Source organism: Leopardus geoffroyi, chromosome B4 (assembly GCF_018350155.1).
Source record: "Leopardus geoffroyi isolate Oge1 chromosome B4, O.geoffroyi_Oge1_pat1.0, whole genome shotgun sequence".
Lineage (NCBI taxonomy): Eukaryota > Metazoa > Chordata > Mammalia > Carnivora > Felidae > Leopardus > Leopardus geoffroyi.
The window spans coordinates 93,849,146-94,121,777 of record NC_059341.1 but is presented as its reverse complement, the minus strand read 5'-3'; the positions used below and the strand labels follow the sequence as shown (position 1 = coordinate 94,121,777).

At 40.1% G+C, this 272,632-nt stretch overlaps 1 protein-coding gene and 3 long non-coding RNA genes across 11 annotated transcripts; 3 read left to right on the top strand and 1 right to left on the bottom strand.

Moving 5' to 3' along the window:
* Nucleotides 1-52,789: 52,789 nt before the first annotated feature.
* On the bottom strand, nucleotides 52,790-209,319 carry LOC123590520. Of its 7 annotated transcripts, XR_006708818.1 has the most exons (7): nucleotides 209,206-209,319; nucleotides 205,211-205,263; nucleotides 65,718-65,817; nucleotides 61,412-61,488; nucleotides 54,752-54,807; nucleotides 53,944-54,012; nucleotides 52,790-53,776 (listed from the first exon to the last, which is right to left on the bottom strand). It is a non-coding gene; the product is annotated as an uncharacterized LOC123590520 (long non-coding RNA). The 7 variants fall into 7 exon arrangements; XR_006708817.1 differs by having other exon boundaries at nucleotides 53,944-54,807; XR_006708816.1 differs by having other exon boundaries at nucleotides 52,790-54,012.
* Nucleotides 160,392-161,159, top strand: LOC123590523. The gene is made up of 2 exons (XR_006708820.1): nucleotides 160,392-160,917; nucleotides 160,999-161,159. It is a non-coding gene; the product is annotated as an uncharacterized LOC123590523 (long non-coding RNA).
* Nucleotides 204,260-208,712, top strand: LOC123590521. Its single transcript, XR_006708819.1, has 3 exons — nucleotides 204,260-204,742; nucleotides 204,860-205,069; nucleotides 208,244-208,712. It is a non-coding gene; the product is annotated as an uncharacterized LOC123590521 (long non-coding RNA).
* A 205-nt stretch (nucleotides 209,320-209,524) lies between the features above and the next one.
* Nucleotides 209,525-243,229, top strand: MDM1 (Mdm1 nuclear protein). 2 transcript variants are annotated; one of them, XM_045463611.1, is made up of 15 exons: nucleotides 209,525-209,711; nucleotides 210,744-210,858; nucleotides 214,637-215,004; nucleotides 216,324-216,458; nucleotides 220,946-221,113; nucleotides 223,289-223,392; nucleotides 223,474-223,573; nucleotides 228,478-228,507; nucleotides 228,852-229,027; nucleotides 230,309-230,608; nucleotides 231,365-231,477; nucleotides 231,567-231,676; nucleotides 238,499-238,751; nucleotides 241,064-241,123; nucleotides 242,397-243,229. In XM_045463611.1, exons 1-15 carry the CDS (start codon nucleotides 209,694-209,696, stop codon nucleotides 242,507-242,509), a joined length of 2,163 nt encoding a protein of 720 aa, XP_045319567.1. In that variant the 5' UTR covers nucleotides 209,525-209,693; the 3' UTR covers nucleotides 242,510-243,229. The 2 variants fall into 2 exon arrangements, with proteins under 2 accessions (XP_045319567.1, XP_045319568.1); XM_045463612.1 differs by lacking the exon at nucleotides 228,478-228,507 and having other exon boundaries at nucleotides 209,562-209,711.
* Nucleotides 243,230-272,632: the final 29,403 nt, after the last annotated feature.

Genomic DNA, 272,632 nt, shown 5'->3' with positions numbered 1-272,632 from the left:
AAGCACAATAAAACAAGGTCTACCTGGACTCTTTCAGCTACCACTAATCAGTATTTATTTATTTATTTATTTATGGCACATTTATTTATTTTTATTTTTATTTTTTAAATATAATTTATTGTCAAGTTAGCTACCATATAGTGTATACAGTGTGCTTTTGGTTTTGGGGGTAGATTCCCATGATTCATCACTTCCATGCAATACCCAGTGTTCATCCCAGCAAATGCCCTCCTCAATGCCCATCACCCATAATCAGCATTTCTAACACTGTTTGCTTAGTTCTCACAGCACCTTTTCCTTGTGGTTTTCCTCTTTTCTCTCTGGCTGTTTTTTCTCACTCTCTTTGGGCTATCTCTTCTTCCTTCTGAGCTTTAAAGGTTGGAGCCCCCCAGAGCTGGATCCTGGGCCCCTTTCTTGTTGTCTACTTTCTTCTGGGAAGTTCTAGTCTTTCCCATGGCTTTCTATGCCAGCTAAATGTCAGAAGCTCGCAGGGGTGCCTGGGTGGCTCAGTAGGTTAAGGGTCTGATTCTTGATTTCCGCTCAGGTCCAAATCTCACGGGTTCGTGGTTCAAGCTGCAACTCCCCTCCTGCCGCCCCCCCCCCCCCCCCCCCAGCCTCCACTGGCAACACAGAGCCTGCTTGGGGATTGTCTCTCTTTCTCTCTGCCTCTCCCCCCCCCCCCCCCCGCCAAAAAAATAAATAAACTTTAAATAAATGCCAGAAACTCATAGATCTACGTCTGCAGCTCAGACTTCTCTGCCGAGCTCTGGATGCATAGAGCCAATTGCCTTCTGGAAAGATTTCCTTTGTTGACCTTCCCCCTAACTGCTTTTCCTCCAGGAATCCTCATCTTAATAGAAGGTGGCAGCTTCCTAAAACAGAAATCTAGCACTTTCCTCTATCTTACTCTGCATAGCAAATTCCTGACCAAGTCCTATTGATTCCACTTCCAAAGTCACTAAAATATGCCCACTCTTCTCTATTTCCCTCAGCAGCTTGGCTTGTGTACTTTCACTTCTGTCCCTCCCCCCAACCATTCTCTGAACAGTGGTCTTAAAAATAAAACACTTTGGGGGCACCTGAGTGGCTCGATTGTTTGAACATCTGGCTCTTGATTTTGGCTCAAGTCATGATCTTGTCCATATTTAAATTTTCCATTGTGATGGGTGATGTATACACGGTTACGTGTTATGTTTATACCTTTTGTGTGACTTAAATATTTTATAATAAAAGTAATATATCTTATTTTCTAAATAAGGAGTTGGGGGGGAAAGAGAGGAAAGCAAACGATAAGAGACTCTTGACCATGGAGAAAAACGTGAGGGTTACTGGAGGGGAGGGGGGGTGGGCTTGATGGGTGATGGGTATTAAGGAGGACACTTGTGTTGAGCACTGGGTGTTATATGTAAGGGATGAATCACTGAATTCTATTCCTGAAACCGATATTAACACTATATGTCAGCTAGTTAGAATTTAAATAAAAATTTGAAAAAAAACCCAAAAATAAACAAACAAAAAATATTTCCATCATGGTGTATATCATTGTTGAATTATTATATTGTACATCTAAAACTAATATAATGTTGTATACCAGTTTTCCTTGATTGAAAGAAAGAGGAAACCAGAGTCTGACGAGTTAATAAAAAATATTTTCAGTCCTCAAAAATTCCTGATTGTATCAAAGATGACTTTTTACTGTTGATTTGTTAAGTTCATCATCCAAACAAGTCCAAACATTACATTTAATTACTATGCCTATTGAATGTCTCTTAAACTCTAATCGTCTTTCCTCCTTTTGTTGAGTGAATGACTATCTGTATTTTTTCTTTTGTGATGTGCCTTTTTGTTTCTTTCAGCTTTTGTACAAATGGCATCACTTTCCGTCAATACCTTCCTAAATATTCTGTGGCAAAAATCCTATAGCTTTACATTACACACCTTTATCTAGAAATACAAGACTGAAAAAGTAAGAACTTCCTTTTCACATATTTACATTATGTGAAGAAAATATAGAAGATGGATTGAAAACAATTCATTCAGCCCCAAATCCAGGCAAGAAGTCTAGATATTAAGCCTATACTACATACTAGGAAGTTATCTCATTTGATCCTTTATAAAAACCTTTGAGTTGGGTTTTTTAATCTCTGCTTTTAGGGTAGGAAACAGATTGAGGGGGATTAAGTAAAAAATATGGGATCACAGTGTCAGCCCTGAGTCAAGGCCAGGTCTCTCTTTCTGAGGGGCTCTTGGTCTCCCCACCGGGCTATGCTGCTGTGGTAATAAAGACAGTGATGAGGTGATGAAGGGTGGTTTAAATGGGGGGAAACTACCAAAGGAAATTCTGGTGGTTGCTTTACCCAGATGAAAAAGAAAAAACAGGGTCCTACCCAAGTGTATATCGGGGGAATAGATTATTTTGGCTTAAGGTAAATATATTTGAGAAAATAATTATTTAGTGGGATTCTGATAAAACGTGGTAAAAGTCTGATAAAAGTTTAACAGCAGCAAAAGCAGTCTTCTGAGGGCATTTATCTCTCAGTGCCCTGCTCTAGCTGATCCTGTCTTTTTTCTTTTTAAATTATATCCTTTGCTTTTTTTAAAGACAGACTTTAACATCACCAATGTGCTTATACATTTCCTTCCTGCTTCTCAGTAGACCTCAGAACCACAACGTTTTTCACTAGAATCCCTTTCCCCTTCTAACTATCTCTATCTAAATTCTTCAGCGGCTTGTCATGTCCTTAATGCCTAAGAAAGCATGTCAAAGGATCATGTTAGCCAAGGGAGGGAAATTACATTTAAAATATATTTGGCCTGAAAAATTCTGTCTGCTTCACCAGCCTGCCTGAATGTGCCTGCATTTACCAAAGATGTGAGCCAGCCCAGCCTCCTCCCGCTTGCGATGACATAAGAATCATAAATACATAAACTTAAAAACAAGATGACACAATACTCTTTCTAGATAATTACACATTTATAATTGCTTCATAAAAGGAGACATCCACAAAACAAACAAACAAACGCACAAACAATCAAACAAAAGGCAAAGAATAACTGACCAATAGCAAAGAGAAGAAAAGTATTTAAAATATCTTGGCTGCTATTGGGTATATTCCCAAAAGAATTCAAAGCAGGGACTAGAACAGATATTTATTATACCCATGTTCAAAGCAGCATTATTCGCAACGGCTGAGATGAAAACAAACCAAGTGTCCATCAATAGAAGAATGGATAAGCAAAATGTGGTGTATACATACAATGGAATATTATTCAACCTTAGAAAGGAAGGAAATTCTGACATTTGCTACAACATGGGTGAATCTTGAGGACATTACACTAGGAGAACTAAGCTAGCCACAAAAGGAGAAATGCTGTATGATTCCACTTATATGACTGCTCCCTAGAGACAGAAAGTAGCATGGTGGTTGCCAGGGGCTGGGATGTAATGGGGTGGTAGTTTTTAATGGGTACAGGGTTTCAGTGTGGGAAGATGAAATGTTTTGGAAATGGATGCTGGTGATGGCTGCGGAATAAGGTAACTGTACTTAATGCCACAAAACGGTACACTTAAAGGTGGTTAAATTGGCCAATTTGGGGTTACGTGTATTTTGCCATAATGCAGAAACGTGTCGGTGAAGAACTTGGGCTCTGAGTGAGAAAGCCTCGGTTTAAATTCTGACTCAGTACCTTATTAGCTGTGAGAACCTGCTCTGTTTCCACATCTTAAGTTTGAGTTTCTTTACCTAAAAATTGGAATAAGAATAGAGGCTTGTGAGAATTAAATAAAACAATCCATTTCAAAGCCTTTGCACGTCACCTTGCACATAGTCAGTACTCAATAAATGTTAGCCACTATGATTTTCTTATTGTTTAGTTACATCTGGACTCACTTTTAGAGGCTAGATTGGCAGATTTTTCTGATGAGTTTTTAGGAATTTCGCACAGATTTACATGTCTTAATGATGTGATTCCTGAGGGTGATGTCGCTCACTACCTACATCAGCAACAAAGGTAGCTGATCCAGAGACACTGATGGAAGGGATGAAGTTCCAATGAGCTTGTGAAGTTTGGTGGAAAGAACGAAGGTATTGGAATAATTATAAAAGTACCCCGTCGTGTTCGGGAGGTGCGATTTTCAGCCACTTTCTTTCAAAGGCTCGAAAATAAGAAGCAAGGCAAATGATATTGATTTATGAATATTCTGAAACTTTAGCTAGGTTTTAAAACCTGTCTGGTAATATCTGCAGCATAATCCGAGAGACGCTCTCCAAGTTGCGACTATAGGAAACTTTCCTCTGGCCTAGATCATGTCCTTCTTTCTGGCACTGAGTGTGCATCTACTGACTTGACGAATTATAGGACCATGATTGTGAAATGTCTCAATTCTACACTCGGAAGTATGATCCTTTCGTGTGTGTGTGTGTGTGTGTGTGTGTGAGAGAGAGAGAGAGAGAGAGAGAGAGAGAGAGAAACAATAGAGCTGTGGAGTCGCTGTTTTTGAAAAGGATAAACCTGAACGATATGGGGGAGACAGTGTTCCTGGTGTTTTACAAATCAATCCTCAACCCTCCAATGTTGCTACTGTCATCAACTGTATTTTAAAGAAGAGGAAACAGGTTCAGAACTTGCCTCTGTGTGTGTGTGTGTGTGTGTGTGTGTGTGTGTGTGTGTGTGTGTATTACTGAGCTGTAGTTTGAATACAGGTTGATTTGGCTCCAATGTCCATGCTCTTTATCTCAAACCATAGGCCCCAAGCCCCAATGTCTTGTCATGTGTTGCTGTCACGAGGGCTGGCGTCACTTTGGGAGTTGCTGCCGCCGGTTGTGAAGTCACAACCGCTATCACTGGTGGAATAGAGTGGTGGCTCTTTGCTCTCCAGCCTGCCCTCTGCGAAGAGGGAAGGAGCCACTGCTCAGGGAAAGCAGAGAGAGTGGGAACAGTACAGCCCCCGTTGCCCTCAAATATTGCTTCTCTTCCCTTTCCTGGGCTCAAGCGGCCACGATCAAAGCCACTCAGTTTGGAAAACAACGTGCCATTGTCTTCAGAAATCCCCTGTGACAGTAGCCACAGGCTACCTGGGAGTAGGAAGGAGGGACAGCATTTCTTTCACACTCTCTCTCAGAGAAGCTAGTTGTCTCCTGGAAAGCCTAGAAAGACTATCTCAGCCTCAACAAAGACACACTTGACAAGTGTCACTAGCGCTCAGGGAGGGCCCAGTGAGGCCAGCAGGCGTGGGCAGGGGTCATAAAACCCACGTAATGATGGGGCAGCCTGGAGACCCTGGACAGACATGGCTGCCTGTAGTAGTGACCGTCTGTTGGTTGCTAGTAACAGAAAACAACCTGAGCTACCTTAAGCAGAAAGGGGACAGTATCAGAAGAATACAGAGGTATCTCAGGGAACTATGGAATTATAAACAGCCAGGCCTCAGGAAGGGAAGAGTCAAGGAAAGTCCTGGGACTGCAGCGGCAGTTGATGGAGGTCCCAGCCCATAGCAATCCAGTGACTTGACGTGGCTCTCAGTTCCAATATTTCTTCAGGCTCAAGAGAGAGTGAGAGTAGGATATGCTTGGCTCAGATTATTCTTTGCAGTTGGCTTAATCAGCAATGGCTGAACATGGGGAGGGGAAGGGATTGGTGCAGCGGGAAGTTCACACAACAGAAACAGGAACCCTCTGTGGGCAGAGATGAGGGGCGGGGATGACACCATATTAGACACCCACTCCCCCCCCCCCCCCCCCCCCCCAGAGACCGATTTTACGGTCATTCTGCAGGGAAGTTGCTCACGGGCAGTATGGTATAGCAGTTGGGAGTTCAGGCTTTGGAACTAGATTGCCTGACCTCAAAGCCCAGCTCGGCCACCTCCCAGGCAACTTATGTAAGTATCCTGTGTGTCTGTTTTTTCCCCTCTAGAGTGGGAATAGTAACAGTACTTACTATATGAAAGCATTAGGATTCAAAGAGTTAATAATACCAGCAAAGTGCTTAAAACAGTGCCTGGCATACAGTAAGCCCTTGATAAATTACTATTATTATCTGGCTTTTGAGGCATCATCATATTTATTGAAATTGTCAAATGGGTCCACCTCACTTTAAAAATACCCAGTGGGGCGCTTTTTAACATGCAATTTTATGAAAGAAAGAGGAGAGCAGTCAGATAAAGGCTCTGTTATGAAAACAAGCATGACGACTTATGTTTAACTTAGACATAAATACAGATGCAACAAATTAAAAAATCTATGGATACCAAAACATTAAGAAAAGAAGTAAAACAAAGAAAATAAAAAGGAAAAATACAGATGCAACACCAAAAGCACAGTCTATAAAAGAAAAAAAATTGATAAATCAGACTTTATCAAAATTAAAAAAAATTGCTCTTCCAAAAGTGCCATTAAGAGAATGAACAGATAAGCCACAGACTAAGAGATAATATTTGTAAATCATATATCTGATGAAGGGCTTGTGTCCAGAAAAATAACCCTGCTTACAGTTCAATTAAAACTACCTAACTGAAAAATGGGCAGAAGATTTGAAAGACATTTCACCAAGAAGCTACCTAAGTGGCTAATAAACACAAGGAAAGATGTTTGACATCCTGGGTTTGGGAAATGCAAATTAAAAATCACAATGAGTTTCCACTATAAGCTCACTAGAATGCCTCTGATCCAAAAGATTGATTTATCAGGGCTTCCGGGTGGCTCAGTCGGTTAAGCATCTGACTTTGGCTTAGATCGTGATCTCACACTCTGTGAGTTCGAGCCCTGTGTCGGGCTCTGTGCTGACAGCTCAGAGCCTGGAGCCTGCTTTGGATTCTGTGTCTCTTTCCCTCTCTCTCTCAAAAATAAATAAGCATTAAAAATATTTTAAAAACCCCAGAAGCCTGGTTTATCAAGTATGGAGGACATGGAACATACTCTTTGCTGGTGAGACTGTAAAGTGATGCATCCACTTTGGCAAATTGTTTGGCAATGTCTTAAACATAAATTTAGCACATGACCCAGCAATTCTTTTCCTAGGTATATACCTAAGAGAAATAAATAACCTATGTTGACAGAAAGACTTGTATAAAAATGCTCATAGAACCATTGTTTACAATAACTAAAAAAAGACAAAATTCAAATGACCATTAAACAAAATGTAGCATTATACAATGAAATACTAACCAGTCCTAAAACCCCTCAGATTATTGCTATAAGGACAACATAGGTGAACCTCAAAATCATCATGCAAAGTGGCGAAGACAGAAACAAAAGACTATATCTTGCATGTTTCTGTTTATATGACGTTTCTGAAAATGGCAAATCTTTAAAGACAGAAAAGCAGAACAGTAATTACCTGGGCTAGGCATGGGAGTGGCCATTGACTGCAAGCAGCAATGACAGAAATGTTGACGGCGATAGAAATGTTCTAAAACTAGATTGCAGTAATGTTCGTACAATTGCACGAACTTATGAAAATCGTTGGAATGTTATACTTGTTAGCAGGTGAATTTTATGGTATGTAAATTATACCTCAATAAAGCAGTTTCTGTCCCATACTCACGAATCCTGACTGAGTTACCAGTAAAAACCATAGCTGACAATAATTAAGAAGAAATCTTTTAGTCCAACACTACTTGCAGAGCCTCTTTGGGTTTCATAATGTTTTATGCCCAGTCCCGTCCCATCTCCCCACTGATCCACTGCAGAGTGGTGACGTTTTATGATCAGGACTGAGAAATCGTGTAGAGACAATGGAGTCTGAGAGTACTCTGCCCTGAATCTTTTAGGTGGGGGTTCTTTATGAACTGTACTTAAAAAGCTCTAGCTATTCCCATTCCTATTTGCTATTCAAGCTTTCCTGGAGTGTAGGAAACCATCCTCCAAGGAAAATTCTCCAATGCTGATTTCTGTAGCTTGTTTGCTATTACCCAGGAATTTCTTTTCTTTCTCATCAATGTATCATAGTGCCCTGACCTTGACAGGAAGAAAACAACTTTCAGGTTGACTGCTACATCATAAAGCCTTCTCCTGTTACTAAAAAAAACTTCATTTGCTTGATAGTTATTTCCTGTGTCAAACTATCAAATGTTTCTCCTGACTGCAGCCATCTGGGGGTTTGTTTTTTTCACACCAACATGTTAACATAAGCCACCCAGAGGGAACAGCATTCATTCATTTATCCATCCATCCATCTATCCATCCATCCATCCATCTTTCCATCTTTCCATCTTTCCATTCTTCCACCCATCATCTATACATTCAACAATGATTTCTTGAGTCCCAGTTAGGGACCATACACTGTACTAGATATTAGGGATGGAAAAATGAGTAAGAAAGTCATTGTCTCCACCCTCTCAGAGCTTAGAGTCTTTCTTGGATGACAGTACAAGACTAGCACTGAAGACATGTTTTTTCCACTTTCCAGGTTTTCTTCGGCTGGTCTTTGCCTCTCTAGAGGCTGCACTGGTGGCATCTCAGGCGATCTGGTGTCTATGTGGGAGCTGTAATGGTGGAGGCAAGGAGCTCCTGGCTCCTGGGGATGGTTTTGATCCACAGGCAGTGGTCACTTTGGTAGGCTCCAGAGGGACAGGCTTTGAAGCAGCTCTCTCCCTCTTTTTTTAAGATTTTACTTTTAAGTAATCTCTACACCCAACATGGGGCTCAAACCTACAACCACAGAATCAAGAGTAATATCCTCTACCAACTGAGCCAGCCAAGCGCCCCTGAAGCAGCCCCTTCTTCAATGGCAAGTGCAAAAGTTGTAAGGGTAGCCACAAGAACTTTGGTGGTGGTAGCTGCAGCTTTGCCATTGTCTCGGGTGACTCCAGCACGTCTGCAAATTAAATAGACGTCAGACGCAAGAAATGGGTCCTGTTGCCTGGGAACATATCAGATCTGTAAGGTAGAGATGAGAATTCATTTGTTTCTCAAATATTTCGTATTTCTGGGAATACACGGTAAATCAAGGTTACTTTCCAACTCTTGCAGTATTTTCAGCTCAGTGGTATGTGGTAGCTAGGCAATAATATTAGACAACATTGTTTTAAGAAAAGAGGAATTAAAAATAATGTGTCTAGTTGGGACTCTACAGAGAAAAAAAGACGGTAAGTAATCAGTCAATTGATAGCTAGAACCAAAAGGTAGAGTTTTACACTTTATTTTTTCTTTAAGTTTACTTATTCATTTTTGAGAGAAGACAGATTGAGAGAGAGAGAGAGTGAGAGAGAGAGAGAATTCCAAACAGGCTTGGCCCGATGCGGGGATTGAACTCACAAACCGTGAGATCATGACCTGAGCTGAAATCAAGAGTCGAATACTTAACCAACTGAGTCACCCAGGTGCCCCCACACTTTACTTTTGAACAAAGCAATAAAAAGTGTGTACAAATGGAGCAGCGCTTTCGACAATCTGAGTAAAAAACTCATAAGAACATTGTATTTGCTGGATAGTGTTTCTGTTGTAAACTGACCCTGCATATGATAAAGTTTGAAGCTTCTTGAGTCAGATATTTTGCAGAATGCCCTAGAGTCTGATCTACTTAACTGTATCAGTCACGTCCATCAGCTGCGGCAGTCCCCTTCCTCCTGCCTCTCTGGAGATTCCTACCATTAAAAACACTTCCTGTGAGGTCAGGGAAGACAGATAGATACATGGCAGACATGCCCATGCCCAGAGCACCAACTCTATTTTAGCCCTCTTCACCACTGATTCCAGAATCAGCATCCCTATCAGCTCAGCATCCCAGGCTCCACTACCGATCAATTGGAATTAACACATGCGATGAAACTTACCTGTCATCCTTGGGTTAGAGAATGAAAACAAGGGCGTTAACTTTATAAGGCTGTAGTGAGATGAAAATATATTTCTTGGCAAGAAAGAAGTTGCCTTGACCAAGAGTAAGAACTCTTTTTCAAAGTTAACCCCTGGTCCTGAAGAATCAGGGGACAGAGAGACAGAGACAGAGACAGAGAAGACAAGAATGTCACCCTGAGGGGCAGCAGGTAGGGCCAGGGAGATAGCACAGAGAAGAGTAGGCGAGGAGAGAAGAGCCAAAAGTGGCTTATTTCACAATTCCCTGGGGTTGGGATGCTCCAGCTTGGTCTTTTCTTAGCACTATCCTAAGGAATTTGGTGGAGAATGACTCAGAGTGTGGGCCACTAGAAGTGACTCACCTGCCGCTCCCTGCATTACCTGGACTTGGAAGCCATCCACCAAATACTGGTTGGAGCAGCCCAGCCCCATCCACTCTGTGACAACTGACATTTTGCTTTGAGGCAAATCTGAGTAAATAGACTTGAACGTCCTTGTGCTGATCATTCCAGTGAAAATGGAGATAAAGCTTTTAGTGACCTCAAAGGCTGTGAGGTTTGTGGCTTTACAAAGAATGGGCTGAAGTCATGTGAGGGTGGCCAAGCAAGTCTGGGAACTTCCATTTCAAGTTCTCTGATACAATAACTTAGTGACGGGGATAATTTTACTGGCCCATTTAATAGAATGATAAAGACCACAAAGCATCTCTGAGACTCTGGGCAAGTCTTGCTATTTCTCCATTTCCATATCTATAAAGTAGGGTAATTCCTTCTGTAGAAAGAAAAAAAATGATAGCAAAATATATTGAATTTATACCGTCTGCAAGACATTGAGATCGGTCCTGGGGAGTAATAAAAGAGGAATAAGCATAGACAGCGCTCTCAAGGAATTCAAGATGTAAGAAAGGAGAATACAGACACCTAGAACAATAACAACACAAGGCAGACAAGGAGATGGGTCTGAAGAGCAATGTAAGAATTGAAGTCTTGGAGGATGGCTCACTGACCACTTCTCGGCCATCTGACTTATTCTGGATGGAAAGGTGTTGGGCAAAGTCTTGTATAGATGTTTTTCATTTTTATTTTTGTTTTCGCTGGTGAAGAAATAAAAGGCTGATTCCATATGTTTTATTCTCTTCTGCATTATTCATGGAAGAAAGAAAACATTGAGCCATAAATAGTTTGAAATTAATATATATGAGGCTGTGCCTTATGTTTTAATATTATAAAGAGCTCAACTGTAATATATTAACACCGGGGAAGGCAAAACTTCCTTCCATGTAGACCAGAGGCTCGGGAGCTTGTTATGGTGCAGAATGAGGAACAAGACACAGGTCTGACGTCTTCAAAGCAAACTCCTGGTTCATGAGAAGGAAGCTGCCAGTGTCAAAGAAACTGGAACCTTTTGTTACTTTAAGACACTTTTACTCTTCTTTTGGCTCTGAGCTGAGAGAAGTGCTGAAGAATTTTGTAGCAACAAGCTAAAAATAAACTAATCTATGGCCCTCCTCCTTCTCTTTCTTTCAGCAGGAGGATTCTAACCCAATTAACAAACTGATTTAAATGAAAATAAAATTGTGATCAGTTTGGTTGCTTTCTCCTCCTCCCCGGTGTTGAATCCCACTGTAATTAGCATTTCAATTTTTTCATATCTAGCTTTAGTCAAGGAAACAAAATTGAGGATGTAGGCTGTGTAATTTGCTAGAACTTTTATTCATTCTTGCTTAATACACCCCCCATCCAACAGACTTTATGTTTCCACAATTTTACATACATTTTTTTCTAGACCATGAAGAATAGCCCCAAGAGAAGAGACCCATTAGCAAAAATTTTCTATCTACAGCTCTTATCTGCCTCTAACATGGAGCAAACTATCATATGTGAAATATGCATGTTTAACCTCAAGTCACCTTAAATACATTGAAAACAAAGTCAAATAGAAATGGGAAATTTTGTTACTGATATTGCATTCAAACTGCATTTCTAAATTAAGAGTTTCAAGCACACCATGGAGCCTAATTGTGATTGTACTATCATTTCTAATGCGTTAAAAGAGTTAAATAATTTATTGTAAACCACATAGTAACTTACATGAAAGAGAACCCAGAACTGGTGATTTCTAACCAGAAGGGGCACCTCTGCCCTACCTACTACATATGATATCATGTCACATCGCTTGTCTGTTGTCCATATCCCCAAGCTCACTGACTCTCTTCCCAATTATTACTTCCTACTAAGTAAAACATTTTATTTCCAATGAAACTACTTTTCTCATTTGTAGGACTAGATTCATTCTCTTGTTATCAGAGCTACAGAATATATACCTGAATTTTTGTATACATAATAAATGTATGGACAGTTGTGTTCTTGTCTCTGTACGGTGTTTCATTTATTGTTGTCTTTAAAGTACTTGATGGACATTTACATTTATTTATCTTTTTAATTTATTTTAGAAATATTTTCCTATTGACTTGGATGACTGTGGCTATATCCCTTTGCCTCAGCTTGAGGATTTCTTTCGTTCTTTCTTTCTTTCTTTCTTTCTTCCTTCTTTTTTTCCTGTGTGGGATTTGTATCATTTGATTTAGAAATCAACTAACAAAAAATTAGAAATCTAATAAGGGTCTTAGATGTCTAAATATTTTCCTGTAAAGTGTGACTAATCTTGATTCATATTGTGTTCAAGCTCAAGGGTCAAGTTCAGACAAAACTATTTGGTATCAAACACAAAGGCAATAGCAAAAGTCTACCAAATGTCAGAAGAACGTATCAGTGGGTGAGATGCCCTTTCTCTCTCTCTGTCTCTCTTTCTCTGTCACACGCACACACATAACGCGCGCGCGCGCACACACACACACACACACACACACATTGGTTCACTTGATAAATGGTTGGTAATTTTTTGTGGTGAATACTCTAGGGCGTGCTATTTAAAATAGACCTTATTTAAAGCTGCTTTGCTTGAAGTAGGTCATTCTATACTTTCCAACAGTCAGATACAATATTCTCTATAAAATCTAGGACTTCTAAGGCTAGGAGTTAAATTCACTCCATCAAATAATGTGTTGACCAGTTCCTTACTATAAATCTCTTCAAATATTTACAGGAGTGAAAGAAACATATCTTTCCTGAGTTTCTCTTCTGTGTCAGGCACCTTTCTTCAAGTCCAGGTCCTGAAGATAGACTTCTTTGATTGAAATCTGGGCCCTGCCACTCTCGACCTGCAGGACTTGGGCAAATTCTTTATTCTTGCTGTATCAGTTCTGTCATCTATCAAACGGGGATGACAGGACTCAGTTCATATATAGTTAAGAGGATTAATTAGATGGTACAACAAAATATTTATCACAGCACCTGGTCCTTAATCAGCAATTCCTTCTTGCTGTTGTGACTACCTTCAACGTACATCAGCACCTTCTGTCCTTACTATTACTCTGGGAGGCAGGCATTACTGTATCTATTTCACAGATGAGCAACCTCATAACCAGTGAAGTTTAGTAATTGACCTCAAGTTACAGAGCTTTCCTCAGCAGAGCTAGTATCGGAACTTCATCTAGTTAGTTCTGAAGCCTGTGTACTTCACTGCACTGAGTTCTCTCTCTGCATATAGATTATAAATCATTATAGGACATTTTCTACATGATTTTTGACTTTTGGCATGAGTCAGTCAATTTGAATTTATCAGTATTCCAACAACCAATTAATTCTGGTAATAGGCACACTTGTAGCCATTCTGCATTTTTATTTTATGAGAAAGACACTGATGATAAAAAGTCAATTTATAGGGAAATTTAGCTGAAGAAGAATGAGGAGAAGGAGACAGAGGGGGGTTGTGGGGGAGGAGGAAAAAAAACACACACACACACAAATTCCAAGGTGTATTTCAAAATTGGGACCAACTCAAACCAATCTCTTACCCCATTTACATTATGCAAAATTATTTTGGAGGCATCACGTTGTGGCTTGAAGAACACAGATTTTGGAATCTTATAGAGCCCAATTATGTGAATTCCAGCTCTGCTGACTTTGGGATCCTGAGCCTCAGGCTTCTTACCTCTAAAATCAGGTCAACAGTATGTACTTCACAGGTTTGTTAAGAAGATTAAATGAACCACTGTGTGGGAAATGCCTGGGACAGTGCTCAGGACAGATATAATGCTCGGTGAATGGCAGGATATCACAACATATATCTTCTATAAGAAATGTTTCAGGCTGCACAAGGTTCTAAAAAGTCTCCTCAATAATGTTAAAGGATGTTCAATATTAGTATAATCACAACACTGTGGAACTTTAGAGATGGATGGTAAATTAGAGAGCTTTCTAGTTCAATTACTTCATTTGATGGTTGAGGAAATTGAGACCCAAAGAGACTAAGGGAATTGCCCAAAATCACACAGCTAATTATAATCAGAGTTGGGACTAAAACCTGGCCTCTTAATTAATAGTTCTCCTAATATTTTTAAAGTTATGAGTCAATGATCATACCACTTGAGCAATAAAGTGTGAAATATAAGTATTTGTGAACAGAGTTTAGGATTCCAATCAAATAACACTTATAATGATGTTAGACATATATTTAATGATAGCCATAATAATTATTGTGCTGCACAATAACAAGGAAAAAACTGTAGGTTCATTTTAATGTGTCATTGTAATTATTTTGTACAACCAAGCCAAGAAAGGGAAAAATGAAAAGAAGAGCAAGAAACTCCTCTGAGGGCCTCTTCGAAGGCTCTTGAGTCGGTTACTCAAGGGCCTTCATAGCTGTGTTTTTCTGCTGAAAGATAAGGGGCTGAGAAGTGGTTTTGAAAAGAGGGGAGACAAGAGGTTCCACTGAATTCTTCTCTGGGGAGGAGGGATAAGGGCTCACATCTTTCCCTGCTGATGGAGAAATCAGCTGGTATCTCCTTCTCTTTCTCCATCAGCTACTTGCTTGGATCTGGACACTTCAGCTACCCCAGAATCCAATTTGTAGTAAATAATGCCAGAGTCAACACCCAAAGCAGAGTGTTGGAATAGTTTTGCTTTTAGCAAAACTATGGCTTGTTTTCTATTCTCACTGCATTCTGATTCCCAGCACTTTGTTGTCATTGCACTGATCCATTTGAGGGCCTCAAAGATCACCTTGGTCATGGAGCACTCCCCACCCCAGATGAGTGGGAAGGCTTGGCTGCATAATTACCCTGTGGTCATTGGAGAAAACCCTAGGTTTTCTAATTCCTTCTTACTCCCAAGAGGAGCGGGTGAGACCTCCCTTTTCCCACTCTTCTACTAGGACTCTCTCAAAGATGTGCTTGAGGAAAAGTCTTTCGGCTCAAAGACATTTTCTCTACGGTGCTCACATGGTTCCTATCAGACATTCATCTACAGGGTTCCCCAAAGCAGGATATCTTTCATTTACACTTGGGATTGTTGAGTTTGATCAGATTGCTTCTCTATTACTGAAACTGAGAGAAAGGGACTATTGAAGAGAGAGGAGAAGGGAGGAAGGGGAAGAATAGAGATACATTTTGAGTGGTGGGAGTTTTAGGGAAGAAGAAGCCTTTATTAGGGGTCCTTGAGGGGGAATCTTTCATCAGCCTGATCGCAGGGATGAAAGGGAAATTGTGCCAAGAGATCCTGGAGGTGCAAATGCAGAGAAGGAGGTGAGGTTCTAAAGACAAGTTTCATGTGCACCACAAAATCCCCTGAGAACCTCCCCTTTCCTCACTTCTGTCTCTCTCCCTACTCTATCTCAAAAAAAAAAAAAAAAAAAAGAGGATATTTAAATCTGATGAAGTCCCTGATGCACCTTATTCTTGGGGACTGGCGGGGCAAGATGGGGAATTGCTTACTCAGGGATGATTCGTACAAAGACTTTGCAGAGACAAGCCCAGGACAGCCTTTGGGCAGTGGGTGAGTATATTTCTTAAAAAGTGTAAGAAGGTATTCTCTGCCTGGGTTTGGGTGCAGCTTGGCTGGCTCTGTCACCTAGTGACATTTCCCTCGCACCTTGCTACTCGGGTCTAACTGGCGCTTCTGCTCATGGATGTCTGCCTTCTTTATTCGGGTCATGCAGTCAGCGTGTGTGTGTCTAAGAGGGGCACTGGGAGGGCCGAGGCTTGGACAAATTATTAAAACATTGGCACTTTGTTTCATTGCTTCTAAATTGGAGACAATAATGACTTCTTCACAGGATTATTATGAGAAATAACGGTATTTTATGAAGATACTTGGTATATACTGGGCTCTTAGTTAATGGTGACTGAGGCCATTGTTTAAATGGGTACAGTTCCTTCAGCCAGTGTGAGATAGTTCAGAATTTCTGAGGTGGACATGGAAACTAGGACACTTCTCATGGTCTTGTCATAACTGGTTGGTGATTTATAGATGGTTCTGGGTTAGTTTCTGTTCCCAGGGAATATAGGTGAGTTCAAAATGTTATTTCTAGACATTCAGGACAATGGGGTTCTATGGAATTTTTTTTTCACTACTAACAAATGAAGAAATCATTAGACTATTGAATATTTTCTTTTCTTTAAATGTTTATTTTTGAGAGAGAACAAGTATGGGAGAGGCAGAGAGAGAGGGGGACAGAAGATCCGAAGCGGGCTCTGCTCTGACAGCAGAGAGTCCGATGAGGGACTTGAACTCACAAACTGTGAGATCATCACCTGAGCCAAAGTCAGACACTCAACCAACTGAGCCACCCAGGTGCCCCTTGAATATTTTCTTCACAAACCCAGTGTAAGCACAGAAATAGCCGGCCTTTTCAGAGCTGGGCCAGTGGCTGCAGGACCAAAGGCAACCATGTTTCACGATACAGTGAGTTCTTTGCTGGATGTTACCGAAAGAGAGTGAGCTATATTAGTACTATTAATATTGCATGGCCCCATTGCCTGAACCCAAAGATAATGGCACTGAGCGTGTAGCCATCATTGAACGTAGCCACATAGCCACGGAATTGTTGGTTTGGAATCCATTTCTAGGATATGCCCAAAGAAAGATGGCGGGACCCAGTCCTCATCTTTTTTTAAGATAAGGCAGAAAGGGAAGTCCTTAGAGCAACAGCATCTTGAGGAAGGGTTCCTTATCCTGGCATGAATTCCAGGTTTACATCATACTATGTACTGATATATATCCAAACCAATATCAATGCCCATCTTAATAGCAAGAATCTATTAATCTAATACCAATACTAATTTCAATATTATTAAATGCCAATACCAGAACTTTTATTTCAATTTCTGATACCAACCATCGTCTCTTAAGTGTTAAGTATATATTAGACACTGTGCCAAGAACTGTGTAGGTAATATCACAATTAACCCTCACAAGAATTTTTTGATGATAAAATGTATATTGCTTAGTATATTTGAGGCACAGGTCTAGGTGTTTTACAGTTGTTTGCCTACTTACTTCTCACAACTGCCCAGACAGGTACAATTATTACCCTGGTGAATGAGGAAATTGAAGATCAGAGAGGCTAAGTAACTTGCCCAAGCTCACACCGTTAAATATACGGCAGAGCAAAGATACGAAATAGTTTTCTCTGACTCTAGACCTGTAACTGTATGGTGAACCTGTGTGTTTAGAGTTGCCAAGATGCATTTATAAATTTTCTGTATGCTTTCTGCACTTATTAAGAACTTTCTAATCTAAAATGGGCTCCACAGAAGCACCTTTTTTGTTAAAGGTAATTTTACCCTCAAATTTTGCTCCCCTGAAAACTATCTTTTTTTAAATCAGAAATATTTTCTCTTGACTTTAACTCCACAGAACTGATTTGAATATAGGCTTCAAAAATTGCTTCAAGGCTGCGTCATAGTCCATTTTTATGAACACTGAGGCTGTCTTTTAAAATCTCCTACAGTTTAAAAAAATTGCAAAACATATTCTTCATCATATTTTCCGTGTGTATGTCTCTTTAATAGTAGACAAAGACACCAGAACTATTTCCTTAAATTGTTCTTGTCAAGCACCATTTTATCGTAGACATTTCTTTCGCTAAATTGGATTTTGGGGAGAGCTTGGAGCTTAATGTTTATGAGGAGTTTTCAGAGGAATTTGATTTTCATTATTTTTCTTAGTTTCGAATTTGGTTTTAGTGTTCAGAAGGATGTCCCAAATAAGGCCTTTGAGACTGAGGTCTTTTATTTGCAGTTTGACCAAAACAGAATCTGCACAGAATAAACACATAACCAATTTCCTGGGTCTCAATCCTCCGATAGGAGATCCTCAAGGGGCTAACTGGTAGTTCATTTTTCCTATAATCCATGCATTGGCCCGTAACTGCAATCCGATGTCATTTGTCACTGGCAGTGGAATTAACGTTTTACAACACCGGCCTTTCTGGATGACCGTGACTGGAGACAGACATCCACGAGTTACAGCTTTCACAAGTTTCTTGAACTGCAAAAGGTGCTAAAATCCAGGGTTGATCCGGTCAGGCATTAGTCATATCACAAACCAGACCTCTTCTGTGGTCTCTAGTGGAATGCAGAAATCACAAGGATTCTTTCATGGTTTAAATTTTTTTTTTTCAACGTTTATTTATTTTTGGGACAGAGAGAGAGAGAGACAGAGCATGAACGGGGGAGGGGCAGAGAGAGAGGGAGACACAGAATCGGAAACAGGCTCCAGCCTCTGAGCCATCCATCAGCCCAGAGCCCGACGCGGGGCTTGAACTCACGGACCGCGAGATCGTGACCTGGCTGAAGTCGGACGCTTAACCGACTGCGCCACCCAGGCGCCCCTCTTTCATGGTTTAAAGTAGGGTTCTTGGGGTGCCTGGGTGACTCAGCTGATTAAGCCCCTGACTCTTGATTTCAGCTCAGGTCATGATCTCATGGTTTGTGAGATTGAGCCCTGTGTGGGGCTCTGCGTTGATGTTGCAGAACCTGTTTGGGATACTCTCTCTCCCTCTCTCTGCCCTTTCCCTGCTCACCCACGTGCACATGCATGCTGTCTCTCTCACTCTCTCAAAATAAATAAATAAACTTAAAAAATAATAAAGTAGGGTTCTTAACTTAGAATTCATAGACTCCCAAGACATCTGTGTTTGTTTGTGTATTTAACTTAATTTAATTTTTTAAGTTTAACATTTATTTATTTTTGAGAGACAGAGAGAGAGCATGATCAGGGGAGAGACAGAGGGAGAGGGAGACACAGAATCCAATGCAAGCTCCAGGCTCTGAGCTGTCAGCACGGAGCCTGACCCGGGGCTCGAACTCACAGACTGTGAGATCATGACCTAAGCTGAAGTTGGACGTTTAACTGATTGAACCACCTGATTAAGCACAGGTGCTTAAACTTTAAGCACCCCCTAAAGTTTAGGGGGCTTTAGAGCCCCCCTAAAGCATCTGTGTTTAGAATTGAGGGGTCCATGTACCTGATGGGGAAAAAAATCCACATACTTATTTTCACTAATCTCTAGCTGAAATGTAGTATTTCCTTCCCTTAAGAATGTAGGCCACAAACCACAATAGTATTATGTATTGCTAATACCTGTGATTCTGTTTCTAATAGAAATTACAGGTATTTTCCTTTTATATTACTGTTGCTCCTGATGTCACAAAATATCATTTATCCTCTTCTCAACTTTAAAGACCTGGTAATTCTTAGACGTACTGTGACATCTTCAAATTTAATGCACAAAATTGGGTGCCTTAAAGAAGCACATATATTATGATATCAAATTCAGAAAATATGTTGATAATTATAAGGAGTGCATTTGTTGTGACACACACTGGGTGATGCATGGCATGGTTGATTCACTATACTGTACATCTGAAACTAATATAACACTGTTTTTAACTATACTGGAATTAAAGAAGAAACAAGAAAACACCAAGATATGTTGCTAACGGTATTTCAATGTAATTGGCTTACCTATGTTGCTAAGTGCTCCTGTACCCAGATTGAGGGGGTACATAATATGTAAAACACACTGACTCAGCTTAAGCCCTCATTCTTAAAGATGCATTCAGGAGAATCTAGCTTTTACTCTTCAAAATGTAATATAGATCTAACAGTATATCCAGATGTCAACTCTGTAACTTGGGACAGCTATTATCTTGAGATAATCACTCCATTCTCGGATTGCTCATTGGTGAAAGCATTTATTTAAAAGAACATAACCTTAAAATAGAAATAATTTGGGAAAATTATGTGTATCAGTTGGGATTAAGATCTGCTGCATATAATTGGAAACCCCAAATCACAGTAGCTTAAACAAGATAGATATTTATCCTCTCTCATCTAAAAACAAGTCCAGAGGTAAGAAGTCTAGGAGTAGTATATTTCTTTAAAGTCATTCATTGACCCAAGCTCCAATTTTTTTTTTTTTTTTTTTTTTTGCTACTTCAACCTTAGCATGTGACATCTAGTCTTATGATTCAATGTGGCTGATTTAGTTCTCATGATCACATCTACCTTTAAATGGCAGGAAGGATTTGGGGAGAAAGATGTTTGCCTGAGATCCCTGAATTTGAGGTGCCTGAAGACACTAAAGGGAAGGTGCCAAGGAAATGGTTGGAAATGTTGGCTCAGAGCTCAGAGGAAATGCCTGGTGGAAGGTACAGGACCAGGAGTCGACTGTGTGCAGAATGAAAGCCAAGGGTGTGCATGAGATGGCCCAGAAGAAGTGAATACCATTAGAAGAGGACCAAGAAGAGAATCTTGGAGACTTTAACAAAATTAAGGTTTTGTTTTGTTTTTTAAATACAGAAGGACAAAAAACTTCTTCCAGCTGAGTTAGCTTCTTCTAAGCAGTCTTCTCAGTAAGTAAGCCATTTGACACTTCTGCTTATATTTCATTGACCAGAATTTAGTCACATGGCCCCATGTAGGTTTAAAGGAGACTGGGAAATGTAAACTCATAAGTAGATATATTGTTGCCTCCAATCAACCTGGGGTTCTACTTCTTTTTAAAAAATTTGTTTGTTTGGGGTTTTTTGGGTAATATTTATTTATTTTTGAGAGAGAGAGAGAGAGAGCGCGCTCGCGCGTGTGAGGGGGGGAGGGGCAGAGAAAGAGGGAGACACAAAATCTGAAAGAGGCTCCAGGCTCTGAGCCATCAGCACAGAGCCTGATGTGGGGTTGGAAGCCACAAACTGTGAGATCATGACCTGAGCCAAAGTTGGATGCTTAACTGAGCCACCCTGGGGTTCTACTTCTAAAGAAGACAAGGGAATGGATATTAGGTAGCAGCAATAGTCCCTATGACAGTATATAGACAGGGACTCAAGGATACATATGCTTCAGAGAAGAGCTCAAGGAAGAGCCCTGGACTAGCAGACAGATGCCCTGGGTCTTAGTCCTGCCTGTACTTTTTACCTACAACGCCTTAAACAAATTTCTTAGTTTCCTTGAAGGTTTAGTTCTTTCACTTTTAATGCTGATGTGACCATTGCTTTTTCTTTCTGCTTTCCAACTGTTGTTAACCGCAACTGAGGCAATGTATGTGAATGCGCATTTACAACTATAAAAGCATTGCATAAATGCAAGGCAGGTCGTGCCCTCAGAATGCCTGGGAGTTGTAATCAGAGAAGGTTAGATTTAGCTGATCTCCCAATAAAATCACACCTAAAACCCTGAGCCAAGAAACAATCCCATCTTTATGTTGACTTCTCGACTCCTGATAATTCAATTTTCTAAGTTTAGATGGAAATTGAACTATTGTCCCATCAAACCACTAAATGATGCCAGCTACATGTACTGTAATTGTGATATGGGCAAAGAAGCTAATTTTCAGTGATAGCATCATGTCTGATGAGCAATGTTTTAAGCAGAAGGCTTGGTCGCTGTTGAGCACGGAATCAATTCTAGCCAGTAGAAGCAGAATGGAATGTATGGCAGGATAAAAATGGCCTATAGAATTCTTGGAGACAGGGAGCTGAAGAAATAGGCTGAGCTTCCAGACAACTCCAAAGTCCCCATAGAATTGCCTGGCTTCTACTGCCATGATCAAGAAGCCATCGGTTAAGGCAGGAGTCTTTCTTGAGGTCCTGGGTCCACACTGCTGCAGCCTCAAGCGGATCCAACCTGATTCACACCCAAATGGTGCTTCATGCTATTTCTCATCCCACTTAACTCCATTCCAAAAACAGTTCCCTCATGATCTGACTGGTGGATCCCCGATTAACCCAGAACCCTAGTGTCAAGAGTCTAAGAAATACAGTTTTTGCCTGTAAAACCTCTGCTAGAAGTGCATTGGAATACATGTCATATGTGTCGATTGTCAACCCATAGTATTTGTCAGAATGGGTTTTATATGTACCTATGAAATGGAACTTACTATTTGAGGTCCCCAAACACTGGCTACCTATCTTAGAAATGAAGTGACTTCAGTGCAACATAATATAATTAGAGTAGAAGGAATTCATTTAACTCAAGTGTGTATTCAATGAAGAGGCAGAAAACATAGGAAACATTCACATACATACATCTTTAGCACATCATTCTTAAGTTAAAACATTTGTACTAGCATTAAACCTAAGTTAGGCATGTGGATGTTTCATTAAGAATATTCTTCACTCATAAATATAAATTTCTGTTTACTTGTATTGATTAGGATTGGAATAACTTACTCATTTGAATGTATTTACACATCATGATGAAACCACGATAATTAAAGTTCAAGATGTGCATAGAGATGAGCTAATGAAATTTTATCGACTAAGAGAGTTCCCAATAATTATCTTTCTGCTTGAACAGCTTAGCCAATAAAACATAAGGCATTCAAAAATAAGAATGGACTAGAGTCATAGAAAAATGACCACAGTTTTTAATGAATCTAAAAATATTGTGAAAAAAATAGGTATTCATTAGAGTGAGAAAATAGTTTTGCTGTTGTAGGTCAGACCAGCTTCTGAGAAGGGCAGATTCTCAATTAGATAATGTAGAACTCCTGTAATAAAACCATGACCTGTCACTGAATGATGAATTGGAGAAATAAAGATAGTCAATGGATGAAAGAATTAGACTGAGCTTTTTTTTTCTTTTTTGAAAGTTTATTTATTTATTTTGAGAGAGAGAGAGAGAGCGCGCGAGAGCGCACATGTGAAAGTGGGGGAGGGACAGAGAGAGGAAAAGAGAGAATCTCAAGTAGGCTCCACACTGTCAGCATGGAGCCCAATTCCAGGCTCGATCTCATGAACCATGAGATCATGACTTGATCCGAAATCAAGAGTCAGATACTTAACCAACTGAGCTACCCAGGCACCTCTCCTTTTTTTTTTTTAAGTTTATTTATTTATTTTGAGAGAGAGATAGAGCATGAGCAGGAGAGGGGCAGAGAGAGAGGGAGAGAGAGAACCCCAAGCAGGTTCTAAGTTGTAAGTGCAGAGCCTGCCAGTGGAGCTTGATCATACAAGTCTTTTGATCATGACTTGAGCTGAGACCAAGAGTCGATGATGGCTTAACCCCCTGAGCCACCCAGGCACCCCTACACTGACATTTCTAAAGACTGCTTAGGAGGCCTTGATGAGGAGGTAGGACAGAAGAGAAGTCTGGAGGGCAATGGAGCAATGAGAATATCCTTTTTTCTAAGCCTGTTTTGTTTTTCCCTAAGAGAGCAGTTCTCAAACTTTTTGGTCTCAAGTTCTTTTTAATTTTTTTTTTTACATTTATTTATTTTTGAGAGACAGAGACAGACAGAGCACAAGTGGGGGAGGGGCAGAGATAGAAGGAGACACAGAATCCAAAGCAGGCTCCAGGCTCTGAATTGAGTCCCAATGGCGGACTCAAACTCACAAACTGTGAGATCATGACCTAAGCCGAAGCTGGACGCTTAACCGACTGAGCCACCCAGGCACCCCTCAAGTTCCTTTTAAATTCTTAGAAATTATTGAGGCCTCCAAAGAGCTTTTTGTTTATGTAAGCTATATTTGGTCAATATTTACCATATTCAAAATTAAAACTGAGAGATTTCAAACTATTTAAAATAACAATAATAACCCTATTACATGTCAGTATAAAGGTCAGTTACAATCTAAACCCTTATCAATGGACTTTTTGTACTCAGTTATATTAAAATCCATTGGTCTATCTTGTACTTTGAATGAATCTTTTATATGGTTTGATTTTGTAACATCATTCATCAGTCATTTGGAAAATATTAGTTCACTGAATAATGCAAATGTAGCAAAGTTGACACAATATATCATATATCAAAAAATCACATTTGTTAATGTCATCATTGACATCATCAGAAAAGTCTTTGCACATTGGGAAGCTGATTTTCACTTCCACGCTTCACATCCATAACTGATTTTCACTTTAACCTTGAATTCTATCAACGGCAACAAATACTGTTAGGTGTTTTCCTTGAAGTGACAGGTTCACTTCATTCATTTTTTTGAGAAAATGCCTGGTAAATACCCGGGTCAGAATCATCATGAATTTTCTGTCAGTTGCTCTTTTATTTGTTTATGCACTTTTTTTTTCCAGTTGTTCTTTTAAATAAAAATGGTGGTCCATGAAACAAAAGAGTGGCTTGTTCAGCCTTGAAAGTCAAACAATTGTACAAGTGCTTTTTCTAGAGACACTCATTGTACTTTCGTGTACAAAAGCACTTTATGTGTACTTCCCAGTTTATCACATGAACTGTACCCAGAAATCTAGATGTAAGAAACTGCTTCATGAAGGACATTCTTAAGTGAAAGCAGCATTAATTTTTTGATGTGAATGCATGGTGGTGAAGAACACCATGACTGCTGGTACAATTACTGCCACTGCATTGATTCGTGCTAAGGTGCTGAAAGTTTTGTTTAGTGTCATTGCAAATATCAATAGAGTGGAAAAGATAAATAATACCTTAGTGTTATCATGGAAATAAATTTGATTTCATAGATTCCCCAGAATACTTCTGCACTGGTATTTTAATTGATGGTTCCTAGTTAGGTCCCATACTGGGATCTGTGGTAATCACCATTGACAGGGCCATTTGGGTTTGCATTGAGGAAGCCGCCATCTTGTGTTGGCCCCAGTGCATGAAATATTGAAAAAATCTTAGATTATCATTTGTGTATCATTAACATCAATCATGAATTGCTACCCAAGGAGCAGTGGTCCAAACAAAACTCATCATTTTGGAAAGATTTTGTTAGTGTTTCCAAGGTTCTTCCTTGGTCCTCTTCTAATGGTACATACTTTTTCTGGGCCTTCTCATTCACACCCCGGCCTTCATGCTGTACATAGCTGACTTCTAGTCCTGTACTTCCCATCAGCTGGTTCTTCTGAGTTCTGAGTGAGCATTTCTGACCATTTCTCTGTCACTTTCCCTTGGGCATCTTCAGGTACCTCAAATCCAAAGTGCTCTGAAGTGAACATCTTTCTTCTCAAATCTATTGCCCCTTGTTTTTAGCTCCTCTCTTAGGTGCCTAAGCCAGAAACTTGCAAGTAAATCCTAGACTCTTCTTTTTCTCGGCTCCGTAACTAACTGATCCTTGGATCTTGTTGACTATTTTCTGTCTTTGGAATCATCCTGCTAAGCTGCAGCTCCATTGTGAATCCCTGGATAATGCTTCTGGTGCCCTAACTGATCTCTCTGTTTTAGATTTCCCCTACTATAATCTATCTCTTCTTACAGGTAGTAATATTTTCTTTTCCTAAGGCCAAAAATGACTATGTAACTCTTCTGCTGAAAATCTTTCATTGGCACCTTCAGGACAAAAGGAAAACTCACCATGGCATACAGGACCCTTTAGTATCTTGTTTTGTCTCCTTCCAGCCTTATTTTTCTGCCATGACCTCTGTGTTCCTAGTCACAACATTCTGGTTAAGTACTTCAAAATACTGTACTCTTTCCTACGTTGGTAGTTTTGCTCACGCGGGTCCTTTGCAAAGAAGTTCTTTCGCTTTCATTTGCCTGGCTGTGTCACACTTATTCTTCAGTATTCAGCAGACACATCCCGATCATTCAGTTTATGCCCTCCGGTATATTCCCACGACCCCTCGCACATATCTCCAGAATAGTGCTTGCTACACTATATAGTTATCATTGATTTTCTTGCCTGTCTCCTCTGGGACACATCTGTTAGTACAGAATTTGTCATGTAATGTTTATCTCTTTCCCTGGTACCTTTCAAGGCGTTGAGCACACAGAGAAATTAAAAAAAAAAGTTGAACTAATTAAATCTGGTAAAATAATTTTTTAAAAAAGAATATAATTTTTACATCATATATTCTTAGAGGAGAGTTCTTTGTTTTTAATGTTTATTTATTTTTGAGAGACAGAGGGACAGAGTGCGAGCTGGGGAGGGGCAGAGAGAGAGGGAGACACAGAAGCTGAAGCAGGTTCCAGGCTCTGAACTGTCAGCACAGAGCCCGATGCAGGGCTCGAACTCGGCAAACGGTGAGATCATGACCTGAGCTGAAGTCGGATGCTTAATGAACTGGGCCACCCAGGCACCCCAGAGGAGAGTTATCTATATGATTCTATATAAGCATGATTAAAGAATTGGCAGAATAATGCTACATATTTATACAGTTTTTTTTTTTCTAAATTTGACTAGTTTTCAATTGATTTAATATACCTACTTCCTTTGTGGAAGCAACATCATGCAGTGGATAATAAGAGGTTCTTGATTTGAGATGGGGTCAGTAAGAAAATCACTTACCTTTGCACAAATATTCCCTTTTTCATGGGGATGTGCCAAAGTACTCCTGTGAAAAGTGATTTCCAGCTGCTTGAGGTAGGCTGGATACTGCAGGGTTTGGGTTGGGCAAATCTTACCATTAAGCTGAATCCTAGAGAGAGAGAGGGGAATCTAGAAGCTGAAGAGAGTTTTTTTCTTTTGCATTTTTGGGAGAGCCTGTTAAGTAGCATTCTCCTGGAGATCAAGGCACTCATGATTGCCACGAACCCAGCTTCGGATTGATTTTTATCCCAGACTTTCTGAATTATGGCTGAACCGTAAGTGTCAAGAGGCAGAATTAAGAACCCCACCAGGGACTGGTTGATGTTGTGGCATGTTTGGGAAAGCTTCTTGGAGACTCATGAAATAAAGTAGGTATATGTCTTGAAACAGTCTCATTAGAAAATCTCATAATCCATTGTTTTCTCCTGTGAATTCTTAGAAACACACAAATTATTTCTTGAATGTGAAGAGTCTCCAACATTTCACAGCTCGACGGTTAGAATTTACTTTAGCCAAGTTAGATTTATCTACTGCAGACTCTTACTCAAAATTAAAGGCCTTTCATGTGAAGCAGAGGAGGATTTGGTCTCCACATACAATCTTTCTGACTTATCACAGGGAGGGCCCTGGTTGTGTTGACTATGGAAATCTTTTGATATTTCAGAAAACCTCTTATCAAAATCTTTTCTTTGGCCTATCCTTCTTCCTTCCTCTCTCTTTAAAAAAAGGTCTTATTCAGGTTGGCCCTTCTTTTCTTTATGCTTAGGGTCACAAGATGACTGAAATGTGTTTTACTCACACCTTTATTTAGTTGAACACACCGTCTTACTTAAAGCTACATCTTTTCCGCGGTAAATATTCAATTTTACTCCAGGATTTTGAAAACAACGTTCCTCTCATTTTCAAAATTAGTAAAACTTACTCTTTCACCTTATGGTTTTCCATGCAATACTGTACGTTCATTTCTTTTCTTTTCTTTTTTTTTTTTTAATTTTTTTTTTCAACGTTTATTTATTTTTGGGACAGAGAGAGACAGAGCATGAACGGGGGAGGGGCAGAGAGAGAGGGAGACACAGAATCGGAAACAGGCTCCAGGCTCTGAGCCATCAGCCCAGAGCCTGACGTGGGGCTCGAACTCACGGGCCGCGAGATCGTGACCTGGCTGTAGTCGGACGCTTAACCGACTGCGCCACCCAGGCGCCCCATGTACGTTCATTTCTATTTAGGTCTGGGTGTAGTTACATACTCTACTTTCTCTACAGAAGAATCTCTAGCGTATACTCATTTTATCAGATGTGTTTCTTATGGTATTTCTGTGGTCGGTGTGATCGCTAAATGCAGAATAATGCTTCACCTGCCAGTACCTCTGTTAAATCATATTTCAACATCATTTTTGTAATTTTACCAAAATAGTTTTTACCTTACTCCCTAAATACAGATTTTGATTGCCGCACACATTTTGTTTTCTACGCTTACGCATCTCAATTTGTATAGTTTCTGTATATCGTGTGGTTTGTATAACTATCTGAAACAGTGGGATCATAGAATTGTATCCAACAATGTGTCAAATAGTGTCACAAGAGAGAAATGCATGGAACTAGAGTCTCCCTGCATTTTACTGGGGTTATTGATTTAACAGTAATCACTACTTTCCACAGTGATCACAAACATTACCTCATATTGCTAAGCACAGAAATTCTCCTTCGGAAATTAGTACAGATAATTTTCCAAAAGGATACAGTCACTGCAAAGTATGCTTTAGCTAGAAGCTAACCAAATAAAAACTACAAATGAACCAATATAAAAGAAAAAGAAAAGCATTTGCACAATAAGTCTTATGATGCACTTAGAGAAGAGCTGTATGACATTTCCTTTTGCTGTTATAACAGTATACTATTTGGTTGACCAGCTGGCCGGCCAGCCAGCCCCTAAAGACTTCATATCCTGTTTTCCAATTATAGGACTACAAATTAATACATCTCCAGTGTTGAGCAATGACATTTCGGATCATTTAACTAACTCCTTTGCACGAGTTACCTTCCTTTATCACCACCATAAAAAGGAGACTGACGGCAGCATGTATAGTCACTGAGATGTGTGGCCTAATAAGCTGATGAGTCATGAACTCAATTCTTTCCTGTTGCCCAGCATTTCTAGCAAAGCTGAAAGGTTGACAAAAAAAATAATAATAATAATAATAATAAAAAAAAAACCATATATTTTGTAAACAAAGAAATGTGATAGGTTAACTCTGACAATATTAAAGCTAGGATGAGAAATCACTTGTTCACCATATTTCACAATCAAGAACCACTGCATAATAATGAGGGTCAAATTTATGTAATCAGGTAGATTCATGACGTGCATTCACTGGCAAATACACTGAAAATTATCTGGAGCCATAAAAATTTGTGGAATTTTTTTCCTTAAAAAGTTGCTGGGGCATCTGGGCAGCTCAGCTGATTAATGTCCAACTTCAGCTCAGGTCATGATCTATCTCATGGTTGGGTTCGTGAATTCGAGCCCTGTATCCGGCTGGGAAGTTATGTTGGAGGGAATGGAACAAATTGATCACGTAAGTGATCAAGTATATGAGGACATATAAGGGTTTCACATAGACCCTGCAAAGTCCAATTTGATAGTTATTTGATTGGACTTTTACCTACTTCTGAAAAGCGTCTTCAGAATTCAAGAGCAGTCTGAAGAGTATGAGAACAATAAGACTAAGTGTCCCAGAAGCTGGCGAGGAAGTGACCATGGCTCTGTGGTTTCTTTCAGTATCTCATGGAGCTCTAACCTGGCAGCTTCACATAAGGGTTCAAAGTTACCAAGGTGTGGGTGACTTAGAGCAGTCAAACCTGTCCAAGTTTATGTCTGATCTATCCCATCCATCCTGTGACATAGGATGGGGTTTTTATTTTTAAATCTAGGATTTTCCTTCTCCTTCTCTCAAAGCGCCATGCAAATATTTATTGATCTCCCCAACATCTGACAGAAAGAATACCCCCCCAAAATTTAAACATAAATAAATAGGGGCGCCTGGGTGACTCAGTCAGTTGAGCGTCTGACTTCGGCTCAGGTCATGATCTCACAGTTCTTGAGTTCTAGCCCTGCGCAGGGCTTGGTGCTGACAGCTCAGAGCCTGGAGCCTGCTTCAGATTCTGTGTCTCCCTCTCTCTCTCTCTGCCCCTCCCTTGCTCATGCTCTGTCTCCGTTTCTGTCTGTCTCTCTCAAAAATAAATAAACATTAAAAAAAATTGAAAAAAGAGCTATTCACCTTTTCATTTTCCAAGCACTGACTAGGACACACCTACATATTTTACTCTCCCTTGTTTAGCTTGGGGATACCGGCTTTCAGCAAAGTGTTAAGGCAGTTAGTGCTTGGGCCCCAAACAGTGTTCGTATTCTCAAGCTTAACACTGGGGAAGCTATTTTCCTTCTCCTAAACTGCTTCATCAAACATCCAAATGGTAAATTGTAAGAGGTGATATTCACCCTCCCGGCAATCTCAGTGCATGATAAAAAGCAAACGTTTATGTTTGAACTGGGGGCAATATCCTCACCCAAAGAAAGGCATTTTTGGGTAGTGGCATTCATGTTATCGTGGACAAAGGAGAGTTATTCCACTGTCTTCAATTATAGCACAAAGAAACTCTACTTGTGCATAAAATGGGTGTTGCTTTGGGTCCAAATGTTAAAATAAATCATTTAAAGATGCAACAAATTGGAAGGTAGGCAAGTGAGTGCGGATACAGTTGCATAGAACTAGGTTGGAAAGGCTTGGTTTCAGTTTGTTGAAATAGGGAAAAGATTGAAAGAAAATTTGCCACTTTTTGCAATCACAGACAAGCTTTGTTCTCTTTTGCTCTATCTTTTTGCATTCGACCTTGAATGATTACAAGAATGGCTACAAAGCTTCTAAAAATTAAAGCTCATTTCACTACAAAGGAAGTTTTCTGCAGTAGCTTTAATGTCGAACTGAAATTGAACTAGATTCCAGACTGCAGACTGTGATTAACTTTCTTGGTGGTTTTATGTAAGTGAATTAATTTTGTTCCTCAATTTCTCTTCCAATTGTAGATATTTTCAATCTGTGGGTATAGTATGGAAGTAGAGACTGCTAATAAAAACTATTACAAAATGTTTTCATAAAATTTTACTCGTTATAAGATATGATAATTAATATCACTGTGCATACTATGTTGACATCGCTAAAGCATGCTTTCTCTTTTGTGTTTTTACACAGCTACCATTTGTTAACCAAAGTAAAATTATTTAGATTACCTAGGCAACCCTAAGCGATTGTAGGAATTATGTGCTAGTCAAACTATCACTGTGGTGGGGAGTTTAGGCACTATTTTCAGCCCTGGTTGTGTATCGCCACATATGTAGCTGAAAAATGTGTACATGCACCATTTTGTCAATAAGAACAAAATGTATAGGTAACAGCGCTGGCTGAGTGTGACATAAATGTGAGTGACATTTAGCTCTGGGAAGGTATGTTGGAGAGAACCGAAGAAATTGATCACGTAAGTGATCAAGTATATGAGGACATGTAAGGGTTTCACATAGACCCTGCAAAGTCCAATTTGATAGTTATTTGATTGGACTTTTACCTACTTCTGAAAAGCGTCTTCAGAATTCAAGAGCAGTCTGAAAAGTATGAGAACAGTAAGACTAAGTGTCCCAGAAGCTGGCGAGGAAGTGACCATGGCTCTATGGTTTCTTTCAGTATCTCATGGAGCTCTAACCTGGCAGCTTCACATAAGGGTTCAAAGTTACCAAGGTGTGGGTGACTTAGAGCAGTCAAACCTGTCCAAGTTTATGTCCGATCTATCCCATTCATCCTGTGACGTAGTACTTCCTTTTTTTTTTTTTAAATCTAGGATTTTCCTTCTCCTTCTCTCAAAGCGCCATGCAAATATTTATTGATCTCCCCAACATCTTACAGAAAGGGTACCCCAAAAGGTGTATTTTATAAATTGCTAGTGAGTAGACAGGTGCACTGGAAAGGAAGTGCATAGTTCCTTGTACAGCAAGTCCTCAGTTCTGAGTGTCTTATGCTGCTGTCGATGTGACAACACAGGCCTTAGTGTGACAGCAGAGAGAGCCTGATTTCCCAGTCAGGGAGGTCTGGGTCTGCATTTCAGACCAACAACCCCTTAACTAACCCTGTGGCATCAGACACGTTAACCACAGTTTCTTCGTGTGTAAAAAAGGCATAGCAACACTAGCTTGTTGTAAACATTAAACATGCTGTGTGCAAAGTGTCGGGTGCTCAACAAACTCTCAACACTTAATAAAAGTTATAATAATTCTTTTATCTTTAATTTTATCTCTAATGTCACACGAAGAGAAAATGCCCACAAATTCTGGCCTGGGGCATTTGCTGTTTTCAGTAGACTTTCTCAGCTGCGTAAGGATCACAGCCTTAAGTCAACTGGTTAAAAAGCCCTATGACAAGACATGACCATGAAAAAACTCTCCTTGTGTCTGGGATGTATTTGTTCGTCTGCGGCCGAGCTCTTAGCCAGATCTGCTTTTGCAAGATTTCTTTGAAAGTCCTGAAAGAAAGAATTCATTCAGTGTTTTTCCCTTGGTCACTTACATTTCATGTATTTCAGGAGTGAGCAGCATCTGGGATTAACATCTATTTATTTATACAGTTTAGTTTTCTTTAAAAGCCAACTGATGACTCCCGCTGGCACTCTTCTGATGTGATTGGTCCAGCCTGCCCGCTGATACCCCTGGGACCAGCCACTCCCTTTCACTGCTTTCTCTGGGGAAGCTGGCCCAGCTGGCCTCTGCTGGGCTCTCTGGGGTCAGGCCACCGTCGGGTGCTCTCCTGCTCTCTCTGGCTTGTCCCTTCCGCCCGGCCCACTCCAGCTGCTTCCCATTCACTTCCTGGCTTCATAGCTTGGAGGGCTTGGGAGTTCTTCCCTAGCGAGGCAGTGATCCGCATTCTCCACAGCTGGCAGCTTTCCTGCCAAATGTGAGTCTTCCTCTTGTAGCATCCGCACCTGTCTGCAGCTGAATCGCTTCTGGATGTGTCCACGGCAGACAGAGCTCAGAGTGCGCAGAACAAAGATGTGAGCCGAATTCCTGCCCTGGGCTGCAGGGGAGGCCACCAACTGCACACTTCATTCAGGGATGTGAAAATCGCCCCCTGCCCTGCTCCCCACCCCCAGCCTGAGGGGGAGCACGCGCTGAGCAGATTTCCACTGTTCCTGTTCTGCCCACTCCTATTTCCCCAAATGAGAGCACTAAGGAAGATCAGCAGAGCATGGAATCAACTAACCAGGGTTAAATCATGGAAAACCCCAGAGGTTCAGACAGGAAGTAGGGGCCAAGTGTAGTTTCAGATAGTTGACAAAAAACCGGATTGGCTGCACATTCACCCCTGTGGATAAGTGGGCCTGGCCACTGCCTGATAGGATTGTTGTCCCTCTGTAGGTGTCCTCCGATGGCTTTACACAGCGCCTAAAGTGCTAGTTCCTAGCCCAACTTCCTCTTTCCAGTAAAAGCAGGGTGTGGTGCAGCATTTTCCAGAGTGTTCTGTGGAACAATAATCCCCTGAGATGCTCCTTGAGGAAAGGTTTCCATGGTTGAATAACATTGTGCAACATCGTGCGCTGCAGCTTGCTCGAGAAGATTCGCGGAGCATATTTGTGTACTAGAGGCTCTCAGAAGTTCTGCTTTACCCAGAGGCTTGGAAAGTTACTGGACCACAGAATGCTTCTCTCAACTAACACCTAATAACAACCAGTAAAATTAATGTGCAATGGACATACTGTTCCTTAAACCGGCCAAGACACACCCGCCTCAGGACCTTTGTCCTTGCTGTTCCCTCTGCCCGGAAAGCTGTTTCTGTGGATATTCACATAACTAATCCCCGACTCTGTTCAGGTCTCTGCTTAAGAGATGTCCTTCAGGGGGTGCCTGGGTGGCTCAGTCGGTTAAACGTCCAGCTTCAGCTCAGGTCATGATCTTACAGTTCATGAGTTCCAGCCCCGCATCGGGCTCTCTGCTTTGGATCCTCTTTTCTGCTCTCTCTCTCTCTGCCCCTCCCCCACTTACATACTCTGTCTCAAAAATAAATTCACACAAAAAAAGAGATGTCTTTCAGGACTATCCTATCTAAAGGAGCCTCTTCTTTCCCCCATCCATCTTTCTATTTATCTTCTTATCCCACTTTATTACTTTTACTTAGCACTTACAACTCTCTGACATTGCAAATCATTTGTGTTATTGTATAAAAACTTATTTATTTTCAATAAGTCCATCGTAACTAAAACGGAAGGTCCATGAGGCAGAGACATTGCCTTGCTCTCTGATTTATGTTCAGCTCTTCTCTTTATGTTCAGCATTCCTTCTCTTTTCTCTTGATGCGACCTTGAGCAAATCCTTTCATCGCTTAGACCTTTGATTTTTTTTTTAATATAAAACAAGGAGAAATAATACCCATCCTTCCTCTGCTATAGAAACATAAGGAGGCACAAACGAGAGCTTGGCTATGATGTTGCTTTGTAAACTGTCAGGGGCTGCTTAGCCCCTTCAGGCTGCTATAACAAAAATACCACTGACTGGAGGACTTATAAAAACATCAGAAATTTATCTCTCACGGTTTTGGAAGCTGGGAAATCCAAGATCAGGGCACCGACAGATCCTGGGTCTGGGGAGAGTCGCTTCCTGGTTCACTGATGGCTTTTTGCCATGTCCTCACATAACAGAAGTGTAGAGGGCGCATCTCTGGGGTCCCTTCTACAAGGGCACTGATCTCATTCATGAAGGCTCCACCCTTAAGACCTAATCCCCTCCCATGGCCCCCACCTCCAAATACCGTTCCACGGGGGTTAGGATTCAACATATGAATTTTGGAGGGACACATACATTCACACCATAGCAGAGGCTTAGCATATGCAGGTTGTTGTTATCAAAGACGAAATGCAGAAAAGGAAAGGGAAGTAAACCCCATGGTGGAGATTCTCTGGGAATGTGAGGATAGGTCCACTCTCTAGGGAGGGACAGAGTAGGACAAATGCAGAAGAGGTAGTATGATTTAGGGGGAAAGACCCCCGAATATAGTCCAAATTGCAGGGAACTGGGAGGAATCCTTAAGAAGGTGGAAAGAAAGATGAACGAGTAGAGGCTGGTGAGCATTACTGTGCCTCTGACACTTAGTTTTTTTTTTTTTTTTAAACAGTTTATTTAATCGGCATGAAAGCTCTATGGGGTAAGCGTTGTCTCGGTTTTATTTGTGAGGACACTCAGGCCGGGGAAGTTTCAGTACTGTACCCAAGGTCATGTAGGTAGTGACAGCCCGGATCTCAATGCTGATCTGAGGCTGTGTGATGATACAGTCTTGGCTCCCACAGAGCCTGATGGGGTCTGCTCCTCGCTCTGTTGGGACGTGGCCCCGTGAGAGCGAGGGCAAGGTTAACTAGGGAACACCTGTTAGCCTCTTCCTCCACATACACCTGCAAACACTGCGGAGACATCGGACCACCCACAGGAGGCAAGGGAAGGAAAAGGAAGGTAGGAAGTTGTTAAGATGTAGCACCAGTTCTGACTTCGTTGTGGGGGAAACGTGCATCTGTGCAGTAAAGGAAACTGTTGGGGCTGGGGAGCATGGGGACTACTGCGAGCCATGTTTACTTGTGTTATTTTCTGTTGCTAGGGCTGATTTCTTCTCATATCATGTTTCTCTTTATTTTTAAGTCATGTGTTGATATTACTGTTTGCATTAACTAGTTATCTGTGTATCTCCATCTGAGTCAAACTAAAAACCATAAATGACTTCGGTAACAAATCTGGAAATTGAATCAATTGAACGAGATCTAATTTTCTTCTCTGCATTACCAATGTTTGCCTGATGAGGATTTAAATCAACTTTGAAAAACCTTAATTTATTTGGGTGTTAAATTCAATCAAGGCAGCCCACCAGGCCAGCTGTTAGACCGACTGTATATAAGTCACTTGGACTGAAGATACTGGGAATTTTGCCCGTAAAATAGGGGACCATGGTGAGAAATCAAATCTTGACAAGCTTAGAATATAGGATAGTTGAACAGTCTGGGATAAAATGAGCAAGATGAATGCGATTTCTAGCTCATAGAACTCACTTTCCTTATAAAAGTCTGGAGGGAAGTTTTGGCTACATGTATGAAGTGGTAAATCTAAGTGGTGATCAGGATAATTCAGCCCTAAAACCCTTTTCTCAAATTGATAAATGATGTCGAGAGGCGAGAAAGGGGATGGGGCAATGTTTTTCTCTCACGTTTTCTTTGAATAATGCTTTCAGTTTTCTCAGTTCACCTGAAAGGACACTGTGTGTGTATGTGCTGAATGTATGTGTGAGAGGAAGACAGAGAGCATTCCAAGCTTTTCAAAGTTTCTCTCCTAGCTCTCTCTACTCGTCTGCACCCTGCTGTCTGTCAGGCCCTGTGAACATCTCTGTTCTAGTCTGATGGTGCCGGGCACAGTGCAGTGAATGACTAGGGAGGGAAATGCTGACGGCAGACTCAGCGTTTGAATCTTGGCCTCACCACGTTCTTCTGGCCTTAGCACGTTTTTTTTAACCTCTCTGTCTCGGTTTCCTCATTTGCAAACAAAGATACTAACAGTCCTTACATCTTAAGGTTGTGTTGAAATAAATTTCTAGGCCCAAAATGGAGCCGCTCCTGCCCAAGGTGCCACATCAGGAAACAGAAGCTTAGACAACTTTTGTGTCCCTGTGAATGGCTGTGCTTGACCAGAAACAGTATATTCAGTCAGCCAGCTCCAAATGTCGAGCCAGCTCTGGGCCTTCTCACCCCAAACAAGGTGGACTGTGGGGACCAAGACAATCAGATATTTTCTATTTTTCTCTTTCTTGTTCTTTATTCTTTATCTCATAAAAGTTTCTTGCCCTCCGCCCCATTTTGCAGGCCCAAAAGGAGACTGTCCACTTCACGGCATGTTAAGTAATTTGTTTCACCTAAATGGTCTTTAATCATTTTCCTAAACAGTTTCATGAAGATTCTATAAGAGAATGCATGTGGAGCATCTGGTAACATGGTAAACACTCAGTAAATACCTGTCAGGTCATTTTTACTACGAACACGCTCTCCATTCTCTGTGAGGATATATGACTTTCTTGAGGAAAATAATTATTTTACTCACCTTGTGATCCTCATGATACCTTGTATATAGTAGGTGCGTAATAACTGTCTACCTAAGGGAAGAGAATCCACATTTTAACAATACTCAGTGTGTTTCAATTGGCCCTTGGGCTTCTAGAAAATACACCTGTTAGGATCAGCACCCTCACCTTGCAGGTGTTGTCAGGAGGCAGGTTGAGGGTTTGAATGCTTCACCGCTCTACAAATAAACTCACAGTATATTTCTCAATATCCTAGATGCCTAAACGTCATTTTATTTTTTGAACATGCATTAGTTAGGTTGGAACCTACTGTTCTGTGGTCTTTCCCAGGGGCCTGATTGTTACGGAGCTGGTAGGGGCCCCGGGTACATGGAGAATTATGGTTGTGGAAACCAGACAACTGAAGTTTTCTGCACAGCTTTGCTGAGAAAATAGTCATTTGTTTCCTCCGCATTACATTCTTGCACTTGCTTTTACGTGAGGTGGTCAAACAGAGGCAGAGGGAACATTGATTAGGGGAGCCATCTCTATTATTATTAAGACCTTTGAAAGTCCTGTTGGGCATTTGCTAAGGAGAACTGCTTTAGAAACAGTATAATCACTCACTGTCCACGTGGGGCAAACAAATCTGTGGTCCTGCAGAGATCAGTTAGGTCCCACAGATCAAGCTAATGAACAGCATTTCATTGCAGAGGGATGACAAAAATGGACTCTTACTAAGAAGCACTGTGAGGGGGGATCCTGGGTGGCTCAGTCTGTTAAGCGTGAACTTTGGCTCAGGTCATGATCTCCAGGTTCATAGGTTCCAGCCCCGCGTTAGGCTTTCTGCTGTCAGCACAGAGCCTGCTTTGAATCCTCTGTCTCCTTCTCTCTCTGACCCTCCCCCGCTGTTCTCTCTCTCTTTCTCCCTCTCTGTCTCTCTCGTTCCCTCAAAATAAATAAACTTAAAAAAAAAAAAAAAAGCACGGTGAGGATAAAGCGTGATTAAAGTGAGTCGGAAGTTACCAAGCAGGGGTCAAGAAAGGATGGGGGTGTGGGCTTGATCATGGAAATACCGGCCCAGATGAATTAATTCTATGGGCGTTTGTTTATAATAATTGTGCCTAAATGTTTGAGTAATAACCACACCCCCAAATTATGTGCAAATTATGCTCCTTTCAATTGCATAAAACAGTTTACATGCCCATTATCAGCTGAGCCAAGGAAAACGTAATGATGTAAAAGCTAAGATCGTCATGAAACGTTTCCGTAAAAAAAAAAAATGACTTTGGTTTTTCCTTGTTTGCTTGTCAATTTCAAAGGAATCACATTTCATTAGATCATATAAATAAAGTATCCCAGAGGCACTAGCCCTTACTATTTCAGTAAGCTACCCTCTATTTGGAAATTTTCTGTGGCTTTAAGATAAATGTATTTCCTTCAGAAAAGCAATCCTCACAAAAGGAACCTAAGTAGATAGAGTAGAGGCTGTTTCTAACGACACTCAAGAATTCTTGATGTTCTCCTGTGTGTGGCGATCCCTCCCTTATGAGAGGAGGATCAGAAGATGCAAAACCCTATGGTGTACGGAGCAACTTAAAAGAAATATGTCAAAAGCTCATTTTGCGCGGTCCCACTTTGCAGCAGAATCCAATCCCATAGAAAGTGAAAAGGCCTGCTCTTCTGTGCTTGTAACTTGTCTTTGGAAGCCAGCCTTGATAAACCTCACAGATCAACACCCTCCCCGCCCCCCCTCCCCCCCCCCCCCCCCCCCCCCCCCCCCCCCCCCCCCCCCCCGAGCAAATGTGGAAAACCACTTGTTAGTTCCTCCCCTCTAAACACTCCTCCCTGTGGCTCCACTTTTTAAAACTCTTTTATTTTTGGTAGAAGTGAGGCTCACCAAGATCTAAAATAACACGAAACCTCCTGAGGTCTATTCCAGCACGAAGTGGGCCCAATATGAGAACTGGTGCATCATGTGTTTTAAGGCAGAGGAACGCTATTTTTTTTTTAACACCAGAATTTCTCTCAGAAAGGGGTCTGCTTTCGCTTTGAAAAATACCCTGATAAGAGCGGGGAGAGGAGAAGAGAGCCCGGGAGGGGCTGGGGTGTGGGCGGAATGTTTCTGAGACAAAGGGAGCAAATGGGCAGGGACTTCCCAGCCGAGCGAAAGGGCTGCAGCCAATGGGAGGGCGGAAGTGGCTTGCATCTGTCCTGACGCTTTCTCTCCTCGCTCCCGCACGAATCTTAGCTGAAATTAAGGAACTGGTTACACATTTAGTGTTAAGTCTTATTAGTATTATTATTATTATGTTTGTAAACGCGTAAGAGCTGGGCGTGTATCCAGATCAGCAGAGTAGGACAGAGTGAACTTGTGTGGACCCAAGGAGAGAAAAACCTCTGAGAATAAGTATTTAGGGATTTTTAAAGAAATTGTGGCGAGGCCTCTAGACACAGATCTAGATGGGTTTACTGAAATCTTTGAGGGGGTGACGAGGGGAGTAAGGGAGCCTTTTATGGTGTCTTGGTCACACCAGCTTCTTTACGTGCAGAGTCACTACTTTGTGATATTGTCTTCATTGGTGGGAGGCTGCTGTGTGTCTTAAGCTACTTCATGGGCAGGCACTTGGAAACATGATTCTATAAACACCGGGCATTATAGTTGATTCTGCCGTCTTCGAACTGGCTAGACTTCAAAATGATGTTAATTTAAGAGGCTGGCTGATGGAAAATAAAGATTCTTTCATAGAATAACAAAGCACTGTAAGCTCCTAGTCTTACAATTGATAAATATCCAACACCACCAGTTTTTCCAACAGCAATTAAAATCCTTAAAATCAGGGCCAGGTAAGTTGGATACCTAATATTCCCATTACCCCAGGTGGTTAAGGTACAGGTGAAGAGGGGTCAATATATTTGACCCTCTGCCTATGTTCATCATATCTGTGCTAGGATCAAACCTAGAGTACCACTGTGTACATCAGAAACAAAAACACATTTGACAGTGTTTCACAGGGTATCTCAGAATTTGGGGGGGGGGCATACAAATTAGTGGCACATCACCTGAAGAAATGATTCAATCTCATCAGATACTTCCTCTGACTGGAATGCTCTGATCCAGAGTTTCAGATTGCATCACTTCCTGAGAGATGCCTTCCCTGACCACCCCTTACAAAGTACCCCTCTCCCCCGCCCCCCAGTATCACTCTGGCTTTTCTTCACAACACTTATTACCATCTGAAACAATCCATTCATTTTTTTTTTTTCAAACCTGGTTTTGGTCTGTCTGCCAACTATTCCAATATGAAGACCATGAAAGCAAGGAATTGACACTCTTGCTCATTGTTTCTCAAGCTCTAGGATGATGTCTGGCATCTTAGCAGAGCTCAGTAAATATTTGTTGAATCATCTGATGAATTTCACTCAGCCTTTAATCTGTACAGATTATCGAAATCCTCATAGGCCACTACAAATATAGTGTGGTTATTATTATAAAGGAAATACATACCGAAGGATTCTTTAGCTGGTGTTTTGATCTAATTCCTTTTTATTATCATCCTAATCTTGGATCATGTAAATGATGATCACATTATACCCATCAGGATACTTTGCAAGAAAAAAATTCAGAATTATAGCAGTAATTTGGCAGTAACTTCCCAGTGCAATTGGGAACTGATGCACTGAAAGTGAATCTAAAGATTCAATTAAATGATATAACAGTAGGGTTCAGTTTTCATATGGAGGGATGTTTTGATGTTCAATTTTAGCTTTAGGTTAATAGCATTGTTAGATTACATTCTTGGGTCATTAAAAGGATGAGTTCACTTTTTTTTTTAATATAAGAAAACATGCAGTGTTGGAAGCTAGATAGCAATACCTATTGATAAGATTTTTAATATTACTTTTGATTTCAAATTTATTCAAAAATATAATTATGACTAGGGGATGTATAAATGTCTTCAAAATGAGAACACATAACAAGAATGTTCTTTAGCTCTATATTATGGATAATTAAAAAAAGACAATTCAGGGTATAAATGCACTGTTTTGAGAGAATGGAACTATTTTTCTCCTTTGTACCTTATTGCTTTGATTTTTTTTTTGGAGGATCTTATTTATCATAAGTTGCCATAGGAGCCTTGTTTTATGATGTAACTAGACTTGTTAAACATAAAATTATTAATTTTATTCTATGTATATTATTTTCTCCATCCTCATATGAGAATAACAGCAGAAGCACTGCTGAATTAACCTGAGTGCAGAAAAGAAAGTTCCAGAGAATTTTTCAAAATTTCATTTCCAGAATTGATGGGTGTGTATGCACCACTGGTAAAGAAAGAAGTATTTTCAGGTATTTACGTATGCACAAATTGCTTTGGTTTTACCTCCAAAAAGCATTTTAGTTATCTATTTTTTGCATAACAAATTACCACAAAATTTAGTGGCTTGAAGCAACAATAGGCATTTATCTCTCACAATTTCTGGGAGGAATTAGGGAGAAGCTAAGGTTCTGCTGGGGAGTCTTTCATGAAGTTGCAGTCAAGATGTTGCCCAGGTTGCAGAAAGCTTGACTGGGGCTAGAGAGTCTGCTTCCAAGATGGTGGACTCCCATGGCTGGGGAATACGTGCTGCTTGTTGACAGGAAACCTTGTTTTCTCATAATGTATACTTCTCCATAGGACTGCTTGAGTGTCTTTACAACATGATGGGTGAATTCTCCTGGAGCAAATGATTCAAGTAAGCAATGTGGAAGTTGCTATGTTTTCTGTGACCTAATCTCAGAAGTCACACTATCACTTCCATCATGTTCTACTAGTCACACAAACTGACCTTCATACAATGTGGGAAGTGACTGACTACGTGAGGGCATACATACCAGGAGATAAGAATCATTGGGATCATCTTGGATGCTAAGGATAACAGTGAGAAATCACAAGGTTATTTTAAAATCTACCACTGTCATGAATTTTGAATTGATTACCAATGTTCACTAAAAACTGCTTTGAAAATTATGGAGTGGTGGTGCAGAAACGGAAATAGCATTTAACAAGAAGGCTTGATAAGTGTATAAATAACATCCCCCCCCATATTATGAATAGTGTGTATCATCACATTGGATAAAGCAAATAAGTAAATATTGTCAAATCTGCTTCATAAGATCATAAACCTTTTGGTGGGAAATGAGATCGGATAATTGAAAAGAAAGAGAAAACGGAGAAGGGAAAGGTCGGAAAACAAGGATCTACAGAAAGAAAAAAGTAGTGGCAAAACAAAAGAGAAGGGAAAGGGGATAACAGGGATGAGAAAAGAAACAGGAGCGATAATAACGTAAGATATAGAAGACGAAGATATGGAAATAAGAAGCAAAAGGAGTGTAGGAAAAAGAGATGATTTGCACAAAAGAGAGAAGAAGGGAGGAAAGATCATGAGAACAGGAGAGAGTTTAAAAAGAAAAAAAAAAAGTAGAGATTAGCCTTTTCATTCCTTTCCTCTACCTGTGTTTAGATCCTTCGCCACCTCAGAACAGGACCAGGGACTTGCAGCCTCTGACTTGGTTTGCTCCCTGTGTTTCTGAGCTCTTCTGGGAAGGACCTGGTTTTCAGCTTGTTGTCCAGACTGGATTGGCTAAGCGCTTCTGGAGAGAAGAATTGAATAAATATTTTATTTAATATCCAACTTGTTCTTCTTAAGGACACACTCTCTTGCTGGATAACATTTTTCTAAAAGTATTGAAAAATGTGATTTATCTGGAAAAAAAGCAGACATAAGCAAATAATTTTCTGGGAGATTTTGGTTCTGTAAAAAGCTATACCATACTTCTTTTGGTTCCCTTTGTGTTTCTGCAGATTAATATAGTTCATTTTTTTTTTTTTTCATTTTGGGTTTTTGATTTGGGGTTTACTTTAGTTCAGTTTCCTGATTCAGTTCATGTTTCTGTGATTAAAGTAAAATGGTGGTTAAAAAAGTATTCAAATGGCTGGTTTCCTTAGCTAAGACTTTTTTCTTTTTTTTTTTTTTTTTAAACAAGACTACATAATTTGTCTTTCAATAATGTTTAACTTACAGATTTAAGGGAAATTTGGATAAGCAATTTTCATATATTGAAATATAAGATGAGCACACTGATATCTGCTTTTTTCATACATTCTAGTGTACTTTCTCACGTACAAGTTAACTCACGAAGGTAAAGGCTTATACACGAATTCAAAGTGTGGGGTTTTTTCCTCTACCTTTTCCATTTCACTGATTTTTGTTTGTTTGTTTGTTTTGCTTGAGTCTTTGTTTGTAGGTGAATATAAGTGAGCTGAGGACAGTTATTTAACAAGCATTTATTGGCTAGCCATTATGTACATAATGAATAAAAAATGTACAGCATCTGGGGTGAAAAAAGAGAGAAAACAAGATATAGTCATGGTTCCTGGGAAACAGAATGTACATAGGTAGAAACAAAGTGAGTGAGAAGAAACACAAAATGATATAAGAAGTGTGCAATAATTTAGAACATATTAAATGTGGGGTGCCTGGGTAGCTCAGTCGGTTAAGCGTCCGATTTCGGCTCAGGTCATGATCTCACAGTTCGTGGGTTTGAGCCCCATGTTGGGCTCTGTGCTGACAGCTCGGAGCCTGGAGTCTGCTTCAGATTCTGTGTCTGTCTCTCTGCCCCTCCCCCACTCACGCTCTGTCTCTCTCTCTCTCAAAAATAAACATTAAAAACAAAAAACAACAAAAACCCCAGAAACAAAGAAAAAGAACATATTAAATGTGTCACCAATAGGAGAATACAGAGTGAATGATCCAAGCAGAACTGGGCCAGTCTTAGAAAACTGCCTTCAGTTGGTGAATGTTGAACCAAAATTTGAAATTGGGTTTAGACGAGGATTAATGGAGAGGAGTGAGATTGATTTCTTTGGGGTTGTGCGAAGTAGGGGTGCCGGGGTGAGTACAAGGGGATTCCCAGTAAAGGTGAACACGTATCTCTAGTGACTTGGGAAAGGATTTAAAGAAGTGAATCTGGAAAGATAAATTTAAATGCACAATCTGTGACCCAAATTTTTTCAACAAATCCTTTCAAAATGTTACAGAAGGCTTGTTGTTTGAGAAGAACTGTGTATTTGTTCTGTATGAAACAGCTTGAAATGATGATAATGGATAGCAGAGCTTAAATATATGATAAGTAGCAAATGTATACATATTTATTATCATATACTTAACAAATGAGTGTAAAATATGAATGTCTTATTTCTCTAAGCTGAAAAGTAATTGAAATAACATGGACACTTTCGGACGATATGTATTTCTCAGATGTGCAGATGTACATATAAAAGGCTGCTGTGATGAGTTCTTGACTAGGAGTCTGTAGACTGGATTTCAGATCTCCGCTTTATTTATTAATACTTCTGTAACTTGGATAAGTTGCTTAAATATGTTGAAAGTCAATGTTACAGTGTTCTGTGAGGATCAAATAAGATAATGTATGTGAAATTACCTGGCATATGGTAGGCACTCAATGTGTTTTTATTTCTTTACTGTTTTCTTTAAGAAGCAATGGGTCTTTTCGGAGAAAGTTGCTTACGGCTTTCCCAACCCTTGCAGGGTGGGAACATAGATGAATGTGGAACATGCTTTGATTCATATTTTAAGTAAAGGGTGAAGCATGTCTTTTATATTTTTAATGGAAGGAGTCAGGAAACTCTATACCTCTAAACTTCAGCCAGTTTTCTGGAAATGGGTCTGGGTGAAAATAGACCCACTCGTAGCCAATCAAAGGGACTGGCCTTTATTGCACAGACCAAACATTTACAAAAGTAGCTTTTTGCCTCCTCATTGAGCTTAATTTATTGTAGAAAATTTGGAAAATCCAGAACGTAAAGAGCATCTGTAATCTCATTAGTTACAGAGAACCTTTGGCGTATTTCCTTCAATCTCTTTTATACAACATAAACCTCAATTGGAATCAACTGTACGTATCTTTTGTAGCCTGATTTTTTTCATCTTACACTGTATAGAAAGCATATTCTTAGGTCACTACACAGAAGATTTTTCTGAAAACATACTTTTGCATGGTTATGTAGTATAACCTACAGTATGGTTCTACCGATAATTTATCTAATTATTCCCTATTTTTAAGGCTGTTTAGGATATCTACCATAATACATATCACTGCAATGGTTATCAGTATACCTAAATCTCTGATTATTTCTTTGAAATAGATTTCAAGAAATGGAATTATTACATCACAAAGTATAAACACCTTTAAGCCTCTTAACTCACAATGAGCATCGTCCTATGGAAAGGTTGTACAAATTTTATGCTCCTCTTACCAGTGTGTGACACTCAGCATTTCCCAGAACCCTTGCTGCAGAGCATTTCTACAAAGACTTCCTTCACAAGTGGTTGCCATGTCCATCTGTGCTGATTAATTTCTGGAAACCTTTGTTAATGGTTTTTTATTAACGATCATTGCCATTGTACCTGAGGCTTTTCATTTCTTCTTTATCTTCATTATAACCTACATGTTTCCTTTTACAGTGTTTTCTGAAAAACAGCAAAGCAGTACATGTGCTAATAAAACTAAAATCGAGATTTAATTTCTTAGATAAATTCGAGGCAGGCTGACAAACTCAGACTTGTGGGAAGACTGGATGGATGGTTGCCTGGCAAATACTTCATGAGTCATTGTTTTTAAAACCTCCAGAGCCAGGAAGAAAGGGCTGATTAGCTGGGATGAGTTATCATATTCCCATTTCATATATTTCTGGAAATAGTGCAGTTTTGTGAATGTGTTAAATGATCCCAAATTAATACATGATGATAGAAGCAGAAGATGAGCTGATTTAGGCAAATGTGGCCCCATGACCTAGTCATGAACTTTTCTCAAGTGGGGGGAACAGTCCTTTTCCAGCAGTCCCTTAGGCATTTGTATTTATATGTGTACATGTCTGCTCCCTCACTGGCTGGTAGAGTTCCCTGAGATGGAGAATAAGTGTTTTCATCTTTATTTTATGGCTCAGACTAAAGAACATTAGCCATAATAGAATCATGTAGATGAACAATTCCCTGGTGGCTGGCTAGAAAAGGAATTTTTGAGCATAGTGGCAATGAAAGAAATCTCAAAGGACATTATTAAAATATTTGAATATATAAAAATTTAAAATGTCTCCACACTACTCCCTGCTCCATAAATTCCTAAGCTCATAAGTGAACTTAAATGTCAAAACAAGTAGGGGAAAATATTTTTAGTAAAGTTGACAGCAAGGGATTTAATGCCTTTAATATATAAAGAACTCATAAACATCAATAAGAAAAAATATTAAGAGCACAATAGTTAAATGGGTAAAGGACATAAATACGTAAAATAGAAAAGAAAGAAAAGAAAATAGAAATGACTAATAAATATTAAAAATGCCCAACTTCACTTTTTTTTCCAAAAAAATTTTTTATTGTGGTAAAATACACATAACATAAAATTTACCATCTTAACCATTTTTAAGTGTATAGTTCAGTGTCCAGATTCACTTTTAATTGAAGAAATACAGAATAAAAAAATCAGATATCATTTTTGATCGTTAGATAAAAGATTCTTTTTCAGTTTTAAGAATGATAAGCCTGGCAAAGGCAGAATGAATAGCAATGTATTTTGGTGCAACCTATCTGGAAAGCAATTTGGGAATATGTATCAAAAACTTTAAAGATGTTCATACTCTTTGACGTAAGAATCCCAATTTTAGAAATCTATCCGAAGGAAACAATCTGAAATGTGAGTAAAAGCATTTATAGTACATAATGCTACTTACCTTGACAAAAATAGTAGAAAAATTTAAAAGTGCAATAGTAAGATTTAATCAAATAAATTTTGGTATAGCCAGACAATAGATTATTTACACATCATTTAAAATGTCAATGGCATTTTTTTTTAAAACATGGAAAATGCTTGTAGTTTGAAGTGAGAAGTATAAAATACTCATTTATGCATGCAGGCATATCTGCATAGAAAAATTACTAGAAAGAAATATACCAGCCTATCAGCAAGAACTATTTCTGGATAGTAGAATTCCATGTAACTTCGTCTTCATCTCCTTCATATGTATTTTTGAGCCTTTCACAACAAAAATGTACTACAAGTAGAAAGCCAGTTGTTAAAGAAAAGCAAGGAATGAGCAACACGTGGAAGAAGGTTCTTTTTAATTCAGGAGACATTTGAAAGCTATATGCTGTGGAGAAGAGTGGAGAGGGACAGGTTAAAGGTCTAAGAAGAGGCTTTACTGTGGGTGAGGTCCTGGGGCACAGGGTTGGAGGAGACCTGGGGAGGAACCTCCTCTACCAAGGACTGAAGGAGAAGGATGCAGACAGGTTAGTCACCGGCAATAAGGAGGTGGAGAGATTCTTGCTTGATGACTATGACTTTCCCTGAAGGAGAAAACAAGTGAGATTCTCTGCTGGGCATCTTTGGTGAAGCTTGAGAAAAGTGAGCAGATTTGAAATTGCCACTGAGCACAAAGGAAGGACTTCACGTGTTATTTATCCTCAAAACCTGCTCCTTATTCTTATCTTCTGATCAGTGATTGGCATCAATGATCCAAGACAGAAACCTGGAAATCATCCTACCCATTCCTATTGATTAATAAAGTTCTCATAGTTCAATCCCCTAATTATCTCTCGAACCAATCTTCTCTCCACCTCCTCTCCATCTTCTTGCTTGATCTATTGCAGATTCTAAACTGGTCTCTCTAGGCTCCTTTATATCCCCATCTTTCAAAAATCCAATTAGGGATGTTGTCATACTTCCATTTAAAATACTTCCTGGTCTTCAATTGCCTTTAGGATAAAATCCAAATTCTGTTCCAGGATATACAGGGCACTTTGACCTGGTTCTTGTACCTTTTCAACTTTATTTTTTTCCCCATCATTTGTCTGTCCATCCATCCATCTATGTGTCCATCCATTCCATTCCATTCCAATCCATCCATCCTTCTATTCACAAGTGCCAACAGTATGCTGGAAACCATGTAGGCTAAGCGCTAGGGAAGCAATACAAAGAAGTCTAGACGTGGTGTCTGCACAAGAGCAACTTACAGTCTGGGGAGGTAAATAGACATAAATATGTGTGATACATGTTATACTTATCACAATGTGCTAAGGATGCAGTGAAGGCACAAGGGAATGACTGTCAGGTCTCTGAGGCAGGGATTGGCAGGGAGATGGAATCAGAAAAAGTTTCACAGAGGATAAGACCCTTGAACTGAATCTTGACAGGTAAGTAGATTTTTGGTTCCTCCCCTTCTCCTCCACCTTCTCCTCCTCCTTCTTTTGTGAAAATGGAGAAAGGTGCTTCAGGTAGAGGCATTAATATGAACAAAAACATGGAAGTATGACACAGTTAGTGGCATTGGTGGACCTGCATGTTTGGTATATCTGTAGCACAGAGTGTAAGACCCTGTGTGTGTGTGTGGAGGGGGGGGGGGGGGGGGGAGGCAAGCAGTGGAGGAGGATGTGTAGTAAGAAAAAGAGACTGGAGAAGAAGGAGGCAGAGGTCAGATGGTGGAGTTCTAGGCTCTGTCCTGAAGGCATGGAAAATAATTGACAGGGTTTAGATGGAAGGGTAACAAAATTAGATTTGGGATTTTAAAAGATCTGGTTGGCTATAATGTGGACAATGGATTTGGAGGGATGTAAGATACTGGAGGCAGTGAGGCCTTTTTGAGGTTGCTATTTAGAAGGGAGATGATGAAGGTGTCAGGGCTGAACTAAGGAAAGAAAGTGGAATGTTTCAGAAATGCTAAGGAGGTATTATGTTCTCTAGCAATGCTTCTCCAACTCTGAGTTCCTGAACTGGTGGCAGTCTGTGTACTGTTTGTTACCAGTCTTCTGGGAGAGAAATACAGAAAGTGACAGTAAGCATGTAGAAATTTTTGTAGCAGGTTAAAGAAGTCATTTTGTATCTGTTAAATGTAATAATGAAAAAATTGGACTTGTATTTTGTAGATCTTTGCTTTTTATTTCATTTGTCTGCTAATTAATTTTTATTGTATTTTATAAAAGTATTGGGCCCATATATGGGCAAGCAATACAAAGTGGACCTCATCACGGTTGGTTGAGAGGTACTTATCTGCAGGACTTGGTAACTGAGTGAATGTGGGAATAGGTGGAAGGAGGGGAATAAGATGACTCTCGCGTTCTGACAACTGGGTGTGATAGTTATAGAAAGTTAAAGAAGTGCCATTTTGGGGGAAAGAGGGTAAACCCCCACTTCCCTATTATTTTGGGTTACAGTGATATTTTTAAAAATCCATTTGGGGAAACATGTTATAATCTTTCATGCATCTTGGGTTTTGCATGCACTTTTTCTCTATCAATAACATTCCTTACTCCCTTCTTCACTTGACTAATTTAAAGACAAATGTTTCAGAAGCATTTTTGTATCATCAGCATCGGGCTAAATGCCCAACTCATTCATTATTTCATTTAATCTTCACAATAGCCCTGTGAAGGAGGGATCTTATTTTGTAGATGAGAAAACAGGTTTGGAGAGGCTACGTAACTTGCTCAAGGTCACCCAGCTGGTAAACTGGTAGAGCTGGGCTAAGAACTCAAGAAATCCAATTCAAGAACACATATGCATATTGTCTAGTCAAGACTCAGTGTAACTGTTGCCTCTTCTAGGAAGCCTTCCCTGCTGTCTTTACTTATGGGTACATCTTCTGCATTTCCACAAGACACATGCACGCATCTGTCTCCATCCTGGCACTTGTCATGCTCAATTAGAAGCTTTCATTCATTTGTTGTTGTTTCCCTTTCTTTCCTAAACCGGGCACTACTTGAGGGAAGGAAGGATTCCTTACATCTCTGATTCCTCAATCCACAGCCTAGCGGCCAGTATTAAGTAGGAGCTTGGTAAATGTCTGTTGAATAAATGGAGGTGTGAGAAAACGTGGTATTTTATTGGGGGATGTTTGAGGAGGACAGAAAATAGAGAGTATGGGCTAAATGTAAACAAGTAAACTGGGGCAGATCATGAAGATTGCTATATTTTGGGTTTAGGAATTTGCAAACAGCAGTCACAGAATCCTTTATCCTTTTCACCTCCATAGATACCATACTTTTCAATGTTGTAGCTCTGTACTGGGGACACTAATCAGTGATGTGTCAGTACATGTTTAACAGCTACCTCCTCCCTCCCTTTCCCTACAAAAATCCCTGATTTGTTGTGCTTTTTGATTTCCATGGTGTACATGCTCCTGTAATGGCCAATTTCAAGCTACCAATGTGATGCTAGTCAACATGAAAGTGGGAAGAGATTCACAGTTTTGATGCCAAGATAAAATATTCCACCACACGGTTACAATAGACACAAAGCACCTCAAGACCACAGCTAATAGTAAAATGTAGTGAATTAGGAAGGGAGGAGTTTGGAGAGTTTATTACCTGTTTTTAATACGTCTTTAATGATACCTTTATATAATTTAATTTTTAATAGCGGCCGTGTTTAACCTCTGGCTTACAAAATTCCTTGAGTTTTAACAGTTGGCTCTCATGAGCTGATGTGAGGTGACACCACCGTCACTAATCTCTTTATCTATAGATTCATTCAAGCCCAATTCGTGGGCCTAATTTTATTCCTAAGGAGGTCCCTATAAGAGGTTCTGGGTCAGTAGCTTTTTGAGGTAGTATTAGCTCCCTTGTAATCTGCTCTAATCTTTGTGATCCGGTTCCTGAGTACCCGAGTTTTGACCTTGTTTTGCAACAAGCAACATGCCCTACACATACCACCATCCTTGTAGAGACTGCTTCTTGTCCCGAATGCTAGTTTCCCTCTGATGCCTTCTCCAGGCAGAGTTGATCAAGGTGTACAAGTTCTCTGTACAACGTGACACCATTTACATGTGGACTGCTTGCTTGGACTGCCACTTGTTACATTTTATTCTATTGCTTACCTGCCCCACTACTGCTTAAATACGTGCCCTGGTTTGCAAGGAAGTTTGGACTTGCTTTGAATTCTAGCACATGGTTCTTCTATCCTGCTCATCCTCTTAGTTTTAGATCTACTTTTGGGCTCAAGATTCTGTATTCCTTTGGCTTCAGTAACTGACACCTGGCCTTACTCCATGATCTGATTACAGGGATGTCTGGCTTCCTGACTTTGGCCTAGCCAACCACAGCTCAAATTCAAATGCTGATAAATAGCAACATGAGAAAATGAGCTAATTTAAGGAGGTCTTACAATTTTATTGTTATCAATATCTGTCAATAGTTGCCAAAACCCTGGTTGCCTTACTTGCAAACAGTTCCTGGAGAGTCAAGACCCTGGGAATTTTTGAAGGGTGCTTCAGTTAACATAATGGAGCCAATGAAACAATCAAAAGGCAGCTCTCCACCAGCTATCAATTCAAAGAAGGTTCAGAGGAGATTGAGTGAACATGTGGGTCTTTTACAGATTGAGTTTCTCCTTGCTATAGCCCATAGGAAAGGCATATGGGATAAATCTAGACTAAGCACTAGACGTTTTTGAAATAAAAGACACTATACTCATGCATAGTCTTATACTTATTTGCTATCTGAACCTAATAAAATCAAGGCTCTTCATTAAGAAGGGGTTTGGTATTTCTCTTAATGTTCAATAGATATTAACACTGGTAACCTAATATTGATACAGAACTAATTTTAATAGATTTCAGTCTTAAATACCATTGAATGATCTGGGGATCGACTTGAGAAAAACCACAAGGAGAAAAGCATGTTAAAAACTTCAGCTGGTTCTCTCAGTGGGAATAAACACCTTTAGTTGGTAGTTTAGGACTCAGGCTGTTGGTCAGAGGTGAAGAACTGCCCCTGTGCCTCATTGATGCTTTGCACCTGCTTAGGGGTAGCTGGGGCAGTTCCTAGTTTAGGAAAAGGTCTCTGAGCTTATCACTGAACAAAATAAATCCTTACTAATTCCAAAAGTGTTTGGTTTTTCCACACTCTAGGAGAGTAGCTGTGTTTAATGACATAGTAAAAATCTGCCCTGGAACAGGAAGTTGGTTTTCTGGAGAATATTTTCATTCTCAGACTTTTTCCATAGAAAGAGAATTACCTTAAATCTTTTCCCGGATAAGGTAGGGTTAGAAACAAATATTCCAAGAAATACATCAACAATGGAGTGAATTTGGAGAGCTTGGTGTCTTACCTTTTCATCAAAGAAAGTGATGCCAAGCAGGTCAGGCTTCATGGGCATGTGGCCCATGAAGTTGCATAGAGTCCTGTGCTGAGAAAGGCTCCAACTTAGCCTAACACTGCTGCCATTTTGGATTTCTATATTTCTGAACAAGGCCCCCCGCATTTTCATTTTTCACTGGGTCCTGCAAGTGAGGCAGCTGGTCCTATTGACAAAAGAGGTGGAATTAGGCTTTCAAAGAGGATTTTTTTTTTTTTTTCTGCAAGGGTGCCCCAGGATAACACTGAAAACATGCCTTGAAAAAAAGAATGATAATTTTTATTTATCCAGCTAGGCAAGGCTTCACTGAGAATGCCACAAATGGTGTTATAAACATCCAAGTGTGTCTAACAGCCTACATTTATATACCACATCGCCTCATCCTTCATTCCCCATTTTGCAGTTCAGGATACGAGACATGGATAGGATAAGAAAATCATCAATGGTCCTTTCTACTAAATGGAGTAATCACATTGGTGTTAAAAGATGCTTCGTAGTATCTCTGGTTATTCTAGTTATTACTCTTGAATTCAGAGAAAACTAATGAGCTAGGGCCCTTCACAGGCCTAAGCCAATGTGCATTTGGAAGCTAATAGTGAATTGCACTATAGAACAAAATACATTCTCTCCTTTGGAACATCAACTACTGACAATTTTATTAGGGGGAAAGTACTAAATACAACACAGTTTAGTGTCTCATAACTGACATTCGATTTTTACTCAAACATTTTTAACTACACTACTAAGCTTATGTGTTAGAGGCAACATTTTCATCCTTAGAAATTTATCCTATACTTTATTCCTTCCAGAGAATTGAAGATTTGGCTTATACTTGTTGGATACATTATGTGATCCTATAAAGCCATTTTCAAATTACCTCGACTTTATTTTCAAAAATCTTTGTAGGTACCAAGGGCGCCTGGGTGGCTCAGTTGGTTGGGTGTCCACTTTCGGGTCAGGTCATGATCTGGTGGTTTGTGGGCTCGAGCCCCACATCAGGCTCTGTGCTGACAGCTTGGAGCCTGGAGCCTGCTTCGGATTCTGTGTCTCCCCCTCTCTCTGCCCTTCCCATGCTCATGCTCTGTCTCCTCTGTCTCTCAATAATAAGTAAAGGTCAAAAAAAAATTAAAAAAAATCTTTGTAGGTATCAGACCATATTGGTTCAAGGATGGGCTCTATCATCTGATTTTCTGGTCCTTAGGTTTGCATCTATACTAAAGATAATAAAAACAGACACCTCCCATAGTTGCCACAAGAGTAGGAAGTACCCAGCACTTTTTAGAACATAGTTTAGAACATAGTTAGAACTCTGTATATATGAATAATTATTTCATTTATGAAAACTCGTACAGAATAGTACAGTAGGTGGATCTTGGGGGTATAACATCTCTAAGCTTCAGTTTCTTCAGCATAAAATAAAGTTAATAACAACCATCTCACAGGGTGTTATAAGGATTAAATAGGATAATGTGTAAGAAGTGCTTAGCACAGGGCCTGGCATATCATCCTAAGTCTTACTAAATAGTATCTTCTATTATTCTATTTGAATTTTCTCTCTGTAATGTAGGTCTAGGTAATTTCCCAGTGAAATTTGGGACACGGTATAAACTACTTTATTTTTAATAATATTTTTCATCTTTTTCTTCTCCATAGGTTGCATTCTGTTAGGAGAAGGAGGTAAATGTTGGCTTTCACTATACAGTAATACTTTTCTGTATGAATTATGCATTTTAAAAATAAACTCTGGAAAGATATGTTGGTCTTTTTCCAGTGATCCTTTTATAAAGGGCTATTAAAATAACACATAAAAGAAATAACATTCATTCATTATTAATACCTTGTAGCAGTGATTACATCAGCTCAGTCTGGCCATCGATCGGTCCTCAAAGCCCTCAATTCACCCGGAGCTCAAGGAGCAGACAACAGAGGGAAACCAAACAGCACATCTTCTCCCATGTCCTCCAGAACCTGTTCCAGGGCCTCCTTCTCCTGCCCCTTCAGCCCTTCTTCTCCATTGGTTCCTTTTCCTCTACCCCCCGGTGTGGTCAGGCCTTCTTAAACAAGAAACAAAATAATTTTTCTCTCAAACTTGTTCCTCCCTTGAAGTACCTTGCCCTTTTCTTTGGTTGCTAAACTTATGATAAAAATGGTCTTTACTTCCTTAACATCTGTCCCTTTTCACTCTCTTCTTTCACCCCTATGACTTTCTGGAAACAGTTACCTTGAAAACATTAAGAACTTCCTAATCATCAAGGCTTTTGACGTTTTCTTTGTCTTCATTCTTCTTGACCTGTTTGAAACATGTGATACTGTTGAAATTTTGACCATCTCTTAGAGTCTGGGACACTGTTCATACTTTTCTGGACACCTGTGTCTTGGTTTATTCATAGGAAACAGCAATGATGCCAACTTTGCAGAATGTTGTGAGGATAACATGAGGTGTTATTGTTAACATGTACAGCAATCAGTAAGTTTCACTTGACAATCTCATTTACCCCCAGGATTCTAAGTCTTATACTACATAGATGACTCCTATATCTATATTTGTGTTTTGATCTTTCTCTAGATATTCATTCTTCCTTTTTAACCTCTATTTTTACCTATAATAATAACATCCTGGGTGGTTAGAGCTGGGAGAGTTCTTAGAGGGACTATTCTCCACTTACAGTGGAAGAGATAGTGTGCAGAGGAAATGGTTTGGGCTGCAGGGTCAGTAAGGATGGCTTTAGCTTCAAATGTCAGAAATCCCAATGTAATTGGTTTAAATGTGTGATCTACCATAACAAGAAATACAAGAGTATGGCATGTGAGGGTTGGTTAGTGTAGAATTTCAATGATAGCATCACAGGCCCAATTTCTCTCTCTACTGGCTCTGCCATCCTCAGCACGTTGGTCTGTTCGTAGGCCAGTTCCTTGTGGTGAGATGGGTGTGGTGGTTCCTAGTGTCCCATTCGTACCTGACAATGGCCATTGAAAGGACAGACCATCTTATCCAGTATAGCTCTTCTTAAGAGTGAGTGTTCACTAACCTGAAGCACACAGCCGATTTTCCTTCATACTTCATTGGCCAGACTTGTGACATGCCCTGGGAATGGAAGATGTAATTGACTTAGACCAATTAGAATTTGCCCTCTGAGACTGAGTCCAGCCTCCTCCAAAGCACATGGACTACGATGTTGGGTTAATACAGAAACTAAATCTGGTTTCTTTGAGATTAGAAAGGAAGAAGGTACAGTGGAAAATGAATGTTGGGCCATATCCCACAGTGTCTGTCACCATCTCCCAGGAAATCAGTGGCAAGTGCCACAACCCGAACTCAGGTTTCCTGATCTGTACCCAACTCTCTTCCAATAATTCTTACTGCCTCTCAACAATGGAGCCAGACTCAACACGTCCACCATCTAACTGTTCACCTTTCTACTCAGACTTGCCCCTTATCACATTTTCTTATGTACTGACCATTTTCTTCTAAAGGTGGGCTACCATTTTCTCCCGTTAGCCATTTTTGACTTGTCTCCTTATTCTCCATAGTTCATTTCCTAAATCTTATTTAATCTCTCTATTAAAAAAATCTCATACATTCACTGTTTTCTTTCCATCATTACTATTATCTCTGAGTGACATCTTTATTATATATGACTTGGATTATTATAATAGTCTGGTAACTGATCTTCCTGAACTGCCTCTCTTTCCACCTCTCATTTACTCTTCAAATCATTGCTATATTTATCTTCCTAAAATATTCTTCCTACCTTTGAAAAAACTTCTTTAGCTTGGTGCCCAATGAGACCAAGCTTTAATAGTTTTTTAAAATTAGAATAAGTTGTTATTTAAAAGTTGTCAGTAGCTTCTATTTCTAGTGTTAGAATTTATAAATTTCCTTGGGAAATTTATATCCTTTTACCTGAGAACAATCTCTAGAATGGTTTCTTTTAGATAGATGTAAGGCAAATAAGATACCATTGTTTATTTTATTTTATTTATTATTATTTTTTATGTTTATTCATTTCCTGAGAGAGGGAGACAGAGTGTGAGCAGAGGAGGGGCAGACCTCCAGGCTCTGCACTGTCAGGACAGAGCCCAATGTAGGGTTCGAACCGTGAGATCATGACCTGAGCTAAAGTTGGATGAGCCACCCAGGCGCCCCTAGGTACCGTTGTTTACAGGAAAGTGTGTAACAGAACCTTTGTTTTATGTTGACAAATACTGCCCTTTTGGGAGGTTCCAAAAAAAAAAAAAAAAAAGATGGGTATATTTGCATAAGGTTCAAGAAGCCTTCTGGGAAGTAGTGGATAAAGCTATGATACTCTCCTTTTTGAAGTTTAATATTATTAGAAAAGTATCAGATGAATTAAAATGGACCCAACTTAGGTCATTTGGCAAAAACATCAAATTACTTTGAAAAGTAACTTATCATAATAGGAAGGATAATCCAGAGTGATGACCAAAGCCATATGCAAAAGCTTAGAATAAGTTTGGGGAGGCCTGGTTCTAGAAGGGCCTGTCTGAGCTTAGTGGGGAGGCTTTAAAAATTGCTGCATGCATACATAAGCGTGTACACACACACACACACACACACACACACACACACACAAGAAGCCAAAGTCATAGAAGGGCAAATTTAAGGTCTAGTACTGAAGTGGCTTGGGGGGCAGTGTGTGGAGTTTCTAAGCTGTCCTAATACTGATGGAGAGCCATCTCCACTCATACTTGAGGAATTCTACCACCGCAGTGCTAGCAGCTATAAATCAGTACCTCATGTTTTTTTGGGGGGATTCTGGGATTTTGGAGTCACAGTTGTCTTGAAATCAGGCAAGAAAAGATATGAAGCTATCTGGATTGGGAAGAAAGAAGTAAAACTCTCTTTATTCAGAGACAACATGATCATTTACACAGGACATCCTATGTAACCTACAAAAGAGCTCCCAGAATTATTAAGTGACTTTAGCAAGACTGTAGGATACAAAATTATATACAAAACTTCATTGGATTTCAATATATAGTACTAGCTATGAATAACCAGACATTGAAATATAAAAGTAACATAAAAATATAAAATATTTGGAGATTAATTTGAGAAAAAGTGTGAAAGATTGGTACATGGAAAATGATAAAACATTGGTGAGAGAAATTAAAGAAGATCAAAATACAGAGATATATTGTGTTTACAGATTGGAAGACTCAATATGGTTAGGAGAGCAGTTCTCTAAATTATTATATAGATTCAAAGCAATCCCAATCAAAAATCCCAGTGTTTTTTTTTGGTAGAAATTAATAAGCTGATTCTAAAATTTATATGGAAATGCAAAAGATCTGGAACAGCTTAAATAATTCGAAATAAGAGAACCAATTTGGAGGACTTAAGCTACCTTACTTCAAAGCTTTTTATAACACTTTAGTAACTAAGACAATTGGTATTGGCATCAAGGTAGACAAATAGATCAATGGAACAGAATAGAATCCAGAAATAGACCTACACATATATGGTCAATTGATTTTTGACAAGCGTATTTAGATGAAAAGGATAGTTTTTCCAACAAATGATGCTACAACAATTAGATATTTATCTGCCAAAAAACCACATTTCCCCCCCAAACCTCTTCAATTCATATCTTGCACCAATACAAAAAAATGAACTCAACATGGATCATAGAGTTAAATATAAAACTATAAAACAAGAAGAGAACACAGAAAATCTTTGTGACTTGGCAAAGATTCCTTAAAGGCAAAAGCACAATGCATTAAAAAAAAAAGATACATGGGACTTCAGCAAAATTAAGAACTTCTACTCTTTAAAGCTAAAGACTGGGGAAAATATTTGTACATCATATATCTGATAAAGGGCTTATACACAGAATGCGTAAAGAACTCTGAAATCTCAGTGATAATAATAATTTTAAAAGGGACAAAGGTTTTGAGCAGATACTTCATCAAAGAAGCTATAAAAGTGGCAAACAAAAAAACACGAAAGGTTTTTACTCATTGGGGAAATGCAAATTAAAACCATAATAAGATATCACTACACACCTATTCGACTGTCCAAAATTAAAAAGTGGTGACCATGCCGACCTTTCTCAAGGACGTGGAACAACTGAAATTCTCATATACTGCTGGCAGGAATGCAAAGTGATATACCATTTTGGCAAATAGTATGGCAGTTAATTAAAAAGCAACATAAACATACTAGGTGACTCAGCCACTTCATGGCTAGGCATTAATCTAGGAGAAATGAAGGCATATGTTCCTACAAAGACTTGTATATGAATATTGAAAGTAGCTTTATTTGTAATAGCCCCAAACTAAAAACAATGCAAATGTCCATCAAAATGGTGAATGAAAAAACAAATATGGCATATCCATATAATGGAATACCACTTACTAGCAAAAAGGAACAAACTATTGATACACCCAACAATATGGATGAATCTCAAAAAATTGTGTTGAGTGAAAGAAGTCAGACTAAAGAGTCAATAGTGTATAATTCCATTTATACAAAGTTCTGGAAAGTGCCAATTAACCTACAGTGGCAGAAAACAGATCAACAATTGCCTAGCGATGGGGCAGGAGGAAGAGATTACAAAGGGGCACAAGGAAACTTTTGGGGGTGATTGATATGTTCATTATGTTGATTGTGGTGATGGTTTCATGGGTGTATATACATGTCAAAATTTACCAAATTATACGATTTAAACATGCACAGTTAATTGTATGTCAATTATACTTCAATAAAGCTGTTAAAAAAAGAGATATTTAGATAGGTAAAAATAGGTAATGTTTGAAATACTAGTTGTACCTAGTGAGTCTATATTTCTCCAACTGACTAACCTCCAAACCCTTGGATCTGGCATTTGCTTTCTGTGGTCCAATCTCAGGCTAATACTCCTGCTGTATTTCCCACTGACATTTTGAATTTCAAAGGGGACTGTTTCCTGAAACGGTATTATCTTTTCTCATGCATTTCATTATCCTGGAATGGGCGGCCTACCATCTTTTGATCTCACATAGAGATAATCCCTCCTTCTTCTGAACCCCCATAATTCTTTGTACTTTATGGCACTCATCATATTCATCTTTATATTATAGCTTATAAATACATTTCTTACCTCCCCTATAACAGTAAAAGATTCTTGAAGTTAGTGACCCGTGTATTTATTATTCGTCCTAATACCATAATGGTGTCTTAGAGAATATCTTATAAATAGTAACTGTATATATGTATTTGTTTAACTGAGGATTTTTTAATACTGCTCAAAGACTAAACAACATTTTATCGTGTTTAAAAAATATGAAACTTTTCCTAATTGTGATGTATGCAATCTTTGTTCACATAAGATTGGGGAATATTTTTCCTTTGTTTAGGTTGTTTAATCTCTCAATCTATTGTGAATACCTTGTGTTTATCATCTTTAAGACATTTCTCATTACCTGAGTACCAGAAACTATTGTTTGTAGTAGATTTGTAATTGTTTAAGGATCTCCCACATAATGTACAAGGGTTGGGCAAAATGGCATATAGATTCAATGATTATAAAGAAAATAACAAAAGTCTGTTTCTGGAACATCTTTTTCTATTTTTGACCCCATGTGGAAATAATGAAACCCAAGTCCTATCTAAGAAATAGGCCAGTGATAAAACCTAAGAATAATTTTGTTGCGGAGTTAAAGTGAACAAGAAACTGGGCTAAGAGGAAAGCTTTATTTCAGTTTCAAATATCGGAAAAAACTGGGAAATTGGATAAAAGGAGTTCAGGAAATTGTACTGGATGAAAATGATGTTTTGTATTTGTTCTAACGTGAAAACATCTATTTCCGTCACACAGAGATGGATACGTAATGGTCTCAAATCTAATGGAAGTGCTCATTTCCAGGGGTATTGTAGTTCTGAAATGGGTTTGTTTGAGGATTCTAGGTCTAATTTCATATCATTAAACTCTGAAATTACAGAAGCCTTTCCAAAGTAATCCTTGAGCCTCAAAACGGCCTCATGGTGCACCACGAGCGTGTTGTGTACAAAGTCTGAAGGGCTTGTAATACAATCCTCCTTCTGGTAGCGACCAGTGCTGTGCTCGGTCCTTGCCTTTCCCATGGGCTGCATTTCTCAGTGTCAGAGCTCAGCCCGGGTGCTGGAGTGGCAGCCGCTAAAGGTTTCTAAAGGCGATAACAGGGCAGAGGTGACAATGTCAGGGTTTGGATGAGACCTGGGTTTGAATACTAGTTCCACTACATATGAGCTCTGTGGCCCGGATCCAGCCTGCTCGCTTCCTGAGCCTAAATGTCCCCATCTGCCAAAAGGGTACCATGAATGTCAAGACCTAGCATGGTGCCTCGACACGTGTGCGTGTGGTTAGTTTTATTAGCAACGAGAAATTGTCTTAGTTTTACTTCAAGAAAATAGTCTTAGCCTCGTGCTAAGGATAATTTTAGAAAACGAGAGTGTGAATGTGGGCATTTTTCTTAGAAACAGTTCTAGAGGAAATTTGGTGGCTGTGTATCTAGTGTTAAAAGGCCCACCCAACCTTGTCTAAGAGTCACAATGTCAATGCCTTCAAACAGATACACAAATGGTGTTATGGAACCCCAGATATTGTCCACTCCATTCACTGTGGGCAGGAAGAGGGTCTATTTTTAAGGGGACAGAAGAAGACCATAACTGGCTAAAAATAGGGTTCTCCTGTCTTCCGTCTGTCACTTTCACCCTTCATTTTTCTGTCCACCCCCATGTTTCCTAAAGTCTCCTTATCATCTCAGTTCACTTTTCCCTCCTCTTTCTCTACTCTAGAAATGGTACATGTTATGAAAGAGAAAATTCTTGACACCATCCCCAGAAAGTCAGTGGTGGGGGTAATGCATTTTTAATCCTGAACACCTGGCCTCCTTTTATTTGGCTGCCAGAATGAGGAGGTTTTTTGATTATTCAAAGAAGTCCTTTTGCTGGTGTTCACAAATGACTAAAAAGGTTAATAAATTTCAGAATCTGCCTGGTAATCCAGGGAGATAGAACTCTGCAAACACAGACTTTTCCTTTTAGGTTGAATCTGACATTATGAAAAGCTCCCCGTCTCTTTCCACACTCGAAGTATTTATCCAGGCGTTAAACACTGAGCAGCAAAAGCGTAGCAAGGGAGCTAACATTAATTGTGGGTCCACTTTGCAGAAGGTTTCTCACATTATCTCATGTAGTCTTTGTGACGATCCCGGGGGGGGCAAGCATCACCATTTCCATATTTCATAGGTGAGGGTGCCAGGGGGCTTCAACACACCCTGCCGGGGAGGGAATTGCTCCAGTGCAGTTTCCCTAAGCACTGGTGACCCCTTGCAAGATTTAGCCATCGTCTGCAGCTGATCCCCTCCCCCCAGTCGTGGTATCCTGCTGTAACACCTTGATACAAGTGCTCTTCGTGCACCACGCAGTGCCAATGATGGCAACACGTAGCTCCCAATTTCAACCACCGTGTGTGGCCAGTCACCTCTTGGGGTGTCAAGGGCAGAGTCCATCTTTCTAGGAAAGAGGGCTTTGAAATTGACATCCCCTCCCTCAGCAGTGCAAGCATAGCATCTGTGTCCCCGAATCTCTTTCATCTGCTCTGATTACACAGAGGCAGGTCTGCAAGTCCCTTATGTTGGCTGGGGTGGTGAGGTAGTGTGTGTGGGATGATGGTGGGTGTGGGATGACAGGTAGCACCAGTTACCTGTCAGTGGTGCCTCTCAGTAAAGGCAGCAGGGCAGCGGCAGGAGTACTTGGTGGTTTTGGTCTTCAGTTATGATTCTGAGAAAACGAGAACGTCATTTACACATAGATTATCAAATTGAATCCTTTTAACAACTCTGTGAGGAAGGTTCAGTTATGATCCCGGGGTAACGTAGTGATTATGAATAAATACGGGCTTGGGTTTGAATCACTGCTCTGATACTGTCAGTGGTAAGTTCAGGACTTGACATCTGTGTGACTTTCACCTTCCCGTGCCTTGGCTTCCTCTCTGTATGACAGGAAGAATAACACCATCTACCTTATACTGTTGTGAAAAGCAAATGAGGCAACCTATATGGTAGTAAGTGCTCTATAGGTGGTCACTATTGTTATCTCCATTTTCCGGATGAGGAAACTAATACCCAGATGGGTTAGATAACTGCCCAAAGTCACAGAGCTAATAAGTGCTTTCAAAACCCATGCTGTCAGCCATTACTCCATGGCAGTGCTTCTTAGCCTTTTTCACATCCCGGCACACATGGAAAATAATATTACTCATAGGACATTGCGGGGAGTGAGTGGGACAACTCAAGGCTTGAGGCGATTGGTCTGGCGGGCTCTGGCCATCCCCAGTTCCTTCTGGTCAGCTGGTACTCTGCTGTACTGAAACAGGTGCCAAGGATGTCGTAAGTCTTTCTAGAGAAAATGCTGTTTTCAGTATATCTTGAACAGTTAGTAAAGTTTAGTAGTGAAAGCGGGCGGCGAAGTTGGGTGAGAGGGACTGCTTAATTTTCTTTTCTGGAAAATGGAGATCACAATACTACCTATTATACAGAAAAACTAAATGAACGAATGTATATGGAAAGACTTTGCAAAATGTGATATCAATTTTAGCTGTTACTATTTCTAAGGAAAATGCACAAAATATTTGAAATCATAAGAGTGATTTAGGCATAGTGGTTACAGAAATGGAACATTTCTACCAAACAGTCACTTGAGGGAAGTTACAGTTTTGAGACGACCTTCCTCTTGCCCTCCTTCCCTCCCTTACTTCCTTTACTTATCTTTAACCAAATAAAAATGGATGTTAGCTTCCTCCAAGGTTTGTTATGAGGCTTAACCTATTTTCATCCAGTAACTAAAGCAAGTAGGAATAAGTTCAAGAATCCTATAAACCTAAGTCAAGTGATCTCTGAAAGTCAGACTCATTAGCTTTATCTGAGGTAATGGCATGGCAGACCATCTCCATGATGTCGTCCCAGCACTTCTTTGGTGAGGACTTGTTCTGACAGGCAAGGCAGCCAGGTATAAGCTGGACCCAGAAACAAAGCTTTAATCATTAGAGGGGGAGATTTGGAGCCGTCAGTCAGCTTGTCTCCGGCCCAGGGCCTGATGTCACCTGAGTCCTATGGAAAGGTTGTGAGTAAAGCTTGAAAGGGCCACCACACTGACTATATTGTCCATCTATGGGGCCCAAGGATGTCTGCCTTGGTCCTGTCTCTCTGAGAGAGGAGGTCAGGAAAGGAAGAGAGACATTCTTCCCAACTGTTCAATGTAACACCAAAATAGCCTTGTCATCCTGACATCAGCTCCATGGCATCAGCTGTGGAGGCAGATGGCAATGCCTGCTGGACATGGTGAACAGTGAAAGAATTTAGGCAATGGGAAGAGAGTAGAGGGTACCATGTGAATGGCTACTAGACTTATTTGTCAGCATATGGGAAATGTTCATAGGAAGAATGATTGGAGGCAAAAAGTAGGAAAACATGGGTTACACATAGAACAAGGCAGTAACAAATCTTGGAGCATTACCACAAGTCTTCATTGCTATTCCATTCCTGCACCCTTGAGCTACTTATACTTTGAGATCCAGGATGAGATCTGGAGCCTAATTCATCTCCAAATATTACCTGTTTTAAGAAGTATTCTTTTAAAGGGTTCATGTAAAATTTGTTCAACTTTGACATTTTCTTTCCAGAGTTTACTGAAAAATTCAGTCAAGTCGCTTGCACAAATGCATCAATATTTTAAAAGCTACCAACCTTACACATAAAAAAGAAGACTCACAATCCTCGATAATCTTTAATGTAACACGCATTCATTATATATGAGCCCTCAAAGGGGAAACTCGCGTTGTTCAGAATCCTAAGTGCTACAGAATGGTGGCTTTGGGATAGTTAAATACCACATATTTGCTTTGTAAAACCACCATCAAATGACTTTAGCAGATTAACCCTGAAAGTCATCACGACTCTTTTGTCTTTAATAACGAGGATCAACCAAAGGAGAGTGTTTCCTCTGATGTGACATTCTTGTGGTCATAGCTTAACAAGATACCCTCCTTGAAATTTGACTCTGATGATGTTCCTCGGGCCTTGGAGAAGCTGACTCATTCTTTGTGGCTGATCCCAAATGTCACCTCCACTGTGAGCTAGGCCCTAACACCTCAAAAAGGATTAATTGCTCCCGTGGAACTTGGTATATGTCTCTGTTATGGCACCATTATCACATGGTATCCTAGCTATTTTTGTGCTTGTTTACCCAATAAACTATGAGCTCCTTGGGAGTGGGGATGGTTTTTGGCACAGGAGGCACTTAACAGATAATTGTGGAATTAAAGAGAGTATCTATCATCATTGATGCTATGTTTAAGATATAGATAAATTTATGCACTTGTACAAACAAAGTGAGAAAAAAATGTTCAAGGGGCTGTTACCATCCAGATATAGAATTAAAAAAAATATTTTCTGGGGCGCCTGGGTGGCTTGGTCGGTTAAGCATCCGACTTCGGCTCGGGTCATGATCTCACGGTCCGTGAGTTCGAGCCCCGCGTCGGGCTCTGTGCTGACAGCTCAGAGCCTGGAGCCTGTTTCAGATTCTGTGTCTCCTTCTCTCTCTGCTCCTCCCCTGTTCATGCTCTGTCTCTCTCTGTCTCAAAAATAAATAAACGTTAAAAAAAAAATATTTTCTTAGGAAGCTGTCATCTTAAAATCTCCTGAACTAGAGAGATTCAAGAAAGGTAAGCAATGTTCTGAGGTAAATGACTGAGTTAACAAATGAAAGAAGAATTTTCTGTTATTTAGTATGTGCTTGATTTACACCTATATTTAAAGCTAGAACTCAGGGGAAGGGAAGGAGTTGGGTTTGATATTTATTGAGTGACTTCTGTCTCCTAGGTTCTGTAATTGGAGATTTCTGATACATTTCACTTTATGTGCAACCACCCTATTGGTTGAGTCCTATCAGCTCCTTTTGTCAAATGGGGAAAACTGAGGGGTGCCTGGGTGGCTCAATCGGTTAAGCGTCTGACTTCAGCTCAGGTCATGATCTCGCGGTTCGTGGGTTGGAGCCCCGCGTCGGGCTCTGTGCGGACAGCTCAGAGCCTGGAGCCTGTTTCGGATTCTGTGTCTCCCTCTCTCTCTGACCCTCCCCTGTTCATGCTCTGTCTCTCTCTGTCTCAAAAATAAATAAACGTTAAAAAAAATTTGAGAGAAACGGGGAAAACTGAATTTTGGAGGTTCAGCAATGTGAACACAGTTGTTCCGTCTACTAAATGGCTGAATCAGAATTTGAACCCAAATCTGAAAAAAAATTCTTAGTATGTGTCTATATGTGTTTTAAAAAAAGGTAAGAATTGAATGATTATTAAGATAATTCAGGGCAACCCTTACCTGTAGCCTAAAATTTCCCCTCTTAAATAAATATCCAAGGAAGAGATTTGGGGGAGGGGCTTGAAGTCGGTAATAGATGTGGTGGGTAAGCTGGTGGACTCAGAGTCAGAAACTGGGTAAGGAGCCTGGTTCTGTCACATCCTACTGGTGTGACCTTGGGCCAATTATTTAACTTCCTTGAGCCTCAGTTTCTTTAACTGTAAGATGTGGAAATGGGTGGAGGGAAATAACCATTGTTTGTATGCTACAGGATGTTTTAAGAATAAAATGAGAGAACGTACTGAGCACCTAGACAAGCACTTGCCACTTGGCATTAGGGCTCAACACATTCTTATTGTAATTAGCCATATGTTCTATGTCTATTGCCCAAAGTCAACAGATAGTTGCTCATCTCTCTACTTAATGTTCAGTAGATGCAATCTTAGAGTAAGTGAAGAGAAGCCCACTGAATAATCTTTTCCCCTGTAATCTGCAGCCAGAGTATGGGGTTTGGAGTCATTTGATAGGAGTTTGATTCCTGGTTCTGCTTTGTGATCTTGGTGAGACAGGTTACTCAGTTTCTCTGAACGCGGTTTTCTTATCTGTAAAATGGCAATCAAAACTACACCTATCTAACAGAATTCTTGCCAGGCTCACCTGATAAGTACCAAGGTAAGGAGTACATGAAAGGGCACATAACCTGGTCTAAGAAGAACCAACAGAGTCTTCTCAAAGGCAGTGAAGTCCAAGTGGACACCTAAAAAAGAAAAGAGCCTTGAAAACCATGATACACACTTATGCCAATAATAATTATGTTATCATTTTATTAATATATATACAGGTCTCCCTCAACTTACGACAGGCTGATGTCTCAATAAATCCACCACAAGTTGAAAATATCTTAAGTCAAAAAGCATTTAATACATCTAACACATCCAACCTACTGAACATCACAGCTTAGTCTAGACTATCTTAAATGTGCTTAGAGCACTTATATTAGCCTACAGTTGGGCAAAATCATCTAACACAGAGCCTATTTTATAATAAAGTGTTGAATGTCTCATGTAACTTATTGAATACTGTGCTGAAAACCAGAATGGTCGTACGGGTACAGAAGGATTGCAAGTGTATCAGTTGTTGACCCTGGCCATGAGCTGCCACGTGCTGGTGCCCACAATCATGAGGGAGTGTTGCACCACATATCGCTTGCCTAGGAAAATATCAAAATTCAAAATTTAAAGTACAGTTTCTACTAAATGTGTATTGCTTTCACACCATCATAAAGTAAAAAAAAAATCATAAGTTGAACAATCATAAGTTGGGGAACATCTGACATTTAACTTGTTTCAGACTATATTTTCCATGCAACTGGTTTCACTTTCTGACATAACCTTAGAATTTCATTAAGTTTTTAAGGGAGGAATGCTGTGATTTTTCTTTTAGTGGATTTTAATTATCTCTAAAATTTGGTCTATCATTTTCCTAAAGGTATTTTTGGTAGAACTTCAGTATTTTGCTATGTCCTCAATCATCAGCTCTACAATGTGAGAATCAAAAGGAATATAGACCATGTAATTCTTTCTGGCTTTCATAATAATTGGGATAAGTCCATGAGCTCTGTGTGTGTGTGTGTGTGTGTGTGTGTGTGTGTGTAAATGCGTATACATCTTGGATTTGATGCTGAGTTATTCTTGGGGTATAAATAAGACACTGAAAGGCACATTAACTTTTCCAGGTCACTAGGGTTTTCATTAGAATGCTGGACTATTAATAGTTACCTAGTGGTAGAGAGGAAATGATGTTCCAGTCCTTCTCCTCTCTAGAGGGCTTAGCCTACCAGAGAGCAACAGTGATTTGCAAGTGTCTGGTTCATAGTGTGCTGGTATTGTTTACAAGGTCAAATTTTGGATTAACCTTTTTTGATGAAAAAAAAATTCAACAACAGTGTCTTCATGAACATTCTGTTTCTTAAGGAAAATTATTTTACATGTAATTTACCTAGTGCACCACATAAAAATTCTTAGCACAGAATACTCAACACACTGTAAAAATTTATTTCCTTTGAGTTGCTTAAATGTCATCGTGTTTGGTACAAATAAGGAAATACCTCCTTGTGCAAATAATCTTGCCAAAGCTTCTCTGCTATAGTCTCACATAAAATGGTCCCGTCTATATAGAAAAGGATAATTGAGTTATTACCTGGTGAACACAAACAACAGAGCCAGCCACAAGAGATAATTCAGAAACCTTTATTATGTTTTGTTATCCTTTAAAACAAGATTATCTGCCCAAAGAATCTAGAAAATTACTTGTACTGTTTCCAACTGATTTTGTCTGAACGATTTCTGTGAGATGCACTGACCAGGCCATGGTGGGATGAGGGATTTGTTAGAATAACCAGATCTGTTATATGGCTGATATTATCAGGTTTTTACTAGACTATTAGCTGCTTGAAGGCACAGTCTGTATCATATTTATCTTTGGATCTCTCCTGCGTCGTGAATGTAGTAGGCATTGTCTAACTAGTTATTGAATTGATTTAAATTCATTTTACTATGAAAATAATTTCTGAGTCTCCCAGGAATCAGACGGCATTTGAATAATACATTCCTTGATGCTCTTTTTCATTACATCTGGTTTCGTTTCCCACTGGGATCTACATACGTATGGAAACACAGGCGTAGATTTGTGGAAATTATGGATTGTGACAAGGAAAGCAGCATCAAAAATTGGATAACATTTGGCAAATATGGGTAAAATTAATACAGACATGTGTGGACTTACAGAATTCATATAGATTAAGAATTTTTGGGAAAAAACCCCACAAACATGCCTGTTTTTACGGCTGTAGTACATTATACAGTTTGTCTTCTTTTCTTTTCTTTTTTTAAGTTGATTTATTTGTTTTGAGAGGGAGAGAAAGTGCAAGCAGGGAAGGGGCAGAGAGAAGGGGAGACAGAATTCCATGGAACTCACGAACCATGCAATCATGACTTGAGCCGAGCTTGAGTCAGATGCTTAAATGACGGAGCCACCTAGATGCCCCCTCCTACTTTTCTTTTCTTTTTAAAAAATTTTTTTTATTAAAAAATTGTTTAATGTTTATTTATTTTTGAGAGAGACACAGAGTGTCAGTGGGGGAGGGGCAGAGAATCCCCTAGCAGAGAATCCTTAGCAGGCTCCAGGCTCCGAGCTGTCAGTCAAGAGCCTGACACCGGGCTCAAACTCACGAACCGTGAGATCATGACCTGGACGGAAGTCGGCCACTTAACTCACTGAGCCACCCAGGTGCCCCTTACTTTTCTATTTTGACAGTTTTACTATTAGATAAGCCTGAAATTCAGGTGAGGAGATGCTTGTGTGCTTGTGCACGCATGTATGTAAACAAGAGACAAATGAAATTTTATCCCAATAAGATGAATCTGGCATAGAATGATGATAATGACTGTTAACTGAGAGCCCATTATATATCAGGTAATCTTTAAATACAATAATGTATTTAATGCAGACAACAACTCGATGAATTATCTGTCATTTCCATTTTTTAAGGTTAATAAGCTGATGTTCAGAGCTGTTTAATAACTTGCTCAAGCTCATACAGTAAGTAGCAGAGCTGAGACTTAAACCCGAAACTCTCTGACTAGTAAATTGGTCTTCTTCCTACATATTGTGCTTGACATAGGAGGAGGCAGCTACACATGGTGATTCTTAACAGTGTCAAAACATCTTTTTCTTTGGGGACAACCCTTGTCTGTAATTATTACCTGTAGAGTCTTTCTTTGAGCCTTAAAGCTAGATTAAGGCTCTGTTTATGTAGAGCAACAAAATAGTCCAATTGCAGCTTCTAGTACTGGCAACATTTACTGGGAAGTCAGTAACTGAACAAAAGTGAGGCACCTTGAATAAAAGAAAAAAGTGAAGTGAGAGGGTGTTTAATGCTTTGTCTTTTTTTTTTAAAAATACAACAAATTAAACAATTTGAATTCTGAGTAGAAAGAAACAAGTGAAAATTTATTTCACTTTTCAAACCATGTTGAATTAATATATCCTAGAATTTTTACCTTCAGGTGGTAATGAACGAGCAGCATCGGAAAGCTGCAGGTGGAAGAGGTTGAGAAACAGCATGTGTCTTATCAGTTGGTAAGGGAGCCAAGGTGGTATTTTGACTGTGGAGGAGAATGGTAATATGAGAGAAGCATTTGCTGGTTTGTAGTCAGTCTCCTTTCCTATGAACACAGGATAATGATAGAGTTGAAACATTAAAACTAAAAACCAATGTATCCATCAGACTGTTTTCTTCAAGTGCTGTGACAGCCAAAAAGAAACCCAGGTCTGCCAAGATGGGCAGCTACGCACCTAAATTTCTTTGTTGTGCTAGGTGCTCGGCATAGTGGTAAACCAAAGCAGCCTGATTCCTGCCCTCATGAAGCTTATATAGGCTAGACATAAGGAGACATAATAATTTCATAGAGCAGTATTGAGGACTTTTAAAGACTTCACAGTCAAAAAAAAAAAAAACAAAAACAAAAACAAAAAAACAAAACCCCAGCAACTCAAAGGGAGAAAAATTGCCTCCAGAAGGCCCCTGGAACTAGCCCAAGGCTGTGAGTATTCAGGGGACTGTGAAAAGACAAGACAATGGAGAGAAAAAATAAGGGTCCCCATGCAGTATTCATCTAGTTAAAGGTAATGACATCAGTAGGAGATTATACTGCTCTCATTAGAGATACTCATGTTGTGAAACGATAAAGAAAGCCTGAACATTAATGCTCTGACCAGAATGGGTACCATTGTGGTTTAACATAAGCTACCTTTTATTTTATTCACTGGTGACTTGAGGGAAGTGAACTCTAGCAGCTAATCACATTCACTTTCTTATGAAAGTGAATTATTATGAAGAGGCTTTCATAATAATTAAAAAATATATATTTTATTTATTTATGTCACTGAGGTGAAATTAACATAAAATTAACCATTTCAAAGTGAACATTTCAGGGGCATTTATTATATTCACAGCGTTGTGCAACCATCCTTTCTATTTAGTTCCATAACATTTTTATCATCCTGAAAGGGAACCCCATACCTATTTAATTATTTTTAAGTTTATTTATTTAGAGAGAGACAAGAGAGCATGAGTGGGGGAGGGGCAGAGAGAGGGATAGAGAGTCCCAAGCAGGCTATGCACCATCAGCACAGAGCCCGACATGGGGCTCGATCCCACCAACTCTGAGATCATGACCTGAGCCCAAACCAAGAGTCAGACACTCAACCAACAGCCACCCAGGGAACCCCATACCTATTAAGTAATTTCCCCTCATTCTCCCTCCTTCCTGCCTCTGGTAACTACCTATCTTTGCTCTGTCTCTTCTGGGGATTTACATATTCTGCTTATTTTTTATAAATGGAATCATATAATAAATCTTTTGTGTCTGGCTTCTTTCACTTAGCATAATGCTTTCCATGTTGTAGCATATATCAGTACTCCATTTCCTTTTATGGTTGAGCAATATTCTATTATATGTATATACCATATTTTGTTTGTTATTATCTGAGTAGACATTGGTTGTTTCTACCTTTTAGCTCTTGTGAATAGTGCTCCTATGAACCTGTGTTGTTATAGTCCATTTGAACTGCTAAACAAAACACAGACTGGGTAGCTTATAAATATAGAAATTTGTTGCTTTCTGTTGTGGAGGCTGGAAGTCTCTGACCAGGGTGTCAGCATGGTTGGGTGAAGGTCCTTTTCTGGCTCATAGGCTTCCTATATCCTCACAAGGTATAAGGTCTAAGGAGCTCTGTGGATCTCTTCTATAACACTAATCCCATTCATGAGGCCCCTCCCCCCGATAACTTCATCACTTCCCAAAGGTCCCACCTTCTAGCATCATAGCATTGGATATTAAGATTCCAATATGTGATTTGGGGGGAGATACAAACATTCAGACCATACCATGCATGTGCCTATACTTGTTTGAATACCTGTTTTCAATCCTTTTGAGTATACAGCCAGGAGTAGAATTACTGGGTCATATGGTAATTCCACGTGTAACTTTTTGAGGAACCACCAAACTGTTTTGCACAGTGGATGAGTGATTTTACATACCCACCAGCAATGGACAAGGGTTCCAATTTCTCCACATCTTTGCCAATATTTATTATTTTCATTTTTTTAAAATTATAGCCATCCTAATGGATATAGAGTAGTGCCTCATTATGGTTTGCTTTACATTTCCCTAACGATAAGCGTCTTTTCATGTGCTTGTTGGCTCTCTGCATATCTCCTTTGGAGAAATGAGAAATGTCTATTCAAGTCCTTTGCACATGTTTTAATTGGGTTGTTGTTGTTGTTGTTGTTGAGTTGGCAAACTAATTTTGGAGCCATGTAGTTCAGCTGTGTCCTGATATAAATCCAATCCCCACAGCAGTCTTAAGGGTAGGGTGTGGGCAGGGAGAAGAGAAAGCAAAGAGCACAAGAGAGAGAGAACTTGGGGGTGTGGCTGAAAGGGTGCTAATACACAGCTTTATCTTCCCCCAATAACTTAGACATCAAAATTTATCTTTCCTGATAACTCACAAAAGGAAGTGATAGCTTTGGCATGGCACTGTGATGGATACGTATTTCCTGAATCAGTGACCTCAACTTCATTCTCACTGCCATTGTCTAGCTCCACAATAAAGAGTTACCAGTTTTTAGTGCACATCACACATGTTATCTTGCTTAAACTTCACAGCCATGCCAGGTTGGTAGTATTATCCTAATTTTACAGATTAGAAGAACTGAAGCCTGGGAAGATTGAGTAACTGGTTCAAGATCATGACTAGAAGGAGGCTGGATGAGTAGGGACTCCATTCTCATAAATTCACACCCTTTTCCTATTACTCCATGGGTGGCTCCTCCCTTGTATGCATTATTGTCATAATCTCCTTCCTGTCTCCTTTTCTTCAGTATTCCCTTCCTGATTCAGTTCTCCACACTGCTGACTTGGTGGTATTTTGAAAATGTAAGTCTTAGGCCACATCCTCGCTGAAGGTCTTTTAATGGCTTGTCATCCTACAAGATCCTGTCTTCCCTTTCAAGTTATCATCTTTTGCTGTCCTCATCTGCACCCACCCTACAGTCATGTTAAACTACTCTTAGTTTCTGGAATTGGTTAAGTTGTTCACAACCTTGTGCTCACAACAGAGTTCCTGCTGCCTGGAATGCACTGACTCCCCTCCCCAACAGTACCACATTATGAACTTTTCCCTTTGCCACAAAATGCACAAATATCGGCAAAAGAGGTAGTCAGGGGAAAGAGAGAGAGAACGCTGTCATTATTTACATACCTCCTTATTTACATACATCTTGACTGGCTGGAATATCCAAGAGAATCAACTGAAAAACGAGTAAGACCACTCAGTAGTCAGATAGAAGATTTAAGAAAATCAACAGATCTCCCAATCGCCAACATTTAGAAAATGTAATGGAAAGAAGGCTCTTATTCACAGTAGCATCAAAAACCATAAAACTTAATAAAATATGTAACTTCATATTAAAGAAAAAACTTTGGACTGATTAAAGGATAGAAAAATAACACCTGACCCTACAAAAGTACACTCCATGTTTCTGCACAGAAGGTCTAACGTGGTGGTGAGGAGTCTCAGGTCTGACTGCTCGAGTTTGAATCCCCTTTCGTTCAATTCTCTCATGGGTCATCTCCGAAAAGTCACTTCACTTGACTGTAAATCAGTCTTGATTGATTGTAAAATGAGAGCAATAATATTCACTAATTCCTGTATCAAGGATGAGAGATGAATAAAATAATCTGACTAAATAATAAATGAATGAATGAATGAATGAATGAATGAATACATGATCTGTTTAGAACACTTAGCCCAGTGCCAGGCACATAGTAAATACTTAATAAGTTACCTATTATACTAAAGATGCTAATTACCTTTAAGATAATCTATGCATTTAATGCAATTCCAATCGAGCAGTTGTATCAGTATATGATTTGTAATTTTACTGAGAGATTTACAGAGTGTTGTGTTTTTTACTTTCCATTTTTGGAGTCATGTGTCTTTTGAGCTGTGGATATCTCCCAACAGATGTTTTGCTTTTGGTTTTGCCTTTGTTTTTGCTGCATATGACCCCCTATATATGTCTCTTTCTTTCTTCCTTTTTTCCTTCCTTCTTTCCTTTGCTCTTTTCTTCCTTCTTTCCTGCCTCAAACTCACAAAGATATGCTTTTTGTGTTAAATCCTAGAGGCTTTATTGTTTTAACTTTCACACTTAGATCTATAATTCACCTGGAAATAATACCAATATAGTACTGTCTGAATGTAGACTATGAGGCACCTGGGTGGCTCAGTTGGTTAAGCGTCTGACTTCGGCTCAGGTCATGATCTTGTGGTCTGTGAGTTCAAGCCCCTCATCAGGCTCTGGGCTGATGGGTCAGAGCCTGGAGACTGCTTCAGATTCTGTGTCTCCCTCTTTTTCTGCCCTCTTCTGCTTGTGCTCTGTCTCTCCCTCTCTCAAAATAATAAATAAACATAAAAAAATTTGATATCTGGTAGAATACGTCTTCCCATCTTGTTCTTCTTTAAGAGTGTTTTGACTATTTCTGGCCTGTTTCTTTTCCATATAAATTTATGGAAAAAATCGGCTTTTTAATTTCCACATGAAAAAAAGCTGCTGGGATTTTGAATTGGAATTGTACAGAGTCTATAGATTTGAGGAAAACTGACATCTTTTCAATATTGAGTTTTCCAGTCCTTGAACATGGTACACTCCTCCATTTATTGAGATCTTTATATTCTTGCAGTAATGTTTTATAGTTTTCTGTGTGGAGGTTTCTATGCTGATTTTTTTTTTACCTTGGGGTTCCTACAAACCTACATATGGTACTAGCTTGAAGTTTCAACTCCACAAGGTGGTATTTTTTCTTCCAAGAGTGGTTGTGGATTATGGCAAGCTTTATCATGACTACTCTGGGTTGGTAGACTATGTGTTTCTGGTCCTTTCTTTAATGGTCATTTGACAATCCCAGCTTCTTGCAGAGCTTAGTTCTTGCTTACGCCCTCCTGCAGGATACAGGAGGAATCTCCTATTGCTGCGTGAATGGAAACCTCAGGCCTTAGACACTTGGGCCTCTGACCAAGACCAATAGCCCCATTCTGGCTTTGCTTGCCCTCCATGTTTGTGGCACCTGTGGGTTGTCCTGTCCCTCTTTTGAGCTGAGCTATATAATATAGTTTAAAATATTTTGATCATAGTTGGCAGAGAATTTCTATTGTTTAGAGTGGGAGAGGGAGACTTTGGTGCTGGCTTAGAATTCAATACTCCTGGGAGTCTTCTGCCATACTACTTGGAATCTTGAAAAAAGGTCCACTAATAGGAGAATAGTTAAATATGAGAATGAGGTAGATGCAAATACAGAAAGTATGGAAAGATTTCTGAGTCATATTACTAAGTGAAAAGAAAAATTTCACAATAATATGCATGGTATAATTTACGTAAGTAAAATGCAAAGCAACTCTCCCTTTAAAATACTTATAGCAATAGGTCTGGAAATTTCACACACAAAACCGTTCACAGTGGTTACTTTTAACCACTATGAGTTGGGGTGGAGGGTAGATGGTTAAAGGAAACTTTCAAGGAGTTTTTCCTATCATCCTGTGTTATGTGATTTATTTGAGTTATCATTTGTTTGCAAGCAATACAACTTACATTACTTGTACAATAACAGTCAATCATGTCCTCTTTCCCAGCTCAGGCCCCAAACCCTTGACAGTCTTCAGAGCCTGTTCTTTCCTCTCCTGCTCAGCATCTACTCCAGCCACCTGGCTGTCTCTCTGTCCCTAGAATGCCATTCTCCTTTTCACCTTTGCATTTCCTGTTCTGTCTGTAATGTTCTCGCCCCGCCTCTTTACCTAGTTAACTAAAACTCATCCTTTATAGTGGCTTTCAATTTTTGCAACATGTCCTCAGAGCAGCCTTCCCTGAACTTCAGACCAGGTAAAGTTCTCTGTTATATGCTCTCCTAATGCCTTGTATTTCTCTTTTGCAACATTTACCAGAATTTTAATTAAATGATGTTGAAGGTAGTTGTATAATGCTGGACAATTGGAGTAGAGCTTGAGCTTTCTTCTGTCAGGATTCGGGCTGTCTCATTTGCTGATGAATTCCCAGAGCCTAGCAGAGCAACTTGAACGTGATGAACACTCGGTGAAGGAACCAACAAGTAAGTACACGAGACTTTGTTTGAATCTTGTGGGTAGTTTCTGATTACCTGAAGTCCTTTAATGGAAACTTAGGGATCTGAGGCTCCCGTGTGGGGAAATATTAGTGCCTTTTCTGTTCCTGTTTAGGACTGCACAGATTTGTGCAGTGCAGGCCATGGGGCTGTGCAGTCCCTTACACTGTACTCAGAGTGGTGTTGAGAATACCATCCACAAAATGTCTCCTCTCGAATTCCCACTGCCTGTGAGTCTGCCCATGAACAAAGGAGGGACCTAATAGACCTCTAGGGATTTCAGTAAGAAAGGTAATTAGTTCCTGAACTGAGTGTTGCCTGGGAGACTCTCCCTCTATCTCCAGGAACCATTTCCTCTATGCTTGTTTCCAGGCTCCCACCATCCAACATCTTCAACTTCAGATGCAAGCCGGTCTGTTGCTGTCTCCCTGGAGTTTCGCCATTGGACAATTTCCTGTCCATGGATCCTCAGGAGATTATGCTGAAATTCCATTCCCGGTGTCACCAGGAGTGAAACTAACTAAACTGAACCCTAGAGAACGCGGTTTAATACATAAGAACACAGCTAAGTAATTGCTATGTTGAACAGAAGAGGATATCAGTCACTATAAAACTCATGCTGTAGGATAACTCATTTCCAAGCAAGATCACAATGGGATTCACCTAAATAGGATTAAACTTTTATGATTTTTTTTTTAAAGGGACCCATTCAATCATCAGACTAAGAGAAACATTTCATTTCACTTAACTAAAAGGTCAGAACTTTTTGATGTCCCAGTTACATAGGCAGTATGTTATGCACAAGCTCATCAGAACATAATGGATGACTTCAGTTATATAAAAGTTCAGCCACGTTGAAACTCCTGCTGAACGATCCCTAGAGGAAAACCCTTTTTGCCACTGACTTTGTAATCAGATGTTGTAGCTCTCCACCGGAATCTTTTGGATTTCTGAAAAGGAGAGGCCATCAGTTCAGATGTGCCATTTATTGTCTGTCAGAGGGGAATTTGCAAATGCACATGACCCTCTAGGAAGCAGAGCTCTTCCCTTCTCCGAGAAAGGCGATGATAATTGGACTTTACATATGTTTCCCTTTTTGAGATACAGACCACAGAGTTTGTTTATGACTATCTTTAGCACGAACAGGAAACTTGCAGTGAAACTCAAACGGAGGGGAGTAGAGTTAAAATGTCATAAAACTCATGAGAAATATGTTCCAAATGATCCAGTGGCTTTCAAAAGCCCATTTTAAACACACAAGAATGATGCAGCATAGTTGTGTTTCCAGTAGCAGGGAGAGGCATTGCTGTGCCAACCGTATGTTCTGGCCCTGTGACCAGCTGCTCATTATTTGCCAGAAGAATAGCTGGGTGGGACCACGGCTGGGCTGTGGAAAAAGTGTTTCTCTGTGAGAAACTTACAAGTTTGTATGAAGGGCAAACCAGGAATGCTGATCTTTAGCAACACCCTAACCCTACCCTTAACCTCAGCACTGGCTTTGGTTTTTGAAAACAGGATAGTTCATATGAGTAACCTAAGGAGACAGCATTCGAGGGTGTTCACACCACCCCTTAGGAGGGTACCAAACTTCACTAATCTCACTTCTGTTGTGAGTCATGTCTGCACCAGTGTGTATCCCCATCAGTCTGAATAGGCCGGGTTCTGCTGTGGCAACAACAACAAAAAAGCTTAAAATCAACCAAAAGCATCGGTTTAGGGAAAACTAGTGGATGGTAAGAAAATGTTTCTGAGGTAGGGAGAACGTTTCTCTTTGCCTTTGAACCGGAGACAGACAACGGTTGAGATGATGGCTGCCCTATTCACCTGGCTTCCGGAGGCAGAAGATGAGTGGCATAGCTAGCTCCAGCTGACTTGCAAAGCAAATAAACTTTTGGGATTATAAACCACTAAGATTTAGCAGTAGAATCTGGCTTATCCTGACTAATGCCGTATCTACCGCAGTTTTACAGACGAACAAACAAATGCTCAGGCAGGTTAACTAGATGACTCTAGTCAAGGGCCAGGGAAACCATGTATGAACTCTATTAACATGTCAGACTGACTCTCATTTGTCTCTGGCAGAGCCATGAAAGACATCAATTTTTCCATCGACTGCTGAGTCTTTAGGCTGATGAAGTTATTCTGATCCCATATGCCCCGGGGAATAAGCTTGGTTGTTTTCAAGGAGAGCAAAATTAACTTTTTATTTATTTATTTATTTATTTATTTATTTATTTATTTATCTGGTTTAGGATCATAGGTAGGGTGACCAACCATCCCACTTTGCCCGGGACTGGACGATTCCCCAGGATACAGGACTGTCAGGGAAGCCAGGAAAGTCCCAGGAGAGGTGATATCTCCTAGCAACACTCCATAATCACATAGCATAAACTCCCACTGCAGCTGATAATTCTTTTCATCATAATATTTATTACATCATGTTGTAAATGATTCAGACTGTTCCGTGTCTAACTGCCCACAAGACCCTGAGGACTGTTCCTTGTCCATTTTATAGTGCCAATACCTTGTACAGTGTTTGCCACTTCAAAAGAGCACAGTAAACATTTGTTGCACAGATGAATGGATGCCATCTCTCTATTGTTTTTCATTCCCAAAACTGGTGTGGTATGATTGGCTTTTTCTCTTTTTGAGGATCAGTTCTGCCTAGAAACTCGTTTAACTCTAAAGAAAGGTAGGAATCTTCCTTGATGGCAGCTACAAGCTTGCATAAAGTTTTCAGTGTGACCCACAGTGTAAAATTACATAAACTTAGCATTGAGTTTCAGCATAAACCAATTCCTTATTAGACTGACTGAATAATTGAATCTCCTTGTTTGGCATTTGTTTAAAGACAGAAGGTCATGGGACAAATGGTGGGTATTTGAGGCTGTGGAAACATATGTTATAAATTTGGTTTAGCTGTTTCTGGTAACTGGGATTATTGTGACTGAAGACCCAGGCCTCCCAAGTCTGCCCTCCACCCTTGGGAATGCACAACAACATGCCCTCCCAAACCAGAGGCAGGAAGAAGATGTCCATGGGCATATCTCATGGGTGGACTGCACTCATGCCCAGTTAAGGACAGCAAACAGTGGATTGAGAAACTTGCTCGGGAGAATTACATCCAGGCCCCATCCAGCTGGATTTTTTCATAACAGGCCTGTGAGGTGTGCTGAGAAAGTGTGTGGTAGTTCTTGACTCCACTTACAAACTAAAACCTCAGAATTCTTTGTTTTCATTAATCACCCGTAGTGAGTCTCCCTATGTGACTAAGCTTTTCTGAGAAGTGATTTAAATCCTATAAAGAGGCCCTGACTTGTGGGAGGATCACCAAGCTTGTATTAAAAAGACTTAAAAAAAAAACCTCCCATCCTCAGTTTCCTCATCTGTAAAATGGGTTTAATAACATCTACCTTTCTTACTGGATAAGATAGCTTATGAGGTCAAAGGAGATGAAGTCAGTGAAAATAGTCTGATGATTGTAAAATGCAGAATGAATATAATACATATATTTCCTACTTGTATTTATTTACCTATTTCTTTTCATCCTATAACAAAACTTACTAAGCTTGTCTTCTGCTTTAGAACTTCCTTTCACTTATCCTAATATTTTCCTCATCACAGGAAGGGAATAAGCATTTGCCATGTGTTTTGTATGTACATTCTTTTCATAATGGTACTTATGGCACAGGTACCATTATCTTATTTGTATGTACAAGTTCTAGTTCATAGTAGTTCATGTCCAAGATCATGCAGCTAGACCTAAGGTTTAAACTCAGGTGTCCCTATCTCATTGCCCAAGTGAAATTTCTATCACATCATTCTACCTTCCACGTTTTAACGAGTTTCCCTCCTTTGTTTCTGTTGTATCTTTGACTTGGTATACAAGTTCACCTTGGGCTTGATCACAATATTATGATTTTCTAAATTGTAATCATATTCTCTCATCTTTTGTCACTCCTGGACTGAAATGTCCTACTTACTCTGGCAGTCTTCTCCATTTCCTGGATCTTTGTACTTGCTTTTATTTGGATATTTCTTGAGCTTATAACAGCTAAAGCTGCATGTAATATTACAGGTTAAGGCCCTCCACGGGTGGGAGTCAGGGCGGGATAATGTTTCCAGATGTATTACCAATATTGACCGTGATACCCAGGTTATCATTAGCTGTTTGGGCTGAAGTAGGCAATTCCAGTGGAATATCTTGCAGCTATAGCCAGAGACCATGTGGCCAACCATTAGGGAACATGGTATCCCGAGGTCTCTAAAACATTTTTTCTTGTATTTATTCAATGAGTATTTAAAATGTACCAACTCTGTGCCAATCTCTGTTCTAGTTGCTGTGGGTAGGGTAGAGTATAAAACACCCCAAGTTCCTGTTTCCACGGAGTATACTGAGTAGTGTGGAGAGACAGTTGACAAACACAAAAATGTATAATATGTCAGAGATTATTACAATAGCTGTCTAACTGGCCTCCCTGTCTCTAAGGAGGCAGTAAGTGCTATGTAGAAAAATAAAGCTGGGTGAGGGGAATAGAGAAAAACTGGGCAGAGGGCTTGCCTCTCTATGTAGGATGGTCAGGGACATCTGTGATAAGGTGCGATCGGAGCAGAAAGTTGAAGTAAAGGTTATCTCGGAGAAGAACATTCCAGGCAGAGAGAACAGCAAGCACAACCATCACGGGGAAGCTACTTCCCATATGTCAGGTGTGTCAGTATAGTTAGAACTACTGGAACTACGTGAGAGTGGAGGGGACTGGGATATGAGGTAAGAGATAAGGTCAGAACTTCAAGGTTAAGGAAGGGCAGATCATGCATGGTCTTGTAAGTTATGGTGAAGGGTTTTACTCTGTGAGGTAGGAAGGCATGGAGTATTATGAACAAAGAACTGGCCTGATCAGACTTAACATTTTGGGGAACTCACTCTGACTGGTCTGTAGAGAATACACTGTGGAAAAGGAATGGTGGAGGCTAGGAGGCCAGTTAGTTAGCTCTTGTAATAACCCAGGTGAGAGGTGACGGTGGCTTGGATGGTAGCTCAGGGCAATGATGGAGTTAAGGACAAACATCATTTGATCCTGGATATAAACTGGATGTGAGACAAAGAGTCAATGATGACTCCAAGGGTTTTGGCTTGAGAAATGGCAAGAATTGGATGAATGGAGTTGCCTTTTAGTGAGAGGAATACTGTGGGAGGCATGTTTTGTGTGTGCGTGCGTGTTTCATGCGATGGTAGAGAATTAGGAGTTCTATTTTGTATATTTGAAGTTTAAGACACTTCCAAGTGAGGACTTCAAGTAGACAGTAGATATGAGCATGATGTGTTCACAGGAGAGGCTGGGGTTGGAGTTAGAAGTTTGGGATCTTAAAAGCCCTGGGGCTAAATGAACTCACTTAGGCAGACAGATAAATCGATAAGAAAGAGGTCAGAGCACAGAACCCTGGGGCACTCCAACATACCATGTAGAGCTTGGAAGACAGATGGGTCCTGTAAAGAGGAGCAGTCACTTAAAAGCTGTTTTGGTGGCTGTGTGGCAGCAGCTACTGTAAATACTGGGTTTGTCCACTAGAGATCTACTCCCAAAGTGGGTGACCACCGGAGATACCTATGCTTGTACATGTGGCCGCTACACGGTGTCACTGAGAAAAAGCACCCAAAAAAGATTCCTGGCTTATCATTAAAAAACCCACAGGAGACTGGCCAACATGGAAAATTAGGTTGAGAAAGCAAAGAAATCATATATTCCTGATAATCTAAGCATATCTATAATATGATAGAAACAAGAAACTCTTGAAACGATGGATATACCAATCATTAGCATGTGCATTTGGAAATTCACAAGATTAAACATATTAGACTGTATATTAACAAAATCGTCTACACAATACATATAAATAAAGTTTGGGTTTTGGAGCTCTTTTTTTCCCTCTCTGATGGTAACTGTTGTTTAATTTTTAGGTCACCCCCTAGAAAACTTGTTTAACCCATGATGTATCTCAGCGGTAGAAATAACTTCAATTTTCAACCGTGCTGTGAAGAGTTTTCAGTTGCAATTCTGGATAGCAGCAACTACCTCATCAGATAGACAACCAAAGCCATGAGCTCAAGGGGGGGGGGGTTAAATATTAGTAGATTTTCAAAAAACATATTCTCCTTTTATGTCTCCCTGCACCTCCCCTGCCCCCAAACCTGCTACTGCCCAATCTCTAATTTGGCCAGCTAGAGGCAGGGGAAAGGGAAGTGGAGCCAGAGAACAAAGATATCACATTTTTGGCTAGGTCTGAAGAGTCTTGATCTTTGTATAAGATAGAGAGATTAAAAAAAAATAATAGTAGAGATAAGGCTTCTCTAGCTGGGTCATGGACTCAGAATGGGAATTGGACAGGAAATAGGAGGCTGGGACAGTGATGGCGTACTGCAAAGGGGCCCGACCTTTTACCCCAACCCCTTTATTTCCAAAGACATGAGTGGGGTACAATGTAGCCACTTCTCCAAACATCATATACTCAAACCCCACCCTCTAAGTCTTGGAAGGAGCTCATTGTTTTGTCTGGCTGTTTCAGGGGACGGGCTCTGGGACAAGTCTGTCACTAACGAGACAATAGGAACGTCCAGTTGGGCCATGATGGTAGGGAGTGGGGGCCTTGGTGGAGGAAACGCAGTGGCTTTGAACCTTTTTCTCTGTGGGGCAGTGTCTTTGGGACAAATGTTCTCTTCCCTTCCATGTGGCAGAGTAGCAGGATGGGCTGAGGCTGCCCCCATTTTGGGGGGCCACTTGCCCTTGGCTGGCCTAGCAGGATCAGTGTGGCCTCTTTTTGGAGAGGCCACATACTTTTTCTTGAGGAGCCTTGCTTGTGCCCACAAATATAAATTTAATATCCGCTTCTTTGTGCTCCAACACTACCTCTATTATAGCATTGACCTTACTGCACTATCTCCTAGTCTGTCTTCCCTACCAGATTGGGAGGCTTTTGAAAACAAAGACCAAGTTACAACTGTCTTTATATTCCCCAACACACAGGATGTGCCTGGGTCATGGTAGGCAAGCAATCAGATTTATTACATTACAAAGGAAAACAAACACATTTACATACACATTTCTATGCTCGGAGTGTTCTGTTACCTGGTGTGCATAACTGGAGTAGACAGAGGAGAGCTACTTGGCCTAAACAATAAGACCCTTTCTGTTCAACAGATGTTAAAAACATTTTTTTTAACGTTTATTTATTTTTGAGAGACAGAGAGACAGAGTGCGAGCGGGGAGGGGCAGAGAGAGAGGGAGACCCAGAATTTGAAGCAGGCTCCAGGCTCTGAGCTGTCAGTGCAGAGCCTGACATGGGGCTCGAACCCATGAACTGTGAGATCATGACCTGAGCCAAAGTCGGAGGCTTAACACTGAGCCACCCAGGCACCCCCGATACAGATGTTAAATAACAATGACTGTAACTACTGACAGCTTATCGCCTTCACTCTATTTCCTTTCCTTTAAATAACAGATTGAGGCCTATTTTTTCTTGAGAGCCTCTGCTGATTATCCATCCTACAACCTGTCAGTCTCCTTCTTCTTAAGACGGTTCCTGTTATCAGTTTGTAGCCATAAATACATGTTCCTAGATTTTATAGTCAGTCTCGTTTTTTGCCACATTATGTTGTTAGAAATCACATCTTCCCTACAATGAAACATCTTCTCCTCTAACGACAATGTTGTAAGTGAGGACTGACCAAGGACTCAGTATCCTATAAAATATAGTCATGATCAATAACATGTCAAAAAGACAAAGCTACAACTGCAATCCTCGAAAATAATTTAACATAGTAAACACATGCCTGAGTCCCATAAAACAGTCATAAACACACATTGATTATACAAGGATACCTGGAATTATGTAAAATCATAAAATTCAACCCTACTCTATCATACATTTTCCCCTCAAATTAATATACGCTTTAAAATGAACATTTTCAACACATTAAACAATAATTTGTTCCGCTTTTACATTATAAACGTCATATTGCAGGATTATTTAGATAGTGTAGACCTCTTCTTAAAAAAGTCAGTCCCAGCAAGTTAGACGCTACACCCCTTTTGCCCTTCATAGGTTGTCCTCTCCAAAGCAGGGTTTCCATTCCATTGATTCTGTACTTGTACCCAAATTAGTAGGTTCAAGAAATGTTTCCTGCAGTTTATGACAATAGTGCTGTTTCTTTCCTCCTCTGAAAAGGTGACCCAATCTTTCTAACCTTCCTCCTCTCCTTTGCTTTTTCTTTCTTAAAGCTAAAGGCAGAGTTTCTCGGCAGAAGACCAAAGCAGAGCTAGGGAGAGACAAGAAGTAGCCTTAAATCACTCAAGCTCCACTTCCTTCTGTGAGTGATTCCTCTGATTTAATTTTTATTGTAAGAGCAATAAAACAACTGCTGATTGTGAGCCAACTAAAAAAAAAAAAAAAAAAAAAAAGAGGTGCAAAACATCTGTGTCATGATTGCTAAGAGGTCTGGCTGTCCTTACTTAAAATTCAATAAAACAATTCAGTCAACGTTTACTGAAGGCCTACTACGCGCCAGGCCTGCGGTGGGGGGGCTCAGGAGATGCCGAGACAAAGGTGACAGGTTGGCTTTCTGAGGGGGGGGCGGGATGTGAGGGTGTGGGGAGGGTGTGGGGGGCGGTGTGGATGTTAAGAAACCAGCATTTAAGCCTCATTCTGGGAACTTCCTATAGGGCAACAGCAGACTTGGATGACCCACTCTGGGACTATTTTGGCCATGTGATTTGTGGGTTTTGTGATTGATACCATTCTACAAACATGTCTGGTAAGAGGAAGGGCATTTAGAAACTGTTTCATAAGAAGCTTCTGTGTTTTCTAGTGAGATTCGAATATTGAAGTTTGCTTGGTGTTTAATTAAGAAAAATCTCATAATCCCATTGAAAACAAATAGGATTGTCATAATGTTTGGTAAAGGCTGATATTATAGGAAATAGGGAATCCAATCAAGGAAATATAAGGGTGAGACAGTGATGTCGAAGGAATAATCCCCTTAGCCTTGAAGTTGTGGGACATATTGAGTAATTATTCAAAGAGGAACCAAACTGGATGGCCTAGCCTGGATTTACATGGCTGAACTATTATTTCTCTCAGAATTTTTATGAGTCTTTTCAGGAGACACCAAGTTCCACACTTCTCTGAAAATAACACACATCCATGTGCATGTTAGTGTCTGGGAGAAACAACTAGCATCAGGGATAAGATCATTTCCAAATGATCTATCAAAAGCAAGATATGCAAGTAAAGAATTAGTGAGTGCAATTCAGATGTTGACAATTAGATCTAATTTTGTTTGTCTGGAAAGTTGTTGCTGTGTGGGACACTTAGCCACCTTTTGAGTTACAAATAATTCTCAAGTGACTTCTGATAAGGACAAATGCCATCAGAAACAAGACCCCAGAGGTTTTCTTTTTCTCAGGGGCTACATAGTCCTGTGTTTGGAACCATGGCTCTGAGCTTGTCTTTTTTTTTTTTTTTATATATTTTGCATAGAATGCATTTCTAAAGATAGAGTATGACCTCAGTGGAAAATAAAGCAAAAACATGAGTTGTCTCTGTAAGCATAATGTTCTAGAAGTCAAAATACGTGCAATAATCGAGAGGGAGGCCCAAGAGCTACCACCCCTCAAGTCTCCATTGTCAAGCAAGTAGCCTTCAACAGGACCATTCTGGAAAAACACAGAAGTGCCATGGGGTTTGAGGGCAAAGGGACAGGCATTGGTTCTGAGCCAGAGCATACTGAGGGCAAGGGACTGGGGCTAGAGTCACCTGCCAGCTGGCAGAACAGAGAGAAACAGTCTTCATGGGGAATAAGCTGCACTTTCATTCACGATGACTGGCAAGAGGGTGTAAAAGTTTCTCATTGAACTGGACATGAGACTCTCCAGAAGCAAAATAGCCTGGAGCCTTTTCTGAACCCGGAAGATAGCCAGAAGAGAGCAGTTACTCTAATAGAGGGTGTGACTCTGGGTGGCCTAGGGCAGAGAGAGAGAGAGAGAGAGAGAGATCAGAAGCCAGAAGAGAAGCATTGGCTGTGTCAAGTGGTCTATTCAGAAGGCTACAGGGGGGGTATCTCGAGATCCCACATAAGAGCCCCATCATAGGAACACTCACCTCTAAAACCCTCCAAGGCCAGAGAACACTGCTGCCAGATCATCAGAGTACTGGAGGGCTAAGAAACCTCCTCTTGTTTACCCTCTGGGTCTCCCTCCATCCCCGGGGGAGCCAGAGACAGTATTTGGGAGGGCACAGAAGAGGAGGAGCAGCACAAGGCAGAGAGGGGAGCAGCTCACCATGCCCCTTCTTCCCCACCGCTTGTTCTCCAGCTGGGGAGCTGAGAGGCTTTAACTCTGAATGAGGTTCAGATCAGTGAATTAAAATCAGACTGTTCTTGTGACTAACAGAGACAGAGCGACTTTGCACTAAGTGTGTTCAAGAGAGTTTATGGAATCTGCCCAAGATTTCATCTACTTTCCATGTAGGGAAGACACGGGCCACAGAACAGCGTCAGATCACTGGCTGAGAGAAATAGAATCCTTACCCTAACCCCAGTTTGGAGACCTACTTGTTCAATGTACCCGTTACGCTTTTATTGATTTGTTGCCCTCTTTATGAGGAGAGCTTGTTGGGGATACAGACCATATGTTATATTTATCTTTACAAGTCATGTGTCAGTATCTGCCACATAGCAAATGCTTGTTGAATGAATAAATGAATAAATGAATTGATAAATGGGGGGGTCATGTAGGGTAGTGATTTGGGGTCCAAATTTGGGCTTTGACACTTACTAGTTGTGAGTTTTCCGCCAGCTACTTAATCTTGTTTTAACTTAACCAGTTATATAAACTTTGGCTTGACTTCCTTTTTAAAGGATTTTAAGGTCCAAAATAGTACTTGCCTCCTAGGATTTATTCGAGGGTTAGACGTGATAATCATGCACGTATAATGTTCAGCACAGTGGCACGTGTGTAGTCAATGTTCAACCGACGAGAGCCTCAATGGCAGCATTCCTGTGGCTGTAGTTAGGGATGGAGTTGCATGGGTTAGCGTGCACAGACCACTCCTCCACCCCAGCAGGGCCTGGTGTCCTTGATTTTGGTTGTACGTCCTTGACCCCCACTGGGCCTGGTGACTTTGATGCCTGAGTCTCTCGGCTTTATCTCCTCAAGGAGGAGGCTTGGTTTTCTGCTTAGGTTGGGGAGGGGCAGCTGCACTCCTCCATTGGGTAGAGAAGAGTCCTGGCTGGCGGACAAAGGGCTTTAAAAAAAAAAAATTGAGGTACAGTTGACACACAGTGTTATGTTAGTTTCAGGTGCATAACACAGTAATTCATCAGCTCTGTGTGTTGTGCTATGCTCACCACTGACATGGCTACCATCTGCCACCATAGTCCTCTCGACTATATTCCCTATGCTGTGCCTTTCATTGGTGCAAGAAAGTGGCTTTATTTTTTTACATTTATTTTTTGAGAGACATAGAGAGACAGAGCACAAGTTGGGGAGCGGCAGAGAGAGAAGGAGACACAGGTTCCAGGCTCCGAGCTGTCAGCACAGAGCCTAACGCGGGGCTTGAACTCACAAACCATGAGATCATGACCTGAGCTGAAGTCAGACACTGAACCAACTGAGCCACCCGGGCGCCCCTGTGAGAAAGTGCTTTTACTTGGGCATTCAATCAAGACTTCAGTTTTCAGCACCCCCACCCCACTTTCAGAGGTATGTGGAACTTCTCCTGCTTAAGTCTTTCTGGGATTCTATAGCACAGACCACCTTTCTTCTGAGCTTCTCCCAAATCTATCCCAGTTCCTTGGCTTTGATAAGTCAGTTACCACTAGCTTTCCAGCTTCCCATGTTTTGTTGCTTTTCCTTCTTCTTTGTCCTCATGTACTTATGCCTTAAATAAAATCCTTTTACCATCATGTGGGCAGAGGGCAGGGATGATTGGGAGAAGCTTACAATAAATATGAGTGCTCAATATGCCGGGTACAATTTGAAGTGAGTGCAACTTTTATAATAAGGAAAAATAACTGTGGTTGTAAAAAAGAATCGGGTTGGAGATATAAAACGTATATGTCCATATTTTTGTACATATAATTAATAATACAAAGCGATTCATGCTATTTTGCAAAATAAGCCATCTAGACAGTACGTGCCTTAGTGTTTTCATAAAGTAGTAATTGCTAGGGGTGAGGTTATCGAAGAAGGCTTCATGGCAGAGGTGGCAATTATTCTAGACTCTGAAACGTGGGTCGAATTTGGATTTCTTAGCGGAGCAGGCCTGTATTTAGCCTATTTCTTTATTAACAATTATGTGTAAATCAGGATATTATCTAGTGTAGTAGCCATTGCTTTGGACTTCTCAACATGCTTTTTCCTTATTATTCCTTCACTTTGGTAAGAGATGAATCCTCACTTGGAGAGAATGAAACCGGCACGAGAGAGGAAAACAGAGCCTGGAGACAGAACTGAAGACAAGACTTGAGTTTGATTCAGCTCCATCTATAGCCAGAGTGCCCTTGGACTTCCAAGTTGCAAGAGATGATAAATTCCCCTTCCCCCCCCCCCTTAAGTTAGTTTTAATTGGGTTTTAGTCACTTTCATCAGAAAGAGTCCCAACTAATATGGCAGAGTAATGAGACAGTATTTAACTCGGAATTTTAGAAGACCACCACAGTGGGTAGAGCTAGACCTCAACTTATAGCCTATTGAAATTACAGCTTGAAGGTTGTTTCTCATTAAGCTTATTGGTGGTAGATAATTCTTATTCTTTAACTCAAGGCAATGTGGGAACAGACTGGTGTCTGCTTTTTCCCTTTGGAGCTTGTTATTTTTCTCCTAACAGATGAATTATTTGTAAGCAAAAATTAAAAATCAATTCCCATCATCTTTAAAAAAAATGTGGTGAACATGTCCCTAGAGTTATGAGAGCTGCAGAGTAATTCACCTACAGAGTGCTGCTGGAAGGCAGAACCCACCAAGCCCCCCAGAATTCAGGGTTAAGGGAAATGATAGTTTTGTGCTTACTGATTAGAAGTCTTTGCTGCAGCAGCCAGGGCCAAGATAGCAAATCTTTGGGTGATCTGGCAAATGACTTAATAACAGGTAACTAATACTAGCTAATGAATACATAAGTACATACAATAGTTCTACTCGTTTTGAGTGCTTTTTATATATTACCACAAACCTGATTAAGTACTGCTTAATGAGTACTGTCATCGTCTCATTTTCCAGATGAGAAAAATCGAGGCACAGAAGTGTTTAAGCCAGGATAGGCACCCAGGCGTCTGATGCTAGTAGGACATTCCCTTAATCCCTGGACTACACTGTGCTAGCTTATTAGTCACCCTACAGAAGCACCTTTGCTCTAGCTCCAAGTCTGTGTCTCCACTGATAAAGCAAAGAGTTTGGGGCAAGACATAATATTACTAGGATAATAATCAGGAAAAGGGAAAAAAATCAATTTCTGCATGAAATGTATTCCTTCATTATTTTTATTGTGGTAGATTTTTCTTATGAGGCTTTAAATATTGTTCAATGAATGGTTATTAGTATTATTGGTAAAGAATAAAGAGAAATAAAAATAATGAGTTAATAATGCCTTCTTATTTGGAAGAAAACAGTACTTTAAAACTGTGATTCTCACCCCGGGGGCAATTTTGCCGCCCACAGGACATTTGGCAATGTCTGGAGACGTTTTTGGTTGTCACAGCTGGGAGAGGCTACTGGCATTGAGTAGGTGGAGACCAGGGATCCTGCTAACCATCCCACAATGCACAGGTCGGCCTCCGCAGCAAAGAACTGTCTCCAAATGTCAACAGCGCTCAGGTTGAGAAACTCTGCATTGAAACAACAAGAGTTCATTGAGTACACTTTTAATGAGCCATGTAGACATCACTTTTCCAAGCTCAGAAGAATTTGAAAACAGGAGACAATATATTATCTTGGCAAGTCCAGAGCACAAAAATAAGTTTATGGAAATGACATAGCTTACATTGGACATATGAATAGAATGATAATCCAAAGTTTCTCATTAGAAATAAAATTTATCTGTTTTTGTGGTTTAGAAAAGTTCTCTGTGGCTTAGAGGGAACAGTTTTGGAAACTGCCAACTGTTAATTACTGAAAAAAAAATTTCTTATAAAGAGACAGCTTAAATTCATCAGCAAATGGCCTTTGCTGACTTTCCATCATTCTTAGAATGTTTGTCAATGGCTAAGGCTTTAGTGACTCTCCTAAGACATGATTTGATTAAAGACATTTTTTTATCTAAGTGGAAAAAGAATATAATTAAGATTTATTAGTATAAAGACCAAAAAATGCAGGATTCTCCTACTTAGAAATTAAGAGACTCGGTACTTTTTATGATGATCTTAGTCTCCTTAATTTGAATATTTCAAAACTAATTATATTATGAAAATTGAATGCCACACACCAATTCACTTAGATTGTATTGATCATGATGAACTAATTACTTTAGATTTATTATCTGAATAATTTATTATTATGCAACCCACCCCACCATTAGTGGTTTTTGCAAAGTAGTGCAGAAAAGCAATCTTTTGCCAACTTCTATTCATGTTTAAAGAAGAATTTCCTATATGTGTGTCAAAATCTGTCACCATAGAACCCAGGGATGTCAGGTTATGTAATGTATTGACAAAGATGTAGAGAATATTTATAAAGAAAGATTATGTTTTTAATGGGAATGATTAAAGAAAGATGTATTGTTGTAGTCAAACCAAGTTTTACCACTGTGACTCTGCCCTGCTCCAGGAAGGACCTCAAAAGTGAGGTGCTATTCACATAATCAGAGAGGGGCAGGGCATATGCTTCTCTGGTCTTCCCGGGGCCAATGTGCCATCATGGGTGGAGGTGAGAACTGGGTGCAGCTTTGGAAGGAGAAGAGTAGGGATGAAAAAAGGAAGAAGATACCATTCATTCATTCATCTACTCAATATGTATTTTCCCCCCAGCTTTATTGAAGTGTAACTGACAAAAAGTATATATGATTGATGGGTATAAAGTGATGATTTGACATACATACGCATTGTGAAATATTCACTGCAATTAAGCTAATTAACATATCCATCCCTTCCCATAGTTACCATTTCTTTTTCATTTTTTATTCTGTGGTGCGTTCAATATGTATTTATTGATCATCTAATATGTGCCATGCCCTGTGTTTGCGTTGGCAGTGGAAAGGTAGAATAGAAAAAAAAAAAGAGGACAGCTTGACGAGGGACCACCTGGTCTCATAAAGTTTACAGGCTGCTGGGGGAAACCTATTAAATAGATAATTAGGCAATTTGTTACACTGGTCTTAAGTGTAACAACAAAAATATAAGATATTATGAGAAAAAATGACCAGAGAAACCAATTTAACCTTGGGTGTCAGGAGAGGCAGCTGGTAGGTGCAGTCTTGCTCAGTGTGAAAAAACAACAAACAAAACCAAAAAACAAAGGCCTGGCTCATAGGTGATAAGCAACACAATTTAGATATCAAATATTCCTGGGGTGCCTGTGTCGCTCAGTCGGTTAAGCATCTGATTCTTGATTTCTTGCTCAGGTCATGATCTCACAGTTCATGAATTCAAGCCCTGTGTCTTGCTCTGCACCAGTGAGGGAAGGACAGAAAGAGAGAGGGAGACAGACTCCAAAGCAGGCTCCAGGCTCTGAGATGTTAGCACAGAGCCTGACATGGGGCTTGAACTCATGGACTGCAAGATTATGACCTAAGCTGAAGTCGGACTCTCAACCGACTGAGCCACCCAGTCACCCCCCAAGTATATATATACTTAACTGTGAGGTTCTAGGCCTTTAAAAGACATCAATCCTGCAGGTGGTGGTAATTTTCACTCTTAAGCTAATAAAGCAAACCAGGATCAACAGGATCTTAAAAAGTTCTTACTGGCCTTAGCTACTGAATGACTTCTGTGAAAAAGATGGTTTTTTTTTTTTTTTTGTTTTTTTTTTTTTTTTTTTTGGGACAGAGAGAGACAGAGCATGAACGGGGGAGGGGCAGAGAGAGAGGGAGACACAGAATCGGAAACAGGCTCCAGGCTCTGAGCCATCAGCCCAGAGCCCGACGCGGGGCTCGAACTCACGGACCGCGAGATCGTGACCTGGCTGAAGTCGGACGCTTAACCGACTGCGCCACCCAGGCGCCCCGAAAAAGATGGTTTTAAGGAAGGGTGAGGCTGGAGAGCAAAGAACCAGGAGAGAATGTCTGGCCTCGGAGGTGAGTGCACAAGGCGTCAGGAGCAAGCATGAGATAAACAAATGGTGTGACAGGGTAAGGCGCCCGTGAGGAAAACTGGCATCAAGTTCACAGGAAATGAAGCATGCTCTAAGGCAGCAGGAAGCGGAGCCCTGGGTGAACCTCCAGCAGAGGAATCTGACCTGGACAGGAAGTGAAGGGCATCATCTGAGAAGCAGGAAGGGGAGATTATTTTTTGTGTTGGTTGTAATGAGGAAAATAAGTATCAGTTACATAAACTTTGCTAAAGCTTTTGTCCTGTTTGGGATTTTAGGCAGTTTGGAGCTTCTCTAACAAAATAATCTGGCCTTCTGGGAGGTATTTGTGAAGGACAAGAACAGAGAGAAGAAAGACTGGAGAGTGGGGAATTGCTGTGTGGATTTGTCTTGCCTCGGCTCCCTTCTGGGTAACACAAGATATCCGCCTTGGATCTGAATAAGGGCCCCCATCTCCTCTCTCAGGATGAAATCATCCACACTGGTTGAGTTACATATAATGTGTGTTATAAGATCAAAGTTTGAAGAGTGGGAAATAGTTAAGAAGTTGTTTGTTGGAGGTTATATGGATAATTTATTCTGTTTAGACTGAAGAAGGAAAATGATAAAAAAAAAAAAAAAGCCAAAACTTCTGCCAACCCCGCCCCCCACCAGGGTAAATGGGGGGGGAGGGGAACATACTGAAAAGTCACCACTGAGAATATATATATATATACACACACACCAGCATCGTGGTATATATATATATATATATATATACACATATATATGTATACATATATGTATACATATATGTATATATATGTATACATATATGTATATATATGTATATTCTATCCAGTTGTAAACATTGTGGTGTGAGGGAAGATGGGAAGAAATAAAAACAACCAGCATTAAGTTAAAAGGGATAATTAGAGGAGCCAAAATAAGAGGTGAATGTTGCAAAGAATCTAGCTAACTTTAGAGACTAGAGATTCCTTCAAACATTTCAAGAGATTGTGAGGCTTTAAATAGTTCAGAATTTAACAAGATCCTAAGTGTAAAGGTCTCAAATACACACAAATATTTTTTGCTTTTTCCTCTGAAGGGAGGAGACACTAGGAGATGTGTTCTTGGCTGTCATTTGGAGAATGGCTTCTAGTACATTTTATTTTCTGTTAAAAGCTCTAGAGAACAGTTGGCAAATAGAAATTGGTCCACAGAAATAACATAGCTTCCTGGAACTCAGGGGGGAAGGAAATGGGTGGTTTCTTTAATTACTATAGTATTTGTGTGTGTGTGTGTGTGTGTGTGTGTGTGTGTGTGTGTGTGTGTGTGTTATAACTAAAGATAGCACTCTGGCTAATATCCTCAGGAGGGAAGATGAATCTGGAAATTAGTGAATTCAAAAGTGTATACAGTTGTGTCGAATTTGCTAAGTTATGTAAAACAATAATGCTCTTTGTTTTTAATACCTGGCTAGATCAGAAAGAGTAGATTGAAATTTGTTCTCTGATATTTAATCAGTTTAAATTAAAGGACATTATTATTTACATATGGAGAGCTAATGACTTTAATGTAGGCAACAAAGCTTATTTACAACAAAGACGTGATTGGGGGTGGCAAGAGGAGTGTCGATAGGACCTTAATTAATTGATTTGCTAATTATTCTCTTCTGCTGGGTGTTACAGTACTTTTACTAATGAGCAGCAGTAATAAGAATGCTGCAGCAAGCTATTTGAACTCACTAATAGTGCAATAGCTTCTTGGATGTTTTCAGATATTTGGGGACTCCTTTTTATCCTCTTTTATGCTGAAATTGTGGACTTTATAAACTTGAAGAACTAAATATATTCCTATATGGATACTTATTTATCAGCTATGCAATTCAGCCCAGGTCTGGACTTAAAAGGCATTTAGTGAAGTTGGAAATAAAGTAGATGACAGATTTTGAATTTAAATAAAAATTTAAAATGTATCCCATAGCAGTGCCATGTATTTATTTCTACTTAAAGACAATGACTAGTAATAGATACATCTAAGCTCATTGGTGTAGAAGTTTAACTTTTCTGTAGGCTTATATATTTTTTTCATTTCTTAGAAAGTCATGATACTAAAGAAATTCAAAAGTCCCCAGGAGAGTCTCTGCAAATGCAAACTCATTTTTTCTTCCATGTTCACCTCTCATAACTCCTTAGCATGGACCCTTCACTTCATCCAGTTTGTGAGTCCTGTACAGTTTCTTCCTTGGGCATGCTCACTTCCAACACCAAGTATTTGCTTAGGCTGTCCAGCAAAGAGTCTAGAATGCTCTCTCTTCTCTTATGTACATCCTTTCCTTATATCTTATATCTTACCTGATTGGGAGGAGGTGGTGAGTGATAGGTGGTGAGTAACTGGCTCACAGTTACTAAGCATATGTAATGCTTTAGGCACTGTTGGCAATTTATATGCAGTGTTTAATAATACTCCCATTAAAAAAATTTTTTTTTAATCTTTATTTATTTTTGAGAGAGAGACAGAGTGTGAGCAGGGGAGGGGCAGAGAGAGAGGGAGACACAGAATCCGAAGCAGGCTCCAGGCCCTGAGCTGTCAGCACAGAGCCTGACACGGGCCTCAAACCCACGAACCATGAGATCATGACCTGAGCCGAAGTCAGGCGCCCAACTGACTGAGCCACCCAGGTGCCTCAATAATACTCCCATTTTACAGATGGAAGAACCGAGGCTTAGAGAATACCAGTGGACTCACAAGTAATAAGTGATATAAAGTCAGAATATGAATCTAGGTCTTTTTGTTACTGTTGTTGTCATTTCTAGACTTAATCATAGCGTGTCTTGAATTGCTAAGGCCTAATTTCTCTAACCAGATGGTCAGCTGCTGGCAGGCAAGGACCTTATCTTTTAGACTGCATAGAGTAGATACTCAATAGTTATAGCCTTCTGTTGAAATGAAAAATAAAATGTAAAATGTCAAAGAATTTTATAAATAGCTTAAACATTGGAAGAAAGAAACAAATCCCAGAAAATGAGTTTCTCAAAAATCATTACATGAAACCACAAGACATTGGTTCTATGTAAGCCAGGGCCACCCCCATGGGTATCTAGAAATGTGTGGGTGTTTTCTCAGGTTATCAGGATACTGTAAGTATCCTTGCACTTAGCGGGTGGCAGATAGGGATGTTAAACGTCCTGTAGAACATGGGAGAGGAGGGTTCCTTAAAATTGCCAGTCCCTACAGGCTACCAGTGCCCCTGCTGAGCAGCAGCACCTGACTCTGTAGCCCAGTGGTGGAAAATGTGGACCCAGAAGCCAGATTGAGTTCTGACCTAGCTCCACATTTTTCTAGCTGTGTAACTCCCATTATCATTGTTAACTATGTGCCCTCTACTCCTGACATACCGTTAGTGCCAATGAAGTCAGATATTATTCACTGCTTCCACAAAAGTGTCCCCTATGGCAAGACATGATCTTCAAGGAGTGACAGAACTTACCAGACTAATAGTCACAGTGTACAAATCAAGATGTATCCTAAAATAGTGCTTCCCAGACCTTGATGTGCTTATAAGTCTCCTGGAAATCTTGTTAAAATGTCGATTCTGATTCAGGAGGTCTGGGGTGTGAGTCTATGTTTCTGACAAGCTCATGATGCTGGTGTTGTTGTCTGTGGACCGGAGGTTAAGCAGTAAGATTCAGTAAGTGAGAGGCTCACTTAATAAATCAAACAAGCATTTATTGCATGTCTATTGATATCTTAAATTACAAAGATGGAGGTAATGGAGGTTGGATATAAAGAGTATAGAATCTGTTTTCTTCACAGAAGGAACTTCCATCTGTTTTGCCACTTGGGAGAGAGAGAACATTTTCCATGGATAGCCAATGGATAACTATATTTCTCAGGAAAGAAAGGCAGATAAATACTTCCTACCTGTGTTTCCTCATTAAAAAAAAGCCATTTGGAGTACCCAAATAATTAATAATTTTAGAGAAGATACTGTAACTAAGTAAATGAAAGACTTGGCTGCTATTATTGGATGAGGATGCAAGCCTTGCTTATCTCAGAACTGATGTGAGCTGTGTGTTTGAGTTGGTGTGTGTGTGTGTGTGCTCGCGCTGTTGCATATGTGTGCTAGCTGGGAAGTGTATGAGATCTTTGCTAGTCATTGCTTCCTAAATATTGATAGAGAGAGGGAATCTAATACCCTTCCCCCCACCATGAAGACTGAGACTCTGAGTTAAGGGGCAGAAGTTCCTAAGGCAGCCTTGACTAGGAACTTTGCATATTTTAGGCAGTGGAAGTTATTTGAATACAGTCATTGAGAGAAGGAACTACTCATTATCCACTTAAAATACTTCCCGGCTGGGCTGCAGCACGGTGCTGTACAGAAGCCAAAGCAATTGGCTTTGCATTTGGCCAGCTGATTTAGCAAGAAATTTTGCAAATTATGCAGTCCTTACAGATGGTGCTGTTGGGTTTGTTAGAATGTTTTAAAACACTGACATACTTGACCATGAACTAAATTTCCAGCCTCTTAGAGCTACTCCAGCCAATCCTAGACTTTTTCCACAGGCAGCCAGAGACCAGGAGCAGACCTTTCCTGCAACTTTATGATAAATGATTTCCTTTCGAAACCACTTGTACATTACAAGAAGTTGGTGGCAAACTGGGCCAAGTGGAGCTCCTGGAACTTTTCGGTATCTTTACTTATTACCTCTGAGTTGCTTGGGTAACGTTTTAAAATGGTTCTTAATTGACTTTCTGGTGCTCTGCCTGGAGGCCAAGGAGGAGTATTTCTAGGAGAGATGATGACTGTGCTCTGCCAGTGTGAAGTGTGAATCCCCGAGAGACTGTGACGAGGGTCTAGGCCTGAATGTGTAGAGAAAGAACAGCTGGAGGCTGTGGCTTTCTCCAGAAAGAGCTTTCTAAATTTGCCTCTAGAAACTATTAGGAAGTTCAAGATACCGTATCATCTTCATACACCCATTTCTTCTTGCTCAGATCTTTGCAACAGGAACTGGTCCTGATCTTTGCTGTTAACTGCTTGCTTGTTCTCTTGGTTTCTATTTGACTCATCACCTTTTATCAATCTCCCTCAATGCCCTTTTAGTTGTGCTTATTTTGGCTTTACGTAAGCAGCATCTCTGGATGCATGAATGAGGCAGATAAAATTCCCCAGGGTTACTGAACTGCTCTTCATCTATTTTTAGCACTGCTATGAATTTACCATAGCCCACAGCATAATTCAATCACTCTAAGCCAGAGAGCAAATTCTGAGTTTTTTTCTTAACCTTTCCCAGAGGCTTTTGGTATAGGCTGAGCTTACAGACACATAATTCAGTCATTGATTATTCAAGATAAGTCATACCTGGGTTTCTGTAATCATCAGATTGCCATTGTCAACTAGACATTCAGCTCTCATTCCTAATTTCGTGTTGGAAGCTGCACAAAGCCTGTTGCGTCCTATGTGTGTGTGGCTCTCGCAATGCAGAAATGGCAACACAGGAGTACCTAGTACCCACTAAGGCACTGATGACAGCCAATCTGACGACTCTTTCTTAGCCAAAGGGCCTTAAGAGAACTCTTGGCCTACAGCCTGAGCCGTTTGATCTTTGTATACCTTCCAACCCTAGGAACACTCCATAAGGTGAGGACAGTGTGTCTTATTTATCACCATAGTTTCATATTGGGCCTTAAGCTTTTCTTAATAGATGAGTTAGGAGGCATTGGTCGACCGGTTGATTGATTCACTCATTCAAAAAACTTTCACTGATGAACACCTATATTCCAGCTTAGAATATCGGGATGGAGTTCCCCCAGCTTTTGATAGAAATATATTCTTACCACCCACTCTTTTGGCTCTAAGAGCTCCTTTATACCTCTTCTATTTCTTGAGAACATGCTCCTCTAAGGTGGCTGGCTCTATGCTCCTATTCAGATTTACTCTTTTTCTCTGCCTCTGCAGGGTCAAGCACTACTTCTGCTAGCAAAGTGAGCCCTCCCACTTACAAATGTTGCTAGTTTCTGTCACTGATTTCTTTCATTCAGGGTCAGACTGGAGGTTAAGGAGAGAGTTGTCCTATCATGTGACCTGTGATGGCTTTGTGATGTGTCAACTTGGCTAGGCTGAACTACATCCTCCAGAATTCCCTCTCTAGTATGTCTCTGGCTATGGTGGGCTACGAAGGAGATTTCTGTTGCAAATATTGGAGAATGATAGGATGGCAGCAACTGTTTTGTCGCTCACACACCCCCACTCTCAATTGTTCAACCAAGCATCAGTCTAGGTGCCGCTGTGAAGGGATTTTGCAGATGTCATCAAAGTCCCTACTCAGCTGATTTCAAATCAACCAAAGGGATATTGTTCCAGGTGACTTAATCAGTGGAAAGTCCCCCCCCCCCCACCCCGACCCCGGTTTTATTGAGATATAATTGACATACAGCACTGGATAAGGTTTAAGGTGTACGGTATGATAGTCTGATTTATATGTATTGCGAAATGATTACCACAGTAAGCTTAATTAACATCCATCATCTTACATAGATACAAAAAAATTAAAAAAAAATTTGTTTTCTTGAGATGGGAACGCTTAAGATCTACTCTGTTAATAACTTGCAAACATGCCACATAGCAGTATCAACCAAAGTCAGCATGTTGTACGATACGTCCCCAGTAAGTCTTTATTTTATATCTGGAAGTTTGTACTTTTGACACCTTCATCCGATTTCCCCCACCCCCAGGGAGCGTTGAGACCCTCCATGATGTCAGAGAGTCCACACAGCAGAGCAAAGTGGTAAAATGTTTCTTTCAATACTTTGGGACAAAACTCATGTTGTTGCTGATCTGCTGATTTGCCTTGGTGATGGGAAACGGCAGCTGGGCCTGAAATTGCTTTCCATTCCAGCTGAATCCTCACTCGATTTCACCGACTTTTGGGCCCAAGTGTGTGTGTTCAACTCCAGGACCAAGAGCTCTGGCTTCTGCAGGATGCTCTCACCACCAGATTCTCTCTTGTGAGGTCCCATCCTGCTTGTGATCTCTGCTTCCTGCCTGCCTGCCTGCCCTATGGATGTCAGGCTTGCTTAGCCAGCTCCTGCAACTGTGTAAGGCAATTCTGTGTAATAACTAAATGGATAGATTAAAAAAAATTTTTTTTTACATTTATTTATTTTTGAGAGACAGAGAGAGACACAGCACAAGTGGGGGAGGGGCAGAGAGAGAAGGAGACACAGAATCTGAAGCAGCTCCAGGCTCTGAGCTCTCAGCACAGAGCCTGATGCAGGGCTTGAACCCACGAACCATGAGATCATGACCTGAGCTGAAGTCGGATGCTTAACCGACTGAACCACCCGGGCGCCCCTAAATAGATAGATAAAAAAAAAATTATACTGGTTCTGCTTCTCTAGTTAAATTTTGACATGATACATGAATTGCAGAAGCAATTGTTTTCTTTAAATGTCATGAAGTTAGGCAGTTTGAAACCTTGATTGCTACCAACATTCATTTACTCATAACTGTGCTAGGGTTGGCACTATAGCCATAAACAAGGCAGATATGGACCCCGCCCTGGGAGAGCAGATCTTCTAGTAGGAAGGCAGATGGTGGGCAATATTTACAAGGAAAACAAGGTTAGCATGGAGCTGTTAGAAGGTATAATTGGGAGATCCCACCTACTCTGACTTGTCAGAAAAGGAAAGTAAGGCCTTGGGGAGGGAGCTAGAGAGCATGACAACAAATGAAGGCATCCAAGCAATTCTTTGGAGGGTTGTCGATGGTGGCAAGAGGGGTGAGGCTGGAGAGGCAAGCCACAGAAGGCCCTGCAGGGCAAGATAATGATGTCTGACTTTATTCTGTGGGACAAACATTTCTATTTAAAAATCTTCATGCTTTGGAACCCTAGATTTCTTTTTTATTTTAAGATATCATACTATGGTTTCATTTTGACCCTTTAAAGATCCCATGGTGTTAGTGTGCTTGTCCCTGCCTCTGCTCTTATTTATGTTTTCTTATGCAGTCCTCTTGTATAATTCACTATACTCCTTCTATTATGCTATTGTCACACTGGCTATTGTCATCCTATTTTTAACCCATTCTACTTTGAAGTCTCAAAGCACACCTGTTAAGGGAAAAAAAGAAAGAAACAAAATTTGAACTCTTAGTATTAATTTACCTGACAATTCCCTTGTCTCAGTGTTTATTTTTTGTTCTATTGAGACTCACAGCAAAGGTTTCTGGAGGGTGGGCAGTTCATCTGGCCTCATTATTCCTGGTCTTCTGTGTCAGATCTGAGGTGCAGGGAGCTCAGGCCTTCCTTGGGCTATTAACCCTTCCTGCCTGCTAAGCACCCTGGCGCTGTAAGGATTTTCTTAAGTAATTGAGCCACATGCCATCCTTGAAAATTGGGGTAGTAAATACCATCAATTCCATGGGCTAGAGAGATAAGAAAGACTAAATTTGGAGAAACTAGAACATATGTGACAAAACCAATCACAAATCTGAGTACGTTCTGAATGAACTTAAATTCAATTTTTGCCTTCCTTAGCTTTTGTTCATTTTTCAAAATGCCCTCTTCAAGTCTCCCCTATAGCTGCCATCGAGGTAGCAACTAGGTACAGAGGGTTGAATCAAATCTTAAAAGCAGACTGATATGGGTCGAAAATCTGGTCTAATCAGGGGCATCTGGGTGGCTCAGTTGGTTAAGCATCTGACTCTTGATTTTGGCTCAGGTCATGATCCATGGTTTTGTGAGTTCAAGCCCCACATCGGTCTGTGCATTGATGGTGCAAAGCCTGCTTGCGATTCTCTCTCTGTCTCTCTCTCCCTCTCTGTCCCTCTCTCCTGCTCACGTTGTCTCCGTCTCTCTCAAAATAAATAAACTTAAAAAAAAATTAAAAAAAAAAAGAGAAAATCTAGACCCACCATAATCGATTCCTTTACCTGTAAAATGGGGATAATATTACCTACCTGTCAAATGACATGTGCAACCAGCTTAGTGCTGGGCACATAGATGGAGCTCACTAAATTTTGGGTATTAAGTACTATGATCTTGAACAAAATGATTTATCTTATGGCAGAAGGAGAGGATTGAACTACCTAGCAATTAACTCTATGGTTTTTTTACCCTTCGTATACATTTTTATACAAGAAGTAAGAAGCAACATTTGCTTTTTAAGGGCAGTATCTGACCTCTCAAGGTCCAAGTCAGGAGTCCTGATAGATAGTCAGGTTCTTAGATTGTGAGGACACTTGTAGAACTTGCCCAGACTTGTTTAAAAGTGAATTGGAGTTAACTATATTTATTGTGGTAATTTTTTCTCAACATATATTGAGTCATTATGCTGTCATTATGTTGTACACCTTTAACACAGTGTTATATGTCAATCATATTTCAATAAAACTGGAAAAAAAAAGAAACTATCCTCACTGTAAAAAAAAAAAAGTGAATTGGAATGCAAGAGTTTTGGAACTAGATAATGATTTGGCTGTACAACATTGTGAATGTAATTAATGCTACTGAATTGTACACTTAAAAATGGTTAAAATGGTAAATTTTATGTTATGTATATTTACCACAATAAAAAAAATTCAACCCCCCCCCCCAAAAAAAAAGTGAATTAGAGAGAGGCCCGCCTCTATGTCTGAATAACCCCTCCTCCATTCCCAAATGTAGGCTAGCTCAGTAATAATGTGACCCACTTAAGAATGAAAGAACCATATGGGGACTATTGTAAATGATTCTAGAATGTGAGTGATGGAGGGTCCATGCCTAAACTCCTTATCTTACAGATGAGGGGTTGGAGACCCTAAAGGTGCGACTTGCTAAAAATTTCATTCACAGCACCTTAATCCCTTGAAAGCTGACTACTGCTCTTGTGCTGTGCATGCTATTTTGCGGGGGTGGGGTTCTAGGACAATCAAGGCCTTCTGGGTGTGCAAGTGGGGCCTTTTCCTTCCATCTTTTCTCCAGGTGCCTGACCCTTGTCTCTAAGCATCCAGGGGCTCCAAGCTCTCAAACTGCAAAAGCTGGACCAGGGCATTGGGTTTCAGTCCTAGCTTAATCCTCCCACAGCTAAGCAGGTAGAGGCCATGAGTGATGTCTGACCATTCCCCAGCTTCTGTCCTGCTGTCTGAACTTCAGCACCGACCCTCAAACACTCCACTCCCTTTCTCCTATGAGGGCCTTTGCATATGCCATTCCCTCTGCCATAAATACTCTTCTCACTCTAATAATTCCTATTCATCCCTCAGGTTTCAGGTGAAACATCACTATGTTCAGAAAGCTTTCCTGCCTTCCCAGTCTATGTTAGGTCAGATTGTTGTGTGATGTTTTAGTCACCTAAACTTCTTGGTAACTCTCACTTCACTTGTGATTACTTGAATTATGTCTGAATTCCATGCATGAGGGTGAGCTCTTGGTCTTTCCTATCCACCATTATTTCTCAAGAACTTGGCACTGGGTCTGGCACATTTGTGTTCATTAATGAAATATAAGTCCTAAAAATCAACCCTGTCTTCTTATGACAGGGAGAATGAAGTTAATGATATGACTTTACCTATATCAACAGGCAACACTTGCCAATGGAAGTAGGCAAGATGCCTTTAATCCATCGAGACTGATGGGGGCACTGAATTAATATCATTATCCAGTTGCTATTCCAAAGAAATGTAGAAATGAGCAGGGAGGAGGGCCTGAGTTTGACCTCCTCCCCCCCCCCCCCACATACACCAGCATTTCATGTGAGAATAAACAGTAAATCAGCAGCAAAGTAGATATAGGTTTGACATAAGGAAATGCTTTCTGGTATGATATTACGGGTTGTTAAAAATGGGTTGGATTATAGAGGAGGAAGCCCTCCCTTGAGGCTTCAGAAAAGAGGCCAGAGTTCCATTTCAGCTGGTTATTTTAGGCCTACCACAGGCAGCTGGGTAGACTAGACATCCTCTTAGGATCCAATCGTTCCATTCCTCTGACCCCTAAGAAAGCTATAGACACAGATGTTGTCAATAACCATGCAAGCGTATACGCAAAGGGGAGATGCTTCTAGCCAGTTTTGTGGCTTTGAATGTTGCTAGTTCCTTTTCTACTGAACATTCTGAATTCACCTTTTGTTTAGAAAATTATGTCAGTCTTTAAGCACAGCAAAGTTCATTCTACAAAGGACCAGTTACATATTTCAAAGCAAGAACTACAATGAATATCTATTTAACTCTTGGATTGACACACACCTGAAATAAATGGAGAATCCAAGCTAGGTGAGAGGATTAAAAAAATAACCTACTACTCTGACTAATTCCAAGCACACAAAGAAAACCATCTGGACATTGTTGTGTGTCCTATCCAGGGGAGGAGGGACACATCTTCTCTAACTCTGGTTTTAAAGTGAGGGAAGAGAATGGTCTTGAATATGCAAATGAATCTAATTTAATTAACTTTTATGACCACAGCTCCTCTGAGATAACCATGGGAGCCAATTAGATTCCATTAAAATTCAATCATTTCCCTGAAGCTTCAATGAGACACCCTTTTCTTCTTGAAGAAAAAAACACACACAAAAAAACCCCAAAAGACATGAAACGATCTAATGAGAGACAACAGAAAAGAGTTTTCCGCAGCAGCTCTGCGGTTTGGTCTGACCAGAAGCTGCTTACACAGTCATTAGCTCCAGTTCATCACCCTACAGCTGGCGCTACATGCAGCAATGTGAAATCATTCCAGGCCAGTCGTGTAACTGCTGACCCAAAGTTTATCATAAACTGAAGCTACGAAAGGTAAAGGTAATGATATCTCATACTTCGGGCAAAACCTCAAGCCTCATTGAGGGTGAGGGAAGAATTGCCTTGACCTCTGGCCACAGAAGAAGAGGAATTTATCCTATGTATTCCTTTGCTGCCCAGTTGTATAATGTTCGGTCCTTTTCCTTCCCCCCCGGATTACAAATGTAATACGTATTTATTGTAAAGAATGGAAAAGTACAGAATGGCTAAAAGATGCTGCCCATATCTAACAAGAGTTTGGAAGGCGGTCTTCGGCTATTTTGTTCACTTCTTTGCCCCTTACTAAGCCAATCTTAGAGGACTCTGTGTGTTTGGGGAGGGGGTGGTGTGGGAAGGGTGTAATGAGTGTTTGGAGTCGGGGTATCATATTCCAGTTCCTTCCTTTTCTTTTCAATCTATATCCCATGCCACTTACCTCTCTTGAACACTATGCAATTATATAGCTGCCAATGGTTTTGGATCCTGGCCCCTAAACCATTCTCCATGGTTACGAAAACATATGGTGGGTCCATCAATTGTTTGATCCACCCTGAAAGTGCCTTGAGATGGGCTCAGAAAAATGTGCAATTGGATTTCTGGGAGCTGTGTTACCTGCTAGTTCTAAAAACACTGAATGTCGTGTGGCTATAATGGTGCAATTAATTTTACTACTTCACATAGGAGGCATTTTTACTTCTTCAGATAGGCAAGCTGCATCTAAAACAAATATATGCTTAGAGTAGATCACAGTGCCCAGCATTATGTGATTATGTAATTGTTCAGGCTATTAATTGGGATTAAAGTTGCTGTAGGAGGTTTTTTAATCAAGTAGATTTAAGAACTCACATTTTTTGTTTCCTTTAGTTAGATTTTTAAAATAATAAAATACTTGAATTCTAACAAAGGTACACAATTATAAAATAATTAGAACTAAAAAAAAGATGATGATGTGGAAAATGGACATTTCTGTGGTTATAAGGGAAAGCAGAAATAAAAGCAATAAAAAACAATAAAACCAAGTCTTCCCCCCCTCCCGCCCCCCACCAATAGTTTTTTCTGTTTTGTTTTCAAGACCTTTAGCTCAACTGGGTCTAAAAATTATTCCCTATGCTATGTCCTAGTTCAGAGTTGAACCATTTTGTTTCTGGACTGTTATAATTTCAAGAGCTACATCTATTGAGCACTTACTGCATGCCAGGTGCTTCAGCTTATTTTTTTAAATAATTTTTTAAACGTTTATTTATTTTTGAGAGACAGTGCAAGTGGGTGAGGAGCAGAGAGAGAGGGAGACACAGAATCCGAAGCAGACTCCAGGCTCTGAGCTATCAGCACAGAACCCAACATTGGGCTTGAACCCACAAACCGCTAGATCATGACCTGAGAGAGAGGGAGACACAGAATCCGAAGCAGGCTCCAGGCTCTGAGCTATCAGCACAGAAACCAACCTGGGGCTTGAACCCACAAACCACAATATCATGACCTGAGCCGAAGTCCGACACTTAACTGACTGAGCCACCCCCGCTTCAGCTTATTTTAACCCTTATATTAATATTCTGAAGTTGATTGTACCAGCTGGAGCAACTGAATATCCAATATCCATTTTCTCCTCTTCTGTTTGCTAATAGAACCCAATTTTGCTTGGAGTGTCAGTGTATCCAACTAAATACTTATTTTCCCAGTCTTCAACACTGCTAAGGTGGCTCTGTGATCCAACTGTAGCCAATGAGATGTAAGCAGAAGTCTGCTGGGGGCTTCTGGGAAGCTTTGCTCTTTCTTGATAAAATGGGTCACACATAGTTAAAGCTCTCAGTCTACCCCTTCTTTGTTCTGCTTTTGGTGTAAATGTGATGGCTGGAGCTGCCTTTAGTATAAATGTGATGAAACTACAGTAGCCATCTTGGAAACATAACGCAATGAGCCAATATGCTAAGAAAGGAAGAGCTGAAAGGTAGAAAGACCCTGGGATCCTGATGACATTGTTGAACAGCTAAATCTTCCTCAGCAATTGCTTGCCACTATACTTCCAATTATGTGAGAAAGAACAATAATTTTTAAAACTATTGTTAGGTGGACAGTTATTTGCAGTTGAAAGCATTCCCAATCCCACTTCTCAGATAAAGAAACTAAAAGCCTAAGTGACTTGCCAAAATTATACGATGTAACTATATAATGGGGATTTTAACTCACATATTCTGACTCTAGAATCTAGAGCTTATTCTCTTAGACATGATTCTCTATCATATCTCTATGTGCTAGGTTGCAAATCTAGAGCTTTTTGGGAAACTTGAGCTTGATCTTGAGCCCCCGCTCTGACTTCTCCTTCTCAGAGATGCCATTACCAAGTGCTACCTCATCTGGACGATACGTATGCCTCTTTCCACCTGTTTCTACTGCACCGAAAACCACTTTCTTGCTTAAAATACTCAGCAATATCTTTTCCGCTACAGTAGGAATCTTAACTTCTTTAGAGTCATATAGGTACCATAATTGGTAGAAGCAAGTAGACTGTATGAAAATCAATTGTGTTGGTATATTAGTTATTTACTGCTGTGTAACATATTGCTTCCAAACTTAGTATCTTGAAACAACAACTTCGCTCTCTTACACAGTTTTTGAGACTCAGGAATCTGGGAGCAGCTTAACTGAGTGGTTTGGGTTCAGGTCTTTCATAAGGTTGAGGTCAATAGGTTGATGGGGAATTCAGTCATCTGAATATTTGACTGGAGCTGGAGAACCCACTCCGAAAAGCTTTATGCACATGGCTGTTGGCTGAGGTCTTTACTTCCTCACCATGTGGGCCTCTTCTCACAACACGGGAGCAGATTTCCTTCAGAGCAAGTCATCCAAGAGAGGTAGAGTCACAGGGTCCTTTATGATCTAGCCTTGGAAGTAAAATGGCATCATTCTGTGCTATTCTGTTGGTAACACATACCAAATGCGATGCAGCATGGGAGGGAATGGGTACCATGAAGCAAGGATCATTGTGGACATCTTGGGTGCTAATAACCCCAGGTAGCTATAGGACAAATGGTCATATCTACTATTCAGCTTTAGTGAATTGTCACTATGGTAGAAGAAGGGTCCTATGTTGCTGAGTTTTTCCATTTCTCAGCTAAAGCCATAAATACAGATTTCTAAGTTAAATATCCTGATAGTACATGTTGGTTTTGCCCAACAAAATACAAATACAATCCAGATACAGTCTGCAAGCTGCCAGTTAATACCCTCTCAGGCCTGTAGCACAACAGGCATACACAGGTCCATTTCCAATCTATGTCGCTGACTGGAATGATATTTTCAATAGGAATCTGAAGACAGTCTAGGCTTTACCAGAAATTTGTACCATGATAATTTAGTAATGTCTGTGATGGATGCAGGTGGGAGAGTGAAAACATATGTGCCTCAGATTGACACACATGGGCATAAAATTAATTGCCCAAACTAAGATACTTTTTTTTTTATTTTTAACTTTTAATGTTTATTTACTTTTGAGACAATGTGACAGACAGAGTGCAAGCAGCAGAGGGGCAGACAGAGGGAGACACAGAATCTGAAGCGGGCTCCAGCCCAGAGGCTGACGTGGGACTCGAACTCACGAACCGTGAGATCATGACCTGAGCCGAAGTCGGACGCCCAACCAACTGAGCCACTCAGGTGCCCCTAAACTAGGATACTTTTGAGAGTAAAAGGGGTGCTATAATAGTGCACTACTATGGTAAATTAAACTGTGCCATAAATTCAGACTAACTCAGGCAAACCAGGATGTATGGGTACCACTCACATAGCCCTTCATGAAATCACTCCAGTGTCACCTTTCACTCTTTATCTGTATCCATTAGGGCCACATAGAGCAGAGTATGGGCATACCTCTAAACTTCACTGCCGGTACTCCTGCTGCCCCCCATTCATTCTGTTTTCTCCTCATGCCCACCTCCCCCCCACTCTGTTCCCTCTTCGACTTCCAACTACTTCAAGTCCCAGCAGAAGGGTCATTTTTCAAATCTGATCCTTTCACTTGCTTCCCTCCTTTCTAGGCTGACTGCTCTTTCATCAGAGTTCTTGTAGCACTTTATACATATCTTCAGTGCAGCATTTATCACAGTAACCCACATGCAGCGGTCATATATTACTCATTTAGGACTCTTATACCCATCTCAGCATCTGGCACAGAGTAGGTGCTTAATAATAATACATTGAAATTTTATTTTGAATCTCACTTCCACTCGTTTTCTTTAACACCCCCTGAAGGAGATGATGATGAATAATGAAAATGCCCAGTAGACAATCAGGGGGAGGTAGTGTAGGAGCAGAAAAAAATCCACACACTGGATAATTGGTTCTTTAATTACTGACCATTAACCTAGGTAGTGCTCATAGTAATTTCAAATTCTTCTCCTCCTTTTTACTTCCAAGTGAACGGAAGCTGTGTTTATGGAGGATGAGCTTCTATCTTGATAGTAAGAATGAGTACTATAGCCCATATCATAGATGCTAGGAGTACTCAGGATGTGCATGAGTTTTATAAATGCCATCTCCCTCAACAGTTCGTAACTAAGCGGTGAAAATCAATCCCAGGCCTACCATGGACATATAGGAGGATTTATTCACTAATACTCGTTTGTGTTGTCTATAACCCTCAGGGGAAAAAGGAGAAACTGATGGAGAATAATGCTCTCTATAAACTCTAATGAGTGAAATTAAAGTACAAGATGTTAAAGGAATAGTCCTGGGAGACTGAGATGTGTTTTTGTTGGAGGTGGGTGGATTATGGTGGGATACCATTAAATCCAATAAATCGTTATTCATTTTAATCCTGAAGTCTGAGATGGGGGGTAGATCAAATGATCATCATGTGGTACCCTTTCTCTGGTAGGGTCTCTGACCCAGGAAATTTGGATCCAGTCCTGGCTCTTGTCCTTCTTGAGAGTGTAATTTGAAGTAAGCCGTAACTTTTCTCTGAACTATCTTCCTATTTAAGATGGGGCTACTAATCATACTTATTTCACAAGGTTGAATGAAATAAACTATGTGAAAAGACCTTGTAGACTGGGGTGAAGTCTACCAATGGCAGTTAGGACTATTATTAGGCTGATCTGCAGGCAGTGATGATGGAAAGAGAGTGGGAGGGAGGAACAGAATGGAGAACCATACTTCCTTAAGCTGCTCTCAGGCCTGCTCTGACTGAAACCTGGGTTTATTCTATAACAGTAAGGCTAATAATAATGCCCAATAAAGCATAAGCATTTAAAAATTAGTCTGGGATAAGGTTGGGTTTGCCAGGGAGGGTTGGTCCTGACATCACATGCTTCAAACCTGTGGTTGGCAGTTTGTTCCTCTATTATTGCCTGCTTTGGAAAGGGCGAATCTAAATTGGAACTCTCTCCTCTGTTTAAGCTGTTTCTGCTGAGTTCCATAGCATTGATTATAGTTCTCACATCCTGCAACTGGCTGTTTCATTCTTGACTCACCTCCAGACTCAGAAATATCCCTCAGAAAACACAGAGGTTTTAAAAATTGCATATCTCTTAACCTTGTGCCTTCATGTGTCCCATGTAATATAGTCAGGCCATAGTGTCTTTCTTGCCTTATTGTCCCTAACCTGTACAGGAGCAGAAACCTTGACAGACTCCCACCAGATCTTTTAAAAGAGAGGCAAACGTGGGAGAGTTTCTCTGTAGTCGTGTGACCTTGGGTGGTTTCTTCAACTACAGAAAGAGGGATAATAATAACTAAGGTGGAGGCTGCTGTGAGCTCAAGCAATCATGTAAGGAAGAGCACCTGGTACATGGCAAATATCCAACAAACATAATTGCTGTTATTATTAATAATAATAACATTAAGGGCATTTAGAATAAAATGGCATTTAAAATGAGTCCTGGAAAAGTTAATTTATACTTAATAGTCAAGAAGCTATCCATCCATGTTTTCCATGTGCTGATTTAGGAAAAAAAGTCTCTTCCCTAGAAGGAGAGACAAATGTTGGTACATAAAAATCTAAATAACAACGCAATAGATGGAGGACATTTCATTACCTTGAAAAACTATTAAACAAGATAATCCAAGATGCACTGAGGGTAACTACAGTGATTTTTTTTTTAGTTGAGTAGCTACCTGGGTATTACTCTATAATATACTGAAAACAGCAATATTTGATATTATATCATGACCATGGAGTATGACAATGAGATTGCAGCAGAAGCCACCAGCACCCTATGTGCCAGCTGGTTTTTAGACCAACATAGAGTCAAGATCTCCTTAGGGCTGGTCAAATATATATTAACCCCCACTCCAGTCACTCACCAGTGATAGACCTTATTCTTGGAGTTTCATTTCTTAAAGTTTGATCCTTATTAAAATAGTACTATCCTTGCTGTCATCAATCACTGACACATTTGTATGAGTGTGTTTGGGTCCTGTTTGAAGATTAAACTTTACTGGAGGAGAAGGCTCTTAGGGAAGCTGGGAGGAAAGTGGCCACTGCAGGGAAAGAAAGACGGATACTTGGAGGCTGGGGAGTAGGAGGTTTGGGAGGAAGAGGGGAAGCCATTCGAAGACTGTCTTCTCTAGAGAAGCTGACTGGCCATCTTGTATCCTTAATGTAGCTTTACCTTCCGCGTCCCTTCTCCTGGCACTGGTTATACTTAAGAGATGAAACACAGATTTTCCCCCTTATTCTTCTATTTGTTCTAAGAACCAGAGGGAACAGGTGTTAAACTTATCAGTAAGGAAAGAAGGCCTTATGAATGGTGAGAAACTTCACTTCCAGCTTATTTGTAAGACCTTGCATTTTCATGTTATAAATTGTCTTCAGGGTTTTTTAAATATTGAATAAAACAATAAAAAAGTAATAAAGAATTTTTAATAGCCTAAGGTGGATAATATAGTTCTTTTAGTGGGAAAATTATGACATAATATTAAATCACTCTTCTTCATGAAGTTTTTTTTTTCCCCTAAATGAAGCAGGAACTAACAAAGACTGAATTGAGAAAGAAAGCTGTTGTTGAATAATATGTGATAATGAGGTTGGCTCTTATGAACGGTTCAAAGACCTATAGATAAAACAGTGTAAAAACTGACAGATTTGCTATTAATTTTTTTTTTTTATTTAAAAAAAAAAAATTTTTTTTTTCAACGTTTATTTATTTTTGGGACAGAGAGAGACAGAGCATGAACGGGGGAGGGGCAGAGAGAGAGGGAGACACAGAATCGGAAACAGGCTCCAGGCTCTGAGCCATCAGCCCAGAGCCCGACGCGGGGCTCGAACTCACGGACCGCCAGATCGTGACCTGGCTGAAGTCGGACGCTTAACCGACTGCGCCACCCAGGCGCCCCTTAATTTTTATTCATCACAGTCTGAGCTTATTTTGTGTATTTGTTTACTTGTTTACTGTCAATCTTCACATTGGAATGGAAACCCAGTGAAGGAGGCCATGCACCATTTCTCTGTTTTCGGCTATGTCTCCTACCACCCAGGACAGTGATTAGTATTTATTTGTGGAATGACAAATTTATAATCTAGCCTCATGCACTGGCTCAAAATTACTCTTTTCCTAAATTCACTTTATTACAAGCACTAAAATGACATATCTGAAGATAGTTTGAAAAATAAAACAAAACAAAATTCAATCCTGACCTGAAATTAAATATGATAATCACAAAACTATTCTTCAGTAGACACAGATTAGTATGACTCTATATTTTCAACATCTGTCATTTTAAAATAAATTATTCAACATTATTAGATGACTTATAAATGACATCAATCAATTAGCACTGCAGGGCTAAGTCTTGGAAAATTTGTTTTAGAGGCTAGATTGGTAAAGCTTTAACTCTTCATATTCCCCAGAAAGCATTAAAGCAATTTAGGCTCTCACCAGGCTCCCTCTCTTCCTCCCCTATTGAAAATTTAATTAATGTGCACATTATTTGGGCTGCCCATTCCAATACTGCTGGACACAGGCGGAGGTAGGAGTTCCAACAGGGTGCATGGGACTAAAACACTCCCGCCCCTACCCTTAGAAGAGTGAAAGCTAGCAGTCCTGTTGTTTGAAGGCAATGAATCAAAGACTACTGTGCTGACTGGTAAAGACTCGCTTTTACATAGAAGTCACTGACGGGCCTTTATGTATTGAAATGAATCATTGTCAGTTTTGCTCTTCAGTTGCTGGATGGATTTTAACTGCATTTAGAGGTATTAAGAATCACTCTTTGATCTATTGTATTAATTGTCACATACTCCTATTTTGGGTTTTCTGCACACTTGTAAAAAATGTGTTGTTTAAAGACATTAAAGGACAATTAGTATCCTGCATTGCCAAGACATTTGGTTCTATAGACACTTCTTAAAATTTAGTAAGATGAAAGATTTACTTTTTATTTATTTAATTTATTTTTAAAAATAAACTTATTTACTTATTTTTAGTGTTTTTAAAATTTTTGGGGGGCGAGGGGCAGAGAGAGAGGGAGGCAGAGGATACGAAGCAGGCTCTGTGCTAATAGCAGAGAGCCTGATGTGGGGCTTGAACTCATGAACTGTGAGATCATGACCTGAGCCGAAGTCAGATGCTTAAACGAGTGAGCCACGCAGGTACCCCAAAAGATTTACTTTTTTTGAAAAAAAATCTCCAGAGTAGAGTGATCAGATTTTCATGGACTTTCCTGTTTATTTGTTTGTTTGAACTTGCTGGTTTTAAGATGGAATATCCTGCATCCCTAGGACCTTTTCAGTCCTGGGCAAATTGAGAAGGTTGATCACCCTATCCTTAGTTGTGTTGTTGACAGAACCTTTTCAGGACTTCTTGAAATCAGGCATGTAATTGATTTGGAGTCCATTATTGCATTTTAAAGAATAATAAATCTCTACCGTGGCAAAAAACCGTGAGTCAATAGGCAGTTTTAAGGAATTACCTTGTGCAAAGTTCTTTGAAGTATTACTCTTTGGAACCACTTTGGGATTTAGACATTGGTGCCTCACTCCTTTTTGGTCCCAGGAACACAAGGTCAAGTCATCCAGAAGCATTTGGAGTAGTTTAGACAACTGTGAAGAATTTACCAGGCTAAAGGCTATATGTGGGCTCCAGATTGATTCCAAAGGACCTGCTGATGATAGTATCCATATCAAAGGTACAGTGATGCCACTGATAAAATGAATCATTGTTACAGAACAATCTTATATGAGAACCGGCTTTCCCTTTTGTGCAAATGGGATTGATACGTGCATTGGAAAATGTTCCTATCATTCATTCTGCTGTGCTGAAGACATGAATGCTGAGGGAGAAAAGTGCTAGAAGCCATGATTGTTAGAGATTAAAGACATTGTGTCTATGGTTTGAGCACCCCACTCCTCTACTGTACATGTTAATTCTTTGAACCTCTGAACTTGTCAGTCTGCTTTCTCAATCCCTTTTTATGATTGACACCTACTTGATTTCGGGGGAGTACACGCAGCATTGCAGAGCAGAAAGAGCAAGGGTCTAGAGTCAGATAAATTAGGTTTAAATCCTGGGTCAGCCCAGTACTTACTATAAAATGTAGGCAAGTCTCCTGATTTCTTTTGAGCCTCAGTTTGTCATCTACAAGATAGATTTCATGATTCTTCTCATGATTGGTTGGTTCTCAGGCCTAAATGGGATGATATGCATGAAAGTGCTTAGTAGATACTGAAATTATACTAAAAAGGACAAACAAGCCCACATACTGTGACGTATAGACTATGTTTGGGCACCCTCATGTCAAAGGTGGTCTGAAATGGTCACTGGTTTGGTAAATGTTAGGCATAAGGTGGAGAAAGCACTTTATATTAGGAGTCACCAAATATAGGATCTGCTCTGGCTCTATCCTTAACTGCTCTTGGGCTTTGGTTTCCAATGAGCTCAAGTGTGTAAGTTGTGTCAAGTAATTCCTAGAATTTCTTATGTTTCTAAAAGTCCATAAATTGGTGAAGTCTGTGATATGTGAATCTGAGGTGTGTCTGTATCCTAGAGCGACTATTGTATCATGTTTTACATTATATTCTACAGAAGACACCATCCTGAATTTTTGAGTTCTGTCTCAGGAAGATTGGATAGCCCTATGTCTCATTCAACATGACCTTGTGCATCTTTTCCCCATTCTTCAGCCATATTTGTTTGCACCAGGAGTGGAAATCTATCTCATGGTGGGCTGCCTGTTAGATTCTCTTGCCAGATATTTGGGATTAGAATATAGAAAATCTAGTTAACAGACAGTGATGCTGGACCTCAAAAGTCACCATGTAGGTACTTGGAGGCTGAAGGTACCATTTTGCAGAAGCCATCATGAATCATGTGAAAGCAAAGTGAAAGAAGGAAATCTGGGATAGGTTTGATGGAGAGAGAAGGGAAAAGTGAAGGGGAGGGAAAGATGGAGAAAGTAACTTCTTAGGTCATTCTCTGTTCTAATTATCTGCAGGCCTTGTTGTTTTTTTCTATATTTGAGTTCTTGGAGATTTCCCTGCCTTCTTTTTTACCTAAAGCAGATTTAAGTGGATTTTCTGTTCTTTACGTGCAAACTTGCCCTAAGACATATATGGTAACACAGACTAGAAAGTAGTAACTAGATTGGGAATTCTTTAATGGTAGGTATTTTGTTTATTTTATTTTATTTTATTTTATTTTATTTTATTTTATTTTGTTTTGTTTTGTTTTGTTTTGCTTTGTTTTGTTTTATTATTTTGTTTCTTTGCAGTGGAACCCTTTCTAATGAAATTTTTTATGTTTCAAGTTTTTATTTAAATTCTATTCTATTTAACAGTATGGAGACCCATCAAAAAGTTAAAAATAGAGCTACCTTATGATCCAGCAATTGTAGTACTAGGTATTTACCCAAAAGATACACAAACACTGATTCAAAGGGGCACATGCACCCGAATGTTTATAGCAGCATTATCAACAATAGCCAAATTATGGAAAGAGCCCAAATGTCCATTGACTGATGAATGGTTAAAGAAGATGTGGTGTGTGTGTGTGTGTGTGTGTGTATATATATATATATATATAATGGAATATTACTCAGCCATCAAAAAGAATGAAATCTTGGGGTGCCTGGGTGGTTCCATTCATTAAATGTCTGACTTCGGCTCAGGTCATGATCTTGAGGTTCACGAGTTCGAGCCTCACATCGGGATCTCTGATGTTAGCACTGAGCCCACTTTGGATTCTCTGTTCCCCCCTCTCTCTGCCCCTCCCCTACATGTGCTCTCTCTCTCTCTCTCTCTCTCTCTCTGTCAAAAATAAAAAATAAACATTAAAAAAAGAGAATGAAATCTTACCATTTGCAATGTTGTGGTTGGAGCTAGAGTGTATTATGCTAAGGGAAATAAGTTAGTCAGAGAAAGACAAATACCATATGATTTCACTCATATGTGGAACTTCAGAAACAAAACAGATGGACATAGGGGAAGGGGAAAAAAGAGAGGGAGGCAAACCTCTTTTAACTATAGAGAACAAACTGAAGCTTGCTAGAGGGGAGGTGGGCAGAGTATGGGCTAAATGAGTATTAAGGAAGGCACTTGTGATGAGCACTGGGTGTTATACGTAACTGATGAATCACCAAATTCTACTCCTGATACCAATATTACATTATATGTCTTGTTCCCTTTTGAAATAAGCTTTTGGCTCAGCTCTCTGCACAAAGTAGGTACCCAATGAATTTATACTGAAATGACATAGAAATCATATATTTGTTTAAGAATAGTGCCATTGATGGCATTTATATAAAAAGGATTAATTATAATAGATAATTATGTTTCAGGAAGCATTTCTTTTGATCCTCCCAATTGGGAAAGAAACACTACTGAGTGCTGTCTTCACGGTATCTCCAGGATCCATTCAGGACCTAGCTTACTATAGACTTTATTTTAAAATGTCTGTTGCGTTGAATGGCCCAGGAATGTGGCCAATTCTGTAGAGATATAAAAAGAGATATAATTTATAGTTGCTCTACATAAGCAGCTTGCAGTGTATTTGGGAAGATACAAGGAAAAAAACCCATGGTGATTTGCAATGGATTTCACACAGCCGGGAGAATGGAAGGTCAGCAGGGTCTAACATATTTAGAGAAGGTTTGTAGATGAACAGAAGGTTGAGTTGAGAGGTTGGGATATGGCAAGGCAGAGATAGGTGGGAATGAGGAGAAAGGGGTAAACCAAGCCATGGAGGCAGTATTGAGCATTGTGAGCACGTGAACTTACAAATAAATGATTTATATTAAGAAATTTGAGACATGTCCAAATATGGAGGTAATAAAGGGTTATGACTCAGAGTGCTGACTCTGAATTTGGACTTTCCAGATTCAAATCCCAGCTCCACACCACTCCTGTCATTTAACTGGCTTTGTGATGTCAGGCAATGTATTTAACCTTTCTGTGCCTTGGTCTCCTCATCTGTAAAACTGAGGGTAATGATAGTATCCATCTCATAGAGGTGTTGTGAGAATTAAAGGGGATACAGTTTGTAAAGTTCTCAGCAAGCACTGAATCAATGTCAGGTGTTACTATCTGTTGTTGCACTAGATATCTGGTGGCAAGATCCAACTAAAAGAATCACCCTATTAATTTTGAACTGCCAGATCAAATAGCAAATCTCTTAGCCATTTGGCAAGCCAGTGACTGTCTGAGTTGCTACTGAATTTGTGGAGCACTGGTAGGGACTGTTTTATGGTAGGAAAGAACACTGAATGTGCAGAACCCAGTGGAAGTTGTGAGTGTTGGTGGAGGACTTTGGACTTGGTTGGAGAGATGTTAGGGCACAGCTGCTTTTCCTGAGCAGGGAAGTGATAAGACAAAAGTGAGAGAAGGAGAGACAGGAATAGGAGGTGCAGTGAGGACGTGTGAAGGGCTATTGCAGTAATTCAGGTGTTAGGTGACAAAGGCCAGGGATGTGGCTGTGGCTGTGAGATGGAAATGTGGTGGGAAGACTGAGAGACTCTTCAAAGGAATGTGTCTACTTCTCATCACCTTCACTGCTGCCACCCTGGTCCAGTTCACCATCATCTCTTGTGTGGATTATTGCAGCCTCTTCCTAACCTCTCTCTGCTTCTGGTCTGGCCTCCTGCAGTCTTATCTCAACACAGCCACTCCTTTACACACACATCCATCAGCTCCCACATCACTCAGAGGACAGGCTGAACCCCTCACTGGGATCTATAAGGGTTGCACTGTTGGGCTCCTGCTACCTCAGGCTTCATCCGTGCTCTCTACTCCACACACCCACATGTCCTCTCTACTCCACAGAGCTGTCACCCTTGCTGCTCCTCAAATACATCAGACCTGGTCCTGCCTTAGGGAACTTGCCTGTGTCTGTTCTTCTCCTACGTATCTGCAGAGCTAATTCCTTCACCTCCTTTAGGTCTGTATCCAAATGTTGCTTTCTTAGTGACATGCTTCTTGGCCATCCTTCTGAAAACAGCCACTCTCCTCTACCTTGGCACTCCCCCACTCCCTTATTTTGCTTGCCTTTTCTTTCCATTATCACCCCCTGACGTGATTTCTTTGTCTGTTCATTGTCTAATTCTCCACTGGGATGTTAGCCCTTTTGAGCTCTCAAAAGTCATATTTTTGACTATCTTTTTCAGGACCTAGAACAGTGCCTGGCATGGAGTAGGTGCTCAATAAATGTGTTGAATGAACATGTGAGTAAAAAGCAATCAGATTTGTTGTGCCAGCACAGTGTTGGGTGTCCCCTCAGAAGCTGATTCATTTGCTTTCTGCAATGACCCTGTTCTCATTGTCTTATAAATGATGATATTGAGGCACAGAGATAGGGGGGAACCAAGGACACAGAGCTGGTAAGTGACACAGTCAGGGGTTGTGTCCATTCTTCTGGCCTTGGCTCTTGCCATTGTTTTTCATCGTTAAGATGAGATGAGGAAAGAGAGGTCAGTAAGTCCAAGGCTTCTAGCCCTCAACAATGGAAGAGCATCAGAACTGGCAACAGAAATGAGAATGAGGATATATGTAGCAAGGAGTGAGGATATGTTGGACCAAGTAAATGTTTAGAGGGAAATCCTTAATCTTAAGTAGGGTGACTAAATAATATATTGAGTAAATCATATTGTCTGAGACCCTTCTGAGGGTGAAAGTAGGCACTATTAACAATTAAGCTGGAATGACAGACATAAATTGGGACTGTCCCAGCAAAAGGGAACAAGAGCTTACCCTGGATTTAGGGGATTGGAGAGTTGGTGAGACATCATGGCTAAAGATTTGGGTGTCTCCCTTCAAAAAGGACAAGTGGAAGCCATGAGGATGCAGGGTCTCACCATCGGGTCAAGGGAAGAAGACGATGTCAAGGCCAACTTCAAGGCTGTCCCACAGACAACAGTTGTAGGAGGAAGAGGAGTCTGTGAAAGACAAAGAAGAACCAAGAGAAGAGAGGCACAGAGGTCAGGAGGAGCTGTGGACAGGAAGGAGGGGAAGTGGGTGGAGGCTACATTTTGCAGGGCAACTTAAAAGTAGGTCAGCTGGCACTTGGCAACAGAAATGAGATTAGAGAATCACTTGCTTTTTGATTTTGTAACAATATCTTCATCTGTCTCAACAAAGTGCTAAAAGGCATTTAATCAAAGTAGATTAAAATTAATTTTGATCTGAGGACTTTTTTCTGCTACTGCCCTCATTATATTTTGAGATGCTATGGGTGCTTTCAAAGACTGGATCAGGAATGAGAGTTTGGTGCCCCAGCCTGAAGTTTTCTGGTGCCTCTGCAAGGCCTGAGTCACTAAAAGATCCTATATTTAGAGTGTCATTGACACAGATAAAACCTGGGCCCTGGTTGGAAGATACAAAAGCAAAGGGGGATACTTTTTGAGATTTCTTTGGGGTCAGGAAGATTAAAAATTGAGTTTCTAGGCTTAATAGGTAATATTGTCTTAAATCTGTTTTTTTTTAATATTTTGTTTTTGAGAGACAGAGAAAGAGAGAGAGAGAGAGAGAGAGAGAGAGAGCAGGAGCGGGGGAGGGGCAGAGAGAGAGAGAGGGAACACCGAATCCGAAGCAGGCTCCAGGCTCTGAGCTGTCAGCACAGAGCCCGACGTGGGGCTTGAACTCAGAAACTGTGAGATCATGACCTGAGCTTGAAGTCAGACGCTTAGCCGACTGAGACACCCAGGCGCCCCTAAATCTGTTTTTTTTTTTGGTAGAGTAGAAATTTTCATGACCTCCTTATCAGTTTAAGCAGATGTTTTCCTACCCTAACCTGTTAACATCAGTGAAGGAAGAGTGTGTGTGTGTGTGTGTGTGTGTGTGTGTGTGTGTGTGTGTGCACGCACATGCAAGTAGGGGTTGGGGGATGGGGAGGCCAGCAAACAAACAAAACCCTAGTTTAAAAACATTGAAATGATGAGAAAGAATGAAATCTGGCCATTTGTAGCAACGTGGATGGAACTGGAGAGTATTATGCTAAGTGAAATAAGTCAGGCAGAGAAAGACAGATACCATATGTTTTCACTCATATGTGGATCCTGAGAAACTTAACAGAAGACCATGGGGGAGGGGAAGGGGGGAAAAGTTACAGAGAGGGAAGGAGGCAAACCATAAAAGACTCTTAAATACTGAGAACAAACTGAGGGTTGATGGGGGGTGGGGGAGAGGAGAAAGTGGGTGATGGGCATTGAGGAGAGCACCTGTTGGGATGGGCACTGGGTGTTGTATAGAAACCAACTTGACAATAAATTATATGAAAAAAAAATAAAAATATTGAAGTGATAGCATTGGCAAAAATGCTGGTGGAGACTATCTAATGGAGTTGTTTAGTAACTGGTGGTCTGTCACGTAATGGTTAAGAAGTGAGAGTGAGGTCACTAATCGCAATATTTTTGTGTACCCAGACTTGTTAGTCCACTTGGCTCTGGCCAGAAGGGGTCTTTTCCAGGTAAAGTATGTGTGACTAGCACATTGTTTAGGGTTCTCAGTTTATTAGACAGTGAAGACACATGACCAGGGCTCTGGGAATAGAATCTAGCCTTTTCATTCTCTGAAAGCCAATATTAGTAGTTGTGTTGGGCAGCAGCATTAGACAGAGGATACACAGCAGGCCTTCCTCATAGTTGCTTTTTATCAAAGCAAAAGTGTTACTGGGCTGAAATCACCATGGCACACAACTCCTGGAAACCAAAAGGAATAACATCTCGCAGGAATTCAAAAGGAAGAAAGTCATTAACATTGAGCCAAAGCCTGCTGGCATGCATCACAGAAATCAAATAGATATAGAGGGCTCCCCTGAGAGGGGAAAATGCATGACTCCAGGCTACCACTGCACAAGAAGCTGATATCAATACCTGAATACTGGTTTTTCACAGAAGCCATCCGTCTGTAGCTGGTTTTCATGCCAAATCTGATGAATGTGTGCAGGCAAGGCTGACCTTGAGTAGAATAAGGGAGCAGGAGTTTGTTTTGGCACACCACTCCCCTCTGCCCTTCTCACCCCCTCCCTAACAGTGGAGTCCCCTTACGGAGCTTCTTGGAAGATTTTGCATGCAAAGCGATAATTTCTTAGAGACCTATGGTACCATATCAATTGTGTTCAATATTCCTCTCCTTTTCCCTTTTATCACCTCCTTCCTTCCTCCTCTCCTTGTTTCCATCTGTTTTATTTCAGTGGCTTCTCTTTTTCCTTCTCTTTCGTCATTCTTCTTTCCCTTTCCTGAGATATGAAACTGGGACAGAGAGAAAGAGAAAGAAGACTGGGAAGGAGGGTCATCTGTTCTCTGTAGATTGTAATTCTGAAATGTTTGTTGATCCAGGGATTTCTTAATATTGTTGGTGTTTGTTTTCTTCTCATAGGGTTGTTGGAAGGATTAAATGTGAAGTATTTAATCCGGTGCCTGGCATGCAGTAAGGTCTCAATAAATAGTACTTGTTATTAGTATTTAAAAGTTTGCCCTTGAAATAAATACCTTCAGGTCAAGGGCATTCCGTTTAGGTGGGGATTTCTTCATTTTTCTCAAGATGTTCCTTTTCTGAAAATTCTTTCAAGGTAATTACATGTATATGTGCACGCTCTTTCTCTCTCTCTCTCTCACACACCCACACCCACCCCTTGAAGAAGGGGTACACTGCAGAGGAAAGCTAATGCTTCACTGTGGTCTAGTAAAAGGCTTTCAAAAGTTTTTGACTGTCACAACTGTTACCCACAGATACATCTATATAAAACAGAAAACAAATTTTCAATAAATAATACTTGTCTTCACTCCTTGCACTACCGTATTCTGCTCTGTTCTATTCTCTTTCATTAAAAAATGTGGACTGTCGCATGCTAAATTAATTTCATGAACCATAATGGGTGTCACCGCAGTCAGAGGAATCGAGGTCTAGTTGATATGTGGGACTTTGCTGGATGTCACCAGCTCTGGCCTTGGGGTCTACCACATCTACCCTGACTCTCTAGATTAGTGGTATTTTCCGTTCTTCCCGTTCCCCGTTCTGTCTTCCCAGTTAAGAAACAGCAGATTAGAAATGCCTTTTCTATCTTTTTCTTTCCTTCCCTTCCCATATCTCCTTTTACCCCCTTCTTCCTCCATGATCTCTTTCACCCCCTCGCAAGAAATGGTCATTCTTAACTGCTGCTTATTGAATAACGATGATGATAGTAATAATGACAATGATAGTAATAGACACAAAGACGGATGGCGAACATTCATTTCACACTTGCTTTGTGTCAGACACTCACCTAAATGCTTTACAAATTTTAACTCATTTACTACTCATAACCACCCTATGTGGCAGACTATTCTATAATTATTCTGAAGAAAGCATCACCTAGACTCTTCCTCCAACATCTATTCAAGAATCAGACTTGCATATTACGGAATCCGGGTTAAATACTTAACTAAATAGGAATGATGATATTATGGAACAAACAATTTGTTTTCATAAATCCTGATCTGAAAACAATAGCTAAAGATAATGACCACAAACCTACAATCAGTAAACTTGAAGCTTGGTATGTTGCTGTGCTTGGGCTGAAATTATTCCTAATATATTGCAAACTGAAGAAGGAAAACATTATAAAAATTTAGTCACATGTAAACATCCACCCAGAGAAAATTTCTGTAGCGTTTGTCATTTTAATGGTCTGTTCGGTAATTAATTTTTAAAAATTTAACAAGTAACCAATTTTCTCTGATCACAAAAATCTGTTAAAATTCTGGAACATGCAGTCAAATGTAAAAATGAAAATAAAAATGACCCCAAATCTCATGACCCCAAATCCCATCACCCAAAGACAGCAGCTATTCACATTTTGATGTAGTGTGAGCATGTTAGGCCTTCAGACATGTTTTGCTGGGCATGTACATTGTTTTAAAGTGTTTTTTATATAAAAACCTAGACTTGCAGCATCTCTTGAAAAAGAATCAAGATCTGACAACACTGGACTCACATTCTTGCAGGGCAACAGTGGAGGGAGCTGAAAAGCAGCTGCCCCTCCCAGCAGGGTAGGGCATACCTGTTTCATCTGTCCCTGTCCCTGTCCCTGCCCACCCCCCACCCCCCGCCCCCCGGTGCCCATTTGTCTTACCTTGGTCAATTTCATTCATTTGTTATTTTCGAGCCCTGGAGGGCATTTGAGTTTTCTCTCTTTTTGTTTTTAAAAAAAGTTTTTACCCAAAATTTTAGGGATAAAGCTGTACTTTTTGTCGGTGATGGTGGTGGTAACAAAGGGTGAGGGTAGGTAGGGGGTGGCATCTTGCTGGAGAAGGTGGGAGAGCACCTTCTGGATTCTGTTTTTTGCCTCCTGGTATATCTGAAACAAGTTCTACATCCAGAGGATAAATTTCCTTTCATACCTCCAGATCTATTCTCCATCTTATTTGTCCAACTCTGGCCATATTCTTATGAACTGATAAAACTGATTTTATTATGCTAAGAAAGTATCAACTCCCTCTTTGCTTTCATACATTGCTTAACAGTAAAGAGAGCCTGGTAAAACCCAAATCACTTCTCCTTAGACCCTTGGTTTCCCTTTAGGCCTAGGTCTTTGCATTTGATCCAAACACAATGACATAGTAAACATTTTCTCACCTCATTCAAATTATTCAGGAAAATAAATTTTAGTGGCTGAACAATGTCCCATTATATGGATGTATCACATTCTCCTGACCTTCTTTTCTAATGGGTAAGGGCGTAGTGAGAGGTGGGTCCAGTGGAAGATATGTCCCTTATGGAGAAGAGAGGAGACAGGACATGGTGAGGACAGGGTACCAATAAAGGGATTCTAGAATCGGTGACTTTAAGAGACAGAGGTCTCAGATGAGCAGAAAGGCCAAAAAGGAGACTTCCCAAATTAACATGTTAGATGATAAGCAGAGGTCAAGACGCCCTGTCCTAAACCTGCAAGGAGGTCAGGAAGCAGATGACCAAGGAGTGAGGAAGCCAATGGATGGGAAAGTGAACCTATAGTAATCACTGAGCACTGGGTACAGTAATAATGCAGTCATTTGCATTTTTGGTTTTGTTTTTCTTTCTTTTTAATGTTTATTTATTTATTTTGAGACAGAGATAGAGAGCACATGTGAGCTGTAGCTCTAGTGGGGAAGGGGCAGAGAGAGAGAGACAGAGAGAGAGAGAGAATCCCAAGTAGGCTCTGAATTGTCCGTGTGGAGCCTGATGCAGGGCCTGAACTCACAAACCGTGAGATCATGACCTAAGCCAAAACCAAGAATCGATGCTTAACCTACTGAGCCACCGAGGTGCCTCTGTTTTGTTTTTCCTTTTAAATGATTCCCATTCCTGCTAGCAAAATTTCAGGGGGCTGATGCAGTGTATACAATAATTTATCCAACCTGAAGTTGAACATTTAGGTGTTTCCAATTTTCCACTTTTATAAATAATGTTGTATTGAAAGTCTCACTGCATAAAACCCTATCTTTTGGGTTATCACTTCAAGATAGATTTGCGGAAATAGGAGTATTTATTCTTTTTAAGGATGTTGGGATAAGGGCGCCTGGCTGGCTCAGTCAATGGAGTGTGCGACTCTTGATCTCAGGGTTGTAGGTTCAAGCCCCACATTGAATGTAGATATTACTTAAAAATAAAATCTTAAAAAAAGAATATTGGGATATATTGGCAAAATGTTTCATTTATACTCCCATCAACAGTGTTTCTATGTTCTGCTTTGGCCTCTTCAAATTAACTTGGTCTACTCACATAAATCTTTGAATGAAGAATTGCCACTGGTGTCTGTACTCCGTATCTGGAATTTTTCTAGGCCACTGGCTTTCAAATTTTTTTTACTGTGACACATAGTAAGAAGTAAATTTTACCAAGTGACTCAATACAGTGAGTTTCACAGAACAATCACTTGTCCTTCCTCTGTGTGATGTGCTCTGTTAAATGCATTCTGTTCTTTTTTTATTAACAAAATTTAACGTTTATTTATTTTTGAGAGAGAGACAGAGTGCAAATTGGGGAGGGGCAGAGAGAGAGAGAGGGAGACACAGAATATGAAGCAGGCTCCAGGCTCTGAGCTGTCAACACAGAGTGCCATGTGGGGCTCGAACTCATAAACGGTAAGATCATGACCTGCAGCTAAAGTCGGATGCATAACTGACTGAGGCACCCAAGTATCCCAAGTCAATTCTCTTCTAATTTAATTTTTAAAATAAGCTCATCATAACCCATTGGGTCACAGGTTATTACTCTCAGTTTGAAAAATATCATTCTAGGGGGCGCCTGGGTGGCGCAGTCGGTTAAGCGTCCGACTTCAGCCAGGTCACGATCTCGCGGTCCGTGAGTTCGAGCCCCGCGTCGGGCTCTGGGCTGATGGCTCAGAGCCTGGAGCCTGTTTCCGATTCTGTGTCTCCCTCTCTCTCTGCTCCTCCCCCGTTCATGCTCTGTCTCTCTCTGTCCCAAAAATAAATAAACGTTGAAAAAAAATTAAAAAAAAATATCATTCTAGGACAATTTCTGTTTCACAACTTGACTTAGGACTTTAGCCTCTCTCTTTCCCTACTCATTTAGGCCCCAGAGTTCCGTTCTTCAACAGTCCCTTCAAATTAATGAGCTGTTCTGGATTTGCTCTCCTGGATTTGACCATTACCATCTTCTGAGGCATGAATTCCAGATTGCACTCTTTGTCCTGGGCCCCCAGCCCCTGTTGTGCCCCATCCAGCTTCCTTGGGACCTGTCCTGGCTGGAATGATCTACTCTCAACAGGGATGGTGTTGCAGACTATGAGTATGGAGTTCTCTCTTGTCCAGCAAGAGAGCAGACACAGAATTGAATACGAAAGGCCAATATTTGGGAGGAGACAAGAGCCCCGAACAGGGGTTTCGTCTCTGTATTTATTGAGCGCTCAAGATCTTACACACGTGGTGAATGTGAAAATAAGATCTTACACACGTGGTGAACATGAAGAAAACAATCAGAGTAATCATTAAATTGTGTGTACAAGAAAAAAGGGTCTGGGGGACAAGTGGTGTTCTTGATCAAGGTACATTGGCATCAGATGGAAAGTAATTTCCTTAAGGTGATATAACAAGTTACTTGTGATCCCACCACAATATCTCACTAGCGAACCTCAGACATTTTCTCCTGGTGGTGGCCGCTTTCCACCCTAAGCTTTTTTCTAACCCATTTATGTAAGTAGAACCCATTTCCCTACAGGATGGGACATGTGAGAGGAAATGAGAGTTCCCATCACACTGTACACAACACTGAGCACCATCACTAAAAAATAAAGGTCTTGCCTAGACCCCTCTCACTCCAGATATCCACATGTGGACACTCTCATTTCCTTTAGTCTCTGGAAATGTCACCTCCCCAGAGATGTCTTTCCTGACTATGGCATCTCAAATAGAATCCTGGTCACTCTCTGTTCCCTCCCTTTGCTCTAGATTTCCTTTGTAGCTTTTATTGAGGGTCTGGCTATATCTTGTTTGAAATCATAGAATATAAAAGCAAGGAGAGGTCTAGAGGCCAGATCTGGCTCAACCCCCTAATTTTAAAGGGAAGAAATGCAAGCTCAGAGAGGTAAGAAAATATTTTATGGCAACCTAGCTTATTTGTGGCAAAGATGAACTAGAAACCAGATCCTTGGATACTTGTTGGTTCTTCACTGCTTTATGGTACTGTCCATGCTGTGGTCTTTATGATGAGGTTACTGGGGGACAATTTTTGTTTTATAAGAAGCTCTTGAATGCACTGTGTTAGACTACATTAAATTCAGTAGTAAACTGTAGTGTGAAAATCTACTAATGTTTCTTACTGGAAGCATAAATTACTTACTCCAAAGGGCTTTAATCTCCTTAAATAGAATTTTCAGCATCAGCGTTCGTACTCCTTGGTCTTCTTCTCCCCTGATCTCCTTTCAAAAGGTTTTATTTTACACAGAAGAAAACTGAGGCATAGAGAGGTAAGTAAGTAACATAGATACCACCCCAATTAAGCTAAACTACAATAGCAAAGGGAAAGTGTTAAGTATAGAGATCTAGAAGACTGAGGTTGGTAGCCAGAAATTCCTTATAGGCAAAGACTTGAGTTTAAGGCTCCAACAAGGTACAAGGTTTAATGACAAATGGTATCAGGAGAAGGAGATAAGGCTTGTGTCGCAGGGTTTGATGAAAAAGAGAGAGGGTCTACACAGCAGCACAACTAGTATACAATGTTAATTCTGGGAAGAACTGTACAGACTAGGAGGTAAGGTTGGCTGGACATCCAGTTCTCTGATGGAAATTTTGTGCCTCCAGCAGCTAGGTCTTTGGGGGAGTTCTAGAAGCTCTTCCGTGTAGTACTTTCCTATACCAAACACCTCCTACCTTACCCAAGTGCAAAAATGTCAGTGATTGGTAGAAATGTTTGTTTTTTACTTTTTAATTCTGTCAGTACTGAATCTATTCACTATCTTTTGGCAATGACATTAATATTTTTCTTTTGGGGAATGACTTACCTCTTACTAGTAGCATTCTGGTGGGGACTGTTAACTAAGATACCCTGATCACCCTTGGTCAAGGGGCAGGTGTAAGATCTGAGTGAACATGGGTGTTCCTCCTCAAACTGAGTTTTGATTAGTGTACAAACAGATTGGAAACAGTTGAAAGTCACTTATTCCAGTGGCAACACTTTGTCTAGACTATTGCAACATGCCTGCTGTAGAGACCCTGAAATAGTCTTGCTTTTTGTCCTCTGCTGGGCCTGTTCTCCAGCCTTCCCTTTGATTTTGTGAAATCTCCCATATCCTTCTGGTAATTTTTTGCTTTTGCTTTTGCTTAAATTAGCCAGAGTAGATTTCTGACACTGACAACCAAGAATCTGGAGTAGCACAGTGTGAAGTCCGACCAGGGAATTCCAATCACCTCTCATTTTTCATTTTCTTTATTATTTTTTTATTTTTTTAAGTTTTGATTTAAATTCCCATCAGCTAACATGCAGTGTAATGTTAGTTTCAGGTGTGGAACTTAGTGATTTAACACTTCCATGCCTCACTTGGTGCTCATCACAAGTGCACTCCTTAATCCCCATCACCTATCTCACCCCTCCCCCCAACCCTCCCCTCTGGTAACCAACAGTTTGTTCTCTATAGTTAAGAGTCTGTTTCTTGATTTTCCCCTTTCTTTTTTCCCCCTTTGATCATTATTTTGCTTTTTATATTCCACATATGAGTGAAATCATATGGTATTTGTATTCCTCTGACTGACTTACTTTGCTTAGCATAATATTCTCTAGCTCTATCCATGTTGTTGCAAATGGTAAGATTTCATTCTTTTTCATGGCTGAGTAATATCTCTGCAAATCAACCAATGTGACACACCCATATTAATAAAAGAAAGGATAATACTACCCAAAGCAATCTACATATTCAGTGCAATCCCTATTAAAGTAACACCAGCATTCTTCACAGAGCTAGAACAAATAATCCTAAAATTTGTATGGAACTAGAAAAGACCCCGAATAGCCAAAGCAATCTTGAAGAAGAAAACCAAAGCAGGAGGCATCACAATCCCAGACTTCAAGCTATACTACAAAGCTGTAATCATCAAAACAGTATGGTACTGGCACAAAAACAGACACTCAGATCATTGGAACAGAACAGAAAACCCAGAAATGGACCCACAAATGTATGGCCAACTAATCTTTGACAAAGCAGGAAAGAATATCCAATGGAATAAAGACAGTCTCTTCAGCAAGTGGTGCTGGGAAAACTGGACAGCGACATGCAGAAGAATGAACCTGGACCACTTTCTTACACCATACACAAAAATAAACTCAAAATGGATGAAAGACCTCAATGTAACACAGGAAGCCATCAAAATCCTCGAGAAGAAAGCAGGCAAAAACCTCTTTGATCTTGGCTGCAGCAACTTCTTACTCAACACGTCTCTGGAGGCAAGGGAAACAAAAGCAAAAATGAACTACTGGGACCTCATCAAAATAAAAAGCTTCTGCAGAGCAAAGGAAACAATCAGCAAAACTAAAAGGCAACTGACAGAATGGGAGAAGATATTTGCAAATGACATATCAGATAAAGGGTTAGTATCCAAAACCTATAAAGAATTTATCAAACTCAACACCCAAAAAACAAATAATGGGCAAAAGACATGGGCAAAAGACATGAATAGACACTTCTCCAAGAAAGACATCCAGATGGCCAACTGACACATGAAAAAATGCTCCACATCACTCATCATCAGGGAAATACAAATCAAAACCGCAATGAGATACCACCTTACACCTGTCAGAATGACTAAAATGAACAACTCAGGCAACAACAGATGTTGGTGAGGATGCAGAGAAAGAAGATCTCTATTGCATTGTTGGTGGGAATGCAAGCTGGTGCAGCCACTCTGGAAAACAGTATGGAGGTTCCTCAAAAAACTTAAAATAGAACTACCCTACAACCCACCAATTACACCACTAGGCATCTATCTACGGGATACAGGTGTGCTGTTTTGAAGGGACACATGCACCCCATGTTTATAGCAGCACTATCAACAATAGCCAGAGTATGGAAAGAGCCCAAATGTCCATCGATGGATGAATTGATAAAGAAGATGTGGTATATATATATATACAATGGAGTATTACTTGGCAATAAAAAAGAATGAAATCTTGCCATTTGCAACCACGTGGATGGAACTGGAGGGTATTATGTTAAGTGAAATTAGTCAGAGAAAGACAAAAATCATACGACTTCACTCATATGAGGACTTTAAGAGACAAAGCAGATGAACATAAGGGAAGGGAAACAAAAATAATATAAAAATAGGGAGGGGAACAAACCAGAAGAGACTCATAAATATGGAGAACAAACTGAGGGTTGCTGGAGGGGTTGTGGGAGGGGGGGTGGGCTAAATGGGTAAGGGGCACTAAGGAATCTACTCCTGAAATCATTGTTGCACTATATGCTAACTAATTTGGATGTAAATGTAAAAAAATAAAAAATTTAAAAAAATAAATAAAAAATAAAAGAAAGGATAAGAACACAATTCCTTCAACAGATGCAGAAAAGCATTTGACAAAGTACAATATCCATTCATGACAAAAACCCTCAACAAAATAGGATTAGAGGGAACATACCTCAACATTATAAAGGCCATATACGAAAACCCATAGCTAATATCATCCTCAATGGGAAAAACTGAGAGCTTTTCCTATATGGCCAGGAAGAAGACAGGGATGTCCACTCTCACCACTGTTATTTAACATAATACTGGAAGTCCTAACCATAGCAATAAGACAAAACGAGAAATAAGAGGCATCCAGATCAGCAAGGAGGAAGTCAAACTTTCACTATTTGCAGACTACATGATACTCTATATAGAAAACCTAAAAGACTCCCAAGAAATCACTAGAACTGATATATGAATTCCATAAAGTCACAGGATATAAAATCAACATACAGAAATCTGTTGCATTTCTATACACCAATAGTGAAGCAGCAGAAAGAGAAACCAAGGAATAATCGCATTTACAATTGTACCAAAAACCGTAAGACACCTAGGAATAAACCTAGCCAAAGAGGTGAAAGATCTGTAATCTGAAAACTATAAAACACTGATGAAAAAAATTAAAGGCGACACAAAGAAATGGAAAAACATTCCATACTCATGGATTGGAAGAACAAATGTTGTTGAAACGTCTATACTACCCAAAGCAGTCTACACATTTAATGCAATTCCTATCAAAATACCAAAAGCATTTTTCACGAAGTTAGAACAATCCTAATTTTGCACAGACCTACAAAAGACTCCGAATAGCCAAAGCAACCTTGAGACAGAAAAACTAACCACCTCTTTCTACCAAAACTGTACTATGGGGCATATCAATAAACATTTGTTTATCCGCAGTGTGCCAGGGGGTATGCAGGGGGTTTTTATCTGTGTTATCTAATTTGACCCTTATAATAATACCACAAGAGAGAAATTGTTATCTAATTTGTTTCCAATTTTAAAACTGTGGTGTAGGGCCGCCTGGGTGGCTCGGTCGGTTGAGCGTCCGACTTCAGCTCAGGTCCCGATCTCACGGTCTGTGAGTTCGAGCCCCGCGTCGGGCTCTGGGCTGATGGCTCAGAGCCTGGAGCCTGCTTCCGATTCTGTGTCTCCCTCTCTCTCTGCCCCTCCCCCATTCATGCTCTGTCTCTCTCTGTCTCAAAAATAAATAAACGTTAAAAAAATTAAAAAAAAACTGTGGTGTAATACACACAATATAAAATTTACTATTATAGCCATTTCTTAAGCGTATAGTTCAGTGTTATCAGATACATTCATATTTTGCAACAATTGCCACCATCCATCTCCAAAATGGTAAATTGTTTCATCTTACAAAATTGAAACTCTATATCATTTAAACAATAACTCCTCGTTACCCCATCTCCCAGCTCCTGGCAACCACCATTCTAATTTTTGTCTCTATTATTAAGTATCTCATGTAAGTTGAATCATATGGTATTTGTCTTCTTGTGACTGGCTTTAGCACAATGTTCTCGAGGCTCATCCATGATGTAATATGCGTCAGAATTTCCCTCCTTTTTGAAGACGGATAATATTCTATCGCATGTATATACTACGTTTTGCTTATAATTCATTTATCCATCAATAGACACTTGGGTTGCCTCTATGTTTTAGTTATTATAAATAATGCTGCTATAAACATGTATGTATATACACATACCTCTTAGAGATCTATTTTCAGTTCTTTTCAGGATATGCTCAGATATTGAATTGTTCGGTCATATGGTAATTTTATTTTTAAATTTTTGAGGAGTTGCTATAGTGTTTTCCACAGTGGTTGAACAATTTTACATTCCCACCAACACTGCACAAGGATTCCAGTTTTGAGTGTCTTTACCAACACTTGTTATTTTCTGTTTTTGTGATAGTAGCCATCCTAATGGATATGAGATGGTAGTTGTTATTTAATTTTAGATGCCAATACTGAGGGTATGAAAATTGCCCAAGGTCACAGAGCTTGTAAGTAGCAGAGTCGGGATTCGAATCCATGTCCAGTGGTATTTCAATGTGTCTATCTGTCCCTTTTCCTTTTTCTCAACTATAATACTTCTGTTAGAAAACCAACAGCATTCAATAGAGCTAAATTTGTTCTTTTAAAAATCTATCAGCTATTAGGAAGATTTAGGAGCCAAAAGAATTATTCCCAGTCAATATCATAGAAAGCATGTACCTGAACTCATAACAGATTCCCAAAAGATTTATTTTGTTATAGTGCTTCATAATCATAGAGATTAATCAATTCAACTTTCTCATCTTATCGATAAGAAAATGCAGGCCAGCTTTCTCTGTTGTCAAGTATTACTGAAATTACTATTTGCCAGCAGGGAAGTTTAGACTCAAATCAATTTAGTTTAGTCATGAGACAGGCGAGACTGTGTAAGTTTATATGGCTCAATTAAAACCATAGAGCTGAGAGGGACCTCCACGTCTCTTCTAATAATGTATCCATCTACCTCTATCACAGAGAATTTAAACAATATCAGCAGCATGTCTTTTACTTTATAGCCGACTGACGAGGCAATTCACACCCTTTGTTTGTGAAGCATCACAGCGTCTTTTTTTTTCTTTTTAAACAAAAAAATTTTTTTAACGTTTATTTATTTTTGAGACAGAGACAGAGCATGAATGGGGGAGGGTCAGAGAGAGGGAGACACAGAATCTGAAACAGGCTACAGGCTCTGAGCTGTCAGCACAGAGCCCGATGCGGGGCTCGAACTCACAGACCGCGAGATCATGACCTGAGCCGAAGTCGGCGGCTTAACCGACTGAGCCACCCAGGCGCCCCTCACAGCGTCTTTTATACCTCTCAATCTAGTAACATTTTTACATGTAAAATGTGGAGCACTTTATGTCTGTTTAAAAGCTAATATATTCTATTTAGAGATGTTTAAAATTATTATTTGTAAATTTGAAGTAAACTGAAGCATTACTAGGCAACTGAAAAGGCTGTGATAAGTAACTTCGAGTTTATTTTCACAATTAGAAATAACTTCAGCCCTAGGTTTCAAAAGTAAATAACTAGGGTTGGAAGATGGTCATGCGAGGGGGCTATTTTCTCCCAGCTGGGAAAAGAACAGTTACAGGAGGTCTGCACAACATAGTGCAAACTTGTTTGGCTCATTTTTGGAGGTTCCACAACTCAATTCAATGTAGCAAATGTTTACTGAAAGCCTCTTTTTTATGAGCAACTAAGCAAAGAACTTTGAGAATACAAAGATAACGGGGTACAGTTCCTGATTTCAAGAAGCTTGCAAACTAGGTAGGCAGGTAACAGAGGTCCACAAATACCTCATGTTCACAGAGATGCACTGTACCTGACGGGGCTCTACCTGGTTGGGGAATCACAGAAAGCTAGTGAGCTGTGTTTTGAAAGATGAATATAATTTTGACAGGCAGGGAGAGGGGAAAGGTTATGTACCCAGAAAGTATGGTGTGAGCAGAGGCCTAAAGATGAGTAATTCTCCTATATAAACTTTCTGTGTCAAGTCTTACACATACTTTAGGACCTGTGCTCTCCTCTTTGGAATTCCCCTCATCTTTATCTCTCTGTTAAAGTCCTAACCACCAAGGACTCATATGACAATATTTCAAATGGTTTAAATAAAAAATATTTAAAAGGGTGAGGTTATTGGTAAATTTATTGTCTTCCTTTTTGTTTTGTGTGTTTCCATTTATTTGAAATAATAGGCAAATTCATAGAAATATGAGATCAGTGGTTGCCTAGGACTAGGGGTTTAGATGGTCCAATCGTTATGTTGTACACCTGAAACTAATATAACATTGTGTGGCAACTATACTCAAAAACTTTAAAAACAGCAAGGATGGGACACACTTATATATCCTGACAACAGTCGACATTCTGGGCCCATAATGCCTGTTTTGTTTTGTCTTGGTGTTTTTTTCTTTTTTTTTTCCTTTTTTAATGTTTGTTTGCTTATTTATTTATTTATTTTCAGAAAACAATAGCTTAATGAAACAATGTTTGTCTTTGCTATGTGCAATGGGCTCCGGTACAATAATTTCTGTTCTTTTAAATTTTTTTCAACCTTTATAACAATTTTAAATCCCAGTTAGCTAGCATATAGTGCAATATGATTTCAGGAATAGAATTTAGTGATTCATCGCTTACATATAGCACCCAGTGTTCATCCCAACCAGTGCCCTCCTTAATGCCCATCACCCATCTAGCACATCCCCTGCCCATCCCCTGCCCACCCATCTAGCACATCCCCCTCTGGTAACCATCAGTTTCTTCTCTATAGTTAAGAGAATGGTTTCCTTCATTCTCTCTCTCTTTAAAAAATTATATGTTTTAAATGATTACAATTTCAAAGTTTTCCCTAAATTTTTTTCTTGACTTTGGAAGAATCCTCTGACAATTAATTTCCTATTTTGAGAAAATATCAAGTTAATTTATCAAAATTAAATAAGTTTATTCCCTTTCTGATTTTTAAAGTTTCGTTTATCTTTGGGAATGTGATTATATTACAGAAAAATTATTTTTTAAAGAAGATATAGTATATGCCTCCCAAAACCAGTTCAAATCTTTGCTCCTCATAACTATTCCTGACTAGTTAATACATGTTAATATGAGCTTCTGATTAAAGATATAGATGCATGTGTGTATATTATATAGGGGCTGTGTCCACTGAAAAAGCTTAGAAGCAATAATAGCTCAGTAGCAGTGAGCACATCTAGTACACAGATGTTGCACACATATAATTTTCCACTAAATTGAGCCAAGGCTCTTTGGAGAAGATCTGGGGCAGAGAAACATAACTTAGCCTGGGTGAGCCTAGGACTTCCCAAAGTTTCAAAAAGAAAGGACATCCTCCAAGACTCCTACTGAGGAGTCAACTTGAAGGAGCACCCACTGGTTAAATCTGAGCCAATGTGGGCATTAAAAAGAAAAAGTGAACTCCACATTTACCTTGTCTTTTCAGGAAGGACTGTAGTTGTTCCCTGGTTGAGGAGGGAAAGACTTTCTCCCCACAAAACACTAGATAATAAATGTTTTAATTTGAACTCTATGAAATTGTTGATATTCAACTACTTTTAATCTATAAAATTTCACCTGATTCAACCAAATATGCAATGAAAGAATTAGAAAAATCAACATTTTCGTGGTTTGCCTCCCTCTCTGTTTTGATCTTATTACAGAGAACAAACTGAGGGTTGCTGGAAGGGTATTGGGTGGGGGGATGGGCTAAATGAGTGATGGGCATTAAGGAGGGCACTTGTTGGGATGAGCACTGGGTGTTATATGTAAGTGATGAATCACTAAATTCTACTCCTGAAACCATGATTACACTACATGTTAACTAACTTGGATTTAGATTTAAAAAAAAAAAAAAGGAAAAAGAAAAAAAAAGAAAAATCAACACTTTGCAACCTCCATTGAAATAACTGGTTCAGATCATAATCCTCAATGGATGTTAAGACGATTAGGGGAAAAGTTGTAGGGGTAAAAAAACATTCCCATGGTGACAAGGGTAGGCTCTTGGATTACTTGCTTATTTGTAAGTGAAAACGCCCCTTTACATCTCAGTGGTGAGATATGGCTGTTAACACTTTAACCAAGTGGTGAAACTTATAAGCTTTGCTAATGGTGAGATAACCTAACACATTCTTTTTCCTGATGTGACACCATCTGAAATTCACTACACAACCTAGGCAAAAATGTTTAAGCTGTATGTTGGTTATTCTCCATTTGCCCTTCTAAGTCCATTTGATGCCTTTCTTCATCCTGCTCTGTGTTCCTGGAGATGCCTCTGTGCAAAATGTATCAGCCAGTCTCCCTCCCATTTTGGCTTTTAATTAGATTTGGCCAATGGGGAGGCTTTGGGAGAAATTTGAAGGAGGACAGAGATTGATTGGGGGTGTTTGTTCTGTACCATCTCACTCCCTGCATGGGTGCAGTTTTAGTGGCTCCTATTGGGGGTCCCTCTTCCAAAGCTCCAGATCCAGCCATGCTTCGGCAGCTCCACTCCTTCTGCTGCTGTTCCAGGCCCAGGGTGGTAGTCCCCACGCATTTCACCCCCCCTGCTGTTCCCTATGCCTGCCCACTCAGCTGTAAATAGTTCCTTCACTGAACTTCCTTCAGTTAAACCCTTTGAGTTGCCATCTGCTCTGGTCAGGACTTTGATTCTGCCCAAATTGAATCAGGTCTTTATTTTAACAACAAGTCTAGAAAAACAAGTTAAACAATACCTTGAGATAACAATCAGACATATCCAGGATTTGGCACCATTTAGAAGGCAGTTGGTCTGGTGTCTTCAGAAGTCATCTTTTTAAAAACTAGAAAAAAAATCTTCCAGATTAAAATAAGTTAAGGAGACCTAACTACCCAATGTAATGTATGAACTTGGTTTGCAAAAGCCAGCTATCATATTTTAGGGGGAAGAATTGGGAAAATTTTAATGTTGATTGGATTTTAGATGATATTAGAAAATTATTGTCAATATTCCTAGATGTGATAAAGGTATTGTACTTTTTAGTTGCATGTCCTTTTTAAAGAGGAGCATGCTGAAGTAAGGGTGAAGTGTTATAATGGCTGCAACTTCCTTTAAAATGTAAAGCTAAATATTTAGATAGCTAGACAATATGGCAGAATATTAACCATTGTTATATCTAACTGATGGAGATACGGTATTCATTGTACTATTCTTTTAACTTTTCATTACATTTGGAAATTACATAATCAAATAGTGGAAAACGTTAATAAAGAAAACAAAATTTCTAATCACTTATTCAGAGTGATTTCCTTCTCCTTTTTCTAAATGTCTATAGCTTTTCTATAGTGCTCATTTGCTTCTTATATAAGCCTCTCCAACCAGATTGTCAGCTCTTTGAAGTTAAGGGCTGAGCTCTGTGCTTCTTTTTATACTCTCCAGAGGCTTGTATAAATGTTTAATATATTTAAGCCTAACTCTTTATAAAAAACATAGGCATATGTGGTCAGAAGTTTTCAATTTCTATTTTCATTAATGTAAGGAAAAAGGCACAAGAAGTTGGATGGGATGCAGAGAAGGGCAAGCTAGACTTTTTTTTTTTTTTTTTTTTTAAGAGAAGGGTTGGGAAGGTGCAAAGGGAGAGGGAGAGAGAATCTTAAGCAGGCTCCACACCCAGTACGGAGCCTGACTTAGGGCTTGATCCCAAGACAGTGAGATCATGACCTGAGCTGAAATCAAGAGTCAGATGCTTAACCAACTGAGACACCCAGGTTCCTCTAGACACTTTCTTAAAATTAATAGACACCAGGCTTGAGATCCCTTCCTAGGGGCCACGAAAGCCACAGTGAAGGCAGACAGCATGGAATCTGATACTTCACAATATCAGTGAAAGTTTTGCAAACTTAGACAAGCTTTTGGAAGGACTGAGTCCAAAAAAAGATTTGGGTGAGTTCAAACTTATAGTCTGTCTACTCAAGTCAGAGAGAAAACCAGGATTAGGTTAAGCCTGAATTCAGAAAAGTTAATTTTGAGTGAACTGCTTAACAAGATTTAACTCAATTCAAATTCATGTCAAAACATAAAAATTAATGTAATTCCTTCCTGATTAGTATCTAATCTCTTTGCATATGAATTTCTTTACAGAAAAAGCATTATTGAGTGGAAACAGGACAATTTCTATTCATTTAATAGTGCTTGAACAAAGCCAGGGTTTTTGGAACCACTTGGGTAAACTGTAGGCCTAAAACCTATGAAAAGTTGACTCTCAGTGGTTGCTGTTGTTTTTTCCTCTTCTAGTGAGGTAGTTCTATGCACATCTCAGGATGTTATATGCCACATGCCCTATAAACCTGCTAGAACCTCCACGATGGGCCAAAGCTGAGAGATAAGCTCTCAATCAGCTGGATGGATGATGTGTGTATGTGCGTGCGTGCACGTGTGTGTGTGTGTGTGTGTGTGTGTGTGTGTGAGAGAGAGAGAGAGAGAGAGAGAGAGAGAGAGAAACAGAGAGAGAGAGAGACAGAGAGAGAGAGAAACAAGCCCTGCTGACTGCCTTCCCAAAGGCCATCTTCCATCTTATTTCCAGCTAAGAAAATACTGATTCTCAGGTATCAGGTGCCCCAATATGCTTTAGAGGAGTCATCATAACCTTATCTATTTGCCAACCTTTGGTTGAAACATGGGCATATGACACAATTGGGCAAAGATGGCAGGGGTGGGGGACCTTCTGTGAGGCTTCCAGAAGGCACTCTGCTCGAAAATGATGCAATCAAGAAATAGACTCTTGCTATCTCTAGATACTACTGCATGAGGATGTGATGCCGAGTTAACCGGCTCTCCAAAACCGAAAAAGCCCTGATTTGTAATGTTTGCTCATTTTCATTTCTGTGGTGTAAATCCTCTCATAATGGCTGATTTCAGGCTACCAATAGCTCACCAAGTGGCTGGCAAATTTAGCAAGTGGATCTCAGGAGCCAACACAAGCCTACCACGGATGGCTTAGAGCTGCTTATCCATCTTATGAAAGGTAGAGTAGAAAGATGAGAGACTCTAGGTCCTTAATGATACCTTGAGCCATGGGATTAATCAAGCCTGGAATCTTCCCAGCCCTTGACTTCCTGTTACATAAGTTAATAAATGTGCTTATTGTTTAAAGCAGGCTGAGATGGTACTTGTGTGTGGCAAACCTGGGCTTGATCTACCTGGTACAAATGTCCATGGTGTCCCATCTATGGGGAGCACAGTAGGGGCAAAACTGAGCAATGGATGACAGAAACACTAATTTAATTGATGGTCAGGAAGAGGGGGTCTTGGGGGAGGGCCATCTGGGTTGAAACAGGACTCTGGCTGTTTGCTGGGAGGGACAGGATGATGGCTGAGGCCCAGTTGGGCTGTCAATGCCCTTGCCAAGGAGGCTGAAGTTCAGGGCAACGCTCCAATGAGAGCAGGCACTGCAGTGCTAGTCAGGAAGCCAGGCAGAAGCCCAGGCCTTATAGGATAGGCCATCCTATAAGGAGCTGCACAGTACAGTGCTTTGGGTTGGGGAGGAAGGGGAGGCCTGGGAAGATGGGGCAGTAGTGTAATTCCAGAGTTTTAGCTACTCACTCATCAGAAGGTTGGGAAATCTCCAGCAAGGCAGAGTCAGATGCTGACCAGCGGAGGCTGAAGGTTGGGGGTTTTCAATAACTGCTATGAATCAGGCTGAGAAATGCAGAAGGAACCACAGTGTTCTCCAAAGCTGTCTCAGCACATTTTCTTGGTGACGTTAAAGCAACACTGCTTACATTCCTTCCTACACCTTGCAAAGGGGCATCCCCACCCCACATATTGTCACAATCTCTGGCGTCCTTGAAATTCCCCACTCTGACTGATGTTTGGACTTATGAAGAGTGCTCTACCCTCCCTTGTTTGGGGAAATCTGTTTGCCTGCTTGTGGCAGAAGCAATTTCATTTCTGTTATGAAATGCCCCTAACTTACAGTGCGGTGTCTCCTGTTATTCATGTACTCCGTTTCTTTATTTCCTTTTCCCATCCATCTAATCTATCCACAGACCCATTCTCCTTCAGCCCAATCGCATTCATGGAATAACTACTTAGGAAGGACTTTTATAACTCAATTGTGTGCAGGAAGTAGCTTCAGAAAGAATGAAAGCTGATGTGTCAGCAGCATTCTCTGGGGATTTCAGAACATTACTTGACTTTCTGATTTAGCTGGTAAGCCAGTGGGCAGGAAACTTGGCTTCCTTTGCACTTCGTTACTGCTGGAAATCATGGTTAGTCATTTTAATTTTATTCAGTAGGGTGAGTTCTCTGACAATATCATTATCAGGGGGTAATTAAAGATGGGGTACAACAGGAGAGAAAAATCTTCAAAAGTACAGTTCTCCCAAGTTCATATTTCTTTCCTACCTGTCTAGTAAAGCTTGGCTTGTTTAAGGAGCTCTTCCCATCTAAGTGAGATGTTTTAGAGAGTGGATAAAAGAAATGCTTTTCTGCAGTGTAAAACCTATCATAAGCAAAGTCAAAAGACAATTATAAAAAGAGATATTTGCAACTCATTTAATAGAGAGAGCTCATTCTGTATGAAAAGCTCTCACAAATCAGTAAAAGACCAAGAACCCAACAAAAAATACACAAATAGAAAGTCTATAGAAAAGGGAATACAAATGTTTAAGATATTAAAAGATAGCTAGATATTAAAAGATTCTCTTAATAATAAGAGAAACTGAAATTAAGTTTATATCAACACTCATTTTTCATGTAATAGGCTGGCAATGATAAGATTCACAACCCGCTGTGTTGGTAAGAGTGTGAGAAGACAGGGACTCTCATAGATGACTGGTGGAAAAATAAGTTGGTACAGCTTCACGAAGGGTTACTTGTAAATATCCTTCAAAATTATGTATATCTAAATTTTTGATGAGTTAAAGCTAGTTTTAGAAATTTATTCTACAGATTTATTCATGCATGTAGGTAATAACGAGTTCACAAGGTTATACATTGTAGCATTTCGAACAGTTTATTTATCTTGAGAGAGAGAGAGAGAACATGAGCAGGGGAGGGGCAGAGAACAGGGAGAGAGAGGATCCCAAGCAGGCTCTGCACTGTCAGCACGGAGCCCAACGTGGGGCTCGAACTAACAAACTGTGAGATCATGACCTGAGTGGGGATCAAGAGTTAGACGTTTAACCAACTGAGCCACCCAGGCACCCCTGTAGCATTGTTTTAATATAGAAAGATTGAAAACAATCTAAATATCTACCAATAAGGGATGATATAAATAAGTTATGGCATATCCATATAATAGACTATGATGCAGCCATAAAAAATGAAGATATTCTTTATGTACATACATTGAAAGATCTCCAAGGTATTTTGTTAAGTGAAAAAAAAAATTAAAGTACATTGAGGAACAAATTTAGTAACAAAACAGGAGAGAAACAATACTTATACTAGATATGTATGTATTTGCTTGTGTGTGTGTCCAGGAGGATATCTAAGAAATTTATAATATTCAGTACCTTGGTGGAGAGAAATTGGGTGCCTGGGAGATAGGGTGGGAGGGAGAATTTTTCTTTTTTTCCTTTGTGCCTGTTTTGTGCTTTTTGACAATTCAAATTAGTAAATAACATTTTTATTTATTTATTTATTTTTTAATTTTTTTTTCAACGTTTATTTATTTTGGGGACAGAGAGAGACACAGCATGAACGGGGGAGGGGCAGAGAGAGAGGGAGACACAGAATCGGAAACAGGCTCCAGGCTCTGAGCCATCAGCCCAGAGCCCGACGCGGGGCTCGAACTCACGGACCGCCAGATCGTGACCTGGCTGAAGTCGGACGCTTAACCGACTGTGCCACCCAGGCGCCCCTAAATAACATTTTTAGCAAGAGGAGTGCTCTGACACAGATTAAATCCAAAATTCACCCTATCTGTACAATGACCTCAATCTTTCCTTTCAGCCTCTTTTATTATTTTCACTGGATGTCGACCTTCCATTTATGGCATTTCCCTTGCTCCTCCAGGTGCCACACAGTCTTCTCTCTTTGCTCTGACCTCAGTTTATCTCTTGATTTCTCCTCTAGTTGTCAGGTAACAACCTTTCCAACTGGCTATCACCACATAGATCTCTTTTTCTACATGCCAGAGGTGGGGGAGTCTACCCAATCCCTGCTTCTCTCTCTACAGGACAGAAAATGGAGTCACGGTTGGGAGTTACGGAGGAAGCTAGCTATCTTTGTGGGGAGCCAGGCAATTGATAGGTCGAGGATTAGCAACCTATGCCACGTATGTTGCTAATGGTGGGTAAATGTTATTTTAAGAGATGGAAGTGTAGAGAGGGATTACTATATACATTGGAGAGCAAGAAGAGTCGACCATATGGAGAAAGCGGTTGTAAGAATTGGAAGTTGGGGTTCAAGTTCTGGCTCTGCCATTTACTGGTTACGCAACTTTAGGCAAATTTTCTCAGCCTTACTTCTCTCCTTTATAAAATGGGTTCTATGATGGTTAATGTTGGTAAGATTGCAGGAAATCCAGCAAAATCCATTTTTGCTTCCTTTTGTGGTAACAGACATGTATGTGTCTGAGCACATGACTATCAGCAAAATTCCGAGTCTCCCCTGCTGTTAGATGTGGCCAAGGGACTAATTCCTTGCCAGTGGAATGTGGGAAGTGTTGGATGACACATTTAGCTCTGGGATATGACTCTTCATGCTCTCTCCCTACATGCTTGAACCTAGAACTTGACCACGGAGAGGAGGACAAGACCATAGGGATGACATAGCAATGGCATGGAAAGAACATGGGTCTCTAAATGAACATGTGGAGCAGAGCTGCTTGCCTGTTTGGAACACCTGCCCACTACAGGAGAGAAAAATGGACTCTGACTTCTTTAAGTCACTCCATTATTGTTTGGTCTCTTTGTTATGACAGCCTAGCCTTACCCTAACCAATTTATAGTAGTTTAGACTGTTTATGTAGCAAGTAGTAGAACATCCAACTCAAACTAGGTAAATAAATAAATGGTGTATTTTCTCCTACATAGAAAATTTAAGAAGTAGAGAAAACTTTAGGGTTGTTTAATTCAGTATTCAATGACATCATCAAAGAATTGATTTCGTCCTATTCCTCTGCCCTGCCTTTGGTGGAGTCAGCTTCACCCTATGGCTATGGCAATTCCAGGCTTCATGTTAGCTTGCCATACCTTCCAGGAGGAGACAGACAGAGAGAGAGAAGTAGAGAGGGAGAGAGAGAGAGAGAGAGAGAGAAAGAAAGGGAGAAAGAAAGAAAAGGAGAGAGAAAGAAAGGAAGGAAGGAAGGAAGGAAGGAAGAAAGAAAGAAAGAAAGAAAGAAAGAAAGAAAGAAGGAAGGAAATTTTTCAACACCCCCAGCAAACTTCTTACTGACCCAATTTTGGCCACATGTCTTCCCTGAACCATGACCAGAGAATGGGCTTATGGAGATCAGTTTAAGCACCCCATCTCCGTGTCCCACCGTAGTGGCAGAGCAGGTCAGCTTCTCTATATGGACTATGTGGAGGAGGTGCATGCACCTGAACAGACATTGGAATGGTTATCAAGATAAGAAGGACTAGATGTTGGGAAGGTACCACCTTGTCCACTAAGGGATGGAGGGATTGTTCTGAGGATTAAATTGAATGAGATAACATATATAGGGCTTTGTTAAATTGTATAACACATTTGGCTCTGTAACATGAGACCCCTCCATGCTCTTTCCGCTTCCTATAAGCTTGAACCGACTACTTATGCCTGGCGCTTAGAAGTTGGTCAATGATTGTGAATTTACTCTTTCTTCCCAGATCTAGTTAGCTGTGCTACAAAGTGGAAGAGGTTAGAGAGTATTCCCTCTTCGGATGTCTTGGGGCTGTGTATTTGTGGGACCAGCGAAACAGGATTGTGATGTGCACAAAGGAACTGCCTCTTAGTTTCAAGATATTTGTTACCATAGCAACTATTGGTGTGAGTGACCCACAACTGGCACCACCAGCTCACACTCAGAGATGAATACCAGAAGCCTTGACACCACCCTTTCAAAGGCTCCCTTCCACTGTTGGTCACAGATGCTCACTGATCTGTCAGTTTATAAAGGCACAGGTTTGAGATTCCAGAAGGGGCTGCCTGTGCAGTATCTTCTGTTACTCATACTGCTTGAAGCTAGATATGGTTGAGAAATATATTGGGCCCTTTTATTGGCTTTTCTGCCTCTGCTTGCTAGAGGCTGTATAATGAAAAGATTCTGGACTTGAGTCTGAGATCCAGCTTTATCATCCCTGGGTGATCTTATGAAAGTAATTTAATTCTTTATGCCTTTCAGTGTTGTTGTAAGACTCAAAGAAATGATGTATTTGAGAGCACTTTGTATATAATAAAGAAAATTTAAATAAAAGGAGTTAGCAAACATAATAATGGAAGTATTTGCCGGTGCATAAGTTTCTTCTTACTAAGGACCAACCTACCTAGGGCTTGAGAAACAAAATTGCTTAAGAGAGAACGGGCCAAAATGGGATATTTTTTTTCATAGTGATAGAGGATAGGGCTAGGTTTAATTAACAATCATGTATTGGCTGCCTAGGTGTGTCTGCTATGGTATTTTACATGGTAGCTAATTTAGTGCTTTTAATAGCCTTATGAGGTAAATATTATTATACCAGTTTTACAGATGAGGAAACTGAGCCTGAGAGTGATTAAGTGACGGGACCAATGTCACACTATTAGGAAGTGTCAGGCCAGGATGTGCAAGTGAAGTCTGTCTGTTTAAACATCAAAGCAAGTGAGGCCATCTGCTGATTCATGTAGGAAAGAATCAGCCAGGGTGCTGTCCCCAGGTTGGCTAGCTTCTAAGACAGGGAGACGTTCACTGGGGGCTCCTGATAACTCTTTCATTTGCTTATGAATCCATCAAATCCACAAAGGCTCTCTGATGACCTCTCATGTAACAGGAACAGTGCTAGATTTGGAATAAAGCAGTGACGAAAACACAGTTCCTGAAAGGTTCAAGAAACATCAATGCAGCAGAGTAGCTTGTCAGACATCCCATTTATCCTCGGTGCAATCCTGTTAGGGAAATCGCTCCTGTGGCTTGGCCAATATTAAAGTTTTAAACATCATTGTTCTGTAGCAATGATCCGCTTATGCTGCTTCCTGCCGGAGAATGCCGTAAGTCCATAATAACTGAAGATCATATAACCCAATGATTTCGTTTCAGAGGCAAATCCACAATGGTTTTGAGATGGTAATAATCGCCTATCACTCTCGGGATTATCTTATTGTCTGGCAATGGTTATGAAGACAGTGGGGTTTTAAGAGGCCATTCAATAAGAGTGACAGGAGGCACTATTTTGGTTTTCTCTGAATGACTCTCCAAGTGAGAATCTAATTCAGAGCTCATAAAGGTCTGAAAGAACTGTGATAAACTCAAAGTCCTTAGAGCTGAAAGGAGACAGAGTTAGAGGAACAATATAGAAAACTAAAGGTAGTTCTTTCACAACTGGAGTGTTGTTTGCTGTCAGAGATCCTGAATAAGATGGATGAGCTGGGTGAGATCCACTATTAAAGGAGCCACTGGGATGATGTTTTGCATCTTTTTTTAAAACTTTGTTTTTAAATGTTTATTTATTTTTGAGAGAGAAACAGAGAGAGACTGGGGGAGGGGCAGAGAGAGAAGGAGACACAGAATCCGAAGCAGGCTCCAGGCTCTGAGCTGTCAGCACAGAGCCCGACACAGGGCTCGAACCCACAGACTGTGAGATCATGACCTGAGCCGAAGTTGGACTCTGAACTGACTGAGCCACCCAGGCGCCCCTTGCATCTTAATTTAAAGGAGCAATCACCCCCTTCCTTGCAAGGTATTCTGTGAATAAGCATCCCCATATGAAAAAAATTCTACAATTAGATCTGTCCACAACATTTTTTGATGGAAGTTTCTTTTGAGGGGGAGAACCATAGTTCACTAAGTACCTACTAAAGACCAGATGTGTTACATATTTTGCTCTTTCAACACTCACCACAACCTTGTGAATTAAGTTGTTTATCACCACCTCACAAAGCTCTTTCCTTTTGCTCAGTCATTGACTCATTCAACAAGTATTTATTGAGTGCCTACTGTGTGCCAGGCATATACACCCCACGCAGCTGGGATATAGCAGCGAACAAAACCTGCAAATGTCCCTGCCTCCATGGAGCTTTTATTTTAGTGGGTGGAGAAAGAACTAAACAAACAAATAAACAAATATGTAATGTGCAAGGCTTTGGAGATCAGTGCTATGGAGAAAATAATGGAGGACAAGGAGGTGGCAAGGCTAGGAGGATTTTGTAGATTTACACAGGATGGTCAACGTATTAGTTACATGTTGCTGAATAACAAATTACCCCAAATGTAGTAGTTTAAAACAGCAAACATTTATTACCATATAGTTTCTGTAGGTATGGCTTAGCTAGTGTCTCTGCTTCAAGGACTTCTAGGAGATTACATTCAGTTTGTGGCTGGAACAGTTGTCAGGATTCAGTTCATTTCAGGCTGTTGTACTGAGGATCTCAGTTCCTTGCTGGAATCTGGCTGGAGGGGGAGAGAGAGTTTCCCAAGCAGGTTCTGTGTCAGCACTGAGCCTGATGTGGGGCTCAATCTCATGAACCATGAGATCATGACCTGAGCTGAAATCAAGGGTTGGATGCTTAACTGACTGAGCCACCCAGGCACCCCAGGAAGATGGAGTTCTAAATTGTTGATCTCTCTCTCCTCAATTGCCCTTTCTTTTCTTACTGTCCCCTCCAATGCGTATAGACTTGTGCCCATGTCCCCTCCCTCTGGAATTGCCCTCCTTCTTACAAGAGAAGGTTTTTCCCACTCGGTTCTTTCTTATACCGTGTAAAACCCCAGAAATTTGACACCAATGGAGGTTCTCCCTGCTTAGGTATTTTGGCTCCAGAAAAGAATGGGATGAGGTAAAATCTAATCCTGTTAATGAAGGCTCCAATCTTATCTTTAGTGAGTGAGAGCTGTTATTGATTTCTTACCTAAATTACTTAATGAGCAAGAGAGCACTGACAACATTTTTCGTAGAGGTACACCAACATGTTAACAGAGATATATAGAAATTATATATATTCCAGTTACTTCTGTGTGTATTCATGTGGTCAAGGCAATCTAAAATACGGGACAGACTAATGAAAAACATTATGAAAATAGTACTCATAAGTTGTGGGTACGTGTTTAAATAAAAGTTCCCCAAAATGACTGAAATGGGCCAAACAATGGTGTAAATAGACAAAAACCAAACATAAAAAAAATCCCACAAAACAAAGAAACAAACAAACAAAAAAAACCCCACAAAACTCCAGCAACACCTGTTAACCCAGAAGCTCCTGGAAAAACATGAATAGTTGCCCACCAACCTAAAATCATATCTGGGACAGAAGTTGAGGGAGATGAAGGCTAGCGAGGGTTACTAGTAAGGTTGCAAATGTTCTGTGAAGACAAAAGGTCAAGAACCATCAAAATCCCAAGATTAGAAGAAAGACAAACTTTCCAAAGAATGGACTTCCCCAAGAATGTCTCCTCAGGAAAAGACAGGTGCCCCCTGAGCAGAGCACCTAACTACAGCATCTTCTATATGAGAACTGGCAGTCCCAGCATGCAGGCAATGAATGGTAACATCTGCCATGGAGCGAGTACATATTTAGACTGGAATTCTGCATCATCTGTAATTTATGTCAACTTTCTCACTTCAATTTTGGGGCAATTCGCTTTTCCCATAACATTTGTGATTCTCTCATTGGGAGAATCTTCAGGAAGAGTGATGGTCTTTGGGATTGGTCTTGTTAGTGTGTGATGTCACAACTGATGGTGCTGTCTTTTTCCTTTGCATATTTGTGCCAAGTGCCTCTTTAAGTAGAAATGCAAATCTATGTAAAACAATCTGTGAGTTAACATCACTTGGGGGCTTAAAAATAACAGACAAACAGGACTAGAACAGTGGTTTGAAGTCTAGGCTGATCTCTTTGCCTGATAATCACTCAGTGTGTTTTTATTAAATGGGATTGTTAGTTTCTTTTAATAATATGTGTGGTTAGAAAAACATACAGAATTCTAACCTTTTCTTTCTTTGTGAGTAGATTGGTCAAGTGTGTCCCAAATGTACTTCTTTCTCTTAAAAGATACAGCACTGACTCCAAACAGACAGTAATTGTTGTATAATTAATGCATAGCAGGTGGACCCAGCAATTTCAGTTTGGAATCTCTTTTCCTTAATCCTTACCTTCCTTGCCCTGCCATACTCCCACCACATTTCCCATCATGCCCAAGAACCTCCCTCGACACTTGTAAATAGCACAGTGGACACAATTTAATTTGCTTTGGAGGGCAGCTCTTAAATTAACTGCAAAGGGAGAAGACAGGCACTCTCTGCTAATACACACACACACACACACGTGCAAAATACACATTTGTTTGCCTCAAACCTCATTCTGAAAGCCCTTTATCACCTGTTCTGTTCAATACACCTTCTCTAAAATTCTGCATCCTCATCTAACACCTGCTTGTTAATTTCATTCACTTGTCAGTTAGTCTTTAGCAAGTGAAGGCAGCCCACTCAAATAAAAGGACGTTTTCTTTTCTTTTTCTTTCTTTCTTTCTCTTCCCTCCCCCCCCCCCCCCCCCCACTGATCCTTTTACTAACACTAATCACATACCTACCATATGCTTTCCAAGACACTGGTTCCCTTCCTATTGTTAACTTCTCTTGTGTATCAACCAAAGTCCAGTTTCCTTTGTTCGGTCAGACAATACCGCAGGGTACGGATGTGATAATATGGAATGAGTATCTGAAAGCAATACTTGCTGCTTCCCAGGAAGTGTCCCTTCATGTGTTCATGCTGACAGTGAGAGAGAGCCTCCACCAGGGCATTATCAGTCATCCTGCTCTTCTCAGGTGTGACAGACCTTCTTTTTCTACTAAGGTGCATCCCTCATTGAAGGGTGACCTGAGGTTGTCTCAATTTTATTTCTTCTTAAGCTTTCTCCTTCTCCTTCTCCTTCTCCTTCTCCTTCTCCTTCTCCTTCTTCTTCTTCTTAATATCCTCCTAATAGCCTTTTAAAACTTTAAGTTACAAATAAAAGATCTGGTTTTGCTCTCCTTGTAACTAGCTGTAAAACCTTGGAGAACTCATGTAACTACTCTAACCCTCAATTTTCTCATCTGTTAAAAAAGAGATCTAGATCCAGTCAATTCTAATGTTTCCTCCAGCACTGATGTTTTCTGAGTCAAGAGGTAAAATTGCTCAGGAGAAGGATCTGGGATGCCTGCCTCAGAGTTTGCCTTTACTCAGCAGTACAATAAGAGGATTGCCTGCCTAAAACAACTACCACTTATTGAGCACCTACTGTATGCTTCCGCTCTATCAGATAGATGTTCACATACACAGTGTTTCATTTAATTCCCATAGCAACTCCAGGAGGTAGACATGATTATTACCACTAAACCTGTTTTATGATGAAGGTTCTAAGACTCTGTCAAAATCATAAGGTAATTGGCATGGCTGGAGTTAACCTGCAAGCATGTTTGCAACCATTCTGTCACCCTATTTCCCAATTCACTTGCTGTTTGATACTGTCTTCAGAAGTCCAAAAGCCACCTTGCAATCACAAGGTCTGAGATCCAGTCTTGGATCTATTGCTTTCTGGGTCTTCAGCCAAATTGTGTAGCTTCTTTGAGCCTCAGTGTTCTCATCAGTAAATGAAGGAAATAGTACAAGGCCCAGCATTGTGGTGAAAATGAAAAGATAACGAGGTGTGTCAGCAGTTGCCTGGCTCCCTATCTGGCTTCTCTCTAGAGTGGCCATCCCTTAACCACTAACTGTAGGCTCAGACCCAGCCCAGGCTCCAGGACCAATCCGTCTCCCATGGAAAGGCTTTAAAGATCTTTAGTTCAATGCAGAAGGGGATTCAACATCAACCATGATCCCTGCTGGTCCTGATGAAGCAGCTGCAACAAGTGGGCCTCTACCCTAAATGCAGATGGTAGGATTGTTCAGATGGGCCCTGGGACCTACTGCCTGTGTTTTATTCTCAGCTCTGCCCTTACTAATGACCTTAGGCAAATTACTCCGTCTTTATGTGACTCAGTTTTCTTATCTTTAAAATGAGAAGAATAATAATAGCTATTTCAGAGGGTTGTTGTGAAGATTTAGTAAATTTATAAATAAAAGTACATATAACAGTACTGGCAAATAGTGTTTGTTATTTTTATTACCACAGAAGAACCAAGCTGACTTATACTTTATATTTTAATACATAAATGACATAAATTATATACCTATGTTATTATTATCACTAATTAGGTCCCTGCTTGGTTGTCTTAGGTCCTTCTTGGATAACTTCCCAAGTCTCTCTAGGGTTGCAGCCCTCACTACAATAATGTACAGGGTGGGACTCCAGCCACTGGGCCTCTTACATGAAATGGGGCCTTGCAATCTGCTCAAGATGTCCTTGATGTTGGCTGCCCTTCCGCATTTTTGGTGTTCCCTGAGATGGTGCCCTGGTGGTGTCAGTGGTTCCTTGGTGGTGCAGGCTACTTGCCTAGACCACCTGTTGCCACCACATGTTCCTGGAGCCCATGATCTGCTCTCTGCTGCACCTTTACCCAGTGCTTGTGTCTTGGGCTTGCTTATTAGGTCCTGAGCTGGTACAATGTGTCTGTTTAGAAGTTAGCACCTCGGCTTGACACAACTTTATAAAATAACTTTGTAAAGTATCATACACATAAAATGGGTATGATCCTCAAGACAGAACTCAAGTCAGCAAGAGTTATCACATTTATCTACTATTTTTTGTAATAGCTTTGTTGAGAAATAATTCACATACCATACACTTCACTCATTTAAAGTATAAAATTAAGTGTTTTTTGGTGTATTCATAGAGTTGTGAAATTATCACCACAATAAATTTTAGAACATTTTAATTACCACCTGCCCTCTCCTTCCCCCCACAACACCCTACTGTTTAGTGGTTATCCCTTCTGTCCCCTAGCAACCACTGACCTACCTTTCATCTATAAATTGCCTATTCTGGACATTTCCTATAAATGGAATCATACAATATTTGGCCTTTTGTGAATTTTTTTTTCATTTAGCCTAATGTGTTTATTAAAAAAATTTTTTTTATTATGAAATTTATTGTCAAATTGGTTTCCATACAACACCCAGAGCTCATCCCAACAGGTGTCCTCCCCAATGCCCATCACCCACCCTTCCTGCCCTCCCATCAACCCTCAGTTTGTTCTCAGTTTTTAAGAGTCTCTATGGTTTGGCTCCCTCCTTCTCTACCTTTTTTTTTTTTCCTTCCCCTCCCCCATGGTCTTCTGTTAAGTTTCTCAGGATCCACAGAAGAGTGAAAACATATGGTATCTGTCTTTCTCTGTATGACTTATTTCACTTAGCATAACACTCTCCAGTTCCATCCACGTTACTACAAAAGGCCATATTTCATTCTTTTTCATTGCCAAGTAGCCTAATGTGTTTAAAGGTTTGTCCATGTCATAGCATCTATCAACACTTCATTGTTTTATTGTCAAACAATATTCAAAATTATCTTTTAACTCGGTAGTTAACTTTTACTCTCTCCCCACATTTCAAAGATCTGGTGAGGAATTAAACTTATTCTTGGGACTTCCCATTGGAGGCTAAGTCAAGATTCCAAACTCTCAAGCACAGTTGAGACATCTTAGAGGCCCAGGAAGGCATCAGCTATCTGGCCACACAGGTTACTCCTGAGATGTCATTGTCTCTCCCTCTGTGGTCTTTTTAAGGGCTTCCTCTCTGCCAACTTTGTGCCACCATTGGTGCATGGGAACTATTCTTGTGGTTTTGGGATTCTGGGCTAATGTTCCACCTCTTGGTGCATTGATGGCCAATCTCTCTGAGGTTCTGCTGTGTCCTTTGGGCAGTGGCAGGGAGTAAGTCAGGGCACAGGGGACCCAAGACCTTGATTCCTCCCCCAAGCAGGAAAGACTTTCATTTTCGACAAGGGATATTCCTTTTTAGATTTAACTGAATTCTCCTTGATGCCCTCAGGCCTTTGAAAACTGGTGGTATCATAATCCCAGATTTCTGGCTATACTGGATATATTTCAAGATATACTGCAAAGCTGTAGAAATCAAAACAGTATGATACATAGACATGTAGATCAATAGAACAGAATAGAAAGCCCAGCAATAAACCCAAGATTATATGGTCAATTAATCTTCAACAAAAGAGGAAGGAATATGCTCTGGGAATAAGACAATCTCTTCAAGAAATGGTATTGGGAAAACTGGATAGCTACATGGCAAAGGAATGAAACTGGACGAGTTTCTTATACCATATACAAAAATAAACTCAAAATGGATTAAAGACCTAACTGTAAGACTTAAAACCATAAAATTCCTAGAAGAAAACATAGGCAGTAATCTCTTTGAAATTAGCTGCAGAAACATTTTTCTAGATATGTCTCCTTTGGCAAGGGAAACAAAAGCAAAATTAAACTATTGGGACTATACCCAAATAAAAAGCCTTTTCACAGCAAAGGAAACCACCAATAAAACAATGAGACAACCCACTGAATGGGAGAAGATATTTGCAAATGATAGATCTGAAAAGAGATTAATATCCAAAGTGTGTAAAGAACCTATCCAACTCAACACCAAAAAACTCCAAATAATCCAATTAAAAATGGGTAGAAGACATGAACAGTCATATTTCTAAAGAAGACCCATAGATGACCAAGGGATGACCATGTCCAAAGATCGCTCATCATCAGGGAAATGCAAATCAAAACCACAAGGAGATATATCACCTCACACTTGTCAGAATGGCTAAAATAAGAATCACTTCACTTTGGTTATTTTGAGGACATGCTAGGTAGCAAACCAGGCTCTACTACTTGAATTTTTCCTTTAACTGCATAATGGAACTCTCTTTTGTGGTAGGATGAAAATGATCTCATTTATGCTATTTGAAATGTACGATGTGCAATTTGTTATATATTTTTATCATACATTTTTTCTATTTCTCTTACATAGTTCTGTAACATATTTCTATTATAACCAGCTATTGTACCAGGTTCTGGTCTTGGGATTCTTTTGCACTCTTAAAAATAATTGAGAATCCCAAAGAGGTTTTGTTTCTTTGGGTTATATCTATGGATATTAACTGTACTAGAAGTCAAAACTGAGACATTAAAAAAATATTAGTTCATTTGAAAACAATAATAATAAACCCATCACATGTGACATAAATAACATCTTTTTATAAAAAAATATTTTTCCAAAGAAAGAAATTTTTGGGGGGATTTTTTGCAAATCCTTTTAACGTCTGACTTCATAGAAGACAGCTAAATTCTTACATTGGCCTCTGCATTCCATCTGGTATATGTTGTTTTTGTTGAAGTATATTTAGAAAATCTAGCATCACAGAGATATATAGTTGGAAAAGGAAGGAGTATTTTAATAGTTGTAGATACTACCCCAAATCTCCACAACAGGTAGTTTCTTAGAGGTTATTGGACAACAGGTATTACCAGATATGTTCTTTGAAGTGACAGGCTCACTTTATTCATTTTTAAGAAAATGCCTGCCAATACCTAAATCTTAACTAATTGTTCTTTGAAGTAAAAATGGGGTTTCATGAAAAGAAAAAATAAAATGGCTAGTTCAGCTTGCAACTCAAACACTAACACAAGAATTTTTCTTGGGGACAACTGTGCTACCTGAGCAGAAATACTTCATGTGTGCTTCCCAGTTTGTCACACAGAATATTACAAAGACCTACACTGAAGTATTGAGAATTAATAAAACTGACAATTTTTAATGTTTCACCAAGGACATTCTTTTTAAAAAGTTGTTTTTCATGTTTATTTATTTATCTTGAGAGAGAGAGTGTGAGCTGGGAAGGGAGAGGAGACATAGAATCCCAGGTACCCTCCATGCTATCAGCGCAGAGCCCGACTTGGGGCTTGAACTCACAAACCCATGAGATCATAACCTGAGCCAAAACCAAGAGTCAGATGCTTAACCACTGAGCCCCCCAGGCACCCACTAAGGACGTTCTTTAGTAAAACTAACTTCCCTTACCCCCTCTTTCCCTCCCTCCTTTCCTTCCTTCTTTCTGCTCTCCTCTCCTTTCCACCCCTCCCCTCCCCTTGAGTTTGTGGTGGTGAAGAATATGGGAGAATATGACCATTAGCTACAGTTTGGTGACACCACTTTGACTTGTGCTAACGTGCTGGCAGTTTGACCCGCTATTACTTTGGCACCACCGGTGTAAAAATCCATATAGTGAATAAGGCAAATCCTTCTTTAACATTATTATAAAAGTAGTTTTGATCTCACAGGTCCCCTGAAAGTGTCCCCAGGACTTTGCAGACTACACTTTGAGAAGGGAAAAAGCAGCAGAAATGAAAGGATCCAAGGGAAGACAGTGGCCCTTTCTGAGTGATCCTTGCTGCTGCCTCAAACCTTGTGTTCTGTGTGGGCCCTGATCTGTCCCAGCACCCACCGGCTTCCCTCCTCTCCTTCCAGACTGTCCATAATAGGACAATGTCTTTGGGAGCTCTAGGTACGGAGCCTTTTTACTTGCTCTGCAACTGCTGTCTGTAGCAGTGCTAGGTAGGGCAGTGGTATAGGACTCTTTCCCCCTTTCCTTCCACTTAGAAGAATTTACTAATGAAAATACTGGTATAACCCCATAAAAATCTCCAAATTGCTGAATAAACCATCTAGAAAGAGAACTGACCAGAAATGTACACCCTTCCCCTTGTGGTTTTGAAAGCATCTGACCCTTAAAGAGGCTGTATTGATTACCTTGGACATTTTTCCTAAGCATTTTATTTTCACTGGATTGTAACTGAAGAATTTAGAAAAAAAAAATAACAACCTGGTTTTCTATGTTGTCCATAGGAACACTCTGTAGGATAGCCTTTCCTTAGTGCTACCACATGTAAATGGATCTGGAAGCTTTGAACTCTGAGTCTATTGGGCTCCCTTCCAAACTCCTGAGGGCTTGTTTTATTTAAAAACATGACACTTGGCAGCTTCTATCAAGGGTCTAATTCCTTATTATATTACTATAACTAGGTTAAAGAGTGTATGTGAGAGAGGATAATTAGTAGGATTAAGTATATTTGGCTAATTCTGAGTCAAATATACTGAAATTAGCTTTCATTTAAATCTAAAATTCTGTTTTACTCTTGGAGATTTTAGGCAAAAAAATTACTTGTTTTCAGAACCATAAACTTGAGCAGATTTCCAAAAGTCCAAGACTGTGTGCTAGTGTTTTTTAAAATGAATCCAATTATTAAAAATAAAATTTACCAAGAAGCTACTCTGTGCCAAACATTGTTCTAGAAATGGGGAAGGAGCGATGAATAAGGCAGACATACGTCCCTGCACTCATGAAGTTTATAATCCAGAAGGGAAGATGTAAAAAATAATGAGTAAACAACTAAATAAGCAAGATAATTTCAGCTAATGACAAGCATATGAAGGAAATAACACAGGGTGTTGGGATAATAAATCACAGAGGAGATGAGGTGGTCAGAGAAGGGTTCCCTACGGAGGTGACATTTCTAGCTGAGACCTGAACGTGGAAAGGAGCCAGTCAGGGGAAGAACCAGGTGGAAGAGAATGGGGAGCAGAGGGAACAGCAAATACAGAGGTCCTGAGGTGGGGTTACTTTTGGAAATGCATTAAGAAAACCGTGAGCTTTTTAATATGACTAAATTCTGATCTTATTATCGGTAAATCTGCTGTTCAAATTAGCACATTATGAAATCTTGAATTGACTTTGACATTTTGACTAGGACAACCAGGGAGTTATTTGTCAGATGATCCCGGTTTGGATTGGGGCTGAATAATGAATGGTTTGTTGACTTAATTACTACATATAATTTCACTGGGAAGTCTCAAAGCTAAGTTCTTTACCTGATCCATGCCTCATTCCTTTGCCTGCATCATATTTTTCTGTATTCATTTTGAAGTAAGTGGCACTACTATTCTTTTGGCTCAAGCCAGAAAGCTAGGTCATTCTGCCCAGCTATCTCCCTCACTCCACTCCATCAGGAAAACTTAAAGATTTTACCTCCTGAATACTTATTGAATCTGTCCATCTCCTCCATCCTGGAGCACCATCATCTCATTCATGCTCTCCAGTAGTGCTCCTTTTGAATGTATCCCTGTATCTAGAGGGATTTTACTAAGCTGAACTATATAGTTCATTCTTTGATTAAAACCTGGGAAAACCTCTCCCAGCATTCTGTAAAAATAATGTCCTACAATAAAATCAATTTCAAAAACATTGGGCTAACACGACGGGGCATCTGGGTGGCTCAGTCGATTAGGCGTCCTACTTTGGCTCAGGTCATGATCTAAAGTGTCATGGGATCAGGCCCTGTATTGGGCTCTGTGCTGACAGTGTGGAGCCTGCTTGGGAGTCTCTCTCTCCCTCTCTCCCTGTCCCTCCTCCACTCATGCTTTCTTTCACTCTCAAAAATAAATAAATAAACTTAAAAAAAATCAGGCTAACATAAGATAAAGAGGTCCCTTTGTTGCAGGACTTCTCAGAGTCTTCAATATGCTAATGTATGCATTGTGAATCACTCACGGGGGGGGGGGTAAAAGTGAGGATTCTTTCAGACATAAGTCATAGTGAAGCTATTATTTTGAGGAATGTCAAAGAACATCTCATGAAATATCTATGAATAGCAGTACTTTATATAACGTAGCTTAGGAAATTTGGTTTACGGAAAGAAATGTAGTCATGTTTACATGGTATATAAGACTTCTCTTGACCTGGTCCTCACCTTCCTCATGAGCCTCATTTTGACCACTCCCCACCTTGAGCTTCATTTAATAACAGCAAACCATATCCACTTCCTGCCACAACATGCTCCCTGTGATTTTGCTGAAGCTTTTCTCTCCGTAACATTTCTTCATCTGGCTAAATCTATTCATCTTTCAACTCTCAGCTCAGGGACCTTTCTTGAATTCCAAGTTGAGATAAATGCCTCTCTTATGAGTTCCACTTACCATAGCACAAAAATTGGAATAATCTGTGTATGTGTCTTTTCCTTCTAGTTTACTGATGGGTAAAGACTGAGGGACCATGCAATGATGATGATGCTAGCTAAGTTTGTTGTAGTCAGTAGGTGCCATGCTCTGTGTATGAGTTATTTAATATTAACAAGGGATTCATGAGGTAGGCATTATTAGCACCCTCATTTTGCAGACAAAGAAGCTGAGGGCTTAGAGGCTAAGGGACTTGCCTGAGGCCATATAACTAGTGAATGATGAGATGGTGTGAATTTAGACAGCCGGACTCCCAATGCTGCACCTTTTGCAACTGTATCTGTAACACCAGCATGATCCCTGGGAGCAGACACTTGACAAACGCTTGTTGATCTAACGTGTGGGTGTGCGTGCATATCCTACACACACCCCAAAACTACTAGCATCGAGGATGTTGAACATGCTATAGGAAAGTGCTAAATTCCATCGGTGGCAGAATTGGCAGTCGAAAGGGAGGTATGGAAAGGACAACCGGCTCATGTTCCAAATTATTCTCAGCTTTCTTGTTGTCTTAGACATATGTTCTGAGGGTGGCCAACCCCTGTTTTACATCTGTGTTAGTCTTTGCAGAATAAAGAGCAAATTAGTGTTTAATGGGGGCTATTAATATTGTCACCTAATTGAGTAATATCTAATAAATCTTTTCATTTACAACCCAATGGGAATTTCTACTTAGTGTGGAAAATGTTTGATCTCAGAAATATTTTCATACACAAAGAATATATGTGTGTGTGTGTGTGTGTGTGTGTGTGTGTGTGTGTGTGAGATGTTGAACATTCAATGAAATTTTGTATGAACTAAACACTTATTCTGGGCCTAGAACTGTTGGCAGTAGCTTTTGAGAGTTACAAAGTAAGTTTATGATAGTTTCTGCACTTTAGAATTTTGCTACTTGGCTAGAGACTATCTGAAGTATCTTATAGTAGGTCTCTAAATTGGTATTTTTTAATTTTTTTTTATTTATTTTTTTTAATATATGAAATTTATTGTCAAATTGGTTTCCATACAACACCCAGTGCTCATCCCAAAAGGTGCCCTCCTCAATACCCATCACCCACCCTCCCCTCCCTCCCACCCCCCATCAACCCTCAGGTTGTTCTCAGTTTTTAAGAGTCTCTTACGCTTTGGCTCTCTCCCACTCTAACCTCTTTTTTTTTTTTTTTCCTTCCTCTCCCCCATAGGTTTCTGTTAAGTTTCTCAGGATCCACATAAGAGTGAAACCATATGGTATCTGTCTTTCTCTGTATGGCTTATTTCACTTAGCATCACACTCTCCAGTTCCATCCACGTTGCTACAAAAGGCCATATTTCATTTTTTCTCATTGCCACGTAGTATTCCATTGTGTATATAAACCACAATTTCTTTATCCATTCATCAGTTGATGGACATTTAGGCTCTTTCCATAATTTGGCTATTGTTGAGAGTGCTGCTATAAACATTGGGGTACAAGTGCCCCTATGCATCAGTACTCCTGTATCCCTTGGATAAATTCCTAGCAGTGCTATTGCTGGGTCATAGGGTAGGTCTATTTTTAATTTTCTGAGGAACCTCCACACTGCTTTCCAGAGCGGCTGCATAAATTGGTATTTTTTTTAACAAGAAAAAGTTCAATATATTATTTTCTTGCACTCTTTGAGGATCAAAAATCATTGCAATAGGATTATAATTTGAAATATGAGTAAGAAGCATGTGGGCTCATGATCTCTATAAGCTGATTCTTTACTTCCTAATTAAATTGTACAGATGATGGGGCGCCTGGGTGGCTCAGTCCATTAAGCGTCTGACTTCAGCTCAAGTCACGATCTCACGGTCCGTGAGTTTGAGCCCCGCATTGGGCTCTGGGCTGATGGCTCAGAGCCTGGAGCCTGCTTCCGATTCTGTGTCTCCCATTCTTTCTGCCCCTCCCCTGTTCATGCTCTGTCTCTCTCTGTCTCAAAAATAAATAAACGTTAAAAAAATTAAAATTGTACAGATGATAGAAACATTGAAGACAGAATATTACCTTATAAGTGATAAAAAAGACTGGTAACTCCCATACATATGTTTTATGATTTTGTTTAAGAAATGTCTATTTCGGGGTGCTTGGGTGGCTCAGTTGGTTAAGTGTCTGACTTCAGCTCATGTCATGATCTTGAGGTCTGTGAATTCATGCCCTGTGTCGGGCTCTGTGCTGATAGCTCAGAGCCTGGAGCCTGCTTCAGATTCTGTGTCTCCCTCTCTCTGCCCTCCCCCACTTATGCTCTGTCTTTATCTCTGAAAAATGCATAAACCTTAAAAAAATGTCTATTTCATGTTAGATCAGATTAGTTGTTTAGAACAAAGACCTACATGACTTTTTTTGTGTGTATTTTCATATATTTTTACTTTAATTTTTATTTTTTTAATTTACAAAAATTTTTAATTTACAAAAAAAATTATTTTTAATTATAATTTAATTTATAATTTTAATTTAAGTTAGTTAACATATAGTATTACAATGATTTCAGGAGTAGATTCCTTAATGCCCCTTACCCATTTAGCCCATCTCCCCTCCCACAACTCCTCCAATAACCCTCTGTTTGGTCTCCATATTTAAGAGTCTCTTATGTTTTGTCCCCCTCCCTGTTTTTATATTCTTTTTGCTTCCCTTCCCTTCTGTTCATGTGTTCGGTATCTTAAAGTCCTCATATGAGTGAAGTCATATGATATTTTCTTTCTCTGACTAATTTTACTTAGCATGATACCCTCTAGTCCATCCACGTAGTTGCAAATGGCAAGATTTCATTATTTTTGATTGCCCAGCAATAATCCATTATGTATATATACCTCATCTTCTTTATCCATTCATCCATTGATGGACATTTGGGCTCTTTCCATACTTTGGCTATAAAGTATGTGCTGCTATAAACATTGGGGTGCATGTGTCCCTTTGAAACAGCATACCTGTATCCCTTGGATAAATAGCTAGTAGTGCAATTGCTGGGTTGTAGGGTAGTTCTGTTTTTAATTTTTTGAGGAACCTCCATACTGTTTTCTAGAGAGGCTGTACCAGTTTGCATTCCCACCAGCAGTGCAAAAGAGATCCTCTCTCTCCCTGCATCCTCACCAACATCTGTTGTTGCCTGAGTTGTTCATTTTAGCCATTCTGACAGGTGTAAGGTGGTATCTCATTATGGCTTTGATTTGTATTTCCCTAATGATGAGTGATGTTGAGCATTTTTTCATGTTTCTGTTAGCCATCTGGATGTCTTCTTTGGAGAAGTGTCTATTCATGTCTTTTGCCCATTTCTTCACTGGATTATTTGTTTTCTGGGTGTTGAGTTTAGTAAGTTCTCTATAGATTTTGGATAATAACCCTTCATCTGATATGTTGTTTGCAAATACATTCTCCCATTCCGTCAGTTGCCGTTTAGTTTTGCTGATGGTCCCTTCGCTGTGCAGAAGCTTTCTATTTTGATGAGGTCCCAATAGTTCATTTTTATTTTGGTTTCCCTTGCCTCCGGAGACGCGTTGAGTCAGAAGTTGCTGTGGCAGACCTGCATGACTTTCTGTCCCAAATATAAACAGGAATGCTTGAGAATGCCTAGACTTTTTTTTTCCTGTTTAATATGTGCCATATCAGTTTGGAGAAATTATTTACTTTGCTTATGTTAGAGTTCTTTCATTATAAAGGAAATGTTTTCCTATTCCCCATTCCATTTTCTCTGAGACTTAACCACTCATTTATTTCCTTACACTTACTGCAAACTGTGGCCTGGGATTTACTGGGATTCTCACTGTGGGCACATACTTTTTTCTTATTTTTTTTTTTTTTTTAATTTTTAAAATTTATTTTTGAGAGAGATAGAGACAGTGTGAGTGGGGAGGGGCAGAGAGCACGAGACAGAATCCTAAGCAGGCTCTGCAATGCCAGCATGGGCCAGATGCTGGGCTGGAACCCAGGAAACCATGAGATCATGACCTGAGCCGAAAACAAGAGTCAGACACTCAACCAGTTGACCTACACAGGTGCCCCTGGCACATACTTTTTTCATACTCATATCTCCCCTCAAGCACATGTGTTTTCATGAATGTCTGTTAATCTGCCTGGGAAAGAGCTCTCTACACCATCAGCATCAATAAATCCAGTTGTCTCATTTTTCAGTCTTAGGTATTGTTGGGGTCATTTGCTAATGCTTGTATGAGTAAAGGGTTCAGAAAATGCCTGTTGCAGTGTGATTTCTTTAACTTGTTTGAGACGATACCATGAGACAACAGACCTGGGGAGCTCTGTGCTTACAGGGAGGAAAGAAAGGAATTTTGATTTTTTTTCTTTAGCTAAATGTTATAAAACTTTAAAGCTTAAATTTGAATATTTGTTGCAGATGGGTTAAAGAAAATACATCAACTCAGTATTTTTCCTGTTTCTACTCACTAGCGAACAACAGAAGCCTAAAAAAAAAAAAAAAAAAAAAAGGAATGTTCTATAAAGTAAGATATAAAATTTGGGTTAGGGCTATAAGTTAATAGTTTCATTATTCCCTGTCCCCAAATTATTTCTGGGCCCTGGGCCTCTGAACCTAAGGTAATCTGCTAGGCAATTTTAACATCTTATCACAAGTCAGTGATCTCCTCTCCTCCACGTCCTCCCTATCTTATTGACAAATGTTTCTGTGGTGACCTAGTTCTGCTTCCTGTTTAAACTGTATAAAGGATTCATTGAATTCACTATCTAGCTTTTGATTCTATTTGCAAATATATAGCTGTAAATGATTCCATTCATTAGCTGATGCAGTCTCCCTTTGCTAACCATATTTGGGTCATTTCATTGTTAACATCGGCTGAGGGAGGAGAAGGAACTCTTTGAAACTCCTCCCACTTGTGATTTTATGGGTCTGATATGGAGGTTTATCAGGGCAGAAGCATGGCTTGGTTGACCCAATGCCCATTTCCAGATTTCTCTGCCCTTGCCTACTGCTACAATAGAATGGAGAAGCTAAATATTCACTGTTCTTAACTTCCTCTGAAGCAAGGGGTGGCCTTTTGACAGAGTTCCAGCCAATGCAGCAGAAGTGGAATTCTGGAGTGGAGGGTTCTGGGAAGGATCTTTTATTTCCTGATCAAAGAGGCCAGAAGCTGCTGGTACTACACCTTCCACTTCTTTTGGTCTTGACCATTGTTGTGATGCCTGAATCTACAACAGTCACCCAGCAACTTTGAGATAATACACCAATGTACTAAAATGGTAGAGTAGAATTATAGAAGAAACCTTCATTTTTATCATATCATGGAGCCCCACATTATACAGAACTGCCTCCCTCTAGCATTGTATATGAAAAGCAAATCCCTATGTAGTGGTCTTAGGACATGGCTACAAATTCTTTGACACTTCTCCCATTAAAAGATCCTTCTCCTGAATACAGGCCAGACTTAGTGAGTTGCTTCCAGCAAATAGAATGCAGTGGGAGGGATACTGCATGATTCTCAGGTTAGGTCATAAAAGGTGATACAGTTTCTGCCTTATTATTCCTCTTCTCATGTGCGACTTGGGAGCCATGAGTTGACATATCAGAAGTCAGTCTACACCAAAGCTGCCATGCTGGAGAAACCATGTAAGAGACCACATTGAGATAGCGATGCCTGAGGAGCCTCAACTGTTATCAGGCTCCAGCTCTTTCACTCTCCCCATCAAGGATGAACAAACATGTGAGTGAACCAGTCTGCAGATGATTCCAGCCCTCAGTCTTCAAGCTGCCCAAGCTGATGTCAACGAGAAGAGACAAGCTTCCCTCCACCAAGTCCTTCCCAAACTACAGATTCAGGAGGAAAATAAATGTTATTTTTAAGTCACTAAGTTTGGGGATGGTTTATTATGTGGCAACAGAAACTGGACACCTTATTTTTTATACTGCTGTTATTGGGACATTCTCTTACTTGCAGCCAAAAGGAGCCCTACTAAAACACTTAGTAGTAGGAAGATTAAAAGAAATTGCTAAAACGACCCTTCTAAATTACTATACATGTTATCTATTGTATTCTTCTCTTAGTCTAGTTGTGCTAATCAAATTAACTATAGTATTGATGTCATGATTTTCCATAAGCTGATGTTAATTTAGTTCTATACAGGTTTTATTTATAATAGGACTGGGCTAGTAGAACTGCAGAAAAGGAGAAATTTCAATTCAGGACACCATATTTCTGTTTTCCTGCTCTTTTAGTGGGAAACAATAAAAACATCAGTAAACAATATCAATAGCTGCTTCACTAGCAGGTAAAGCTTGTCTGAGTCCCCAACTTCATCAAATCCCATTAGTGTTTGAGGTTGTTTTCTTAATGAAATGTTCCTAGCATTTGACAGCTTTGTTCCTTCATTGACATTTGAAGCTTTTTAAATAGATGAATTTTTTTTTTTTAAAGGGGTTTTTTTTTTTTTTTTTTTTAATTTTTTTTTTCAACGTTTACTTATTTTTGCGAGAGACAGAGCATGAACGGGGGAGGGGCAGAGAGAGAGGGAGACACAGAATCGGAAACAGGCTCCAGGCTCTGAGCCATCAGCCCAGAGCCTGACGCGGGGCTCGAACTCACGGACCGCGAGATCGTGACCTGGCTGAAGTCGGACGCTTAACCGACTGCGCCACCCAGGCGCCCCAATAGATGAATTTTTAATGTCATATTTAATAGGCCAGATTCCTTGAAGCAAAATCCCATTAGTTAGTGTCCACTTTTTAGAGAATGGATGGTCACTAATTACTGTTAGAATTTATTTAAAAGTTTTAATATATGGTCTTAATCATAAACTCATTTATAAATCCAGCATATAGAAACTAGTAAGATTATTCTAGATTAATAGTCATATCCTTACATGGGAGCTGCAGTATAAATTAAAAATCTTTTATCCAAAAGTAACATAATGCTATTTCTGGTGATGGAAATTCTTAGTTGGATTTGTAATATAGTTTGGGCTATTTTCTTATCCCATTGGACTGAAATTTTAAACCTAAAAGAACAAAATGTAACTTCTGAAAGCTGGTTGCACAAAAGCCAATTTCATTTTTGTGTGTTTATTTACACAACGTCCACATTCTTAAACTGTTGGCAAATCCACAGCTGGGTGGAGCTGCACATGTGTCATTGTGCTGATGCTACGGGGCGGGGTGGGTGTGGAGGGTGGGCTGGGGCACATAGGGGTCCTTGCAAAGAGAAGTTACATAAGTGATATCACATGCAGAAGTAGCCTCTGGGGTTTAAAAATAACTGGACAGGGAGTGTCAGCCTTTCTTGGATCTGACTCCCTGACTTACTATCCTTAAGGGTCAGACCTATATTCCTGGGTGGGCTGGAGAGTCTGTTTAAATGCACTCAGTTCCTCATGGAAACCCTACATAATAGCTTAAAGAGCCTGGGAATGTTTTTTGTCTCAAGGCAGCAAGGTGCTGCCTGCAAAAGCTGAACCAACATCTCAATGAGAAGCCAAAACAGGACAGATGTTTCATGCTGTGCCTCAAATGCAGTTGCTTCCAGCATGGTTTCCTTAAACACAAAAACAGAGAAGACAACTGCTCTTCCATAGTGGCTTCAAAGCAGATTAAAATAAGCACTAATTTCCCATCCTGTCCTTCTCCCTACCCATCTATTTTAGGGGACTGAAGTATTGATATATGAGACAATGCCTTGTATTCATGCTACCTGATATTTTTATTTTTGTAATTTGTGAAAAATTAGCTGTTCACAGCTTATCTACCCTGCATATCTACCCTGGTGTCAGAGCTTCCTTGAGGGCCAATATCTTAATTTAATTGGCACAGAGTCCCCATCTAGCACCTGAGAAAATATATATACCGTGCAGTCATATGAGACCATAGAAATGGTAGGAGTGGGGGTGAAATCTAACAAAGGTCAGAAAACAACATAAATACATACTAAGTCTGCCACCTGCCTATGGTTACCCTGAGCCTATCCAGTATCACTTGAGATGCTCATGTCATTAGGGAGAGGCAGGTATTTCTTTCTTTCTTTTTTTTTTTTTTTTCAATATATGAAGTTTATTGTCAAATTGGTTTCCATACAACACCCAGTGCTCATCCCAAAAGGTGCCCTCCTCAATACCCATCACCCACCCTCCCCTCCCTCCTACCCCCCATCAACCCTCAGGTTGTTCTCAGTTTTTAAGAGTCTCTTACGCTTTGGCTCTCTCCCACTCTAACCTCCTTTTTTTTTTTTTTCTTCCCCTCCCCCATAGGTTTCTGTTAAGTTTCTCAGGATCCACATAAGAGTGAAACCATATGGTATCTGTCTTTCTCTGTATGGCTTATTTCACTTAGCATCACACTCTCCAGTTCCATCCATGTTGCTACAAATGGCTATATTTCATTCTTTCTCATTGCCACGTAGTACTCCATTGTGTATATAAACCACAATTTCTTTATCCATTCATCAGTTGATGGACATTTAGGCTCTTTCCATAATTTGGCTATTGTTGAGAGTGCTGCTATAAACATTGGGGTACAAGTGCCCCTATGCATCAGTACTCCTGTATCCCTTGGGTAAATTCCTAGCAGGGCTATTGCTGGGTCATAGGGTAGGTCTATTTTTAATTTTCTGAGGAACCTCCACACTGTTTTCCAGAGTGGCTGCACCAATTTGCATTCCCACCAACAGTGCAAGAGGGCTCCCTTTTCTCCACATCCTCTCCAGCATCTATAGTCTCCTGATTTGTTCATTTTAGCCACTCTGACTGGCGTGAGGTGATATCTGAGTGTGGTTTTGATTTGTATTTCCCTGATGAGGAGCGACGTTGAGCATCTTTTCATGGAGAGGCAGGTATTTCTATTCTCTGGCTATCAAACGACCATCGGTGGTATCCTCTGGATTAGAACCCTTAGCTTCAATCCCCAGCCTTTCCTTGAGTTTCCAGATGACTTTGACATTCCCCCACCACTTGCTCATTGGTGTTAGCAGATAGAGCCCATCAATTCCTCTCTAATGCCACTGCTTCTTCCTGAAGGCCTACACACCATCGCAAACCAGAAGGCAGCCTCTTACCCATATAAATGATTCCTTTTAGAGGCATGATCTATTCAAGCTGGTTCCTTCCAGAGTTCTTTCATTCACTGAAGCAGTATTTCTCAAAGCATTTGAATCATTTGGGATGCTTGTAAAATACAGATTCCCACTGGATCAGGCACCTTCTGGGTGAGGCTGAGAGTCTGCATATGTAACAAGCTCTTTAAGCAAAAAACTGATTCTGTCTCAAGATAAAGGTGCAAAGAGCTAGTTAATTTCGTCCCTATTCACATCAAGTTTAGGATTTGTTAGGGATACCTTTCACCCTCACAGTCTGGAAACTCCAGGAAAAGTCTGCCAATTTCAACAACTAGGACACCACCTGACTCTTCAACTTGCCACAGTCTCAAAACAACTGTAACTGGGCTCTGTGGGGAATCTTGAGGCTGAGAACACCACCTGACCTCTCATTCTTGGCCGTGGCCACCCTTGCACCTTTGAGGAGCTCCCTCCCCATGTGGCCTGTGTTCTCCTATACTCTGGTCTTTTCACTGTTCTGTGCTTCCTCTTCCTGACCACCTCCCTCCCCCCCGCCACCCCATCTCACCATACTATGTGCTCAGCTCACTCCTCCTCCCTCTGGACTTCTGCTCCATGGCAAATCCCCTTCCATCAGTCACCAGAGTACCCTTGCTTCAGCTGAGCTCTGCCTCTGCCTGGGGACACTCTTTCTTCCTTAGTCCTCCCAAGTGTCACCTGCCTTTCCCCCCATGCCCATTATGAGCTGGTGGCTGCAGGTGGGGGACGGAATTGGAAAGAGATCATCAAACTTTTTCTCTAAAGGACCAGATAGTAAATATCTTTGTGGGCCATACATCTTCCATAACTACTCAAGCCTGCCAGCCACTGTAGTTCAAAAGCAACAACAGGCAGTAAGTAAACAAATGAACGTGTTTCAATTAAACTTTTTTATGGACATTGAAATATGAATTTTACATAATTTTCACGGGTCATAAATTTACTTCTGAAAAAATTTTCAACTATTTAAAAATGGAAAAACCAGGGGCGCCTGGGTGGCGCAGTCGGTTAAGCGTCCGACTTCAGCCAGGTCACGATCTCACAGTCCGGGAGTTCGAGCCCCGCGTCAGGCTCTGGGCTGATGGCTCAGAGCCTGGAGCCTGTTTCCGATTCTGTGTCTCCCTCTCTCTCTGCCCCTCCCCCGTTCATGCTCTGTCTCTCTCTGTCCCAAAAATAAATAAACGTTGAAAAAAAAAATTAAAAAAAAAAAAAAAATGGAAAAACCATTCTTAGCTCATGGTCCATACAAACAAAAAACAAAAAACAAAACAAAACAGGGACTGGGCTGGGTTTTGCCCATGGCTATTCTTCGTTGACTCCTGATCTAAACTAGTGCTTCTCAAACTTTAATGTGCATATACATGATGAAGAACCTTGTTGAAATGCAGACTTTGATTCAGTAGATCCAGGGTTTCTGAGATCCTGCACTTCTAACAAGTTCCCAATATACCACTCGTGTTGGTATATAATACTCGTATTGCTGTGAGTATACCACACGTTGAGTAGCAAGGTAGTATAACCAAACGTCGAATTTTAGTCTTTATATAATAAAGACATTAAAATAGCTTAATGATAAAGTATTCATATTGTAATTCGTGTTCTGTAGAAAGGCTGCGTGGAAGGCCTGGTGGCTAAGAGAGGAGGCTTTGAAACCTAACAGACTCCCACTTACCAGTTGTATGAATATGGATATACTTGTTAACTTCCCTCAATTTCCATTTTTTCAGCTGTAAACCTATGCAATAATAACCTCCGCCTCAGATGGCTGTTCAGGATTTTAACATGATTATGCACTTAGCAAGTGCCCAATAAACCTGCGGCATTATTATTTTTAAATTTAAAAAGCAAGACATGAACCTGCACATAACAAAACAGTAAGAACTCTGAATGCCTTAGGGGATCTCCTTGCTTTCTCTCTTGGAAAATATTTGCAAGGGTCATGCTGTTCATTAATTCAAGAAACATTTGCTGAGCCACTACATCTCCGGCCAGGCAATGTGCACTGTTGGATCTGCTAAGATTAGTGAAATGTAAGCTCAAATTGGTGCGGGAGGTGGAAACACACAGCAATTTCAGCATGGAATAAGTACTGTATGGCGAGTGCCATGTGTAGAGTGCTGGGGCAAGGCCACACTCCCACTCTGCCAGGAGGAGAGACCAGAGGATTCCACACAGGAGGTGACCCTCAGCTAGACTTTGAGGGATGATTATGGGTTTGCCTGATGGAGGGAAGAGGGAGCAGGATATGCACAGGAGGTGGGGGGAATCCAGGACAACTGGACTCTAGGGACGTGGGGGACAGGCCAGGGACAGGCCCTGACCAATCAGAACAGATGCAGGTCTTGATGTTATAGAGGTGTGGCCTGGCTGGGGATCAGCCCTGGGTAGGTCATTATCCCTTTCCGGAAAACATCCTGACAATACCCATAATGCATGCCAACGGGGACTCTGAAAAAAGGCAGTGCCAGAAAATCCTCAACCACTTTTGCCGGAGTCACAGAAAGACTGGGGAGCTCTTTTGCTGAGCCAAGGAATCCCAGCCTCTGTGGCTTGTGTTCCTAAGGAATAGAATAGACTGGATAAGAATTCTCTATGACGTGGGGCCTACCACATCAAGGCCAAAGGAAAACGGCCTTTATAAGTGAGCCTCTGGAAACCTACTTGGCTCAGTAATTACTTACTATGTGTCTGTTACAGGAGGGGCTTTGTGTGGTGGTGCTGCTGGGGCTACTAGGGTGACGTCTGGCACCTGCCTTGGGGAATTTCACCTCTAGTCGAAGAAACTCACATTCAAACCTCTACGCTGGAGGGTGAAGAGAGCCCGAAGTCTTGGAGAACTTTATAGGAAGAAGAAACTGATTATAAGGAGTTTGGATCTGGGAGGTGGGAGCTCCACGTGTGCTTCATGGAGGAAGTGGCATTTGAGCTGGCCTTTGAGATGCATGTTTCTTTCTGTCTTTGGGTGCTCCCTTCAGGATTTCCAGCTTGTTTCGGGGGCAGGGGGATGGGGGTCTCTCTGTATAAATAACTAACTTCAATTAGTGGCCTTGGAAGTGACAGCAGTTTCCTGAACTGACCTTCTAGTGCTGAGTAGGGGCCAAAAACTACCATCTGAAAAAAACCCTGAACCTCTTCAGGGCAAAGGTTGCAATCAAGCACAATTTGGATTACGGCCCCAGAACTGAAATTCAGAAATAGTTCCTGGCAATATCTATCTGTCTTCCCTTCTTCCCTTCCCTGAGGCCTTCTATCCTCCACAGCAGGGCCTCTCATCTAGAGGGTCATGTGTGAGAAGTAGTGGGCCAAACAGCAAGGGGGGTAGGAAGGACAGTAGGTTCCTGACTTGTGCTGGGACATCTGCATCCTGATGCACAGTGTCCTCAGTGGCATATACTGACTCTAGACTGTTCTCGTCTCTGTTAATTCCTCCTTTCTCAGTGCTATAGGATGGACTTTTCTGCCCTAATACTCCCCTAAATCATGCTTAATCTGTTTGAACTGACTTTTCTCCAAATCACCTGCATTCAGTTGAGATTTAGCCATGTTTGGGTCCATCTGGTGACCCTAGAGGGCCACAGCCAAGTTGCCTGGCCTGAAACGGAGGTTTATGTTTGGGGCTTTGAGTTGAGAAGAGTGTGTGGAGGAGGCACAAGGCCCAGTCCAGCCTGTGGACTAGGTTTGGGGTCAGTGTAGAGTGGACTGCAAACCAAAAGGGGCTGTTGTTTTACAAGGAACTCTGAGACAAAGGGCCAGAGGCAATGTTATTTCAAGGTCCAAGGGAGAAAATGCTACTCAGGGAACACCCAAACATTGCTAATCACCTCCAGAGCTAGTGCTTGCAGAATCCTGAACAATTAATATGAGCTTGGTTTGGGTCTTTCCCTAGAGTTAGACAAAAGGAGTATGTGGTTTTTTTGTTTGTTTTGTTTTGTTTTGTTTTCTGATTGAAAAGAGTTTCCTGCCTCCACAGTTGCAGTTTGGGGATCTCTGTAAATTGCTTCCTGGGCATGGAAGCAGAATTCTTATGAAGGGCAGGGGTGAGATGCTATTCCAAACATCACTGATGAGGCTGGGATGCAAGAACATAAGAAGTGTGCTTATGAACACGCATGAGATGCCCTTGGATGCTCCCAAATATAAGCATGGGAGAACAGATTGCCGAGATCCCTCCTTGGATGATAGGAGGACACGTGAATAAAATCTGAACTGTTATTGTTATTGTAACTTCATTTGTACCCAGTGGCTGGAGAGGCTTGGAGAAATTTTTTCTGTTTGTAAATGTACGTGCATGCATATGAGATGGATACTTGAAAACACAGTTCTAGGAAAGAGTGTTCCTCAACCCAGTCAAAAACACTGTAGCAACATAGGTCTGTGTGACAGGTGCCACATTTAGATGAATATGAATCAGCCAACCTGCAATTATTTTTCAAAGTTTCCTAAACAGTTCTAGTCAATAAGTAGCAGTGAGCACAGCACAAGGTGCGTTCCCATGAGATACCGTACATGGCTAGATTTGTATTTGTAGATGATCTGTCTTGCCCCCTAGAACAGGTAACTGGAACTTTGTCATTTTGTTCATATCTGTATCCCCAGTGTCTAGAACAGTGACTGACACATAGTAGGTGCTCAATAGTTGTGAATGAATATATAAATAACTTGATGAATGAACACTTGGGTTTTATATATCAGCTGGAAGCCCTCTGTCTCTTTTCTCAGATGCTGTTACTTCTGCCAAATATACCTTGAGTCGCTGGCCTATGGTAAACTCCACTTTCTCAGTGTAGAGACTGTGGGTGGTTCCCAGGGTATTATGGCTTGGCACGTGGGTGTGGATTCTTATACAAACACAGAGGCCCTGGGCTTAGCAGATAGTCCCAAAAGCTCAGAAGGACTTCCCAGCAGAATCCTATAAAGTTCCTCTTCCTTAAAACATCTTACAAAAATTTCCTCATTATGAAAATAACACATGTTCATTAAGTAAAAGTTGGAAACACTAGAAAAACATGAAGGTAAAAAAATTACCCATAATCCCTTTACTCAAACACAAATCCATCCTTCTCTTTCTCCTGGATTACTGAAACAGCTTTTAAACCTGACCACCTTCCCTTCAGCCTAGTCATCCTCCAATCTAGTCGCAGAGCCAGGGAGAGAGATTTCTAAAACACAGATCCTAAAACAATTCAAAGGCTTCCCATTGCCCTCAGTATCCAAACCACTCAACAGGTCTGGCTCTGCTTATGTCTTTTGCTTCCTATTCCTCTGAGTCCCTATCATATTACACTTGTGCCAAATTTCCTTCATTGGAATTTCCTTCAAATCTTTAAATGAGTTGCACTTTCTCCTGCTGTCTCTGGTGTTTTTCACAAGCTGTTGACTTTGCTTAGAACTCTCTCCACCTTTCTCGGTTCTATCCTTTATCTTTTTGTTTCCTTGTCTGTGTTTACCTGTCTTTTCCTCTTTTCTTTGTCTGATTCAGAATTTAGATCCTACTTTCCCCACTAAAACACCATTCTTGATTGTCCTTCCCCATTTCCCTACCAAATCTGAGTTTGGAGGTCCTCCTGTTTGCTTCAAAAAAACCCATAGATTTCTTCCGCCACATAGCTCACCATACAGTATGTTTAGTCCTATCTGTAAGGGTCTCTCTTTATTCTCAGTGCACAGCACTGTGCCTACTTCATGTCACACAGCTCAATAAATATTTGTGGAGGTGAATTTAACCTTAATTGTTTATATTTTAGAAACTTTTCCTCCTAACCTTTGCTTTAATTATATTGTGTTTTCCATTCTACATATATATAATTAATCATGTAAATTATGTTAGAATCCATACCATATAAATATTTTATTCTTATGGTTTTTCTTAACAGTATATGAAGTATTTTCAATTTAAACCAGTCTTCATAAACTTCATTTTTAATGACTGCACACTCTTCCATCAAGTGGAGGTACTCTGGTTATCTTCTATTGCAGGACATTTAAGATTATTTTGCCTGTACAATTTGTTAGTAATTAAAAAACATCTTTGGATATTTTGGGGCATAAAACTTTTCTATATTTTGAATTATTTCCTTACAACACCCAAAATAAAATTTGGAGGTCACCGGGCATTTGAAGTTTTTAATTGTGTTGCCTGATTGCCTTTGTAGCATTATTTATTAGTTTATATTGCCATCATCCATTTCATTCACCCTCACTAAAGTCACTTCATTTCACCCATTAAAAACCTTCAAAGAACATGTACCTCCCAAAGACAGCAGCACCAAGGATATAGGGCCAACATTTGCCCCTCTTGTCACTGTCTTCCAAGGGCAGTGTCTCAGTTCCATTTTCAAAGTGCAAACTTTCCTCTCACCCCACTTGGCTGAGCAATCACTCTGCACATCTTTTTCTTCTTCTTAGGGGAGTGAGGTAGCTTTAAGTTTGTCCTTTTATTCCATGTCAAATCCTTTGGATGAACCCAGGCCAACCTCTACTCACATTTCCCACCCTTCCATCAACACACACACACTCACGAATCAGTTAAAGTCCACCAGAGGGTAATATCCACTGAGACCACCTTCCCACTCACCTTATCTTTTTCCTGGTTCTCTGATTCCTTGGCTCTTCCCCATAGTTCTGACTCTTTATCTGTTTTCCTTTCTCCCCCCATTTTTCAATAAATCTATCAAGCACCCACCAGGCCAAGCACAAGGGCTGGCATACACGGAAAATAAGGCAGCAAATTCTCCCTCCTGCCATCATGGAGTTTACATTCTAGTGGGTGTTCACATTTTAGATTAAAAACAAAAACAAATCCATACATTAAAAAGTTACACATTGTGATGGGCATTATGAAGGGAATAGAAGCTAAGAGAGAGAATATTGGAAAAGATCTTTAAATAAAATCATACTTCCCTCCTACCCCCTTTCTTTCCCCTTAACTCCTAAGTATGCTTTATTTTCTCCCTAGTACTTACCACACCTGATAGACTATGTACACTATTTCCTGCTTTGTTTATTGTCTGTGTCCCCGCCACCACTTGAATGTGAGCTCCAGGAGGGCAGGGGCTTTGCAGTTCACTGCTGCACCTGGCCCACTGCAGGTTCTCAGTATCTGCTGGATGACTTTGTGAGTGGAAGGACTTCTTGGGAGGTATGTGTGAAACTGGGATCTGAGGATGAGAAAGAGCCATTGGTGAAGAGAGGTGGTGTCAGAGTCTAGGTGGAAGAAACAGCAGGTACAGAGGCTCTGAGGCAGGGAAAAGGAATGGAAAGCAGCCCAGAGTGGCTGAGTCAGAGTGACTAAGGTGGGAAGCAACACAAAATGATGAGGTTTGTCAGGCAAGTAGGGCCCCTATCATACCAGGCCTTGAAGACCCTGTTTCGGGGGTTTGGATTCCATTCCAAGAGCAACGGGAACCCACTGAAAGTTTTGAGTTGACATGACACGAGGATATGCCTCCCTGCATTGGCAGAGTGTAACTACAGTATTTGTATATTTGGGGGTGGGGGGGAGGCATGGGGTGGGATGGGATAGGGTAATTCACATGGTGAGTTCTTGTGCATGGATTTGTCCTCTGTGACCCATATTCTCCCTATTGGGTGTGGAGTATCAAATTCCTTCCAAGCCTATTGTTTTAGGATCCTATAAGTCAATACACATAACTATACTCCCCTTGTTATCACGTTCCCTTATGTTTTGATATCTAGCCTCTAGTGTTTGACCCAGATGAGAAACCTTACTTCTGAAGCAGGGTCCAGAGCTGCCATTTTTAGGATGACGGTAGATCTGACATCGACTTGGTGACCTGGGGAACATGTTTTGTTTTTTATAATTTTAATGTGAAAAGTGGAGTCATGGCTTTCCCTTGAACCCTGCCATTTTGTCCAGCCTGGTTCATTTTTCTCAGACCTGTTTGGGATCTAGTTGAGAGTTTGCTGTGAGGATTCAGGCGTTGTAAGGACAGGAGAAGAAGCCCCCTCAACAAGGGAGAGCTCCAGAAAGCTGAGCTGATGGAAAGTCCCACTGCTTCCCAGCCCTGTCATGGTGGCCTTCTTTTGGGGATACCTTCCTCCTGGCTTCTGACTCCTGCCACTTTGGTGTTTATCCTTCAGGAATCCCTGCAACTGACCACAGCTTCTGGCTCATTCCACTGGCACTTCTTCCTGCAAACAACCTCCTTCTCGCCCGTGTACTTGCTGCTTGGGTCTTGTTTGTCTTGTCCTTCTCACTAAGAAATGCCAGCCATTCTGACCCAGCCTGTCAGCTCCCCTTAGGGAAGCCATGCTGTTAGGTGTCCCTGAGGAGCCTATTTCCCTCTGTCCAAACCTAGGAATCCATGGGATGGAAGGAGGTAGGACGTGTGTAAGTAGCACAGAGTAAAACAGAAAGTGTGACTGAACATTGAACAGCTGGCCCAGGAGACGATAACATGGGGGCACATTAGGGATGTCATTTCCCCTCTCCCTTCAGGGGAGATGGAGATGGAAGGGTCCTTTTTGTTTTGTTTTGTTTTGTTTTTGATTGTGAGCAAATGGCCCTGCATAAATCCAATGATCACAATTGAATTAAATTTACAACAGACTTAGCCTGGCACGTATTTAATAGAACACCTAATTGTTACTGGGTTGCATGGCACTTAGGCACACCCTGTAAGCAATTTACTGATCATTTCTTTTATTCAGCTAAACTGCACTTTGTTTTTCTCATCTCACTTGACTTCTCTAGCGTCTATAATTGGCATAGATGGTATTCCATGCTAGTGCTGTATTAATATCACATGAGCGCATAATACTTTATGGCAATTATTATCGCATAGAGGAAATTAGACAGAATCCACACATTTGATGAACAAGTGGAAGGGGGCCAGCACTATGTTCCAATCCTGGTGTTTTGACTTCAGCGGCCATTCTTTCAACAACATCACTTTGCATGATCCCTTTTACCCAGACCACCTGAAAGCCTTAGGCTCTCATTTGTTAGCAGCAAGGGCAGAGGTTTGGGGAGAGTAAGGCCATTCTTGCAGCAAAGTAAAACAGAGCTTTGGGTTCTGGAAACCCATAGTGTCTGGGTGGAAGGGTGGGGTGTGTGGAATAGGTGGGGCTGAGAGCACAACCCCAGTGCTCTAGAGTTCCCTGCCTCCACTTCACCCCTGCAGGACCAGTCTATACTAGGGGCATTCTTATTGTGATATCAGGAAGAAGAAATGCCTTGGCTCACCGATGGCCCCTCTCACTTGTAATTGCTCAGATATGCAGCAATTCATCTTAAAACTAGAGTTAAAAAGGCAAAAAATGTGGGAAGAGATTATAAGGGTCTAGCCTCTGGGTGTCTGATTGTGGGAGTGTGGAAGGAGGGTGGGGAGAGGTGGAGCAGTTAATGGGAGGTATGTGTGGGGGAAGGGAATGGAAGGGGAGCTTGAAGAGAAGATGAACCCCATTTGCCACACACAGGACCACATTACAAACAGTTCCATCTTCTCACTAGTCTTTTCTGTTTTAGAGTGCCATGACTATTCCTTTGGGAACAGGAGTTTTCTCTACTTATTTCCTACCATGGAAATTCTATTAATTGGCTTGCCAAGGACAGGGGTCACACTATCTCTGATGGCAATCAGAACTGCTTAGTGGCTGATGGTGCAAGCTGCTTACTTCAGACAGATGGAACAGCAGTGGGAATTTGTATTCTATTTCATGGCAGTCATGTGAATGCTTTCTTTTTCTTGGTCATTGAACCTGCATACGACCGTAGAGAAGGTGACAAGAAAGTGTGAAAAGATGCTAAAGCCACTTGAGCAATCTGTTCTTTGCAGGCTTGGGAGCCCCGAATAAAAAGCTACTTCAGAATAGGTCAAATGGAAGACTGTCCAGTCATGGTTGCTATGGTAACCAACAAACATGTTGGCCTTTCAGAGGCCCTGCCCCTGAAGAGGATGATGGCTTTTGTCGTGAAATTTGTGAACTTCACCTATTTCACCACTATTTACTTTCCAAGTTGTTAATAGTAATGAATTACTCATTATCTAGAAACAGTCCATCTCTGCTCAAATTTGGAGCTAACGCTGGCCCCCACCTCCCTTTCTCCTGCATCAGGGTCTGGTGTGTGGTTCTCACCTTTCTCATAGCCTGCAGAGGTTTATAGGAACCATGGAAAAAGCACACAGGAGTGGCAATGAGGTGACCAGAGCTCTGCTGTGTGACTCTCACCCCTGTGGCTCTCATTTCCATTAAAAGGGGGATAAAAATATCTTCCCTACTCACCTTATGGGGTTTTGCAAAGATACATGAGGTTTTAGATATAAAACTGATTGGAAAATGTTTAGTGCATTATGCTTACTTAAGAGAAAGCATAATAATTTCTCAATCTTCAGACAGAATGCTTGTTACAAATGACTAATACATTTCCTCTTAAGTATTAATCCTAACTGAAGTGTTGAGAAGGATTCTGAGTCTCCATCTAAGCTCAGCTGGCAATGGTAACAATCATTTAGTGAAGTCTGCCTTGCACTTGGTGTGGGGGGGTGTGGAGAGGCATCACGAGTGCTGTGTGTCTGCCACTTTAGTTGAGGACGGTCCTCTGTTGCTCCATTGCCACCTTTGGAAGCTGAGCGTTCATTACTGCTCTGTAGCTTGTTCAGTCCTGGTCGGCCAGAACTGATTCATGGGAGATAAACTCCTGACATTCCACGCTGAGACCTGATATAATTTTGTTTTTTCAAAAAACACACACATTTTGATTTATTGCTAGTAAAGTGAAACATGTTTATTGTTGGAACTTTGACAACAGAGAAACAGACAAAAAACAAGAACAGCTTATAATTTCATCATTCCTGGATCACTTTAACATTTTGGTTATGGATTTCTTGCCTTCTGATCTGATTTACTTATTTCTTAAAAAATGATCACTGGTTGTTGTGTGCAGGATGGATTGTAGGCACATAATGTGGATGCAGAGAAACCAGTTGAGAGGCTGATATAGAAGTCTAGGGGAAAGATGCCAGCGTCCTGGGCTGAGGGGTGAGTGGTGGAGACAATGAAAAGTTGTTGGATTTGGCATACATTTTGAATATAGAAACAACAAATTTGCTGATGGGTTGGATGTAAAGAAGGCAGGCATGAAAAGGATGGTTCCAATTCCATTTTCAGTGAAATGATCCATTTACAGTGGTGGAGAACAACCAAGAAGCAGGCCTGTGTGTAAGGGAGATGTGGTTGTGGAAATCAGGAACTCGGTTTTGGATATGAGAAGCCTGAGTGAAAATTTCAGTCAAGATTTTGAGTAGGCAGTTGGAGACATGGTAGGAGCTCTGGGACAGGATGGGACTGGGGATTCTGACCTGAGGATCATCTGCATTAAGAGGATGGAAAAGAGATGGGACCTGTCTAGGGAGTTAAGTAAAGATGGACAGGAAGTCTGAGGACTGAGACCTGAGGCCCTCCAATATGTATCCATTGGAAAGAGGAGGGGGAGGACTCACATAGGAAACTGAGGGAGTGGCCAGTGACTAGGAAGAAAATTAGAAGAGAGTGCATAAATAAAGAATAAAAAAAAAGGGGGGGGGCACCTGGGTGGCTCAGTTGGTTAAGCATCCAACTTCTGCTCAGGTCATGACCTCATGTTCAAGGGTTTGAGCCCTGCATCAGGCTCTGTGCTGCCAGCTCTGAGCCCACTTTGGAACCTCTGTACCCCCCTCTCTGCCCCTCCCCTGCATGTACACTCTCTCTCTCTCTCTCTCTCAAATAAATAAACATTTGAAAAAATAAGAGAGGGTGCTGTGCTCAGTAGCCAAGGGTAGAGGGTAGTTCAAGAGAAAGGAGTGCTCCCTCTCTCGTGTATATTTTTACATAGGATATGTACATTTTTACATAAATATAGGGGCTTTTTCATTTATCATGAACACCACCTCATGCCCTTAAAAAAACCCTTCTACCTTCTAAGATATTAAAGTATTCCATGCCTATGGATGGAACCTACCAAAGAATACTCTTGCATGTACATCTTGTATTCCTTAGATTCAATTTCTGAAATGGAATTACTGTAGATATGAGCCATCTTTAAGGTTTTTGATACATATTGCCAAATTACCTTTAAGAAAGGATGTACCAAGGCTACCACTGTAGCAGCAAATGAAACCAAGTACTTGGCAATCACTGCTACCATTAAAAAAAAAAATCTCTAGCTCTCTCTCCCTCTTCTGCACTCTCTCCACAGATGTATAAAATACTATCTATTCCCCCCCCCCCACCATTTGCATGACCTGATTCATTGAAGTTGAGCATGAGGCTTCTTGTGTGTAGTCTGAGTGATGACTGAGTTGATCCCTGCCCTCAAAACCTCCTTAAGTATGAAAACATGAGTATAAACATCATCCAAGTCAGCCATTCAGGGCAAGAGGGCTGGGGGATGGGGGAGAGGACTAAAGCTGGTTCTGAGCCCTTTTCTCGAGTGAGGGGTGGAGTAGATCTTGTCAGTAGTACTGGAGTTGGTGGGGTTCCCACAACTTGGGATGCCTCCTCCCTCGCTGCCTGACTTCCTGCGGGCGGGGCCTGGGAAAAGGCGTGGTTACTGAGAGGCAGAAGTAACTCTTCCGAAGCGCTGCAGTGGGAACCCAGATGTGCTAGGTAGTGGAGTCTCCGTTGCCCTGTGAACAGCCCAGATTGCTCAACTCAACAACAAACACGAGCCAGAGGGACGCAGGCAAACTGTGGCACACACAGTGTCCCTTGCTGACTGTGTGGAGCCACTGCAGTTCTGACAGGCCCGGTCCCTGCGTGGAGACCTTAAAAATCCTGTCTTGCCTTTCTGGTCAGCTGCCCAACTGAGGCAGAAAGACCCTGCGTGTTGCGAAACTGTGAAACTGCGGCAGGGCATGGCCTCTTTCTGTTGGTGTGCAGCATTGCAAAGGACTATTGCACCATGCTGTTATACTACAGATGTGGAAATTGTAGATACTGAGGTGATAGAAATCTTAAGAACATGTGGGGTATAAAGATAGGCAGAAAATGTGGATTGCGGCAATCTTGTATGTAATATTTCTCATTTCACAACTATGCCAATTGGAACAAGTTATCTTTTAAAAAAATGCAACCCAAAGGGGGTAAAAAGGCATCATAATCCTTTGCTTTCTGGATGGCACCAACACTTGTAATATTTTCTATAGTAGTTACGAAAGAATTCCTGAGAGACTTACAATCATGTAAATTATCACAGGCCCTAAATCCAAAGGAAATCATTCTGTGAGAAGCTAAAAATGAAAATGGAAAGTTTTCAATAGAAATAAGACTGATATCCAGTCTTTTCAGATCTTTTACTTTTTCAATTATAAAATAATATATTTTTGTTATAAAACATTCGACTAATGGAGAAGGGTAAAAGTAAAGCTAGTCTTCTCTTGCTCCCTCAAACCTCATTCCCACTCTCCAGTGGTTTGGTATGTATTTCTCCAGAACTTTGTTCCTGCAATTACAAACATTCACATAAGAGTATATCACATGGCCTATGTATGGTATATCTATCAAACTGCTTGCATATAGTGTTCTATAATATGTACCCAAATATATCATTTAAACAGTAAAATTATGCTATACAAATTATGCAACTTGCTTTAAATTTTATTTAAATGCAATTTCTCTTTGCCTCTTGGCAGGCAGTTTAGTTTGATCTTTGCTTTATTAAGAAAAAAACCAAACTTTTCTGAGCCAAAGATTACCAAATTCATTCATTCAGCTGTTATTTCTTGCCTACCAACTAAGTATCAGGCACTGTTCAAGGTGTGGGGAATAAATGAAGCGATAGGAATCCTTGCCCTTGTGGAACAGACATTTTAGTGGAGGTAGGTAGGCAGTGAACAAGTATAATACATGGTGTGTCAGATATGCTAGCAGGGCGTGTAAGGGCTTTGCAAAGGTAGGACAGGACTCAATGAAAAAGTGACATTTGTGTGGACATCTGGAGGGGAGCGGGGGAACGCCATGCAGATGTCTGGGGGAAGGGTATCCCAGGGAGAGGGAATAGAAAGTACAAGAGCCCTGAGGAAGAAGGGGCTCGGCTTGCTCAGAAACAGTGAAGAGGCAAGTGTGGCTGGGGAATGGTAAGGGCAGGGAGAACAGAGGAGGTGGCTGGAAAGGACTGTATGGGCCTTACAGGCCATTTGGAGGCCTTGGGTTTGTAGTCTGAGGGGGAAAGGATGTCAGTGGGGGTTTTGATCAGAGCACTCATAATTTGATGTAGGTTGTAACATGATCCCTCTGGCTGCTGTTGAGGGTGGACTCTGGGGGCAAGGGCTGAAATGGGGAAACCAGTTAGGAGGCTACTGAGACAATGCAGGGGAGTGAAGGTGAGCTTTGGGCCAGGGTACTGGGAGTAGAGGTGGTGACACTGTGGATTCCGGATACGTTTCCAATGTAAATGCAACAGGATTTGTTGATGGATCAGATGTGGGGTTAAGACAAAGAACAAAGTCAAGGATGACTTATCAGGACAAAGCAATGCATGGAGTGTCCTAATGACAGATTTTCTAATTAGCACAAGAAATAAAAACAACATAAGAGTATGGATGACAAGGGAGACCAGAACATGGAGACTGGGAGTAGCATTATGGACCTCCTTTCCTTTGCCTTTGCCTCCACATATCATGTGCTATGCCATGTATGTGTCTTGTCCATACTAGCACTTCTCAGCCTCTACCCTGAGAAACTCCCAATGGTGGAGGACAGTAACCTATTATTACCAGCCGTCTGTGCCAGTGCCCAAAGCTCATAATGCTTCCCACTATAAGCTAGGCATTACTTTAAAATGCCTCATATTTAAAAAAATAATGTCAATGTTGGAATCTACTCCAAAATATCTACATGTTTGTGTTAATATACTCATCACTTATAAAGTAAAATTGCTGGTCTTGTATGATGGGTCCCTGACATACATCAAGAATCTCTAAGGAGACTATAAGGTTTTAAGAGGCTGCAGGTCAATACCATTCCCAGTGTATTCCCAGGGGTACAGCCTCCCCAAAAGAGCTCACTTATTTATAAACTGGCTGATTCCCAACACACCTACATGTCCAGGACCATGTTGTATATGTGTGTTGAAGAGCAGGTGACGGGACGGGTACTTAATGCTCTTCTCACCAGCTTGGGCTTTTCCATGTCTACACCACAGTACAGGCCTTTCTTACAAATGGAAATACACTTCCTCCCCCCTTACCTTACAACATTCTACCCATCTTTGGCTTTTTAACCCTTTGAAAGCTTTCCTCAGATTTCACACCCTATTCATGGTACCTAATGTTATCACTTCAAGTGATAACTCATTCCAATTAATTCCTAGAACCCTGACTTTCTATGGGGAAGTATAGTCTACGCGGGGAACAGCAAAACTTTGGAGTCAGCAAAGCAGAGCCTTGGAATTACATTTACTGAAGTTTTAATCCAAGGGCTGCCATTGTCTATCTGTGTGATCTTAGGCAACTTTCTTCATCTCTAAGTCTATAAAATGGCGTTAAAAGCAGGACTGGCAGTATGATTAAGTGAAAACCATATATGAAGCACCTTGCACAGTGTATAGACATTTGATAAATGTTAGTTCCCATTCCCCTTTCACCTCTTAATTTGTCACCTTTAATATTCTACCCTTTATGGTTTTACGTTTTGAATTGTTACATGTTCTATCTCTGGAACTAGACAATAAACTCTTATAGGTTAGAAACCACATTTTGTATTTCTTGACATCCCCCCAAAGCATCTATCATGGTGTCTTGAACATGGGAGATGATTAATAAATATTTGCTGATAGACTGATTGATGGATTTCTTGACAAGGTTAAAGCGGAAGGACATTACTGCTCTCTGGAATCAAGCACAGAGCAATGAGCTCCAAAAAGGAAAATGAACCTCAGCATCCACAGAGGAAGGTCACTGCTTAGTGCCTCTGGGAGACATGCTGCTGATGGATGACGGATGCCGGACGGCTCCGCTGTGTGGGTTGCAGACCCTGCTGCCTAGCTACAGAATGGTTACCCAGACAGACGGTGAGATCCTGATAACCCTGCCACACCAAATTCATTTAGCAAAGCATTTCAACAGGCCGTCACTGGGGTACATGGACTGATAGACTGCACAGCTGTTATTGTGTGCTTACAAGGGAAATTAGGAGTAATTAACGAGTTGGGGATCAATAGCGATACTATATTGCTGTGAATGATTTAATTTTCTGGGTTAAGAGGGATGCACAAAGATAGAATAATAGATAAAAACTACTAAATTTCTTGGTTTATATAAAAGTTTAAATTTTTAGTTTCTCTTCACTTTTTGAAAAGATAATGCACATACGTGGTAACTCAGTACAAAATGGTATAAAATGGTTGCTCTCCAGAGGCAATCACTATTGTCTTGGGTGTTCGTCCAGAGATGATGCCCTGTGTGTATGTGTGTGTGTATGTGGTTTATGCGTGTGTGTGAGGGGGCCTTGGCTGGAAGTGTTTTTCTGGGTTTTTGTTTGTTCGTTTTTAGCTACAAGTAGTTTTAAGAATCCAAGAACTTCCTGCCAGTCTGGTATGTCTATTTGGCTCATCCCTAAATCTCTGGTGGCAAGCAGAGTGGCCAGCCCATGCAGTCCAAAATTCATGGTCAATAATTATTTGATCAGCTGATTATATCTGTTTTACTAGTTTTTAAAATGATTTACACTAGCCTTGTACATCTTTATTGTGAATTAACAAAACACATACAATTTGACATGTCTAGGAAATAGAGCATCTTAATTCATTCTAATGTATTGGTATAATAATTTAAAATCACTGATGCAGAAACTGCCTATTTAAATATTCTCCATTGACTGGAAGAGCTCTTTGGAAATATGTACCACCTGAGTTTAAATAAGGATTGGCTAATAAGCAAAAAAGGAGATTAAAAAATATTTCAGAACACACATGCAAATTAGTGTGGTTATTAAAAGTTGTTACTTTGGGAGGCTGTATACTTTTTAAATTGCCTCTTTGTGTTCATAAGCCACATCTCACTGTGGCTGCCACTACTTCTGTTATAGCCATTGCCACTACAGCCAATCCTACTCTTTATTTAATAAACAGCGTGGGGCGCCTGGGTGGCTCAGTCGGTTAAGCGTCCGACTTCGGCTCAGGTCATGATCTCATGGTCTGTGAGTTCGAGCCCCGCGTCAGGCTCTGTGCTGACAGCTCGGAGCCTGGAGCCTGTTTCAGATTCTGTGTCTCCCTCTCTCTGCCCCTCCCCTGTTCACGCTCTGTCTCTCTCTGTCTCAAAAATAAATAAACGTTAAAAAAAAAAAAAAAAAAAACAGCGTGTATCAGCACCGTGGAAGTATTTTACAGGCATTATCTCATTTAATCACATAGTAATATTGTCAGGTAGGTCCTAGTATCATCTACCTTTTATAGATGAAGAAGCTGAGGCACATAATGATTTCATCACTTGCTTATATTCACAAAGCTAATGAAATAGTGGAATGGGAATTGGGGTTCAGCTTAAAACCAGAGCACCTACTTCCAATCAATACTTCAAAGTCATCTCATTTCGGACCAGAAATAGAATATTCTTAGTGACTATCCTTTCTTTTTGCCAGATTTAGCTCCAAATGACTTTTGGTTCTATCAACAAGTGAAATCCATCTTCAAAAAGACTGATGTTTTGTCAGTACTGTGGCTTTTCAAAAGATATGTGTCGGTTGCCAAAATCAATTCAAAAAGAGGAACTCCCCAAATGGTGTGTATCATTAAAATGAGTGATCAGCTTCCTAAGACCTCCACTTTGAAAGGGGTAGTACCCACTCGTGTGAATACGCAGGGTGTTTGCTTTAAAAAGGTCTGTCCTTGTATTTATTGTCATGTCTCAGATAGTTAATTTACTTAAATAACAGGGAATTGGGGCAGTTTCCTGTTAGAGTTATATAATCAGAAAATAACAAACTGCCTATGTTTCTTCACATTTCGTCACGAGGGCTTTATGATCCAGATAGTCCTAGGCAAATCTGCACATTATGCAAAGTACGTCTTGCCACATCCCTTTCTTTCATCACTTCCCTTTAATTATTTCTCCACTCTCCTCTTTTCACTCAAAAATGCCCAGAGTTCAGTGATCTTCAACAGCCACATATAGAGTCCTCAAGTTCAAGATCCCAACCTGTCCCATCCTTTCTGGGTGCTCTTTTCATGTGCTCCAAAATGATCCCTCTCTTTAGTCATCTGAGCATAATCCTATTTTCACAGAATATCCAATAGCATCGAACTTTTAGAAGAAAAGACAGCAAGGTGTAAATGACTGATAACTCTAGCTAAATATAGAGGTCCTGGCAGTAGCGCTGATATTTAGTAAAGAAGCTTATTAGGTCAAAAGGAGTGTATTCATTTTGAATGAAAGATTGACTGAATACCATTCTTATCTTCCCTCGACTCTAATAGACCCACATTAGGACCTTTCTTGTCTTCCTTCATCTAATGCTAACCTGACATCTATGGTTGGACATTATTCAGTGATGATTCCAGAGACCTATTTTCACTTTTGGAGTATTGTAGGGGCGCTTATTTATTTTGGTTGGCTAAGGATGGTTATAGACCCTGATGGGGGCAAGAATGGGGAGGGGAGTCTTCCGAGGAGACTCTCAGATGTGTCCATGAGAAATACATTGAATTTATTATTCTGGAGAGGAGTGTTGTGAAGGTGGTGATTGTTCTTATTTGTTGTTGTTGTTGTTGTTGTTGTTGTTGTTGTTTGTTTTTAACAGGGAGAAAATGAAAACCTTAAATGGTCTTCACCTTGTTGCCTCTAACAACGCTTTGGACTTAGAGGGTGTCTGGTTCAACTTTTTTGCCAGTTTCAAAGTGAAATAGTATTTGGGGCATGCCACCTAGTGGCAACAGCTTTTGGTTTATTGCTCATTTAAGCTAGTAAACCAAAGTCTCCTAGGCTTGACAGCCACATTAGAGGCCATCTGGGTCATCCTTTAGCTTTTATGTAAGCAGGCAAGGATATCACCCTTTCTATGGACCCAAGAGAGAAAAGGTAGGCACCAGGGCTCTGAAGCCCACTGACTCCCCGTTCCGTGATGGAATTTGAATGTGGTGGCTTGCCTGGCTGGGACACGGCCCTGCATCCCCACGGGCTTTTTGGCGGTCCCAGAAACAAATGCTTGGAAGAAGACAAGGCTCTTTCTGAGTCTTAGCCCTGACTTAACACATGTCCTCTCTCTGACCTCTTTTCCTCCCTCTCCCTTCCCCCCCCCCCCCCCCCCCCCCAGCTCTTGGCAGCTTCTTCCTCTCTCCACATTCCCTGCTGCTTTTACTGCTTTTCTTCCATGGTCATGCTTTATGTACCCAAGAATATAATACTTTTTAAAAGTTGCCATAGTTTCCTTTTTAAATTTTACTTTTACTTTTTCTTCCTAAGAGGAAAGGGGTTCATGCTTAATCCAGAACACTTGGAAAACAGAGAAAACCACGCACACACCACACAACCATCACCGAGAGAGAATCATTGTTAACAATTTGGTAAAAATCCTCACAGCCCCTTTGTGTGTGTGTGTGTGTGTGTGTGTGTGTGTGGTATGTTGTGTTTAAAAGCAAAAAACCAAAAATTATATAAATACTTCTTTTCACTTAGTAATAGATCATGAGCATTGTTTCATGTCAATAAACATTCTTCCACTACATGATTTTAGCAACTGCATTATAGGATATCCCAGGATTGTTAAATCTGAGGAATGTGAGAATGGTAGGGAATATTTCAGTTCATACTTTATCGAGCATCTATTGTGTTATGCTCCTGTACAAGGCAATTTTCATATTCATAATCACATTTAACCTTCACAAGATCCCTATGACCTTCTATGAAATATTGATGACATTTTGCAGAAGAGGAAAATGAAGGTCTGAGAAGTGAAGTCGCTTGCCCAAGATCACACAATTTGTAAGAGGGCACACAGGAGGAAAACTTTGGTCTCTGGATCTATAGTCCCTCAGCTACTTCCTGAGGTCCTCATAGATACTGAGTGTGAACACAGCTTTTCTGAGCATTATTCTCCCTGTCCTCATGATATTAATAGAGAGAGCCCCCTAAAAGTAAGTGTCAAAAGGCTTGAGAGCCAACGCAGGAAATGTGAAATCGGGTATGAGAAAGTGGAAGGTCACCTAGGGAGAGACCCCTGGATTTTCAAGTGACCTAAAAGTAAGTGTCAAAAGGCTTGAGAGCCAATGCAGGAAATGTGAAATCGGGTATGAGAAAGTGGAAGGTCACCTAGGGAGAGACCCCTGGATTTTCAAAGCCCCAGGAATAATCATTGTGAAGTGATATATACACATTATTCAATTTTGTTCTCACAACAACTCTGTGAAGTACATACCATTATCATATTTTAAGGTCAGGGAAGTGGTTGGCCTAAGGTCACCCTGCTGGTGGGCAGCAGAGGCAGAATTAGAACCCAGTTCGTCCACCTCCAAAGCCTTCTCCACTGTTATACAAACTTGCTCTCCATGTTAATTAGTTCTACTAAGAATTTAAAGGGATATGGTCATGGTGTCATGCCTGGCATTAAAAGTGTGTTTGAAGCGGGTTAAGGGAGAAATGAATGAATGCGAGAGAGAGAGAGAGACAGAAGACTAAAGTGAAACGAAGCCCAGAAAAAAATATAAAAAGTCTGAAAGAGTGCCAGTTGCAATAAGGGGAAGATAAACTAGCAATCTTTGATGCAAGAAGTTTGGAAAGCAACACTGAGCTGTTGAAATGGTTGAAATTTCTGCTTCTTGTTTTGTAAGCAAAGAAGAAACCTATGAATGGTTGTTAGGAATGGTTTTTCCTCCATGCAATGCTAGTACACTTTCCAAAAATAATTAGCTCAAAATACATTACTTGTCCTGAAACCAATGAAACAGTCTTTCATATCAATTATGCTGTGACTTTACAGTGTCTGGTGAAAGACTAGCAGCGATACTACTTTTCAGGCACAGTGTTCATTTAAACTTCTACTGTTTTGGTTTCTTAATCTCTGAAATAAAATGCAGAATACTCTCCACATCACAGGTGTTGTGAAAATTAGTGAAAAATACTCAGTGCTTGGGGAGTGATTTAAAAGGGATACGTGAGTATATGCTATTATTAGTTATTGTATCCTCATTCCTATTCTGAGGTCATGATGCTCTGATGGTTGACACTGTTAGTCATTGCCATGGAAACCAATGATATATGCCATCTTTTTCTCTGTGGCTCTCTCCATCTTCCAGGCAGTTGTAGAGACTGCCACACACACACACAAAAGAGAGATTAACTCCCTTCCCGTACAATCTTGAAGTTCTTCGCTGTTTTGCAAACGCCTTCTCTACTAAACTTTTCCTTGAGTGCATCCCTATATCTCTACCTCCACCTTCCTTCTTATCCCCCCCCCATTCTCTCTTTTTTTTTTTTTTTGATGTTTATTTATTTTTGAGAGAGAGAGAGAGAGTGAGCAGAAGAGGAGCAGAGAGAGAGGGGGACACAGAATCTGAAGCAGGCTCCAGGCTCTGAGCTGTCAGCACAGAGACTGATGTGGGGCTCAAATTCACAAGCTATGAGACTATGACCTGAGCTGAAGCCAGATGCTCAACCAACTGAGCCACCCAGGCGCCTCTGTCCCCCACTCATTCTTACGGGTGTGAGTCTGGACAGCATTTTTTTCTATTCCTTTGTTCTCTTCTACCTTGCTTTTCCTTTCCACCTTGCAGGTGGGGACAGTCTTTGTTGATTCAACAAGTTGTTCCTTATCCCAATTAATGTCTGCATGGAGAAGCCAAACCAACTTAAAGTTATCAGTTTTGTTACTACTGCCAATTGCTGAAGTTTCCATGTCTGTGTGGTGTTTTGCTCCAATTACCAAGAAGTCACCATAAATAGATAGCTCTAGCTGTAATTCTTGAAGAGGAGCGAAATCAAACAACACTAGTTACCCATCTGTGGGGTATTGGATGGATATTGTACAGGGTTGTCTCTATTAGTTAACATTTTATAAACGAGTTCAATTAGATTTTTAATAATCTGATATTCTTTATTCTTTTGAGAGAGATTTGGCACATGAAGACAAGCCTTCTTATTACAACACTTAGTCTGGAGCAATGAAGCATATGAAATCCCTAGTGAGTATTTTAAATAAGTTTTTCCAGGTTACCAAGTAGCTTTTAGTTATCAAACTAATACAGTGAGAACTGACCCTACAGTAACAGAAAACAGTATCTCCCTTTGAAGAGAACATTCAGAACCAATGCTCTTGCAACTTTCTGCCAGTAGCCACTTTTTTCAGGGTTGAATGGTCCCCCTTTTTCCCTCCCCTCCTTTTGAGTCGCTTAGGATGAAACATAGGAAAAGAAAGTAAGCTGATTTAATAGTTTTCCCATCCTCCGAATAACCCTGTTTACAATATCCTCTCTTCACTTCGGTTTCTCTGTCCCAGCAGGAGGCTAAGCTTCTAAGCAGGCTGACATCTTGCCCCCAGTAGCTGGGAGGACCCACAAGCACTACAAAAGTGGAGGAGTGGCTGGCCGTGCCTCTCTGACAGGGAGGAAGAACTGGAAGCTTGGCTGTGAAGTGGGTCCCCTTGAGGACAAGTATCCCTGTCTTTAAAATCTCTGCCCCTAGTCTGGTTGCAACTCCAGTGCAAGTGGGCCTGGATGTGTCACAGCGTTCTTTCCCAGTGGCCCCCAGTTGAGAGGAGCAGTGGGGGCTGTCGGGCAGTACCTGTGGTGCCACCATCCTGCACCTGGGTTGCCACTCTGGGGCTGGAAGTGAAAGCCCCGAGTTTAGCCTACCTTCCTCTGGTCGTATGTACCTTCTCTCTCCCCCCCTGCTAACAGATCTTCTCACTGCTGGTTCTCATCCCAGATGCCAGGCTAAAGTCAGAACAAGCCATTGCTTGGCTCTGCCATAACCCAGTATTTGCAAGGGGCAGATAACCAGACGCCAAGTAGGCTGAAGTCTCATTTGGTTCTTGTCCTCTTGCAGGCACAAAGGAACTAGAACGGAATGCATTTAAAGTAAATCAGAGGACAGTAAGCCATTTGCTTCGTGGCCTCTATGGGAATATGCCTTCTATGGGACAGGGGAGTGGTGGTGGCCCTTGCTTCTTCAGCATTTCTTACATTTACTTTCAATCTTCCTCACTGGAACGAACCTTGCAACAATCTGTAACGGGCACTGTAATTAAGTGCTTTACATACATTCCTTCATTTCATATGGACAATAACACTATTATTGTGTTGTTACTATTACCTTTTTACAGATTATGAAAGGGAACTTCCATAATCGTTTGGTTTCGTAGCTCTGCTGCTGAGCTCAGGGCTTGTTACATTGAGACCTCAATGATGTTTGTTATGAAACTAGAATTTGACCAGGTCTAAGGAGTTAGTCTCATCATGACGAGTACCCTGGGCTGAGATCAATGCAAGTATTTTCCTCAAAAGTATGGAGAGACTGACTCAGCACTAGACTCTAGGAATTCTCTGGGGCTACCTTTCCGTCTTTGATCCCAAACAGGGCTGTAGAAGAGAAAAAAGTTTTCCTTAACTCTCTTAGAGTCCCTGGCTGGGTCTGAAAATTAAGCTGATAAAGATTAACAGGAAAGAAGCACACAGATGTATTGAATACAGGTTTTACATGATGTAGAGGCATTCATAAGGAAAGGAAGACCTGAAGATAACAGCTAGACCTGTGTATCTTTATTCTGGGTTTGAAGAAGAGTGGGCAGTGGTATAGAAACATGATGGGTTAAAAAATATGAGGTAAGTGAACTAACCTGGGGGAAACTTAGCAAGGCCTGTTTGTTAGGATTCTCCTGGACATCCCTTTGTCTTTGGAGATAAGGATGCTTCTCTCGTCGGGGTATAGGGAGGATAAGGATTTCATGACCTGTTTCAGGGGAAGAGTTGGGAGCAGGGGAGCTCAGAATGACCCTTTCTCAAACTCCTCCAGGTTAAAATATTCAATACGCTAAGATCCCATATTTGGGGATAGCATGTCCTGAACCCCATGAAGCCAGTCTTCCTTCTCTTTGTTGCTGCTTGATTATAAAGGAGCTGCAAAAAATCTCCTCTAACTACTCTGTAATGCTCAGATTTGTCAGGTTCTATTTCAGCACACTCCAACATGTTGATATGCGTTAACTTGTAAAGAAGGTTGTATGGTCCAATACATTGGCTAAATCAGGGAAGATGGTTTCTTTACTGTGGGGCTTCCTCCCACCTTTAATATGCTAATATGCATTGGGAATCTCCTAAAGGGGTCCGTAAATATTTCATCAATTCTAAGCAGTACTTTCCTCCCACATTTTATCATCTCTGAAGATAGGACACCTCTTGGACAGGGGCATTTTACCATGGCTGTTGGCGGGCAGCAGTTGAGACCTGCTCAGCTGTATATGCCAAAAGGTATGGAGACAGCAGTTAGAGAGACAACGCTTCATTATTGCAGGATTAACCATTCCATATTTTCTTGCAAAGAAATAACCAAGTGCTGGATCGAACTTAAAGGAAGATATCCAGGGGTTGGGGGTGTATTTTGTTACTGAGATAGGTATAAAAGGATTACCTACCACGTGCCAAGAAAGCAATAAAACTGAAATCAGAACTGCCAAATCCCCAGGAGAGCCTGTGTCCTGCTTTGTCTTTCTTAGTGGTACCTAATTGATAGGATAGCTTTATAGATTTCATGAAATACGTTAGCGTGAAGTATTTCCAATCTTCTTTGAACACAGACTCTCATTTCCCCAGGAACGTCTCTTGCAACTAATGTTCTGTGGAATATAATCAAGCTAATATGTAGCATTTATGATTAGCTAGTCGCTATTTAAATATTTCACTTATATTAACCAATGGAATTCTCACTCCCAGCTCATGATGGAGACACTCTTATCACCTCCAGGCCATTCTTTTCCCTATAGCAGAGTCACATTTCGAACCCAGGTGGCTGCAGAACATGGGTTCTTGACCACTATGACACCAAGTTTGGGAAACTCCATTCTGGCCACAGACTAGGGGGGTGGACAGAGTGCAGCCAATCTGACCCATGGTTAAAAAATGAATAAGTATCACAATCCCCACTGATTCTTAAAATATTTAGCAGAAATCTACAAGGAAAAAAATTTTTTGCCTGCTCTTTATTTATTTTATGAATGCATCATTACCTTTTGTATATGCCTAAACAATTTGTACTCACTCCAGGTTATGAAGATTTAGGAGAAAAGTAACTTTCAGTGGAAGACTGAATCATTGCAAGTTTAACTTGAATAAAATACCAAGAACAACTGGGATAAATATCGGCCCTGATTGAGGACATATCTGAATGCTCTGAAAGGATCCTGTACTTTACAGGTTGCTGCTCCAGTGAAAGCGAAGCTAGTGCTCCCCCCCACCCCCCACAAAGTTGTGTGTGTTGGGGGTGGGGGAGGGACTTACACAAATTAGACCACTTTGTGCTACTTTCTCATCTTTTGACCAGCTACTATTTGTGAGATGAATTTCAGTGAACCAGACGGACTTGCTGATAGATGTAACAATCTCTTACTAGCTCAGCCCCTAGGGAGAAGGCAGGTGACAGAATTATTTAGGCAATAAAATGAATCTGAGAATAAAAGGTGGTGTTCTTGCTTGGAGCTGCAGTGCTGTTCAGGTGCCATCAGCTCAAATTTCCCAGACAGGTGATCGTGAGGACGATTCTGCCTACTCCATCTCCTTAAGAGGATTTCAACTCGGTAATAGGCTTTTTCCACGTGTGGGTTGCTTCCTGAGATTAGTTAGGCCTTCCTGAGATATGTCTGGCCTTACAAAAGCTGCAAGTGAATACAACAACTAGTACCTTATGTTAATTTAAGGAAATTATACTCTTCGGGAGACAAAATGCTGTTCAGTTGCTATTTATCTGTGCCAGTTGGGTAAGAAAGGGAGATGATTCATAGCCCAGTCCAATGGGACCAGTGAAAGGCTTGATTACACCTTGGTTCCAGGCTGTCTTGTGGAGCAAATGCTTTGACATTCGTGGGTTCCAGAGGAATGTAATGTAATTATTAAACACAGCTCGAGATTTAACTTGGGTACTGGCTCTTATGAGAGAGAACACACAGGTGTTAGATCAGTTGTAGACAGTTACTGTTCATCATTCTGTTTTTTCTGTTCATCATTCAAGGGGGATAAAAGAAACGGATTCCACTTTATTTTTTTAATTTATTTTTTATTTTTATTATATTAAAAAAGACTAATGTGTTCATCATTTTTCTGTTCATCAATTCAAGGGGAATAAAAGAAATGGATTCCACTTTATTTTTTTTATTTCTTATTTTTTATTTTTATTATATTAAAAAAATTTTTTTAATGTTTATTTACTATTGAGAGACAGAGCATGAGCACAGGAAGGGCAGAGACAGGAGGAGACACAGAATCCGAAGCAGGCTCCAGGCTCTGAGCTGTCAGCACAGAGCCCGACGTAGAGCTTGAACTCACGAGCCATGAGATCATGACCTGAGCCGAAGTCAGACGCTCAACCGACTGAGCCACCCAGGCGCCCCTGGATTCCACTTTAATATGGGAATTGTAGCTCCAAAAAAATCAGATGGAGATGGATATCTTAGGGCAGCTGGCTAAATGGCAGCTATCTAACTACAAACAAAGGAGACATTACAATTCCCAGGGCTAAGAGAAAGTTAACAAAGGGAAAGTTCTAGTGCATTAAAATAAGTCATCCTTGTACACAATAGCTGCTCCACGCATATATTCTGGTACAAACCAATTGGTAATAAAATTTTGACAGCGTTCATTATGCTAAGTTTATAAATCAAGCTTCTGGGCTTAAGCAACAGAGACCCTCTTTGTTCTGAGAGGCTGCAAACTAGAAGGTACTTGATAAGAACGTGCTAGAAAGAGTCCAGCTGTTAGCTATTATCATTTTTCTTTTGAACATACTATTCAAGGCAGGTATAGTTACAAAGAGAGTATATGAGGGGATTAAAAACCATGGTTACATTAACGTACACCTATCTCGGGGGAACTGCACTCACTTTTCTTTCAATGTATGCTTCCTGCAGCTTCTCTGCTTCATCTGGCAGGCTGCCTTTGGAATCTGTACTGCCTCCAGTCACTTTCAGCAGTGTTGGAGGATAGAAGTCATTAAGGCAGAATAGATGCTAGGGGCAAGATAGCTAATAATGCACTTGAATGCCAGTCAAGAATACGTGCGGCAGCTGAAACATCCTTACACATAAATATTTTGCTGGGGGTAGAATGACATATAGATAACTACTGTCTCCAAGTGATGTTAATTATCTTTAACAAAATTAAATCTGAAGTCTTCCCCCATATGGAAATCATCTGAGCTTAGGAAAACATATTTGAATACCAATGAGGTGGTATAAAATATTATATTACGAGGTTTCTTCTCATTTCATTCTTCTAACCACTACTGCAAACAAAGATAACTATTTCAAGAACTTTTGAGCCAGGTTTGCAAGACTCTGTGTGGCATCTAGGGAAGATTCTCTGAAGGGCCAGCCTCTCACTGGGCAGAATTTTCTCAGGTAAAAAGCCACACTTTTCCCTCCTTCTCTAACAAAAAGTCAGGAGGTACGAATTCCTACTTCTGCAACAGGAAAAGTGACTGATTTGTTCAACTCTTCAGCTCACCACAATAGTCTTGAGCTGCAGTCAAGCCACAGTCTCTCTTTCACACATGGCAAGTGTTGAGTGTTGGTGGGACAGCCCAGCTTCGGGGGTTTTGCTTCCCGTGTCAGAATGCAGCTTGCTAGGCCAGCCATCGGCTCCAGCCTGGTCACGCTCTCTTCTGAAGGGTGAAGACCTAGGCTTCAGGTAGGTGCTGATGAGCTGCTATTGGTGGGGAATACTTGACTGATTTCCAAATAGTCACAAGTTAGCTCCTATAGCACTTCCCTATTTGTGTATATCCCAAACTGTTCCTTGTGGCAGGCAAAGAGGAGAAGCACGTGACTCTGAGGCACAGCATGTAATGTGTGTCTCCTTCTAGGGCAGAGCAGTTGCCAATTTATATCGATGCTTCTTTCATGGACTGATGGTTGTGGTTGGGCAGTCTTATAACATGGGGATGGGGGGAACAGGGGTGGGACCGGATGTTTGTTTGGGCCTCTTCTGTGATTCATTTAGAACCAGAGAAATGAAGAAGTCACAAATCCCATCTTTTTAAAAAAAAAAAAACTTTAAAAAGTTTTTTTTGAAGGAGAGAGACAGAGTGTGAGTGAGGAGGGGCAGAGAATGAGGGAGACACAGAATTTGAAGCAGGCTCCAGGCTCTGAGCTATCAGCACAGAGCCTGACGCGGGGCTCGAACTCACGAACCATGAGATCATGACATAAGCTGAAGTCAGATGCTTAACGGACTGAGCTACCCAGGTCCCCCACAAATCACATCTTTTAAAAAAAATCTGATCCCTACTTATTCTTTCCCCCACACAACCCAGAAATACAGTTATTTTGTATCACTGATGTGAGAGTGAGTCTTAGGATTTCTTTTCTTTGGGTCTTCCATGTAGCCTTTACAGTATAGTCTTCCTAAATTGCATCTTACATTCCTTCACGTATTTGCAAGTGTCAGTAATCAATCATGGTCAAGTTACTTAACCTCTCTGTGCCTCAGTTTCCTCAGTTGCAAAATAGAGATAATATTTCTGCTTTATAGAATTATTGTGAAGGTTAAACAAATTGATATATGTAAAAAAGCTCCTTATATGACTAATTGGTATATAGCACAGTGTATATTATTATTATTATTATTATTATTATTATTATTATTATTTATTTTTGTGTTATCATCATGGCTTCCTGGTCTTTGTCACTGCTTTCCTAGACATGTGGTAGGGAAGGGGAAGAGGTGAATCAGGGACACTGATGTTTAGGAAACATTACAACCTTTTAGAATCTTAAAATCTAAAACATATAAAAATGACATATATTTGGCACTTCATGGAATAATGTTAAATCTGTGTGTCTGAGAACTAGAGATATCACAGGAAAACTTGAGAACCCATTAGAGAGGGAGAGAAGCAAAGGAAGAATTGGTGTTGTTTAACTGATAGTGATAGTGTGATCTCCAATAATGATATTTACTATGTGTCAGGCACTATGTGTTTTACACATATAAACTCATTTAATCCTCATGGAAACTGTGTGAGATAGGTACTAATCTTATTCCCATTTTATAAAGGATGAGAGGTAAATATAACCCCAAGTTTATATAGCTAAACACAAGTCATCTGATTCCAGTGCTTATACCAGACCACCACTTTGCTTAGATACTCTTAGAAGTCCAAACTCTGATAGAAAGCAAAGACTGAAATGAACAGTTGGGAGTCATGCACACAGGGGTGTTCATTACAGTTATGGGAATGATGAGCTTTCTGAGGGAGAAAGAATGCATATAGGAGAGCAGATGGCCAAAAATGAATCCTGGGGGAGGCCCCATGAGAAGTCAACCACAGGGAATGGTGCAGAGTCCCAGCCAGGGTACACAGATCAGAGAACAGGCTATGAGCTTGGCCTTGAAAGGACTGGTTTAGAGAGGGATCTGGAGAAGGAAATCACGGTTAAGGAGAGAAAGCTTTATCAGACACCAGAGGGGGAAGCAACCAAGTTTTTCAGGGAAATGAGGAAGAAAGAACAAGGTAGTCAAATAAAGGTTTGTATTTCTTTTTGTCTTTTTTTCCAAAATAAGAGGGACCTATTCCTCAAGAAGCTAGAGGAAAGGGGGAGAAGGCAATGTGGAAAATGCAAGCAATATATGTGGGGAAGGAAAGATCCTGTAGGAGTCACAAAAGGGGAATTTCAATGGCTTTTACTTCAGCTGTGAGGAGAGGACTATTGTACTGTCAGGTCTCAGGGTTAGAAATGGACTTTAAAGTCTGGTTACTTGTCTGGCCCTTGAGATAGATGCGTTGTATTCAGGAAGATCAACTTGAATATGCATTTCCCCCTAAATTTATTTATTTAGCAAAGAGATACATGTGACATCTCCACTTGTATATCTTGTAGGCATCTCACAATATTAAGTCTGAAATGACTCCTCATTTCCTTTGCCTCTGGTCCTCACATGCACACCTTGCAACTAAGTTTCCCCTTCTATCCTTCTCATTGTTTAGGCTAAAAACTTTGGTTTTATCCTTCACTTTTCTCTTTCTCTCATATATGGTGTCTAATTAATTCATCAGCAAGTCTTGTATACTCTGTCTTTGAGATTTATCAATAATCTGATAATTTCTCACTATCTCCACTCATACCACCCTTACTCTAAGCCACTGATAACATTTGCTTGCACCAGTGTGGTCCCCCTGCTCCTGTCTCACCTCCTTACAGTCTACCTTCCTCAAGAAGCAAGGGTAGTTCTTTAACAGCAGCGTCCAGAACGCTGCAGTGGATTTTCATCTGTCTTGGAATAAAATCCAAAGTCCTTGCCATGACCTACAAGGTCATCACCTACCATTTCCCCACAAGCTTCCACTGCTCCAGCCACACAGGCATTCTTGAACAAGCCAAGGATTTTTTTTTTTTTGTCTCACGGCCTTCACATATGCTTTTCCCCTATGCTTTGATTCATTCATTTAACAAATGTGACTATGATAGTTGGGATACATTAGTAAACAAGGCCAACAAGGAAACTGCTTTTGCTGGGCTTATGTTTCCAGCATGTCTGTATCTCTCGCTCCCTCTGCTCAATTGTCACCTTACCAGAGAGGCCTTCCCTGACTACCTGGCCTAAAATCTCACCATCTCATTATTCCATATTCCTTTATCCAGGTTTATTTTCCTTAATTACACCTATCACCATCTGACACATGTCACTATTTGTCTATGACCTGTCTCTCCTAGTAGGATGCAAGCTCTTGGTAAGGACTTTGTTTTCGTCCTTGCTGTAGTTCTGGAATAGGGCCTAGCACATAAAAGGTGTTTTCAGATATCTGCTGAATAATTAATGCATATGATTTTATTTTAGAAACTCATTTCAGTTCTGGGAAGATTTCTTGAAAAAATTTTAAAAAATTTCTCTCTCTACATTTTTTTCCTGTTTTTTGTCTTCTACAAACTCCAATTATAATGTCAGCTTTTGGACCTCCTCAATGACTGTTGATTTTTATTGTCTTTTCTTTCTTTCTGATTTAATTTCCAGGAGATGGCTTCAACTTTATTTTATAACTCCCATATGGCATTTTAAGATTCTGCTATAATATTTTTAGTTGCTAAGAGTTCTTTTATGTTGTCCCATTGTTCCTATTATATTGGTATAATCATTTTACTTACAAGCTGGACCTGATAGGGCCATGCCGAAACCAACTTCATTCTTTCCTGTTTGTCCCTGTTAGATCCCATTCTTACATACAGTCTTGGCATCCAAACTTTTTCAGTTACTCATAGATAGGGAAAAAAATCCCTTGGTTACTTATAGTCACAAGAACAGCCTCTGGTTGGGGTTTGTAAAGTTCCCTTGTAGTATAAAACTCCAACCCAGTTCTATTTTCCTTTTCTTCTGCCCCTTCTCCCCCCAAATGTGCCCAGCTGGAGAGACACATATACACATACTTGACTTCTCTGCTTGCTTGTTTTACTTTGTCTGTCTCCTCTTCCCTATTTTGCAGGGCCAGGCTCAGAGGAGAGGAGATTAATGAAAAAGACTTTTTGTGGCTTGTGTAGCCTGTAATCTGATGATTTCCTCTGCGGTGGCAGGTGCACAATTGCTGGCTCTTCCCCCTGAGGGATGTTTTGGAGGTGTGCCCACTAAGGGCCTCTGACTGCAGCTCTCCTGATGTGGGCGGGGCTCCACCTCAAGAGCCACCAAGATCCCACCCTCAGCACCTGGACCTCTGACAGTCCACCTGCGGGTCACATTTCCCTTCCAGGCTATACTCATAGGTTGGAGCTCCCTCCCAGCTGTCCAACTTGGCCCACAAGGAAACTTTTTTTTTTTTTTGCCCTACTGTGGGCAGAAGTGTAGTTGTTCCTAATGCACTCACCTCTTGTCATTTTGCCAATAAACCAGCAATTCTACCTGGAATCTTTCACCGTTGTCCCCAGGCTGGAATTAGATAATAGCCATTCTGTTTCACAAAGTCCAAGAAACATTTGTCGAGCTCTTCAAATGTTCCCTTGAAACTCTTCTCACTCAGCTTGGGGTAGTGGAAAACATATTCTTCCCTCTCTCCCAAAAGGAGGGTTCAAGGTGTCATTGTGTTGGGCACAGTATGTAGAAAAGATGGGAGAATTAAGGAGTGCAGGGATTAATTTTTCTCCAACCAGAGGAAGAAATGAGACTTCTCAATGGTGTAGCTCCTAAGCTGCGGAACACCTGATACCTCGGGCAGCAGAAATGTCCCAGCTTGGCCCCAAAGGAGACTTGCATCCCTGACACATCACTTTAGTTCTGATATCTGTATCTCTTAACCACAGTGTTCTAGAATAGTTGAAACCTCTGCTTCTGGTACTCATGGAGATAGGAAATAATGTTAAATATTATGACAGATAATCAGTATTTATAGATTTTGAAGGGCCATTAAACAACAGTTGTTAAAAGTATGATCAAGAGAATCAGACAGACCTGGGTTTGAGTTTTAGCTCTGCCACCTATTAACATGTGACCTCAGGCAAGTTATTGAACATCTCAGCATTTTAACTGCCAAAAAAATGTTAACAGTAACACTTGTTTCCTAGATATTAGAGATGTCTGTGTGCTGCACTGCCTGATGGTAACTTGACACCATCAGCATTACTCCTATCTAAGGTTGGGAACAACCTTTCCCAGAATTTCCTTTCCTACGTGGTTCCAGGTTGGAGTTTGTGAAAGAGACTTTGAGTTTGTGACTTACGCAAGACTTGGAGGGCAAAAGTGAAGGGAGACCAATGTTTCTGGAATAATAGTTGCTACAGCTCATCAAGGCCTCACAGCCCTCTCTGTGAGCCCTCACTCCGTAGCTATGGCAGGAACTTTGGACATACCCCAGGAGCTGAGTCTCTCCATCCACACTCTAGTGCTCTAGATTCACACATCAGTGACTCTCCACTGCTCTGGCTGCCACCTTCTAGACCTTAAACCCTCCAGGTCTTCTCATATTTATGTAAGCTGTCATTTCTTTAAAAAATTTTTAAAAAAATGTTTATCTTATTTTTGAAAGAGAGACAGAGTGTGAGTGGTGGAAGGGCCGAGAGAGGAAGACACAGAATCTGAAGGAGGCTCCAGGCTCTGAGCTGTCAGCACAGAGCCCAAAGCAGGGCTTGAACCCATGAACCAGGAGATCATGACCTGAGCTGAAGTCGGATGCTTAACTGACTAAACCACCCAAGCACCCCCCCTGTAAGCTGTCATTTCTATATGAAGCCCCTTATTCCTATACCATTTACAGTGGCCCTGTTTTCCTGATTAAACCATTCTGGCACAACATATATAGGCTTAGGACATGTAACAAGCACTCAACAAATATTAGACAATAACAATAGTAATAAGTAATAGTAAAAAATAAGTAACAAGAAAAGGTATTGTTCATAATAAATTAGAGACTAATTAGTAATGTTAGGCTGCATGAGTTCCACTGTTTAGGAAAAACAAAGATGAAGAGTGGTACAAAATGGTACAAAGGGGGCGCCTGGGTGGCTCAGTCAGTTAAGCGTCCGACTTCAGCTCAGGTCACGATCTCACTGTCCGTGAGTTTGAGCCCCGCGTCAGGCTCTGGGCTGACTGCTCAGAGCCTGGAGCCTGTTTCAGATTCTGTGTCTCCCTCTCTCTCTGACCCTCCCTCGTTCATGCTCTGTCTCTCTCTGTCTCAAAAATAAATAAACGTTAAAAAAAAATTTAAAAAAACCCCCCAAAAAACCCCAAAAATGGTACAAAAGGAGATCATTCTTAACACCTAATACCAGGAACTACTAACATTTCTGTAATGTTTCTCAATTCACGAAGCATTTGCACATATTTCACTGCACTGGGCTAAGCTGAAGCATATATTGGAAATGGACACTTGTTTTCTTAACAATAAAAGCCCATGTTCAAGAGAACATCATGATTCAAATAACAAAGCAGCTTATGTTACATTGACTTGAAACATGGATTTGTTCCAGAGTTTTCTCTCATCACAAGAGAATGGAGTTGCCCTCTGGCTCATGTGCCCTCCAGTGTTATGGGATCACCAAGAAGAAGTAACAAACCCTAACAGCCCTCCATATAGTGGAAAGTTTAGCTTTCCAATCAATTTACTGAACACACACTTCATGACATGTACACTTGCTATTGTGCCGTATGGTAATCAGGCATAAATGGTAGCAGCCACTTTATAAATGACTGTAACTGGAATTAATTTTAGGGAGTCAATATTTTTTTCTTTTCTTGGTTCACTAGTGTTGACAATATTTTTTTTCACATATTACTTTTTAATTTGTTTTAATTTATTTTTTTAAATTTACATCCAAATTAGTTAGCATATACTGCAACAATGATTTCAGGAGTAGATTCCTTAATGCCTCTTACCCATTTAGCCCATCCCCCCTCCTACAACCCCCCCAGTAACCTTATGTTTGTTCTCCATATTTAAGAGTCTCTTATGTTTTGTCCCCCTCCCTGTTTTTACATTCTTTTTGCTTCCCTTCCCTTATGTTCATCTATTCTGTGTCCTAAAGTCCTCATATGAGTGAAGTCATATGATATTTGTCTTTCTCTGACTAATTTCACTTAGCATAATACCCTCTATTTCCATCCACGTGGTTGCAAATGGCAAGATTTCATTCTTTTGATTGCCGAGTAATACTCAATTATATATGTATATATATTATATGTATAATTTATAATATATATTTACTTATATATTTTTAATATATAATTAATTGTGTAATAATATATAATAGTGCAATTGCTGGGTCATAGGATAGTTCTATTTTTCATTTTTTGAGAAATCTCCATACTGTTTTCCAGAGAGGCTGTACCAGTTTGCAGTCCCACCAGGAGTGCAAAGGAGATCCTCTTTCTCCGCATCCTCACCAATGTCTGTTGTTGCTTGAGTTGTTAATGTTAGCCATTCTGACAGGTGTAAGGTGGTATCTCATTGTGGTTTTGATTTGTAACTCCCTGATGATGAGTGATGTCAAGCATCTTTTCATGTGTCAGTTGGCCATCTGGATGTCTTCTTTGGAGAAGTGTCTATTCATGTCCCTTGCCCATTTCTTCACTGGATTATTTGTTTTTTTGTGTCGAGTTTAATAAGTTCTTTATAAATTTTGGATACTAACCCTTTATCTGATATATCATTTGCAAATATCTTCTCCCATTCTGTCAGTTGCCTTTTAGTTTTGCTGATTGTTTCCTTTGCTGTGCAGAAACTTTTTATTTTGATGAGGTCCCAATAGTTCATTTTTGCTGTTGTTTCCCTTGCCTCTGGAGATGTGTTGAGTAAGAAGTTGCTGCAGCCAAGATCAAAGAGATTTTTTTGCCTGCTTTCTCCTTGAGGATTTTGATGGCTTCCTGTCTTACATTGAGGCCTTTTATCCATTTTGAGTTTATTTTTGTGTATGGTGTAAGAAAGTGGTCCAGGTTCATTCTTCTGCAGGTCGCTGTCCAGTTTTCCCAGCACCACTTGCTGAAGAGACTGTCTTTATTCCATTGGTTGGATATTCTTTTCTGCTTTGTCAAAGATTAGTTGGCCACACATTGGTGGGTCCATTTCTGGGTTCTCTATTCTGTTCCATTGATCTGAGTGTCTGTTTTTGTGCCAGTACCATACTGTCTTGATCATTACAGCTTTGTAATACAGCTTGAAGTCTGGGATTGTGATGCCTCCTGCTTTGGTTTTCTTTTTCAAGATTGCTTTGGCTATTTGGGGTCTTTTTTGGTTCCATACAAATTTTAGGATTATTTGTTCTACCTCTGTGAAGAATGATGGTGTTATTTTGATAGGGATTGCATTGAATATGTAGATTGCTTTGGGTAGTATGGACATTTTAACAATATTTGTTCTTCCCATCCAGGAGCATGGAATCTTTTTCCATTTTTTTGTGTCTTCTTCAATTTCTATCATAAGCTTTCTATAGTTTTCAGTGTATAGATTTTTCACCTCTTTGGTCAGATTTATTCCTAGGTATTTTATGTTTTTTGGTGCAATTGTAAATAGGATCGATCCCTTGATTCCTCTTTCTGTTGCTTCATTGTTGTTGTATAGGAATGCAACTGATTTCTGTGCATTGATTTTATATCCTGCAACTTTGCTGAACTCATGAATCAGTTCTAGCAGTTTTTTGGTGGAATCTTTTGTGTTTTCCATATAGAGTATCATGTCATCTGCAAAGAGCAAAAGTTTGACCTCCTGGCCAATTTGGATGCCTTTTATTTCTTTGTGTTGTCTGATCGCTGAGGCTAAGACTTCCAATACTACGTTAAATAACAGTGGACATCCCTGTCTTGTTACTGACCTTAGGGGGAAAGCTCTCAGTTTTTCCCCATTGAGGATGATATTAGCATTGGGTCTTTCATATATGGCTTTTATGATCTCAAGGTATGATCCTTCTATCCCTATTTTCTTGAGGGTTTTTATCAAGAAAGGATGCTGTATTTTGTCAAACGCTTTCTCTGCATGTATTGAGAGGATCATATGGTTTGTGTCCTTTCTTTTATTGACGTGATGAATCACATTTATTGTTTTGAGGATATTAGGCCAGCCCTGTATTCCAGGTATAAATCCCACTCGTTTGTGGTGAATATTTTTTTTAATGTATTGTTGGATCCAGTTGGGTAATCTCTTGCTGAGGATTTTTGCATCCATGTTCATCAGGGAAATTGGTCTATAGTTCTTTTTAGTGAGGATCTCTGGTTTTGGAATCAAGGTAATGCTGGCTTCATAGAAAGAGTTTGGAAGTTTTCCTTCTATTTCTAATTTTTGGAATAGCTTCAAGAGAATAGGTGTTAACTCTTCCTTAAATGTTTGGTAGAATTCCCCTGGAAGGCCAACTGCCCCTGGACTCTTGTTTTTTGGGAGATTTTTGATTCCTAATTCAGTTTTTTTACTGGTTATGGGTGACAATATTTTTGAATGTGGGTTTTATACACCTTGAGGTAAAAAGGCAAGTTCTAGGCCAATTCCTCAGGTCCAGTTCCTTTTCCCCTCGCTCCCCTCTAAGGTCAGGATTCCTGTGCTCCTCTCCAGCTCCAACTCCCACCCTTCCTTTGCCTGGGAAATTCACAAGCAGAATGTCCTGCTGGCCCCTGTATCTGGCTTTCCCAACCATTAGCATGGCACCAACACCACCAGATTCTCTGGAAGCACAAGGCTGTGGATGTCCTAATGCAGGTGCAAAGTGAACCACAACATGGTAAGATAGAGGAGACAGCCTAGGGAAGGGAAAGGGTACAGTGAGATTCAGGCCCAGTGTTTTGTCTCCGGGAGTTCTGAACCAGAACTAACGGTACCAGTGCTGACAGGGACCCTCCTTCACTCTTGAAGATTTGGGGACTAAAACTCTAACAGCTGCATTGAGACTGGCTCCCAATAGGAACAGAGATATTTTTTGCCTATGGCTTCAAATACGTGTTGTTTGTTAGGAACATTGATTGCTTAGTAGGAACATGCTTATGGTGATGCACTTGTCCACGTTCCACTTTAGGGAAGGATAGTTGCCTCCTGTCTGTGCGCTACACTGTGACCTCCACTGGAGGGAGCTGCCTTACCCAAGGTCATGCTCTTTCTAGGGAAGCCCATTATATAGCCCAGCACAGGGCATGTCTCACAGGCTCTTTTAGTTCTGGACTCCCCATGGGGTTAGTTGAGGTTGGCAGGCCTGCTTTAAACCTGACTTCTACCCAGTCCTGCTCCCTTGCCCTCCCTTCCACAGATGTTGATCCCAAGGGCCTTCAGTAATAAACATTCAACACCTTCAACTTCATCTCAGGGTCCATCTCTTTCTCACAGAGTTCAGCCTGTAAGACTCTGTTTCCATGTCACCAATATTTGTCCACATCTCTATTTTGCAGTTGTCTCCTCTGCCATTCTCTTTGACCTCACCAATTTATACCTGGTTTATCCATTTGCTGTCATTTTATAGTGTTTTAAGAGGGAATAGAGATAAATGCAAATATATAACCCACCATTGTATTGGTCAGAGTTAAACTGCAGAGAACATAACTAATTCAGATATTTAAAGCAGAGAGGGTATTTTCAGGGTATTCAGTGTTGAGGCAGATTTATTGAAAAAATAGACCTAAATTTTCATTCCTCCTCTATAATGTGACTTTGTGACTCCTCCCATCAAGGGTTGACTCTGTTTCCCTACTCTTTTTTTTTTTTTAAGTTTATGTATTTTGAGAGAGAAACAGAGAGAGCAGGAGCAGAGGAAAGGCAGAGAGAGAAGGAGAGAGAGAATCCCAACCTTGCACTGTCAGTGCGAAGCCCGATGTGGGGCTTGAACTCACAAACCATGAGATCACGACCTGAGCCAAGACCAAGAGTCAGATGCTTAACAGACTGAGCCACCCCTGTTTCCCTAGTCTTAAATCTGGGTTGGCTGTTTGGCTTGCTTTGGCCAATGGAATGTGGTAGAAGTGATAAGTGATGGTGTGCTGGTTCTAAACCTAATCCTCAAGAGGCCTTGCACACTTTGCTCTCCCTCTTGGTACCCTCCTATCCCATGAGAATAATCCAGGCTGGCCTGCTGGAAGGTGAGGGAGCAATGATGAGTTTTCCTACTTGAGGTCGTTGGAGACCAGCCAGCTTCTAGTTTACCCACCAAATGACCACTGAGCAAGCTCGGTGAGGTCAGCCAAGCTCAACCTAGGCTACTAGAACTGGCCAACTGACCCATAGAGTCATGAGCAATACTAAATGGTTATTGTTTTAAGCCATTCCTTTTGGGGGTGTTTGTTATACAGTATTATTGTGGCAATAGATGACTGACACAAAGTGGCTTACAGAATCCTTGGGAATGCAGAAGAGTAAATTCTAGAAGAGACAGAATAGACTCACTAATGTCAGGAAGTTGTAGAACCAGGAAATTCAATGCTAAGTTAATAATAAGCCACCTCTCTAAGCCCTGGCTCCAGAAATCTGTCACTGCTGTGGTGACCAGGAAGCTGCTGATAGAGGTACCTTTTCATAACCATGCTATTGCTGCTACCGCCATAACTTACTGCTGCTACCACCATAACCACAACAGTTGCTTATGCTTTGTCTTTCTTTCTCCCATCTAATGCAATTTATGCAAGTGCTTCTCATCAGCAAAATGTAAGTTACACCTGACCATCAGCTGCAAAGGGGTCTAGTGTCAAAGGGACTTTAGCTTTCTAGCTTCTGCAGTGCATGAGAAGGAGGCTGGAATGGATTTGGAGTGTCAGCCTCAGTATCTGCCACAGCTATGATTAACTCAAATGAAAAGGATTCCTAAAACTTATTCTGTAAGTTGTGCTCCGTGATATTGAAACAATTTCTTTAAATTCATTGTGCATTATTTTACAATTGGCATATCACTACACTGTCAAACATTATTAATTCAATTACTGGAAGCTGAGAGAATGAACCACATAGTACTAAGATTTTATGAACTCATTGCTCCAGCAAAACCCAAATGAATGTTTTAAGGGAATCAACAATCATTAAGTCACTAAGGAGAGGAAAACTGATTTATGTTCTGAAAAATTCTTAGTCCCTTATTGGTATTTGATATAGAGTTACTAATAGAACAGTGATTTCAGTAGGAATAATGGCAGGCGTTTGGTCTTGACCTGAAGTTATTAAGGTGCCTATATACCACATGATAAAAGAATATTTCAAAATTTATTTTGGAGTAGGGTAGAGATTTAGAAGGTTCTCAGGAAGACAGTGGATAGTGTCCTCTGGTCTGACCTTAAGACACGACACCTGGTTTTAAGTGGTCAGAGAATTAATGCTTCCAAATCTACAGAGTTAGTGATTCCAGAAAAATCTGTGTCCTTGTGGATACTTTCCTAGCGATGGTGACTTAGGACAATAATCACTGACGAAAAGGGAAGGCAATTTTTTGATAACAAAATCATCAACAGTGAAGGCGTTAAAATGAAAAGAATTATATGCCTTCAAATTTTGTTCTCTGTGTCTTGTTCAGTGGAGGCACAACATGTTATTATGGTATGTGAGGCTTGCAGTGACTTATGCCTTACTAAGAATTACTTTCTTTATTCAGTCATGGCCTTGTATGGCTAGAAGTCCCTCAGGCTCACCAAAAAAAAAAAAAAAAAAAAAAAAAAAGGAAAAAAAGTTCATGTTGTCAAGAGAACCTGGAGTCCCTCCAAAAGGTGCCCCATTGATTCAAAAGCCAGACACTTCTTTGTCAACAAAGGCATCCCACGGCGAAAAGTCTGGAGGATAAATTGCACTTGGCTCATCGGTAAGTCTTAATCACACACCCTGTTTATTTGATTCTTACTGAAACTAATGTGAAGTATCAGCAATTTTGCTTCTGAAACAGAATCCATTGATTTAATTTTGTCATTTTTCTTTTCAGTCGTGTAATCAGAAATTCATTCATGTGAGGAAAAAGCAGTTAAAACTTATGGAAAAATGCCAAAGAAAGCGGCTGTCTGACTGATTGCTTTTTGGCAGAGGCTGAGATCAAGATTTACCAAGGAAAGCCCACGAATGTGACCCAAGAGGAAGTTACAGAGCTCAAGAGCATTACTAAGCCTGGAAACTGGAATTTCAGTTACTTTGCAAGGTATTTCAGAAAAAAATCACATATATGCAAACATAAGGCTGATGCATCACTGTGTTGATTGTAGGGTGGTTTCTAAAACAGCTTTACTCTGATTTCTAAAGCAGCCAGGGAAAATAAGATAACAGAGAGCAAGTAACTTACCTTTTTGAGACCCAATCTTGAGCAAATGTTAGTTCTGGCCTGGATTCAGCTACCTAGGGCAGAACAAAAGAGAAAGTGAAAGGTTCTCTCGATCAGGTGTTTCCCAGGATGGAACTTAAAAGCAGCTCTCTTATCCTGTCTGCTCTTTAGTCTGCAGTCTTGGATCAAACTTTCTGGCACTAGATTTAAAAGCATCTTCAGAATACCAGAGTGCTCACATTTAGCCCCTTTCTTGAATCCTTTCTATCATTTCCTGTGTTCTTTGTGTGTATGTCTGTTCCTTCATTCAACTGTAATCAGATTTGAAATGGGCTGTATCTTACTCTTTGTATCTTCTTTCTTCAACCCTTTGATAGTATTTTGCTTATATGCAGTATATTTTTGTTTGTAAAATAAAAATATGGTTAGAGGCACATATAGATTCAACACAAATACAAATTTGAATACAAATACAAATTCTCCAATGTTTCAATTGCTGCTTTGAAAATGATAGGAAATTGTTAGGTTTGTGGAGTGATTGACTTCTTGTTTTTAATTTAATGGGTAGTATATTTATATTTCAAGTGCAAATAAAAGTTGTTTTTAAAGGATTTTGATATATTTTTGTCTCTAAAAGAGAAAACAGACCTATTGCAATATGTGTAAATCAAAGTAAATCTAGAAAGGGTCAAAGGCGTTATTTCATGCGAAGAGAATAGTTGTAGTAGCTATCAATACCTTAAAGTCTCCATATATTTATAAGCTGTATTAAATGTTCTTCATCTTCATAGCTGCTACTAATGGAGTTGGACTTATGAGTGAGGGAAAAAGTGTCTGTGAATGATAACATCATTTTTCTTCTTTCTTTTGTCTTTCTCTTATGCCAACTGACGGCATACTATACACACCTGTAACTTGCCTTTTTTTGAACTCCTTCCATGTTTAGCTCATTAAAAAAAAAATGCTTCTTTCTTTTAAAGGGTTGGATAGGTAGAAGTTACTAAGTTACTGTCTTTCACTTTCAATCTTACCTTTTGGGCTGTGCAGATCCTTTGGATCCTGCTGACTAACTCCCTCTAGTTCTGCTAAGAGAGGACACTAGAGACCAGAATGCCTGCTTTCACTCGCTTTTTGCTCTCAGCAGCACCTTAATGATGACAGTTTTCTCCATGGTAGTAGTTGGTTCAGTCTCCAACTTTTTCTTTCTTTCTTTCTTTCTTTCTTTCTTTCTTTCTTTCTTTCTTTCTTTCTTCCTTCCTTCCTTCCTTTCTTTCTTTCTTCTTCCTTTCTTTCTTTCTCTCACTCTCTCTTCCTTCCTTCCTTCCCTCCTTTTCTGTCATTCCCAGGGGCAGCCTCACTTTGTTCCCTAAGAGGCACCAGTACCAGCTAGGCAGAGGTCTCGCCAACTCCCTGAGGCCTCTAGGGCAAACCTCTGTGTTTCAGTAACATCAACATTTCCCTTTGCTTTTCCAACCTCAGGGGTGTGAGCTGCTTTCTGGAATTACTATCCTGTTTCTCCTTTTAGCTTTTCAAAGTTCTCTAGTAACTCATTAACCAATAGTTTATGTTAAGCTTTCTTTTTGGAAATGCCTCTGGTAGTTTCAGTTTTCCCAGCCAGACCCTGATGGATATAATACTTGACACCAGAAGCGGGTCTGACCCAGCTGGACCTGCTGGGGTGGAAGCCCTAGGGAGCAGAGCGGCCTGCACTGTCATGTGGGCCTGCTGCATAGCCTGTTCTTGCTCTGGGCCCTGGAGGAAACACAATACATCTAACTAGTCCCCTGCAGATGGACATTTAAGTTGTTTCCAATACAGTAAAACAACCTTCAATAGATAATTTCCACATATGGGCAAGTATATTTATAAGATAAAGTTATAAAAGTAGAATTGCTGGGTCAAAGGACTGCAAAATTGTCCTTCATTAGAGGTGGTACCAATTTAATCTCTCACAGATAATTAAGAGAAATCTATTTGCATGAGAAACAGAGACATCAACAAAGGGAAGAGGGAGCCAGGTATGACACTCTCATCCTAGGAAGAGAGACTTGGCTGTGGAAGGGAGAAGCTCATCTAGAATAGAATGTCATAGAATGACACAGAATGAAACCTATCACTTGAGGATTACTTTCTGGCCCAGACTCCATGGAATTCCCTTTGGAGAGAGGGAAGGCTGAAATACAAATGGAAAAACCCTCCAGGACACTTTGATATTCACTTAACAGAGGGTAACACAAAAAGGAGAGGGAGGTGCCTTGTCACAGATCACCAGCAGGACTGGGCAGTCGGAGAAAGCTTCATGCTGTGCCCAGTGGAGGCTCAGTACTCAGCACTTGTGGCTGTGGTGGCCAGCAGCAAGAGTGACACATGCAGATGTGTGGCTACTGAAATGAGAGGCAGTGTTGCCCTGCGTACTGTATGTGGTAGCTGTAAGCACATGTGAGACACCTCCCGGGACTCCCCCAAACACTTGGGTGGAACTTTGTAGGTGCTGGGTCTGTTTCTTGCAGTAGGAGAGAGTGTAAAAACTGGTAAAACACAGGCTATAGGCTCATATACTAAGGTTGTCCCTTTTTGCATGTCTACGTCTTTGCCTCATAAACTTGAGGAGGCTTTCATTTAAGAATAACAAAGCAAAGCACTCTTCTTCCTTGAGTCCCTTTAGCACCTCTCAGCCAACCCTGGTTGTGACTCCGTTATTTTTCCCATCTGCTGCTCTTGTCCTTTATTCCCTTCTCAGCAGAGCCCTACTGCAGTTACCATGGCCCTTGTTTAGCAGACAGGCTACATTCTACATGCCTGCTTTTATTGACTTCGCCTCAGCCTTCTGTCCTAACAAAGCTGTATATACAACCAGAGCTGTGTTTTTCCTACTCTGTGCAATCTGGACTGTTTTCCTGAAGAGGACCTCCTTCAGTTTATGTTCCGCTGTGTCTTGTTTGTGCCATTCTCAATTTACACGACAGAGATGCTGTCATCACCAATTAACATTTATCAAGGGCCCCCTGGATGCATGGCCACATAGGGGCTAATTTAATATTCTCTTTGTTTCAGGTATCAGGTGGCTCTTTCAAATGAATTTTTAAGTATCTCAGTGATGATGAAGAAGAACAGAGACATCAATTAGGATTCAGGAAGACAAGTCTTTGCAGAAAATGCTTAGAGCATCGAGGATTGTTATTAATATTTGAAAGTTTAAAAGAGGGTATACTTTTCTTTAGTCAACAAATGACAAAAGTAAAGGCACTATTTTCATTGTTCCTGGAAGAAGCTGGGCAGTATTCCATTCAGACATCTGCCCTGTGATCGTCCCGTTTTCCTCTTTATTTCAGTCCTTCTAATCTCCAAGGGTGAGTCCGAATATTTCTTCCTGAGGCTTCTTCTAATCATCTCTGCCCTTAAGGACAACTCCCTCCTCCAACTCCTGTAGCCCTTATCATCATACCTGCCATTTGAAAATTTAGCACAATGATACATTATACATTATTGAATAAATATATGTTCATTCTCTGCAAGTATGTTAGAGAACTGTCCGGACAATTTATTTCTTTCCCAGCACAGTGTTCTGTCAATGGGAGAATCTCAAAAAATACTTACTGATGATGATGGCAAGTCTATTGAAATTAGACGCAATTTTATTTTTTTAAATGAATGAGAGGAGAGACAACGCTGAAGCTTTAGAAGCTGAGACTCACAAGCATCATTAATGTTTTCTAATACTAAGAGCTGTATATACTCTTTTTTTTTTTTTTTTTTTTTTGCGGGGGCGGAGTAGTGGGAGGCAAAAACATCACTGAAAGTAAGCAGTTTATCTTTCAAGAGTAAATAATTTTTTTTTTTTTTTGGCCTGCCTAAGCAATACTTCTTTTTAGCCTATCCCTTTTGATGCGACAGTAAGTGATGTAACATGGCTGTCAGTTGTAGGACCTGATATTCAGGAGAACAGACCTGAACATTCTCATTTCAGAAAAAGAAAACATTTCGGTTTCGTCACAGATCTGGAATTAAGAACACACCTTCATGTTTTCTGACGTCACGAACCCGGCCCAGCGAGGCCGGTGACATACGAATCCCACCTGCAGGTACACCCACAGCCGCACACGACCCTCAATACCAGCAGCCGCTGAGCTCTCCCCAGGACGAAGCTCCCGCGGGGCCCCACCCACCCGGTTCCGGGAGCCTCATTGGCCAGTCTTCCGCCCGCCATTTCTGTTAGTCGCCGGGATTTGTCACGGGAGGCGGGCGTCCCCTATTCGGGCACTGATTGGTCAAATCTTAATGACGGCAAGAAGTTCTCGGGGTCTCTATTGGTTCTTAAACCTCAGAATGGGCGGAGAAAGGCAGAGCGTAGGGGCTCAAGGAGGGAAGCGCGGAGTGCGCCGGCGCGTAGTCGGGGACGCCAGGCTGAGGATTTTGCTAGGGAACCGACTGTTGTCGCCCCGCCCCCTCGGGGCTTTTTGTCCCGTTAACTGTCGGAGTGGCGGGGGCTCTAGCGCCGAGCGACATGCCGGTGCGCTTCAAGGTGAGGCCGTGGTCTCCAGATCCGAAGTCTGCTGGGGGGGGGGGGAGGGGGGGGAGTCGTGGCGGGGCGGGTGCCGGCGCGGGGGCCGCGCTGGCTTTCTGCGCGGCTCTCCTGGGCCCCGCAATGCCTGTCAGCTCCCGAGCCTGCTTGCCAAGATCCTGAGGGATGCTTGTCTCCTCCACCTAGCTCCTTCTCCGCTCACACACATTTCCGAGTTGCAGTATGGAGGCGTTTGGTGGTGTTGAGAGAGATTGATTTTGGAGGGCACAGGGGAGTGGTGATGGAAGGAGGGCGCTTTGTAATGGGATCTAAGGTGGCTTCAGATTGGGACACCTGTAGCCCATCTCACATCTCAGCCTTTTACCCTCCGCCCCCTACTTGCCCTTTAAAACTTTAAAGTGCCTATGTCTTTTAAAGGATCGAGAAATGGGACCCTGGCTAGGTAGAGATAGGGTGTAAGAAATATACAGTTTTCATAGTTGTGCGTAAGTTTCAGGTAGGTGGTAGGTGTCAGGGTCAGGCACCCATCAGCATAACAGTTGACCACAGCCTTCCACAAACCCTGTTTTATTCTTTTATATTAAGGGCTTGTATCCAGAATGGGATGGGAATTCGTCTTTGGTTGACTTTACAACATTTCGAGAGGTACTAGGCCTAACACCTGATACTGTGTACTCATTGCCGGCGTAATCAGTAAGGATAATTATAGCGATGGGGATTTAGATTGTCACCTGTTATCAGACAAGAGCTCAGGCTTTGGAATCAGACAACCAGCAAAAAGGTAGCTGCTCAGGGAGTCGGATTCCTGCCTGCATCTGCCTCAAGTGGTTGTGAGGATTAAAGGATAGAAGACATGTGAACTGCTTAGCACAGGGCTGGGTAAATATTAGTTGTTATTAGGGAGCTCTTCTGTGTTTATCAATCTCCAGGCTTTCATCTCTTTTCATGGTTCCGAAATTATTTTACTGATGTCTTTTTTTTAAAACAATGTCCATTAATTGCATTGTACTTAAATTTTATTTTGTATCTTAGGGGCTGAGTGAATACCAGAGAAACTTTCTGTGGAAAAAGTCATATTTGTCAGAGTCCTATAATCCCTCGGTGGGGAGAAGGTACCCATGGGCTGGACTTAGATCGGATCAATTAGGTAAGCTGAACAAACTAATAGTCGTTGTAACTTAAATAAAGCTTGGGGTTAAGTTTGCAAAAATGATTAAGAATTGTGAAGCATTGTTCCTTTGGTCTGGTTGACATATTTGTTTAACAGCTATTTACTGAGGGCTTGCTATAGGCCAGGACTATTCCCAGCTTCTAGGGACATAGCCTTGAATCAGACAAAGACCCTTAATTGTGGGCAAAAAAAGTAAACAAGTAACTCAATAAATAAACTAGGGGACTTCAAGTTGTTATAGGCTAGCATATAGATAACTTGGGGCAGGGGTGGGTTGGAGGGAAGCCACTTTAGCTTCAGTGGTCAAGAAAGGCCTTTCTGAGGAGTCATACTTGAGCTGAGATGGGACGGCTGAGAGCAGTCAAGCCTGGGGAGGTGTTCTCCCAAGGTCTTGAGGAAGGGAAACTTAGATTAAGTAGCTTGCCCAAAGTTCATAGCTAGTAAGTGGCAAAACCATGATGTGAAATCAAATCTGTTTTGTTGAAAGCCCATGAGTTCAGAGGCTGTATTTTTGTCATCACACATGTTTCCTCCTGGTATCCCAGGGAAGTCAGCCCTAGGCCAAGGTTTCCCAGAGAACGGTGCAGAGGAAAAGAAACAGAGTGACTTTATCCTACCTGCCTGTTTCACTGGCCCTCACTAGAATAGAAGATCTCGAAGAGCAAGGGCTCTGGTTGTCTTCCTGCCTAGTAGATGACACCTCCTCCAGTGCTTATGCAAACCAGCGTTTGAATGAGTGAACATGAGTTTGGACCTCCATTAGCTTTGATCTTGGGAAAATTTGACCTGTTTTACCAGGTGGGGTTTAGGAAGCCCATTGCACAGGATTGCTGGGAGGGATTAAATGAGATATTCCTTGTTAAGGGGCAGGTACATATATACAGATGAGTGCTTGGGGCCTCACATGTGAGCATGCTTTATGCATGGTATGTATGTCCCTCAAATATTAGATATTTGAAGCCAAGAAAAGAAAAGACGTATGAGAAATAAGCATAATTTTCCCAAGCCTGGGAAATTAGTAAAATGAGGAGAGGGTTTCTGGGATTAGATTTGGAGAAAAAAGGGAAAAGTGGGCTAGAGTCAGTGGCTCTTGGTTCCTCTAAAGCATCAGGATCCTTTGCCCAGAGCCTGACTTCAAACACTGGATGTCTCTGCTTCTTGGGCAAGATGGTGCTCAGTCCTCCAAATGACTCGAAATTCTACAAATTTGAGGCTCTATTAGATTAATACAAAATAAAGCTTAAAGTATATATATCCCACTGATGGCCTGTTATGATACTGCGGAATTGGTTAATCAGACTGTTGTGCCCATAACATTGTAGCTTAGATCAGTTACATTTGAGGGTGGGTATGTTGAGACAAGACTGGGAGCAAAGCCACTTTAGAGTATGGTACATTATGAAAGCAGGAATGGTCTAGGGGAGGTATGTGAATGGGAAATAATTAGATTAGGGGGAGGGGCAGAGTGAGAACTTCAGAAAGGCAGGTGGGAGGAATAACAGCCATTTTACCTACGACTGGCTGGGTGTTCTGTTAACAGTGTATTTTTTCCCCTTAGTGTATTTTTGCTGGTGCTCAGAGATTATGGCAGACCACTTGAGAGTCTTCCCCTTTCATTTTGCTCTTCTACCAGAAGCCTCTCTGTGTTAAAACAGAGAGAAGTCTAGAGCAATGGTCTTCAAATTTTTGCTTTCATATCCCTTAAAAGTATTTAGAAAGTCTTTGCATCCTTTCACATTTTTTTAATGTTTATTTATTTATTTATTTTTTTCAACGTTTATTAATTTTTGGGACAAAGAGAGACAGAGCATGAACGGGGGAGGGGCAGAGAGAGAGGGAGACACAGAATCGGAAACAGGCTCCAGGCTCTGAGCCATCAGCCCAGAGCCTGACGCAGGGCTCGAACTCACGGACCGCGAGATCGTGACCTGGCTGAAGTCGGACGCTTAACCGACTGCGCCACCCAGGCGCCCCAATGTTTATTTATTTTTGAGAGAGAGAGCGAGAGAGGGCATGAGCAAGTGCATGTGTGCGAGCGGGGGTGGGGGGCAGAGAGAGAGTGGGACAGAGGATCCAAAGTGGGCTCTGTGCTGACAGCAGAGAGCCCTATGTGGGGCTCGAACTTGTGAACCGTGAGTTCATGACCTGAGCCAAAGTCGGTGCTTAACCAACTGAGCCATCTAGGTGGCCCTCACATTTTTAAGTTGACATTTAATTTTTTAATCATAAGTGTAACAAATTCAGTTTGTAACAAAGTGAAATCAAAGGATGTGATTTCTGGCATATGGAATATCATGCATATGTTTCACTTACGTTCTGTTAAAACTTTGGAGCAGCCAATATAGCTGATTCACTTTACGGTAAATGTTCATCATATAAGTGGTAAAGTTAGTCCTCATTGGCAAACTAATCAGGCAAATTAGAATTATTTGCTGTGAGAACAAAGTCTAACTTTATTTTTCAATCCCTATAAATGTGTTAACATGTGTTAACATGTATTCATTTCGCATGACAACCCTCTTACCCCCGAGTTTTAATTCTAAGATAGTTAGATGGGAAAAGTGTGAAGATGGGTGAAATAAGGCACTGTTCTTTTGTTATTTGTCATCTCTGCCTTCTTTGCTTTGCTGTCAGGTACTCTCTCTTGGTAGTTATACTTTTTTGAATTGTCCCTTTGTCTTTCCCACCTACGAGAATTTTTTATTCCTTGGGGCTGGCTGAGAGGTGTGTCTTCCTTTTGTGAAGTGGGAAGGCGGGGGTGGGAACGAAGACTGCAGACAGCAGGTGCAACTCTCAGGCAGACCAACATTGGGATAATAGTGCATACAGAGTTAAGATCTGCAAAATGATTCCCTTACGCGGCCCATTTCTGCTTATCCCCTAGAATGTCTCCATATGCCTCCAGACACATATGCACCCAGTTTGAAGACCACTAATCTAAGGAAGTCTTGTAAGGGAGGGGACCCTGGGTTCCATGGCCAAATCATCCTTGACAGAGGCTAAAGAACTCATGCCAGATTTTCAGTCCACCTTTCCTCTCCTTCCCTCTAGTCTTACTCTTTCTTCCCCATCCTGCTAAGTCGTCTTTCTATTTAAAGAATGGCCCCAAACTAGGACAGTGTCTCAGTGGCTGTCATTCCACAGAGCTCCTCTTACTTGGGTAGAAGGTTAAGTTTTTTGGACATTTGCTTGCCAGACAGAAATATAGAGAAATAGTATCTTAGCTCTTGTTAAAAGGGTTCATTCTCTTTAATTCTCAGGAAATCAAGGCAAATGTAGAACCAAGATCCAGCATAATGACATCTCATCCCTTCTCACCTTGGTCTACTGTGCATAAGAGAAGCTTTGTGAAAAGTTCCAAATTTTGACAGTACCAGGGCCCATTGTTCTGTTAAGTAGCACAGGAAAGTAATTAGAAACGGAGGCAACATGTCCTGCTGGCTTTGCCAGGCCCGTCACGTTGCGATTCTAGTGACTTGTGTTGGGGTAACTCGAACATTGTGACCCCAATTTTTAATTTTTTTTATGTCAAAAAAATGTTAATACTTTTTAAAAGCAAAATTAAAGATTTTATGTTGAAGAACGAACTATACCTATTTTTTTTTTTTATCTTGCAACTTTAAGGACATTGTGTGAATTTCACCTGGGATTTTTCAGTTCCATTTCTCCTCTCTTAAGTGTTATTAAAAGTTGTCTTTGTAACTTTATGCTATGGTAGAGCTTTATGGCAATTTCTGTATACTATATTTTGTAGGAATCACAAAAGAGCCAAGTTTTATTTCAAAAAGAAGAGTCCCTTATCATGATCCACAAATTTCAAAATCTCTTGAGTGGAATGGAGCTATCTCAGAGAATGATATTGTATCACCAAAACCTGAAGCCGCAGAAACAGAATTACAAGAAGCAGAACAAAAAGAAGATGTTAACCAAGAAAGAGTTCTTGCACTAGAAGCCTCCAGGGTTCCCAAAAGAACCAGGTCTCACTCTACAGACTCCAGAGCTGAAGGGGCTTCAGATATTGTGGAAAATAATGAGGATGTAATAGAAGGTCATATACCGGTTAATGAAAATGAGGAACTGGAGCATTCTACCAAGCTGCTCTCAGAAAATGTAGATAATGGGGTAGGTATATTCACAGTATTTCTTTTCAAAAGCATAGAATTCTTTGTAAATGTCATCATTTCACTAATACTACATTTTATGCTTAAAAATTTTCCATTGTTTTATTTTTTTAATCTGATGTCTTACAGAATAGTAAGAGGCTGTTGACTTTAGTTATTATGAGTTCTATTCTTTTTTTTTTTTAATTTTCTTTTTAATGTTTATTTTTGAGACAGAGAGAGACAGAGCATGAGCGGAGGAGGGTAGAGAGAGAGAGGGAGACACAGAATCCGAAGCAGGCTCCAGGCTCTGAACTGTCAGCACAGAGCCTGATGCGGGGCTCAAACCCATGAGCTGTGAGATCATGACCTGAGCTGAAGTCGGACACCCAACCGACTGAGCCACCCAGGTGCCTCTTATGAGTTCTATTCTTAATAGTTGCCAGTTTGTACTGGTTATACTAAGATATCTCTTCATTGGATGGGAAGCCTGCCTCTGGATTTTATTCATCAAATATCAGCACCAGAGTCCTAAGGGAGAGATCAAATTGAGACAGAGAAGGGGAGTAGTAAGCCATTACCTCTGGCAGGGGTGGTGAGCTGACTTCTACCTAGGCCCTTTTCAATTTCTTATTGTGGACACAAACAACATCTCAATTGACAGAATGCAAAAGGAAGGGCAGTTCTGGCAGGATCTCAAAGATCTTGGAGTTCTGCTCTCCTATGTCACACCTGGCCTGTGGAACATCGCTGCAAGCACATAAGCATAGGCTTTGGGGACCTGTGCAGACATCTCGCCTCCCACATTTTTCTCCAGTCCACTACCTCTTCCCCATTTCGTGTCCACTGTGGACTGGAACCACGGAGAGGCATTCAGAAGTGTTGGTGAAGAATCTGTGGCTCGTTGCGAAAACCCGGGGGTACAGTAGAATCAAGGAAGGTGATGTGTAAGTGGTGGGCAAGGGAAGGGGTGTCGCAGAAGCAATGTGTGAATAAGGCAAGGTGCTGCTGTTTCTTAGTCATAGATTTCATTGTGAAAAATTGGTAGGAAGAGACTGAGAGGTGCTATCTTTTTCTGGGATGCACAATGATTCATTGACAATATTCAGAAAGAAATTTTAAATAGTTTAAAAGAGAGATCATCAATTAAAAAGTTTGCTGTACAACGGTGTGCATGTAATTAACAATACTGTATACTTAAAAATTTGTTAAGAGGGTAGATTTCATGTTATACAAAATATGTTATAATGTCTTCTTGGTTTTTGTTTTTACCGCAGTAAAAGAAAAAGTTTGAACAGAAATTTTTAATGACTGTGGGTGGGGTTTTTCTTTCCCTAACAGTTGAATAGAGTTCTTCGGAAGAAAGCAGGACTGACTGTTGTTCCTTCACATGATATCTTGAGAAATTCTGAATACCAAAGGCAATTTGTTTGGAAGACCCCTAAAGAAGCTGCTCCAGTTTTTACAGCCAATCAGGTAGTTGAATGGATGTAATATGTTTTTAAGTATCATCCTCTGATCTAGTAATGCAGATTTACACAGACATAAGGGCTGAAAGAAATTAGGTACTTCTTCAGTGAGCCTGGAGGTAGGTTCTAGAAAAGTGAAAATAAGAGTTTTTCTAACATCCTTCTGTTACTTCGATCTATAGTAGTAACATGACACTATCCTAGGCCACTGATGGTCACTGTTGCCAGATGCATCACGTACGCTAAATATGAGACAGGGTAATGAAGCAGGAGGACTGGTAAGTTATTGCATGCTGCGAGATTTTGTTTATTTAATAAAAAAATATTAAATTGCTTTTATTCTAAAATACTGTGTTTTGTTGACTAATATGTTGCATGTTTTCTGTCTGATAAGAAAGGCATAACTACCCTGAATATTTTAAGAAAATACAAAATATGTTAAAAATAATACAAGATACATAATCTTGTTTTTGTATCAAGTGAGCAGTAATAGAAATTGTCATTTTGATGACATTTATAAACTTCAAAAGCTATGATGGTACCTAAATGTGCTCCTAGATTTCTTTGTATCTTGTACCATTTTTTGGTGCTCGACCACCATTACTAATAAACACTCAATATTTTACTACTGTCATCCTCTAGACAGTTTTTAGGCTCTTAACTCTCATTTATATTCTTAACCATCCTTCTGGGCCTGGGTAAGGAAATACTTGCATTTAGAATATCTTCAGAGGCCCAGGACAGCCTAGACTTTTCTTCTTCTAGATCTTCGCATTTTCTTTACGAACACATACACATCCCTTCATACACCCTTATGGCTCATTTTCTCCTGTATCTCAACATTCGTTTGTAAACTTTATATACCCCTCAGGACTGAGAGGGTAGATTCAACAAGACAATAATATCAGTCCTCTTACACTAATGTAATAATTCTAGTGATCCTAAAAATTGTGGCAGCTTTGGGCTTACTTACTTGTTATTCAGGTTTCTAAAAAAACTGTGAAATTTGTAGAACATTTTAGAAGCATATAAAATAGCTAAGGCAACATATGTCCCCTTCATGAACCCAGTAGAGGATCAGTACTTCTTTTGTTGGCTCACAAGTGTTCTTGGATAGTAAGTGTGTGTATCTACAAAATCACTCCCTGAAAATTGTAGCTGTTCAGTTTTTGTAGAACATTTCATCTTTAAGCTAAAGCTAATTCAAATCAAAGCCCCATTGACAGCTTTTATATATTTCAGTGGAGACATTGTATAGAAAAGCCCTTTTTATAGGACCAAAGTATAATATAAAATAAATCATTAGCAAACCTTCACTAGTAGTTTTATTGCTTTCATTAGTGGGAGTTTCAGAGAATTTGGGGGGAAAGTAAATGCTCTTTGTCAATTCAAAGTATATCATTTTCAGGGTCTGTGGATTAAAGAGTCCTGTGACAAATTTTCAATGCTTGTTGATAGGGAACTTCTGAAGGAGCTATTCAGCTCTATTTTATCAAACACCTGTTTTCTAAAAAGATGTCTTATATTAATATGTAAAGGAGTCTGAATAATTTTTGGCAGAAAAGTCCTTGAGGTTATACTCAGGAAAAGATACTCTGGATTTGATCTGTATGAAGATGTGTTATTCAGCATTGCAAAGCTATAATATACCTTATTTGTGGTCCACATCTTTTCCTTTTGCTTTCTTTGTAATCAGTGATAATATACCATAAAATAGAAACCCTATTATAAAATACTAAGGATAAAGGGAAACATTTAAAAACAGAAACATCATTATTACCTGATTTTTCCCCTTGCATTGAGCTAAAAATAAGCAAAGGAAAAAAAAACAACAAAAGAACACATCAGATAATCAAATGTTAAGAATCTTCTGTTTTTTGGAGGAAGAAAAAAAAAATCATGTAAGGAAGGAAAAAAAACTGGTAGAGCTGACAACAGAATTGCCTTATAAAGTGAATGTCTATGTTCACTTAAATATGCCAGTTGTACTTATCCCATTATCAAACTGATGGGAGGGAGGAGTAGGAAACTGGGGAGAAAAGATATGGTTCATTATTTTTTTGGCTTAAACATTATTTTTATTATAGTAACTATTATTCACAACATAGTAGTGAGTGTAGAAAGTTGATCTTTGGGTTTTTTCCCAGCTTTATTGAGGTATAATTGACAAAAATTATATATTTACAGTATGTAAATAATGTTTTGATGTACCTGTACCTTGTGAAATGATTAACAAAATCAAGCTAATTAACACATTAACACCTCATGTAGTTAGCTTTTTGTATGTGTGTTGTAAGCTCTTATCCCCTTAGCAAATTTCAGGTATTAACTCTGTTAGTAGCATTAACTCTAGTCATCATGTTGCACCTTACATCTCCAGAGCTTATTAATTCTGCAAACTGGAACTTTGTACCCTTTGACCAGTATCTCCCTATTTCTCCCACCCCCTAGTTCTGGCAACCATTATTCTACTCTCTGCTTCTGTGAGTTCCACTTACTTAGATTCCACATATAAGTGAAATCTGCAGTATTTGTCTTTCTGTGCCTGGCTTAGACTTAGCATATGTTCTTCAGGTTCATCCATTTTGTTGCAAGTGACAGAATTTCCTTTTTGAAGGCTAAATGATATTCTTGTGTGTGTGTGTGTGTGTGTGTATCATTTTCTTTATCCATTCTACCATTCTTTATCCATTCCTATTGGTGAACCCTTAGGTTGATTCCATATCTTGACTAATGCGAATAATGCTGCAATGAACATGGGAGTGCAGATATTTCTTTGAGACGGATTTCATTTCCTTTGGAAATCCACCCAGAAGTAGAATTGTTAGATCATATGGTAGTTCTATTTTTAATTTCTTTAGGAATCTCCATATTGTTTTCCATAATGACTGTACTAATTTACATTCCTATCAACAGTGTACAAGGGTTCTCTTTTCTCCACATCCTTGCCAACACTATCTTTTGTATTTTGGATAATAGCTATTCTAACAGGTTTGAGGTGATGTCTTGTGGTTTTGATTTATGTTTGGCTGATGATGAGTGATATTGAACACCTTTTCATGTACTTGCTGGCCCATCTGTATGTCTTTGGAAAAATATGCATTCAATTCCTCTGCCCATTTTTTGTTTGTTTGTTTGTTTGTTTTTATTTTTTTAAATATTTATTTATTTTTGAGAAAGAGAGCGTGAGCAGGAGAGGGCAGAGAGAGAGGGAGCTACAGAATCCAAAGCAGGTTTCAGGCTCTGAGCTGTCAGCACAGAGCCCGACGCAGGGCTCAAACTCATGAACCATGAGATCATGACCTAAGCCGAAGCTGGACACTTAACCGACTGAGCCACCCTGGTGCCCTGGACATGGCTTTGTTTTTATAAGAGGACTTAGAACAGCTTCATTCCCCTGAGGAATGTGGAGTAGAAGCAGATTTAGGCAGGAGTATTCAGACCCACCCCCCGGACTGTGGTAGGTAAGTGGGGTCATCAGTCCCTGAGATGGTTGCTTCTAAAAGCAGGAGGAAGAGACTAGATTTCCCTGGAGGCTGCTTTTTGTTCCCAGGCGGGGAGGACTATTCTCCAAGGAAGACCAGAAGGAGAGGCCGAGAGTGGCTCAGGAGCCCAGGAGGATGTCGAAGGCCCCTCTTGTGCCCAGCAGTGTGGGCAGGGCTTTGGCACAGGAGCAGAAGTTCAGAAGCCCCTCCTGGGGGCCGGCCCCCCGACATTCCCGTCTCAGGGCCTGCCTTGGGCCTGGCCGTAGGGTGTCCTCAGACAGCGGCATCTATTGACTGGGTCCCACATGAGTTCTTGTAGGACAGCCGTATGCTCGCCAGGCAGAGGAAGGTGGCCACAAAACCGAAGATCACTCCAGCTACCAGTCCACTCTGGCTGTAACTCTTGGAGGCTGCCACAATGGAGGCGATTAGGAGGAGCAGGGTACCGATTAAATAGTGCAGAAATTCCAGGGTCCAGTTTCATCCTCTTGCAAGTGACTGTCCAGTTTTCAAACACCATTTGTTGAAGTGATTATACTTTCCCAAGTGTATATTCTTGGCTTTTTTGTTGTAAATAATTGTAGATGCATAGGGTTATTTTGGAGTTTTATATTCTGTTCCATTGATGTATGTGTCCCTTTGCCCATTTTCAAAATCAGATTGTTCTCTTGCTAGCAAGGTGCTTCAGTTCCTTATATATTTTGAATATTAACCCCTATCAGATGTACTATTTGCAGGTATTTTCTCCCATTCCAAGATTGCCTCTTCACCCTATTGATTGTTTTCTTTGTTGTATGGAAACTTTTTAGTTTGTCTATTTTTGCTTTTGTTGTTTTTTGGATGTTAATTAGATATATGAAATAATACGAAATTATAAACAGTCTTATAATTTCACTTTTTTGACATCGTATAATTCAACTTTATATATGAAATTTTAAAGCAGTTCAGAAACTAAGTTTTGTGTATTTAACCAACAAGAAAACTAAACTACAGTAATTTTTGTTTTAAGGTTTTCCACAATAAAAGCAAATTTGTTCCACAATTCAAAGGTAACTCAATCATCCATGAAACTGAATACAGAAGAAATTTCAAGGGTTTATCTCCAGTGAAAGAACCAAAATTAAGAAATGATTTGAAAGAGAATGGAAATTTTGAAACAGTATCTCCTGAAAAGAAGGTATTTGTCAACTCTTTAAACAAAATAAAAGACTTATGATTTTAGACTCTACTCATTCTCTTTTACTGAATACCACCTGAGAATTTGGGTTTTAGCTAGTTTATTCATTTGTTTGTCCATTAAGTGCCACATGTTCACTAAGCACTTAGTGGGGGCCAGGCACTGGGTAAGTACTGAAAATACAATGATGACCACACTAAACCCCACACAGGAGACAGAGTTGTAACTAAATAAATGTAATATGTGACAAGTGCTTAGCAACACAGAAGGTAAGTCTGCTATGTCTAATAGCAAATGATTAGCCTTACAGTGATGTGAGCTATAGGAGTAACAGTAGCGATAGAAACACACACTTTAAGTTAAATAATGGAAGTCAAACAGAAACATGCATACTTACATGTATTTTGTTTGTTTCATTTAAGGTTTATTTATTTATTTTGAGAGAGAGAAATAGAAAGAGAGTGAGCGGGGGAGGAGCAGAGAGAACGGGAGAGAGGATCCAAAGTAAGATCCAGGCTCTGAGCTGTCAGCACAGAGCCTAATGTGGGGCTTGAAGTCATGAACTGTGAGCTCCTAACCCGAGCTAAAGTCGGACCAGGCACCCCTGGTCCGACCAACTGAGCCACCCAGGCACCCCTAGATACATGTATTTTAAACCAAAGCTTTAGCATGCCAAATTACAGCCAGCCTAAATTGGATACTGTATTACAATTCTGTTTGTGGAAGTAAGTTTTAACTGCTAAAGATAACCTAGAAATCACAAGCAATCAATAAACAAGTTTTGAAACTACTAGATCTGGTTGGGTTTTTCAAGTATAGCTCAGGTTTGGTTCATTTATAACAATAAAATTTATATCCTTGGCTACAAAAAATTTTCCTAATTAACAAATAAACATGTAAATGAATAAACTTGACATTACCACCTATTAAACAATGTTTTTACATTTGCCTTTGATATTCTAAATCCACATTTTATTGTGTTGCAGTAATTAGATATAAGATTCCAATGAGTAAGTTACCAACCACATTGTTTTACTGAATAACTTAACCCTTTTTTTTTTTAAATGTTTGTTTATTATTTATTTTGAGAGGGAGAGTGGGCGTGGGAGTAGCAGAGAGAGAGAGAGAGAGAGAGAATCACAAGCAAGCTCCACACACGTGCAGAGCCCGATGTGGGACTTGAACGCATAAACTGCGAGATCATAACCTGCGAGCTAAAATCAAGAGTGAGATACTCAAGTGACTGACCCACCCATGCACCCCATAATCAGCACATACAAACACTTGCCTCTATTTGAACTATAGCTATTTAAGTTACAGATTCAGGTTAAAATGATTGTAAATTATAGGTAAATGGGATAGAAGTCCTATTTTTAAATCTTCTGGAATGCTATAACTAATACCTTGTGGGTTCTAAACATAGAAATTCTATGACTAAAAGTAAATTGGTTTTTACATATATTTGTTTCCATATATACATATTTTTGGATCTACCATAATGGGGAGATTATGGGGTGCATGGGTGGGTCAGTCACTTAAGTATCTGACTCTTGATTTTAGCTCGCAGGTTATGATCTCACAGTTTATCGCGTTCAAGTCCCACATCGGGCTCTGCACGTGTGTGGAGCTTGCTTGGGATTCTCTCTCTCTCTCTCTCTCTCTCTCTCTTTCTCTCTCTCTGCTACTCCCACGCCCACTCTCCCTCTCAAAATAAATAATAAACATTAAAAAAAAAAGGGTTAAGTTATTCAGTAAAACAATGTGGTTGGTTACTTACTCATTGGAACCTTATATTTAATTACTGTAACGCAATAAAATGTGGATTTAGAATATCAAAGGCAAATGTAAAAACATTGTTTAGTAGGTGGTAATGTCAAGTTTATTCATTTATGTGTTTATTTGTTAATTAGGAAAATTTTTTGTAGCCAAGGATATAAATTTTATTGTTATAAATGAACCAAACCTGAGCTATACTTGAAAAACCCAACCAGATCTAGTAGTTTCAAAACTTGTTTATTGATTGCTTGTGATTTCTAGGTTATCTTTAGCAGTTAAAACTTACTTCCACAAACAGAATTGTAATACAGTACCCAATTATACTTTATAACATTTATGTTTTTGCTCTAATGTATAACATATTTTAAGCATAAAATGTTTAAATTATTTCCATTTTAGTGTAATAAAACAGATGATCCTTTAAAATTAGAAGCAGAGATGGAATCAAAAGAGTCAAACCAGCCTAAAAAGAAGCTTACTCCTTGGAGACATCAAAGGCTTGGGTATGTATTTTATAAGAAAAATGTCATGGTATTTAGAAGATCAACATGGTGAAATATTTACTCTCCTTTCATTTCTGTTAGGAAGGTGAATTCTGAATATAGGGCAAAATTTCTGAGCCCAGCCCAGTATTTATACAAAGCCGGGGCTTGGACCCGTGTGAAGGAAAACATACCAGATCAGGTGAGTATACATAAGCTCAGTATGCCCATGTTTTCTTTGAGCCTGTATCCCAATTTAATTCCACAATGAGTTTCATTTAGTAATAGAGACTACAGTTTAAAGATATGTGATATAATAGTAACATTGGAAGTATCAGGAGCTTAAAGTTGTATGTTAGGATATAATTTATCAGTGTGTTTACTGTTTTTTTTAATATCAAATAGCTCCTTTTTCAACTGGAGATTTTTATTAAAGTCTTTAAAATGTTTTTTTTTTATAATCCAGTATTTCATTATGTTTGTAGAATTGTAGCGTTGTAGTTTTGAAAATAAGATCCAGACCTCTACTCTCTCAACTGAAGATAAATTTTCAAGATTAGTTTGACCGTGGCATCCACTGGCAGTTTGTACTATTAGAGTCCATCAGTATCTGGGAGGGGTGGCCTGTGCTGAGAGAGGTTTGTGTTATAGTGTTGGGGTACCCTGACATATGGGAGCAATTCTGAGGACCTAAAGGAAGGTTTGAGGGAAAGGGTAATCCTAGAATTGGGAAGTGCCTGTTCAGCACTAGCTTCTTACAGTTAAAGGATGAACTGTGGAGCTTTTCTGGTTATTGTACAATTACCAGCTTTTAAACCACATCTTGATGGTTTCCTGTTTTTTTCTGTGTGAACAAGCAAAAGTAAAATAGTTTAGACTTCAGTAAACACCCCCTCTCCCATCGATTGGGAAGAGAGAGATCATTTGGATGGGGAATGAATCTTTTATTCAGCCCCGTACTTGAAACCATGGCTAATGGTTATATGTAATGAGCCTCTGGAAGAAGGCGTTGGCACTTTGAGCTGCTGGCTCTTTGCGCTGGCACCTCCCAGACCAGCGTCCTGGTGAGACTCCTGTACCCCGCATGTTGTTTCAGGAGACCACTTGGTTCCTTCCACCGTGGCTGCTCCTCGTGCTGTCTCCTTCCCTACTGGAGAGCGGCTCAGCAGCAGTCCAGGCAGAGTAAAAGGCAAATCTTGAAGCTGTTCCAGATATTACTGGGGATATTCATATCCTAGTGAAATAAAGTTAAAAATATAAGAATCGAGAGCAGGCATGATGGAGCAAAGAATTGAGTCTGTGAAACCCTTGAACAGTTTATGGTCATGCCAGACCTTGGCCAGGAGCTCTGATGGGGAATGAGGAAAAGCTGGGGGCAAAAGCAGAGCACAGAGTGTGGCCACAGAGGGCTAGTGTGGCCAATTAATAGGTGTAGGCCACTGACCTATTGTATTTAGGGACTTCACTAGGTTGGGCTCATGAGAGGCTCCTTGTTTTAGAAAGATTATCTCTCAGTCTCTGAGACTTCTTTAAATTAAGATGAGTTGGTATTTAGGCCTCAGATCTAAAAATGTAGTGGACCAAGAGGATTGTTTTGTCTGGAGTCACGATAAGGTGGTAGTCCCTGTCCTGCCCTGATGGAAAATGACATTTTTGTTGACATTAATTTAAGAGCTGTCATTTCAAGGTTTCCTATTATAACATCTTGGGAAGGTGACTTTTGGGCTTTTTAAAAAAGCTTATTGTTAATGGTGGTCGTTAATGTTTAAATCAGTGATACCGTTTTGCCTAACCTGTGTGGGCAAAATAATTCAAAAAGTGAATTGGAGTTAGAAAAGAATATGACATTTAGCTAAATCTTATCACTGATGTTGATAACCATTTCAGTTGATCAGGTCATAGATATTTAATATGGGCCATGTTTTACTTAAATCTTAGATTTTATTTTTAACCTGAAGACATTTACTTATGTGGCTGCTTATGAGATACCTAAGCATACCTTCATTTTCCCACTTCTAATGTTTCATGGAGGAATATTATTCACACTCTTCAAACGCATTTGGACATCAGTGACTTTATTATCATTAGAATGGTAACTTTGAGTCCTGTTATAGTTTTCTAGTTCATATATCGTTTTCATTTCCTCCTGTGTTGTTTGAAATATTAAACTTTTTGAATCTATTTATAGTTTAGTGCCTTGGTATTTTATCTTAAGATCCAAGTACCTATTCATATAACATTAGGGTGTTTGGTTTTATTTGTCCAGTGGTTGTATATTTATTATCTCCATTATATAACCACTGGCACTGTTGCTTTTTGAAATGCTCACTTAAAAGATGGTTTTTAATAATAACCAACAGTTGCAATTGTTAGGTCTCATCCTTACAATAACTACTGAATCCGTGTTACATTTCTTGTTTCTTGTTAGGTGATCTTTTAATCATCCAAACTTACGTTAGCTGAGATGTTCTTTTCTAATGTGTCTTTCACAAATGGGGCTTTATTTCAAGATAAAGTTCTACATTTGAGAGACGTTCTATAATTTGACAAACATTGTAAGGACAGCTAGGCCTAAGATGACTCATTTTGAGGGGGATGATTTTGGGGAAAAATTTTTTATACTCTCAGTTTTTTGAATTTGAATTTTCGGTATATAAATTTTAAACAACTTAGTTGAATTCTTATTTTGGGAAAAGAAATTCAGAAATGAAAACATTCTACTTACAGCATTTATATCCTAGATGCTGATGGTGTTTCTTGACCTGGAAAGGGATATGTGTGTTGTTTTAATTGAGTTTAATTAAGTTCATATCCTTTTTAGTGGCTCTGCTTGTTGGTTGTAGGTATTAAGTTCGTACCATTAGTTTTTTTCTCTTTCTTGTAGAACAACTTGCTCTGGGAAAGATCAGCTTTCTATTTTTTCATCTTAGTTTAGGATCATAGAAGTTTAAAGTTACGTATTTGTAAAACACTATAACATTAGGACGAAGATTATTAATAAAGGTTGCTGACAAAGTAAATTTCAATTACTGAGTTTTGAATGTCAGTGAAAAATAGAACTGAATAAAGTTATACAGAATTTCCATAGTATCTGCTTTTTTAAAAAAAAATCTGGTTGACAAAACTGGGTCACCGTGCACATGGAGGGGCTATTTGTCCATCCTCTCGTTCATCAAGCAGTAGGCCCTCCCACAGGGATGGAATACAGCCTTCTCTGCTGCTCCTTCCCAGCCCACCCCGCACTCAGTGCAGGACCGATGGAGCCCCTTTTGAACCACTTCTTCCACTTATATCTCTTTTGTGTATTATAGCATAGACCATACCAATATTATGATGATAACATATCATACAGGACGAGGAGGTCCGCCTTCTCTATCAAACTGTGAGCACACTGAGTGCTGCAGGGACTTTCTTGTTTATCTTTGGCTACCAGCCATCCAGCTCCAGCCGAGCACTTAGTCCACACTCGGATCAAGTTGTGGAATCAATGTTTAAATGCTGCACATTCCCTCACATTGTGGAGTTTATAGATTAATGGGGGAGAATGATAAGAGAACTTAACTCCACTAGAATGATAAGAGAAATTAACTCCACTTATTTCTAGAATGAAATAAGTACTAATGGGGATGTGCATGAAGAGCCTTGAAGACAGAGGAGGAAATTGTACTAAAGCTTGAAGATTGTATCATGTAGGTGCTGGAGCAGCTGTGAAACATTTGAAGCATGAGAGGACTTAGTAGAAATAAAATCTGGATTATATCAGGGCACTTTATAACAAGGCCTCTGTGTATTCACAACACCCTGGTGAGGGGGGGCCTGGCTGACTCAGTTGGTAGAGCATGCAACACTTGATCTTGGGGTCTTAAGTTCAAGCCCCACCTTGGGCATGGAGCCTACTTTAAAAACAAAGAAAGAAAACAGCAACACACCCTGGTTAGTAGTTCAACAGACAAAAACTATATGTCTCAGTTCTACATGTTAAATGCAAAAACTAGTAATTTTCTTTAAAATTTAGGAATTAACAGAAATGATAAATGAACATGGCTCAGTTTTTCTTGGCAGTGAAGAAAATATATTTTCAGGTTTGTTTATTAGGAATGTTTCAGGTTTGGTTCATTAGAACAGTGAGACTCTGCTGGGATTATATGGTTTCTTATGCCACCGTGACAGGTGCTGTCCTTTGCTTTGGCTACTTCCCTACAGATGTAACACTTTCATCCCTTTGCATTCAGTAGTGTCTCCCTGAGGAACTGAGGATGTGTTTCTTTGGTTACTTTTTTTTTGCAATGCAAAATTTTATTATTTGCTTTTTTGCCTGTAAGTGAAAGATTATAGCAGACGGTATCTGCATATCCTTTTAATGCTATTATTCCATCTTTATGATAGGAAAAATTATTGAGTTTTTGAAGAGTAAATAAAGATTATTTTAAAGAATTTTAAGCTGCAGCTTAATTTTTTTTCATTGTGGAATTGAATTTAGGGAAGCCAGCAGGTGGCAGTATGACGTATAACATGAAAGGGTTTCAAAGAGTATAGAAGGCTCCTTTTCCATTTGAACAGATGTTATTTGCATTGTAGGGAATTCACATTACCTTGTAGTCCATCAGAACATTTTTTTGTATTGTCACTTTGATGAATATATTATAATTATTATTTTGTGGGATATTCTTTTATGTAATACATTTTTTAAAAGTTGAGGTTTTGCTGATGCCAAGGGAATTTTCAGGAATTTGGAGAGGGAAGCTTCATAATTCTCTCACTGCCGGCTTCTATAGTAGGAGCAGCTGTTGTATAAAGCCAGGAAATAAAGACAGGGTAGGGGTTCCTGGCATGTCACTACCCTTCCAGAGGTGGGGAAGTAGGAATAATAATTAGGTTACCTGTTATTGATAGCATTTCAGCCATGCAAGAATGTGGCTGGTTTTCATGGTAATATTAAGATATCTTACTTAGTGAATTAAATATTACCAAAAATAATAAAAATATTGATTGACAAGTTTGTTATATATTTAGAAGGAAGAATAATAAGGTATTTCATTGATTCCCATTAATATTCAACTATGGCATTAACCTGTCATTAAGTATGTTTCTGTATTCCTCTCCTAGGGTTCTCTAAATGCCATGTGGTATGCGGAGGTTGGTTGCTTTTGAGTTTTTAAAACCTGTAATAATGCATAGAGTACTTGTGTAATTTCAGTTGAAATAAGAATTAGGTGTCAATATTTTTCTTAGTTGCTGCAAATTCTTCCTGCCTGCTGGCCTGAAGTAAAATAACTGCATTGTGCTTTAGCTTGACTGTTTTAATTTCTGCTTAAAATGCACACAGTCTGATGAACGTTTGTGGCTTTTTTTTTTTTTTTTTTGCCTTCCTTTCTCCTTGGTCTCTGGCTGTATTTGTGCAGTATCTTTGATAAGCTACATGGTGGTATTTGCAAAGGAGTATTTAAAGTAATACACAGTGTCCCAACTGTCCTGCATAGGTTAAAGAACTCCGAGAGAAGGCTGAATTTTATAGGAAACGAGTTCAAGGAACACATTTTTCTCGGGACCATCTGAATCAGCTTCTGTCTGATAGCAACTGCTGTTGGGATGTCTCCTCAACCACAAGCTCAGAAGGAACCATTAGTAGTAACATTAGAGCTCTAGATCTTGCCGGGTAAGATATGTTCTTTGTGGATGGTGAGAAAGTATATTGTAGCTTAGGTAGGTCACGGAATTCTATAGGTAAATGACACGACCCCTCAAAATTTGTCTTCCGGTTAAATGGAGATATGCCAGCCATTTATTACATTTCATTATTACTAGTTTATTCTCTGTGAGAAGTAAAGCTGTGTGTAAATAATACATAATGTAAATCTGGAAGGCTGGATTTTATAATATTTTTTAACAAGAGTAGAATAGGGATGATTATACGGTAGATGGAAAAGAACTTTAGAAAGTAACAGGAAGGAAAGGTACCAACAACAATAAAAACCTAGACAACATAAGCTAGTAGTACATCCTATAATCATTCGTTAATGGATTTCTGTGGTTAATACGACACTTAGGCCCTGATTCTATGGGCAAAGTCTCTGTTCTTTTGGGTTTTAAAGTGAAAATTATTTAACTGTTTATTAAAGAAATAGCATATTGATTTTTGGCAAATAAAATCATTTTTAGTTATTATAGTAACATAATTATATATGCCAAATTGAACTGTAAGTTCTAATTATGTGACATCCTCTTTAAAAATTGATTACAAAATCCATTCTGTAAGAATGTCTTGAAAACACTTATCAATCTGAAGTATAAAATTGGAATCAGTTTGCTTGATCTACAAATACACTTGAATTTGTGCATAAACTGTAACTGAGTAACCGAACAAGTTAGACCATGTGCAGTCCTTGCTTGTGTGTGTAAATGCCAGTCAAGGGAACACATGTGACTGTTGTCATCAGCGGGACAGACACGCCTGTGTGAAGGTGGAAGTAAGAGAAGATACGTAGATTTTATTTTGGAGTATTGTACTTTATTTTTAAAATTTGTCTACTTTTTAAATGTTTTTATTTTTATTTTTGAGGGAGAGCGTGCACAAGCAGGGGAGGGGCAGAGTGAGGGAGACAAAGGATCTGAAGCAGGTTCTGCACGGACAGCAGAGAGTCCGATGCAGGGCTCGAACTCATGAACTATGAGATCGTGATGACCTGAGCAGAAGTCGGACACTCAGCCGACTGAGCCACCCAGGTGCCCATGGAGTATTTTAATAGAAAGTCCAAATTGTAGCTTTAGTTTATTATACTGTCAAATGAACTCTTAATTAGGTTTCTTTCTTCAGTATCTGGGCAAGGTAGTACCTGTGGGACATAAAGTTGTGAACGCTGGAGGGGAATGACAGACTCACTGAAATGAGTATAAACTTAGAAACCTCAAACTCCAGTTTGACACTTTTGTTCTGCAGAGATCCTACAAGCCATAAGACTTTGCAGAAATGTCCTCCTACAACACTGGAAGAGAAAAAGCCTGCCTTGGAAGAGCAGCCGCAGAAAACTACCACAGAGAAATTGGGCATGTCAGATGCTCCCACCCTGCCCGTTAGAAGGCGCCTGGCGTGGGACGCAGAGAACACAGATGAAGGGGTGCAGAAACAGCCGAGAGAGGAGGAGGAGGAAGAAACAGAAAAGGACAGGCAGGTTCATAACGGAGAGCTGGAGAAGGTCGAAGTACCGGAAAAATCTAAGGCAGAAAAGATAAAAGAAGGGTGAGAGTTTTAAATTAATCAGTATATGGAAGCATTATGCACACGGTTAATATTTTTTTGTTTTGTCACCAAGTACAGTGGTTTACACTCTTGGTTTTATGACTAATAAAGAGCAGATGTTACTTTAATGTCACAAAGCAGACATTTCAATTTATAATTTGATTCACTCAGGTATTTGAGTCACCAGTAATTGGTAGTTGAACACTTGAACACTGAGCTACTTGGGGAGGAAGCAGTTAGGGTTGTTTTCATTTATGTCCCACTAATTATGATTTGGCAGATTTGTAAGTGTGTCTGAGGGAATGGCTTTCTTTGTGATTTAAGAAAATAGCTGATATTCTTTAATATCAAATGTTTCACCAAAAAAGAAAGATAATGTTTTGTAATGTTAAAATAAGTGATATCTGCAAATAGCTAATTGTTGCTGATTTATGTGTTAATTGCTTTGGGGAGTGGTTCTCTACCACTGATAATGGTGCTTTTTGTCCATCATCCAAATCCCTTATCATTCTGTCATGAGTTTTGCACCTAATGGGAAACTTCGGAGCTGATTTAATGGAAGAATTCTCTGGTCTATTGCTGCTGACTTGCAGTGACCTTCCGTCTTTTCCAATATTCAGTCCCTCTTAACGGCATGTGTTTTTAGAAACAGATGACCCTATAAATTTTGTTTTATTATTGCATAATAATGATAAAATATTTTTAATCCTGTTTGCTGGGGGGAAATGCATCATAGTAGATTGTTTGGATTTGTAGGTCAGATTCTTCTTCTGTATCTTCTGGAAAAGGAGGCAGGCTTCCTACTCCAAAGCTGAGAGAACTTGGTGGAATCCAGAGGACTCATCATGATCTCACCACTCCAGCTGTTGGTAATGGGCAAACGCTGTAGTTCTTATCTTTCCTGCTTTTTCTGCATGAGAATTTAGTTTGAGACTTGTCGTCTTCTGCATTTTTCTAGGTGGTGCTGTTCTAGTGTCTCCATCTAAAGTGAGGCCTCCAGTCCCAGAACAAAGGAAAAGAGTGTCCTCTCAGGATGGCTTAGAAACTGCAAAGAATGATTTTAGGAAGGTAAATATTTATATCTTGGGGGAAAAATATCTTTTTAGGAAGCGATTATTTTAGTCACATGTAACGAATGAACGATAGGTTCAGATTTTAGAAAATTCTGTGCATTGTATGTGGAGGTGATGCTATTAATGTGCTTTTATTAAGGCAAAGGCCTTGAATTATTTTTTTCTGGTAGTGGCATTCTACTTCTGCTGATGTGTTTTTAAATCTTGTCAAATGTGACTCAGCAAGAAGGGAGAGAAGAGACACAGTACTTTTTATTGAGCATCTACTGGGTGGCAGTTGTGTTTCAAGTATGTTCCAGGCACTGTTTTAGCACTGGAGATATAACAGTGATAGAAGCAGGTGCAAATTCTGACCCTTATTGAACTTATTCTAGTGGAGGAGAGAGACAATAAACAGGATAACTAGGTAAAATACAGAGTATTTTAGACAGTGGTAAGTACTAAAGAGAAAAGTAAAGCGGGGGAAGTGAATACAAAGTAGCCAGGGAAGTTCTTGCTGAGAGGGTGACATTTGAGCAGAATCTGAAGGTGGTGAGAGATGGACCCATATGCATATGTAGGCAGGCATTCTAGGCAAAAAGAACGCAAGTGCAAAGTCCCTGAGGTGATCAGGTGCCTGATTTCTTGAGGACTGGCCAGAAAGTGAGTGTGGCTGAAGCAGAGAGCCAGACAGGGAGAGTGTGGGCAATAAGTTAGGAGGCATCATGGGGGGACTAAACTGTGTAGGGCCTTGTAGTTCATAGCAAAGACTTTGAGTTTTATTCTGAATGAAATTGGAAGTCTTTGGAGGGGCAGAGAAGTGATATGTTTGACTTAGGTTTTTCCATGTTACTCTGGCTACTGTTTGGGAATAGACAGTAGGAATGCAAGAGCAGGGGCCTGAGCCTACATAGGAGTCAATTACAATATCCAGGCAAGAGGTGATGGTCGTTTGGTTCATATGGGTAGCGGTGGAGGTCATGTGATGAAGTCTGATTCTGGATGTGCATTGAAGGTATAGTTGACAACATTTGCTGATGGTTAAGATATGGCATGGGAGAAAGACAGAAATCAAGGATTCAAGATTTTTGGCCTGTGCAGTAAGGATGAAGTTGCCGTTTACCTGAGATGGGGAGGACAGTGTAAGGAAAAGGTTTGTCAGGGAAGATGAAGAGTTCTGTTTTGGACATGTTACATTTGAGAAGCTTATTACAGGTACAAGTAGACACGTTGAATAGGGAGTTGACTTTCTGAGTTTGAGGTGTGGAGGACAGGTTGGGCTGCAGATACAGATTTGAGTGTCTATTGTACAGGAGCACAGGTATGTGAGGGCTTGAGACCGGGGGAGGTCATCAGGGGAGGTGGGTATAGAGAGGGAAGAGTATGTGTAGACAGGTGTCAGCCCTGGTTTTTTGATACTGGGAAGTTGAGGAGTAACCAGCAAAGAGAATGATAAGGAATAGCCAGTGAGGTGGTGAAATAGAAGACTGTGGTATCTGGAAGGTGTCAAGGAGGAGGGAGTGTCAGTGCTACTGATGGATCAATAAGATATGAGAACTGATGATTGGATTTAGCAACATGGATGTTATTGGTGACCTTGACAAAGGGCAGTTTTGATGGTAGGGAGGGATAATTGTCTAAATGCAAGTGAGTTCAAGAGAAAGGAGAGGAGATGAATTGGAGGCAGTCATCACAGCTCTTTTAAGAGTCTTTTCCGTGAAGGGGAGCAGAGTAACAAATGGCAGCTGGGAGTGAGGTCAAGATGAAGGAGATAACAGCACATTTATGTGTTGACAAGAATGGTTTTAAAGAGAGAGAAAAATGATGCAGGCCCAGCCAGCAACTTTGCCCCTGTGCACTCAGTGCCTAGCACCACTTGAGATGTTCCATGGGATCTGGGGGAGAAGTGGAAGGGTTGATTGTAGGCACTCTGACAGCTCCTTCATTGTTACAGAGGAGGCAGAATATGTGAGCACTGCTAATAAAATAGGGAGATGTGCTGGGAGCTTTGGGAAAGTCTCTTCGGATTTTTTCTTGGTGGCACATGAAGAAAGATCCTCACCAAGAACGATGCTGGGGATGAAGAGGTTGGAGGTTTGAGTAAAGAAAAGAAATCATGAAATAGTCTTTTCAGAGAGTGGGAGAGGGAGTGGGCCAGGGAAATGTGAGATAACGCAGGGCAACATAAAGGGCCCATTTTAGGCTAGTGGTCACGGGTTTGACGTAAGAGCAGTCGTGATGGGTTGTGTGTTTTTCTCCAGCCATGTTTGGCTACAGAGGTGCAGGATAAGTTAGAGAGTTGAATTTAACTGGGGTTCATGTTTTGTCAAGGGAGTAAGACAAAATGAGAAAGGGGGTCAGGGAGTTAAGGTACACGTAGGGGAGTGATTATAATGATTGGCCATGGAAGTTGAGTTGGTTAGAGCAGGAAAAATAGGACTTGGGAAGGTAAGGCACAGTGTAGAGGTGACAGGATCAATGGAAGGTCTTGGCCAACTTAAGGACTTGTTGAAATTGGAGTACCTAGAGGGAGTAGTTTTAAAGTCAGGAGGTGGTAGTCAGAAATTGGAATTGTGGAGAGGTTGCAGTTAGCAGTAATGACAAGGCTTAACATATGATCGTGGGAGTAAGTGGCTGAAGTAGGATAGAGAACATTTAGAGAAGAGGTTGCATTTCTCCAGGGGATTTTGCTGATGGCTGTTCATGAATTTTCAGAGGTGTGGCCCAGGGGAAACTTTTTAGGTGTTGGGGAGAGGTAGGAAAGGGGATCAGAGCCCAGTTGTCCCCAAAGCCCAGTACCGAAGTCACCTCATAGCAGGTACCCGTTAAATAGGTGTTGACTGAGTATTATTAGAATGACAGAATCTAAACCAATGTGTATACGTTGGTTTATGACAAAAGAAATACAGAGGACTGATCAGAATCAGATATTAAGAATCTCTTGCCCCCATGGGCTGTTCTGCACCCCTAGCACTCCCTCTCATCCCAGGATCCAGGTTGCTACCTGGAAGGTGTGAGCTTCTAGGCAGCTTTGCCTACACAGAGTTGACTACCCTCAGCTAAAAAGAGTAGCCTTAATCCATAATGGCAGCTGGATTTATATGTAACATTTTCATTTATTGTGGAATTAATTATTGAATAGTTAAATTAATGAAATAGAATGATACTGCTCTTTAATGCCAATTTCCACCTCATCATGCACACAATACAGTTTCCAATAAATCCTTTCCAGTATTCAATTTCCCTCAATGTCATTGTACATCTTTTTAATTATAAGATTCAGAATATGTTTATAATATCCAGAAATTTTTTTAATATTAACTTTTAGTGACATTTAATTGTGGGAAGGTTATAGGGCAGCAGCAATTTGGGTAACTTAAAAACATGGGGATGATCATAATAGCTAGCATTAACTGAGTGGTTAACTATGTTCTAGGCCCTGTGCTAAGTACTGTACATATATTAACTTAAGTCTTCATAATGACTCCAGGAGGTTGGTATTGTTATTATTCTCATTTAGATGAAACTGGGGAAACACAGCTGCCAATTGGTGGGGCAGAATTTAGTCCCAGGCAGTCTGTCCTCAGAGCCCACATTTTTAGCTCCTAAACAACACTGTCTCACAAAATTCAGAGGATAATTCTCATGGTATTGGTTTAATTGTCAAGGACCATTTTAATATCTTATAAATGATATTAAAAAGCTAAGTGTGTGTTAGCTCACTTTATTAATTCATGCAGCAGATGTTACTTATCTGTTTACTCACATGCAATAAAGATAGTGAACAAAAATAGACATGGGGCGCTCAGTTGGTTAAGCAACCAGCTCTTGATTTTGGCTCAGGTCATGATCTCCCGGTCATGGGATTGAGCCCCGCGTCAGGCTCTGCATTGACAGCATGGAGCCTCTTTTGGATTCTCTCTCTCCTTCTCTCTCTGCCACTCCCCCCCAACCCCTCCAAAATAAATAAAGTTAAAAAAAAATAGCCATAGTTCATGATCTTACAGAACCTACAGTCTGATGAAAGAGATACACAGTAATCAAAGAATCATACCCCCCAAAAAAGTAAAATTAAAACTAATAAGACTTTCAAAGCAATATATAGTGCTATTTTGAAAGGAATTGGCCTAGTCCTGGAAGTCAGGAAGCTTCTTGGAAATCAAGGATGCTTCTTAAAAGAAGTCATAATTGGGTTGAGATACTGAGGAAGAGGAAGAGTTGACCAGGTAAAAAGGGTGGGGAGGAGAAGTATAGCATATGCCAGTATCCTGTGGTGAGAAAGAACTTAGGGTTCTAAGAAACAAAGGTAAGTATAGTGTGTGGCAGGGAGTAGGTCAAGATGAATCTGGCAAAGATAGCAATATTGAGAATTTTTATCATTATCTTGAGAGCAATGGGAAGTCATTGAAATATTTTAAAGACCTTTCGGCTGCCATGGAAAGCAAGAGTAGACTAGTTACCCTTAGAAGGTCACTGTGGTAGTCTAGGTAGGACACGTTGATAGCTTGGACTGAGGAGGGTGGACATTGACAGAAGTGGATGAAACTGAAGAATTGTGAATAAGGGGAGCAAAGTCAAGGCTTGGTGCTGGGTTGGATAATGGTCGATGAGAAACCATGAATGACTTCTAGGTTTCTGCCTTACCTTGTAGGATTGATGGGGGATGCCGTGCACTGAGTAGGAGAACTCTGGACAGAAACCATCTTTGGAGGGAAATATCAGGAATTTCACTTTCACTCACTCAATTCGATATTTAATGTGCTCTTACTATGTGTCACGTACCATTCTGGGATCTGGGGATTCTTTGGTAATCAAGACAAAATCCCTGCCCTCATGGAGCTTACATTTTCATTCTGAGAGATAGATGATTTTTTTAAAAGATAATTTTAGGTAGTATCAATGCTGTGAGTTAAATAAAACCACAAATAACCTCCAAGTCATGGGTGAGGTTGCTTTACTATCAGGACAGGCTATCAGGACAGGCACCTCTGCGGAGGTGACAATTTAACTAAGAACTGACTAATGAGGTATGTGCCCAGGCAGAGACGAGCAGAGATTGTTTTCCTGTTTGAAGGAACAGTAAGTACAAGTGTGTAACAGTGAGAGTTTTGAAGACCAGTGTGACTGGGGCCTAAGAGGGAGGAGGAGAGGGTAAGAAATGAGATTGGGAAGGGAGGTTGGTTGAGGAGTGGGGGCGTGATTCTGATGGCCCAGGGAAGCCCAGGGAGGGTGTAAAGCCACACGGCAAATATCTGGTTTACATGATAAAATCACTCTGGTTATTCGGTGCAGAATGGGCTGTATGGGGTGGAGGGGGAAGGAGGCCAATGAGAAGACTTTAGCCTCAAAAACAGATTGCAAAGTCCATTAAATTATACCTGGGAACCCCATGTTACAAATATTGTAAGAGAGATTTCATTCAGGCCTTTTAAGCAATAGTGATACCAATTTGACAGAGATCTCAGATTCTGTGTATATATGTAGAAAAAGAAAAAGTAAATCAGAAGAACATTTTTCCTAAGTGATACTTATAGTTAAAAAGGGAAGCAAGAGGAAGATTTGTGGTTTTATTTTAGATCTTGATGTGAAAAACATGTATGTTTGTTGGATAAGACCCCAGGCCTCTCCACTTTGAAGCAGTAAGCTCTCTAATTACAGAAAAAGATACCAAAGGTCAGAAGGCATTGTTTTGAATATTGCATCAATAAATCCAAAGTTAGTAAATAAAGGCCACATTTACAAGAAATAATTAGGAAAGTTTGGAACTGTGTTTGATTTTACTGGTTCGCATTCTTCTAATAAGGAAAATTCTATAAGGACTTTTAAGATAGTGATACATTATCATTGTGGAAAATAGAAGATACCAGCTAAAAAAGGAAATCAGTGGTGTTCCATCTACTGTTCAGGGCAGCCATATTGAATTTTTTAGTTCTTTAGGTGTATAGTGTATTTGTTTATTATGCTGTAGGTAAGATTAATCTATTTTTTCTCACTTGGCAATGAATTAACATATTTACATATCATTAAATATCTAATTTTTAATAGCAACGGGATATGCAACGTATAGTTATGCAGGCTGTTTATTATTGAAAGCAATTTTTAAAAAATTAGATGCCTATAGTTACTTATTTTTCTGTTTTGAAAGTGCTGTAAAGAAATCCGTCCAGCTACATTTTTGTTCATTTTATCTCTTTTTGTATAAATACTCTCCAAGTATTTGTGTGACCAAAGAACACAAAATTTTAAGGCTTTTTCTATGTTTTGCCAGCAACCTGGCAGGATTATACTCCCAGGACTCTAGGAGAGTGCCGGTGTTTCCATAGTCTTGTCAGCATCAGTATTATAGTATGTTTTTGGCAAAAAAAATTTAATCTTTGTAATTTGGTAAGTGAAAAATTAGTGCCTTGGTGCTTTTAGTGTGAAATTATTTGATTACTAGTGAGGTAGGGTATTTTGGCTATTTGTAATTTGTCTATATGAATTGCTTATGTATATCCCTTTTCTACTTTTTAATTGTCTTTTTCTTACTACTTTTAAAGAAATATCTATGTAGCAATGGTCATTCATTGTCAATATATAGGTTGTATATGTTCCTCAAATTTGTGATTAAAAATTTTTTTAATGTTTATATATTTTTATATAGCTAAATATATTTACCAATATTGTTTGTTAGGCATGTAAAATCTTCCTCACATGGAGGTTACATAGATTTTTTTCATAATTTCTCCTACTGCTTTTGTGGTTATATTTTTTGTGTATTTAAAGATTTTACTTATATATATACAGACACATATATGTATCTTTTTTTTTTTTTTTTTTTTTTTTTTTTATCACTTAGAAAGAAAGTCGTGCTATAGCCCTCCTGACTTCTCCAGCTGCTGGTATAAAAACAGTTGATCCCTTGCCTTTGAGGGAAGATTCTGAAATCACTATCCCCAGACGTGCTGAGGTAGCTCTTCCAGTTTCAAAAATTCCAGAATATCCAGCAAACACACCTGGGCAGTCTCCTTCCCCACCCAGTGCTCCGTCCTACTGGCATCCCTCTCGTCGAATTCAGGGCTCTCTCAGAGATCCAGAATTTCAACATAATGGTAATTATTTTGGTTTTTATTTTTTTGTCTTTTAAAACAAAAATGTTATCCTGATGGGTACAAAGGCTTAAGTATGTACTGTATGTTAATAACTTGTGTTTATTATCTAGGGTTTTTTAGTTAATGTAACACATTTCTTTAAATAGGAAAAGTTCCGGGGCGCCTGGGTGGCTTAGTCGGTTAAGCGGCCGACTTCGGCTCAGGTCATGATCTCGTGGTCCGTGAGTTCGAGCCCCGCGTCGGGCTCTGTGCTGACAGCTTAGAGCCTGGAGCCTGCTTCGGATTCTGGGTCTCCCTCTCTCTGACCCTCCTTCATTCATGCTGTGTCTCTCTCTGTCTCAAAAATAAATAAACGTTAAAAAAAAAATTTAAATAGGAAAAGTTCCATCTCATCTTTGGAACACCGAGCTGTGCGGCAACCCCAGTACTTTTGTAGCAGCGTGAGGTTTCCTCCAAGTTCTGTCCTTTCCACAATAGGCAACCTACTAGATGCCAGTAGCACCGCTTCCCCTGGTGTGACAACTGAACGTGTCTTCAGACATTGCCAAACATTGCCTAGATGAGAATTCAAGGTCATAAATTGGTTTCCTTTAGTTTTATTAGGCATTGCTCTGCTCTTTTCTAGCTTCCACTTTTACTGTTGAAAAGTCTTAATGCTCTTATTTTATTTTATTAAAAAATGTTTTTAAATGTTTATTTTTGAAAGAGAGAGAGAGAGAGAGAGAGAGAGAGAGAGAGTTAGTGGGGAGAGGGCAAAGAGAGAGGGAGACACAGAATCCAAAACAGGCTCCAGGCTCTGAGCTGTCAGCACAGAGCCCAACGTGGGGCTTGAACCCACAAACCATGAGATCATGACCTGAGCTGAAGTCAGACACTCAACCAACAGTGCCACCCAGGTGCCCCAGTGCTCTTTTTATTTTTGATCATTGTATATGGATTTTTTACCCCCTGGCATCTTTGGGGATCTTCCTTTTACCCTTAATGCTCTGAAATTTTAAAGCAGGTGTCTTCGTTTTGCTAGTACTCAGTCAACTTTTTCAGTCGGGGAGCCTGGTTCCTCACTTTCTTGAATTATTTCATCAGTAATTTCTTCCCCTCTGTGTTCTGATTCCTGTTTTTCTGATACTCCTCTTATTCCAATGTTGGCCATGTTGAACATGATCTTATTTTTTTTATCTTACCTTTCCTATTTTCCATCTCTGTCTTTTTATTTTAATTTGAGAGGGTTACTATTTATTTTTCACCCCTTCTGCGTTTTAAGAAATTTTTGCTATATTTTTTAATTTCTAAGAATTTTTTAACTGTATATTCCTTTTATGTAGCATTCTGTTCTTATTTTATCGATGTCATGTTTTATCTTTTTGAAAAGATAAATGATATATATAATTGCCCTGTTTTGAATATGGTACCCCCGCCCTCAGTTGAACCTGGTGTTCTTCAGTCAGAGCAGCTCTGATAAACCTTTAGAGAGGAAACCTCCATTCCTCTCTTGTGAGAAAGGTCAGTTACCCAGCTGTGGAAATATAAAGAAGGATTTGGCAGACTAATTGTTTTGTAAAAGACTTCAACCAGTTTCCCGGGTTCAGGCTTATCTTCACTCCAACTTTCAGGGGTACTTAGTACTCCTAAACTTGAGCTAGGTTAGGAGAACAAATTGGTTGCTTCTTGGATTCTTTCTTCTGCTGACTTAAGATTCAGCTTAGGTATGATGGTAACAAACACACTGCTTTTCTAAGCTCTTTTTTTTTTTTTTTTTAAGAGGGGGAGAGAGCATGGAAGCAGGGGAGAGAGGGAGAGAGAGAATCTTAAACAGGCTTCACACAGCCTGAGAGCCCTGACTCAGGGCTCAGTCTCACGATTGTAAGACCATGACCTGAGCCCAAATCAAGAGTCATACACTTAACCAACTGAGCCCTGCCGGTGTCTCATATACTCACTGCTTTTCTGTTTGCTTTCCCGTTTCCAAAATTTTGTTGTTTTCTTATCTTCATTTTTCTTGTCCTGTGGGTTTAATGTCATTCTTGTAAATGTGTGTTGTCCCATCTCCCATCTTTAAACAGAAGCCTACTGCATTTCTTTAAAGTTAGAATAGATCAATATTATTATTGAAAAGAATTCTAGAAGTTTTCCCATTGCTTGTTTACATATTTGCTAAGCACGTTATAAATTAGTGAATGGCCCATTAATAATAATTTCTATCAAAGATATAAAATTAATAAAAGTTTTGACCATCTTTCACTAAGGTTTTCCTATAAACAAAATATACTGTTACATGGCTCTGAAGGATGATTTTTCTGCCTTTTTTTTTTAAGTGGGAAAAGCAAGGATGAACAATGTCCAGCTGCCTCAGCATGAAGTCTTTAATGATGAAGGTATTTCAATAGTGAAATAACATCAGATCCAAGTATGAGGTTTTATTATATGGTAGTTTATAGTAGTATCATGATTTTAACATTGGGTTAGCACTTTATAGTTTACAAAGTACTTCTGCAGATAATTATATCATTAGATCCATGAAACCCTGTGAGGGGGAGATAAAGTTATCCCCATTTACAAATGAGTAAACTGGGACTTAAGTCTTGAAAAAAATTTTTAGGGCAAACAGATGATAAGAGAGTGTACCTTGCATCACACCTGAGGTCAATACTCTTTCTTTTTTTCCATCCTGGCTGGCTGTGGGCTCAGGAATCCAGTCTAGCATTATATGTATCATTTTTTCCAAATGCTCAATTTTCAATTATCAGTTATCAAAAAAAAATATGATTAGGGCAAATGGACTTTTTTCTTGTGTTGTATTCATTCTGAAAAATTCATTTGCTTCTAATAGCGGCAGCAGGAATTTTGAATTCCTGATGTGAGCAATCAAAGTTACTATTTTAACTCATTCTAGGATGTATGAAATTATTGAATTTATAAATTTTGGATTTGAAAATAAATTTGAATGAATACTCTATATAAGTTCACATAGGAACTGACTGAAGATTTTCACATTGAAGATTTTCTCTCCTCTTAACAAACTTGGGACTTTTTTCAGAATTCAGTGAGCCAGAAATCAAGTTATTATGTTTTGAAATATAAATATCCGGACACTTCGAATCCAGTTCTGTTTCTTCTTAGTGGAAGAATAGCGTTTACAAATAATCTTGTAACATATTTGCTTACTCAGAATGAGGAATTTCTGTCCTAATGAAGGGTAGCATATTAAAGTCAAACATTAAGTGAGATTATTTAGGAAATGTGAACATTAAGTACCGTATTAAGGTATGGCATTTTGTTTTTAAAAAGCTTAAAAAAGCTTTTTGCTCAGAAGAGCTGTGCTTTTTAAAGTAGGGCAAGACAGTATGATGATGAATTGTTTCCAAGTAATACTGAAATCACAGGCCATGTGTTTAGATAATGTCATTGTGGGATTTCAGGAAGGAAACAATGCTCATTTGACACGAAAGTGTTTGATTTCTCAATATGGTAAACTTGGGAAATTGTGGTGAACTCTCTTGAAAATGTTAATATCTTTTATTTTAATGATTTTTTCTGACAGAGTCAATATTGACATCACAAAGCTTAATGCTTTTAATTTTCTGTTCACGTTATAAAACATTGTGTTTATATTAGAGATACTTTCTGATTATGCTTTTTTCATTGCAGATGAAGACAGATTATCTGAGATTTCTGCTCGCTCCGCAGCTTCTAGTCTCCAGGCTTTTCAAACTCTGGCACGAGCTCAGAAAAGGAAGGAGAATTTCTGGGGCAAAACATAATTACCATATATCTAGTTGAGTTGCCTAACAATCTAGGAAACCATTAGCATAATTTTTCCTTATTGCTTTACTATGTTAAGACTTTTAAAGTATTTGGATTTTTTCCCCACATTTCCTACTTAAAAAGAATTGTTTGAGTTTTCAATAGCCAATTCAGTTTCCTTGGAAAATGTTAACACTCGTTCATACAAATTCAACCTAAAGAATTCTTTTGACACCTATCCCAAAGTACAAAGACATAGGTTTCTTCACATGTTCTAACTTTTGTATTAAGGGTAGCTGGTAAAATTGTGAATTTTACCTATCCAGAGGATATTCTAAAAAATAAAGTGAAGTAAAAATTAAGATCTAAATGTGAAGTGTATGTTCCTTGATTATTGGCTCTGTGTATCTTTATAATCTGTAGATGTCATAAGATGAATTTGTTCTTCCCGTAACTTTTGCTGTAGTATTTCTTTTTATTTTAGTACCTTCTGTATGTGGTTGCAGTGTTAAGGCAATTGTACTTTAAATTGAAAATATGAGCTGTATATATTTTTCTTATTTATGTAACAAAGTTTGATGAGAGAATATGTATATTTTTGATCTTTGTGTGTATTCTTTTTGTATAAGGACTTTGGCTTACATTTGAATAATGTCTCAATTTTGAAAAATTATTTGTATAATGGAGAGTTAAAACTTTGTAGACATTTTGAAATAAAAATTGATCAAGTATTTTAATTCTTTTTGTTTGAAGTGTTTCAAGTGTTTGGCTTCTCCAGAAAGTTATTACACGTAATAAACAATTAGTAATAAACAATTACCTTTTAGAAACATTTTACTTATAACAAGTTAACTGAATGTTTTACTTCTTTTCCAGCTGTCAGAATGCAACAAAACTGTTCATAATAATTTTGAATGAATATAGGAAAAATACAAGATTTCCAAGGCAGACTCATTTTCAAAAATTTAACACATACTTTTTGACTATTCCTTCATTCATAGGACATGTTCTGTTTTCCTAGTCTTTACTTAATCTTGCAAATCATAATATATCTAACTTCCTAAAAAATATGAATTTCATAAATATGACATGTGATGTGTACAAGACTACATACATACAAGGTACCGAAGGTAAAATATATGAAATACTCATGCCTGTTGGTTAGAAAACAAATGAGCAGTTTGTTTTAAAGTACTTAATTTGGTCAAAAGTGCTTTTGCAAATCCTTGATTCACAATAAGTTTATTAAAGATCTTACATTATCAGGTTATAAATAATTGGGCATACACATGTTTGCCTACATCTCACTGACGTTTGTTGATAAGAAAAGTTTTTAAGGCACTGAAGATGGAAATAAAAGTTAGAAATTAATGTGTAATTGGATTTTAGAACACTATCATTTGGATTCTACACACATGTACTGAGGCATATTAGCTGTAAAATAAAGTTGGAACATACTGTGTCTCTAGAAGCTTAGGGGTATCACCATCCTCTTCCTCTAAAGTTGGTTAGTTTGGTTGGTTAGGATAGAATTTTCAATGACTGATCACTGATCTACGGTAAAGAAAGGAATGACAGCTAGCTTGCAGGGAATGTGTATCTAACACAGTGCATCTTACCCAAGGTACACATTGTAAAATATGGGTACATCTGTTGGAATGAGTCACACCACATGAACTTGCTGTCAGATGTTAGATGGATTAAGGTATGGTTCTGATGAGGCTGAGTTCATTACCCCACTCTGGGTGACAATTTAGCATTGTAGTATACTGCTGATTGCCTCTTAAAAGCCCTACACAGTGGCCCTGGGGAGAGAATAGTGTTGAGAGATTAGTCCTGTTTCATCACTTGTACTGAAGACAGCTTAAAGGATAGGCATTTGAGTTGGTGGGTAAGTAGTTTTAGTTACGTGAGAAATATTCCATGAGATGTGCTGACATTTAGGAGTTGGCATTGTTCATTCAATTTTTAAATCAATTTTATTTTGGCCTACTTTTATGTACAATAAACAGCGATCATTAAGAATTTACAGCTCAATGAGTTTGGAAAGAACACATACCTCTGTGAAACCACCCTACAACCAAGATACGTTATTACAGTTCCATCGTCCTAAAAATTTCATTTCCCTCTGCAGTTCAATCCTTCCTTCCACCTCTGATCCCAAGGTGATTGCTAATCTGCTGTGTCAGCATGGTTTGCAAGAACTGTGTATACATGGAGCCATCTTTTATATTGCTTTCACTCAGAGTGTTTTTAGAAGTCTTCTATGTTTTGATGTTTATGTTCCCTTTTAATCCCTTCACCCCTGGTGGACTTTTGGATTTTTTGCAGTTTGGGACCATAATGAATAAAGTTGCTATTAATAGTTACAAGTCTTTGTGTGGATATATGCTTTCATTTCTCTGGAAAATAGGTAATTCGGTTTTTGTTCATCCTTCATATAACTTCTACTTTGAGTATACATGCAAATCAATATGTTAAACTGGTGGTTTGGCCTTTTTGTCAAAACTGGTACAAGCTAGACTGGGGAGCAAACATCAGAATCGCAATGGAAGGTTTTTCCAAAATGCACACACCTATGCCTCTGTTCCTTCTCCCAGCTTCACCCCAGATGCTGAGATTCTCATGCGTCCCTGGTTGAGAACCCAGATAAAAATGCACAAATATGCATATATGGTAGGATTTGGATGTTCATTTCTGGTATCACTTCTGGATCTCTTTGAAAAGAGTCTGAACTCCATATTAAGAACTTTTGAAAGCTGATTTTGAGGGTTAAGGATAAAGAACATGAGAAATATGCTTAGTACATGGTAGGAAATGTTACCATGATATTTAAGCACAAATATCTTCATTTTTCAGATGGGAAAATGCTATTAGGTAAAATGACTGGGCCAAGACCTCATATCTGGTTAATTAAATCTAGGCATTCTTACTTGAAATCTACCCATACTGCCTACTTTAGAGAGTTTATGTTAAAATTTTGAGTCCTACTGTGATCACTTCTCTCTCTGATTGATTCATTTAGGAGTTACCTTTTCCATCTTAGAAGATCAATGAAGTGTCTACCTTTCTGGTCAGGAAAAAGGTATGAGAGCATTGAATTATTGTACAAATGGATTCAACCAGAATGAAAGTGAGTCAATATGCAAAGCAAATTTGCCCTTTTATAGAGCAGGGGTGTGGTTGGCTACCCAGGATGCTCAAGGATGGAGTATCTACCTTTAGTTGTAGACACCCCAAAAATATTTATCCTGACTTCTGGAAGCTTATAAAAGGGACAAATCATCTAAAATGGAAAGTGATCCTAGAATCATTTACATTTGTTCTTGGAATATGTTTTTGCTACTTTTACATGGATTGGTGATAGTCATGTTGGTGTGCTCAGAGCTCAGTCTTTGTCCAACTGACACCATTACTCACTTTCCCAAGATGAGTCAGTTGTGCAAAGGCTGCTCCAGGCAAAAGCAACAGTCTCTATCATTGGACTAGAGTTGTGCTCCGCCAGGCCTGGTCATGTGAGAAGCCAGCCTGCTCCTCTAGCTTACCTCATGGATGAAAAGCAGGCTGGGGTTATCTTCAGCTCTGTTCCAGTAGACTTCATGCTAATGGTGATCCTGCACTCTGATTTGACTGTACGGGTCTTTCTCCTAGGGTAAGTAGACGCATAGAAAGACCCAGCCATTTTTCTTCCTCTCAGGTTGAGAGCCAAGCTTCCTATAACCCTATTTCATGTTTCATTTCCTGCTTGGCCCTGCAAAGCTCACTAAGGATGGCAGCCTCCCTCAAGCAGAGGGCAGCTCCCCCATAGTATTACCCTTGCTTAATAAGGCAGGTAGGAGGGAAAGAGTAGTCATCCTAAAGGTGGTCTCACCTCTCTTTCACTAAATGCTCCATCCACTAGTCCCATCCATGGTTTCATTATGCTCCAAACCCATATCAGAGTGTGTCCTTGGAAACTGAGTGAGAGATGAGAACTGAGGTGCCTTTGGAAGTCAGAGCATGAGGCCAACAGGTAGAGTGATGTTCAGGGAGATTACACCAATTTGAATCGCATAATGGACAATCTAGGTAATATCGGAAAATTGTTCAGTTTTCCCCCCATTATTATACACCCACTAGTACGTTGGAGCTGGCTTTGGGGCCAATTGTTAAATATTCAGAAATATTGTGAGCAGGTTGTTCATTTGAATTGGCTCTGGGGGGAGTATTTATACCATGGAAATTAGCAAATGCTATAAATTAGGGCTTCCTCCCCACTTACCCACTAGAGGCAGTTTCAAGCCCACCACTGCAACCACTACACCAGTCTCTGATTTTCTTTCCATATCATTTGCCTGATAGAAAGCAGTCTACTTCAGAAAGGAGAAGAGGCAGCCCAAGAGAAGTGACCACATGATTTCACTTATATGTAGAATTCAAGAAACAAAACAAATAGAAAAAGAGATAAACAAGAAAACAGTCTTAAATACAAAGAACAAACCGGTGGTTGCTAGAGGGAAGGTAGTGGGGGGCGGGGGGAGGGCAGGGCGAAAGAGATAAAGCAGATTAAGAATACACTTATCTTGGGGCACCTGGGTGGCTCAGTTAAGCGTCCGACTTTGGCTCAGGTCATGATCTCACGGGTTCGTGAGTTTAAGCCCCGCATCGGGCTCTGTGCTGACATCTCAGAGTCTGGATGGAGCTTGCTTTGGATTCTGTGTCTCCCTCTCTCTCTGCTCCTCCCCCGCTCATGCTCTGTCTCTCAAAAATAAATAAACATTAAAAAAATTAAAAAAAAGAATACACTTATCATGATGAGGACTGAGAAGTGTGTCATTATACAGCTGAAACTAATATAACACTATGTTAATTATACTCGAATAAAAAATAAAAATACTTTACTTTGGTTTGTTTCCTTTCTTGGCTGAAGTCCACGTAGAAAATAAAAATAAACAACAAATAGCAGACTATAGATTGTAGAGGCAGACTATCCATGTCCCGTCCATGGAACTACCCAGAGAAAGGGCCTGAGAGAATATATAATCTTCCAAATGATTCTGAGAGTCGGGTAGTTTAGGAGCCACTGGCTATGGCGTTATGGCAACCTATGGTTAAATTCCAACTCTAGCTTGAGCAAGCAAGCCAGTTAAACTTCTTTGACCCTGTGTTCCTCATCTGCAAGATTTAAGATTCCATGGCTTAAGGTCTCTAAAGATGTTTCATATCCCCTATTAAGATGTTCAAAACGTTCTGTTGTGTTGAAGGCAAATTTTCCTTAAAGTAATGGGGGTGGGGGGTGGACAGGCATGTTTCAGAGAGGTTAAGTTTAAATCTAGAAAGGAGGGGGCAGTGTATCCTGAAATTGTGGCATCTGGCATCAAAGCCCTATCTGTGATGACCTACATTCAGTTCACACAGAGGCAGTTTAGCGCAGAGATGCTGGAATGATTTGTCTATTTCCGTTATGTGGTAAAGCAAGAAAGACTGACTACAGTCTTGTGACTCAGCAATTCTGGAAGGTGGAATCAATTACCTGAGCTATGCAAACTGTATTAGTGTAACCATGAATTGGAGATGTTATCAGGTATGAGTCAAACAATGCAGAGACAAAGGACCCACGATAATTACTGATGAAAGGAAAGATAGGCAAGGTTGGTCCGTAAATGAATACACCAGGCCAATATCAAAGATTTCCTATGTTTGCTACGAGTTATTTTTTTTTTATTTAGAGATTGATGATATAAAACTCAGAGTTTTGTAATTTCAAGAAGAAAATATAAACTAACCTAAATGCCACACATTATGGGAAAACGTAGGAGCTTTACACTCATAAATTCAATTACAGTCAGAGCTTGGGCATGTTACTCAGGAAGATTTTGCCCACAATGAGTACCTTAGCATTTGATGTTCTTGTTAAAAAAATTATTCAGGTCAAAACAGTGAAATTTCTGGACAAAGAGAAAAAAGTGGAAAATAGGTTTGTATGACAACACACACTTTTTGGTTCCATAAAGAACAAACAACATCATAAGGTATGACTTGTAATTTTGTGAAGATGAAATATCCAGAGTGCTTTGCAAATTAGCATACTCTGGCATTACAAACACCCTACCCTGATCATTTAAAATTAATTACTATGAAGGATAGCTGCTAAGACTTTAAAACATCATGGATCAATGACCTAAGAAGTTGTCACTTTCTTTCCTCATTCAGAATCAAAATGTGGGGGCCAGAAAAAGATATTTTATTCAGATTTATTTTTACAATTGAAAGAAATATAAAAATACAGGGTACCAGAGACTAATATTCAACATGTACAGTTCTTTAGTCATTACTTAAATAATAATATAATAAAAATAAAATGTAGAAGCTGAATACGTGTGATTGGAGAAGCTTCTAGGAAAATATCTGATAACTCTTCCTCTTTTACAAATACAAGTGAATATGTTCATTCATTCATTCATTAAAATGCATGCAAAAGCTACACAGATTAAATCACACACATTAATCTTAGTGTCTTTTTAGGTAATAATCCATTTAAACATGTCATGGTTTACAATTACAAAATAATCTACTAGACATTTAGCTATTTGTTTTTTGTTAATTCCATATAAGGAGAAAGATAATTTTCCACGTACGCTTTATGGATTTTCAAATTTTCAAATTTATTGGGCAACTAATTTCCACTTGCTTTTCTCTTAAGGGCAGCATAGCCATCCAGCGAGTCTTCCCTTTTCCTGTGCCAGATGCCCTTTGTTAAACTCTCGTTCCTAGTTGCTAACAGCAAAAAAGTCCATCTCAGTTACTGGAAAATATGGTATGTGTGGTCTGTGTGTGTACACAAGTGTGTGTTTGCATGTGTGTTAATGATAACACCAGCACACTGCCGTGTTATTTATTGCCATTCATTTTTGTTCATGAAGAGTGAAATAAAAATATAACAAATCTTGTATGGTTTTCTCTCTGCTGAACGAATCTGCTTTAAAGAACATTGGCTCTGGGACGCCTAGGTGGCTCAGTTGGTTGAACGTCTGTCTCTTGATTTTGGCTCAGGTGGTGATCTCACAGTTATGGGATCAAGCCCTGCGTCAAGCTCTGTGCTGAGTGTAGAGCCTGCCTGAGATTCTCTCCATCTCTCTCTCTCTCTCTCTCTCCCTCTGCCCCTCCCCGTGCACTCTCTCTCTCTCTCTCTCTCTCAAAAAAAAAAAGAACATTTGTCCTATCTTTGTCTTCTGGTTTTCCCTGGGTCCAGGGCACTGATTCTAGAGAATGCATCTTTTCCTTTGCTTCTGCAAGGCATCTCATCCAGAAATGGCAATGACATATGGTCAAATGTGGTAGAGTATGTTACCACATTTTTCTCTGGCCAAAGGAATCAGTCTCCCCAAGCCTTTCTACAATAGATTTTATTTAGCAAGCTGAAGACCAGAGAAGCTGGAAAAAAGAAACACCCATCAATGTTCATCGTAAACAGAGCTTTCACTCTGGGGTCAGATAATAGGATGGCTGAATCTTGGTTCTACCTCTTGTTAGCCGTGTTATCCTGGGATGGTTACCTAATTTCTCTGAGTTCTAGTTGATAGTATGTTAAATAGGGATCATAAACAGGGGTAGTGAGGGATATTATCCTTAATAATAGGGATAATAATAAGTTGTCTTAAATGTTTTTTGTGCAAATGAAATAATTTCATGCATGTGAAGCAACTTAATGCTGGCACAGAGTTAGAGTTCAATAATTGCAACCATCACTTATTTTCTATCTCATTTTCCAAAACTGCTCTATTTTAAGGCAGATGAAGGACATGGAGAGGAATAAAAATACTTTTAATTTAGCATTTTCAGAAATTTTAACTAGCTAGTGAGACAGGAAGTTGGGCAGTGACCTGAGGCTGGGAGAGCCAACCCTAATAGATGTACCACGGTGCGTTGATAACTTTGGACCTCAAGCATGCTCTCTGCAGACAGCATTTTACCACCCACCTGAAGGGGACTTGAAAGAGAAGTTCGAAAAAAGAGAAAAGAGAGAGGATGCTTTTCATATTGAAAGCTGCAACTACAGCAATGCGTCTACCCTGGAGATTAATCACAGAAGCATCCAGTAAAGGGCTGTATAATTAAACCAGCTACCATGCTGAGTAACTTGAGCTTAACACAGCTGGGAAAACTCTGGGAGCTTGTATCTCAGCACTGAGGCTTGAGGGAACTCCCATCAGTCACTGGGTGAAGGATGCTGGGATGAGGAGGGAAGTGAACAAACGTCAATGGCCTCAGTGCCCTGGCAACACATGTCGTGGAAGTGACAGGCAAGCCGAGGAGAGCAGGTGCTGCCGTTGGAAATCAGCAGAGGTGCGCTAAAGGCTTGGGTGGTGGGTAGAGGATGCTCACTCATAGTGTCTGTTGCAGCACTGTGTTCTCCTGTCCTCTGTCACTCGGAATCCTTGCAGGCAAGTCCTAAAGGTCTGAGTACTGCTCCACAAATACCTGCCTTGTGAAAATGTGCAAGTATTTTTCTAGGGTATCATATTAACTCGCTAGGGCTGCCATAACACAGCACCAGCGACCGGGCAGCTTAAAGAACAGAAATTTATCTTCTCCCAGACTGAGACTAGAAGTCTGAGATTAAGACACTGGCAGGATTGGTTTCTTCCGAGGCCTCTCTCCTTGGCTTGTAGATGGCTTTCTTCTCCGTGTCTTCACAGGATCTTCCCTATGCGTCCTAATCTCTTCTTATAAGCACACAGTAATATTGGATTAGGGCCCACCCAGATGATCTCATATTACCTTAATTACTTCTTTAAAGACCCTGTATCCAGGGGTGCCTGGTTGGTTCAGTCAGTTGAGCATCCAACTCTTGATTTCAGCTCAGGTCATGATACCAAGGTCGGAGCATGGAGCCTCCCTCCTTAAGATTTTTGCTCTCTCTTCCTTTGCCCCTCTCCCCCACTCATGATCTCTCTCCCTCTAGAAAGAAAGGAAGAAAGAAAGAAAGATACAAAGAAAGAAAGAAAGAAAGAAGATCCTGTCTCCAAACACAGTCACATTTTGAGGTACTGGAGGGTAAGAACTTCAACATATGAATTTGGGGTGGGAGGCAGACACAATTCAGCCTATAATAGGTATACGTCAAAAATATACAATTGTGGGATTACAGAGTATATATATCTTAAATTTTAATAAATTGGCCAAAGTGTCATCCTAAAAATATTAATTTTCATTATAGGGAAAAATAAATAAAATTGTGTTTCATGCTCTGAAATATATGCCATGCCTTTGCCACCCAGAAAATAATCCTTGGCAGCCAGTGCTGGTAGGGGTTTGGGAGGTGAGAGAGGGAGTGAATTCTTTATAATGTAGTAAGCTATTATGTCTATACAGTCATTATATATCTTTCTTATCCCCGTTCCCCAGTCTGGCATTTTCTTTTAAACGGTTTCTCTCTTCCAGTTCAGCACTGGAACACAAGTTGGTATTACCTATAAAAAGGTTGTCACTGAGTAAGTAGTGAAATAGAAAGTCAAGCTTTAGGATTTTGTTTTTGAAAGGTAAAAGTTGGATGACTTGGGAGTCAGGCATTGCCAGTGTTTCTAGCCTGCAGGAGACTCAAAGTGGTCAGACTAGGGGTGGAAATGAGAGGGAGACAGGACTGATGTTGGTGGGCTGCTGACAAAAGATCCTTCCTTGAGACTCTTCTGGATGGAGACATGGGCTGATTGAATGAGTGAGGATTACAGGCCTTTCAGTTCAGGTGAGGCAATGGTGTACTGAACCACAGTACCTGCTTGTGGAAGTCACTAGTGGCATCTCTTTCCAACTCCCCCTTCAGTGTTCTTTCACTAGGAGCTTGAAATTGGCCATGGTGGGAATCTCTACAGCACAGAAATTGGCAAACAGAGACAAATCAAGACTTCCCCCCCTTAGAGAACTGATTGGTAAACATTTACCAGCGCATCACTGGTTTGGGAACTATTGAGGATAAAGGTGAGCTCTGCTTCACTTCCCAGGTTGAGTCTAGAGAGGTGGCAAGGCTTTGGAAATCTATCACATGCCTACCCTACATCTGGAAAAAGGTACAAATGGCTTTTGCTGCATGACTTGTGGCTTATCTTAGCAGAAAGGATGTAAGACAGTATCCCAGAATTTTCCATTGCCACAGATGGGCATGGAAGACCACTCAAATTTGACCCGTAATTTTGCGAGTGGCTCAGAAGTAATTGAAATGGAGTCATACCTGTGGGTTTGATGATCAACAATCAGGCAGGAAGATGTACATCTCAGCATGGAAGAGGTAGACAGGTGACAGCAGAGGACAATTTTCTCCTTGCTCCCATTGGTGGGCAAGAATGTGGAGATGCCTCCAGATATGATAGAGAAATGAGAGGGATTTTTTTTTTTTTTATTCTCAGGTTAGCATACAGTATAGTCTTGACCTTAGGAGTAGAACCCAGTGATTCATCATTTACATATAACATTCAGTGCTCATCCCAACAAGTGCTCTCCTTAATGCCCATCACCCATTTAGCCCACCCCCACCAACCCTCAGTTTTTTCTCTGTATTTAAGAGTCTCTTGTGGTTTTCCTCCCTCTCTGTTTTTATCTTATTTTTCCTTCCCTTCCCTTATGATCATCTGTTAAGTTTCTCAAATTCCACATATGAGTGAAATCATATGATACCTGTCTTTCTCTTACTGATTTATTTCACTTAGCATAATACCATCTAGTTCCATCCATGTTGTTGCAAATGGCAAGATTTCATTCTTTTTCATTACAGAGTAGTATTACATTATATATATATATATATATATATATATATATATATATATATATAAATATACCACATCTTCTTAATTCATTCATCAGTTGATGTATATTTGGGCTCTTACCATAATTTGGCTATTGTTGATAGTGCTGCTATAAACACTGGGGTGCATGTGCCCCTTTGAATCAGCATTTTTGTATCCTTTGGATAAATTCCTAGTAGCACAATTCCTGGCTCATAGGGTAGTTCTATTTTTAATTTTTTGAGGAACCTCCACACTGTTTTCCAGAGTGGCCGCACCAGTTTGAATTCCTACCAACAGTACAATAGGGTTCCCCTTTCTCTACATTCTCGTCAACATCTGTTGTTTCCTGAGTTGTTAATTTTAGCATTCTGATAGGTGTGAGGTGATAGATAGCTCATTGTGGTTTTGATTTATATTTCCCTGATGATGAGCAATGTTGAGCATCTTTTCATGTGTCTGTTAGCCATCTGGATAGCTTTCTTGGAAAAGTGTCTATTCATGTCTTTTGCCCATTTCTTCACTGGATTACTTTTTTTGAGTGAGGGGTTGAGTTTTGTAAGTTCTTTATAGATTTTGATATTAACCCTTTATCTGATGTGTCATTTGTAAATATCTTCTCCCATTCCATCAGTTGCCTTTTAGTTTTGCCGATTGTTTCCTTTGCTGTGCAGATTTTGTCTTGATGAGGTCCCAGTAGTTCAGTATTCTATTCCATTGATCTATGTGTCTGTTTTTGTGCCAAACCATACTGTCTTAATGATTACAGCTTTGTAATACAGGTTAAAGTCTGGGATTGTGTTGTCTTCAGCTTTGGTTTTCTTTTTCAACACTACTTTGGCTATTCAGGGTCTTTATGGTTCCATACGAATTTTAGGATTGTTTGTACTAGCTCTATGAAGAATACTGGTGCTATTTTGATAAGGATTGCATTGAATGTGTAGATTGCTTTGGGTAGTATTGACGTTTTAACAATATTTGTTCTTCCGATCCATGAGCATGGAATGTTTTTCCATTTTTGTGTGTCTTCTTCAATTTCTTTCATATGTTTTCTATAGTTTTCAGCGTACAGATCTTTTACCTCTTTGGTTAGGTGTATTCCTAGGTATTTTATGGTTTTTGATGCAATTGTAAATGGGATTAATTCTCTGATATCTCTTTCTGGTGCTTAATTATTGGTGCATAGAAATGCAACTGATTTCTGTACATTGATTTTGTGTCCTGCGACTTTGCTGAATGTATCATCTCTAGCAGCTTTTTGGTGGAGTCTTTCAGGTTTTCCATGTAGAGTATCATGTCATCTGTGAAGAGTGAAAGTTTGACTTCTTTGCCAATTTGGTTATCTTTTATTTCAATTTTTTGTCTTATTGCTGAGCCTAGAACTTCCCACACTATGTTAGATAGCAGTGGTGAGAGTGGACATCCCTGTCATATTCCTGATCTCAGGAGGAAAGCTCTCAGTTTTTCCCCATTGAGGATAATATTGACTGTGGACTTTTCATATTGGGCTTTTATGATGTTATGTTCCTTCTATCCTGACTTTCTTGAGGGTGTTTATTGAGAAAGACTGCTGTATTTTGTCAAATGCCTTTTCTGCATCTTTTGACAGGATCATATGGTTCTTATCCTTTCTTCTAATGTGATATATCATGTTGGTTGATTTGCAAATATTGAACCAGTCCTGCAGCCCAGTAATGAATCCCACTTGATCATGGTGAATAGTCCTTTTAATGTACTGTTGAATTTGATTTGCTAGTATCTTGTTGAGAATTTTTGCATCTAGGTTCATCAGGCATAGTGAGAGGGATTCTTGGTTATAGTTACCTGGACTCCATTCTACCACCCACCCACTTGATAGAAAGTTAAGTCCCATTATAGACAAAAAATAAATGAAACTATGTTTTTTTGCACACCTGATCTTGTAGTCTGAACTGTATACTTACCACTTGAACTCTTAAGAAAGTTGTAGTACCATCTGGGGTATGTTTGCATGAACCAGTTGAGAACCCCTTTTCCAAGCTGTTTCAATGTAAAAGTTGTAAACTTTTGATAAGTAAAAACAAATGGTATTCACCAACTTGTGATATATTTTGGAAAAAGCATCTCTTTGAGTGGTGCAGTGGTTAGGCATATAAGCTGTGTAGTTAGACCTTCTGGATTCAGATCTTTGCTTTGGCATGTTGATGCCATCTTTTGGAAAAGTGGCTGAATTTCTCCAAGCCTGTGTTTAGCTCCTCCTACAAGGATAAAATGAGTAGGTCCATTAAGGATTCTTAACTAGTGCCCTGCACACAGCAAACGTTCAGTTAACTCTAGCTATTATTAGAAGGGAAGTAACAGTGATCGATGCATTTTATGTGACTTGTCCTTTGACTACATGATTTAATTCATGTTCCTGAACCATCTTATGAGTGTTGTCTCCCTTCTCTCAGTAAGAAAATTGAGGCTAAGATAAGTTGAAATCCAAATACTAATTTTCTAACAATCCTTTTCACTGCCATGGAAAAATGGACAAAGGGCACTTACAGACTTCTTTCAACTCAGTTTGATAGCCAAATGGCAGAGTTAAATGGCCTGTGGGAGATTCTGACTCTAAAATCATGAGAAGCTACATAAATCCTTTTGACTTTTGAAATATAAGTCAAAACTAAGAGGTTTTCATTAGAGAAGAAAAACAGTTTATTCTAAATAGGCAAAGATACCAGTTCAACCACTTTTGTCAAGAAAGGTGTTACAGTTAAAAGTCAACCACTTTTAACAAGAAAGGTGTTACAGTGAACCCACGTATTTATTTTTTAACAAATACCTTAATATCTTACTCTAAATTGCATACCACTTTGTTTTGCTAAGTAGTTAGAGCTTGATAATTATACTGGGTATTTAATATAGTTATCTTTTATCCGTGCCCAAGGAAAGCCCAACTGGTTGAGGCTAATTATCACTGTTCATCTGGTGGTGGCTACATAAACGCCAAAATGTTGACCTAAATGGAAACACTGAGTCTAAGGAGGTTGTCTTTAAAAGTACAATCCTCAGAGAAAGACAGATACCATATGTTTTCACTCTTATGTGGATCCTGAGAAACTTGACAGAAGACCATGGAGGAGGGGAAGGGGGAAAAAAAAAGTTAGAGAGGGAGGGAGGGAAGCAAACCATAAGAGACTCTTAATTAAAGACTGAGAATAAACTGAGGGTTGAAGGGGGGTGGGAGGGAGGGGAAAGTGGGTGATGGGCATTGAGGAGGGCACCTGTTGGGATGAGCACTGGGTGTTGTATGGAAATGAATTTGACAATAAATTTCATATTAAAAAAAAAGTACAATCCATAACATCACAGGGGAGATTGAGTTGCAATGGGGAAAGTTCCACTTGCTTCTTTTTTTTTTAAATTTTTTTTTTTTTTCAACGTTTATTTATTTTGGGGACAGAGAGAGACAGAGCATGAACGGGGGAGGGGCAGAGAGAGAGGGAGACACAGAATCAGAAACAGGCTCCAGGCTCTGAGCCATCAGCCCAGAGCCTGACGCGGGGCTCGAACTCACGGACCGCGAGATCGTGACCTGGCTGAAGTCGGACGCTTAACCGACTGCGCCACCCAGGCGCCCCTCCACTTGCTTCTTTGAGTTAGCAAGGTTTAAATTTAAAAAGGCTTTAAATTATTAGGTTGAACCTTAGAAATCACCATATCTGCAGGTCCCAAATCATCAAATATTAACAGTTCACATGGTTCAAACTATTGATTAAATTAAATCTTGATTCCTGATGAACATCTCTTCTTTCCCAAAATAGGACTGGACAATAATCATAGCAATAGGAGGAGGCTTTGTTGTCTCAAGCACTTATACTTGTTGAACTCTTACAATGCCCCTAGTTCTAGTCTAAGTGTTTTGTGTATATATGTATATATTCAAAGAAGCTTTTCATCTTGATAAGGTCCCAATGGTTCCATTTTTGCTTTTGTTTCCCTTGCCTTCGGTGACACGTCAAGTAAGAAATTGCTGCGTCCGAGGTACTATGTTAATTCATTTAATACAACAATAACCGTGTGGAATAAGAATTATTATTACTTCCATTTGAAAACTTATCAAGTTGTATACAGCAGCTTTAAGCATTGTATTAAATGTTCTACATGAATGATCTCATTACCTATAAGTTAAATGCTACTTATTACCTATAAGATAATTCCTCAGAGGAATTCCTCAGAGGAGGACCCCCAAGGTGCAAGAGGTTCAAACATTTCCTGAGGTTCTCAAAATTAGTAGAGGCAGAGGAGCAGATTGAAATGAGACTGACCCAGTTGGGGGCCTCAGTGCCTAAGTAGGAAGCTAGCTCTCTATTTCATTCTGTTGCCTTTTCTATCCTGCCTGTCCAGATCAAAGAGCATCCCCTCATCTTCTCTGATATTTCAGCCAGTCTCACTAAGGACTTGGTAAACATCTTTGCATGCACATTAATTGCAAATGCTGCTGATTTTTGAAAATGCAGAGTTGCCAAACTGCTTGTGAAACTAGGCATCAAGTGCATTGGTTCCAGCAAAGGTCTTACTAACTTTGATTCCTCTTTGTGATACTGCAAAATGCCTATAGAAATAGCACTGGACTTAAATAGGCTAGATTTCCCTAAATGAGATTCCCAGATAAGCACCAGCCTTTTAGAGTTCACAATGTCTCAGAAGATAACAGGTAAACGCCCCTGCACTGATGTGGCAGTGAAATGATTTCTCTGGGTAGTAGCTCAGTTCTTAGTCACCAAATACAGTATTTACTGAATCTTCTCATAGGGTATACATATTTCTGTTACCATGAAAATGGTGAACAAGAGCTGAACCCAAACTGCTCATATCTGCCAGAAAGTGATTAATAAAAGACAAGAGATGACAGGTGATGGGGAGGATGTGGAGAAAAGGCAAACTTTGTGCATTGTTTCTGGGAATGTAAATTGGTGTAGCCACTATGGAAAGCAGTATGGAGTTTCTTCAAAAACTTAAAATAGAACCACCATAAGACCCAGCTATTCCACTTCTGAGTAAATATTCCAAGATGAAAACACTATTTCAAAAAGATTTTTTAAATGTTTATTTCTTTATTCTGAGAGAGAGAGAGAGAGAGAGCAGGGAAAGGGCAGAGAGAGAGGGAGACAGAATCCCAAGCAGGCTCTGCACTAATGGCAGGCTCCAACCCATGAAACTTAAGATCATGACTTGAGCCGACATCAAGAGTTGGAAGCTTAACAGACTAAGCCACCCAGGTGCCCTGATGAAAACACTATTCAAAGAGGTACTGCAACTCCATGTTCATTGCAACGTTACTGACAAAAGCCAAGACATGGAAACAACCCAAGTGTCCATCAATAGATGAATGGATAAAGAAAATGTAGTGTGTGTGTGTGTGTGTGTGTGTATATATATATATATATATATATATATATATATATATATAGCATATATTATTATATATAGTAAATACTATTTAGCCATACAAAGAATGAAATCTGGGCATTTGCAACAACATGAATAGACCCTGAGGGCGTTATGCTAAGTGAAGTAAGTCAGTGGAGAAAGACAAATGTTGTGTAATCTCAGTTATGTATGGAATCTAAAAAGGCAGAACTCATGGAAAGTAGAATGGTGGCCAGGGGCCTGGTGGGGGCGGGGGGAAGCAGATGGGGAGATGTAAGGTCAAAGGGTACAAACTTCCAGCTGTAAGATGAATAAGTTCTGGGAATTTAATGTAAAGCATGATGACTATAGTTGTCAATGCCGTATTATATACCTGAAAGTTGTTAAGGCAGTAGATCTTAACTGATATCACCACACACACACACAATGGTAATCATGTGAGGGGATGAAGGTGTTGACTAACATTATCATGGTCATTATTTCACAATATATATGTATATTAAGTCATCACATTGTACGCCCTAAACTTACGTATGTTATATGTCAACAATATCACAATAAAGTAGGGGAAAAAAAGGCCAAACTGCTATTTGCACCTGTATTGAAAAGATTTTCTGAAGCCAAATGATTTAACTGCTTTTGAAAGATTTGCTGACTTCAATCAAAGACGTCCAAGTAGAGTTGAGATTTTCTCCCACACATGATTAAATCGCTAGAAGTGGCTTGTTTCCTGCTGTAAGGGGTGGCCCTCTACATCTGGAACATAGGATGGGTTCATTTGGAAGTCTTGCCACACTCACACTCATATCTTTACACACTTGTCTCCCATAAGAACTGTACAAATGAGGGCCTCTTAATTTAAATGAGCTGAACTGAAACATAAAAGGAGAGAGAGGTAGTGAAAATATTTGCTATCCCTCCTTCAAAGCTTTAATGACTCTGCATGACATTTTGCCTGATGAGATACGGAACAACAGGCCTCTTTTACACTGGCCAAATAATAATATTCATGGTAACCACTTACTAAGCCCTTACTATGTGCCAGGTATTGTGCTAAGTGCTCATATGTGGATAATCTTCCCTGTTATCACCTGCATTTTGCAGATGAGGAAATTGAGGTTTACAGAAATTAAGTAACTTGGCCAAGTTCACATCCAGTATAAATGGTATACTTGGGGCTCAATCCAAACCCAACTGATTTTGGACATCTCAGTCTTTACCACCATGACATACTGACTTTCAGAAAAAGTAACCAATAATGGACTGATTGATTCAGCTGGACTGAATCTACAAGCTGCATCCCTTGACTATAGAGAGTCCTGCTTTGTTCAGCTTTCGTGCACAAGATAGCCTAGATTCCCTCTTTTGGAGATATATAGTGGCTGTGTAGTCTTCCTCAGGTTCCATAATTTGCTATAATGGTTCACAGAACCCAAGGAAACGCTTTGCTTATTATTATGGTTTATTATAAAGAATATAAATGAACATCCAGATAAAGGGTTACATAAGGCACTATCTGGCAGATTGGGACAGAAGACAGAAGCTGTCCCCATGGAGTTTGGGATATGCCACTCCGCCCAGCACATGGACACATTCACTAACCTGGAAGTTATCCAAACCCCTTTGTTTAGAGTTTTTATGGAGGCTCTATTACATAGGCATGATTGATTAAGTCTTTGGCCATTGGTGAGTTTCACAATGTGTAGTCCCTCTCTCCTCCCTGAAGGTTTGGGAGATGGGGTTGAACATTTCAATCCTCTAATCATCCCTTGGTCTGGTTTCTGTGTCACCAGCATGCAATCCTGAAGCTACCAAGGGACCCACCGGGAGTCAACTCATTAGCATTCAAAAAAGGACTCATCACTGGAGATTCCAAGGGTCTTAGAAGGTCTTCTGTCAGGAATCAGGGACAAAAACCAAATGATATAAGAAGAGATGGTCCTACCACCCTTATCACTCAGGAAATTACAAGGGTGTTATGAGATCTGTGCCAGGGACCAAATATATATTTCTTATTATATTGCAATATTACACATGGTAATCTTTCTATATTAATATGTGGAAAACATTTACTTTCTACTCTTTTTTTTCATTGCATGTGTTTTTATTTTTCGCTGAAATATATTCGACATATGTCATTGTGTAAATGTAAGAGGTACCACATGTTGATTTGATTCATCTTGATATTATAATATGGTTGCCATTGTAGCGATAATTAGCATCTCTATCATGTCGCATAATCATCATTTCCTTTTAGTGGTTGAAATAGTTAAGATGTAGTCTCTTAGTAAGTTGATAATTCTAACACAGTATGTTGTCTATAGTCACTCTATTGTGCATTAGATCTCTAGGACTTATTGAGTACTCCGTGCAAATTTCACTTTTTACTCTTTACATTGTGTAGTATTCCATTGTGTGGCTGAGCTGTGATTTATCTAATTAGTCCCAATTAATGGGCCTTCAGAGCATTAAGATACTCTAAATGGATATTAAAATTTTTGAGATCTTGTAATTATAAACAACATGGCAGTGAATAGACCTGTAAAAATGGCATTTCTTTTCCATGCAGCTGTATCTGCAGGATAACTTCCCAGAAGTGGGATTGGTAGGTTGAAAGGCAAATGCATTTTTGATGGTTATTGTCAAATTGTCCCTTATAGGACTCTCCCACCAGCATTATATAATCACCTCTTTCTCCACTGCCCGGCCTATGGAGTATGTTATCACACTCTTGGATTTTTACCGATCTGATAGGCGAGAAATGGTTTTCTAATGTAGTTCTGATTTACAGTTGTTGTTTTTCTTTTTATGACCAAAGTTGATATCTTTTCATATGTCTAAGGGCACTGTATTTCCTTTCTGTGAAAAAAAAAATGTAGTGGGGAGATTATGTTGCCTATGAGTGACACATATCTAAATCTGTCACTTATCTTTTGATTTTGCCCTTGTCATTATTATTATTGCTATTCTTTTGCCATTCAGAGGGCTTTTGTTGGTTATAGAGTTGAATGCATCATTATTCTCTCTCATAACCTCTGGATTTTGAGTCACCGTTAGCAAGGCCTTTCTTACTCTGATGTTCCACCTGTGTTTTCTTGTCATATTTCTATAGTTTCTTCTGTTTTCCACCCATGTATAAATTTTTATTTGGTGATATTCTGATGAGTGTTATGTTAGTTATGGATCTAACCTTGTCTTTTTGAAGGTGAGTACCCGATTGCCCCAGCAATTTTATTAACCAGTCCATTTTAGAAGCCACCTTTGTCAAGCACCAAATCCTTGTAAGAATTTGGTTCTAATTCTGACTTTCCATTGTTTTCCATTGGTCCATTTGTTTACTCATACAGTATTGGGGCTAGGGCCGAGGGAGGTGTTGATCTCCTGCTCTGCTTGGATGTTTGAAATAGTTCCTGAAAAGGAGCCTCCCTGGAGGAGCGCTGAGAAGCCAACTCAGGGAATATTTAATCACTCCCAAGTGCTATCTAAGTTGAAAGTCTTACGCTTGATGCCTGTCTCTCAGAGCTTCAAATTTTTTGCTCACCGACTTTTAAAAAGATCCTCTCACTTCACAGCCTGGAAAAGAAAAGAGAGTGCTTCCCTGAACTTTGGCCAAAAAAGCCCCCTAAATCCTCTCTTGTCCACCAGGTCCTCAAAAAGTAGAATTGCCTTTTGGGAGACTTTCCAGCATCATCTTCAGTCAGGACACATCCAACATTTCCCACTTCCAGACAATGCTATACAACGGTGCTTAATTAAGAGAAAGCGTATGTGTCCAGAAAAGCAATCTGTGCGTTTCCCCAAGGTGTATGCATTCCGAGGATCGCCTTTTGATTCGGCCACCATGATAACAGCTGTGCTGATGAGTCTGCTGCTGTGCTTTACTCTTTGCATGCATCACTTCATTGGCTCCTCAAGCAGCCTTGATGATGAAGTTAGCTCTGCGGGTTTGGTAATTTATAAACGGTGCAGACAGCGGGAGCATGCCCGAGCTGTTTGTGCGTGCATGTGTGAATGTGAGCGGAGCAAGATGTGGGAGCGGGCAGGAAACCCTCTGTGCTTGATACTGCAAACCTCTGAGTCATTTTCTTTCTCAGTAGGTGCCCATGTTATTAATTCCTAGATTATCTGTGGTTTGTTTTTAGCATACCTCGGCCCCTTTGCCATAGTGGGAATGCCTCCCTATCTCTTTTCCCCCACCTCCTTTCTCCTCCTTTGCATAGAAATTCTATCTTCTCCCATTCTCCTTCTAGATCCCTCTGGTGTTTGAAGAAAACTCCAGCGGCGGTTCCAGGCAGGTGTCCTCACAAAACTTGTTCTCTTCATTGGCCAGAGATCCACTAATCTTCTACGTAGCCAACGTTGTACTGTTCTAACAGCAGCAGATTTTTCTCGTAGGCGTTAAAAGTATTTCTTTCATTTTTCTCTAACAAAGATAATGTATACCTTAGATAAAACCCAAACACTGCAGAAATACGTACTGTTAGAAGTGAAGGTCCCTTGTAATCCCACCCTGCAGACAAAACCATTTTAACAGTCTAGTACTCCCCATTTTGTCAAAAAGGGTATGCTGGCTAGATTGTTCATATTTTACAAAAGTGGAATCACGCTATACACATTGTTTTGCAGTTGGCTTTCTTCACTGAAGAAAACTTCCCAGCCTCTCCGTGTGCTGAAATCCCTGTTGTAATAATGAGGCCAAATACTTTTGCTCCCTCTCATTTCCATTCTCTTATTTTTGGCTCCATAGTATAGCCAAAAAAAAGTACACTGAAATAAGGCTAAAGAGTCTCGGATTTCTAGCTATAATTCTGTCACTGGCTAGCCATGGGACTGTAGGTAAATTGTTCAGTCTCTTTGGCCTCAGTTTTCTTCTTTGTATAGTCAGCAGGTGGGGCACATGATCTCAATGGTCCCTCCCAGCTCTATCGGACCAAGCCTATCGGGAACAGACCTATATGGAGCGCCAGTGTCTCAGGTGCTGTCCTAAATGCTGAGGAAGCAACAATGAACGGCAGAGAAGAAAACTCCGACCCTCACAGAACATACATTGCAATGGTGAATATTCTCCAGTCTGATGTGCACGACCAAGTTTCCTAAAACAGTTGCATCTTCCTTGTCTCCATTTCTCCACCCCCTAATTATTTCCCAAGTCATAGCAACCAAATCCTTGTGTCAACTACTCCAGTGAAAGTGCTCTAAGAAATACCAGCCACTTTGTATTCACAACATCCAGTGGACTCTTAAGACTTCAGTCTTCATTTTACTTGAATGCTATGTGGAATGTGCCACAATTATTTGCTTTCCCCTTTTACTGATAGTCTTCCACAGCACTGATTTCTTTTGAGAATGACTATTCCTTCTCCTGAATATACGTACAGCCCATCCTCATTATTTGCAGATTCTATATTTGTGAATTCTCCTACTCTAAAATTTTTTGTAATGTCGAACAATAACATGATTATATTGTAAAAGTCTTAGACTTTTAGAAGTCAGTCAATAATAATTTGCCAGAAATTATTTGTCAATTACTTATAACACGTAATTTCCATATCGTGAGACTAAAGTTTGTCAATTACTTATAACGCGCAATTTCCATATCGTGAGACTAAAGTTTGTCAATTACTTATAACACGTAATTTCCATGTCGTGAGACTAAAGTTTGTCTATTACTTATAACGCGCAATTTCCATATCATGAGACTAAAGTTTGTCAATTACTTATAACACGTAATTTCCATATCGTGAGACTACTTCAACAGTAGGTGGATCTCTGCGGGTGGGCCCATCTCCAGCAGTGAAGCTGAGGAGAGCTGTGTCATGGCAATTTGGGCCACACTCTGAGTCAGAAAGGACCTGAGAGGAATGGAGTTCAAACACCACAACCGATGCAAGAATCACTCTGTAACATCCAGGACATGACATGACCTGTTTAAAACTCTTTGATAGTTTCCCACGTTTCTAGGGCAAAGTCCAAACTCCTCGACATGGTCTAAGGGGTCTTCCACAGTCTAGCCTCTGCTGATGTCTTCAGTTTTGTTTCATTGATTTATTCCTTTATCAGCCTATTCATCAAATACTTATTGAGCACTTACTGTGTTCCAGGCACTGTTCTGAGAACTCAACAGTAAATAAAACAGAGAAAAGTCCCTTGGAGATTATATGCCAGTGCTATAAGGCAGACGATAAACAAATAAATAAAATGTGTTATGTCAGATGGTAATGAATGCCATGGAGGAAAATATATCATGGAAGATGTAATGATTTTAAATATGTCTACAAATCCTTTGATATTCCTCCCTCCAGGAGATTGAGCTTAATTTCCTTTTCCTCGTGTGTAGGCTGGACTTAGCAGCTCATTTCAAATGAATAGGGTAAGTCATAAGTGATGGTGTGTGACTTTGGAGACTAGGTCGTGAGAGGCACTGTGACTCCCCACCTCTCTGTCTTAGATCTCACATTCTGGGAGATGTTAGAGACCATATCACGAACAGCCTTCTGGAGAACCTCATATAGTGATGAGACAAGGCCTCCAACAGCAGCCACATGAACGAGCCTTCTTAGAAGTGGATCCTCTGGGCCCCGCCAACCTTTCCTATGACTGCAGCCCAGGCCATCTGGACTATAACATCACGAGTGACCCAGAGCCAGATGCCTAGAAATTATATTAGATAACAAATGTTTTTGTTTTAAGCTGCTACATTTTGAGGGCAATTTGTTATACGGCAATTGGTGACTAAGACAAAAAGAAAATAGTGAATATATGTATTAGGAAGTATTGGCAATTGCCATGGTGGCTGGTGGAGGCCTCACCAGGAGGGAGCCTTGTCACAGACACCTGAAGGACACAGCTGTAAGTGATAGGCACACACACCCTCTGAGGCTCATTTGTAACGTGCTCCCCCTTGGAGCATTATGGTAGGATCATAAATGGGCTATGTAAATCACCCAGCAGGGGAAGTTCTACATAAGCAATGCCAATTCTAGTGATAGATAGGAAGTTTGTTCTCTTATAAGACAGTCCATTCCATCCGTTATTGAACAGTTCTACTTAGGAGAAAACTCTTATTTTATTATTATTATTATTTTTTTTAATTATTTTTTTTCAACGCTTATTTATTTTTGGGACAGAAAGAGACAGAGCATGAACGGGGGAGGGGCAGAGAGAGAGGGAGACACAGAATCGGAAACAGGCTCCAGGCTCTGAGCCATCAGCCCAGAGCCCGATGCGGGGCTCGAACTCACAGACCGCGAGATCGTGACCTGGCTGAAGTCGGACGCTTAACCGACTGCGCCACCCAGGCGCCCCAAAAAACTCTTATTTTAAAACTGGCAAAATTGGGGATTAATACCTTCGCTGGGTAAGGCCCATTTTAATTTTTCAATCACAATTAGGTGGATATTTTAGGACACAAGAAACAAATACTAGCCAAACTCTTCACTTCTTTCTTTCTTTCTTTCTTTCTTTCTTTCTTTCTTTCTTTCTTTTTTTCTTTCTTTCCTCTTTTTTTCTTTCTTCTCATTAGGTTTATTGAGGTATAATTTACACATAATAAAATTCATCCTTTTTAGGAGTACAGTTCTTTGAATTTTGACAAATGTAGGTGGTCTTGCTACCAAGGGCTTTTAACTGTCTATTAATTCTGTGTTGATAACAACTCAAAGAAGTATACAGTTCTTACACTGCTTCCACTCTCTGCCAATTTCAAATGATTCTGGAATATTCTCTCAGTGTTCAGGACCTGGTCAATCAAGGGAGAGCCTGTGTTTTTGGCTGACTTTCTGCTGGCTGTTACTAGAAGGCTGTTACTCCAAAGTAATGTTATATTGTATTCTGAAACCTTTTATTTGTGTTTCTCAGAGCAGAATTGTGAACAGACACTGATAATATTTAGCTTCATTTGGGACCCTGAAAGACAAATTTCTTTATTTTCTAATAGAAACAGAAAAAGGAAGATGGCAGTGTTCTAAACACAGAGGGACCTTAAGCAAGAAATCTGTATATGTACCTGTTTCTCACTCTGACCCGAATCTCTATGATACTTAAGGTCAATACCTTTTGTTACTTCAATGCTCCCTAATTGCTTTTTCGTTGCATTTGTCTCACTAGTTCAATTATAAAATGATGAACTTTCCCTATGTTTCTTCTCTCCTGCATAATAAAGACTAGCAGAGGGCTGGGCACATAGAATTCACGCAACAAATGCTCTTGTGAGAGACTGACTTGTGGGGAATTTGGTAAATTCATGGAAAAGCACTTTGTGGATTGATTAGGACTTTAGGATAGAACTTCTGCCAGAATGCCAGAACTTTTAATTTATTTTGATGAACAAAGCTCTTGCCAGCGTGACTGGAGTTTCACCAATTCATGAGATAAATGACCTAGCAACACAATGTGACAAAGGTAGACATCTAGGAAAGTGGATTACTTCAAAAGATCAAGGTAGAGTTTTGGTTCTATCTGTGGGTACAAAAAATGAAAGAAGGAAGCATTTGTGGCTCTTGAGGTAAAATGATGCTAGCTTCCACTTCTTTCCCTCAATCCTTTTCATTTTGTAAGTCATTGTCGAGAATACTAAACCACCAGGGTGATACAGGGGAATCCCACTGGCAAACATGATATGAGAACATGTCCTCAGAGGGGTCTCTGGGAGAGGTTTTCCGGACATCCCTGGGGAGTTAATTAATGGCTACCTGGTAGTAATTATGTTGTTGGTCCCCGAAGTCAACCTGGTACCAAATAATATCTATTCTGGGATTCTATGCAAAAATTATAAAACCACTCTCTACTTTTTCTCAATTACAGTGAGTGTAACCAACCACAAATATTTCCAAAGAGGTCACAGAAGTTTTAATGTTAGGAGAAAGTCACAGGGTCAGGGCTAGGTAAGACCTAGCCCAACATATGTGAAAGAGGCAAAGAGTTACCAAGAGATATTTATCCCATTTTTCCTCTATAAGCCTGTCATTTCCCCCAAATTTCTCATTAGTCATTCCTTTGAGCTAAGATGTGAAAAAAATCCTGCAAAAATGCCTATCTGCATTTAGAATTTCTTAGTTATTTATACCCAGGTATGGATTAGTTGGTTATGATAGTCTCATTTACTTGGTGCCACTTTAGATACTTCAGGTAGTAGCAACTTAGGCTAGGTAGATTTTTTTGACATATATATATAAGGTTGGGGGCAGGATGGAGGGTCCAGAGCATGGGGTGCTTCTAGTGAGGTTGTGCTTCTATAGAGGAGGATTGGAGAGCCTGAACAGCATGGAGGTCAACATAAGTGTGACCAGGGCTGGCAGAGCAAGAGGAGAACAGAGCTAGTAAAGAGGTGTGTGGTTGCCATAGAGGTTTTTCATCTAGAGTGCCCTCAGGGTGGCTCCACCACTGATGTGGAAAGAGCAGATCAGTGGTGACTTTGGGTAGTCATTGTCATTGGGTCACTTCTTCTTCCTTGCCATCCTCTCTTTGTTTCTAGAGTAAGGAGGAGTTTTCCTATTAAAAACCTTCCTGTTGAGTTTGAATAGTCATATAATTTATTGGAAGTTATGTAGAGTACTTATATTCTTATATTCCTCTTTTTTTCATTTTACTCCAGGCTGTATACCCAAGGAAGTACACAACTGAGCAGAGGAAGCCCTGGAAATTATTGCCCAAATTAGGGAAAACGTGAACAAGGCCACAAGTGAAAAGGTTAGCTGATTTTGAGGAATAATGACATGAAGAGCATTTTTATTAGACTATAAAATATATATAGAAAATGAATAAATAATAAATACATAGCTCAATACATTTGCACCAGATAAACGCACCCAAATAATCAGCCAGATAAAGAAACAAATCACTACTAGCACCCCCAGACATGCCCTTTCATCCTAGTTCAGTGTCTAACCACCCCCAGAGGTGGTGACTCTTCTGACTTCTAACTTGATAGACCAATTTTGTCTGTTTTTGAACTTTATATGAAAGGAATTACATAGTTTATATTTTTCCATATTTGGCTTTTTTTTTTTTGCTCAGTTATTTGTGAGATTCATGCCTGTAGTTATGTGTATATTGTCATTGCTGTGTAGTATTCCAATATATAACTATACTTTACTTTATTCTAATGGTTTTGGCTCAGGCTGTTGTAAAGAATGCTACAATGCATATCTCTGTGAATGTCTCTTGTTAACAAATTCACTTCTGTTGGGTATGTAGCTAGAAACTAAATAATTTGTCATAGACATCTATCTGTCCAGTTTTGGTAGTTATTGCAAAAACAATTTTCTAAAGTGGTTTTACCCACAATGATATATCACTTCATACATGTCAAAATGGCTAGTATAAAAAAAGTCAATAACAAATGAACAAACGTCGGCGAGGATGCAAAGAAAAAGGAACACTTGGGCACTGTTGGTGGGGATGCAAACTGGTTTAACCACTATGGAAAACAGTGTGGAGTTTCCTCAAAAAGTTAAAAATGGAAATACCATATAATCCACTAATTCCATCACTGGGTATTTACCCAAAGAAAATGAAAACATTAATTCAAAAAGATATATACTTTTATATGTTATATTATATTATATTATATTATATTATATTATATTATATTACATATAAGGTACAGGCTTCCAGTTATGGAATGACCAAATCATGGAGATAAAAGGTACAGCGTAGGGAATATAGTCAATGGCATTGTAACAGCATTGTATGGTGACAGACGGTAGCCACACTTGTGGTGCGCATAGCCTAACATGTAGATTTGTCAAATTGCTGTTGTACATCTGAAGCTAATGTAACATTGCATGTCAACTATACTTCAATAAAAAAATAAAGTGATTGTAGCAAATTATACCCCTTCATGTGGCTTATGAGAGTTCCATTTGCTCTAAATGCTTGCCAACAATTGGTAGTCATTCTGGTGGGTGTGTGGTTTTAATTTTGCCTTTCCCTATGCCTCATGAAGTCTTACCCCTTTTATATGCATATTCTCTTTTGAAAAACATCTGTTCAAGATTTTGTCTTTTTCTTTGTCCCCCCCTCTAGGGTTGTTCTTATTTATTTGCAAGAACTCTTTACATATTCTGGAATTCAGATATGTTACAAATATTTTTTCTGGAATTGTTTTTAACAACTCACACTTGTGGTGGTTCTACTACAAGTGTCAGTAGATGTTTATGAAAAGACCCTAAATTAAGAGATATTTCAAAGAAAAAAACAAAAGGACTTAGGACAGCTTGACCATAGTGGATGAAGGAGAAGGTATACTCATGCTAAAATCTGAATTCAAGAACAATGGTGCATTAATTCATTCAACAGACTTGGCCTGTGCAAGGTAAACATCTAGTGAAGTTACTGAACCTCTGTTTCCCAACTCTTGGCTACCTTATGACTATCTCCATTCCTTTCTCCTGGTTGTTTCATATTTTGGGTAATAATAGTTATTATCAATAACAAATGTTTTCTGAACAAAGTCCAAGCACTTCATACAGATTGTCAAAACTATATGTAGTAGGTGCTATTATTACTCTCTTTTTACAGAACATTTAGGTAATTTAGCTAAGGCTATCCAGTTAGTAACAGGTAGAGCCAGATTCAGATCTAAGCAGACCGACTAGAGAGACTATACTCTCAATGGTTGCCTTCCTGCTATACGAAGCTGACCTTATGTCAACCGTGGGACTTTTGTTGGTTAATTCATATCAAATGTCAGTCTTATTAAATGTATAGCCCAAAGCCATCTTCAGCAATGAACTTGAGGAAACCAGACTGCAGAGAATGGAAAAAGAAAGAGATAGATAGTAAAAACAGTGGCCATTGAATCAGAAAACCTGACCTCAAGTTCTGGCTTTCCCATGATGACTCTGTGGCTTTGGGTAGGTCGCAAACAAATCTTACTCTCCCAATTGTAAAGGGGGTAAAACTGCTTGTCTTTCCTACATTAGGGTGTCTAGCAGGTGGCTGCAAAGATGAGAAAACAGAAAAGTACTGAGAGTTATTTTCCCAATAAATGTTCATTTGTCCCCTCAACTAAGAGAACAATTATTAAGTGCCCTGCTGGATGCCAGGCACTATTCTAGAAGCTTAATGCATTGAAAAGTCAAAATATAATTATTGCAACAATAATCAGGTCACCTTTGCTTGTAATTCACTCGATCATCTGATTACAATTTATTGAGGGCTCAGTATGTTCTAAGGGTTGTGCTAGAGGGAGTCTGTGCTCTTATGGAGCTGATCTTATGGTGAAGGAATGAATGACTAATGAGTGAATAAAGCATATTGCCCCTTTCTCTCTCATCCAGCACCAACCTGGCACCCTGTGAATAGCTCTTTGTTGCAGTTTTATTTCCTAGCAAACATCACCCAGGCATTTCCTCTTATTCTCCTGCGTTTAAGCCGTGTATTCTAACAAATGATCCCACTTATCTATGGCTTTATCATTTATTGTAACTCCTCCCTTTGTCAGCCGATTATGTGTACCAAGCACTATTTCTATCCAGTTCTTATATTTAATTCCCTCCCTACTCATTCAAGTACCTGTCGATCTTTACTTTTTCTAAAATCAGGTTAATTAACTAACATGAGTACAACTTAAATTGCAGTTCTCTAATCAGTATTTAGGTACATTCAATGTTTTCTCTCAAAAGTAAGCCCACTTCAGATTAATCCACAATTACTATGTCACCTATTACTGTATTTCTTTGAAGTATTAAACATGAGTCTAAGAACCTCTGTGTGGTAAAATATTGAAACAACAACAAAATAGATATTTATTAAATAGAATGAAATATTATTAGCCTAGTTGATTTGTTTGTATGAATTTGGAAGTGATAACAAAAGTATACCTCTTTTTTGTTAGGCTTTTTTTTTTTTAATGTTTTTTATTTATTTTCGAGAGAGCACAAGCAGAGGAGGGGCAGAGAGAGAGAGGGAGACAGAATCCAAAGCAGGCTCCAGGCTCTGAGCTGTCAGCACAGGGCCTGATGTGGGACTTGAACCCACAAACCGTGAGATCATGACCTGAGCCAAAGTTGGATGCTTAACCAACTGAGCTACCCAGGTGCCCCCAAAATATACCTCTTTAAAAACACATTGTATTTTAGACTTACCATCGATTCAGGGTGACATCTTTTCCAACTAAACTAAATTAGTGATACTTCACTCCATTAATAGCATGTACGAAGCTTTTGAATTAGGATAATGACAAAGAAAAAGGAAAAAGAATATTTTCTCATGATGATGTTTATGAGATTTTAAAACCAAATCCCCTCAGAACTGGAACTGTCTTACTTTCCCCAGCAATGGTTATATGTATTTTAAAACTTTCAACAGGGTGGTGAGAATGTAGGAAATATCTAGTTTATTTGGCCCACAATTTTCCTTCAGAGACTAAGAGAGTCTAGTAAATCTGTACCAAGATACAGTGGTGACTAAGAATTTTAATTTTAAATTTTTTATTATTTTTTTGAGAGAGAGTGAGAGCGTGAGTGGGGAAATGGCAGAGAAAGAGGGAGACAGAGGATCCGAAGGGGACTCTGTCTGATAGAAGTGGGCTCAACACTGGGCTCGAACTCATGAACTGTGAAATTACGAACTGAGCCAAAGTCAGACACAACCAAGTGAGTCACCGAGGTGCTCCCTGAATAAAAATCTTTAAAAGTTGTGTTTAAAAATAGTACTCAACCTGTGGAAATGATTGTGAGAAGCATTAATAATTCTAAAATTGATTAGAGAATTGGAATAAGAGATTCACTGATAATAGTTAGTTAACTATGAATATCAACATTGGTGTTACAAGTGTGAGTTACAATTTTCTAAACTTATTTACTACTCAAAATAATAAGTGAGCAACTGGGAGAGACCTATAGATTTTAAAAATATTTGACAGTAGAGGTGTCTGGGTGGCTAGTCAGTTGGGCGTCCGACTCTTGATTTCGGCTCAGGTCGTGATCTCACAGTTCATGGATTCGAGCCCTGCATTGGGCTCTGCACTGACAGTGCGGAGCC

What these genes read in the sequence shown, in the direction of transcription:
- MDM1 (XM_045463611.1), top strand. An exon ending in TGGAGACATCAAAGGCTTGG is followed by an intron (nt 223,393 to 223,473) that starts GTATGTATTTTA and finishes CATTTCTGTTAG; the next exon opens with GAAGGTGAATTCTGAATATA. An exon ending in TGAAGTCTTTAATGATGAAG is followed by an intron (nt 241,124 to 242,396) that starts GTATTTCAATAG and finishes TTTTCATTGCAG; the next exon opens with ATGAAGACAGATTATCTGAG.